The sequence below is a fragment of the Phoca vitulina genome, unplaced genomic scaffold (assembly GCF_004348235.1).
Source record: "Phoca vitulina isolate PV1807 unplaced genomic scaffold, GSC_HSeal_1.0 scaffold7, whole genome shotgun sequence".
NCBI lineage: Eukaryota > Metazoa > Chordata > Mammalia > Carnivora > Phocidae > Phoca > Phoca vitulina.
In genome coordinates this window covers 33,673,008-33,955,438 of record NW_022589710.1, presented here as the reverse complement: position 1 = coordinate 33,955,438, position 282,431 = coordinate 33,673,008, and the positions used below count along the sequence as shown (strand labels likewise).

At 42.9% G+C, this 282,431-nt stretch overlaps 1 protein-coding gene and 1 non-coding gene across 3 annotated transcripts; both read right to left on the bottom strand.

Annotated features, from left to right (window-relative positions):
- Positions 1-39,917: 39,917 nt before the first annotated feature.
- Positions 39,918-259,025, bottom strand: PRKCH (protein kinase C eta). 2 transcript variants are annotated; one of them, XM_032405248.1, is made up of 14 exons: positions 258,254-259,025; positions 193,862-193,925; positions 145,475-145,625; positions 142,139-142,173; positions 138,818-138,906; positions 136,497-136,626; positions 134,142-134,269; positions 131,087-131,230; positions 130,727-130,900; positions 108,656-108,810; positions 69,200-69,338; positions 68,185-68,373; positions 42,573-42,716; positions 39,918-41,074 (listed from the first exon to the last, which is right to left on the bottom strand). In XM_032405248.1, exons 1-14 carry the CDS (start codon positions 258,614-258,616, stop codon positions 40,847-40,849), a joined length of 2,133 nt encoding a protein of 710 aa, XP_032261139.1. In that variant the 5' UTR covers positions 258,617-259,025; the 3' UTR covers positions 39,918-40,846. The 2 variants fall into 2 exon arrangements, with proteins under 2 accessions (XP_032261139.1, XP_032261140.1); XM_032405249.1 differs by having other exon boundaries at positions 40,977-41,207.
- Positions 177,318-177,424, bottom strand: LOC116633467. Its single transcript, XR_004299730.1, has one exon. It is a non-coding gene; the product is annotated as a U6 spliceosomal RNA (small nuclear RNA).
- Positions 259,026-282,431: the final 23,406 nt, after the last annotated feature.

The window sequence follows — 282,431 nt, the reverse complement described above, 5'->3', positions numbered from 1 at the left end:
TATCCTGAACAAAATTATTTTTATAGAATAGCCTGAAAAATACTTTAAAAATGAGTATGTTTTAGAGTATTCAAAGAAGTAAAATAAAGGACTAGCTTCTGTTTTTTTTTTAAGAGCATTATATGAAACACAAATAGGCACAAACAAAATAAATTATGTAAATATGAAAAATAAGCTATTTGAAATCTTTGAATTAAAAATGATAGTAATTTGAATGTAAAATTCAATCAATAGGATAAACTCTAGATTGAACACAAATACATAAGGATTGCAAAATAGTACTGAGGAATTTACCCCTACACAGCCAAAGATACAGAGAGAGAAAAGATACGAAAAAAGACAAGGATCATAGTTTGAATAGCTACCACACATGGCAAATAGGAGTTCTGAAGAAGGAAACGAGGGAAGCAATCTTCAAAGAGGTAAATAGCAGAGACTTTTCGATGACTGAAAGAAGAGAGGAGTCCTCAAACTGTGTCCTAAGATGACTAAAGGAAGCTCAGGCTTGCCAGACACACTGAAGTAAAACTGCAGAATGCTAACATTAAAGAGAAGAGCTCAGAAATTTCCGGAGGGGAAATACTATATTATCTACAAAGAAGTGACAACTGCATAACAGATTTCTTATCAACAAAAACAGAGTAAACCACTCCACTAAAAGAACTATTAAAGGATATTATTCACTAAGAAGAAAAGTGAGTCCAAGGCATAAAATACAAGAAATAATGATACAACAGAAATTGATAACATTTATCAGTAAGTTCAATTAATCATTGACCATGAAGACATACATATTAACATACTTTTGGATATTAAAAAAGGGTAAAATTCAAGCTCTACACAGCAATGGTAAGATGGGGGAAAGGAATACCATGTTTAATCTCTATTAGGCTTATGCAATAGTAAAGAGAAGGATAGAAATTCTGAATAACTTTGGCTTTTGTTAAAAAAGTTTATGGCTAAATATGTATGCCTAAAAAATTAAAGGGAACCGCTGTAATCAACAAATACATTTATATCTATTCAAACATTCTAAGTATATGCAAACTTTATTTATACAGAAGGCAGAAAAAGAGAAATTTACAAAGCGAAAAAAAGAAATTATGGTAAGGAGAAAACCCAAAATAAGAAGGCAGAAACTCAAATACACCACAACAAATATAAAGGGATTACATTTATCTACTGAAAATGGTTATCAGAGTGGATTTTTTAAAAAATCCAGCTATATGCCTCTTATAGGAGACATAATTAAAACAAAACCAAAAGAGAAACTTTGAATATAAAAGAATAAAAAAGCTGTACCATGCAGTAATAATGAAAAGAAACCTGGTACAGCAATATTTATATTAGACTAAATAGAATTTTGGGTAAAAAGCACTACATAATATTAGAGGAAATAATCCACCAACATGTAGCATTCATGACCCTGTATGCATCTAACAGCACAGCTCTGAAAACTACAAAACCACGGCTGAGAGAAATATAAGGAGACATCAACAAATCTATAATCATAGTGTAGATTACTGAGATCAAGGAAAATGAAAACTTATCAGGAATGTAAAAGATTTCAACAACAAGTTTACCAGATATGTAGGAAAAAGTCCTTATATTCAACATTCGACCTAAATACATATTTACATAATCTTACCTCTTTTGAAATCACAAAGGATACCTCAACGAATATAAAAAGATATTATAGAGACCATATTCTCTGATTATAGTGCAATGAAATTTGAAATCAACAATGAAAAGTAGTACAGAACAGTCACTACAACACATGTTTGGAAACCAGTAATCTACTAAATAACATATGGGTTAAAAAGGAATTTGCAATGGATATGATAAAATATTTGGAAGTAAATGAAAATGCAACTACCTCATATCACAACCTGTGGGAGCTGGTCCAAAAAAAAAAAAAAAATACTGTTAGGGATATTTTTGGGATAACTGGCAAAATTTGAATAAGGTCTATATATTAGATAATAGTATTAAATTTTCTGATTTCAATAATTATACTGTGTCGTGAGCATCTTTGTTCTTAAGAAATAGTCACTAAAATATTTAGGGATAAAGACATAGAAACTTACTCTCAGATCGATCAGATGATGACAACGATGATGGTGATGATGATATCTAGAGGGAAATAACAAAAATGGTATGCAGGAGTGAAGGGTAAACAGGAGGTTTTTTTTTTACACTATTTTTATCATTTCTTGTAAGTTGGAAGTTGGAATATCAAAATAAAAAGTTTAAAAAAGAAAAAACCTATATAATACAGTGAGAGTTAAAGGGGACTTTATTTAAAAATCCAAATAGTTGTCTTTCAAGTGGGATAGTGATTTGCCAGACTTCGTTTCCTTCCGAAGATTCTCGGTTTCGCTGATTGGATAAAACAAAAACCTGTTGTGTGAGAAAACTGTGGGTTCTGCAAATGAGCAAAGGAGACCACAATGCCTGTTGTGTATGAAACAGCATCTTGGGGCTGCCTGCACCATTCGTTAGGAATTGCCTTGGGGATAAACACAGACTAGTGACTAAAGAATGATGTCACACAATTGTTTTAAACAAATGAACCAAAAGGGCAATTTGTGCCACATTCCAACTAGATCATAAAACTTTATTTAAGAAGTTTTGACCCTAGGATTTCTCTAAGCCTTTCCGAACACTTTGTTTTGACTCCTCTCTCCATGGGCCATAATTCAAAACAGTGCAGCCCAATCTCGTTCTCAACGTTTCCTGCGAAATCTGGCTCTTCACTTCAGAAGAGTGCTGAAGTGTCAACACATTACCAAGAGATTGTTTCCAGGCACTCAGCACTGTAGAGAAAGATCCAACGGTGGAGGACAAAAGCAGGAATATGGTGAAGCACCGTGGGATCACCGAGGAGTAAACATGAGTGCGGAGGAAGGAGGAGAGAGAAGTGAGAAGAGAGAAAAGACGGAAGAGCAACATGTGGTTTCAAGAAGAGCTTTAAGAATAGGTTTTGGGGAAACTCTACCAGCCCCTACATGTTCACAAGATCTCTCCGTTGCCAGGGACACCTTTTTGGTGAATAAGGAGAAAGTTCTAGGCTGAGGGCCTTGGGAAGGTTGGAGTAGAGAGGCATTGCTAGAGATGGAAGAGGCGAAGACACAGTCCAGATGTGTGATATCACTGGTTTCTCGGTCAGTAGATCATGGTGGGCCGGATGGGGCAGGCCATGTGGATTGTTTGGGGACCTTACTCGTTTTGCAGCAGATTCACTTTGCAAGCCTCCTTTGGGACACCACTCTCCCTGACCCATCAGACCCACAGTCTTGGTCCTGCGTTACTTCGCAAAGTCAGAGCGGCTCGAGCCAACGGCCCTCAGAGCACATTGGCAGCCAGAAGGAGACTAGCAAATTATGGCCCTTCTATAAGACAGCACAGTTTAGGTTTTTAATGAATTCTTCACCTCTTTATTTTATGTCAAAGTCTGTCTATTTTAATTAAAATGACTTCAGAAGATAGATGGGACCGATGCTGGAAGCGCACACTTAACTACGAATATAGAGGGTCAGGAACTATCTGCAATTTGTATGCTGTGCCTAAGTATCACCTAAGTATCACCACCTCTTGGGAGATGACTGTGCTTATGGGGGTTCCAGCCCTGGTCCCTATTTCACCTGACCAAACCCCTGTCACAGCTGTTTCCCATCGGAAACCCTTCCAGCCTGGATGGGTCAAGCTGAGAATTCCTAATTCTCTTTCTAACCTTTCCTCCCTGACAGTTATTAGCTTTGGAGGATAAAAGAAGAAAAATCTGACTATCTGAAAATAAATATTTCACAGGAGCACTCAGTGAAGGTTCTGGTGCAATTTGGGGGTGGGGCACAGAAAATAGTGCTAGGAGACAGCAGTGTTCAAACTTTCCCTATGACCCCACATTTTATAAAGATGCCTCAAATGCCAAATCATCACTGCCACCATCATCATCATCATCGAGTCCATCTCGACTCCTTGCCCCTGCAAAGGGTTTCACTGAACACCATTTGAAAACCTCCAACTTAAGAAAATGAGGCCCAGAGAAATTGCAAGCCATACCCCAGGCATGCCAGCTCACAGGTGACAGTACTGGGACCACAGCCCTCTTGCCCATGGTAGCATTTGCTCATTGCCTGGAAGTCACCACATCACAAAAAATGGATGGCAGAGACTCCAGTAATTTTCAGTGTAAAAGAGACACAGTCAGACTCAGCACACACACAAATGTGTTTTCAAGCCCTCCAAATACGGGCAGCCAGGCTAAAACTCTTTGCAGCATTTATATTAATACATAGCAGACTAGGTCTCCAGGAATTTGTAGGATTCTCCTCCAGCCCAACAGGAGGTCCAGGCTATTGAGACGGTGTAAGAAAGCAAACAAGACAGAGATGCAGGGTGTGTGTATTCCTAGGAACTCTTGGACCGATCCCACAATAGTGTCAGCCTTCTCCACTCTGGCCAGGACTTAAATCAGGCGTGCCATCACATGGTTTGGCAAGGATTTTGTTCCTTTGTTTCTTCCCAGGGAGAATAGGGAGAAAGGATAGGAAACACTACTTCACATAATAGCATGGTTATATTTGTGTACTATTTTAAAACTCTGCCCAGCTCACCCACATACTCACTGCAAATTAGGTTTTACAATAATTTTGTGAGAGCGTAAGAGCGATATTTTCCTTATTCTGCAAACAAGGAAAGGAAGGGGAGAGAGGTCATGTGGTTTGCCCAAGGCCACTCCATCAGTTGGTGACAGATGGGATGATCAGTCAGTGACTGAAAGAGGAACACTCCATTTTCTTTTCCAGCAGACTCTAGACTGGATTCGGGCTCTGTCCTTTAGTGAACAGGTTGTAGACCCAAACCGAGGGACTGTTCCAATTTGAAGAAACAGAACCGAGAAGACATTTCCATGGTGCGTGGATCAGAAGGAAAACCCACCACTGTAGAAAAATGGTAACAGACATCACAGAATTCCCTCTGACCTGTGTGTTTATAGATCATCTATATCCAAATATAGACTTACATTTGGTAAATAAATAAGTTGTGGTACCACAGATTTGCATATCCTTTGGTGGTCGAAACTACCCTTCCCTCTGAAGGGTTTTAAATCAGTTTAATTCACCCCTGAAATAAGGTTGAAAAAACTTTTTAAATGAAGAGTGGACTCTGAAAGGAAAGATCTGTGGTCATGCCAAAGCAACCCCAGGAGTGAGAGGGCTAATTTGGCAGCTGTCAGGACAGATCAGTTCATGGAGGGAGAAGTGGGTTGAAGGGAGGACGCTCTGTCTACAAGGACAAAGCGGGGCATGTGAGCCTAATTGTTCAAGCTTCTTCTCTTCCAGGGGGAGCCACCCGTAAACCCCCATATGCCTTGCCACCTCGTCCGATGGAAGCAGAATGCAACCTCTGGGGCAGAGCCATTTCTAATCTCAATGGCATTACTCGGGCCTGAGACATCCATGCTCAGAAGTCCTGAAATAACACAGGTTTTTCAGCGGCTTGTCTGAGCACTCCTGGAATTCCTTTAAAATGCAGAAGGATGAGTAACCCTGGGTTCATTTCTGCACAGAGGGCTTGGGAAAGACCCAGATATAAGACACCAACAGTGCAAAATTTGTAAAGCAAATCTAGTGAAAAGCTATTCCTTCTCAGATCCAAACCTGTTGAGAATTAAGATGTCTTTCCAGCAACCCAGGTGTTGTTCATATGCCTGATTCAGTCGTACCTGTGGCTTCAGGAAATGGCAAGGTAGGACAGCCCACAAGAAAGCTAGCATCAACCACAAAGGATGATCATGGCTCAGGCGGAACCAAACTTGGTTACAAAGGCTTTTCCAATAAGGAATCACTTCCCACTCTAAGAGTTTCTGATCATCCCAGAAGGTGATCCTGGGAACTTCAGAACCTTACAGTAAATATGAATACCAAAGTACAAATTCAAGTGTTTGGGGGAAGACAAATTCCTTCTGTCTCTTTCTCAGTGACCAACGTTCAAAGCCCCCGACAACATTCCTGGGGAGCACATCCTCCCTTGTGTGCAGGGAACTGGAAAGCTGTCCTTGGTGTGGCAGCTGACTAATCCATTGACCTTGGGCTAATCATTTAATTTGGGATTGGTAATTCACAGTCAAAGCCGTGATTGCTGTGATCTAACAGAAGTAAGCCTGCCTGGGCATGGGGACCTAAGGGTTATAATTTTAAGGATTTATTCCTTGGGAGTGGAGGCAAAATGCTGATGGAAATAAAGCAGCCCAGATTTGAATGCCTTAGCTGTGAGTTTTACCAGGGCTCCCACACCTTCCAACAAGGGCTCCCACACCTTTCCACAAGCCTTGAGGGCTTTCTCGTGGGCCTGGGGAGGCATAACCCACATTCGCTCAGACGTATAGAAGCAGACTTGTGCGGTTCATCAGACTACGCGTGGGACACTTGGAAGACATCGGAGAAATGACCTTCTGCTCACCATTGTCTCACCAGAGCAATCTTCTGGAAACTTAAATGTAATGTTCCCATCCCCTGACTAAAATGGCTTTCTACTGTTCTGAAATAAAAGCCAAACTCCTCAATACTGTTAACACATCCCCGTGTGATCCAGCCCCTCCCTACCTCTCCAGATCCCTGCTTCCCTCCTTCCCTTCAATCCAGCCTCAAGGACCCTATTGCATTTCCTCCAGTGACCAAGCTCTTTCTATCTTGAGCACTCCGTTACCTCTCTTGACTTTTTAAATATCTGTTTCTCTTTCAGTGCTCAGCTCAAATATCACTTCCTCTGAGAAGCCCTCCTCGAATCTCCCCCCATTAGATCAGATAAAACCTAGTGTTCTTGTAGAGCCTCCTATTCTTGTCCTTTAGGGCTTTTATCACAGTTGGTAATTACATGCTTACCTGTTTACTTATTGGATTATTTCCAGACTCTCCCACTAGATTATAAGCAGTATCTATTTGCCATTGTACCTCTGATGCCTACCAAGTGCCTGGCACATAGCAGACACGAGATCCAGCAAACTCACCAGGATGAAGGTGATGTAAGTGGAAGATAGCAAACTGACTCTAGAAATCCAGAACACTGCCATGATCCACACCTGTGGGCCTTATTGGGCAATGGCCACTGATGTTCCAGCTAGCCCAACACCTGCTTTTGGAGGAGCACTAATACCTGTGAGTAAAACAAATCCATTCTTTTGTTTTGGTTGTTGGGAACACTGGGGGAATTTGAGGAGAGATGAAATCCCAAACTTCCTTGTTTACTTTCCTTAAGCAGAGACCCAGCTTGAACACCTTCCACCACCTGCCCCGTCTCTGGGGAGTGCACAGGGCGAAGAGAAGGAGTCTGTGTGGGGACACTCTGGCCTGACTGTGGGATCTAATACAGCAGATACTTTAAAATATGCTGATGGGGAGTTAAGTCTCTTCAGTGCACTGGAGGCAAAAAAGCCCTTGTTTTTAAAACAAAGCATTCATACAGAGCCAAGAATGTCCCTGAGTCAATAGTCCTAGTCCTTTCTCAGTCTGCTTGTGAGGCCCTGGGTCTCAGATGGATGAGCCAAGGACCTGCCACCTAGAGATTACTATCTGCTAAACCCAACTGACACTGGTCAAGCACAGAGTGTGTACAATAGGAGCTTGGGAGATAACAGGAGATGCAGAACATAGAAGGCTACTGATGGATTTGTGTAGACAGACAGGAACAGGACAATTCGAGAATAAATCCAAGGTTACACAAAAACAAGAGTGTGACTTTCCTTTGCATTAAGGATGAGATCCCTAGGAGCTGAGGTCACTCAGGAAGTCTTCCTGGAGGTGGTGAGTTTGAGCTTTAAGGGAAAAAAAAATGGATTGGCAAAGTGAGCCAAACTGTGGGGAACAGGACCCACAGTTACCAGGCTGCCTGGGGCCACTGGGAGTCTGTGTTAGCATTGTCATCACGTGGGATGCCTCTACTCAACCATTTGGGGAAAAATAAATCCCTTTGTTGCATCTAGTGTAGATTGCCCAGCAGTGAGGAGTTGGGGGTGAAGTTTTGTTCTGCTTTCCCACTATATGTTAGGATGCTATGTAGTCCCAGTGCCTCTCTGATTTTCTCACTAATCCAGGGTCCCAAGTAATCATCACTTTGTTCCGCCAGCTGAATCAGGGTCAAAACAAAAAAAAGTACAAAAAAATTTTATAACTTGGACTGTGCGCTTTTGCTTACTGTTGGTTATCTTTCCTGTTTGTCTGAATCATTCTCCAAGGAAACGTTGAAGTGCCAGCGAATTTTAAGCAGCTGTGTCCACTTCACTTCTGTTCAGCTAGGCAAAGAGGCGAGAATAAAAGCACATGGCATACCGCAACAGCAATTACTTTCCACGCGGAGTCAGAGACTGGAAGGAAGCTGAAGCATCTTCAGCTGTAATGGCATCTCTTTTAAGGCAAGCCATTTCCCCAGGGAGAGTTTGCAGCTTGGCGCAAAGGCAGGACAATAAAAGATCAAGGGATGTCTTTCTAAGGCTGCAAACAGAGCAGCTGACACATTGAAGTTGGTCTGCTTCTGACCTCTTTAAAAGCCAGGACAGCAGCGAAGTGCCCACGTCACATTTGCTGTAAGCTGGCCAAGCAGCTCTCCTTTTTAAAACTGCGAGCCCCCAGTATTTGTAGAGAAGAGGCAGGGAGGGGCATCCTGCGAGATCAGACCCCTGTCTCAGCTGGTGTCACTCATGCCTGTCTTCCCCAGAGCAGTTTTCTGCGCTTCCATCTTTCCCCTGTCTGTCCCACTCTGGAAGTCTGTCCAACTCTTTGCTCTTACCTCCCATGGTTTCTGCACCTTCATTTTCGAAGGCCAATGAAAACAGTGCTAGGCAGTGCGAATGAACTGCTCCAGGGTGATCCTTCTCCCATTCTCCCTAAGGTATTTGGTAGTTAGACCTCAGAACTGATTCCAGCAGCACTGAGGTCAGAGCTGCTGCTAAAGCTAAAGCCAAATTCGATTTTGTGTAGGAGGCGGTCCCTTGTCATTTTCATCTCCAGACAGAAGACCTCAGTTTTCCCAGAAAATAAAATAATAAAAAAGAAGTAGCCCAAGGTGGGTGACACTGCAGACAGGTGGATGAGGTCTCTAGTGGAGGGAAGGAGATGGGTCCTCCTTGCGAGTGTGGCCATCATGTCCTGCAGACAGAGCTTGGAGAAGTTTCATCCATCTGTTGTGGTTTTCCCAGGTAGGAGAAAGAGATGACTGGGACTCCCCTAATGACCACTGTCAGCAGACTTTGGGTTAGGTCTCTCAAACTTGAACATGTTTGCAGATCCTCCTGACTTTAAAATGCAGCTCTCCTTTCGGTCTGGCCTGGGACAGAGCTTGCATTCCTACCAAGCACCTTGGTGATGTTGATGCCACCGATCCCATGCACATTTTGAGTAGTAAAGGATTAGGTTTTTATTTACTGCCTTCCTACCCCCAGCTGAGCTTTGTCATTTTATCAAAACAATATGGTAGGAGTGAGATCCAATTATTAGCCTCCTAAATCATCCATTGTTAGAGCTATTTCTTGCAGTTAAATTAAAAAAAAAAAAAAAAGCCCCTCCCAGTAGTTCCCCGTTGCACAAGAAACCAATTTGTAACAAGACACTTTAGGCAAGCAAGCCATTATGCAAAACATTTTGGGCTCTTTCTGCCGCCTGACAGGTGGCTGCTGGTTGATGTTGGAATAGGAAGTTTTATAGGATAGCGTTGATGGTGCTGATTCGGAAGGGAGTGACGAGTACTTTGCTGTGGCAGCTTCAGCTCCCACTCAATGCCCCCCCCCTTTCAACCCTGGGGCTTATGGGAAGGATGAAGAGGAAGCTGGGAGAGAAGCAGTGGGCCATGCTTTGCAGACTGGGGAATATTATTTTTCACTTTCTCTGCTACTGGGCATCCCACGCCTTTTATAAATATTTATAGGACAATTTCTTTCTTGAAAGTACCCAAGTGTGGGGGATGGTGAGGAGGATGGTTGAACAGAGAAAGTAGGGAAGAAGTGGTGCTCACGTGTATGAAGATTAGAAGGTGGAGGAAAGCCCCCAGGGGCTTGTTTTAGGCCAGTTTCCTCACCTGCAAGAAGAGGAGTTGGACTAGATTGGAGATGTCAAGCCTGGGGTCTGTGGTTTAAATTAGCAACTAACTCCCTGTAGCTGTAAGCAATGTGTGGTCGGTGTGTAAATTTTTCTAAGGTGAGAGCCCAGAGATTTCAATGGATTCTCATAGAGTCCATGATTTACAAAAGGTTAATCAGCACCTTTCAACCAGGATCGTCTTCTAGCCCCTCCCAGAGTGAATATTTAGAGTGCAAGTCTTCTAGAAGTAGCAGACATCAAGCTCAGGTCATGGGATTCGGAGGGACAGGGCAGCCACTTAGAATCATTTTCTAGCAGAGGCGAAAGGGGGTCAGCTCTCCGCAACCTCATTTTACAGAGGGAAAGCTGAGCTACAGTCAATTCAAGCGACTCCCCTAAACCACGGGTTTAGAAGATAAGCCCGGACTAGACAGGCCTGGCACACAGAACACTGGTCTGCACCGAGCGAAAAGCCCCCTTCAATCAGGCTGTCGCCTGGGAAGGGCAAGACATCTGTGGCCACAGCGCCAGGAGCCCAGCTGGTTATTTCTAGCTTGCTGAATGTCAAAAATCCAGGCCGCTTCTCACAGCAGCCTCCACTTGTCAGACCAAATCAAGGCATCCACGCGTCAAGCAGGCGAATCAGCTGCCTCCAGCTCCGGCCGCGCTGAGCCTGCCCCGCCCGCGCGGTGCACCTGACCTTGTCGGAGCGCAGCCGGCCGGCGCGCCCAGCCCCCGCGCCCCTGGCGCCTGCTCCCACCTGCAGCCCCCGCGTCACGCCTGGGCGGCCACCGCGGTTTCTCAGCTTGGGGCCAGCTTGGCCGCCTGCCTTGGCCCAGTGTGGCCACGGAAGACGGTCTCCCACGGCCTTTGACCCCAGCGAGGGATTGGGCAGGAACCCTCTGGCTGCTCTCTGGTCTGTTTTGGAATCTCCCACCTTCACTTGCTTTTCTTCTCAACACACCGCCCACCCCTGAGCCCAGTTCCTCTCTAGGGCCAAATCATTGCGCTTGTTGGTGTCTGCAGAATCCAGTTTCACAGCAAATGCAAGCAGTCCCGAGTGTCTGCTCTTGGTTTCTCGTCCCCACTTCCCTTCATTGAACAAATGTTGGAGCATCTGCTGGCTAGGCGTTGGACACAGCAGGCTGGCCTCGATCCTCAGGGAGCTGACAGTCTTCTAGGGGAAGAGAAGGTGATGTTTTAAAGCTGTGATTTGATGGTTGCATTGGGGTTTGCTAGAGGAAAGGGGGGCCAGGGGCAACAATCATTGCCGGCAGGGAGAACCCCGCAAGGTGTAAGGCCTGAAAGAAGGCAGGGTGGCACTGCGTGTAGAGAGATGGGAGCGAGCAGCATGCGATGAGTTGGGAAAGAGCCAGAAAGGGACTTGTGAGCCAGAGAAGGGAGTGTAGACTATCCTGACAATGCAGGGCTTTGGAGGGAGTTTTATGGTTTGGGTTGGGTTGGGTTGTTTGTTTGTTTTGCCTTGGAGGGTTTTTAACAAATGATCAATCAGATTTCCTAGGTGGGACTGGAGGCAGAGCTCCTGTAAGTCCCAGTACAGGGGCATAGCAGAATTTTCAAGGGCAGGGGCCATATTGTCCCATGTGGAGCGCAAATTACCCGGTTTTCTGCACCCCCCCCTCCTGGCTTTTTTCCATCCCCTACCCACACTGTGACTGGTTTGGCCTTCTGCGTCCCATTGGCCCTTCCTAACCTTAGGTGACACACCAGGGTGACAGTACTCCCAATCCATCACCCTGTTTTCAGTCATTTATTTACTGGCCTCATTTATAGGTGGTTGCTATATGCCAGGTGTTGTTCTAAACACTGGGGGATACAGAAGGGAAGACTCACATGTTTCCTGATCTCAAAGAGCTTAGAATTTGTCCAGTGGTTCCTCAGCTTGCCCATGCATCAGAGTCATCTGTAAAGTTTTTTTTAAAAAAATACAGCTGACTGGGGGCACCTGGGTGGTTCAGTCGGTTGAGTGTCCGACTCTTGATTATGGCTCCAGTCATGATCTCAGGGCCGTGAGATCGAGGCCCCGCGTTGGGCTCTGCGCTCAGCAGGGAGTCTGCTTGAGGTTCTCTCTCTCCCTCTCCCCCTGGCCCTCCCTGCACCCCACTCCCCCCCACACACTCTCTCTCTAAAATAAATAAATCTTAAAAAAATTATATAGTTGATTGAACATCACCAGACTGACTAAATTGGAATCTTTGGGGGTAGTTTCCATGGAGCCGTATTATTTAAGCTCTCCTCCAAGTAACACTGCTGAGCAGTTAGAACCGCTGATCTTGGGAGGAATTTCTCTAAGGGCCGTTCCTCTACATGGTCGATGGGGAGAACAAACCCAGAGTCTGGCTTCTGGTCATAAGAAAGTCAGAAATCACCACACCAGAAAGGAAGACAGGGGCAAGCTCAGTCCAATGAGCTGTAAGCCTGGAACCTGCTCACATGCCTTCAAAGGAGGAGGAGGGGTAGCACTGGGGAGTAAATGGAAGGGCAGAGTAGAATGTATTGGGATGTTGGGGAAGGCTGTGCCTGCCTGGAATGGACAGTGCCTCTTCCTCAACCCGAATTACGTACATTGTCCAGTTAGAAAGCAGGACACCAGCTTGTTGACACAAAAACTCCTTTTCAGGACCACCTTGATTGTCATGGTCAAGACCTAGGGATGTTCACACTGGCCGGTTTCAAATGGTGACTGTGAGGAATGATAAAAATGAATCAGCAAGCCCATTACACACAAGCCCGCAAACCTCCACCAGCTGTCTGAGCACTAGGGCAAACTGAAGTGAAGGGGTCTGTTCACCCACTGTTCCCAGAAATAGCCCCCATACACGTAGAGCCACTCTCAGGGGGGATTCCAGGCAGGGACTGTCCTGTCCAATCATGCCTGGAATCTCACCGCCCCAAGGATGGGTCTTCGAGGAGTTGGAGAGCATTAAATTTCCAGTTCCACTTTTTCTCTTGGTGAAGACTGTTCTGAGAAATCTAATTGTTAAGTATTTGTTGAAAGCTAAGTATGGGCCAAGTCCCGTGAAGCCTCAGTGAATATATATACAATCCACCTGGGAAGATAGGACACAATTATGTGTAAAAGTAAATAAATATAAGCCAGATATTTCCAGACCAGCCTGGAAGAACTGGCTTGTGGTTGACTGGGGTTTTCTACCCTGACCACTTAGCGACCCAGCATGTATTTGAGTACGATGTATTCTGGGTCATATGTAGACATGTAAGGCATGGTCTTTGCCCTCAAGAAGCTTGCAATACAATCGGGAAGACAGAATATATCAGTATGAAATATATAAAAAATAGCGTAGGCTGGGACAAGCGAGTGATTCAGTGTCTGCTTTGGCATTAATAGGGCTTGTACTGAAATATCCAACTCTTTTTTTTTTCCCCATGTGCTGGACGTCTTTCAGGAAGATGGTTCTGATCACCTTGGGATTCATCTTCTTGGAATAAGCGGTCAGGACACAACAGCCTCTTCTCTCACCATGATCAGACCCTGTGGTCTGGCCCACATGCTAGCTTTCCCTTCTCCCTCCACTCGTGTACATCCCCTCTGTTTCGGCCGTACACCCATCTCTCCTACCAGGAGCTGAGTCACTCTGGGTGGGAGGGTGAGAAAAAGAAGAGAAAACTTAATACCTGATCATGTCCAGAGAGGGGGGAAGGAGAGCACCACTTAACAGTAGCAGAGTCTCATAAATGCCAAGCATGTGAACTGGTCATGGGGGTTTGCACTTCTTCCAATTACTTCCCAGAAATGCTTGTGATTTAAAATGACAGGCCTCAAAAGCATCAAACCTAGACAAGTGGGTGGAAAGCGGTTTCCACCTGGACAAAGTCACTGCACCCCTGGGCAGAGGCAGGTGCCCTGAGCCTTGCCTGAAAGCTGGAGGTGGCTCAAAAGAGGCAGGGAGGAGGGGGTCACTTGGTGTCTCCCTGAGCGGAAGTGAGCCGTCTGGCTGCTGCTTAAAAACCTATGTGTGCTTGTGTGATGTTCAAGGCCGGACCTGTAGGCAGTTACAGAGGCTTCGCCCGGAGGGCCCGGGGAAGGCGCCTTGCGCTCAGCAGCCTTGGGGCACAGCCCACGGATGGCATCTGGAGGGAGGTGCAGTCACTGCACTGGGGCCCCCTCGCTGGTCGTGCGCTTCGCACGCCTGCATTCCTCGCTGGGAGGCACCCGCATTCCTGTCTCTGTCTGAGGCTCGGGCAGTGGCCCTCTTCAGGTGCCCATCTCCGCTGAGGCCTCCTTCGAGGGGGAGTGCAGGTAGGGGAGGAAACCATGAAGACACTCTCCCCACCGTCTCAGTCCCCGGGACTTTTCCACTCTGAGCCCTTCCCCCCTCCCTCTCCTCCCACCTCAGGGGCCCTAAAACTGCCTTTTCTTCAGGGGCTTCCTCAAGAGCAAGACAACCCTCACATCTACAACTGATCCATCTGCCCCTGACTCGTATGCAGTTCCATGGGGGAAAATGGAACAGGGGATGGGCAGCTTCTCTGATTTTAGACTCTTACTTGTACCATCGCAGCAAGTGATTAAAGGCTTGTTGCTTTAATTGGCTACTCCGACTCCGGACAGCAAAGCCCGCTCTCTGTCTCTCTCCCCCTCTCCCTAGCTGAGCTCCCTACCCAATGGGAGCACACACTCCAACATGGCCCCATTTCTGTTGGAGCCTATGGCTTCTCCTACATGTGTTCCTATTTCAGTTCTCCACTCGATTTCTCTTTCTCCCAGTACACAACAGTACCCAAGGACAAAAAGAAACCCAGGGTCGCCATGGGGGCTGGGCAGGGAGTCAGTAGGAAAGGGAGGAATAATGAAGCAGACCCTGGCCAGATCCAGACTCAGAGACCAACTTCTTCCCATCTAAACTACAGAGGAAGAATCAAAGAGTCGGCAAGGTGAGTGACTTGGCTGGGGCCACCCAACTAGAACCCAGGTCCTGATTATTTCGGGGCTGCCTCCTTGATCTTCCAACTTCCTGCTAAGGATTCTGGGCAGGGCTGGGCCCCTGGATGCCGAGGACTGCGCCATGCCCTCTGTAATCTGCCCTCCGGGGAGCCTCGGCCTCACTGCGGAAAAGGAGACTAGAGCAGGGTTCTCAACTTCAAGCATGCCCAGAATCAATCACCTGGAGGGCTAGTTAAAACACAGATTGCCAGCCCCACTCCCAGAGTGTCTGATTCAGTAGGTCTGGGGTAGGGTCTGAGAATTTGCATTTCTAACAAGTGTCCAGGCGTGGCTGATAACCACTGGGCTAGACTATAAACAACCAAGAAGCAACAGAGCAGGAAAGTAAGGGAAGGAAGGAGGAAAGGAGTAGGGGCGACATGGTTTATTAGAGCAAGAAATGAACCCCAAGGGCTGGTCCCTGTGAGGTTTTCCTCTTCCTCACCCACCCTGACCTCAGACTTGTCTAGAAGTTTTCACAGTATCCTTTAAAGCCCTCCCCCACCTTCCCTGCTCTGGCCCACAGGTGAGGCCAAAACCTCCACGTAACGTCCTTAGAGCTGGTGCTTCAAAAAGCCCAAAGCGGGCTCCCCTTCCACCACCTCTCCTCTCCACTTCCCCGTTCAGAGGCTGCGGGCTGCACAGCTGCCTGCCTCACGTGAAGCCCTGAGGATCAAGAGTCACGGAGGGTGGTTGTGGCCAATTTACCCATCTCTCCTTGGCCTCCTCCACGCACGCACAGGAGCCCTGGAAGAGCGCGGTGCTCAGAGAAAGGTAAGGGGGGGGCACATTACAATAGGATGGGTGGAGGAGTTAAAAACCACAGCTCATATTGACTCAGCTCATCTTTCAAGTTCTCCTGAATCATCAGTGAATGCGGACTTGCTTTCATAGTCATCAGGTCTGAATGTGGGTCATAAATGTGTTTGAATGTAACAACACAGAAGTGAGCCAGGAATGCAGGAAAAAAGAGCTTTCAAGTGGGTGTGACAACCCAGGAGCGACCCTCCTCTCCAAATCTGGTAACTGTTTGCTTAGCTCCAGTTGGCCGGGGGGAAAACCAAGGCACCGGTTCTGTCCAGGGGCCCAAAGCTGCTCTAGCGACAGCAGGAGGGGGGGCCAGAGATTGGTCAACGCCAAGGCCGAGAGAAGGAACCCTGCCCCTGTAGCAGAGGCATGGGGGGTGGGGGTGGGGGAGGGGGGGTGAGGGCAGCTGGAGCTGTGGTCCCTCCGGCTGCCTAGCGAGCCCTAGAGGACCACCCGACAGGCCGCGGCTGTGAGCTTCTCAGCCCCGGGCGGTCGCTGCAGGTGAGAGGCCACCCTCACACTGAGGAAAATGCAAGCCATGCCACTCAGAACGCAGAGACTTCTACCTCCTTTCATTGTTGCTGTGAGCTCCAGAAGAAAAAAAATTCAAAACCATGAATGGATTTTCTGTTTCAAAAGACTGAAAATCTTTCCAGAAGACCTAGAAGAATCTGGGGCTTTGAGGTCTCTCATCTCCTCCCTTTTCCTCTAGCCCCACGGGTGGGGAGCTACCAGGCAGCCCCCCTTCAGTCCCTCTCAGAAGAGCCTGTGTGTGGCTGGTGGGTGGGTGAGGCCCTGGACATGCTTCCTTAAAGCCACCGGGAAAGAGGAGGTTGCTAATTCACCCACAGCTGCTTCCTGGAATTGCAGGGCCAGGCTGGCAAATGAATGGTATTTTTCCAAGGTGATCCAGAGCTGTTACAACATTCCTGCTCTATCCCCAGCAGACCTTCCTGTAAGTCAAACCAGAAAGTTACCCGAACCATGCATTCCTGAGCAGTCAAGCACATGAGACTGCAGACACAGTGTTTCCAACGTGCCTCCATAGCCCTCTCGAGAGCTGAGGTCCCGTCACCCACATGGCCTCTGGACTTCCCTAGGGGGGCCATGCATCTGTCTGGCGGGCACTGGAGTCATGCGGAGGCCTATGTGTGGCTCCAAGTCGTCCAGGAAGTGCAGGACTGGCCTGATTCCCCTAAGAGGACCATCAGCTGAGAAGGGAGTGGAGCCTTGAGCCTGCTTTGTCCTGCATTTCACAAAGACCCTTTCTCTCCTCCTGCCCGGCTCTGCAGCTGGTATGAATAGAAAGCTATCGGGTCCCGCACTGAATCGGTCTTGGCTTTTTCTCAGAAATAAGGCACCGGTTTGCGAGTGCCCCTGATTAACCCTTGGTCTCCTTCTCTGTCTCTCACATGAAGGAGGCATGAAGGAGAGAATCAAGTTTCTCTGCTGCTTTGGAGGGTAGAGGCTTTCACTTGGGGATGTGCAGAGGGGGGCGAGGAGAAAATTCTAGACTTCTCATGTTCTGCCTCTGAGACAGATTGTGCGATGGGAAACAAATAAACCTACTTGGTTCCACTCTCCTTATCCCTTCCCCAGTAAGTGGAAAGCTACTGAGCACGGAGGTGTCTCACGGAGCTGAGCACTAGGGGCTTGCTAAGAGCCTTCCCTGGGATGAACTGGAGTAGGACTTCACCCTCCCTCCCCCTTGACTGATGGCTTCTGGAGCCTTTGGATGGGAAATGCTGACTGAGCTGAAGGTTCCTGCTTTTAAACCTAATTCCTCAGTTACGGTGAATAGAATATAACTATAATTTGTACTGAGAGTTAAGAGTTTACAAGGTATCTTTTTTTTTATCCTCGTCACAGTCCTCTGAAGTTGGTATTATTATTATTATTGCTGTTGAATCAGTAAAGAGCAAGGTTTGGGAGGGTTTAACAACTGGCCCAGGGTAAATGCAGAGTCAGGTTTCAAATCCATGGTCTCCTGACTCCAAGTCCGTATTCTTCAGAAACAAGGCACGACTGGCTAGGAAATCGTGTTTTCTAGGGTCCAGCGAGCCAGCTACTGCAGAGCTGGAGGACTGATTGGTGTTAGGGTTCTTTGGCAGGTGTTTCCTGTTAAGCGCAGGCTGACTTAGATTTGTGACAGGGCCGGACCACTGGGGCAGCCTCTGTTTTGTGGGTCCCTGATACACGAATTGGCTTTATCAGGGCCCTAACATTCTGAGAAAATAACAGATGAAATGGAGAAGTCTGCTGTGCCTGTGACTTTGTGGAAATGTTGGTCTGCAACAGGCACGTGGTGGTTGTGATATTGTAATTTATCATAAATACGTATTTGGTTTTTGACCCATTCCTAGCTCCTAAAACCCCTGGAATTTCCGGCATTGAGAGCAATCAAGGTGTCTTTTGTTATGTCAATGAGGTGTGTTTTGTTTTGTTTTTTTGAATACCTAAGGACAGGACTGCTTGCCAGTGGAGCCTACCGCCTGATTAGAGGGTTGGAACGTCCAGTCTCAGCCCCTCCCCCCTCCCCCCCCTCTGGTGAGAGAAGAGGGGCTGGAGATTGAGTTGTGTCACCAATGTCTAATGATGTAATCCATCATGCCCCGATAATGAGGCCTCCATTAAAAACCCAATGAGCTTCCGAGGTGAACACACGGAGGTCTGGCGAAAGTCGTGTGCTCTGAGAAGCGTGGAAGCCCCGTAGCTCTCCCTGTACCTCGCCCCGGGGACGCATCCCTTCCATCTCTCTGTTCTTGAATTCTGTCCTTTTATAGTAAACCAATAATCTAGTAAGCAAATGTTTCTGTGAGGTGTTTTAGCAACTTAGTTAAAACCAGGGAGCAGGTCGTGGGGACCTCCAATCTATAGCTGGTTGGTCAGAAGTACGGCTGATAATCTGGACTTGGAATTGGTATGGGCGGGGCAGTCTTGGTGGACTTAACCCTCAGGATCTGATGCTCTCTCCATGTAGATGGGGTCAGAATTGTGTTGAATTGTAAGGCACTCCGATGGAGCTGCTTGGAATTACCCCTCATGGAAACTGGTGACCAGAATCCTCGTGGTCGTGGTCCTGACAGGAGGAAGAGCAGAATGAACAGGGCAGCATGTCTTATGCTCTCCGTATACGTTGAGGAAGTTTCTTTTCTTTCCTTTTTTTTGTCCTAATTAATATTTCTTTTTGAGAAGTATTTGAAAGGTTATTGTCTATTGATAATTTTACTATTTTTATTGATGTAATTGACATGACCCGTATTTCAGGCGTACAACATCATGATTTGATGTGTGTATATACTGGTGTTGTAAGACTCCCAGTAAGTTAACATCCATCCCCTCACATAGCCACACATTTTTCTTGTGATGAGAACTTTTAAGATTTATGCTCTTGGCAACTTTCAAATAGACAACATGGTATTGTTAACTGTAGTCACCATGCTGTATGTTACATCCCCAGGATTTGTTTATCTTCTCACTGGAAGTTTATACCTTTGACCATCTTCACTCATTTCACCACCCTTCCTGCCTCTGGCAACCACCAACCTGTTCTCTGCATCTATGAGTTTGGTTTTTGTTGTGGTTTTAGATTCTACATATAAGTGAGATCATACAGTATTTGGCCTTCTCTCTGTCTGACTTATTTCACTTAATATCCTCAAGGTCCATCCATGTTGTTGCAAATGGCAAGATTTCACTATTTTTTTTTCTTTTTGTTCCTAAAAGAGAGAGCATTTGAGCAGGAGGAGGAGCAGAGGGAGGGGAGAGAGAGTCTCAGGCAGACTCCCTGCTGAGCACAGAGCCCAATGCAGAACTTGATCCCATGACCCATAAGATCATGACTTGAACGGAAACCAAGAGTCAGCCTTTAACTGACTGAGCCATCCAGGCTCCCTAAGATTTCACTATTTTTTAATGGTTGAGTAATCCGTTGTGTGTGTGTGTGTGTGTCCCATCTTTTTTACCCATCCACCTGTCAATGAACCTTTAGATTGTTTCATGTCTTGACTGTTGTAAATAATGCTGCAGTGAATTAACATGGGGTGTATATTCTTTTCAAGATAGTGACTTTGTTTCCTTCAGATAAATGCTCAGAAGTAGAACTGCTGGATCATATGGTAGTTCTATTTTTAATTTGAGGAACGTCTATATTCTTTTCCATAGTGGCTGCATCCATTTACATTCCTACCAACAGTGCCCAGGGTTCCTCTTCTCCACATCCTTGCCAACACTTGTTTCTTTTCTTTTTGATAATAGCCATACTTACAGGTGTGAGGGAATATCCTGTGGCTTAGATTTGCACTTCACTGATGGTTAGTGATACTGAGCACCTCTTCATGTACCTGTTGGCCATTTTGTGTGTCTTCTTTGGAAAAAATGTGTATTCAGATCCTCTGCCCATTTTTAAAAATCAGTTTTAAAAAAATCAGGTTGCTTGTTCTTTTGGTATCAAGTTGTAGAAGTGCTTTATATGTTTTGGATATTACCCCCATCAGGTATACAACATGCAAATATTTTCTTCTGTTTTGTACATTCCCTTTTCATGCTGCTGGGTTCCTTCACTGTAGAGAACCTTTCAGTTTGATACAGCCCCAGTTGTTTATCTTCTGTTGCCTTTGCTTTTGGGCATCAAATCGAAAACAATCACTGCAAATACTGATGGCAAGGACCTTACCCCTATGTCTTTTTTTTTTTTTTTTTTTAAGGAGTTTTATGGTTTCAGGTCTTACATTCATGTTTCTAATTCATTTTGAATTGGGGTGTGTGTATGTGTGTGTGTTTTACAGGACAGTGACCCAGTTTCATTCTTTTGCCTATGGCTGTCCAATTTTCCCAACACCGTTTATTAAAGAGCTTGTCCTTTCCCCACTGTATTTTCTTGGCTCCTTTGTCATAAATTGAACATATATGGTCACTCCCATTTGTGGGCTCTCCATTCTATTCTGTTGATCCATGTGTCTATTTTTACGCCACTACCTACTATTTTTGATTACTGTAGCTTTGTAATGTAGTTTGAAATCAGGGAGAGTGATGCCTCCAGCTTAGTTCTTTACCAAGATTGGTTTGGCTATTTGAGGTCTTACATGGTTCCATACAAATTTTAGGATTATTCTATTTCTGAGAAAATGCCATTGTAGTTTTGATAGGCCTTGCTTTGAATGTGTGGATTGCTTTGGGTAGTATGGACATTTTAACCATACTCTTCAAATCCGTGAATATGGACTATCTTTCCATTAACTTGTGTCTTCTTCAATTTCTTTCATCGATGTCCATAGTTTCCAGTGCACAGGTCTGTGACCTTCTTGGTTTAAATTTATTCCTAGGTACCTCTTGCTTTTTGGTGTATTTGAAAAATGGGGTAGTTTTCTTTATTTTTCAGATACTTTGTTGATGGTGTATAGAAACACAACTAATTTTTGTATGTTGATTTTTTTTTCTTTGTATCCTACAACTTCACCAAACCTGATTATTCTAACAGTTTTTTGGTGGATTGTTTAGGGTTTTTCTATATATAATATGTCCTCTGCAGTAGAAATAATTTTACTCTTTCCTTTCTGATTTGTTTCTTTGTCTTGCCTAATTGCTCTAATTAGGACCTCTAGTACTATGTTGAATAGGAGTGGCAAGAGTAGATATCCTTATTTTTTTTTTCCTGATCTTAGAGGAAAAGCTTTCAGTTTTTCACTGTTTGGTATGATGTTAGCTGTAGACTTGGCATATATTTGGTCTTATGTTGAGGTACATTCTCTCTATACCCAATTTATTGAGCATTTTTATAATGAAAGGATGTTGAATTTTGTTACTTTTTCTGCTTCTACTGAGATGATCATATGATATACATTTTTTTAATGAGGTGTATCACATCAATGTTGTAGATGTTGAACCATCTTTGCATTTCTGGAATAAATCACACTTGATCGTGCTGTATGATCCTTTTGATATATTGTTGACTTCAGTTTGTTGAAGATTTTTGCACTGGTGTTCATCAGGGATGTTGACCTGCAATTTTCTTTTCTTGTGGTGACCTTCTCTGGTTTTGGTATCAGGGTAATGCTGGCCTCATAAAATGAGTTGGAAGTGTTCCTTCTTGTTCTATTTTTGGAAGAGTTTGAGAAGGATTGGCATTAATTCTTCTTTAAATGTTTGATGGAATTCACCAGTGAAGCCGTCTGGTCCTGGGCTATTGTTTGAATCAATAATTTAAAACTTCTCAACACCCTTACTAATAATCTCTCTGTTAAGATTTTCTATTTCTTCATGATTCAGTCTTGGTAGTTTGTATGTTTCTAGGAATTTATTTCTTCCAGGTTGTGCAATTTATTGGTGTATACAGGCATACTTCAGAGATACTGTGGTCCAGACCACTGCAATAAAGGGCGTATTGCAATGGAGTCAAATTAATTTTTTGGTTTCTCAGTACATATAAAAGTTTATACTGTAGTCTATTAAGTGTGCAATTACAGGTCTAAAAATGCACATACCTTAATTAAAATATCCTTTATTGGTTAAAAAATGCTAACCATCATCTGAGCTTTCAGCAAGTTGTAATCTTTTTGCTGATGGCTTTGATGTTAATGGTTGTTGACTGATCAGGGTGGTGGTTGCTGAAGGTTGGGGTGGCTGTGGCAATATCTTAAGATATTGCCAGATAAGTCCACAATGAAGTTTGCTGCACTGACTGTCTCCCTTTCACAAATGTTTTTCTGTAGCATGCGATACTGACTGAAAGCATTTTACCCACAGTAGAACTTTTTTCAAATTTGGAGTCAGTCCTTTCAAACCCCATCAATGCTTTATCAATAAAATGTATGTAATATTCTAAATCCTTTGTCATCATTTCAACAAACTTCACAGCGTCTCCACCATGAGTGGATTCCACCTCCAGAAACCACTATCTTTGTTTATCCATAAAAAGCCATTCCTCATCCTTTCAAGTTTGATTTTATAGAAATTCAGTCACATCTGTAGGCTCCAATTCTCTCTCTCTCTCTCACTTTTTTTTTAAGGGGGTGAGGGGTAAAGGAAGAGGGAGAAGGGGGGTGGAGAGAGAGAGAAAATCTTAAGCAGGCTCCATGCCCAGTATGGAGCCAGCCCAACGCGGAGCTCGATCTCACAACCCTGAGATCATGACCTGAGCCGAAATCAAGAGTCGGACACTTAACCAACGGAACCACCTGGGTGCCCCAAGGTTGCACTTCTAATTCCAGTTCTCTTGCTATTTCCTCTCACATCTGCAGTTACTGCCGCCACTGAAGTTTTGAACCCCTGAAAGTCATCCATGAAAGTTGGAATGAACATCTTCCAAACTCCTGTTAATGTTATTTTGACCATGTTGTTACAGATACTCTTCATGGCGTCTAGAATGGTGAATTCTTTCCAAAGGGCTTCCAGTTTACTTTCCCAGATCCATTAGAGGAATCCCTATCTATGGCAGCTATAGCCTTATGAAATATATTTCTTAAGTAATAGTTCAAAGTCAAAGTTAACTTCTTGAACCATGGGCTGCAGAATGTATTTTGTATTAGGCATGAAAACCAACATTAATCTCACTGTATACCTCCAGAGCTCTTGGGTTACCAGATGCATTGTCAGTAAATGGTAAAATATTTTGAAAGGAATCTTAGCAGCAGGTCTCAAAAGCAGGTTCAAAATATTCAGTAAACCATGTTGTAAACAGATGTGTTGTAATATAGACTTTGCTCTTCTATTCATAGGGCACAAGCACAGTAGATTAACATAATTGTTAATCCCTAGGATTTTCAGAAGAGGCAATGAGTACTGGCTTCAACTTAAAGTTACCAGCTGCATTGGCCCCTAACAAGAGAGTAGCCAGTCCTTTGCAACTTTGAAGTCAGGTGCTGACTTCTCTTAATTTTATTTATTGAAGCATATTCAACACACAATGTTATATTAGTTTCAGGTGTAAACATGATTTGTGGAGATACCATCTGTCACCCTACAACATTATTGCCATACCATTGACTATATTCCCTATGCTGTACCTTTTCCCCTCATGGCTTATTCTATAACCGGAAGCCTGTATCTTCCACTTCCCCACTGTTTGGCAGGGTTCTGGAACTAGTTTCTTTATATTCCAGTTGCCCTTTTATTTTTTTAGTTTAAAAACCTTTTAAATGGGATGCCTGGGTGGCTCAGTCGGTTAAGTGTCAGCCTTCGGCTCAGGTCATGATCCCAGCGTCCTGGGATCGAGCCCCGCGTCGGGCTCCCTGCTCAGCGGGAAGCCTGCTTCTCCCTCTGTCCCTCCCCCTGCTTGTTCTCGCTCTCTCTCTCTCTCTGTCTGACAAATAAAATCTGTAGAGAAAAAACCCAAACATTTTAAATTAAACATTTTTGAGTAAAGTTGACAGTGTTACAGTAGGTTTCAGGGGTACAACATAGTGACGTGACGGGTATATACGGTGTGCTGTGCTCACAGGTGTAGCTGCCATCTGGCCCCGTACAGCACTATTCTAACACCACTGACTATATTCCCTCTGCTGGGCCTTGTATCTCCATGACCGTTAGTCCATAACTAGAAGTCTGTGTCTCCTACTCCCCTTCACCTATTTTGCCCATCCCAACACCCCCTTCCTGTCTGGCAACCATCCATTCTCTGTACTTACAGTTCTGATTCTGTTTTGTTTTTTCATTTTTTTTCTTGTATCCACATATAAGTGAAATACATTTGTCTTTCTCAGTCTGATTTATTTTCCTTAGAATAATACCTTCTAGGACTCCATGTTGTCACAAGTGGCAAGATTTCCTTTTTTATGGCTTATTTTCCATTGTGTGTGTGTGTGTGTATGTGTGAATATATATACATAACCTCTTCCTTATCCATTCATCTGTCAATGGACACAGGTTGCTTCCATATCTTGGCTAGTGGAAGTAATGCTGCTATAAGCGTAGGGGTACATAGAGCTTTTCAGATTTGTGCTATCATTTTCTTTGGGTAAATATCCAGTAGTGGTATTACTGGATCATAGGGTAATTCTATTTTTAATTTTTTGAGGAACCTCCATACGGTTTCCCACAGGGGCTGCACCAGGTTGCATTCCCATCAACAGAGGGCTCCTTTTTCTCCACAGCCTCCTCAACACTTGTTTCTTATCTTGATTTTAGCCATTCTGGCAGGTGTGAGGTGATATCTCCTTGTGGTTTTGATGTGCATTTCCCTAGTGAGGACAGTGGTGTTGAACAGATCTCTTTTCATGTGTCTGTTGGCCATTTGTAGGTCATCTTTGGCAAAATGTCTATTCAGACCCTCTGCCCATTATTTTAAATCAGATTATTTTTTTGGTATTGAGTTGTACATGTTCTTTATATACTTTACATATTAACCCCTTGTTGGATATATCATTTGCAACTATCTTCTCCCATTCAGTAGGTTGCCTTTTTGTTGATTCTAGTTGTCCTTTTAAAATGCAGCTTTTTCCTGTGTTCCAGGGCAAATGCATCTGCTCATGGTCCCTCAGTATTATCCTTCCGCACTACAGTTCACAGCATCAGGGGTGGGGATTCCCTTTATTACTATGTCTCTGTCTCCATTGTTCTCTATGTGGTCTTTCTATCTTTTGTTGTGAAGAAGCTGTTCAGTCTGCCCTCAATTCTATATCAGGAAGAATTGTTCTATAAGCAGGTGTAGATTTGGTTGTGTTTATGGAGGTGAGTCAGGGTCTTCCTGTGTCACTATTTTGGACCAGAGGTCTTCTGACTTCTCCTCTTTAACTATGAAGGTTCTAGATAAACCATTTTATCTAGAAGGCTGTTTCCTCTACATTCAAAATCTGTGGTTTATTTATTTTTAAATAAATAAGGCTGTTTCCTCTACATTCAAAATCTGTGGTTTATTTATTTTAAAAAGAAGGCTGTTTCCTCTACATTCAAAATCTGTGGTTTATTTATTTTTTTAATTTGAGACTGAGTGAGAGAGAGCATAAGTGGGGAGGAGGGTCAGAGAGAGAGAGAGAGAAGCAGACTCTCTGCTGAGCAAGGAGCCCGATGTGGGGCTTGATCCCAGGACCCTGAGATCATGATGTAAGCTGAAGGCAGACGCTTAACCAACTGAACCACCCAGGTGCCCCAAAATCTGTGGTTTAGTGTAGCCACCTTCATTATCTAACTGAGAGCATCTTGGCAACTTGTTGCAGATTTTACATCAGCCCTTGCTGCTTCACCTTGCACCTTGATATTATGGAGATGGCATCTTTCCTTAAACTTCATGAAGCTCTTCTAGCTTCAGACTTCTGCAGCTTCTTCATCTGTCTCAGGCTTCACAGAACTGAAGAGAGTGAGGGCTTTGCTATGGATTAGGCTTGAATTTAAGGAAATGTTGTGGCTGGTCTGATCTTCTATCCAGACCACTCAAACTTTTTTCATATCAGCGATAAGGCTGTCTTGCTTTCTTATCATTCATGTATTCACTGGACTAGCACTGTTTTTAAAAAGATTTATTCATTTGACAAAGAGCACAAACTGGCTGAGCAGGAGAGGGAGAAGCAGGCTCCCCACTGAGCAGGGAGCCCGACTTGGGGCTCAATCCCAGGACCCCGGGATCACGACCTGAGCCGAAGGCAGACACCTAACCGACTGAGCTACCAAGGCGCCCCTGGACTAGCACTTTTGATTTCCTTCAGGAACTTTACCTTTGCATTCATAGCTTTGCTGTTAGGGTGAAAGCTAGGCTTCTTATGCCAATCTTGGCTTTCAATATGCCTTATTCATTAAGCTTAATAATTTTTAGCTTTTGATTTAAAGTGAAAGATGTGAGATTCTTCCTTCCACCTGAATACTTAGAGGCCACTATACGTTATTAATTGGAATGATTTCAATATTGTTGTGCCCAAGGAGAGGGACAGAGTTGGGGAAACAGCTGGTTGTGGGAGCCGTGAGAACACACCCAGTAAGTTTGCTATCTTATTATGGGCATGGTTCGTGGTGTCCCGAAACCATTTGTAACATCAAAGATCACAGATCCCCAGAACAAAAGTAGTATTTCAAACTTCGTCATTAATATTAAAAGAATTACCAAAATGTGAGAGAGATATAAAGTGAACAGATGTTGTTGGGGAAAAATGGTGCCAATAGAGGGGCCCAAGGCAGGGTTGCCACAAATCCTCAATTTGTAAAAATAAAACATCTGTGAATCTCAATAAAATGAAGTGCAACAAAATGAGCCATGCCTGGAATTGTTCATAATAGTCTGTTAGGATCCTTTGTATTTCCCTGGTATCAGTTGTAATGTCTCCTCTTTCATTTTCTGATTTTATTTGAGCGCCCTCTTTTTTGGGGGGGATCTAGCTAAAGTGTTATCCATTTATTGTCTCAAAAAAAAAAAACAAAAACCCTTTGGTTTCATTGGTATTTTCTCTCTTTTAGTCTCTATTTAATTTATTTCCACCCTCCTCTTTATTTCCTTCTTTCTAACTTTGGGCCTCATTTGTTCTTGTCCTAGTTTCCTCATGTGTACAGTTAGGTTGTGGGAGATCTTTCTTGTTCCTTTAATGTAGGGGTTTATGACTTAGAAATTCCCTCTACATCAAAAACTAATGACGTACTATACAGTGGCTAACTAAACATAATAAAAAAAAGAAACAAAGTATATAAAATCAATTGGAAAATAAAAAAGAAATTCCCTCTTAGAACTGCTTTTGTTGCATCCCATAAGTTTTGGTAGGTTGTATTTCCATTAATCATTTGTCTCAAGGCATTTTTTAAATTTCTCTTTTGATTTCTTCTTTGGCCCAGGGGTGGTTCAAGAGCATGTTGCTTAATCTCCATCTATTTGTGAATTTTCCATTTTTATTCTTATAGTTGATTTCTAGTTTCAGAAAAGGTGCTTGATGTTTGTTAAGATCTGTTTTGTAGTCTAACATCTGATCTGTTCTGGAGACCATTCCGTAAGAGTGTATTCTCTTGCTTTTGGGTGGAATGTTCTGGATATGTCTGTTAAGTCCATTCATCTACTGTGTCATTTAAGGCCAATGTTTCCTTTATTGATTTTTGTCAGGATCATCTATATATTGATATAAATGGGGTATAGAAGTCCCCTAATATTATTATGTTGCTATCTTTTTCTCCCTTTAGATTAATATTTGCTTTACAGATTTCGGTGCTCCTATGTTGGGTGTATAAATGTTTATAAATATCCTATCCTGTTGCTGGATTGACCTCTTTGTTACATGATTTTCTTTGCCTCTTATTACAGTCTCTGTCCTAAAGTCTATTTTGTCTATATAAGTGCAGCCACCCCAGCTTCCTTTTCATTTCCCCTTGTGGAATATCTTTCCATCCCTTCACTCTCAGTCTGTGTGGGTCCTTAAAGTTGAAGTGAGTCTTGTAGGCAACATATAGTTGGGTCTTGTTTTTTCTACTTCATTCAGCCCCTTCATGTCTTTTGAGTGGAGAATTTAGTCCATTAACATTCAAAGTAATTATCGATGGATATGGACTTAGTGCCATTTTGTTAATTGTTTTCTGGGTGTTTTATAATTCACTTGTCCCTTCTCTTGCTGTCTTCATTTGTGATTTGATGATATACTATAGTGGTATTCTTTTGTGTATCTACTGTAGGCTTTTGCTTGTGGTTACCATTAGGCTTACATAAAACCTATTTATAACAGTGTATTTTAAATTGATAACAAAGTTTGAACATATTCTAAATCTCAACATTTTTACTCCCTCACCCCATGTTTTTGATGTCACAATTAACATCTTATTTTGTGTATTAAGTTATTGTAGTTGCTTTTACTACTTTTGTCTTTTAAATTTCACGCTAGATTTATAATTAACCTACTACCACTACAACAGACTATTTTCTGCATTTATATATTTACCTTGACCAGTGATTTTTATAATTTTATATGCTTTCCTGTTGCTACTCAGTGCCCTTTCCTTTCAGCTTCAGTCCCTTTAACATTCCTTGTAAGACAGGTCTAGTGGTAATGAAATCTTCCAGCTTTTCTTATCTGGAAAACTTTGTCTCCAATTCTGAAGGACAACTTTGTTGAATATTCTTGGTTGGCAGTTTTTTCTTTCAACGCATTGCGGGCAAAAAGGGAATGGCATAATATATTCAAAGTTCCTGCTGAAAAATATTTGCTAATAGTTTTATTAAGGTTCCCTTGTAAGCCTTGTATGTAACAGGCTTTTTTCCCCCCTCTTGCTCCTTTTGAGATTCTCTCCTTGTCTTTAATTTCTGACAACTTAATGTGCCTTAGTGTAGGTCTTTTGGGGTTCATCTTATTTGGAACTCTGACTTTCCTGGATATAGAGGTCTGTTTCCTTTCCCAGGTTAGGGAACATTTTAGCCGTTACTTTCTCAAATAAGCTTTCTGTCCCTTCTCTCTTTTCCTTCTGGGATATCTACAATGTAAATATTGGCCTGCTTGATGTTGTCCCATCATAAGTCCCTTAGAAGTTATCTTCACTCATTTTTCTTTTTGTTCTGTCAATTGGGTGAATTCTATTGTTCTGTCTTTGGACTTGTTTATCTTTTTTCTCCTTCATATAGGGTGCTGTTGAACCCCTTTATTGAATTTTCCAGTTCAGTTATTATATTCAATTCTGTGATTTGTTTGGTACTTTCTTATATTTTCTATCTCTTTGTTGAAATCCTCACTTTGTTTATACATTGTTCTCCTGACCTTGGTAGCCATCTTTATGATTGCCATTTTGAACTCTTTATCAGATAAATCACTTACTGCCATTTCATTAAGGTCTTTTTCTGGGGTTTTATCTTATTCTCTCACTTGGAACATATTACTCTGTATTTTTAATTTTCCTTGACTCTCGGTGTTGGTTTCTATGCATTACGTAAAAGAACCACCTCTCCAAGTCTTGATGGAGTGACCTCATGTCGGAGGTTGACCCTTATTATTTAACCCTGCCCTAGCTCTTTGTTGGCTGCTCGGACAATCACAAAGGTGTGAGAGACATCTTTTTTCTTAGTGGCACCCAGTAGTTGAGGGTGTGCCAAGACCTGTCAGTGTCCCAAGGGGAGACTCTCTGTCAACACCTACCTGTAGGCTGATTGGAAGCTGGACCCTCAGACAGCAGCTTTTAAAATATGCCAATATATTTCTTTCAAGGGAAGCCTGGAGATGAGTGTTTCTGTCTGTTCTCTCTGCACTGAGCCATGAAAGGATAGTTCGTTAAGAACTGTTTCATTGCTTCCCACTGTCCCATTGAACCTGTGACCATAAGCCCTACTGGCCACCAGACTCTCAAGGGTGTGTCCTCAGGCAGCAACCACAAAAGCTGGGATACCAGATGTATTTCTAGTAGAAGCTCCCTTTTGAGAGCTACCAGTGACCTGGGGTAGAGCGGAGGTAGAGTGTGAAAATGGTACCCACTGGCCTCCCCAGTCTCTGGAGAAGATTGTAGTCAGAAGCCTGCCCTCAGGCTTCAGCTTTGAAGATCTGCAATAGGCCTTTCTTATGGAAAGACTGGACATTTCAGTCTGCTGTCTCTGCGCTGTGCCTTGGGATGGTTAAGAACGGTTTCTGTTATAGTCCTGTGAAATCCACAAATGTAAGCCCCACTGGCCACCAGGATCAGGCAATCAAGTGGTGCCTCTCCTGAGTGGCAGCTATAAAACCTGGGGTGCCAGATGGGCATACAAGTTCCTTTTGGGGAGAGTCTAGTGACCGGAATGAGGCAGGGTACAAAGATGGCACCTGCTGGCCTCCCCAGTCTTTGGAGAGTATTGTGGTTGCCCCCTAGGTATGTGTTAAATTGGAAGCCTGTGCCTCAGGCCATAGGTTTTAAGATAAACAAGTAGGCCGCTTATGGAAAGACTGGGCATTTAATTCTGCTTTTCTGTACTGGGCCCTGTGGGGGATAGCCATGGTGAGTCCATGTTTTCACTGTTTCTTAGCTTGCTATAGCCTTGTGGGTCTCATGGACACAAACTCCATTGGCTTTCAGAACTAGAGGTTTTGAAGGCCCATCTTTCAGGGGGAAGTTTTAAAAGTTGGGGCACCAGATATGAGTTCTAAACCCTTCACTCCTCAGGGAGAAGATTGGAGTTTTGTGTTCCTTCCTGGCTGTGTGTCACAGCACTGTGGGTGAAGTTTCTGACAAGACAGTCTCTACCTCTTCTACCCATTTTGATGAGGGTTTTTTCTTCATTCACCCCATGTGTAGGAGTTACTCAGCTAGTTTCTGGATTTCTTTCAGAGGAAATTGTTCTGTATGTAGCTATAGATTTGGTATGTCCATAGGAGGAGAGGATTTTGGACCCTCCTATGTCACCATCTTGAACCAGAACTATAAAAGCTTAACCTTTGGGGCGCCTGGGTGGCTCAGTTGGTTGCATCTGCCTTCAGCTCAGGTCATGATCTCAGGGTCCTGGGATCGAGCCCCGTATCGGGCTCCCTGCTCAGCAAGGAGTCTGCTTCTCCCTCTCCCTCCCCACCCCCCAGCGACTCATGCTTGCACGCTCTCTCTCTAAAATAAATAAAATCTTAAAAAACAAAACAAAACAAAAAAAACTTAACCTTCTACCTACCTACCCTTATTTTCTTAAATCTTAATTCAAGGCTTCACTTCTGTTCTCAAACAGTTGAGTATCTCACTTCTAAGAACAATCATTTATTAATGCCTCTGGTTTTCCCTGCTGAGCTCTTTGCCCCAGAAAGGTCCAGTAGCTGGGAATGGAGTCTGGGGCCAACATTCCTGGTTACTTGATAAAACCATTCTTTCTTTTATCCCTCCCATACTCCTAGAACCTGATTTGATTATCCATCCTTATCCTTCAGAGGAAATTGAATCCCTCTCCAGCCCCAGTTGGCTAAGTCATAATTTGTCTAAGACTTAGACTCTAAGCCACTGGTTCTGTATTTTAACTGCATATTGAAAGAAACCATCTGAGGAAATTTAAAAAAATGCCACTGATCCCACCTGGGCTCTAGGTACCCTTGGGGACAGTGGCTTGGCTTCCATTTCCCTTGGCAAGTGATTGATTTTAGGTATGATCATGTGATGCTCAACTGGTCAATGGGATATGGGGATATGAAGCTGAGAAACTTCCAGGAAGGCTTTCTACTTTTTTAAAAAAGGTCTTTTTAAAAATTTTTGAAAAGTCATGATTTGGGGGGTGTTCTTTTGTCTCTGGAAGGTGTTGTCTTCATGTGCCCCAAGGTGAAGGAGCTTTGTTTAATTTAGAAAGTGACCTGTGGATATTATCTCATTTGATCCTCCTATCCTCTGAGGTAGTTACTAGCTTGCTGTTGGTGATGATTCCCATTTTACAGTCAGGGAGACTAAGGTTCACAGAAGTTTCAATGCTTTCTCCCCAGTGACAACAGCCCATAGTAGCAGAGCCAGAATAAACCCAGCTCAGCCTGGTTCTGGAGACCATGATTTTCAGCCTATTAGCAGGGGTGTGCTGATAAGCTGCCAAATATATAAAAAAACAAAAACTTCAGATTGGTAAATGCTACAAATGTTCATGGTATAAATATTCTCACTATGCCCAATTTTAAGCTATGTTGTGAATTCACTGAATACTAACTTAGGAAGAGTTTCGTGCAGTTGATTCTTGTGAGCCTGTATGAGCCAGCTTCAGCAAACCACCAGAAAGTGGGGCAAGTGCTTAAACCCAGTCTTTGGTGCTAAGAACCACATTTCTCACCAACCTCCTAAACGGAGCTTTCTCTTAACACATGCCTCCCCAGAGCAGATCTTTTTTTTTTTTTTTTTTAAGATTTTATTTATCAGAGAGAGCTTGCACGAGAGAGAGAGCACAAGCAGGGGGAGTGGCAGGCAGAGGGAGTCCCCACTGAGCAAGGAGCCCAATATGGGGCTTGATCCCAGGGGATCGTGACCTGAGCCTAAGGCAGATGCTTAACCAACTGAGCCTCCCAGGTGCCCCCCAGAGCAGATCTTCATGCTGGAGTTCTGCCTTGTTAGGACGGATGCTTATTAGCTCTTGTCCCTAGAAGGCAGATAAGCACCCTGAGGAACAAACCAGTAGGGGTGAACTTCAGAGGTGTTCTACTGCCTCCAGGATGCCAGAGATGCAGACAGGAGTCCCGGGGGCCATTTACCATTCTTCGGTACAGTGAGCCAGGAGAGCCTTCAGCCTTTGCTTCATCTCTTTGCCCTCTGAGCTGCTGTGCCTTTTGTACACACTTGCTGAGCATTCCAAGCAATGCTGTGCCCAGATTCATGACGGGGGGCGGGGGGGTGTACAGTGAAACTGCAGGGCCCGGGGCATTTGGCCCGTGGAAACATTATGGTAGGACAACTCCGGGCCTGTTCCAGTGGGCCAGGGGAAACAGCACAGTTAGAGTGTGCTTGCTAAGCCCATTCCAAACTGTGGCATGATAGTCCCTAAAAGCTGGCAGGGACCTCTCTGATTGTTCAGTCTGACCCCCTGCCCGTCATCCCACCAAGGGTTGTAGACTATGTGAAGATGTCCAGGGATGGTAAACTCCCTCCCTCCTGAGGAAGTTGACTGTACATTCGAGTACCTTTGTGTAAAAAGTTCATTTTTTAAGGTTAGAACAAATTCTGTAACCCCTGTTGAAGTCTGACATTCTAGTTCTAACCCTGGGGCTATAAATTTCCAGGCTAGTCTCTCTGCATATGGCAAGTCAGTCAGGATAGACCAGGTTATGCTACACTGATGAACTGCCATAATCTGAGTGGCATTAAACAGAAATAAAAATAACTATTTCTTGTCATGCAACCTGCCCAACAAAGTTTGGCTGAGGGCTTGGCTCATGTTAATCACTTGGGATGCAGGCTGTCAGAGTCCAGTTGTCCTCTCTCAACCTAGCCATTCACTGGAGGAAAGAGTCTGGTCTGCTGGAAGAAAAGGACAGTCTCTCCACAGCACTGAACTGTTCTAGTCTGCAAATATTGTACATCATTCTGCTCTTGTTGGTTAGAACTATTCTTGTGGCCTTACCTGTCCATAATGAAGCTCCCGCTACCTGCCCAGGAGGCAGAGAGCTGGAACCACTCCGAGCAGCCTTCATGATTACCACAGTAGTTTTTCATCTATTTGAAGGTAGTTAGGACATTCTCCTGCCTTCTTCCTCAGGCTCCCCCCGGTTTACCTCCTCACTACTGTGGTCTATGCTTTTTGCTCTCTTCATCACTCAGTTGACTTTCCTCGGAACGTGATAGAGCTTTGTATCTCTTCCTGCTGGGTGTCTAGAGCAGAGTCCAGTTTTCCAGGCCCGGCCTGATCTTGGCAGAGCTCAGTGGGGCTTATCCTTTCCCCCGTCTGGGACCCCACGTTTAGGACTCGGGAACCTAAGATTGCATCTTTATCTTTGCAGCCGCCAAGTACCCTGCAGTTGTGTAGTCACTAGTCACTGGACTGTAAGCTCCAAGAGGGTGGGGACTGACTGTTTGACTTGTTGTAGTGTCCCCATCACTTGGAAAAAGGTCTGGTAAATCCTAATTTGTTGAGTACATACACTTATTTTCCTCTGTCTCCTTCTTTACTCATAGTGTGAAGTCCTAACTCCATCTTGTCCTGACATAATTAGCTTTTCAGACTCAAGCACAGGCTATATTTATTTCTTACATTTATTCCAGCATAGAGCTATGAAAGAATATTGTAGGAGTCAAAAAATGTGTTTGACACCCAGCTGTGATTATATCCTTCAATAGCACATTTAAGCACCTACAAGGTGCCAGGTGCCATGGATACAATTATGAGGAAGACCTGAGGCCATCATTCCACTGAGTGGGTTAATTCAGGCAAACAATATAACCTCTTCAGACTGTACATTACATGAATACAAGGCTCTTTGGGTGTTTTTTCACTCTAGTTTTCCCAGCAACAAGATCATGCCCGGCAGAGTCAGTGCTCAGTAAATATTAGTTTAAGGAGTACATGGACTTCGAAGCTTTAGTTTGCTCTTTTGTATCAGAATCTGCTGGGAGGGCATGTGTAGTTTGAAAACATAGTAGCTCTTTGTCCCATTGTCTAGTTTTTGTTTTTCATCATGTTGCTTGTTTGATATAATAAGATTAAAGAAAGGTGTGAAATTTGTCTGTTAATCCCAAAGGAGTAGAGGTTATCTAAGGTTGTAGAACACTATTCCAGATTAGTATACATCTATTAGTTACCATACTTAGATTACCATTGTTCATTGAATTCCAGCTAGGCCACAAGTTAGTGAGATTTTGTCACATATGTTACTGAAGCTCAGATATGTGAAACCTATCATATACCTCTGGATTAACTAGTCTAGAAACCACCCAAAAAGAAAATGAGATTTAGACTTTCCAGATTTATCTCTACGAGCTTCTGTACAGTCCTGATGATCAGTACCCTTTCTGGTGCTCCTGAATACTACTAGAGTAATTCTGTTCTGCAATTTTGCCTCTACTTGCTTCGATGCTTTATATAATCTATTTATTTACCTTGGGCTACAATTCATTTTACCAATAACTTTTGTGATCTTTTATGTCTTAAATTCCTTTTCCTCAAGGAGAAACACAAGAAGTAGAGCTAATCTTTTTCTTTCATTGTGTTCTATTATCAGTTTTTAGAAGGGGGCTTATCTTCTCTTCATCTTGTGCTGATCTTTAGAAAGCCATTTTTCCTTCCCATGTATGAACATGAGAAACAATCAGGTATGAGAGCTTGACATATGATTTTAGGGGCTGGTGATCTGTATGAGCCTCAGGGGTATTCGGGATTGAGACGGTCTGCAGAGAGGGTATGTGGGTGTGAAAATTGCATGGAGATGGACAAGGAGGCAATCTGAGTGATAGTCTTGTGTGAGGCATGAGCAATACAGCGTTGACCACCCATATCCCTCTGTCACCTTTGAGTCATGAGAGCACAAGGCTGGAGGAACTTGAGGGATCATCTAGGTTTTGATGTTAGGTCAAACAACTACTAGATTATCTCTGGTTTCTAATTTGAAATCCCTCCAAAGAAAATTCCTGTCTCAACCTCTGCAACCCACTTGCATATTTGACCACACTTGGTGCCTACACAAGCTTCACTTTGTTTAGCTGGAATTCTTCTAGCTATAGTCCAAGCCCTCAGACGAATGAAACCTCTGTGGGTTAGAACTGCCTTGGTGGCATGAGAAAGGCAGTCCTGGGAGGTGTGGAAGGGTGGTACATGGGAACAGGGGTGTGAAGCCCAGTTTCTAATAAGAATACATAGGACTTCAGGGTCTCTTATTTTATTAGGAATGATCGTCACAGAGATCTTCATCTAGGAAGTCAAATCCCTCGGTTCTACTAGTGGCTTCAAACCCTAGGACCTAGGAAACATCTTGAGCATGCCAGGACCTAGGAAACATCTTGAGCACATATCCTCTCTTCTCTGAACTGGTCCACGGGCATGCTGAGTGTCCAGAGGGTGACCAGCAGGTACTGGGGTTGGGGTATGGTCTCTGTTATCTGGTCAGAAGTGAGTTAAATGGGTCTTCAGGTTAAATATGAAAGAACAAAAGCATTCCTGAAAGGCTTGAGGGAAGAGCTACTTTAGGGAAAACCATGGATATTTCTTAGCCTCTTTTTTTATACTGAGCAGCACAGTTTCAAGCATAGTACTGGTCACGCATGTCAATCAGGGCAGGATGACCTCAAAACAGCCTGCATGAAGTTTTTAAGAGTCTCCTGAGAAATCTCTGCAGCCAACCAGTTAGAAAGGTAAAAGCCCTCCAGCTTAGAGCTGGCACAGCGCCCCTGTCAGGTGAGCTGGGCTGCATGAGGGACCCAGGGCTCCCCTTCTGCCCACGTTCTGGTGGATCCCCCTCTGCATCCTTCCCTCGGTGCTCTGCAGTAGCAGACAGTCATTGCCAGTACTGATGGACCGTTTTCTCTGTCCCAGCCCTGGGTTAAGTGCTTGACCTAGAATACCCCAGCGAATTTCTGCAGTAATAACCCAAGGCTGGCAAGTGCTATTCTCCCATCTCACAAATGAGAACATTGTAATCTAGGGAAAAGAACCCCTTTCCCGAAGAACAGAGAGTAAATGGCAAATCTGGTGCAGAGGTCTGCCCTGTACTCAAGTCGGTACCCTTAAGCCCCTGGGAGGAGGCAGGATTATGCTCCCAGCAGTCTGGGGCAGGGCAAAGATGCAGGAACGCGTGGGAGAAATCCAATGGCAGCTGCGCTTTCTGGGCTCTCAAGGAGCCTATAAGATAAATACACAAATCAGGATTCTATGGCTTCTTGGTAGTTGGAAAACTGCCTCTGACTGGTTGAGCTCTGAAAAATCCAATGCCAGAGGGAGAGTGCACAGAAGTGACCAGCTCACGGGGTGAGTGAGGAAGGTGGCAGGAGGGGATGAACACCTGCCAGGGGCATGGAGGTGAAGGTGGGGGCAGCCGGGACAGGAAGAAGCTGATGGTGGCATTCTTCGTTTTGATTCTAATTCAGCCAGGAAGGAAGGGAGATGACAAAGGCCCATTTATAGCTGCACTCGGGTCCACTGTGTTCAGCCTGCAATTCCGTTCAGAGGAACATTGGACCCCGGGGTTGATTTCCACTGCAAATGTCTCAGGCTGTATCTGAGGCTTATCGTCCGAGGATGTAAAATAAGTCCTAGGACCCACCGTGACTCTGTGTCTAGGGCATTTTCATTTTCAGTGTAGCCAGATTAAGCAATCAGGATGACCAAATTTGAGAATAAAGAGGACGTTTTATGATGTTGGCCCATGACATGGTCAAAGCCAAATCGGCTGTGGCTGGGACATTTTCGAGGCAGCATACACCGAATTAAGATCAGTAAGTGATAAACGGGTGTTTTCTTTGCTACCACACTCTATCAGTTCTGTAGCTGTTGCAGCTGCCAAGGTCGCCCCACGCTACACGCCTTCTTCCTAGCGACGCCACGGGTGGGTGGTGAGTTCCTGAAATAGGCACCTCTGGGGGTGTGGGGGGGCACCCGAAGAAAGGCCTGGAAACCCCACCACGGGTCAGAGGTTCCCCAGGGGTTCAGATGGGGTGCATATGGCTCAGTATGACCCAAACCATTTCCTCTTCCTCAGGGAGGCTCAGACCCAGATTGCATCACTCTGGCCTGCCCCTGTTTCTTTGGAGGTTGTTAGTGGTTCCAGGCCCTTGACACACAAATCATATAATCTCAGTGCTGATAAATGGTTCTGCAGACAGGATGACTAATCCTGTCCTGCTCAGCTGGCAGTTTATCTAGTGTTTCCTGCTAATCCCAGTCTACACCCTTCTTGTTTTCAAAACCCTACAAAACTGGGAAAAATAAAATTGGCCTTAATAGAAGGCACTCACCAACTTGACTAAAAGTAGGGATTCTGGAATTAAACCACCTGACTATAATGCTTTACTTGTAGGACTTGGGACAAGTTATTTAATCTGTACCTCAGTTTCCCCATCTGTACAATAGAGAGTGCTCACCTCTTGGGGTTTTGAATGAGTAAATACACTTAAAGTGTTTGGAAGAGGGCCTCAATACACCTGAATTAAATGTCAGGCATTATTAAGTGAAAACCTCTTCTGTGGTCCAAGCTGATCCACATCTCAACATATCAGTTCTTCTTTCAGAGACTCCAGCCTGCATGGACTTCAACGGGGGGATAGCTTGGGAAAGTAGGGAGAGATGGGTATGGGGATGAGGACTAGCTCGGAAGGACAGTAGGGTGATAAGGCCTGAGTGTTTTTCAAGATCCCTCATCCGAGAGGCAAGATGGTACTGCGCGGAAGGGTAAGTGTGACCTTGTCTTGACCTCCATGCTGTCAGCTGAGCTGCAGGGTGAACCCAGCAGCCCCAGCAGACTCAGCACCTGCTGATCGAATGGCTCGTGTCCAGTCTGTTGCAGGAAGTACGGGCGGGCGACCTCGTGGATCCTCAGAAAGGACCCAAGATTTAGGAGAATGGAGTAAAGTTGTGAAGTGGAGCCCTAACCCTGGACTTGGAGACTCCTGGGGCTTTTGGTAAATATCCCGTACCTCCAATCTCGTCTCCCATAGAAGAGGGTGGAAGGAGCAGCACTGGAAATTCTCTCCTAGCATGATTGTTGGTATTCTGGGATTGAAAGAATGGACTTAAACCAAACTGGGTGGCCCAGGTAGCAGGTCTGAATAGACTGTGGAGAGGGAAGCTGTTGAGTGACTACCCAGATTCATTAAAGAGGACATCTGGGGCCTTTGTGGGGCTATAATGGTATTTGTAAATAAACACAGGAGGCATGCTTTATGGTTCATCCTTCTTTACCCGTGTGGAGTAAACCACATCGAGTAGCTCCTCAGCCCCACACAGCACTAGAAGACTGTGCTGCAACCTCGCTATGAAGGTTCCTACTCCCCCCCTCCACCTCCCAAACTAGAAAAATCCCTCCCTTTCCAGAAGTCTACTGGATTAGAACTTCAATGATTTAGGCTCTAGACTAAATCCACTCCTTCCCAAGTCTGAAACCTTTGAACAACCAATTAAGCTTCTCTGAGCCTTTCTCTTCTCATTTGTAGAAATGAGCCTGGGTAGTCACACTGGAAACAGTGGTAGAAGGACCTGAAGCTGTAGTGGAATTGTGTAGGCTAGGTGCTAAACAAAAGTAAAGGGAGGCTCCTAGCAGCTCTGTTAATTCAAAAGTCATTTTTCAGCTGGTAATACAGAAAAGAAACTAGGACAGGTTTTCAATATTGGCTAGATAGCCTTTGGCTGCTCTGCAATTCCGCACCCTGGTTCTAGACGGAGGGCATGTTCTGGCCAATCTGCCGTGCGCAGAAGTGATGCGTATCCCTCCCTGTAGATGCAGTCAAGCACCTCCTCCATCTTTCTTCCTTGCTATTGCAACCTTGGAAGCTCTATTTTCCAGATGGCATATTTATAAGATCAAAGAGGGCCGTTGAACTTGCACTGTATTATATGTGGACAAGAAAGAAACATTGGGCCGAGGCACTGAGATTTTTGAGGATTACTCTGTTGCAGCACTGCTTTAGCAGTTAGTACCCTGAGTCAGAATAGAAGTTCTGGTCAGTAAGAGGCCAGGTCCACTTAGGGACACACAGGTTATACCAGCTTTTCAGGAATTTGCTTTAGGCGTTCTATTCATTCGGCTCAAAACCTTTAATTAGGTATCTTGTTGCCTAGTGGGGATGGGACAGATCGTTCTAGACAAAAAGTTTGCTTTTGCTACAAAATGCATTTATTTCCAGACAAAATTCTCCAACTGCATATATGAGTACATATTATAAGGTCCTTCAGTAAATGTCCTGTTTATGAGTCCTTTCTAATTATTAAAATGCATACCAAACATTTTTGTCTCTTAAAATATAACTTAAATAACCTGCTACTGTCTAAGCCATAAGTCTGGTCATTGACAGGAGTGGCGTGCGATTCTTCACGGAGTTCGGCGTGGTATCTGCACATCATCCCACGATGAGATTTCACAGGTCCTTAGGCAGCAAGCCCCTCGCTCGCCTGCTGTTTGTGGGGATAGTTGCTGTCGTGGCAGCGAGCCCTCTTCTGTGGACAAAGTTATGTGCGGACAAAGAAGCGTGATATATGCAAGGTGGAGAGGCATTTCACAGAATGCAAACACCATTCAGGTAAATGGAGCATGAAAGTTCCGTGCACACAAATCTGTTTGTTTACACTAGCAGGGCGCGTGGCACCGTCTCATGGGGCACTCAATAAATATCCGTTCAAGTGAGGATGAGAGAATTAAGCTGGAACAGTTGTCTTGGTGCTCAACATCTGTTTTCAAGATGGGGCTTGACGTGGTGAAGCCCCTTTTGTTTCTTCAGAGTAAATCATTCTGTTTGGAAAGCCATTCATTTCCCTACCGAATTCTTCATTAGCATTTACAGACTTCTCGAAGACTGCTAGTATTCCGGGCTCGCCGGCTTAAGAAGAGCACAGAGGGGCCCAGACCAAGTCTTGATTTGTCTTTTGAAGTGAAAAGCCGGTGGACTCAGAATTTCTAGGATCGAGTCGATTCTTCACACCTTCTCTTCTGTTGGTTCCTTCTAATATCCCAAGCCCAAAAGAGCCATAGAAACTCCTAGGTTGAGCAGTATACTTCTTCATGAAGTCTCATTCCGGTATCCACTCTTTCCAGTACCCTGGCTTCCTGAGGACTTGAAAGAGCTGACTTCCTGAAGTTCTGTCCTTCAGAGTTTCCCACCTGTGCTCTGAAGGTAAGGTTCTTGTTCTAAGGCTGATCCTGGGGAATGCCCCACAAAGGGAATTCCTGGGAAATCTGGAGCTGCTTGTGATTCTCAGGTCCTGTCTTTCATTCCCCATCAGGCTAAGGTTGCAATTCTGGAGACACAAAGGAAAAGTTTCTAAATTCATCCTGGTTAATCATAGGAAGATGTCCTTCATCAATTGGGGTTAAAACTGGCTCTTCCTTAATGAAGTCAGGGTCAAAATTACTGACATCTTCTCGGGATTTCTGTCAAAAGGAAACAAGGGTCAGATTTTAGGCACATGAGGCTTTCTCCTCGTCCGGTGAGGTCAGAAGGGCGCTGCAGCCCTGGGAGCAGCATTATTTACAGTTAGGACCATGAGGACGAAGCAGCGGGTTGTAGTAATTCTGCTGCACTGTGTATCGTTACGGGCATGTGGGAACCCCCCCACCCCACTTCACTAACCCCATGGAAATCTTGCTGAGCAGGCCCGCCTTAGGCCGGGAGGTGAAGCAATTAATTTGGTCACCTGATCCAGCCCTCTCACTCACCCTTTACTTGGCATTTCACCAAAGTGCCACTTCTCGACAGGCTCTACTGAGGGACATATATGCCTGGTTGTCTACAGAGTGTAAGTTCACACTTGGCCTCATCTATTGTTTATACACAGGACTCTAGGCGTGAAGAGCTTTTCTTGAAAGACGTGGAAGCGCTGAGTTTATTCCTAAACAAGTGTCCCTCGCTTTACTCACCAGCTGGCCTCCTGCTGCCTCGTTGGCAAAGCCTTCCCTCCTCCCCGAGGGGTTGGCAGCAGGGGGCCTGGTAAAGGAAGTGGCTTGACTGCCTAGTGGCAGTCATTATGTGGTGGTGCCTAGTGCCCAACCTTGGGGGCTGTCACAGATTAAGCCAGCTGTGTGTATGGAAATGTTGATCTTTTACATCTTTATAAACTAATGCTTGGAAAGCTCATTTCTGCCATTGTTAGACCTCTCATTTCTCTTACCTAAGTTGAAGATGCGTTTCTGCTTTCTCCACCATGGATCTCTTGACTCACAGATGAGAAAGAGCTTGGCTCTCAGATCAAGAGCTAGACCACCCTCAAGAATGCCCGCTCAGCTGCCTTGCTTGGGAAGGTACCCCTGGCGCTCCCAGGATTTCTCTAGTCAGAAGAGATTTGGCCTGAGCTCTGGGCTGCAGTGGTTGGTACAGACCCAGGCTCTCCAAGCCAAGGAGCCAGGTTCAGTGAGGTGGGTAGCCTTTCATGCCCTTTCTACTTCCTTGGGGGCTTGGGAAAGGCACCCGGGGGAGCATGAGGAAACTAGAGGAATGATGAATTTCTCAGCCCAACTCTTTTGGGGAAACCTAGAAAATTTCAGGTCTTTTAGGCTCCAGAAAGTTTAGGTTAAGGGAGGATGGATTCCAGAGCAAGCAAGAGGTGAAAGATTGGAGAGAAGTAAACTGGAAAGGGGGAGAGGTTTCCTCAAGGGCCAGCCTCCTCCTGGCTGAGGCTACCCTGCAGGGCTGAGGCTGAACTTCCAGTTTGGTTATTCCATAGGGGACAACAGATTTTGGTAGAACACGGAGGTATTTTAAAAAAGAGGAAAGTCTACTCTATGGTCTTAGACACTTACGATTCTGGGTCTGAAAGGTGGTTCTACTTGGCGATGGTTCAGCTGGGCCCAGTCAATTTCCTTAAAGAAAGGATGTCTCAAGATGGCATGCTCCCCACCCTGAGTCAGGCTGCCCAGGCGCATGGTGGGGTTCTTGGTCATGAACTAAGAGGGGAAGAAAGAGAGTCGATCATTCAATAATAGACAACAAGTAGGTCACAAGATGGTAGGCATCCGCTCTGGCAGAGAAGCCTGTGTGAGGCTTTCTGGCTGATCTTGCTTAACTAGCTGAATTTTCCATTATGGGCAGCACAGCCAACATGAATCATCCCTTAAAGGCGCAATTGCTTGTGTGTATTTATGGCCTTCGCCACTTCCATTTCAGACGTGGCCACTAAAATAAAGCTGAAGGGTCCAGTTTTTTTCACTGTAAATACCATGTATTTTTCTTTCCCTTTTAAAGAAAAACTCTTTATAGAACAGTGTGCCTTTCTCGAACACTGCAGTTGTCGACAGCCCACAGCTTATGAATAGGACTACTTTTAAGAACAGCTGTGCCATTTTCTGAGGACCTGACCAGCCAGCCAGGATTCCCGCTCTCTGACAAGACCACAGAGAGAAGAGTGAGGGTCATTATTTTGAAGATCTGTGGGAAGACGCTGTGAGAGTAAAAAACCCAAAGTTGGCCACTTTTCTTCATGCAACAAAGATGCTCCTCTTCTCCTACCCTTCCATTTTGAAATGTTTAATGATTGAGAATCTTGCTACATAGACCATTTAAGCAATGTGTATATATAAATCCTCTGTATTTCTACCAATTGGGAAACTTCCCTCGGGCTGAGCTCCTATCAAGATATTTGGAACTAAATCTACTCTGACAAAAAGGCCCTTAAGGTGTTCTAATCGCGTCCAAACCAAGGACTCGTACAGGATAATTTACTTTTCAGGGCCAGAATGTAATTTTTCAGTTTTAAAGACACTTAAGCTAATTCAAAATAAAAATTGCCTTGGATTAAAAAGTTTTGTTGTAAAGTTTAAATCATGTTATCTTTAAGACTGTCCCCCCCCAGGGCGCCTGGGTGGCTCAGTTGGTTAAGCGACTGCCTTCGGCTCAGGTCATGATCCTGGAGTCCCGGGATCGAGTCCCGCATCGGGCTCCCTGCTCGGCAGGGAGTCTGCTTCTCCCTCTGACTCTCCCCCCTCTCATGTGCTCTCTCTCTCTCAAATAAATAAATAAAATCTTTAAAAAAAAAAAAAAAGACTGTCCCCCCCCCAAACACCCCTTTCCAAGTTGTTTGATCTGTGAGCACAAGAGAAGAGTAATGCTGTGTTCCTAGAACTTGCTCTGCAGTGGAATTTCCAGAGTAAATAAAAAGCCCCTGCTGTTGGAGGGGTGCAGACCTGCCAGGGGAGTGTTTGGAGGCGGCATCCCGGCCGTGCCAGGTGTCCAAAGCTGCATAAGCCTCCAGTGGTGCTTCAGATGAAAACGACCCTGTGGCAGAAGAAGGCTGCAAAACTGCCTAAGCAAAGCTGACAGGAGCGACCTCAGAAAATGCTAAAAAGCCCTCCAAGGGAGCTAATAAAAAATGCAGACACCGATGGCGTTTTTCCTCCCTTCTATGGACAAGGAATGTGAGGCCCTAGGTGGGGCTGGAGTGAAGGTGGGCCCCGAAAGTCTGGGAAGCTTTCAGAGCTGCACAGGTCCAATCAGCACAGCGCAGACTGAGGAAGTACATGTCTCACAGCTCAGTTCTGTGAGAGCGAGGCGTTCATGCTGCTTGGGTTCTCCTGGATCAGCCTGTGCACTCAGAAAGGAAAGGGAAAATACGTACACACGGAAAATGAGTAGGTTCTCTCCTTAGGAACATCAAGGGGATGCAATCCTGAATGGAATAGGCATCTGTTCTAAGAGCTAATTAACAAACAATGCTGCAAAAAAACCTCAGAATACAAGGATGGTAGAACAGACCCCAAAGGCTTGTGGGAAATTTGCAGGCCTGCCAATGAGGAGAGCAGAGGACATCTTGTGAGTGTGTGGGTACAACTTGTTCTTCTGGGCAAGAGGAACAGTGCCTGGCTCTCACCGCCAGAGTGGCAGAAGCCCAGCGTCCAAGAGACTTTGTCCATTCTTCCTCGCCTCTGGCACTGAAGCCAGACTTCCAAGGCGCACTGGGGAAAGGCACTGTGCATGAGGGAAGGAGACCAAATCACGGCTGTTCTTCCTCTAAACACTGCATCCCTGGAAAAGGAGACTGTCAGAATAACCCTTTCACTAGCTTGATACCTTCTCTCAGGTTCTGGTAAGTCCTGAAAAACCAGACAATTTTGACTTTTAATATCTTGCTCTGAGCCCTTTAGACACAGCCATTCTCCAAGTTGAAAAGGGGATCAATTTACAAAGGTTTACGTGGTGTCTACAGTATGCAAGGCAGTGTACTAGCCGTTGTGGGGGTGGAGGTGACCAAGAAAGTGTGTCTCCATGAAGGAGCTGATGAAGTGAAGGGGGAAGAGGCCAGCAAGCTTTGTGGGCAATCACAGCTGGGTGAAATGAAAAGAGCAGAACGCGTGGCAGCTTTGAAGAGGGGCTGGTCATGAGGAGGCAAGTAATGGCTCCATGAAGGAGGCGGCACTTGACAAGAGAGGAGGTGGATGAAGGGCGTGAACACAGGCCTGAAGGAAGAAGGCAGTCATGCCCAGGAGGCAGCACAGGTGCACACAAGCACCGGGTACACTGGCAGAGGAACACGGAGTGTGGTATGACGGGCACGTGGGCATGGCTGGGGAGCCACCGAAGTCTGACAGAGAGGTGAGTGATGGCTCCAGCCATAGTGTACTGAATCCATCCTGAACAAGGAGGCATGAGATTGGTGGTGGGTGATCAGTTAAGAGATGGAGAAAATAGCTGAGGAGACCGGACAAGTTCAGAAACTAGAAGGGTTTCTGGTTAGTGGGAAGGCGAAGTTGGGAGCAAGTCCTAGAGGGCTTGTGGAAGAAGAATGAACACAATCCCCAGTGGCTGGCCTTGCAGTGAGTGCGGGGTCACGAGGTCTGCTCTGGCTGCCTGCTGGAGGGGTGGTATTGGATAACAGAAATCAGTAACAAAAGGAGGACAACAGATTATTGGTAGTATTAATCACAGAAGCAGTAACATGAGTAATAGCAGTATTTTTGGGGAATGAAACAAAAATATCCAGCATTTCTCAAGACCTGACAGTGTGCAGATCTGGCAGGCTGAGCTCAGCTTTGTATATGAAGTATGCAGACATCCCCATGGAGATGACTAGTCCTATTAATCTAGGGTGCAGGCGAGGATTAGAGATCTGACCGTCTGAGATATCAACATTTGGTGAGAGGGCAAGAGATGAAGCCGTTAGGGCAGGCAAGACTGTGGAAAAGGAATAAGAGTATAGAAGTAAGACCAGCCCCAGGCCTCAGACATCTTATTTGGCTCACACAGCATGTTTTAAAATAATTTTAATTACTTAAATACTTAAAAACTAGGAAATGTCATTTAAAAGTCAAGTTTTCCACTTTCTCTTGGAAAATAGGATATTCTAGAACACTAAACCTGCACTTCTTGATATAAAGGGCCTAGAGTCATCAGTGGCTGCCTTTTTAGATGGAGCATGATCCCTGGCCAGCCACATACCCCACCACTCTGCATTGCCTCACACCTAGTGGCTTCACTCACTCACTTTGCATGGCTCTGAGCCCTGGCACAGGGACAGAAAAAAGCCAGGGGAGGGCTTCTGGTTCAAGATGGCAACATAGGAAGGCCCCAAACTCACCTCATCCATGGACATATCAAATCACCTATTTTATAAAGCAATTGCCCCTGGAGAGGAACTGAGGGCTGACTGAATGGCTTCTGCACAACAAAAGCTAGATGGGGACATGATAACATGATCATAAAGGGAACACTCAATGCTGCAAACTGCAGTGGGGAGGAATAGTATTGAGGGACTTTGAGTAGATTCAATTATCCTGGAGCACAGAAAAAAGCATTTAAGAGTACAACTAGAATATAAAGCATTCAGCCCTAGAACCTTGACAAATGGCAGGAGACACCCTGGAAATCTCTCCAGGTTGGAGGGGCTGGCGAGTGCTATGATTACAGTCCCCCTCTACTGTGGTAGTAGCATGGAGAGGAGCAAGGTCCAGTGCCCTAGTGAGCCTGACACCTCAGTGAGCCCCGGGCCCCTAGTCCACACCAGTCCCATCTATCACACTAAAGTGGCCCCAGCATGGCATATCCCAGGGCACTTCTGGTCAGCACTCACTACAGTTCCAGCCTTCCTGCCAAGGTGACACAGGCACACAGCACTGGAAATACTCCAGGTCACACCACTTTGGCTCCAGATGACTTGCTAGGATGCCCCCAGTGCAGAGTGCTCTGGGACCTTCTAATTCAGCTCCAGCCAGGCCAACCAGGGCCTCCCTGCGTAGAGCACCCTGGGCAGCAACAGCCTTGGCTACAGGTGCCCCTTGTGCCGAACACTCTGGGACACCCTGGCTTGCACCAGCTTCAGCTATCCTGCTAGAGTGCCCTTTGCTTAAGGAGACCTGGGAGGGCCCCAGCCCATGCCAGCTTCAGCTGTCCTGCCAGGGCACCCTCTGCATAAAGAGCCGCAGGACTATCCCAGCCCACACCCACTTCAACTCCTGCCATCCCATCAGGGCAGCCTCATCATGGAGTCCTGCAGGACTCCCAGCCCACACTAGCCTCAGCTCCAGTGAGCCAACCAAAGTCACCAGGCACACATGGTCTACACAGGGGACAACCCTACACAAGACCATTCCTTCAAGTTTAGGAAAAGTAGCTGTTCTGTGTAATTCATAAAAATTAACACAAAGTCAAGCAAAATGAAACAGAGGAATATGTTCCAAATGAAAAAACAAGACGAAAACCTCAAAAAAAGAACTAAATGAAATGGAGATAAGCAATATGCTGATAAAGAGTTTAAAGTAATATAAAGATTTTCACTGGACTGAAGAATGAACTAAGAACTTCAACAAAGAAATAGAAAATATAAAAAATATCAGCTGAAATATATAATAAGTGAAATGAAAAGTACACTAGAGGGAATCAACAGTCCATTAGCAGATGCAGAAGAATGGATCAGTGATCTAGAACAAGATAAAGGAAAGCCCCCAAGCTGAACAGCAAAAAGAAAAAAGAATTTTTAAAAATGACAAATTAAGGGATCTCTTAGACAGCATCAAGCAAACAAACATTCACATTATAGGGGTCCCAGAAGAAGAGAAGAGAAAGAGAGAAAGGGGCAGAAACTTATTTGAAGAAATAACAGCTGAAAACTTCCCTAACCTGGGTAAAAACACAGACATCCAGGTTCAGGAAGGACAGAGAGCTGCAAATGAGATGAACCCAAGGAAGTTCACATCATGACACATAATAATTAAAATGTCAAAGCTTTAAAGATAAAGAGAATTTTAAAAGCAGCAAGAGAGAAGCAGCTAGTTACTTACAAGGGAAACCCCATGAGGCTATCAGCTGGTTTTTTAGCAGAAACATTGCATATATCATGCTACTCCCTTCTGGCCTGCAAAATGCTGAGTGGTAAAAACCTAAAACCAAGAACACTCTAAACAGCAAGATTACCATTCAGAATTGAAGGAGAGATAAGGAAGTTCCCAAACAAAAGTTAAAGGAGTTCAACATTAAACTGGCCTTACAAGAAATGTTAAAGGGACTTTTTTAAGTGCAAAAGAAAAGGCCATAATTAGAAGAAAATTATAAATAAAAAAATGTAAAACATGACAACATATACATAAAACATGGAGTGGGGAGTGAAAACAAAATTTTTTTAGAATATGTTCAAACTGGGGCACCTGGGTGGCTCAGATGGTTAAGCGTCTGCCTTTGGCTCAGGTCATGATCCCAGGGTCCTGGGATTGAGCACCACATTGGACTCCCTGCTTAGTGGGGAGTCTCCCTCTACCTCTCCCCACTTGTGCTCTGTCTCTTGCTTTCTCTCTTTCAAATAAATAATCTTAAAAAAAAAAAAAGTATGTTCGAACTTAAGTGACCCTCAACTGAATACGGACTGCTATGTATTTAGGATGTTTTATGAGCCTCATGGTAACCACAAACTCAAAACCTATAATAGATACACAAAAAATAAAAAGAAAGCCAGGCATAACACTAAAGAAATCCATCAATCACAAGGCAAGAGAGTAAGAGAAGAAGGAATGAACAGAGTAAAACTACAAAGACAACCGAAAATAATTAACAAAATGGCAAAAAGTACATACCTATCAATAATCACTTTAAATGTAAATGGTCTAAATGCTTTACTCAAAAGAAATGTCTTGTTTTGTTATCCATTCTGCCAACCTATCTATGTGCTGCCTTCAAGAGACTTACTTCAGAACTAAAGACACATACAGACTGAAAGTGAAAGGATGGAAAAAGAGTTCCATGCGAAAGAAAGTGAAAAACAAAGAGCAATACTTTTATCAGCCAAAATGGACTTTAAAACAAACACTGCAACACAAGACAAAGAAGGGCAATACATAATGACAGAGGGATCAATTCAAAAAGAGGATCTAACAATTGTAAACACCTATGCACCCAACACTGGAGCACCTAATTACATCAAGCAAATATTAACAGATATAAAGGGACAAATGAACAGTAACACAATAATAGTAGGGGACTTTAACACCCCACTTACTTCAATGGATAGATCATCCAGGCAGAAAATCAATAACAAAACAATGTCTTCGAATGACACATTAGACCAGATGGACTTAACATATATATAAAACATTCCATCACAAAACAACAGAATATACTCTTTTCAGACAACAGAATACATTCTTTTTAAGTGCACATAGAACATTCTCTAGGATAGATCACATTAGGCCACAAAACAAGTCTCAATAAATTTAAGAAGATTAAAATCACATCCTGCATCTTTTCTAACCACAATAGTATGAAACTAGAAATCAATTATAAGAAAAAAAAAAATGGAAAAAACACAAACATGTCAAGGCTAAACAACATGCTACTAAGCAACCTAGGAGTTAAAGAAGAAATAAAAAAATACATGAAGATAAATAAAAACACAGTGGTCCAAAATCTTTGGGCCAAGCAAAAGCAGTTCCAAGAGGGAAATTTATAGAAATACAGGCCTACTTTAAGAAACAAGAAAAATCTCAAACTATCTAACCTTATACCTACAGGAACTAGAAAAGGAAGAACAAAGCCCAAAGTTAGTAGAAGGAAAGAAATAATAAGATCAGAGCAGAAATAAATAAAACACAGACTACAAAAACAATAAAAAAGATCAAGGAAACTAAGAGCTGGCTTTTTCAAAAGATAAACAAGATTGACCAACCTTTAGCTAGACTCCTCAAGAAAAAAAGAGGACCCCCCCAAAAAATCAGAAATGAGACAGAAGTAACAACTGACACCACATAAATACAAAGAATTATAAAAGGCTACTACAAAAATTCTATGCCAACAAATTGGACAACTTAAAAGAAATGGATAAATTCCTAGAAACATATAATCTTCCCAAACTGAATCAGGAATAGAAAATCTGAACAGACTAATTACTAATGAAACTGAATTGGTAATCAAAAAACTCCCAACAAACAAAAGTCCAGGACCAGGTGGTTTCACACATGAATTCTACCAAATATTTAAAGAAAATTTAACATCTATTCTTCTCAAACTATTCCATATAATAGGAGGAAAGCTTCCAAATACATTCTACAAGGCCAGCATTACCCAGACACCATAAGCAGACAAGACAGTACAGAAAAAGAGTACAGGCCAATATCCCTGATGAACATAGATGCAAAAGTCCTCAACAAAATATTAGCAAACCGCATTCAACAATCCACTATAAAGATCATTCACCATGATTGAGTGGGATTTATTCTGGAGATGTATAGGTGGGTCAATATTTACAAATCAATCAATGTGATACATCACATTAACAAAATGAAAAAAAATCATACCATCTCAATAGATGGAGAGAAAGCATCTGATTCAACATCCATTCATGATAAAAACTCTCAACAAAGTGGGGTTAGAGGGAACATATCTTAACAAAATAAAGGCCACATATGAGAAACCCACAGCTAACATAAGTCAGGGGGGAAAAACAGAGCTTTCCTCTAAGATTACGAACAAGACAAGGATGTCCACTCTCACCATTTTCATTCAGCATAGTACTGAAAACCCCAGCAGCAGCAATTGTCAAGAAAAAGAAATAAAAGGCATCCAAATTGGCAAGGAAGAAGTTCAACTGTTACTATTTGCAGATGGCATGTTACTATATATAGAAAATCCCAAAGATTCCACCAAAAAAAAAAAAAAACCTATGAAAAATAATAAATTCAGTAAAGTCGTAGGATACAAAATTAACACACAGAAATCTGTTGGCATTTCTATACACTGATAACAAAGTAGCAGAAAGAGAAATTAAGAAAACAATTCCATTTAGTATTGCATCAAAAAGAATAAAATCACTAGGAATAAACTTTACCAAGGAGGTTAAAGACCTATACTCTGAAAAGTATAAAATATTAATGAGAAAAACTAAAGACCTCACAAACAAATGGAAAGATATTCCATGCTTATGGATTGGAAGGACTAATATTGTTAAAATGTCCATACTACCAAAAGCAGTCTACAGATTCAATGAAATCCCTCCCAATATACTAACAGCATTTTTTTCACAGAACTAAAACAATCCTACAATTTGTATCGAACCACAAAAAGACCCTGGATAGTCAAAGTAATCTTAAGAAGAACAAAGCTGAAAGAATCACAATCCCAAATTTCAAGATATGCTGCAAATCTATCAAACATTATGGTACTAGCACAAAAACAGACACATACTTCAATAGCACAGAACAGAGAGCTCAGAAATAAACTCATGCTACAGTCTCTTTAATGGCGCTGGGAATGCTAGATAGCTACATGCAGAAGAATGAGACTGGACCACTTTCTTACACCATATACAAAAATAAACTAAAAAATGGGTTAAAGACATAAATGTCAGACCTGAAACCATAAAATTCCTAGAAGAGAACATAGGCAGTCATCTCTTTGATAGTGGTCTTCGCAACATTTTTCTAGGTATGTCTCCTCAGGCAAGGGAAACAAAAGCAAAAATAAATTGAGACTACATAAAAATAAAAAGCTTTTGCACAGTGAAGAAAACCATCAGCAAAATGAAAAGGCAACCTACTGAATGAGAGAGGATATTTGCAAATGATATATCTAATAAGAGGTTAATATCTCAACTATAGAAAGAACTTATACAACCCAACACCAGAAAACAAATAATCCAGTTAAAAATGAGCTGAGAACTTGAATAGACATTTCTCCAAGGACTTACAGATGGCCAACAGACACATGAAAAGATGATCAACATCAGTAATCATCAGGGAAATGCAAATCAAAAGCACAATGAGAATCACCTTTCACCTAGTCAGAACGGCTAGAATCAAAAACACAAGAAATAACAAGTATTGGTGAAGATGTGGAGAAAAAGGAACGCTCACGCATTGTTGGTGGGAATGTAAATCAGTGTAGCCACTGTGGAGAACAGTAAGGAGGTTCCTCAAAACATTACAAATAGAAACACCATATGACCCAGTAATTCTACTTCTAGGTATTTACCCAAAGAAAACAAAAAACACTAGTTCATAAAGACAGATGCCACCTCTATGTTTATAGTAGCAATATTTACAATAGCAAAGATATGGAAGCAACCAAGTGGCCACTGAGATGAATAGATAAGGAAGGAGTGGTTTATATGTACAATGAAATATTCCTCAGCCATAAAAAATGAATGAGACCTTGCCATTTGTGACAACATGGATGGACCTAGAAGGTATTATGCTAAGTGAAAAAGTCAGAGAAAGACAAATGCCATATGATTTCAATTATATGTGGAATCTAAAAATTAAAACAAAAAGCAGAAACAGACCCATAAAAACAGAGAACAAATTGATGCTTGCTGGGGGGGAGGGGGGAGTTCTGCGGGGGATGGGCAAAATGGGTGAGGGGTAGTGGGAAATATGGAACGAATAAGTCACAGTGATAAAAGGTATAGCACAGCAACTCTAATCAATGGTATTGTAACAGCATCGTATGGAGACAGACGGCAGCTCACTTGTGGTGAACACAGCATAACACACAGACTTGTCAAATCCCTTACGCTGTACGTCTGACACTAATGTAACATTGTCAACTATACTTAAAAAGAAAAAAAAAAGTCCGGGAGGATGAATACCATGACACAGAAGCCAGGACAGGGCCCACCGCAAGGAGGAGCTTATAGCCTCTTCACGACTACCCCTCCAAAGATGCAAAGATGGGGAGTTAAGGGAATATTTATCACTAGCCCAGTCCTAAAATCTTTAACGGTGCACATTGGTGGAGGTGTGCAGGGCTAGGAGGAGAAGGGGCTTGCTGCCCTACGCCAGGCATGATACTCTCCCTAAACACCGTATTCCTGCTGCTGTGAATAGTGATGGCATGATCCCTTTGCAGAAAACGTCCTCTGTTTGCTTATGACCCTAATGGGACCCAAATGCCAAACAAGTTACCAACAATGTTGTTTGGAGCCATCGTCTGTCCATGTCTAAGGTCATACTTAAACTTGCCTCGCCTCAACTGACCTTTTCCCCGACTGTGGTCCAAATGAGAAAGTCAGCCAAGGAGGAAAATAAAGTGACTTCATGAAAGATTCTGGACACATTTACTAAAGGAGGCAGAATGTTTTCTAGGGTCAATAAAAGCACTTTATAAGCTGCAAAGAGTAAGTGAGAAGGCCAAAGTGGAAAATCTGCTTCCACCCCAAATGTAAGTGTCAAGGTAACTGGAGAGCAGGGACAGGAGAGGGGTCAAGAATGCATGGATTCAATTTGTAGTCTCCTTTCTTTGGGGTCCTCATTAAAGTGGAATTTCACTAGAGGATCCCGAAGTGATCAGAGATACATCTGTCCTGAGAATGAGAAACTTAACAGTTCTTTCAGGGCTGTAGAGAAGGTAGGACTACAGAGGAAAACAGACGTGTCCTCCTGAAAGTGGCTCTCCAGTGAAATGTAGGTCGGGTTTGTACAAGAATGTCCTGGGAAGCCTCCTGCACACTAAGGAAGGATAGAAGAGCCCCTCTGATAGGGAGGCACAGAGGTTAACTGGTTAGGCTCTGCAGTTTGACTCTGTATGTTCGTATGCCAATGAGCTGTGTGACCTTGCACAAATTTCTTACCTTCTCTGGGCCTCAGATTCCTCAACTATAAAATGGAGATCTTCCTGTACTTCATAAGGCTGTTACAACAAGTAAATGCCTGGCACAAAACAGGCCCTCAATAAATGTATTAGTAAGCATCTTGTTAAACCACTTGTAGGTCCATCCTGTTCTACCTAAAGCCAGAGGCATGGACTAAACACCTCCAAGAGTAAAATCTGAAGTCAGCCTTGACCCTGAGGCTCATCCGGCTCTCCCTGCTACTCAACTTTGCGGCCAAGAAAGACACAACAAGGCCTGTTTCTGCTTTCACAGTTTCCAACAGTGGGGTTGTTACGATGGTCTCTGGAAAACAGTTTTTCTGACAGCAAAGATTTCTAGAGACAATCTTGAAACAAGAAATACAAATAGCAGTTAGGTTTTGCTGTGCAGTTGCATCTGCTTAAACAACAGAAGGGAGATACTGAATGCAGGACGAAGGATGCAATGGGGCAACTTCTTTGTGAACCCCGTGCCAGGGGCAGCACTCTTATGTCTGGTAGGCTCTGCTGCACCCGAGGTGGCTTTGGTTTTCAGTGGCTGAATGTTCCAGAGGACACAGTTTAAACTAACCCTGTATAATAATGTGTCTTGAGAAAACAGGATCCAAATGTACTTTGAAACTCATTAAAATGTAGGCAATGGCTATTTTTCCCTCTTTCAAAATCTGTCTGATTTCAGAGGAAGACGACTGGTTATATAAATAGACCAATTAGTCTAATAAAATTTTCTTTCAGGAGGGAGAAAACACTGTATTTTCTCCTAATAGTTGGACTTGGCTGTTGGACAAACAAAATGACCTTCTCCTTTCATTCAATTTCAGACCAAAGAGCAGAAAGCGTTAATGTTGGCAAATCAGAAGGGAAGGAAACCATTCCACGGGACATTCCCATCAATATTCCAGGCAGATGCTCTCAAATGGGAAGAAGGCATTTTAAGGCTCTCCAGAGAATGCTGGGGAGGGAGGGCAGAGGAAGAACACACGACCCAGAACACGGGTTTCACAGCTATGATGGTCAACCTCACCGCGGGCGTCCAGCTGATGGGGGTGACAAAATGCATGCCTGTGTGTGCCTGTTGCAGTCACGGGTCTGCTGCCAGGGTCACAGGCAGTCTAGCCTGGTTAGGAAGACCAGTCATCAACCACCTGCTCGCGCAGCCCTTCGCGCTGGCTGCACTGACGAGGCACAGCCTGGGAATGACCTACACGGGCAGCACCAGCCAGCCCAGAGCAGGGGTGAGAGGGACAAGGGGAGGCATGTGAGTTAGCTGATGGGGCTGCCGGGGAGGAGAGAGACCCCAGGGCTTTGACTTGGCATTGCTAAGTCACTTTTCCATAGGAGAAGGCAGAGACAGATATTTAAACCCGAGATGAGGCTGACAACAACCCACACTGGGGCTGGGATGGGGCTCAGAGGCAGGGGGGAAGGATACATAATGTATTTTTTGAATAGCTCTGGGGAAACAAACTAATCTTCGCAAGTACAGGTTATTATACACACTGGTGTTGCCATGGAATACTGGAAGAGCCAAGAGAAGGAGAGTTGTTCTAGCTTGTTCAGATTGGGTCTGAGTGGAATTTACTAGGCTGGGCTGGAACTAGTAATCTGCATGCCTATGGCAATAGGACCACCTGGCCATCCTCAAAGCACATAGGGATCCAGATCCAGACTGATTTGGGCAAGGAGCAGCTGTAGGAGTGGAAAAAAGAATGGTACAAATTTTAGGATTATTTGTTCTAGTTTTGTGAACAATAGTATTGGTGTTTTGATAGAGATTACATTCTATCTGTAGATTGCTTTGGGCAGTACGGACATTTTAACATTAATTCTTCTAACCCATGAGCATGTTGTATCTTTCCATTTATTTGTGTCGTCAAATAACCCTTAAATTTGTATGGACACAAAAGACCCTCCATAGCCAAAGCAATCTTGAGTGAGAAGAACAAAGATGGAGGTATCACAATCCCAGATTTAAAATTATACTACAAAGCTACAGTAATCAAAAACAGGATGGTACCTGCACAAAAATAGACGAAAAGATCAATGGAACAGAACCCCAAAATAAACCCACACTTATATGGTCAATCTATGACAAAGGAGGCATGAATATGCAAACTCTCTTCAATAAATGGTGCTGGGAAAACTAGACAGCTACATGCAAAAAGAATGAAACTAGACCACTTTCTTATACCATATATAAAAATGAACTTGAAATGGATTAAAGACCTATATGTGAGACCTGAAACCATAAAACTCCTAAAAGATAACATAAGCAGTATCTCTTGGACATCAGCCTTAGCAACATATTTATGGGTATGTCTCCTCAGGCAAGGGAAACAAAAGCAAAAATAAACTCTGAGGAATGCACCAGAATAAAAAGCTTTTGCACAGTGAAGAAAACCATCAACAAAACAAAAAGGCAACCTACTGAATGGGAGATGATATTTGCAAATGATATAGCCAATAAGGTTAATATCCAAAATATGGAAAAAACTTAGACAACACCAAAAACCCAACAATCAGATTAAAAAGTGGGCAGAGGACCTGAATAGACATTTTCCCAAGAAAGGTATATAGATGGCCAACAGACTATGAAAAGATGTGCAACATCACTCATCATCAGTGAAATGCAAATCAAAACCACAATGAGCTATCACCTCACACCTGTCAGAATGGCTAATGTCAAAAAGACATGAAATAAGTGTTGGCAACGTTGTGGAGAAAAAGGAACCCTCGTGCACTATTAGTGGGAATATAAATTGGTGTAGTCACTATGAAAAACAGTATGGCGGTTCCTCAAAACATTAAAAATAGAAATACCATATGATCCAGTAATCCCACCACTGGGTATTTACTCGAAGAAAACAAAAACACTAATTTGAAAAGATATATGCATCTCTACGTTTATTGTAGCATTTTTTGACAATAGCCAAGATATGGAAACAACCCAAGTGTCCATCAATAGACGAATGGATAAAGATGTGGTATATATATACAATGGAGTATCACTCAACCATAAAAAGTAATGAGATGTTGCCATTAGTAACAATATGGATGGATCTAGTAGGTATTATGCTGAGTATAATAATTCAGACAGATACCATTGATTACACTTATATGTGAAATCTGAAAAAACAAAACAAAACCAGAAACAGACTCCTAAATACAGAGAATAAACTGATGGTTGCCAGTTGTGGGGGGGGGGGGGGGGGCAAAACAGGTGAAGGGAATTAAGAGGTATAAACTTCCAGTTATAAATAAGTCACTGCATGAAAAGTACAACATAAGGAATATAGTCAATAATATTGTAATAATTTTGTATGGTGACAGATGGTAACTACGCTTATCATAGCAACCATTTCATAATGCATATAATTGTTGGATCACTATGTTATAGACCTGAAACTTACATGATATGGTATGTTAATTATACATCAATAAAAAAATGGTATAGTTTTTGTAAATGCTATAGCTTAATAAGTGGTAGCCATTACTACTACCATATACACATATCTATGTGTTCTTGTATTATAGCAGGTATTGACCTAAGTGTTTCAAATTCATTCTGTATAATATTTACAGCGACCCTGATTATCATTCCCATTTTACAGACTGGAAAACTAAAGAACAGTCCAATCTGTAACCTCTCCAAGGCCACCCAGTTTGGGAGTGGTGGAGCTGGGATTCAAACCCCAGCCTATCTAGCACTAGAAGCCTTTGCTTTCAGTCACTGTGCTAACTTTCTTTTTGAGGTGACCAATCTTCTCCTTTGGATTCTGGATTAAAAAACAGTGTGGACTGAGAGGTCAGGAGGAATCATGGGATGACATTCAGGACTTCACTTGAATGAGAATGCATGGCACTTTGTGTGCTTACTTACGTTACACTTCCTTTGCTGGCCCATGGGACCAGTGGGTACTAAGAGAGGGCAGAGAAAACAGTCTTGAAAAGGACATAAAGAATCCTTTAGTCTGACCACCTTGCTTTACTTTAAACAAATGGGGGGTCTTTATATTGGAGAAAAAAAGATAAAAGGGCACTGTTGATATTTTCAAATACCAGGAGAGGTGTCGGCAATAAGAGGCACTTCTAAATAAAAAATATGTTTAGGGAGTGGGAGTTAAGGGGACATACATAAGCTTGTAAGGACACTTAAAATAAGTTTAATACTCGATGCCATGAAGTGAGAGAAAGGGCTTTCCCAGGAGCAGCATGACTGTCTTATTGGAAACATTAGCATAAGAACTGGGATTTGTCAAGGACACCAGATGACCTCTCTGGCATCAAGTGGGAAGGGAGACCAGACTGTGGTCTCTATTGTCTCTTTTTGGATTTATCATTAAAATTCGGGGAGAGAAGAACTGCCATTTTGAAGATGACTGTACCTTCTCCCTCAGCTAGAGAAGCCACATTTTCCTTGGGTCTCAAGTGGACTTGTCTTTATAAAAAGTAAAATGAAACAAAACTTGCTCAAGCTTATGTCCTTGGGCTAGTCATGAAGAAGGGGGCTCATGAGTATATCTGAAAATACCAATGGATCAACATCTATACTGATAAGTTACTTATAACTAACCTATATCAGAATATTCCGTAAGTATCTCCAGAGACACAGTACACAGTGTACTTTATTATCTCCTCATGAAAGCCAGTACAGTAAATGCCCCGTACTGTTGCTGTTCGTGCAAGGGGGCAGAAACAGTGCTAAAATCCGTAGCGGGTTTGTTGGCTCTATTTTTCATGCTGTCAGTGACTGGAATCCAACAGCCTTTCTGTGTGGGCATCTACTTAATTCCTTTTCAGTGCTTTTAACACTCTAATTTTCCTGTGTTTTATAATCATTATAGCTTCCCCTGAATCCCAAGTCATAGGACAATGTTGGTTTAAAAAAAGGTAAAGGTCAGAGGTGAGTCCCAGAGATCGAAGTCCAAGGTCAGGCATTTGTGCCAACACCCATGTTGTTGGCCAATATGATTTTATGCTGGCAAGTGAGTCTCAAGCATCCCTGACTGATGGGGCAGGTTTTACTGCTCTCCCGAGTGTTAAAGGACAAGAAAGCTCTACTCACTGTGGCCACTCCAGAGGCCCAAACTACTTCTTCATTTCAGGTGCCATCCCCCCAAATGTAGCTATTTAAAGGAAGCAAGTACTAAACAAGGGTCCTCCAGAGGAGACTACACAATGCCTTTTATTTCCTCCTGATGAAACCCAGGCCAACACCCTTTTTTATCTAGGGTGTCCAAACCAAACCTAACCATCAACTGCTAAAAATTATTGATCTTTGATAGTTGGAAAGGACACATGAAAGAAAACAAAGTGTACTAGTTCTGTTCACAAGAATTTTTCCAGCTTAAAACAAAAAGCTCTTCTGACCCACAGATTTCAGTTAGCAAATTGCCACGTAGAAAAGGTATCCATGCTCGATTTACAAAACCTCTGATATCTTTATCCTCCTGGCGGAGATATGGAGATTAAAGGGGCAAGTGGTATTAGTACTCCATTAAAAAAAAAAGGAAGAAAAAGGAAAAAAATCCTTCACACTGCCAGCCACAAATAAAACATTAGGACCTCTATTCCTAAGTAAACTTATAAGCTAAAATGAGGGGGAGGGAAGCTGAGAACAGTAACTTTCATAAAATATGACTTAAAAATGCCAAATAAGTCTACAGGAGGATCAGTGTGCTAGGGTTTTTCTGTCTTCTGCCAACACTAGCATTGATCTGTCTGTAAGGAAATGGTTCATTTCTGAAAGGTGTTAATTGCACTAGCAGTTTCAATAAGAGGACTGTGGAGCAGCTCCATTTCTTCATATGGGAACTCCAGTCCTAGTAAAGGGCTGCCTGGCTGCATGTAAACCATTTCTCTTGCTAAAGGATCTTTCAGTAAATTTCTTTTGGATTTTCCCCATCACAGTGTTTGGAAAATCAGTTCTAATGATCCAGAGTTGGATCCTCTACCTTAATCTGGTCCCAGTTTTCCCTCCACTTCCTCAGCCTCCTCCTGCCTGACCACTTCCTTTGAGCATCTCGACTTCTGACAGGAGGGGAGTGGGAAATGGAGGGGGTCAAATTCAATGCTGCTCTCATCAACTGTATGGCGACAGACGTGGGACAGACTCCTGGCTAAAAGAGGATCCCAGCATTAATTGTGATTCTCCCTTTGTGCACATAGGCACACAGGATTCCTGCAGACAAGGCACAGATGATGAAATCTGAGAGGTGTGAGGACAGATAAAACCCACACAAGTACACACACACTTTAGTTTCTATAAAGCTTTGGAACAAAAGCACTCTGTAATCTCCCTCTAATGCCAAGTTTACAATGCCTCCTGAACAAAGGTGACTCAGGAGAATGCACCAAACTCCTTTCAGCACTTATTTAACCTGGCCACCTGTGTGAGCTCAGAGAAAGGGCACTGACTTCACCTGAGTCAGCACCGAGCCTCGTGATCCCTTGCAGGAGATGATTTAGCACAAAGGAAGATTCATCTCACAGAAAGGCCGTCACCTTCTTAAGCTCTGTGGATTCGTGAGGACTTTCCCAAATTTCAATCTCTCTGGAGCTACATGAAGGCAAAACTCAGCGCAACCACAAAACTCTAAGCAAACTCTCTATTTTCTTCTGTGTTATGATTATTAGCATTTTGGGATAATTTAGTGCCAGTTAAGGAAACTCAGCCAACAAAAAGCATGTATTATTCTCAAACCAAGGGAAAGAAAAACATTTAAAAAATTGTCTTTAAAGTCATAAATCCAGAATGCCTTTACCCAAGTGTGTCTTCACATATCTTTTCTGTGTTAACTTCTGTGGGTGTTGCCAGTTTTTATAATCTAGGAGAGTGAATGGGTGGGATTGTTTTGCTTTTAGAGCATGGACATGTGAGTATTTCACATACACATTTAAAGGGAAGATGAGAAATGAGAGACAAAAGGGCAAGAAAGAAAAATCGTCTTCCCATTGCAGTTTTTTTGAGTGTATGTGATGGTTATTTTTAGTTGTAAGGATTAGTGGTTAATGATTTGGGAATTTTTTCCCAAGAAGTCCTGGGCTAAACATTGGGTGTATTCCAGCTCCCCTCTTCTGGATGGTTCTGTGCCTCAGGGGACTGTCCTCACAAGTAAGTCCTCTGCCTCTCTTCACGTCTATATGAAATGTTTGGACATTCACACACAAAGCACTTGAAAGTTCACAATCTGGGGGGGGGGGGGCAGTTGGTAAAGGTGATCATGGGAAGGGCTAGGGTAGGAAAGTAACAATGGGCTGGGAGTTCTGTTGGGTAAGACGCCGGTGCCCATCCTGTTTAATCACTCACTTTCTGTGGAACAGGGGACAAGAACACCCCCTCATCCCCACTTCAGGGGACTCACTGACATTATTACACCATACAAAGCCACAAGGTCCTTACCATCTATGACTCTATGGTATGCTACATAAATGGGTATCCAAACAGTTTCTACAGATAATAATACCTTCCATTTTAAAAGGTAGGAAGGAATTCAGAAAGCATTTTGTTTTGAAGGGAAAAAAAAAAGGCAACCAAAATATCCAGCAGACACCAATTCCAGGAACAGGGCTGACCTTATGTTCCTAAGAAAAGAGTATCAGGAAATCTCAGGAAGCCAAGTAGGGATGGCCCACCATGCTGAGAGTGGTTCAGGGAGCGGATGTGAGAGGCTGGCTTGGAGATCTTGGACCTTCCTGTCTTGGTGGGAAAGGGCGGCCCCAGCCCGCAGGAAGGGATCCCACAGGGCAGCAGGGGAGCAGCTCAGGGCAGAGCTCACCATTGACGGCTCTCTTCTTCACTGCTCTTTGTTTAAAAATCCTTCTTTGGGGTACACTTAGTTACTCAACTTTGGGTTGAGAAATACTTCTTGGGAAGGTACGAACACTGTTTATGGATGTTGAAGAATGAATATGCTAAAACCGCTGATAAATTTTATCTCTTAGCATAAAAATGACCAGGGTTATGTCGGCTCCCAGTCCAGGACCTTGGGACTCTTACCAGCAATCAAAAAGGCATAGTTGGATCCAGACCCATTGTTACTGAAACATTTCATAATAAATTCAAAACTAAAGTGGAAAAAAAAAAAAAAAGATGTAGCTGGATCAGCCAGAGAGCTGGTATGTGGCTCACATTATTTCTTCTTTTTCTATGATTGTATTGTTAAACCATTTTGTTTCATTAAATGAAGGCTGAGTTCACTTTTTCTACACAGTCTGTAATGTGTGTGTATACATATATACATTATACACACACAGGCACATATGTATACACACACACTTTGTATAAAATGGATTCATATGTTAATTTTAAAATTTGCTATTGGGGCACCTGGGTGGCTCAGTTGATTGAGTGTCCAACTCTTGATTTCAGCTCAGATCATCATCTCGGGGTCATGAGATCAAGCCCCACACTGGGCTCCACACTGGGCATGGAGCCTGCTTGAGATTTGCTCTCTCCCTCTCTCCCCTACCTCTCTCCGACCCCCGCTGCCTCTCCCTCTCTCTCTCAAAAAAAAAAAAAAAAAAATCCCAGATATTTCATCTGCAAATGCTTCCGTCTAACCTACAATATCTCTTTATAAATATTCAGAATGATCACTTAAACATGAAAAAACATTTTGTCCCTCATACTTGCTTGAAGTCCTCCAATGACTCATCTTGGCACTCCTTCACATGGCCTCCAGTGTCCTTCATGCTCAGCCTCAACTCCTCTAACCCCCACGGCCCTATACCTTTGCTCATTACAGTCCTGCCACACTGCCAGAGAGTTACTCAAACTCACTCTTTCTCAAGATCTTTGTGTACTTCTTAAACCTAACTTGCCTTCAGCCTTTGGGTTCAGCTTAAATGTCATTTCCTCAGGATGGCCTCACTTGATGACCTAGATTAGGTTTGGTCTATCTCTTATATCTTCTCAAAGCACCTTAGACCTTTTTTAAAAATCGAATTCTAAGTTAACGATAACGTTATTTTATTTAACGTCAATTGTAAGGTAACATAGTTATTTGTATGATTTCTTTTTTCTTATCTGTTTTCTTCCCCATCCCAGCTGGACTTAAATTCCTTGAAGGCAAAGATAATATCTGGCATGGTCCTCTCTGCAACCCCAGCCCCTTGCTAGTACCTGAGCCTAGCAGACCCATGGCTGCTATGCATATATGCATGGACTCATTCCTGGTAAGTGAGTAGGCAGATCCGTATCTTTTTGGTTATTTACATCCCACATACATGTCTTTAGCTTCTGGAAAAATGCAATATAGTTCTCTCTGGAATAAAAATGGAACCCAGCTTCATGTACAATTTAGCACTTAATAATCTTGATGATGTTGGTGGATCTTGTTCAAGGAGAGGATGATGATAATGACACGTTCAGTATGTTATGAAATTACTACTCATAACTCAACAATACTAATAAATTACTCCTGTATTGCAACTTTACAAATGCTTTCATGTGTACTCCCTCATTTGAAGTGGGTACTATTGGTGTCCTCATCCCTGCTTTGCAGAGGTAGGCTGAAGAGCAGTGGCAGGAGTGGAAGGAGGTCCCCTGACTCAGACTAGTGTGTGCTTCTTCCACGCTACCATGTGAGGTTGGTTCACCTCTCTGGGTCTCAGCTTCATCTATCAACCAGGGATTCAGACCAAGTGCTTTTGAAAGATTTTCTATCTTGGCAATTCTCTGTGTTTTTAATCGTCACCAAGCTCTATGAAATGAAGGGTGATGACAAGTGATTATAATACAAAACTTAGCATGCAGGACCTCCTGACAATTTTTAGGACCATGCAGGACACCATCCAATGGAGTCAACATTCAACGTTAGGAACTCTTGAAGTCACCAAGCTCCCAGAATCTTAGGGGGTCACAAAATCCTGGAAAAGGGCTTGAAGTCTATATTTTTAAAGAAAGAAATGCACTTTATCTTGAACTGGAATTGCACAACAAAATGAAGTCTTGTTCAGAGTCCTTAAAAATGTCTCCACTTACATAACTTCTAACACAGATTCCCCAAGCCCTCAGTTATCTGGCCTAGGACTATTTGTTCCTACTTAGCTAGTAGTACTCAAAAGTTACTGCAGGCATCAGTTTCTGGGTAGTTCACACTGTAAAACCATTGGCCTATTTCGCCACAAGTAAAACTAGTAGCCACATTTTAGATTTAGATGTTTATACAACCTGAAGTCGTTCCTTCCTAATCTCCCCACTGAATCCTCTTCCACGGTCACTCTGTGAACCTTGCTGGGCCCTAAGCCCCATCCTCCAACCTCCTTTTATTCTTCAGCCTCTATCCTAGTCAGGTCTGTGCCCATTAACCATTTTTAAGTGTATAGCGCAGTAGCATTAAGTACATTCACACTGTTGTGCAACCATCACCACCATCCATCTCCAGAACCTTTTACATCCTTCAAAACTGAAACCCCACACCCCTTAAACACTAATTCCTTACACCCCTACCCCTAGTCCCTGGCAAGCACCATTTTGCTTTTTGTCTCTATAAGTTTGACTTTCTAGGTCATTCTAGGTACTTCATTAAAAGTGGAATCATACATTTGTCCTTTGGGGTTTGGCTTTTTTCATTAGGCATGCCTTCAAAGTTCATCCATGTTGTAACATACATCAAAATTTGCTTCCTTTTTAAGGCTGAATAATCGTCCATTGTATGCATATACCACATTTTGTTTATCCATTCATCTGTCGAAGAACACCTGGATTGTTTCCACCTTTCAGATATTGTGAATAATGCTGCTGTGAAGATTGGTGTACAAATATCTGTTCAAGTCCCTGCTTTCAATTCTTCTGGTGATACATCCAGAAATGGAATTGCTAGACCATGTGGTAATTTTATGTTTAATGTTTTGAGAAACTGCCTGCCATCTTGTTTTCCATAGTGGCTGCACCATTTTACATTCCCATGAAAACTGCACAAGACTTCTAATTTGTTTGTTTAAACTAATGTGCTGAATGGCCTTTGGTGAGTCACAATTTCTCTGAGCCTCAGTTTCCTTATCTATAAAATGAGGGGATTGGAATGGACAGTCTTTAAGGTTTCTTCTAGCAATAGAAAATTAATTAAATCTAATTAATTTTCTAATTAATTAGACTTAGTCTAGTCTAATTAAATTAGTCTAATTAAATCAAGTTGCAATTAAAACCAAAAAGCAGTCCGAAAGGTTTATAAGCGTGACTTGATACCTTAAACCTTCTTCCTAATACAATAATCATTTTTCAAAGGAAAGCACAAAGAGTCTAAAATCATTTCATAGACGCAGATGTCACTGATGATGGTAGTGGCCACCTCCTGAGCATCTCCTCTGCTGAACACTGTTCCAAGTATCCCACACACACTATCTCATGCCCCAGTTGTACAGGTAAGGAAACTGAGGCATGGCAAAATTACACTATGGGCCCAAGAGAACACAGCCAGTGAGTGAAAGAGCCGAGATTTGCCTGTGGACAGCTCTGCTGTGGGGACGGGTTCTTCACCACCAGACCCAGATGAAGCATTTCTTCCTCAGTGTTTCTCCTCAAGTCCTGACTGTTCTTAACTGTTTTCTTTCTTTTCCTTGATCATACTTCCATTTAAATGTCTCAGCCCTTAGCAAAGAATAGCTGAATTTCCTCCACTATGGCATTTAAGGTTTTTTATTTTTAGGCATAGAGGCTGAAATGTACAAAGCTGTCCCAGAAATCCTCTGGGTGAATGCTTTTTAGTAATTTCATCTGATACCTTTGCAAGTGTTTTTCAGAAAATCACTTTTAAGGGACGCTCCTTGAAGGAAGAAGAAATAGAATCCTTATGGTGTTCTGGATAATAATCTTATGACGTGGATTTTATTACCTTGATTTTGTAAGCAAAGACACTGAGATTCAGAGAGGTGTGGTAGCTAACCCAGGTCACCAAGTCAAAACAGAATAGAGCTGGGAGGTAAGCCTGTCACCAAGTGAAGCCCACACTCCTTCCTACGGGGAGACACCCCACCAAGAACATAGAATGCCACTTAGGAAAATCACTGCAAGGTCAATGACATATCACAATCTCAGGTGCTGTCTCTATTCAGTTGAGCAACTGGTGTCTGAAAGAAAAATAAAGGAAAGCGAAGAGGTTCACAGCTTCCCAGGAGCAAATCTGCAAGGAGAGGGAAAAACTCAGTCTCCAATGAAGATTAGATTCTCTTTGGGCACCAGAGGCTCTGTTTTCTCTTAGAGCAAAGATTGCGGAGGGAGGATATTACTGGATAACAAATATTCTAGTTACCAAAAAAAACAAAAAAAACAAAATACATATATATATATATATATATCAAAGATATAGTTTAGAGTAATTAGACTTACCTGGTTAAGAAGAAACCATCTTAATAGTTCCATATGGTTCTTAATCTTGCTTAGTATCCATTCTAGGTTTTATAGGGATTGGGTGAGGGGGAGTAAGATCTAGGTCCCAGATTTAGTTGGGAAAAACTCTCTCAAGAGGATTCTGAAATACTAGAATAAAGTTAAGGACTTCTAAAATTTTGAAGAAAAAAATTAAGAGAAGCACATGTGAGTGATGTCCTACTCAAACGATAAGGGGACCTCAAGATTTCCACTGGATTCAGACAAAAGTTAGGAGATATTTATCAGAGAAATGATGATCTGGATTGTTAACCCTACAGAGAACATTACAGTTTCTTGAGGCACAGACTGATAATTTTATTTCCTACCCTTCACCGTACTAAGCATAATGACATTTATATACCAAGCCAACGATGCACATTTCTTTATAGTTCAAACTAGTATTTTCATTTGAATTATAAACTCTGAGGTCTTTCTTTTAAGTATTAAAAATGCTAAATAGGCTACAGCAATTGAATTAAATATGTGCACCATGAAAAACAATGAATAGAACGACGGTGGCGGTTGTCAGCCACAGGGGGTTAGCATGCCTGAAGAGCCAGATTATGGACCACAGTACTGGAAAAGTAATAATGCAACATAAGCCCGATTCTGTAGCATGATTAGGTTGTGTTAAAGTAGCTTAGGTCATCAGAGTTGGCTGGGGCCAACCTAGGTGAGTACAGTTCCCTTCCAGAAGTTAAGACACTTCAGGGCACGAATCCACAGAGACAAGCCCTCCTCCATCTTTTATTCATGAAGTCATAAAAGCCACAGTCTTTGTTTCCTCAGTCTAAAACTTCTACCAATGATACAAATCAGTTGTTCTTGTGAAAACATGCTAGGTAGGAGACATTTGGTAGAATCCAAAGTGACTTCACTTTTGTTTCTATAAGAGATTAGTGTTTCCTCAATATCAGGAGAATACTGGCACCTAACCTTGAGAATCAAGTTACCAATTACAATTCACTTTGGCAATATTTGCCTGAGAAGTATTTCTATGATTATTTCACTTTTAGTGATAAGGAGAATTCTCAGGGACAGTCATGCCTTCAGCCCCAGTACACGGTGACCGGCATATAAAATGTTCTTGAAATGGCACGGACTATATCACTGAAGATTTCTAAAGAGAGATAAGTCTCCCAACAAGATAGCCAATATTTCCCAAATTAGTTTTCTGTCTCAAATCACTGGAAAGGGTATAACTTAAGGAAAGTAATTCTTATCCCCTAGAAACTATCTGACAGAGAATGGATTGTCCTGATTTTTCCTACTTGAAGAATTGACCTTTTATCCATCTTTATTCCCCTATGCATCTAGTAGGCGATAATACATGCTTTGTGAATTCAACTAACGTGGTTATAGGAATGACACAGATCACGTGTGCTTTTTTATTTTCAACATAAAGGCATCAAATTCATGTTTCCTCCTCACTTCAAAATAAGGCTTCCAGCATGGTACCTTAAATGTACACGAGAAAGACTTTTCATGATACATTAACCTCACTGCACATGAATCCTGGGCCTGGCACCTCACTTATTATTCATTAGGATAATGTGGACCCAAAAGGGATCTGCAGAAGTTTAGAAAACCTCTCCTGGCCTCGCCCAGCACTAAGGGAAAGACCCCTTCATCCCAGAAACACAGTCAATACCCAAACAAAGAAGGAATGGCATTCACCTGACCCAACCTGCTGGCGTGTCCTGACTGTTTAAAGGGGGTGCATTACTTCACCTACGCTAGAGCCAAAGTGCTAGAAATACTTGATATTTGGCAAACAACATTATCAACGGCTCACAGTTGGCCCAGAAAGAACTATTGCATAACCAGAGGAAAACATTCTGGTTCTTTGATTCTGCAGATTAAAACATATACTGCAGTTAGCACTGGGAGCTTACCAGTGCGAGGTGTTGGAAGAACACAAAGAAGTACACAGCCAGCTGGTTTGCAGTAGGCCGGAAGCTGGCTGGGTAAACCAAACTTACAGATTTCAGGATCCCTGTGGCATCTTCATGGAGCCATGTAGGGTAGACCACTTCATCATTCAGGATGGCCTCAAAGAGGTCATCTTCGTTCTCCGCCTCGAAGGGTGCGTGACCACAGAGCATCTCGTAGAGCAACACGCCCATCGCCCACCAATCTACTGCAGGTCCATAGAGCATTTCCTGGAGGATCTGTGCAGAGGGGGCCAAGGTGAGAACATCTGATCAATGAATGTGTCCTGAATGACTAGGGAAAATGATGGATTAGGTTATTTCATCTCTAGAGAGTGGTCTGTTTTCTCTGTGGTTCAACTCAGAGGACCTTTCATCCAGGTGATCAAACATTTATGGCCTATTTCGCCCAAGGTAATGGCATGTGCAGATCCAAAACAGAAAGGGTTTGGGCATGGTGTCCCTGTAGAGGGAGGAGGAGATTGGGCTCACTCACTTGCATGGGAAAGACTGAGGAACTTTTCTCTACTTCTGCTAAATGGGGCTGGGATCAAAGCACTGAGTAGAGGGACGCCTGGGTGGCTGGGACGCCTGGGTGGCTCAGTTGGTTAAGCGACTGCCTTCGGCTCAGGTCATGATCCTGGAGTCCCGGGATCGAGTCCCGCATCGGGCTCCCTGCTCGGCAGGGAGTCTGCTTCTCCTTCTGACCCTCCTCCCTCTCATGCTCTCTGTCTCTCATTCTCTCTCTCTCAAATAAATAAATAAAATCTTTAAAAAAAAAAAAAAAAAAAAAAGCACTGAGTAGAGACAAAGAGGAAAATAAATAGCTGGGAGTAGAGCACACTTTGTCCTCATTCAGGGCAAATGCCTAAAGCAATGGCAATGTTTACACAAAAATTTTTTAACTCAAATTGTTATTTATAGGAACCAAGGACATTTTCAGGCATCATTCACCCAATGAGGCATCAGGGAGTGTGGAGGTGTCAGCTTTCAACGCGCCCATAAAGCTCAGTGCACCAAAACAGCCTGTGACATTAATGCCCGGGATTGCCCAAGCGGCACTCACCTCTGGAGCAATATAGTCTGGTGTGCCACAGAAGGTTGCCGTGGTGACTCCATTACAGATCCCCTCCTTGCACATCCCAAAGTCTGCCAGCTTACAGTGGCCCTCATGGTCCAACAGTACGTTGTCCAATTTGAGATCTCTGGAAGAAAGAGCAAGCAACATGCGTAGGACAGCCAGGCCCCAAACCCTGATGGGCTGGCTCGTGGGGTGGCTGAGGAGACCACACCAAGCAAGTTTCCTGCATACACCTCCAAGGTAACAAACTTCTTTGGGTTATCTTGGAAAAAGCTTTAGGTCAACTCAAAATTTGCCTCATGGTTCCTAGATGATGGTCCCTTGTGAATAGGCTAACCACATACAACCCCCGAGGCCCGATGGTACCCCCTCCCGGGGGCATCTCCACAGTCGCTGTAGGACTGACCTTCTGGAGCCTCACCCCCACCGTGGGCTGTGGCGGGGCCCTCATGGCTCTGTGTGCCTAGCCCTGCTCTGGGAATCCAGTTCTGTTGGCCTGGCGTGACGGAAAGACTTGGTGTCTGTCCAGCCCGGGATCACGTGTCAGCTCAGAGGAGGCAGGTGATGCCAGCGCGGGCGGGACCCGTTTCCAAGCTGTGCTCTGGGAGCTCATGAATTGCTACAGCCTGACCACACAGGTCGCACAGAGAGCGGTCACCGGAGACACCCAGGAATGAAAACAAAGTCCTGTCTTCTAGGAATCCCTGATAAGTGAGGTGAAAACAGAGGAGTTTTCCTGGCACACATCAGTGGGAACGCAGAGCAGGCCTCCTCTCGGCTTGCGTGCCCCTGGCAGCAGTCTCCCTGGGAGTAAGCAAAGGTGTGCTGGGTCTCTGAGCGCCCACTTCAGAAAAGCAAGCCTTTTGCACTCGAAACCAAACCCGGCCTTGTTCCCCTTCTCCATACAAAATCCCACTTTGCAACAAGCAACCGTTTTCAGGGGGCTGGGATCTGTGGAAACGGTTTCCTTCCACCACAGCCCCCACACAATCTAAGCAAGACCTATTTAGCCCACGTGAAGGAGGACTCACGAGATGCAGGGTGGCGGGTGGGATGACTATGATCATGGCCTCGGGAGGGAGGCCACTGCCAGGAGCACAGTCTTTCTCAGCCATTCTTCCAGGAATGGTCACAGACCCTCTGCCCTATTAGCGCCTGGTTGTCTGGCTTCTCTGGGACAGATGGCACACATCAGACGTGTTCAGGGTTAGAGATTACAGTCTGCCGCCCCAGGAGAGAGCATGACCGTGGGGGATCTGAGTAAGCCTGGGGGCGGCCTCTGTCGGCACCATGTTCTAGCCCAGCCAGCCAGGCCCGTGTGGACCTGCGCCCAGAGCCTGCTCTCTCACATTGCCAAACAAGGGTATTGGGTCTCTGAATTCTCCTAAAGCTGTTAGCTTGCTACGGACTCGTAAAGGATTTTCTTTGGTAACAGAAAACAAGTGCTAACAGAAACCTACAACGGTCTCAAGAACTGACCTGTGATTGCTCAAGAGAGTTTGTGACTAACAGCCCAAGTAAGAGGTTTAATTGGATATTACTCAGTTGCTGTCATGGGTAGCAGGAATTGTTCTGGGAGAGACAACTGCTTGCGATCAGTTTTGTAAGCCACCCAGCACCATGCCCTCTGCACAGAGAAGTCCGGGGACACAGCCTCACTGCCTGGAAGACAGACTGAGCAGTATAGGGGGCTCGACTCATCCCCGTCATAGGATGCCCAAGGCCACACTTCAATCCTGATGTTTCAGACTCATTTTCGGCATTCCTCAGGACTGTATAAGGCCCGAGGGAAATGCCATTGTTGGTTTCATACCAGGTGCTAATTAACAGACAAAACTCCCAAATTGGGATCCCAAGGGGGTTCAATTAAGAGCATAATATAATCCCAGGCTATCAGTTCTACCCTTGGTCCAAATGTCTCGCACCTTCTCTCTAAGTTCTGACCCGATATCCCTGGATAGTCAACGTTGCCCCCAGAGTACCCAGTTCATGCCTCAATGATGGTACACCCTGCACTGTATTCCGGAAGGCTCTGTCTGTGTACCTGTCTTCCCCTTAGCTGGAGCTAAGCCTTCCTCCTCCCTCACTCCAGCTTGGGCCTGGCAGAAGGTGCTGCCCCAAGAGATAAACAGAAGCATTTCAGACAGACATCAGTGAGCTGCCCTAGCCAACCCAGAGCCTGTCTTATTTTTAGGGAAAGAAAGGAAGCTTCATAAACCTCACTGGGATCCTTGTTCCAAAGTAATTACACTTAAAAAAGGGATGTGCTTTTCCCCTTAGAGATGGATTCCAGAGGGAAAAGAAGAATCCTGAAATATAAGCTCAAATTCTTTGCTTTGGTGATGCTGGTGAAGGGAAACTACTTTCGGAAAGGCAGTTATGGACCCAATCATGATACTTTTCCTCGGCTTGCAGCCAGACGAAAGAGTGAAACATTGACGGGGTTGGTCAAATAGATCCAAAGGTTAAAGATTCATTCATGGCCACCATCAGCTTCCATTCTAAGGGTAATCATTATTTTTACTTAAAAAAAAAAAATGCAAAAGCAAAAAAGTCATCCTATGACTTCTGACTTTGAAATAGGCAGAGGTCAGTTTTTGGCTTTGCAGTAGTTCCCCAGCCTTCAATGCCAACATGTAACTCAACAGCCAAACTTAACAAGGCTACACAATGAAGATTACAAGTTCATACAGGGCAGAGGCTCAGATTCCAAAATGCCAAATACACAATTACGGGCTCATCATTCATTAGCACATTGAGCCCCCGTATTTCATAGCTATAACTTTTGTCATACAAGCACAGAAGGGTAGAAAGAGTTATTTTATACATTGTTGTTGCCGGGTAATCAGGGTTACTTAAAATGCCCACAGTGGTTTCACTGAGAAGCATCCCAAGTGGTTGAGGACAAAGGAAATTCAGAAATTCTATTTATTTTGTTTCCACAGTGAGCTATTCCGAGAGTCATAAAACAGAATAACATGAGTCTTTCTGCTTAGATCGCTGGAATCAGTGACTCCTCCAAAAGAAATAAAGGAAGGTGAGTTGAGAAGAATGACTCTAAGAGGCTATTCAGTAACTATTTTTAATGTATTTGAAAAATTTTTTTATCATGGAAAATTTCAAATCTATACAAACGTACAGAGAATATAACAACTCCCATGGTGCTCACAGACCATAAGCGACTATCAATGCATGCCCAGTTTTGTTTGTGTATACCTTCACTCCCTACCGGAGCCATCCTTTTTCAGATTTTGAAGCAAATCCAAGACATAAAATCATCTCATCTGTAAATATTTTAATATCTGAATCTAAGAGACAACAATTCTTCAATAAAATATAACTTTTGATATTGGTTATTATAAAGCATACAGTCAATATACTATTACAAGTATACGGCTTTCTGTCTGCTCGTTTGGGTATGTGCGTGCACAGCTAACGTACGCTGCATGTTCACCAGATGCTAAGTGCTTTAACCATATTACTTTATCCTCATAACAACCCTCTGAACTAGGATCTGCTGCAACATTATTTAGTTACCCAGGGGTAAATCCAGGACTCAAACTCAGTTCTGCTCACCTCCCCCCAAAGCATGGGCTCATAACCCACTGCCGCAGGCAAACACTCTTTTATACACTGGTATTGCACTGCTGGCTAATCCTCCTAGGAGATTATTTCCTGACACTTCCCCAACTGAAACAAGAACCATCTGAGAATCAGTAAGTATCTCAAGACTGAAGAATGACAAAGGGACATTTTTGTGCACATCACTATGAAGTGCATAATCAAAATTTTACCCAAAAAATTTTTTTTGGCTTTGGTTTTTAGTTTGTGCAAGGAGAGGGAATTCAGTGGATGTTACCCAACCTTTGTATGGGAATAGGGGCGTGCACAGCAAATGTGTCTCTACTGGTCAAATATTCTGAAGATAATTCACTGCTGTCTTCTAAGGAGAAGAGGCTGATGGGTGGGTAAGGGTGAAGAGGTGGCTGAAAAGAATGAATTTAATATTGTGATCACAATTTCACAACAAAACCATTTAGGGCTAGCTTGTATTTTGAATGTCTGGGTTTATAATAAACTTGCAATTTTTTTCAAGGCAAGACTGATTGTGTTAAATTGGTAAAAGAATGTTGAGGGGCGCCTGGGTGGCTCAGTCAGTTAAGCATCTGACTCTTAATTTCGGCTCAAGTCACGATCTCAGGGTTGTGAGATCTCACCCCACGGGCTTCGACCAGCTCCGACTGGCTCTGCTCTGGGCATGGAGCCTGCTTAAGATTCTCTCTCTCCCTCGTGTTCCCACACGTACTCTCTTAAAAAAAAAAAAAAATGGTGAAAAGTCACTGAAACAGCAAAAGTCTAATATCTGATTTTATCAGCAACTAGATAGACATGCCATTCATGTATTACTTAACACAAGATATTCAGCCATTCGCCCACCGCACAAATCTCAGAGGACCATCTCTGAGCCAAACAATACTCAAGGGGCCCAGAGTCCTGAAGGCGACAGGAGATAGCAGGAGCCTGATATGGTAGGGACCAGCCAAAATTGCAGTCTTGGGCCCAAGAAGAAAGAGAAACCATCAAAAGGTCATACACAGGAGATGGATAGCATTAACTTGTGATTTTACAATGAGCCTCCAGCTACAATGTGGACAACAGGTTAGAGGGGGAGGAGGGAACTTGAGGAAAGTAGCTGGGAAGCTACTGAAGTGTTCAGAAAACAAATGGTGGGGCAGTAAGGCAAAGGGAATTGGATGGTCCGAGAATGACTAGGCGGGAAAAGTAACGGGATGCAGTAATGGAAGGATATAGACAGTAAAAGGGAAGAAGGCGTGAGCATGTTCTGGCTCACAGAATTTATTTTGGACATATTGAGCTATTTTTTAGACATCCAAGTGGAGACATTTAAAGGCAGCTGAATATACATGGCTAGAAGTCAGAGGAAAGGCTGGGTCGGAGCTGTAGGACTGAGAGTCATTAGCTGGGCATGGATGAGTTCACCTGGGGAGAGGGAACAGAATGAGAAGGGTATCCTGAGGATAAGATCTCTGGTCTTTTTCACACCGGGACCACAAATACTGGTGATAAATTAGAGCCCGAGTGGGTAGCACCATTGAGTGCCCAGGGAAGCAAGGATCCAACTCCTCTGCCTCCAATTGGGCCATCCCTAGTCTTGTCAAGGCTTAATAGGGTTAGAAAACATTAACCTTTTACATTCAAAATCATCTAATGGACTCTTTCTAGGTTTAACCCTCAAACCCTGCTACGTGATGTGATGCCTTTGTAAGTGTAAACTGCAGTATTCTGTTTTATAAAAATGTTCGTTGCCACATCTTACGTAACAGCAAAAATTTGGAAATGAGCCAAATTATTTATTAATAGGGGAATGGCCAAACAGATTATGGTATATACATGACAGAATTTTATGGAAGCTGCTAAAACTTTATAAAGGACTAAAAATGTAGGGACATTTTTATGACAGAAAATTTATTTTTTGAAAATTATTTCTTTTGTGATTATAGGAGTAATATTTTTACTACATAAAATACTGAAAAAATCATGGGGAAAATGATGACAGTCTCACAGTCTTCAAATCTTTTTTTCTTAATGCTACACTAATATATATTATGAAATAACTTGCTTTTCTTACCTAACAAATATTTTGGACATATTTCTATATCCTATAGATCTTCCTCCTTCTCTGTAATGGTTATCTAAGATTCCATTAGAAAGGTGTATCATAATTTAACTAGTCCCCTCTCCATGAACATTTAGATGGCTTTTAATTTTTTACAACCTCAAACCAGAGAGTAATGAACATTATTTGCACACTTATAGGAAGGTTTACTTCGGATAGATTTTTTAGAAGTAGAAATGCTGTGTCAAAGGATATAAATGTTTATAATTTAAACAGATGTTGAGCAATTGCTGAAAAAGTTTGCACCAATTTATACTCCCACCAATAGTGCACAAGAGCATCCACTTGGCTTCCTAATTCAAGTTAGACATCATCATCCTTAAGTCCTTGCCAATTTGCTAGGGAAAATGATCTCATTGTTTTAACTTCATTTCTTGATTATTAGTGAGATTAAGCTTTTAAAAAGTATATATTTAATGACCATTTGTATTTCTTCTGTCTGTTGCCTATTCACATGTTTTAGCTATTTTAAAATTTGAGTTATCTTTCTGATTATTTTTTAGAAGCTCATTACATATTATGGATAGTAGTGGTTTATTACATAGATTGCAAATATTATTGCCCAATTTGTTTTTAAGTTTTATTTATGGTAACTTTCATATTTTTATACAGTCAAATCTTTCAATTTTTCCTTTATGGCTGCTGGATTTCATGACTTATTTACAGGCTGATACAATTATAAGTGGAAAAGCAGGATACAAAATTATATTTTCAATATTCTCTTAATTATGGTTGTTAGGAAGGTAGAGGGAAGGAAGCAAAACCGGAGGGAATGAGAGACGGAAAGCTAAGAGGGAAGGTTAAAAGTCTATTTCTGGGTGATATGTTTATAAATAGCTTTTGTTTGCTTTGTGTTTTCTAAATTTCTTATGGGAATTACATATTATTTGATAACCTGGAAGAAGTCATTAAAATATATGTTTACATGTTTTGGCTTTAATCCTTTTCTTTGGTTTCTGTACCATTTATGGCCATAATTCCCAAGGGAGATGTGTAGGGACTATAATCCACTGGTAGAGATGGAAAGGATTTCACCAATACCAGGCTGCAAGGGCATGTTGAAAAAAAAAACAACTTACTTGCACAGAACCTGAACATTTGTGGGCTCAGAATTCCGAACCTGTTGCCACAAGCTCATTGTTCACTCCTGAAGTTACCTGAAGTGTCTACCAAATACATAATTGCTGTGGATGGCACTGATTTTTCAACTGCCCCATGATGTGTCCCTGTATTCTTAACCAACTTAAGCATGAAAATGAGGCCCCTGCTAAAAAAAAAAGGGGGGGGGCGCGCCTGGGTGGCTCAGTCGTTAAGCGTCTGCCTTCGGCTCAGGTCATGATCCCAGGGTTCTGGGATCGAGCCCCGCATCGGGCTCCCTGCTCCGCGGGAAGCCTGCTTCTCCCTCTCCCACTCCCCCTGCTTATGTTCCCTCTCTCGCTGTGTCTCTCTCTGTCAAATAAATAAATAAAATCTTTTAAAAACTTTTTTTTGAAAAAGCAACCCATTCGTAATTATTAAATGAAGTCCCCATGCCATTTCTCTTCACGAAGTGACATTTTATCTGGTTTTGTGGGGCTGATCTATTGGAACAAATGAGGAATATGTGAAACATGAACACTCATTCTGAGGCTGAATGTAAAATAACTCATTTTCTAATGAATAAAGTCCATAAGACAATTTCCAACCCTGAAAGTATTACCAACTCTTCTCTGAGGCTCCCCCTATCCTTTTCTAGTTCTCCCAACAGCTACTTAAGTTGGGAAATGATCATAAAAATGACGCTGTACAAGTCTGGCTATTACACTCCCTTTAAAACAGGGCCAGGGACTCACAAACAAATCCCCCCAGGCCAGGTGTTGGTTTCCATCCAGGTCTGGTGTTGGATGCACTCAATATACAGGCAGCGTGTTTCCACCTTCACCACTGTGCATATACAGGACCAATTTAACTTGAGCAAAGGGACCGACAGATTTCCCCTTGCCTTGTCTTATGGTTGGAAAAAAAAATGTACAAAGAAAACACTCATTGCCTCTCTGGACAAATGTAGGAGGCAATGAGTTTGGTGAACGTCCACAGTGTGCAGCTCATATGTCTCACTAGGGACCATCAAGTAAGTGAGCCATCAAGTTGACAGTTGAGCCTTCTCCCTCAAGTTTTTCATTCGAAGCCCCCCCCCCCCCCGCCACTCCCAGGAGGGTTGAAATTCCCTAGCTGAAGTGGCACAAATTTATTTAGTAGCTCCCTACAGTACTTTTATTTTATGGTTGCCAAGAAAACCTCGCTCACGGACTCTCCTTGCCAAAATGCCTCCTCCATGATACCTGTCTGCATTCAGCGTGCAGATGCCCTCTGTGAGGAAAAGCAGGCAGGTGGGATGGAGGGCTTCAGACAAAGACACCAAGGAGATGACAGACCCTTGGTGGTTAGGGGTCTCCTGCCCAGTGGGCCTCAGTCTGACAACACAGAAAGGGTGCTGGAGCAAAGGATACACTTGCACTTGATAGTCTAGGGGGATAAGGTGGTCAACACGTTGAATTCTGCTTAACTCCTCAGGCTTCCCCAGTGCAGGGAGCTGGGTGCAGCGGACCCATGCAAAACCACTTTGCTTTCCGGCCACAGAAATCCAACAAAGAAATGGATCAGAGTGTCACAGGATTCTGAGAGGCTGCAAGCTAGGGATGGGATAGGTATGGAGGAGCTCCCTGCTGGCTGCTTGCAGGGCATGTTCAGGAAGACGAAGGAATGATTTCCAGTGAGGAGGAATCAGAACACGGGTCCTTCTTAACCCACATGATCTTAATGATAATTGGGGCAGCTGTGGAGTGGAGACGGGCAGGGAGGATGGAACCTGCTAGGTTTATGGTACACACGGCAGCAATACCAACAGAGAGGCCACAGAATGAAACTCTGTTCAACCTTAGAGGTCACACAGCACTAGGTAAATAACTGTCAGCCATTGTTGTCACCATTACGACTGTCAGTCAGTGGGTAAGTGTTGTGGCTGTCATCCTCAGAAAGATTAGCCAGACAACCGAGGTATCGATGCAAATACACAGACTGACAAGTGAAGGGACAGTAAGACTTCTTAGCCTGTCTAGCTGTGGCCGGTGCCCTCTAAGGAAACCCAGGGCCCTTCTGACTTGGGGGCACTAGACTGTCAACAGTGAGGCTGGTGCCCTGAAGGCATTCTGTTGAGAAGAAACAGTAGCATCTGAGAGGCGACATGGACACTGCGGGGGGAGGTGGGGTGATGAGGAATGCTTTACAACAGGAAGGAGTGCAGTTTATAGCACCCACCTCAGGAAATGATAGTCAGGCTGTTTTTGGCAACTGGCCAACCACGAAACTCTGCCAACGTTAGTAACGCCTTGCGTAATATCAAAGGGGAGGGGAGACAGACTTCCGACTTGAACCAGAACTTACGGCCACATCAGCAGGTCTCATTTGATTACCTGCTCTCTCCATCAGAGATTAAACCTGAGCTATTTAAACGGAAGTCTGAAAAACCCAAGAGAATACCTATGGTTTCAGAACCACTCCCCGGTCCTTGGAATTAAATAAGACCCTCATATTTTATTTTTTAATTTATGTTGTTATTATTATTTATTACTTTTTTTTTTTTTTTTAAGAACCTCACATTTTAGTTCTGGGTTATAGTTGGTATTGCTGTGTTCTCTAATTGTGTTTTGCATAAAGCCTTGTTTTCTCCAATGTGATCACAACCTCCAAGGGTAGGCCTGGAATATTTCTGAGGTCATTTCCAGAGTACCGATCACAGGCTGGACATATGACAGCAACACACATCTGAGTCCCTTTCCAGGGATTTACTGATCTCCTCCTAATGCTGGGCATATCACAGCAAAATGTGCAGAAGACACTGAATTTATCCCTAAGAAACTCCCTTTGGAAGAACTCACTGCTACTTCCTGAGCACCTACCCCTTCTATCCCTAGCACTTAGTCTTACAACCAGGTTTCCCAAAACATCCATTCTGTTGAGTAATCCATTTGAGTAAATGTGGAGACATCATCCAAAGATTATTTCCAATTTCATGTAGTAGTATTCTTAATAAAAGTAATCTCTTAGATGCATAAGTAAAAGTCATTATAACTTCCTAACATCTTAAAAGTAAACAATTCACGAATTAGGGAAAATTCTTTTTTAGCCTGTGTGTCTTAATTAGCTTAGAAAGTTATCAACAAACCTCTAAGCAAAAGTTGCTGATGAAGAGACCTTTTGAGAGACTAACATTGTTGTTGCCTAAATGCTGGACTAGTCTTGACCTGATAAATAATGGTTACTTCAGTTTGGTCAATTTTTCAGCACCTTAGTTGCTCTGTTAAAACATTAAGGTCGTAAGGTGCTAGACTTTAGTCACTAACCCTGGATTTCACTCCATGAGTGACCTGTGTGGCAACATTTTATGTCCATATGTATATTACAGAGGCATTTAAAGATCTTTTGCAAGTATAAGGTTTCATATACCAATAACAGTGGGGTATATTTTCCATTTCCTAAAGAACTGGAGTCCATGCTGATGATCTTATCTGGTAATAAATCCGAGTGACCAATTCTGGGGACACAGTAAATTCAGACTAGTAGCCAAGCATGGAGTCCTCACACACATGGCTAGATCGAGACCAAGGGCAAATTCACACCTGTGCTCTTACGGAGCAACATAGCTCCCATCTGCCTCCCTCATTCTGCTTCCTTCCCTAACCCCCACATGACCTTGGAGAGGTTATTCAACCCACCTCTGTCTGATTCCAAAAGGCAGTATAGTGTAGGGTTAAGGGTATAGATTCTGGAGCCAGGCTGCCTGGGTTGGAGTCTCGGCCCTGCTATTTACTAGTTGCATGATCTTGGGCAAGGTACTTAACCATTCTATACTTGTTTCCTCATCATGAAATGCAGATAATGGTTCCTGCATCATGAGAACTGAGTTACTGAATGTGAATTATTTAGAACAGTGCCTGGATGCATTAAGTACTAGAGAGACCTTAACTATTATTTCCTCATCAGCAAAAAAAGATAACATGTACATGGCCCATTCCTTAAGATTTTTATAAGAATCAAAACAGAGAGAGAGTATACACAAACTTTGAAAATACTAAATAACATTGGCAGCTTTTGAGTTTGGGGCAGGTAGGTCTATTATATTATAAAGTGACACATCTGGCTTATAAACTGCTCTGTGGGTAATAGAGCAAGGAGCCAAAGTAGGATGTTCATATAGTGCCGGGGCCCAGCACTGGCAGTGAGCAAAATGACTCAAATACTAGTTAAGCTCCATCAGCCACCATACCTTTGTCTACTTTACCCATCTTTGCTAGGACCAAATACTGAAGCATTAACATAGAGGAATTAAGCATTCATCTATTGATGGACACCTGGGTTGCTTCCATATCTTGGAAATTATAAATAATGCTGCAATAGACATAGGGGTGCATATATCTTTTTGAATTACTGTTTTAATTTTCTTTGGGTAAATACCCAATAGTGAAATTACTGGATGCTTTGGCAATTTTTTGAGGAATTTAAGAAAACAAACAAAGGGAGAAAGACAAACAAACAAACAAAAAAAAACAGATTCTTAATTACAGAGAACAAACTAGTGGTTGCCCGATAGGAGGCGGGTGGGAGGGATGGGTGAAGTTGATAAAGGGGATTAGGAGTACACTTATCTTGATAAGCACTGAGAAATGCATAGAATTGTTGAATTATTATATTGCACACTGAAATATAATACTGTATGTTGATTATACTCAAATTAAAAATAAAAAAGATATAGGAATGAAGATCTCTGTTCACTATCAGCAGCCCTGCTCAGTGTAATGAGAAAAGGTTGGTTCAAGTTGAGGTTCATCCAGTTTCATCCCAGTCTGTCAAATGTACAAATGACCCATTCTTCTAAGCGGAATAAACTGACAGAGGAACTGTAATTCTCCAGAAATAAAACACAGAATTCCCAATATGTGACATGGTATCTGTTCCTCTTAACGCAGTCAAATAAAACCCAACCGGTGCGGCCAGTCCTTGCTTTCTACCCATTCCCTGCCTAATTGTTTAGGACATAAACCCAACAGTGGATACTGGCCTTATACATTCAGTGATGTGAGAAAACCCAGATCCTGCAAGGCCACTTTTGGGAGAAGTTATTTCCAATTTTTCACTGTTAACAAACAATGCTGTGATAGACGAAGGTCTCTTTTCGACATGTCCAAACCTACTAATATTTTTTGTCATGTGTTTGTACAAATCAAGAGTCAACTCCAGGTATCATGCTCACAGTTAAGAATCTCTGTTAAGGCCACTGCGCTGGTGTTTGCCTTCCTTTGCCACAGGAAGCCAACAAAGGGTATGGGGATTCAAAGGAGTGGGCAAGCAGAGAGTGCAAATTCCAAAATCCTGCTTCAGGTTACTATTATTTTATGGTTCTTATTTTCCCAACTAAAATGTGGTCTCCATGAGGACAAGTGCCTCATCGTTTTCATTTTTCTATCTTTGCATTTTGAGTTCCCTTCAGTGCTTAACACGGTGCTTTGCACATAGTAGGTCCCTAATGAATGGCTGTTCCTCCGATCAGCAAGCCCCCTCTCTGCCCTCTGGTATTGGTTTGGTCCTGAGACCCCAGTGAAGCTGGATTAAAGAGGATGTGGGAGGCTACTAGGAAACTGGGTGGATTCTGGTTTGTGCTGGGTCCCGGGCACCCATCCAGGACTCCCAAAGCCAACATGAAGCTGGAGTCCTGTCTTGGGGATGACCTAGGATGACTAGGTCAGCACCCCAGGAAACTGTGTGGCTCTGAACACACTCTCAAATCCACCCTACTCCAGACATTAATCCTTCCAGACCAGTCATGAGATACCAAGAGATACCAGAAAGGAAAATTGGCCCTGTTTGGTGACTCCCTGTTCATGTCTGGCCTAAAGGTGAGAGCAACCTTTGTTCCTATAAAAGAAGGATATTAAAAATTCTGTCAACTGCCTAAACAGGATTTACATGAATTTAACTGGCTACTACAGGACACAGTGAACCTTGGAGGAGCTTCGGTCATGAAGGCAGGGACCGGGAGCAGAGAGCACAGGAGATCAGGTAGGCTGGCTGAGTGCAGCTGGGCAGTGCGGTGGAGGGGTGTGAGGCGTCCGGTGTGTCAGTGTACCTGGAACCTTCTGAAGGACACACATCCTTCCCTCTCTTTAGAGGGAGCATAGGGACTCAGGGTGGACACACTGGAATGCTGGTATTACCTGGGACTCTGTCTGGTCAGTTGGTCAAGGGGCAAGAAAACTTGTCCTGAGCCAAAAAGCAGAACTTCTAGACTCAGCTCTTCACCTCAGTTTCTTCATCTGTAAATGATGGGATGGTACTGGATGACATCTCTTCCCCACTTCTCCATCCAATCACTGAGCACTGACAAGTACTCTTCCTGATTGTATTTAGAACCAGACACCCTCTCCCCCACCACACATTCATGTCCCACCCGGATCACGGTCTCTCCTAACTCAGAGGTGGTGGTCTCACCACCTCTACTCTCCCCCCTTTTTTGTGCTGGGCCAGCTGTTTTTCTGAAATTCAGTTCTTCAAGAGGCCCTGCCTAACTTTGGCACACACAACACTCCACGGTGGGGCCTCTGCCTGCCGCCGCAGCTCTATTTTCTCCCCCAGGGCTCTCCCTCTGCTCAGATCCCCCTGCTCTCTCGTGGACCTCTCTGCCCTTCAGGTGTGCCCCGCTGTGCCCTTGGAACCACTACCGGCCTGCAATGCAGTAGAAAATGAATGAATGAATGAATGAAGATGAATAAATGAAGTAAGTAGCAATGAAGTAAGAAGAAAAATTAAGAGTAAGCGCTTAGAAACTTTTATAACTATTGGACAGTACTTTTATGTTTGTTGAATCTACTTTATGTCTTTTTAAAATGTTATTTTTCTAGTGATTTACTTTTATTACATTTTATAAAAATACCAGTCCTAAATGGATCGAAAAAGGAAAAAAAAACCCACCAGTTTACCACCACAGACAGCGTGAGGTGCCCTGGCCTGCACGCTTCTTCCTTCCTCTCCCGGGCAGATGACTTCATCCTCGCTGAAGCCTCGCGGTCTCGGGAGGGTTCTGTGTCCCTTCCCAGGATGAGCGTGGTGTCTCCCCTCTATGCTCCCAGTGGTACGTGGTGCCAATGTCTGATTATAGCACTGACTGCATTGACTGTAATTGTTGGCTTCCCTGCAAGTCCTCCCCATGCTTATTTCTGCTAACCTCAGAACAAGGTGCCTGGCCCAGGGCTGAGTGGGCAATTAAGTGTTGACTAAACTGAACAAGCCCCAAGTTTCTTACCCTAAACTCTGGTTGCATTCCCTTTACCCAAACACTCCTTGTGTGTAAAATCCTTCCGGCCTGTGTAGCTCCCTCCCGTGCCTAGCTGGTGTCCTGTACAGAAAGGAAGCTGAGGAAATGTGGAAGAAATGACAAGAGCCGCTTGCTGCATCTGCTTTGAATTTCTGATGCCACCCGTCCAGAGGCACTGTTCCCTCTTTAGCAAAGCCCAGGCTGGTCCTCGAGTTAATAGAAGGAAGCTGGGCTTGTAGCTACAACAACCGGTGACTAATGTGTGTGCCTGGTGATTAAGCATCCTTACAACAGCACGGTATTAGAACCAGACAAGACAAATCACCCCTGCACACCTTGCATAAAATTAAAAGGTCAGTCCAGGAAGAGAAGGAATAATGAGATTCCTGAAGTCCTTCATCAAGTTGAAAAGCTCATTTGATTTTTTTTTTCTTCAGTTCAATGGAAAACTCCAAAACCAGAAGGGATGGACTATTACATAGAAACTACTAAAAAGCTCAATTTAAGCCTAAACCAAAGAACATGATTTCCATCATATGGAACTAATTTCTTTTTGAAAGTTGATAAACCAAAAATTTCACTGGAAACCAGCCAGTTGCCTGCATTTTTCAGAGAAGGCAGTCTGGGAACACATTTCCTGAACCTCCCAGCTTCTTGGGTTCTACTCCTGGATTTTCCCCCTGATGCCACAGAAAATGTCTTTCCTCTCCTCTCTGTTGCACAGTCTTTTAAAAAGGGGTAAAATGATAATCTGCCCATTTATAGGATGTAGTGTATGAAATCTTCCCAAGAGCTTCCTGAGGGCCTTTGATGCACGGAGCCAGTCCCTAGGCTCACTTATGGTTAGTAAAAAAACAAAAAAACAAAAACAAGCAAGCCACAGAGACAGGACAAGTGACCTTTTTCCCATTGGAAAAGGGACTCTAATCCTCATTCCAATTAAGAAGCAGAGAATCAGCTGATAAAGAAAATTATTAAAATTTAAGATCTAAAAAAGGGAATTATCTTGAAAACAGAACATTTCCACTGGCTGATCTAGGTGATCGGTCCCAGTGTCAGTCTGAGTTTTTATGACCATTCCAACGTTTTCTCTGCCTATAGAGCCTGAATCCCATTGACAGAGATGTGACCTTGGAGTCTTTGATCTGGGTTACCAGACACATTCCTGGCCAGAAAGGTGGTGCTATCTCTCCTCCTATAACTTTCCACTGATATAAATGAGGTCAGAAGTGCCAGGAGTTAGCAATGACAGGTCTGTGTAGGCAGAGAATCATAGGCCGAGGCACGCTCTCCTCTTCTGTAAGAAGTATTTATACCATCCTGTTGGCACACATGGGGAAGGCTGTAAGCTTCACAGCCGGTGCCACAAGGAAGTTGAGACAGCCTCCAAGCCATTGTTCTGGGGTTGCTTTTTCTTTCTTGGGTGGCTCGGGAGGCAAAAAGCTTCCTCTCCCCTGCCAGGCCCTCAGAGGGTGGGACTCAGGGCCATCTGAGAGGTTCTGCCTGTTCTGGGCTGGGAGTTGCCTCAGAGCTCCTGACTCCTGGCTGGCTGGAGCCAGAGGAAACAGGGGCGAGTGACTGGAGGTAGTGCCCTTTCCTAGGGACAGTGAACATGGCCTGCTCTCCTAGGAGCCCACAGAGCAGGCTCTGGAGTGGGCATTCTGGAGGCTGCTATCTGTCCTCAATGATGCTCACCCTCTCGTGCTGGCTCTCAGGAACAGAGCCCCAGGTCTGATCATTCTCTGTCCTAACAAATGGAGACGGTTAACTATCCCACCTGCTGGGTCAAGGAAAACCCCGGGGCTATATGAAAAGGGAAAACTGACAGTATTAGTAGAGGCTCTACCTGAGTTATTAACCAAAGTCAGATGAGACTTTACTGCGTGGTGGCTGTGTTTTCAGGTAAATTCCAAGGTAACTAAACACAATCCTACTTAAGTCTCTTAACTCCTCCTAAGTGTCTCCTCTGTGGGCTCCTCCTCCTCCGCTCTCCCTTAAAGGGTAGGCTGTTCCCGAAGGTTCTGTGCTTGGCCCTTGCTTAGCTTTCTGTCCAGAACTACTGCTAGACCAAATGGTGCCTTCGCCCAAATTAGAAAAAGGCTCCCCTTTCTCAAGACATGTTACCACCAGCTCCTAGAAAATTCCTACTTATGACACAAATCTTCAAGGACTCTGACGGGGTGGCTCTCTGAAAGTTGTTTAGTGCACAATGTGCCCAGCTGTGCAGTTGCTCTGTGCAATTGAATCCCATGGCTTCAAATATTACCCTAGACAGATGGCTCCCCAATTTAGATCTCTACCGTGATACCCCTCTCCAGAGATCCAGACCTGCATGATAAATTAGAAAGTAACTGATTTGGGGGCATAGCTCCTAGGGATGTCAAACCTTCAAACAACAAAGGATGAAACCTGGATTTTACCCAAATGCTGTCTTCACTCAGTGAAAAGTTTTAGAGTTCTCAGCTGGGAATCTGGAAATCATCCTTAATGTCTACTCCTTGGACCCCATACCTAATTCCTCAGCGTCCTCCCCGCTCCTTCTCTGCTGTATCACTCTGTTCCTCCTCTCCCTCCTGCTTCAAGTCATGCCTCTTTCTCTCTTCCTTCCTTCCTTTCTCTTTCTCTTTCTTTCTCTTTCTCTTTCTCTCTTTCTCTTCCTTTCTTTCTTTCTTTCTCTCTCTCTCTCTTTCTTTCTTGCTTTCTTTCTTTCTTTCAAGTTTATTTATTTTTAGTAATCTCTACGCCCAACATGGGCCCCAAACTCATGTTCCTGAGATCAAGAGTCTCACATTCTTCCATCTGAGCCAGCCAGGGGCCCCACCATGCCTCCTTCTTGCCTGACTTATTCCAAAGCCTCCTACCTGAGCTCCTGGCTTCCAGGGTTGCCCCTCTGTACCCTGTTTAACACACTACATTTATTTCCTGTGAATCTCTTTCTCAAAAACCTCTGGCGGCTTCTACTGACAAGCAAATAAAGCCCACACTTCCTAGCTTGGCCTTCAAAGCCTTCCGTATTCTCACCCCAACCTACTGCCACCTCCCCCTGCTCTGCTCTTCCAGTCACTCCGAGTCCTCATGATTCCTTAGCACAGGACACTCTTCTGTCTCCAGGCCTTCATTCCTATTGCTCCATCTGCCTGGCCTGTATTTCCATAGTTGGCTGTTGAACCTATGGCTCAAATACCACTTTTCTCTAAAGCCTTCACTGACCCTCTCCATTAGAGTTAATAACTTCCTTTTCTGTGCTCTCATTGCATTACATTTTACTTTGAGCATTTATGGTACTATGTCTTAAACTGTCAATTTATATATGCATTCGGAGCCCCCAGTAGACTAAATGCTTGAGGGCAAGGATCCTGTTTTACTTATCTTTTGGTCTTCAGAGCCAAACCCACTACAAAGCAGATGTGCAGGACATATCCAATGAGTGACTCAATGGCGAAGTCCTCATGGCCCAGGGACCACTTAATGATGGTCTACTCTGAGTCTATATGTTTGTTTCAAAGCACTGGCCAAACAAGGACAAATGAGTATACTATAGCATGTCAGGTGGAGGTGAAGGGCACTTTCCAAACTGAAAAGTCCATTTAAAATAAACACACATTTATGCTATAACTCACAATCCGCATCAAACACAATTCCTAGAAAACACAAGCTCTGGCAGGGGACTGAAGCTCAGCACCCGGGAGTAGGGTTGGCGGGATGTAGGGTCTGTTCTGGAGTCCCCTTCTGCCTCTGCCTGGCTCTCCGGACCCTGGACTGGCCCAGCCCCACCACCCAGGCTAAGAATGCCTTACAAGAATCTGAACATTCCTCAGAATAGTGCTCACCTTGAGACGGTGAGAACCTGGATGGGAACAAAGTGACAACAGGATGCTTACAAATCTAGTTAGTAGCACTGTCTTGAGAAAATAACAAAAAATGTGAGTGTAAGTTCTGACGGAGAGCAATAATGTCCTCAGGCTCCACTCTTCAAGATACATTTAGAGAGGAGAAATCCAGCAGAGAAAGACCATTGATAATACAGGGCCCCATTTGCAAGATAAACTCAACCACCTTACCAGCATTTTTGATCTTTACCCTATATAATACTGAGAGATATCCAAACCCACTCTTATCTGAGACCAGATTCCCCAGTTTCTGGCAAAGAAATTACCAAGAGCACAAATTTACCAAGAGGGAGACTGAGGAAGGGTAGGCAGACTTCGCTTTTCTGACACAGTGGAAAATGTGGGTGTCTCACATACCACTCTTCTTTATATACTCTTCTGAAGAAGCCTGACTAGCACATAAAAAAGGGAGAACTTGAAAATCCAGCTGATCATACATTTTTTCCAACCATCTGGGCTTCTGTTTCCCTTTCATTGTCACTAGGATGGCCTTAATAATATCTTTAAACAAGCTAATCTCTATCACTGTGCCTACAGTGGAAAACATTCCTCTTTTGCTATGTAGAGAAGAACAAAACTACAACCTCTGCATTGCCTTGGTTTTAAGATCTATACCTGCTCCCTTCCCTCTAACGCCTCTGAGACAGGTAAGTTCCTTAAAACTAATGACCAAAAAAAAAAAACCCCAAACCAAAACAAACAAACAAACAAACAAACAAAACTTCCAACTGCCAGTACTCTTGTTTTCATCAAATCAAAAATTATCAGTATTTTGTGATCTGTAGTTTGTTGGAATCCAGGAAACATAGTGGTTAGTACACATTCCTCTTGTCAGTTACTGTGTTAAAGGTTGGGGACCAAAGGGAACAAGGCCGTTTATGCACATAGATGCACCTTCAAAGAACACAGAGTCGAGGTACCTCCATTTGAAGGCACCAGGCCTCGTAAGAGGCTTCGTGGACGGCCACCGCCTACAGGAACTCTCTTACTCTACTAGGACCAAACCATTACTTTCAACGTCTGCTCAGGAAGTCACCGTGCGGTCTAGAGGAAGAGAAGGTGGTGTGGTGACTGATGGCCTATCCCATCCTTCATGGAAGTCTCGGGGAAGGATAGTGTCTGGTTCTCTAGGAGACCCACTCTTGGCACTGAAGAGAAACTTTTTGGGAGAGTGGCAGGAGGCGGATGTTGGAAAAGAACAAAGGAAGATGAGCTTTTCAGAGAGAGCCCACCCAAGAACCCATGGGGTTTGCACTTGGCTTAGGAGGGTTAGCGTCACGCACTCAAAGGAGCCCGCATTTCTGGGCTGGCATAGACAGTGACACCACTTACCCTCCACATACCCCCGCTGGGGCTGGGACCCTGCCACAGCCCCACTGATGTGAGGCCTGAGGCCACAATGTGGTGAAGTTCCTCCTCCTGACTCAGACGGGACCACAGCAGTGTGTAGAAATTCCATGATGAAAGATGATATTCCTGACATTTCTCTCAGCTCTCAAATTTTCCAGCCGATTTTCTTGAGCAGTCTTTCTGTCTTCCAAACTTTGGAGGGATGGCTCAATGTTTCCAAAGTGAGGTGGAAAAGCTCACTTGTGGTTGTAAAATTCTAATACTGCCCTCATTTTCTCTGAGGGACCCACCAGGGGAGCTACTGAAATGGAAGACTGAACCAGGCCTCGTGGGTATTGATTTGGAGCAAAAGAACACCTGGGAAGTTAAGTAGCGACCAGGGCCAAATGGAGTGTGGACAGTTCCTGATGGTCCGGCCTTGGGCCCCTTGTTTTTGTTTTTTAAACTGAACTTTAGTTGTGTAGACATATGAATTCTATTTGGCTAAAACTCTGTGATTGGAATGTCCTCATCAGACCCTATTCTGAAGCTATTTGAGTTTGAACCCCAGATAAACTACATTAGACATTCAAGAATGAAACACATGGGGAGAGGTATCTGTCTCTTTCATTTCCCTTTTCTTTAGCTCTGTGGAGTAAAACTAAAAATGAAAAACTCACTTATCTCCTTCCACGTAATTTTCACAACTGGTGCTTACTTTTATGTCTTTCTGTGTTTGCACTGGACACCTGCTTCCGGTAGGCTGAGTCCTGGCCCTATCCTGCTCACTGTGATATCCTAAGGCACAAAGTAGGTCTCAATGAATATATGTTGCATGAATAAATGAACGACTGACTGGATGCATGGATAAACAGACAAATGGAGGCCCATAAAGTTATGACCAAAAATTTACATCACATGGAAATATATTAAAGTATCATGCAAAGGAAGTAAACCATGGGACTCCAGGAAAGGCAGTTTTCCCCAATGTGTCTTTGACACCAAGACAGTGACTTACACTAAAAAAGGTGTTTTAAAATGGTTAGTTGCTACATTTCCAATTCATGGACTAGGAGCAGACAGTCTCTGAACAGAAAATACCAGGAGAATTCTCCTCCTACAGAAGGGGCCCCCCTCTCAGTTTGTAAAAATATCCTTTTTCCTTTGGTGCTACCATTTCACAGAAAAAAAAAAAAAAAAGCTGTAGCATGTTGACACCTCTTTGTGGGGTGACTGTGCAGTATACTGTCCAAAGTGGGACTCTGAGGGTGAAAGGGGGCACAGGACCAAACTGGGACATCTCTGATCAGACTAAGACACGGAGGCGGAGGATGTCTTTCGCCAGGTCAGTGAATCTGAGCCTTCTCAAAGTTCAAGCAATTTCTTGAAATTTGTCTTTTGTTGAAAGTGCTTGTTCTTCATTGAATTCTTCTCATGTTGAACTCCTTGATGAGTTTTTATCTTAAGAATTAATTCTTAAAAAGTACAGTATCTTGAGTTTCTCTGGTAAATTGTCAGTTCTAGAGTTAAACTCTTCAAACACAAGGTGACACAGGCCGCCCTTTCTAGATTATCGGTCAAGGGAGATACCACGGAACTCTCTCACACATGGCAAGCCCTTGCCTCTACCTCTTTTTTGATGAACGCAGAATGTAAAAATATACAATTGCTGCAGTGAATTGAACAAAGTATAGCCAGCCCCTCAGGCGGACTTCAGAGGGAAAATGCTTCTTAACATATTTACTTCCTGTGGTGGCGCCACAGCACAAAGATCACACTCAGCCTTCCTGGCCATAAAAGCTTCAGTTTTTCCCATTCTTGCTGCCAAAGCTGAAATGCCAAGAAATGCTGGGAACTGTGATTATACACACTTCATATTTTACATTCTGAAACCCCAAGGAATAAGCTGTGGAGAACAGAGTCCTATTTCTTAAGTGGCAGCCGAACAGATACTGCCCTCAAGCTCCCTTGAGCAGGGCCGAGTATTTGCATAGGGAGAAACAAGCAAAGACCTCACAGATGCTTCCAGTCTGTGTGTACCTTCCTGGCATCTGTGGCAGACCTTGGCTAACTTTTCTCATTTCTTTCTTTTTTGTTATTTTTTAACTTTCTGAATTACTCAACCAGATTCTTCTGGGGAAAAAAAAAATCACTACCCCACATAGAAGTCAGTCATAAGGAAACTCAGTTACCGCCTTTGGCAGGTTTGAACCTGTCTGTTCACAGATGAGGAAACAAAACTCCACTGTTCTTTAGGCCTGAATCGTATCCCCTTCCTTCGTATGGCAGTCAAGTGGCCAGCCAGGAGCATGCAGATTTCACCGTGTCAAAATTTGTCTCCGCAGCTGTAAGTGAATTTCACGGCCACGGTGCATTTTTCTCAATTCCAGCCTCCAGTGTAGGAGTTAAAACAAACAAAAACAAAACCAAAATAGGTTTCCCTCCCGCCCTCCAAGAATTAATGCAAGAGCCACAGGTACCCCAGGGAAGGGCTCGTGATGACAAGACCTGTTCTTCTGAAGGGCGAATTTCCTGACTCACTGTCACCTGTTCTCCTCTATTGCTCATAATCCCATTTCTTTGTCAAAGGAGTGTTAAAATCCTCACGAGGTGAACTTGGGAGGGGCAAGGCTTCTCGTTGCTTGGATTCAAAGGAAGATTTAATACTCGCTTCTTGCTTAATTTGCACGATTTGGATGCTTCCACATGTTCCCCGTGTTCTCAGAGACCAGGAGCTCACATAGGATTTCTCCCCCTCCCCCGGGCAGCGCTCACTCCGGGGCCTTGCAGAGAAAGCAGCCGAGAAGCTCCTGGTAGACGAGCAAGCCCCTTGTGCAGGAAGGCAGGCACCAGCCGGCAAGAGTGGAAGTGTGTGCCGCTGCTCCTTAATCCAGTTATAAATAACAGCTGATGCAACTGCTCTACGTGTAGGGCTGGAAATAAATTTCTCTCTGTGGCTATGTAACTGCAATAAACTTTTATAAGCCTATTACATGATCAGAACAAACCAGCACAGTTTCTCCAACAAGAGCAGAATTCTTTGCAGGTTTGAACCCTCACCCACACACCCTTCTCTGAAAAGAAAAGGAGGCTCAACTGCTACCTTTTTATAGTTTAGACCTGGTCTTTCTAAAGACTTAGGAAAAACCTCTGTTCTTCCAGTATCCGATAGCACCATTTGTCTTTCAATGGGAAACATATTCAAACACAGAGATTGTATATGCATAAGCCATTTGTGGAAGGACATAGAAGAAATACCCATTTCTGGCTGCCTTGAGAAAAAGAAACTGGGAGGCTGGATTTAGTGTCCACTGTAATCTTTTTAGAATAGCTACACATCTCTCTCTTTTTTTAATCGTATGTATGCATTATCTCATCTAATTGAATGACACTGACATTCCTCTCCATTTTCCCAGATTAAAGAATACCATGTTTATACCCATCATCAAAGCACTTCTCTCTCCCAGTGCATTCCCCCAGACATGTGTTGGCTCAGTTGCTAGAAATAAAACAGAAATGAAGAAATAAGAAATATTGCTATGTCCTGCACCAGAAATTGAGGGATACCAAATGAAAACGAAAAAGCAAAGCAAAGCTCTGGATGCAAGTCCTAACAGAGCCATGACAAATGATAGAAAAAGTGTGAGTCTCTTGGCTTTTCACCTGCACCCTCCTGGACAATGCCCCTTCCCTCTGACAATCCCCTCTCGTGCCTTATTGAGAGAGTTCTCCTCTTATTTGGCCTTTTTTTTTTTTTTTTTTTTGCTTATTTCTTTTAAAAAAAATTGTTCTCAAAAATCACAAAAGTAACACAATCGCACCACAAGCAGTGATACAATATGAAGACACATAATGAAAAATTAGTAACTGTCCACCCCATCCCGAACAGCTTTGTTTCCATTCTTCCACAACTTTCTCCACATCTATGTTGAGATGGCTTTTGATACTTTTTTAACACAGAAAAAATGGGACTGAAATGAGCATACATACTACTCTTCAACTTCTTTCTTTTTCATTTATTTATCTTTCAGGGACAACACCCCCCCACACACACACACACACACCAGGCCAATAAATGTAGATCTAACTCATTCTTTCTTTTCATAGTTGCATAGAATTCCACAGGACGGGTATGCCATAATTGGTTCAATCATTTCCTTATTGAATCTGTCCACCTCTTCAATGGATTCACTGTTCAAGTTTCTTCCCTGAATCATTTTTCTTCCTTAGTACTGATAACGTGCCTGGAGCATTAACTGATACCAGACACTAGCATAAACAAGTCCCATGAACTCAAGGCTCATAATAATCCCCAGGACAGGTAGTACCGTTACACCCATGCTGTAAATTAGAAAATGAAGACTTAGAGAAATTATAGCATTTATCTGGAATCACAGAACTGGTACAGGGTGGAAGTAAGTTTCAAATCTGAGTTTGATTCCAAAGCCTCGCACTTCCCTATAAGCCAATACTGCCTCATTCTCACACTGTTGCCATGCAACCAACCTAGAGTCTGTGGTCACAGTCTTAAAGGTTAGCCTGGCGTTTAAACTCTGAGATGGATCATTTGACTAGGAGTTCCACAGGTCCCTCGAACTTGAGGTGTTCACATCTTTGTCTCCCTGGTCCCCAACACCTATGCTCATCCTGTGCCTTGTCTTTGGCAGTTCACCCTGGGGCAAGGCACTGACTGACCTGAGTGAAAAGTACCCACCTTTTCAAAGTGGACAACAGGCAGGGACCCCTCATTCTGGGGTTCATGACTACCTTCTCTGTTTTCATGTGAACAAAGAGGCTGACGCTATTACTACAAAGGTAGGCAGGCATTACATTCCTCTAAGATCTACATGGAAGGAAACCTTGAACGCCCTATTCTGACATCACACCAACAACTAACTTCCCAGCATGCTTGCTACCCCGATATTCAGCATGAATAAAATTCATTTAAAGCCCAAATCTGACCTGGAAGAGGTAACATGAGCACCTATTACCTCAATTCATATTAGTTTCACCAATTACTACTTCAGATACTTCTGGTTTTACAAGAGAAGAAGAATGTAACAAGTCAACTGGATATTGGCTCAAGAATCTAGAATAAAAATTTACACGGATGGCTTATGATTGCTCAGAAATCAGTGACTGCAACAAGAGAGCCAGAATAAACAACATCACACCATCAGTGTTTCCTTCTTTGAGGTAAACTACACTGGAAGATCCAGATTGTCTTCAAATATCTGAAAGGCTTTCTTGTAGAAGATCTGTGTTTTTTCACTTTACTCCATCAAGGTGGTCCAGAACCAATGAACAGATGATACAGTGAGATACTGTTTGAGCCAGTATAAAGGTGAAATTTCCAATAGTCATAGGTGCCTAGAAGTGGAGGTAACAAGCTACTCTCTGTTTGGAGGTGCTAAAGTATAGAAAAAAAGGACCACTCAGCAGTTTGCTAGGCATTCATGCTTTGAAAGAAAAGGGTATATAACTTTGAACTCCCTTCCAACCCTGAGACTCTAGAATTTTATCAATGGGACATGGGGCAGGTAAGTTTTGATGCAAGTATCAAAAATGGTATAGCATGGTGATTTTGTATGTGAAAGAGAAGGTCTGAATGTAGTATTCTGGAGGCTAGAGGAGCAGTGCCAGGGGAGGGAGGAGGAATGAAAGGCCACACAAACTGCCACCTTCCCATTGTGTGCCCCACGCACACACCTCTGGACCCAGATCACTCAGTGATGTCATTCTCCAGGGTGTGGGGCAGCTTGCCTGTCAGTTTTCACTCACTCCTCTTTGCAACTAAACCCAGAAATTCATCAGTGTCTGAGCGTTTTTGTCAAATGCTAACAGGGCACCTGCACCAAGTTATATTTCTGCTTGGGAAGTTTGCTAATACATAAAAGTTGACATTTGCAAGACAATGGAAAAATGTCCACCTTCGGGCATATGTTGCAGACTCCATCAAATAGAAAACTCTAACACCATGCCCTGCTCAGCTACTTATCTCGCCAGGCTTAAGTACTGGGATCTAGGAGAAGGATTTGGTCTTAACACATCTGAAAACATAGCTCCAAGACTAACATACATGGCTCAGCGAACTGAAAGAATGACAGGGCTGTCATCTAATCCTCAGCTGTTTGCTCCCATCAGTCCACTGTGTTTTCAACTCCAACAGGTGCTACTCTCTTCTGGGCTGAAAGCATTTCCACATAGATTTTGCACTATCAAGCCAAGTAGTTGCAGAGCACCTTGCTTCATGGAATAGAAGACATTAAAATACCAAATGCATGTGTGAATGAATGGACTGTATGGACTGAGTGTTCACGTGCCCCTCCAATTCATTTTGATGCCCTAACCTCCCAATGTGATGCTATTTGGAGATGAGGCCTTTGGGAAGTAGTTAGAGTGAGATGAGGCCATGAGGATGGGGTGCTCACGATGGGATTAGCACCCTTGCAAGAAGAGATACTAGAGAGCTCGCCTCTTCTCTTTCTCCTGAGATGGAACAGCACGAAGTCGTGACAATGTGTGTGCCTTTTCACTCAGCAGTACCTCCAGGAATCTGGTTCTAGGAAAGAATCAAAGACTGATCCAATCGATATATGTAACAATATAAACAAATCATTATTAATAATAGTAAATCAACTGAAATGTACTGTGAATTAAGTAGGCCCACATGACAGACCACTCTGCATCATATAATATTAGTGAAAGATGAATGGATAAAGAAGAGGTGGTAGATACATACAATGGAATATTACTCAGCCGTCAAAAAGAATGAAATCTTGCCACGTGCCATGACGTGCATGATTGGAGCTAGAGGGTATTATGCTAAGCAAAATAAGTCCGCCAGAGAAAGACCAACACCATACGATCTCACTCATATGTGGAATTTAGGAAACAAAACAGAGGATCATAGGGGAAGGGAAGGAAAAAGAAAATAAAATGAAAACAGACAGGGAGGCAAACCATAAGAGACTCTTAACTATAGAGAACAAACTGAGGATTGCTGGAGGGGATGGGGGTGGGAGAGATGGGGTAACTGAGTGATGGGCATTAAGGAGGGCACGTGATGGGATGAGCACTGGGTGTTACATGCAATTGATGAATCACTAAGTTCTGTCCCCTGAAACTCATAATATAGTATATGTTAACTAAATTGTATTTAAATTAAAAAATTTAAAAAAAAGAACGTAGACAACTTTCATGGTAGGGGAAAATCGTTATAACATATTAAGTAATAAAAAAATCAGGTTAATAATGTTTATATAGTATGACTTCAACTTTGTTTCTTTTTAAAAAAATAAACACATTAAAAAATTTTAATAAAATATATGAAAAGAAAAATGGTTATCTTTCAGTGGTAGGAGTATAGCTTATTTCATTTTTATTTTTTGTATTTTAAATTTTCAGCAGTTACTATGTGTTACTTTTATAATTAGAAAGGCGAGAATAAATTTTATTTAAAAAATTTAAAACATGGGGGAGAATCATTGCTCTCATTAATGAATACATACCCCATGAAGACAATACGTATGTTTTTATGAGAAGAATAGTTTTGTACAGCCTAGTTTGGAGTTACAGCCCCTTAAACTTTAGGGTGTATTATTCAATAACTTACACATAACTATAGAAAAGTGACATCACCAGGCTTTCTACCTCACTTGTTATGTGTAAACACGTGGTGGGTTTAAGGAACTTACAAAGCAATGTCCAGTTTATAAAATGACTGTGAAAAAGTTATTACCTTTGTTTTTAGCTGAAAGGCATAAAATTTGAAATCGATAAACACTGAAGTCCTCTGAATAGAGCAGACAGATCTATTGTAACTCTGAAAGGGATTAGCGTCACCTTAAGCAAAAAAGCATACAACTTGTAAGTCATCAAGTATAGAGATGTGGTAGAAGAATCATGGCAGAGACCACCACGGTTTCTCAAACTTAAGTACTGCATGGCTCCTTTTTAAAGAACATCTGAAGAAGCACTGACCAAGTCTTTTCCTATGAAATAACTTTCATTTGAGAATTATAATTGCAAGGAAGAACTGTGTCTTTATAGCAGGTGAAAGAATTATTTATATTATCAATCAAAATGAAAATCCAAATTTAAAAATTCTTAAAGAGGGGCGCCTGGGTGGCTCAGATGGTTAAGCGTCTGCCTTCGGCTCAGGTCATGATCCCAGGGTCCTGGGATCGAGCCCCACATCGGGCTCCTGGCTCAGCGGGGAGCCTGCTTCTCCCTCTCCCTCTGCCTCTCTCCCTGCTCATGCTCTCTCTCTCTCTCTGTATCTCTGTGTCTCAAATGAATAAATAAAATTAAAAAAAAAAAAAAAAGAAAACATTAAAAAAAAAATTCTTAAAGAATTGGAATGATCAGTTGAAAAATACTAGTATGGGTTCTCAAACACTCTTTTCAGTAGGGCAAATTGTCAGGCTTTCATTTGTGAAAAAACACTACCTTGAATTCTGAGCAAATCATGGGTTTGGATTAGTGTAATGCTGGAGACAGACAATGGGTTAGACAAGGTCCCTGCCCTCATGAAGATGCCCATATGAAGAGATGCCCAGGCCAGGAAAAGCAAGAAGGGAAGGGTATTACAGGATGCCACAGGAGCCGACGGGATAGGCACCTAAGCTAGCTCGTGGTTCGGGGGGTGAGGAGTCTAGGAAGTTTCCTAGCGGAGGTGACTGAGCTGAGACCTCACAGGTTCGCAGGAGTTAGCCTTGCAGAAAGAGCAGAGAGCATTCCATGCACCTGCAAGGCCTGCTGGTTGAGGGAACTCGGCACCTTCGTGGATTCAGAACTGAGGTGGTATTGTAGAGTTCCATCACATACTGTGTGACCTTGAACAAGTGATTTTACTTCCCGGAGCCTCAAGTTTCCTTACATGTAACATAGGGATAATACCAATTGCTTTGGAGAGATGTCCTAAGAGGCTTAAAATTCATTAAGTAGAAGCTCCTTACGGAGACATTTATCCTTAGAGAGAAATGCTAAGCACATGGGGCTGTTACTGTTTACGGCAGAGCCAGTGTGAGAGCACGCGGGTCCTCTCCCTCCTGCCCCAGCCCACTACTCTCTTTGCCACTCCTTGACTCTGCAGAGCACTCCCCCCGCCCCCCCGCCAAGGGCTTTGTGGTTCTTGCCATTCCTTTGGCCTGGAATGTTCTTCCCCCAGGTATTAACATAGAGTTTGCTTCCTCATAGGTCTCTGCTCATCTCCTCAATTGTCCTATTCTCCCTGATCTTTATCTTCCCCTTACACAACTTTTGCTCCATAGAATTTATCGCCCTGACATTCAATATATTCACTTTTTGTTTATCCGACTACCTGTGCTAGAATTTAAGCTCCTTGAGAATGTGAGGTTTTGTCTGATTTGTTTCCAGAGCTTAGCACAGTGCCTCGCACACGGTAGGTGCTTAACACATATGTGTTAAAGGATTGAATAAATACCCCAAGCTTGAGGGAAGGGCTTTCTTTAGTCTTCTTTTACTCTCTGGGGACCTGACATAAAGCTTTGCATGGAATAGGCATTTCATAAACACTTGTTGAACTGTATAACTGAACCACTTCTTACAAATGTTCATCTGATACCTAAAGACCAAGTGACTGTATTTTCATTGCTTAGCAAATAAATCCAAGATTGTGTTTAATTATAATGAAGCAGTAGGCCGATCGATCAATTTGGTGGGGAGAACAACAACACTGGTGGTCTGATTTCACAGTGACTGGAATCAATTAACACACTTATCCATTAGTTCCAAATAACCACAGCCCTTGTTGATGCAAAAGGTCAAATGTGGATGAGGTATGCCAGGATCAGTATTCTGATTTAATAAGTACAGGAAGTGAAGTACAGAAACAAAATGTTTCAGGGCTGAAATTTCTTTCTGCCATTAATCTGGGTCCTTTGAGAAACTGTATTGCTGGGACTAAGCTGCCAGGATATGGGCTCCAGTAATGGTCCAAAAAAGTTCTTGAATCTTCCCTCAAATGAAAAACCAAAAATTTGCTTCAGTACCGGAAAAGGTAAATCCTGAATGAGTTCAAATGTTCCCCCCATATATTAGAGAGTTGAAATTTAAACAAGATGCAAAAGTCTAGTCTCCAGGTTTTACAATCTGCCCCATATGCTCCAGGGCTTCTTAAGGAAACCATCTTTAGGATTCAGGATAAGTATGTGTTTTAAGGATACTAACGACACACAATTTCAAAATATTGCTAAAATGCAAAAAAAAAAAAAAAATGATTTGGTTCGAAAGGAAAACACAAATTTGTTTATTATAAAAAGACTGGTCTTCAGAGGGTTGATATTTACAAGCTACAACTCCAATTTCTGTAAAGAATTCTTGAGAAAGCATCTTGGGGTAATTTCAGCTCAAGCCCATGCTACAAAGAAAACCTAAATCATCTGATAGCACGTATACAAGAAATAACCTCTTATATTGACATGGCATGTTTCAAAGAGCTTTCACATTTTCACTTTCATCTGATTTGAGCTTCATGGATACCCTGCAGGGAAGCCATGTCAACGTACAGATGGCCAAAGAGGCTCAGAGCATTCTGCAACCTGCCCACACCTCCAGGACCAGCAGGAATCAGGGCTGGGTCTAGCACCCAGATCTTCTGAAAACCAAGCCCAGCATTCTTTCAGTTGAAAGAATATATGTGATCTTTTTCTATTCTCTTATAGCATTGTAATTTAAATGGAATTGCACTTTGGGGACACTTACTTTAAATGATGCAATATATCAAAAAATTTGTAAGCCCCAGAGCCAAATTTAGGCAGATTTCTAATGGGGTCTGGTTTCCTAAGGTTCTGTCCTTGGCTCACCGTTCCATTTAAGACACTCTTGTTGGGTGATGTCATCTAGCCTCCATGATCTGAACTAATAGCTATGTCCTGATGACTTCTAAATATGTGTTCCAGCCCATCTGTTCTACTGAGCTTCAGACTCATATCCACCTGCCCATTTCACATCTCCACAGGAATGTCTCAGGTACCTGACATATTATGTTTCCACACCTCGTCATCGTCCTTTTCTGCCTAGATGTCTTCCTGCACTCATGATCTCTCCCAGGTAATGGTAACATCATGCATTCAACCTTCTAACTAAACACCTAGAAATGACCCCAAGTTTCTCCTTCACCTCCTGGACCCACCCAGCCACTAAGGCCTGACTGGTGTACTTGCTCGTATCTCTTCGTCTTACGCTCTTTTCCTCAGCCCTACCACGACCGTCTTGGTTCAGGTCCTCATTATCTTCTTACCTGGAACAGTGCAACAGTCACAAATTGAACCTCCCCCTGCTACCTACATGTCCATGTCTGCATGCTCCCTCCCCCAGATAAATATGAAATGTAAGTCTACTCATGTCAGGCAAGCTGCTGAAAACTCTTCAAAGACTCTTCTTCACCTGCTACATAAAACCCAATTCCCTGGCATGGAATTTGTGTCTGGCACTGTGAGTTTCCTATCAAATAACTATCCTGCCCTTTTTTCCTTAATAAGAAAACCCTGATTTGTAGCTGGAGCCTGGCCACATCATGATTTCTTAGCCTTCACTGCAGCTAGGTGCAGTCATGGGACCAAGTTCTGGCCAAATCCTTGGTAAGTAATGTGTGAAATTTCAGGCTCTTTAAAGGGAGCTAACTTAGCTGGGAGAAGTGCTCTTTGTGCTTCTTACTGCCTGGAACGAATACAGAGATGACTCTGGAAGCTTTAGCAAACACATTAGGCCACGAGGTGGCCTTGAAGACGGCTGAACAGAAAAGATAGAAATCTCGGTCCCAGATGACTCCACGGAGCTTTCATAGCACAGCTGGACTGCCTACTTCCAGACTTTTTATGGGAGAGAAAAATACATTCTAACCGGTTTAAGACGCCATCATATTCCATTTCCTATTACAGGCAACAGCACCCAATCCTAAGTGATACAGAATTCAAATATCTCAAGAATGTTAAGCCTTTTTCATAACTTCGTTTCTGCCAACCCCTCGAGCCTTATCTTCCACCAGAGCTCAAAATTTAAGTTCCAAAATTCTTGTAGTTTTCCACTCCACCCACGTATTCACCATGAGCTTTCATGCTTCTCTACTTCTGCTCAAGCCTGCCCCCTACCTAAACACCCTCATTTCTCAGGTTTTAACTTTCCATCACCTCCTACAGAAAGTTTGCCTAAACCTCCACGTGAGGGTAAGTGGCCCTTCTCGGTGCTCCCATAATATGCTGGGCATACTCCAATTCTAGAACCTATCTGCCATTAATTATTTATGGGCCATCTCTCCCAGTCCACAGAAAGAGCCTCAAAGGGCAGATACCACATCTATTCACTTTGTATTTATATCTCCTAATAAAAGTGGCAGCTCAGTAAATATGCTCTGAGTTCACCTGCATTTTCCTCATGGAAACAGAGTGAACAGTATCAAATGCCTCCAAATGTCCTGACTAGCTCTTCATGTCAGCAGTAAGTTAAAGATTGAAACAAAATCTTCTAATGGTATTTTTTTTTCCTGACATGGGAAACAAATTACAGGTGAGCCACCCTAAGAAAACATCCACTCTGATAAGCAATTTACTGTTTGGATGTTTCAGACTTGGAATTTCCTCATCTATAAAAGAGAACTTGGCACTCTCGGAGGCCTCATCTGGCTCTAGAATTTTTATAATTCCATTGTTGAATATAAACACATAGAACAGGACACAAGGAACTCACTGTGAATGGATGGTTCCTCCAGCAATTGGCAGCATGAACAGCCTTACCTAACTTTTAAATAAATTACTTACAAGGAGTATCTAACACAATCTTGAAGTCATCAGATGACAATGAACACTCTAGGATAATGAAATGCCTATTGTGGGAGGATATGCCTCCTAGACTGCAAACTTATTGGCCTCCCCTAGAACCCCAGAACTTGCTATGCTTCCTCCTGATACTGGGAACTGGCATTTGCTATTCCTTCTGTCTTAAATGCTCTTTCCATCCCTCTTCCCTGGCCACCTCAGCTCAAGAGTCACTTCCTTAGAAAACTCTTCTGTCTTTCCCTGACCAGACTGAAGTACTGTATTAGAAGTTCTCACTCACTGCAATGCACTCCTCTTCTTCATGGCACTGGTCACCATTGTGATTTTCTGTTAGTATGGTCATTTGATTGACGTCTTTCTCCCTCACTAGACCATACCCTCCACAAGGGAGTATTTTGGTTTTACTTATCATTGTACTCATATCCTTGGCAGAGGGTTGATGCTCAATAAACGCTTGCTAAATATCTCCAAAGGCTGTGTGAGGGTGGAGAAAAGTGGCCAAGTTTCACTGGGGGAAATGAACAGCTATTCTAATAAGCTGGAAATCCTCTGAGCTCTCCTTCACATCTTTGAAAAAGCATCCTGAAGTCACTTCGTGGTGGCAGTGACAGAGCAGGCACTGAATGAGGTCACCATCTGACAGAACAATCTGTGACCAACAAGCCAAGAGAAGAAGCAGGAATGTGACTAAAAAGTTTGGAGTTTTAGTAACAATCCTAGGTAAGGGCTCACAGTCGAAACCAGATATGAAAGTTACCAGTGTATTGAGAATCCCATGGCTAGCACATCCTGAAGAAACAAGGGCTATAATGAAAATAACAAATGACAATTTGTAGTTGTCTTTGCAGCAAGCAGATCAAGAAAGAGTAGACTTACTTCTTAGAGCAGAAGGAATGATGTTATCGAATGGCAAAGGGAAAAGAGAGCTCCTAAACTCGGCTTTTATCTTTATCTGAAAAGATTTTTCTCACTAGAGTGAGTACAACAAATATAAATATTGAAGTGAATTCCAATATAGGCGAGGTAACAGTAAGAGTCCAAAATTCCAGATTCAAATGAAAGACATTTAGGGACCCTGAAATTCTGCTGGCAAGAAATACTAAGGTCCCAGGTGATGGGACTCTAACAGATGTTGTAACAGATGTTACAATTTCCAAGAGGGGGAGAAGTAGATATCAGAAAACAGTGACTCAAGCACGTGATAGTCATCACTGACCCATGCACAAATTGGCTGGAAAACAGATTAACTGTGAATTCATAGACCCAGAAGCAATGCTCACAGAGGTGGCTCTCCAAGCAAAACTACGTTAAGCTAATTTCAAATCACACAGGTGTCTGAAGTCAGCAAGAAATCTGATGGTCCTATATGATATCCTTGAGAAACAAGAGTCAGATGATATTAAAGATTGGTATATTCACACAGCTCCAGTAGCTGTTTTCAGAGACTAGCTTAACAGACCTTATCTTGGAGGGAGATTGTCAATCTTCCCATATTCTGAATTAAAAAAAAAAAAAAGTCAAATGAGGTAGAGACTATTCTCTCAATTTGAGGAGAACTCAAAGGTGATTTTCTTTAAAAGTTCATGTGCTACATTAAGTATACATGTAAAAGACAATATATTTGAGGTCTGGAGCCTCTGTGGGTTAGTTCTACATTTGGACAATGGGACAACAAATTACCACAGCAAGCACTTGGGGCTTTAGGAGTAAACACTGATTACCATGCACACAGCATGCCAAGAAGTGCATAGAGCACAAAGTGATCAGACTCATGGGTTCCAAGTGTGTATTAAAATGCACCATGTTCAAGTATAAATGGTAAGGAGGAATCAAAACTTAAACTGTGCTCTTCTGTAAAGGCTTTCTCACTACAGATATTTTAAATATATTCTATGCTTTGTCAAAAACAGCAAATCCACTATGTGCTGGCTGGCTCTAGGGGTTTGGGGTTGAAATGTCAACGATGGCGGAATTCCCCTTTAATACAGATTATGAAACATGATAGAAAATGGGGTCTGTAATGCTGGAGGGCAGGTAAATGGGATGCATGCCCCTTTGTCTTCCAACTTTTCTGTAGGACTTGACTCTGAAAAAAGTCAATGGCCATGTAAATTATTCATGAGCTCTATCTGGGCTCCCAATCAGCCAACAAGCCCAGGACAAAGGAATGAATAGTCTTTTTTTCCCCTTAGCAAAGTGGCTCATTGACTGCTTACTTCCCAGCCCTTTCTTCTTGGTCTCTGGGCCATGGCAGCCCCAGACCTTCCAACCAAAGGCAAAGGCACAAACCCTGCTCTTGCTCTATCTCCAGGGAACTGGGCTTCTGTTCCTCCATGAAATGCAAGTGAACACCTCTGAGAATCAGGGTCAAGCGGAAAAGCACAGAAATGTAACTGGCCTTTCTCCTCTTATGCAAGGCTCTGTTGGCTAAGGGAGAGAAGAAAGTCGAGGAGCCTAAGGTACTTCTAAAGTCCTATTGGACAATGACTTGCCCATGGTACCATCTTTGTAACTTGCTGAAAAATAAAAACCTCCCCTGACAAAAAACAAACAAGGAAATAACCACACCTCTACAGACATACCTCAGAGATATCACAGGTTCAGTTCCAGACTGAACTGTCTGAAATGAGTAAACAATTTTTTTGCTTTCCCAGTGCACATAAAAGTTATGTTTACACTGTACTGTAGTCTATTAATTGTGCAGTAGCATTATGTCTAAAAAAACAATGTACATATCTTAAGTTTAAACTGCCTTATTGCTAAAAAATGCTAACCAGCATCTGAGCTTTCAGCAAGTTGTAATCTTTTTGCTGGTGGAAGGTCTTGCCTCTATGTTGATGACTATTGACTGATCAGGGTGGTGGTTGCTGAAGGCTGGATTGGCTGTAAAAATTTCTTAAAATAAGACAACAATGGAGTTTGCCACAATGATTGACTCATTCTTTCATGAACCATTTCCCTGGAGCATGTGATGCTATTTGACAGCATTTTTATCCACAATAGAGCTTCTTTCAAAATTGGAGTCAGTCCTCTCAAACCCTACCCCTGCTTTATCAACTAAGCTTATATCCTATTCTAAATCCTTCATGTTCATTTCAACAATCTTCACAGCATCTTCACCAGGAGTAGATTCCATCTCAAAAAACCACCTTCTTTGCTCTTGCATAAGAATCAATTCCTCATCCATTCAAGTTTGATTATGAGATCACAGCAATTAGTCCCATCTTCAGGCTTCACTTCTAATTCCAGTTCTATCTATTGCTATTTCCACCACATCTGCAATGACCTCCTCCACTGAAGTCTTGAAGCCTCAAGGTCATCATCCATGAGGGTTGGAATCAACTTCTTCCAATTCCTGTTCATGCTGATATTTTGACCTCTTCTCATGAACGTTCTTAATTGCATCTACAATGGTGAATTCTTTCCAGAAGGTTTTCAACTGACTTTGTCCAGAGCCATTAGAGGATTCACTATCCATGGCAGCTGTAGCCTTTATGGAATGTATTTCTTAAATAATAAGAATTGAAAGTCAAAATGACTCCTTGACCCATGGGCTGCTGAATGGATGTTGTGTTCACAGTCAATGAAAACAACATTCATCTCATTGTACATCTCCATCAGAGCTCCTGGGTGACCAGGTGCATTGCTAGAGCAGTAATAGTTTGAAGGGAATCTTTTTCTCTGAGCAGCTAGTCTCAAAAGTAGGTTTAAAATATTCAGTAAATCATGTTGTAAACAGATGTGCTGCCATAGAGGCTTTCTCATTCCATTTATAGAGCACAGTCAGCGTAGATTTGACACAATTCTTAAGGGTCTGAGAATTTTTGGAATGGCCCATGAGCACCAGCTTCAACTAGCACTTTTGGTTTCAAGAACTTTTCCTTTGCATTTACAAGTTGGCTGACTGGTGCAAAAAGCCTAGCTTTCACCCTATCTTGTCCTTCAACATGCCTTCCTCACTAAGCTTAATCATTTCTAGCTTTTGATTTAAAGTAAGAGACTTGAACATGTAGAGGCCACAGTAGTTATTAACTAGACTAGCCTCAATATCATTGTGTCTCAGGGAATAGGGAGGCCCAAGGAAGGAGAGAGATGTTGGAATGGCTGGTCAATGGAGAAGTCAGAACACACATATTCGTGGATGAAATTTGTTGTCTCATGTGGGTGCAATTCATGGCACCCCAAAACAATTACAATAGTAACATCAAAGGTCACTGATCACAGATCACCATAACAAATATAATGACAGTGAAAAAGTTTGAAATATCCCTAGAATCACCAAAATGTGACACAGAGACACAAATTGAGCAAATGCCATTGGAAAAATGGCACTGGTAGACTTACTCAACACAGGGTTGCCGCAACCCTTCAATACACAATGTGCATATATATGTATATATGTACATAAAACACAGTCTCTGTGAAGTATAATAAAGCAAAGCACTATAAAATGAGTATCCCTGTATCTGGATAGGTCAGAAGCATCATCCATGAGATCATTTTGGCTCTGATAAGGACCGTCCCAGGACATGTCTGATAAATGAGGCTGTCTGATGCTCCCAAGCTTCTCTCTGTGCTCTCTGGATCACATTCACACGCTGGGCGACCCAATTGTGCCCTTTACTGTGTGTGAGTTCCAAGGACTTGGTTTTCAAAGGCTTATCCTTAAGACTCTGTTCTCAGGCCAGTAACCTGAATGGAATTAAATTATCCTGTGAAATAAATCCACAGGATAAAAATAGCTTTTGAATCTATCCTAATTAAATGTGTCCCCTTCAAAGTCAACCATATCAGTTAGCGCCTACATCTGGCATCCAAGTTGAAGAGTAAATTAAAATAAATTCTCAAAATTGAACCGCAGATGCCAAGAATTTAAATAAAATTTCTCAAGATGTGGGCTGATACTGCTTCACAGAAATGACATCAGGTTACAGTGTCCATCCTCCTTATTTCCAGACCAATGAAACAAGCAGAATGAGAAGCGATCAGATCCTACACAGGAGAGCAAGTCGGCTGCCTTGCAGCAATGTAATGTGGTATTCAAGTAAAGCCTCTAAGGATTCAAGAAAACGAGTTTTGACCTTATTACTTTTCTCCACTGCTATGGTCTGAAGGTTTTATGTCCCTGCCCCCCTGCCCCAGGCGGACCCAAATTCATATGGTGAAATCCTAACCTCCAAAGGTGATGGTATTAGTAATGTGGGGCCTTTAAGAGGTGTTTAGGTGATGAGGGTGGAACCCTCATGAATGAGGGTAGTGCCTTTATAAAAGAGGCTCCAGACAGTTCCCTAATCACTCTGTCATTTGAGGACACAGAGAAAAGATAGCCTTGACCAGATATCAAATCTGCTGGTGCCCTGATATTAGCCTTCCAGCCTCCAGAACTGTGAGAAATAAATTTCTGTTGTTTATAAGCCACCCAGTCTGTGGTATTTTGTTATAGCAGCCCAAAAGGATGAAGGCACACTCTGCCTCCTTTTCATGAATTAAAGTTGCCCTATCACCAGAAGGGCACTAAGAAGCCCACTCTTTGGTGGTACTCTAAGTCTGCAAGTCTCTCCTGAGGAGACAGGGTAGCCCAGTGGTTAAAGACGTAATTTGAACTGTGGCTTCACTACGAGGTGACAGTGTGGTTATTAAGCCTTTCTAAGACTCAGTTGTTCATCTAAATAACACGAATAAGATTACTGTTATATAATAAGAGTGCTAGGAGGATCAGGGAGAAATGCAGGTAAAGAGCCGGCTGTCACAATGCTCCATGTAGCCCTTGCTGCCCTCGTTCATATTCTTCTTTGGATTTACAATAGCAGCCCCTGCCAAGTAGCAAAGTCATCATTCTTGAAAATTAAATGTGAGGAAGGCTCTCTCTGGGGCAAACAGAGCAGGGATGGATGGATGGATGGATGGATGGATGGATGGATGGATGGATGGATAAGCCACGGAGAGGAGAACAAAAGCAGAGCCCATGGCCCAGAGTCTGATGCTACCACCAGGAAGACCTCTGAACTCCCTCCACCATCAGACAGTGGGTCAGCAACCGCCACCAATCCTGCACTGGGCAGGATGCTGCGGCAGGAACAATTCCATGCTGGAGCTGCCACAACAGAGGGTCTGGTCAAGCAGGCTCAAAGCACAGGCCACTGAAAGCCACCGTGGCAGCTCTGTGGCCGAACGATGAGCGGAGATTGCTGGTTACGTCCAAGCAGAGGACTCCCGCTGCTGGTATCCAGCCTGGCTCGGAGCTCTGCACCCCCTCTTCTGCCTCACAGCTGGGACTGAGACAAAGGGCTGCATCTTGTTGAGGTTTTAGGGCCCTGAGCTGAGAATTTATGTTTCCATATCGTGCCTGTTTACCTGCTTTGCTTTCTCTCTTTTTTCTGGCATCATTGACCAGCTCTGATGAGTTCTTTCCTAGCCTCGCTCCTCTCTTGCTATTTTGACTCCTAGATATTTAAGAATATTCTGTTTTTAAAGCTCTCTTACACTTTCATCGAGATGTCAATACGGTTCGGAGCCCACAAAAGGAACAGCATTAGAAAGGCTAATAAATAGCTAGTTTCAATCAGGAAATTGACATTCACACTCCTAAGATAAAAATGATTTTTTTCTCAAAAGAAAGCAACAATTGCTTCTCAAGAGAAAGAAAGTGTTTATGTGGTGACTAAGTTACAATGTTATTTAAAAGCAAAACACTGACTTCAGGGACAAAAATGAAAAGTTAAGAATAAACATTGTCTAACACTCACTGTTACATTCCCCACCTTACCTAATCTTCCGTCTGAATAAAGTTTCACCCATCCATATCCCTTGCATTCTGAGATCTAACAATGGCAACCAGATTTTAAGCCCAAAATGCATATTATACTCAAAAGACTGTGTGCCATGAAATGAAATCAAATAATATTCAGGAGGGGCTACAAACGATAAATATTATCAAGCAGGGCACTGCTCATCAACAGTTCGCCACTTAGCTCCTTGACTGGTGAGCTGTAACTCCAACTGACCGAGATTCTTATCACGGTAATTTAGGGCAACAGATAGCCACGCTCTTCGGTGTAGGTATGGATTCTTAAAATGGAATGGATCACTTCCAATGTGAAAACAGAAAAAAGAGCAACAATGGGTTCAGCACCCTGTAGGGTCTGGCTGTCTGAATTCATGAATAGTCTCCATGGAGCCGCTCAAGCCAGTTTTATGCAGATCACACAGGGGCAATTCCGGTTTGCAGGTAATGGGGAACACTACGTCATTCATTTATTCTAATGGACACTCACACCTTTGTGAATTTAATTCTAAAAAGATTTCAGTTGATTACCAGGAAGAATGAAAGGTGAAGCCAGGAGGGCAAACGGGATGAATCAGGAGACCAAAACTCACCTATAGATGATTCCTTTCTCATGTAGGAACATGAGTGCTGAAATGATTTCTGCTGCATAGAAACGAGCTCGTGCTTCTTCAAAACGACGAGACTTCTGAATGTGAAACATCAAGTCACCCCCATTCACAAACTCCATCACAAAAAACAGACGATCCTGGATAGAAACACAAGAGAGGATCCAGCGTGGTGTGGCCATTAGCCTAGAGTTGGGTCAATAGGTTACTTTGGGCTGTGGCACGGGCAGAAAAGGTCATCAAGTGGAGTTCTGAGTGAAACATTCTGGCGGGGTCAGGGCAAGACATGAGGGCTGTGGGATTAGATCCCTGAGATAGGGGGTGGGGTGGGGGAGTAACACCTGGATCTCCTTTAAGTAATTCCACACAGCCTTGATCTCTGTGTTAAATAAAAAGTAGGAAAGCCTCAGAAACCTCTGGTTCTCACTGCAGCTCTGCACCTTAAACACCGTGTAACCTCAAGTTTCATTTTTTTTTGGACGTTCGCCATGAGTAAAGTGAGAACGATGATGCAATCCCTAGCTGAATCATTGGGTTTGGGAAAGCGGAGGAGAGCAACATAAATGGAAAGGTACATGCCTTTCCTCTGGAGCATGCAGGGTTAAGCATGTTCACAGAACGCAAGGGACATCTAACAGGTCCTCACACGTGGGCAGGGAACACTCACAGAGAAAGGAAAACATTTTAGACAAGTCTGCCCAACAGCAGTCTAATGACAGCCTTCTCAGAGTGGCCTCAACATTAGAAATTCCATTCAGCCCAACAGAAAATTCCTGAGTCAGGAGTGGAAACGTGCAGACTAGCGCGATGCTGTCTCCACTTGGAAGGAGCGCTCAACCCTGCAGGTGAAATGGGCTCTTAAGGGCGCCTGGGTGGTTCAGTCTGTAAGTGTCTGCCTTCAGCTCAGGTCATGATCCTGGTGTCCTGGATGGAATCCAACATCGGCTCCCTGCTCAGCAGGGAATCTGCTTCTCCCTCTACCCCTCCCCCTGTTCACGAGCTCTCATCTCTCTCTGTCTCTCTCTCACACACACACTCTCGCTCTCTCTCAAACAAATAAATAAAATTTTAAAAAAGAGAGAGAAATGGGCTCTTAAGATTCCTCATGCAGTGCGCTAAGTACTGAGCAAGTGGTGTGAACAAAGTGCTTTTATTAAGACTTTAATAAAAGAAATGCGAAGGCTCCATGAGAAAGCGACGTCTCCCAGATGGACAGTATAAAGTGCTATGTTTCAGGAACCCCTAAGATCAATGGATTTCCTGACTCCCTCCACTAACATTTATGAAGTCCACGGCTAGCCTAGTGCCAAATGAGGTGCTGGGGATCAAACAGAGAGTAGAAAGGGCATAAAACAGATATGACCTCTACCCACATAGTCTGGTGTGGGAGACACACGTTACTTTAAAAAAAACAAAAACAAAAACAAACAAAAAAACACAACAAGGAGTTATATACACAGGTAAATATACAAATTCCGGTAAATCCTGTGAAGGAAAAGTGGAGGAAGCAGGGACATCTGGTCATCTGCCTGGGGGTCCGTGGAGGTCTCTCCGAGCAAGGGACATGCAAGCTAAGGCCTACGGGATCACCCCAAAGGGCCAGCCATCATCCTTTTAGGGGTAGGAGGGTGGGAGGTCATTTGGTAAGGAAATTGGTATTTGCCAATTCACAAAGGACATGTACTCAGAACTCATCTCTCCTTGTGGTTTTAAGCCCTCCTGTTTTGCTCGGTGTTACCACACGTCCACAGCCAAGCAGTGGACAGAGGCCGTGTGTGCTCTCGCTCATGCTCCGAGTCACCTCTGGTTTCATCAGGTCTTCCCAGTCAGAAAACGGAACTCATGACCTCTCTATTCCTGATTTTCAGTAAGACCTTAATTTGAAGGGAAAAAAATCCCCTGGCTCTATGAAACTTCTCTCTGTTCATGAGAAGCATGAATGTAAGAGTAAAAATAGAACGGCAAAATTCACACACATGAAAACAAAAACCAAACACTAACAAAACAACTCTTCATGTTGGCCGATCTAAGCCAACTGAAAGCTCAACACAGTAAGCCATCGGACTGAGCCAATGGCCTTCATCTGGGTGTGACGGGCGAGCAGAGCGGCCAACGTGGGAGGGACGAGCTCTGATGAGCAACAGTGTTCTTTCTCTTCTCTATGGGAAGGACTCTCATGGAAAGAGCAGGTCAGTGGTGGAGTGGGATGGAGGGTAAGCATGCAACCGAGACTCGTCTAAGAGCTGCATCCGCTCGGGCAGGTGTGATGCCGATGCTGTGTTCATTTGGAGGGGGTGGACAAGGGGGACCTGACGAAGACTCAGGTGGTAAAGCCACCCAAACCATCCCTCAACAAGCTGATCAGCCTTACACAATTTTGTTAACTGGCCCGTTCGCCTTCCTCATGGCTGGAACTGGCAGTCACATGAATTACAAGAGCTCGAAATACCTGATGACGGCAACTGGGTCAGTAGGTAAGTGGCTATTCCTTAGGCTGCTGGACGTCAGTGTACCTGGCAAGAGTCTCTAGGGCAGTAGGCATCAAAGAGATGAAGGCACTGTAAGGGCAGTTTCATCCATTTCTAGTTCCCCCCAAATCATTCTCATGTCTCAAGCCTGAAAAGCCAGGGCATGGGCTGAATTCCAAATCTGGGGGAGGAGATACTGCCTTCTTGTCTCACCCTTTCATCTGTTTCTCGGCCCAGCGCTGGAGGGAGCTTCTCAGAAACTGCAGGAGGGCCAGAGGGGCACAGCCACCTGTGATGTGCGGCCAAGTCATAAGCCTTAGAACTGAGAAACCAGGGGTTTCTTTCCATTCAGACTTGCACTTCGAACCTCCTGTCTGGCACCACCTAGAACAACGCTCACCCCCCAGGCTACATACAACTCTTGAAGCAAGCAGGAAGGGGAAACAAGCCAGCCAGATAACATAACGACTTAACACAAAGTAATGGTCCATGCTATCAAAGACCTAAATTAATATCACAAGGGAGATAAAAACGTGTTCATCAACTTGCCAGATGTTTTTGCTGAGAGGAGACCCTCTCTTTACAGCCCCTCTCTTCACCCTATCCGTGGCCTCTCGGAGGCCTGAAGTAACCAGGCCCCATCAGGCTTGTGGGGATAACATCCCAAATGAGGTACAATCGCCTCTGGTTTGGGTCCCAGGGCTCCACAGGTGGAAGCGACGGGGCTCGGCTTGAAAAAGACTCCCGTGAGTGTTGGACAGGCCACATGCGCTAAAACAACATCCGTGACAAAAACAAATCAGTCGGCTAAATGCTTCTGCTATGGAATGAATTCCAGCAACCTGAAGGAAATCTTCCGTATTTCGCGAGTGCCCCTTACAAAGCAGAGACGTGTATTTGAAGTTCTGACAGGAGGTAGAAGACAATCTCCTACCTACAACTCCACTCTGTCTGTGTGTTGAAGAACGAGTCTCCCCGATTACCTGAGGAACGCTAAGTTATGCTTCACAAACTCAACTGTGAAGCAAGGCATTCAGGAAGCATCTGTTGGGACCCCCGAGTTGAGGGAGGCATTGCATAATGGGGCAGGGAAGAGGTTCCAGATCCCAGCCGAGGCAGAGATTACAAAGACGACGGTTTCTGTGTTTAAGCCTGTGTAGATAGCCATTCCAGCTTTTCTGAAGTCCAGTTTCCTAGAAACTGAGTCTGGATACCTGCAGAGCTTTCCCTGAGGCCTCTGGCTCTGCTAAGGTAAATTTTGCCCCGACCTGCATGGTAAGAAACCCAAGGTCCCAGAGACCAGACCGGTTTAACCTCAGTTCTAAAGCCAAGAGGCCCAGCCCTTTGTCTGTCCCTTGCTCCTCCTTTGCCCCCCATTCAACCAACCACAATTGCAAGTCATTAACACGAGTGAGGGACACCTGGGGGAATAAAAGCAACTCAGAAATCCCTTTGTCCCAGGCCTCAGTGTGGATTACAGGAGGCCAAGGAGCTGCTGCCTGGTTAATAATAGAATTCCTGTCACCCCCTGCCTCACCGCATTAACCCACTGTAGCCTGGGCCAAGTCAGTCCTGGCTATCAGCTCAGACCTGCTACTTCTCCAGGTCAAGGGGGATAAAAATATCCCCTGTACTGATAGGGGCTCTAGGTACAAGCAGTGTGCATGCCCTAAAGCCCCTCAGAAAGATTGTTCTTCAAGAATTAAAACTGATGAGCAATTGCATCAAGAAAAGTTTGAGACAAAAGGCTTGGGTTGATGAAAGTGACACACCAAGGTGGGACCTGCAACAAGGTGACGTCACCTAGGGAGAGTGACTGCAGAGGAACCAGGGAGGATGTCCTTCAGGGTCACTGTGGTGGGCACCTTTGGGGGTGTCTGTTCAGCTCACTAATCACTTTCTCAGAGAACTGCCCTGGCGTAGTCACATGGGGAAATGCTGGACATCCTACAAACAGCTAGTGGGGACCATGCTGGCCACTCTCTTCCCGGTCTCTTTCCCAGAAAATTGGAACTGAGATGGAGAGGTTTTGATTTAGGCTGTGCAGGGTGCAGGAAGTGAGGAAACATGAATTAGGAAGCTGAGGCTATCTTTGTGGTGAGACCATGGGAAATGCCTTGTAAAACAGAGTCCTGAAAGCATAGCTAGAGAGACGGATGGACGGACAGAAGGACGAGAGAGAAAAAAATGAAGCAGAAACATATGGTGAGGCAGAGACAAGAGATGAGGGAGCATGCGGGCACCAAGAAAGAAGCTCCCTGGGTTCCTCCTGCCTCTCCAGTTTCAGATCCCTAAAGAGAGCTGGACGATTTTGGCCCCCAGCTTCCACGAAACATCCCGCCCTGTATCTCTGGATCTTTATTTTCACTTCTCCCTTTTTTGCATGACCTTGGTTAAGTTGCTTTCTGTTACTTGCTCCCACGAGAATTTTAACTGAAACACACACCAATTCTTAAGGGGTGGGAGGTTTACTTACTTATAAATCTGGGATAACCACACCTATGACTGCAGTGATCCAGTGAGGATTAAACCAAAAGCAAAGTGCCTCACAAGAGCCAGGCCCAGAAGAGTCTCCACAAACAAACAATTGTTATTATTCCATCATGCAAAGGGGCTAAAATTTATTCTAGGAGACCTTGTGCCCAGCACCCAAGTCCCTGGTGTCACCAGCTCGCTCTCTCACTCTCTCTCACTCTCTCGAAACGTCCATCTGCAAATCAGGGATAATAAGATGACTGAACTCCCAGGTGTGTGAGGATTACATGATTTAAGCTAAGAGTTTCTAACAGTGCCAGGCACACAGCGAGGATTCAGTAAGCATAAGCCAATATCATCCTCACCATCGCTGCCACCTCCACTCTGGCTTCGGCCCCACAGGCTGGCTGCTCCTGGGGTTCTGGCCCCCCCAGGGGAGCTGCAGTGTCCTGGGCAGAGAGCCCTCTGCCGCGGATGCAGAGATGGGGTCTCGCTCAGGGGCTCTCAGGCTGACAAGGAGGCAGGAATGAAACGGCAGCCGAAACTGCAGTTGTGGGTATGAGACAGGAATCTGGAGGGTTCGAGTCAGGAGGATGTCAAGCCAGTTGCAGGGGTGCAGGGCATTTCCTGATATGGCATGGTCATGGCCTTGAGCTATTAAGGAGGACTTTTCTTTCTGGGAAGTGAATACTAAGCAAGGGTTTACAAAACTGGATTTGATAACCAAAACGTCAACCAAGGGTTTCAGTTCCAGCAAGTGTTCTAATTTTCTAATATCAGATGATAATATTCTCTACTTTAAGAGCTTTATAATCAGAACTGTTATTATTGAAAAGCAAATGGACTGCTAACATATTATAGTGAGACTTCTTGTAGTAGCTCTTCTCCCCTTCCCTAAAGTTGATTCACTCTAATCAACAGATGAAGAAGATTTTTCTCTTTAAATCAAGAATCCCTAGTCCCTACACATAATCCACACAGATATAAATCTCAGTTGAAGATGTATTACAGTGAGGATGCAGATTACCTTTTGGAAATAATTCAAAGAATAGAAGCAACATTTAAGGTTAATGACTAATTTAGTGATTGCTTTAAGGTGACGTTTAAGCTAAGAGCCACATCTAGACTTACCTAACCAAGTCTTAAGAATTGCTTTGGAATTATCTCTGAATGAATAACACATCAATCCTCTGTCAAAAGCTATAGAGTGCCACTGACTGGCTGTGGGCAAGCACAAGGAAATCTCCGGTAACAGACAGCATTGTGTTGAATTTCTCGTAAGTGCTCCTTGCTTTATGGTTTTTCTCCAACCAAGTCATCCACAGGGTGAATAGGGAGTTCAAATCAACAGGAAACAGTTGCTGACGTCAAAGAGGTCACAGTGGAAAAGCACCCTCATGAGGAAATCTGATTGCACCATGCCTGAACTGGAAACAATTTAAATTTAACCACATTAAGAATGATTACACAAAGGCCTCAAGGAAGAAACAAGGAGAGGGAATCTAATGGCTTCATTTTTTCTTTCTTTGACTCACTATTTTGTGTAGCCCAGAAGACAGCAACTGCTAATCCAATCACTCAGCCATCCCTCTCTCGAGTCCACGGGCAGGATACATCTTATCTGAGCTCAGAGACTAGTCTTTGGGAAGGTGAAATATGTCTCCAATAGAACAAGCCCTTGTTCTCTTTCGAAGCTGGAGGGACACACAGCTCTTTCCAAAGACCAAGTGTTTTCCCAGTAAACGGAACACACTGGCCATCTCTTGTAATGAAATGTGACAAGGCTCACTGATGTATGTACCAGACTAGGTGATGTGAGGTGATCTAACTTGTAGTTCAACACACGGTGAGGCATCTGAGACAGAAGATCCTTAAAGCATAAGTAAGCAGTCAATATATGATTGGCGATAGAGCAATGTTGGGGCTTAAGTCCTCCCCCTTCCTGGCAGAGCAACGTCTGGTCCACACGCATCTCGCCCAGTCTCACTGGGCTGAGCTGCCTTTGTGCACTAGTCTTGTTTTCTATGAAGGACCTGAAATCTTTGGAGGCAGAGCCCAGATCTAAATGATGTATCTCTAATACCACCAAGCTTAGTGCCTGGACCTGGGGAACTAACATGACAGGAGGCCATTTTTGTTTTCTAATACACTTTAAACTAGAACATTAGAAAAGCTGGAACAACTGCCAAGATTAGTTCTATCCATCCATTTTATGTGAGCCAACCGCAAAGAAGTGAAGTACCTTACCGGTAGTTAAAATAGTTTGTGGGATAGTTCAGGAAGAGAAGCAGATCTGCTTAACATATCACTTCATTTCCCTTGATTTATAAAGCTATGGTTTTTCTCTGCTTTTACAAGTAATTGCGTGTGCATAGTTCAAATGTAGTTATAAAGAAATACATGGAAAACTGAGGGAAAAATAAATAAAATGAAAATAAATCGCCTATAATCCTGACACCCAGAGATAGAAATCCAAATACAAGGAGAAACAAAACTATCTGTGGCTTCTAGCATCCAAGGAACTGGAGATTTCAGGGCAAATAAGAAATTTACAAGGAAGTTTTTAACTAGAATTTCTTTACCCCTTATGTCCTACTTAAACTTGCCACTCTTTAAAGAGAAAAAGAGAACATGAAAAACCCATCTTTCTTTCTTCACTTACATTACATAAGATCTCCTGATGTACTCTGTCACTAAACTGTGATTTTTTAACAGCTGCATACTATTCCCAGTGCCATTTCTATGAAGTCCGACAATTAGCCAGACTTCCGATTAAGTTAATGGAAATAAGAGGATGTGGTATGAATAGTCTACTTTCTATACCATGATAAAGATCATTTTTATTAGCCTGGAAACCTGGAACAGATTGTTGCCAACTGGGCATGGTGTTTTAATTCTGAATTAAACACACAAATCTAAATTCTGAACTTAGATTCACGAGGAAGATACCTTAGGTTATTATTCACTTTTTTAAAAAAGGTTTGATCACTTAAAAATATGCACAATAGGATTCCTTTAAATCATTATTTCACATGGTACAATTCTGTGTGTCAAGGTTTTGATTTAAGCACCAAATAGAAGAAGGTCTATTTGGGGCGCCTGGGTGGCTCAGTCGTTAAGCATCTGCCTTCAGTTCAGGTCATGATCCCAGGGTCCTGGGATCGAGCCCTGCATCAGGCTCTGTCTCGGCGAGAAGCCTGCTTCTCCCTCTCCCTCTGCCACTCCCCCTGCTTGTGTTCCTGCTCTCGCTCTCTCTCTCTGTCAAATAAATAAGTAAAATCTTAAAAAAAAAAAGGTCTATTAAAGATATTTATGGATTTAGTTTATACAGGGCTATAGGATAAAAAGTAAAAATGCCATCTACTTATTTAGATTATTTTTCATGACAGAAGTTCCTAAACTTTGCAACCTCTTAAGGCAAGATTTCATCTCTTCCTATGATCTCTGGATGAATTAGACAGGTCCGCCTCACAAGAGGAGATTCTGGATTACAGTTATCTAAATAAACATTTTGCCCAGTTAGAGAAGTAGCAAATCTGGCCAAGAATATTCTCTGTCTGCCTAGAGAGGACCCCTGGGAATCTGCTGGCCAAGCATCTGTTCCTTCCTCTGCTCTATGGTGTTGAGGTCCCTGCAGAATTTCCATTTGGGATTCATTCCATGAGCTATTTTGAGTTTGGATCTTCTAGCGCAGCCATGATACGTTCTTCTCTGGCCCTTTAGCTGGGGAACGAGATGTGTTCAAGCAAATGACGCTCCCTTGCCACCAGTCCCTTTCCAACCTTTCTGCACCGTGGGCCAGATACTGATCTTCACCGTCCGTGGAGGAAGAAAGATGCAAACCTTACTACACAGGTAGGGTGACCAAAGTAAAAGAGGCATGGTCTAATAAGATGAGGGCAAAGTAATTACAAATAGATTAAAAGGCTTAGCCAGGGGAGGGGCTATCATGTTAACCTTGTAGTGGACTTCCCAAGGGCCCTACAAACCCCAAGGATCAGAGCAGGGACTAAGACAACAGCACCAACAATCTCATTCCAGATCCAGTTACAGCTTCAAGTCCTTTGGTGAACTGACTTCATCTGGCACTTGGTTCCTCCACCCATGAAACCACTTCCTTCTGATTCTTCTTTCTGCGACCTTCTTCACTCTTGCTTAGAATTCCTTTCTCCGCTGTCCTCTCCTCTCCACCTAAGAACACCTATTGAAATATGTTAAATTACACTTTCTACTATACCCAGAGGACACTGAGGACACCAAATCCAATCTCCCATCTGTACCATGATTCTGAGCAACAAACATTTTACCACTAGGTTTCCTGCTAGGTAAGTTCATCATATTCGGATTCCCCCAGGCTCCTAACTGGCCAGAACTCTGGCCACTCCTCCCACTCTCTTACCCAACAAGTCTCATCGATTCCACCTCCTTAGTGTTTCCTTGACTCCACTCCCGTGACCACTGCCTTGGAGCAGGCAGGTCTGACAGGCCACTGTTTCAGCATCCTAACCAGGTCTGCGACCCCCTGGCCTCCTCCTTCTGCAGATGGCCACCATAGAGCACCTCCCAAAATGCACATCTTACACTGCTCTCTGACTTTAAAACCCTTTCCAGCTCCCTTCACCTCCATGATTGAGGCTTAGCTACTAAGCAAAGGATGTCAGACCCATTAGGACTTTGCTTCTTCACTCCCCACATTTCTTCTCCTATAATCCTGCTGCATCAAGTTATTTGGGGTGTCCTGGGTACATCATACATTTTAATCCTCTGTGCCTTTGCACTGCTATTACCTCTGTCTGGGAGGCCCGTTCCCTGTCTTCCCCTCACCCCCTCCATGACTGCAGGGCTCATATTCATCCTCAAAACACAGCTCAGACAGCCCCTCCTGTCTCAGAGCCCTTTCAACCTCTGCAAGGGCCAAGTGATGACCTTCTTCTATCACACGGTTATAGGCATGTGTATTGAAGGTGATCCCTGATTGAAAGCAATCAGAGGGCAAGTCCACACTTTGTTTTTCCCTATGTCTTCAGTCCCTGGCACACAATGTATGCTAAGGACACATTTACTGAATTGAATTAAAAATGCAAGCTAGATAGATTACCATTCAATAGAGAAACAGCCAATGCGTCTAGTGGCTAGGGTCTACTTTCAATATTTAGAGAGTACTCAGTCCTGAAGATATCATCTAAGGTGTCTGTGACTTTAAGTTGAAAGAGCACTCCCATGTATGGAAAACAAATAAAAGAAAATACCAAGTGTGCTTCCCCCAAAGCACACTTGGACTGCTACTAGTACATTTTTCGAGGCTGGTTGAGAAATGTTTCTTAAAGCTTTGATTATCTCTGTTTGTAAAATCCAAGTCATATGCATCACACATGGGATGGGAATCTGACTCACAGATAGGCTGGCACCTCTTTCAGTTCTGGGTGGAGACGATTTTCATAAAAAGTGACTGATTCCACACCTTGATGGTAGAACTGAAGCATAATCATTAAATGCCAAAATAAGAGAAGCTGCGCTTTCAATCTCTGGCTTTTAAACATAACCCTTTATAGATATATGCTCACTGAGCTCATCTTTGGCTCCCTAGCCACCCCAGCTCTGACACGTCTGTCTTATCGCAGCAGGCTCCGCTGCTCAGAGCTGCAGGCAGGGTGCTAACCCGGGCTTCCGCCCAACAGACGCCGTGTGCTTCCACGGCCTCCTCCCAGCCCGGGGCCCGAGCCTGAGTGAATGCCACAGTGCAACCACTGATAACTGGCCCAAGCCCCAAAACAGGAACCTTGCTGGTCTACAAACTCCAAAAAAATAAAATAGAAATGCTTTTAATTTTATAAGGAAGGTGTGACACACTTTGCTTCAGCCCCTGTAAAAAGTCAAGTGATCCTCTAGTCCGCTTAACTTCTTAGACCTAGGACAGACCACCTGACATTCAGACAAGGCAGTGGTTTTCAAGCAAGCAGAGCTTCCTCCCCCCAGGGGGCATTTGGTAATGTCTGGAAACATTTTTGGTTGTTACAAGTCGGGAGGTGCTACGCACATGTAGAGGTCAGGGATGCCCCTGATCTGACGGTGCATAGGACAGACCCCCATTAGAAAGGATTACCCTGCCCCAAGTGTTAGCAGTGGGCAAATGACATTACGTTATGCAAATAAGTGAATTTTTTTTTACTGGAAAGGTTGAAAATGCACCAGGCATTCAGTTGTTCAAACTATTTGACCTGTTGATGAAGGTCAAAGTAGTGGGGATAAAGTTCTGAGCCAGGTGGAAGGGAGCTTCCTGCTTTCACATCTGTTCTGAAGCCCAAGTACAAGGGAACAGATCAAGTTAAGGAGCAGTCCCTCAGTTCCATAGGCTTCCAGAAGAGAAACTTTGACCCGTTCTCTCGGTCAGCTCTGCCGTATCTGTTCTTGACCTTGTTGGTTATATCTACACACTCTGAACTGCCTTTTACCCACTGGTCAACAGACCCTGGTTTAGAAGGTCTGGGCTTGTTGTGGACACCGGCCAGTCCCCACTTCACAAGCTGATCACAGCTCAGGGCTCCCTGGGAGTGAGGAGGTGACAGGAAGCACAAGGAAGCAGATGAAGGAGCTTCCCATGGTCCACGGCCCAGGAAGGGAACATGTATTCGGAAGAGGTGAGGAATTTTGCTGGACTGACTTTCCTCCTTTGTTTTGGTTGGGAATTATATATTACATCATTTTAATGTTTAAAATCTCATACACCATGAGAATGGAATTAAGAGACTCTGGGAAAGGCTCCAAGGCTCCCTTCCTAACAGCTAAGCCATAAATCATTACAGGCCATCCTAAAGGAGTGGGCAGGAGCGAGCTGGAGACGCAGCAGGCTCTTGCGCAGTACAAATCAACTACAAGTTGGATGCCTCGCACAGAAAGGAAACAGGAACTCGCTGGGTGGCCCGAAGGGAAGACAAGGGCATGCCGAAGCCCTCCAGCAGAGAGGGGAGGGTCTGCTGGCGAGACCCGGCCAAGGTATCAGCTGACAACAGAAGGCAGGAAGAGGAACCCTGCCCCAGAGCAGTCAGTCTTGACGGGCACAGGCACGGGGTTAAGTGGGGGAGCTGGTGTCTCAGCAGTCCCGCGCCGGGGCTGTCCATGAAGAGACCAGTTTACCCAGCGGGATGAGGATGACGGGACCACAGCAGTGGGGAGCAAGGAAGCAGGCTGGGCGGCAGCCCTCCTGCTGTGCCTCGTGCTTTGGGCCCCCACGCCCAGTAGCGTTACAGGACCCACAGGACCATGGTAGAGCAGAGGCTGTGCTGACAGCTTAAGCCACCACCACCCCCCCACCCTGCCAGTAATCCTCACCAGGTCCTCAATTCACTGCACCCAAGTAAAAATAGGGGTGTGCTTCAAATGCAAATGTAGCTCCCAGACAAGTGCCCTATCCGGCTGTTGTAAGTAATAGGGGCGCAGATATCCTTTTGAATTCGTGTTTTCGGGTTTTTTGGGGGGTAAATGCCCAATAGTGGACTTACTGGATCATGTGGCATTTCTGCTTGTAATGTTTTGAGGAACCACCATACTGTTTTCCACAGTGGCTGCACCGATTGACATTCCCCCTTCTGTGACCAACCCACCGAGGGGGTTGCCGGCTGATTGGGCCGCTTCAGGCCTGCGGACTCCGAAGGAAAGCAGCCGCTCCCGACGGTGTCCCTGCCCAGTTTTGTTCCCTGCTGCCCACCCCCCTCCCCCACCGCCCCGGGGCTTCTAGCAGAGCCTCAAACCTCGAAGGCACTCGGCGCACATGTGCGGAATGAGTAAATACCTCCTCACCTCACCTGCTGGGGGCGACTCTGTAGACTGCCAGGTGGGCTGAGATCACACTGCCAGGCGAGGCTGACCGGTCGCGAGAGGCCCTGGGGAGGTAGCTCCTGGGCTTAGAAAAGATGGACCCAGCTGGGCGCTTACCAGTGATGAAGTAACGACAGAGAACTCAAGGGTTTCAAAACTAGAGTATATTACCGTCTATGGTTTCCACCCAGAGCAGTCAGGTTTTTACACTGCACAATTCTGCGGTCAGGGTGGGGTGGACCCCCCTCCAGTCACTCACAGGTGTAGCCTGAGGCCCTGAATGTCCCAGCCAGTCCTGGCAGGAGTCAACCCACCTGCCCAGGGAAACACCTGCAGGCCGCCGCTTGGTGCTGCTTAAAGCTCAGATGCTAGTTGGTTAGCCTTGTAGCTACAAGGTTGGTTACATGTCTGAGGAGGCATGGGCACACGGGTAAGATTTCCCCCAGAGCTCAGTGTTCATTTTCAACTACCTCTCCTTTTGTAGCATAATAACCGTATTGAGTCCACACTATCTACCGTATCCTGCTATTCCATGGGTATTAATCCTCTCTTCCCAACCAGACTGAGGATTAAGAGGACTGTTTCTCTTGCTAGCACTCAGAGCGATCATGAACGGATAGACTTTTCACTAAACTATTTGGCGAAAGGCCCGTCACCTTCTCCTCCTTGGAGCTAACCCGGGCACTTCAAGCCTCGTGCTCCAACACAGGGCTTTGTTGAGGCCGGGACATCTATAGTCTGGCAGGCTCCCGGGCACAGTCAGGGAAAACCATAACAAAGCACTCACCACCACAAAGCTTCGACAGTCATCGGGAAGGATGGGGCCAATTCTGACCAGGGCATATCTTGGATACATCCAGGGAAATGACACACAATCCATACACCATCTTACCAAACGTGGAGGCGGCAGGTCTCCATGATCCTCAGATCATCATTGTTGACAACAAGGCCAGTTACAACCGAACAACCTCAAATTGAAAAGCATGCCAACTCTTTCAAACCCCTCCGTCACACCAAGTCTCCTGGCAGTCCTTCCCAATTAGGGAGAGCCAAAAGAACAGCACGAACTCCAGCTTCTCCTATTTCCCATTCATTTACATGGCCCTGTTTAGTAGCCACAGAAAGCCCAAGAGGACAGAAGCAAAAGTCCCAAGTGACCGCCCCCCACCCCCTGAAATCCAGAGCCTGGAGATGGTCTATGTGCATTTTGTCCCCAGATGGAACACTATTAATAAGTTGGGAACATGCCCAACTGGGAAACACCATGTTCTGGCTCATTTTCTATTTTGATCTGAGCCAAAGGCAAACTATAACAAATGACCCATAAACAGATCAAATAGTATTTGTGGTAGGCATTGCTCAGGGAAAGGAGGAAACCTAGTTCTAAACAGATAAGAGGAAATATCCTTAGGTGCTTCATAAAAGGCTACAAAACTAGATATTGTAAAACAAAACAAAACAAAACAAAACTGCCTTTATTCCTGCCTAATGACGCTATTCTCAGCACACCTTCCAGGGAGAAGACATTTCTATGTGAGGTATTTTAAAGGTAATGGCATGGATTATTAAGCTGGATGACCTGGTTAAGAATCCATGACTCTTGCTTGCTGTGTGATCTGGGGCAAGTTATTTAGCCTCTCTGGACCTCTCAGTTTCCAGATCTTTAAAATGCGGATATTAATATCTATACCACCCTAGATTGCTTTGGGTATTAAATGAGATAGTTCATGGCATAGATGTTCATGAAATGCCAACACGCACAGTTGTGTAGGCACCTGTAACAAATATAAGTACCTAGAACACACACTAAAGTCTCAACGAATAGTAGCTGCCTTTCCTCTTCACCCATCCCTTCTACCAAGCGGACACCACTCAGGCTCTAAGAATCCACCAGCTCTTTAAAGGCATTAACGGAGGCCTCTTCAGACCCTTGTCCTTTCTAGCTTTTTTGGCTGCACTTTGCCCTCTCCTCACCTAACCATGGTCCCGGGGTCTCTTCCCCTAGTCCGGAATGTCACTGTAACTCAGAGCGCCACGGGGAACGCCACCCCAGGGGCCCAGTGTGCCTTCTCCTCTAGGCCAGTCTCTGGCCGCAGCTCAGCAGACAAACAGGCTGGCCACGGCTGCCAAGTACCCACTCGACACCCAGGAAGGGGAAAGATAGCTGGAGGGCCTGGAACGGGTCAGGGCTGGTGGGGCTGCGTGGGGCTGTGGGGGACTGTGCCAGGCTGGCAGGGGGCCTGCGCAGGGGCTGGCGGGGGGCAGCAGCTGGGGGGGGGAGGCTGGCAGCGCTGCGTGGGGGCCTGGCAGGGCTGCTTGGAGGGGCCTGGAGAGGCTGCTGGGGTAGGGGGCTGGCTGCGCTGCGGGGTGCTGCGCGGGTGCGGGGGGGAGGCTGGCAGGGCTGCGTGGGGGCCTGGCGGGGCGCAGCGGGGGGGGGGGCGGGCGGCTCTGCATGGGGGCCTGGCGGGGCTGCTTGGGAGGGAGGCTGGCGGGGCTGCGGGGTGCTGTGCGGGGGTGGGGGGGTTGGCGGGGTTGCGCAGGGCTGCAGCCTCCCACCCACCACGTGTGTGAAGCTAACTGCAGGGTCACTCTCTGGACTCATAGGTCCATGACAGAAAAACACAGATTCAGGCGGAAGAGCTTATATGGAAAAAAATCAAATGCCAAGACCTTCCTAAAAACAAGGGGGCTATGAGTTAAGCCAGAAGTAGAACTCAGAGTTCTGACTCTGGATGTGGCCGTGTAGTCGCCTGCCTGATAAAATTCTGAAAGATTCATTCCAGAGCCACATGACTTGCTATCTCATCTGTCTCATACATGCACGCACGCACACACTCTCACAAACACACTCCTTTGCTAATATTTCCTGTAACAGCAGAGCGAGTAATATCCCCGTGCATTCATGTTGCCAGGTGATTTTCAGAACCTATTTTAAGTACAACTTAAATATACTGAGAGCATCGTGTGGCAGCTGTGTAAGCGGACAGTGTTTAGTATGCAAGATTACTGGACACTGTAACCTTGGGAAGTAGGATTTCTGCTTTGTTGACCAACATTTGAGGAGTGGCTTCTTCTGGAAGGCTGTGTCCCTGCCAGAACTCGAGGCGCACTGCTTGGTGGACAAGCCTTGCAGGCTGACACCCTGGGGACAGCCCCTCCCCCCCCCCAAAGCTGGACAGGTAGAGGATGGGTGGCAGTAGAAATCCATAGCGCTGGGCTTCTGTCCCTGTCAAGGAAGGGAGCATGCATTCTGTGGCCCACCTGAATGCAGCGGATTGCAAACACAAAGGGGAGCATTCCCAAAAAGAGAGGCTCCCGCATGGCTTGTCTCTCTGACCTGGGCCTGGGTCCTGCAGATGACAGGCAGCTCTTGGGCACCAGGCACAGAGTGTCTTATGTCTTCCAAATGGAAATTTGTGCTTCAATAAACTGGGTCTCTGAACAAAGACTAAGGCATCTGACCAGTAACTTTGCCACTCCCCCTCTTGCTACTGCCCCGTCTTTGTTCTTCCCTCCTTCCACACTCAGCTGAGGCTCCAGGAGGAGAGCCAGTGGCCAGTGTCTGGAAGCTGGGAGCTGGGGGTGGGGGTGAGGGAGGCCTGGATTCCAGGCTGCAAATGCCAGGAGGCTCAGCTGCTGACACAGGAGTCATTGATGAAGATGAGAGGGCTGGGAAGTGAATTTCACCTGGAAGAGTAGGGAAGGCGGTGTTCCCTAGGCCTGCACCCCAACAGGGACCCTCCCCTCCTCCACCCTGGCTTAGTAATGCCTCACTCCTCCCCACCCCCATTGTTAAAGAAATAGAGTCCCCCGTGACCCAAATCAGCAAATAGAACAAAGATGAAAAAACATCCAGCCTGTCACTACCTTCGAGCCATCCCTGGCAGTTTATTTGGCATAATTTCCTTCCAGGCTTTTTTTTGGAGGAGCCAGGTTTGCCAATTCACCATCTTGGACAGAACGTGATGTGGATACCTGCCATTGAGCCTCATAAATTCTGTATTATTTCCTGGGTTCTAAATTCCTAGTTCCACCATTTACTATATCAGATTTTAAGCAAGTGACTCAACCCCTCGGTACTTTATCACTTGGCAAAAAGAAGATAATAATGGCACCTGTCCTACAGGTTTGTTGTAAGAAGTGCAAGCAGCAAATAATAGATGTTAGATGCTTAAGACAGTCTCCGACACCGTATCGTTTCACTGCAGAGTATTCGTTACTGCTTTACTGGCTGAAAATCTCCATCTAATAATATATTACTTAAGTCAACTCCTATTGCCGAATGCTGAAGTTGTTCCCAACATTTTCCTATTATAAATAGTGCACTGAAAATTAAACATCTTTATGTATAACATTTATTTTATTCTTTAGGCTGGTTTCAGAAATAAAATCAAAAGATCCCAGAGTACGAACATTTTTACGAGTCTTGATCCAGATTATCAAATTATTCACAAACTATTAGGATTTATAATGGTATCGCAAATGTATGAGGGTGGCAATTTAATTACATATTGGCAAGTAACATGCATTATCATGAAAGAATTGGAGGCAATAATTTATGAGCTCATAATCCTAGGAAGCAAGCTTGATAAATTATCTACTAATTTGAAATGTATTTTTTTTTTTTTTTTGCCAAGCACAAGAGTGGCTCCAAAATTCCTACTTTTGGGTATTGACCATACCCTCCATATGGGGTCTGTGCTGGCCCTGGGAAGCCCCAGGACATTTTTCTTTGATGTAAAGAAGGAGGCAGTCATCATAACCGTGAATCTTACTCACTTTTGAATAGTGCTGCACGTGTACAAAGCATTTCTGCATTCTCTCCTTTGGCCCTCACTACGATCCTGCTTTCATTTTAACCATGAGAACTTTAAAGCTCAAAAGAATTTTAAGGTAGGCTCGAGCCACTCCAAGAAAAACAAAGCTGGAAGAACTTGGGTCTTCCACGTTCAAGGGCAAATGCTGCTTCTATAGCAGCAGGTGGGAGGGGAGCCGAGGCAGACAGGAGGTGCTGAGGCAGAGGATGAATCAGGGACATGTGCAATGATGGGTCAGGGCACAGAGCCGGCTCCAGGGTCAACCTGACCCAGCGATGAGCCTTGTCACCCCTACTTACAGTCCAAGCGACCCTCCGCAAGTTACCCACTCCCTGTCTCTGGGCCCCAGAGACACTTCATTCCACAGGGCAGGACATGAGAGGAATAACAGTTCTCTAAGGGTTTTTATAATGAGATGATACTTGGCAGATAGCTGGGTGTGACCCTAATACCTCACCTCGGGTCACTTCTAAATGCCGACCTTAACAGTTCAGCATAACACACGGATTAGCGTCTGGTTTTAGAGGCCAAGGCCTGCCAAACTGAGTAGCTACAAAGTAATGTATCTGCTGTGATTCCCTGTAGTAGTTAACATTTTCTGTTCCGTCTAGTTAGTTTTTCAACTGCAAATGGGCATAGTCACTGGGGATTTCTGACAGATGGACAGATGCACAACAAATAAATGCCATGCATGTTATGAAGTCTGATACCTTGCAAGCTGCAGAGAAGGTATAAACTACAGCAAAATGAAAATTGCGTCTCTCTAGCTCAGCAGGAGAGAAATTCACTTGGTTCTTTAGGGTGGTTCCCTCTACTTTATCATCTAGACTTAGGACAGGGGAAAATTCCTTTTATCCTTTGCTTTGGAGACATCTACTGCCAAACACAAATTCTAACTCCCGAAGTCGGTTCCTAGCTCTGATGGAGAAATAAAATCACCTTGCAGTAAGGACTGCCACCTTGTGGCCACTCGTGAAACTACCGCTAGGGAAAAGACCCCCTCCAGTGCTTAACACGTGCTGAACACTGTGGAAATTTCGTGTGGCCACCAATAATTTGTTATATTGTATAATATATTTTTCTAGAAAATTCTGCACTGTTTATGCTATTTTCATTGGGCTCTCAATCTGTTCCAAGTTTATTTCCTGTTCTACTCTACCATAACACAATCTGTGTTGAGACCTCAGACTGTTCTATAGAATCACGGGTCTTTCCTTTGGAAGGTAAAAGTCCTCTGGAGTTCAGTGTGAGACATTTCCTTATTTGTTCATTAGATACCTTGAAACAACAGCCACTGCACAACCGGACTAAGTTCACTAATTGCCTGTCAACTGTCTGATTCAAAGGTTATCAGCCAGTAAAAATCATCTAACTTAACGTCATAGAAAACCATCCACTCTTTGGTTCAAGGCCCTGGACAGATGATCTGAGTATAACCCTGTCTGGCTGTCTGATTCATGGTATGGGCCCGAGGCTCAATCCTGAAATGCAGGCAGACAACTGGTATCAACCGATGGTACCATCCTTCTTGACAAGGGTGTTTTCAAGCCTGAGCTGTCACCCTATTCCCCTCTGAGATATTAGCTGGATGAGAGAGGTGAGGATGGAGGAGGGCTTTTTGTAGGCAAAGCACAGAGCACAGGAAATAGAATTTTGAGGATTCTCCAGGAAGTGGGGAGGATGAGCACAACTAGAGCTCCAAAGGAACCCTGGACCACAGAGATGGGCAGCCCAGAATCAGGTAAGGCAGCGGGGGCCGTGTGGGTTCCAGGGCCATTGGAATGAACCACAGACCATGAGGTGAGGAGGGTGTGGCCCTCTGGAGTCCAGACTAGGAGGGGAAGGAGGAAGGAGTGCAGGGGCAACCGGGACCTATGAAGCTGTCAGCTGACGGCCCAGCTCCTCCCAATATGCTTGAACGGCATGGGTGTGCGTGCTTCTAGTACATCCTCACTCTCCCAGCTCCCAGCCTCCCCGGCCCACCCCTTCTCCAGGCTGCACGTGGTCCTTAAGAGCACAGATGTGAACACAGGTGACCCTTAAACATCTGTGAATGCTCAGCCTCACTCAGTCAGAGGAATGCCAATGAGAACTCTGAAGAAACCATTTTTTAAATCTCTCCGATCATCAACATGAGAGATTGCATGGCATGATGGGACAGTGGGGGAAAGAGGTCTCATCCATGGCTTGGAAACGTGAATTTAGAAATACGGCAAGCAAGAGAGAAGAGCCTGGGCTCTGCAGTCAGACTGCCTGGGGTCCAAACCTCTGTCTCTTGGGAGTTAAGTTTCTTTAGGTCTCAGTCTCCTTATCTGGAAAATGGGAGTGGTGCTTACTTCACAGGGCTCCTCGAAGGATTTAATGAGACAGTGCTCATAGACACTTAGAACAGTGCCTGGTATATAGGTGATAAAATGTAAGCCATCTTCCACTGCTATGGGGAAGAAGGCCGACTGGACTCAATCACAATGCACACACCACTGGCCAAGCGATAACCACTTCTAGTTGTGTGTCATACAGAAATAATAGAACAATATGTAAAGGTAAACGTACAAGGGGACTCAATGCAACATTGACTGGAATAAAAGACTAGGTACAACCTAAAAACATAACAATAGGAAACAAGTTAAATAAATTGTGCCATGGTCTTAAAATAGAATACTATGCATCTATTTTTTAAAATGAGGCAGCTAGATATGTACAAATATGACACAATCTCCAAGATATATTGTTACATTAAAAGAATAAGGTGTAGAATAGTGGGCAGAGTATGCTACCACCTGTGTTTGAAAACAAAAACAAAAACACCATAGATACTATGTGTTGTGGGTGTATACTTTCATGTGCAAAAAACTCTTTGAAAGGCAACACAGGAAATTAGTAATAGTTGTTTCTTTCAGAGAAAGGATATGGCTATTTGGAGGATGCTCCTATTACCCACTGCAGAAAGTTAGCTTTTTTTATAGTTAAAAAATACAATCTGATATGTCATTCCTCTGCTTAAATTTCTTCCATTTGTTCTTAGGACTAAAATCTAAGGTCCTTAACAGAGCCTGTAAGACCCTTTCAGGCAGGGCCCAGGTCACCTCTGCCCCAACCATTCTCTCTATGCCCCTCCCCAACCCCCATATTTCAAGCGTGCTGAGCGGTATTCACACCTCTCGCTCTCACTAACCACTACACCTGTGCAGGTGCTGTTCCCCTGCACAGCATGTTCACCTTCATTCTCTTTGCCTCAGCATTCTAACTCACCCTTCTGGTCCGAGCTTAGCTGTCACTTTCCCTAGAAATGCGCTGCAGGATCCATCCTACAGCTGGGATGTCCCTATTCTGCCCCCACCACACTTTCCACCGCCCTGACGGAAGCAGAGACAAGGAGCGTGTCCCAGGTTCTCTTTCTCAAAATGCCTTTTGACTTCAAGAAGGTTCTGAAATATCTGTGGCAGACCCTCTGGGTGCCCTCTCAGGAGTCATCTTTCCTCTTTGTTGAGGACAGAAGCCAAGTTCCAAGTCCAATGCTAAAGAGACAGCAGAGTGCCGTGCCCCAGGGGATGAGTCAAGGTTGGTGGAAGCCAATCAGGGTAAACCTGCTTATCTTGGCTAGATATTTGCTTTTCCAGCATCCTGTGCAGCTAAGGGTGAGCAGGTGACTCAACTCTAGAAAGATTCCTTGTCTCTTTGATAAAAGGAGAGCGGCCCACAAAGCCCTTGTGCCTCTGTCCTTGGGCTTCCTGCTTCGGATGCCATCACACGAGGTGTGATGTTGAGGACTGTGGCAAATAACTTGAGACCCCATGGGGAAAAGATGCCCCATGTCACTGAGCAACTAACCCAACCCTAACATTGTCACTGCCAGACTTCAAGAAAAAAGGGGTTGTACTAATGAGCTAAACTCATCCTTTCCGTTTATCACGTGGCTCTTGGTCGGGTATTCTGTTAAGTGCAGCCAAAAGTATTCCTAATTGCACACCATGATAGAGTAGACAGACTTGAATCCCAGGATCAGTTCACAGAAATCAAACAAAGGGTCCCTGATTGAGGCAAGGAGCAATGCCTTGAGACTTGACAAATTAAGTTTCTCTCTCTGGACCTACCCTGATCTGAACTTTCATGTCCAGGTCATAACTAGCTCAGCACTTAGGGGTAGAGCCAAGGTCAAAGTCACCAAGATAAGCAGCCCATGACATTTACTCTGTTCTTAGACTTCTGTAACCTTCACACTGTTAGAGAAGACTTATGTACAAAGACCTTTTCAACCCTCAAGATGATCCTTCTCTAGGAGAGCATGACAGTAGCAGTTAGTTCACTGATTTCAACTTTCTCCCAGAGGTCATCAGAAGTTACTGGTACCTCCATTCGGCCCTACAGTGAGAGTTCATCCCTCAAAAGTCTGATGCACTTCTTTATGAAATCTTCAACATCCTATTGTCGCATCTCTTTAAGAAAGGAGGCCATTGAGGGTGAATTTGAGTCCTACTTACAGGTGTTTGAAAGCAGCAGAACAACTGTGTGAGGAAGGGGTGATTGCGAGCCAAGGACAGGATCCTTTTTTCCGTCATTGTGCATTCCACATCGTCATCCTGCAAGATCACGTCCTTCTTCAGCACCTTCACGGCGTAAAGGTCTCCTGTTTCTTTTATTCTCGCAAGCATCACCTGTGGCAAAGCAGGAGAAGGAAGCACAGGCGTGAGAACTCTTGAGATTCTTAGGGTGTGGGAACACATGAGGCAGAATGGGCCCGGCACTTGGAAAGTATGAGCATGAATACATACATGCACACTCAAACAACATACATGTAGCATGCTTACTTTAACCCAGACACCTCAGAAGCCAGGACTCACCTTCCCGAAGCTCCCCTTCCCTAACACTCGGATGAACTCAAAGTTGTTGATACCAAGTCGGCTGGAAGAATCAACCCCGATCCCATTTCCTTCTTTGGTGTTTTCCCTTCCCTGTCGTCTTAGAGTTGACCTGGAAACGAGCTTCTGCAAAGAAGAGTAGGAAAACAGGGAGTCAGAAGTCACAGCGTGGGCATGAAGCATTTATGGATGGAGAAGACCTTATTAGCTGCCTCAACTCTCAACACAACAGATGGGGAAAGATCAATTCAGCTGGACATGTGATCAAGTTCTGCCATTCAAAACTACACAGTACCAGCTCCTGATCTGTGCTTACTGTATTTGGAAAAGAATCATTTTAAAATATATCCAAGCCACCGAGAGTTTCAGTTTTAACTCAAATGGAAATGTATAAAACACTAACGCCTTAGTCTGGTCCCTCCAGTGGCTTGCGGTGGCTTTCCACAGGATGGTCAGTTTCCAAGAGCGCCACCTGGTGTCCACTTCGTTCAAAGAGCGGTTTTCACATTTGCTCAAAGGATCCATACCAGGATGTGAACGAACGAAGCAATATTTATTACACAATATTTAAAATTATATAAGAGAAATAAAAATTAATATAAAAATTAGAATAATGAACAAATGTATGGAGGATAAAATTTTAAATACTTCCAATCTTATGAGGTCCCCCTCAAAACATAAAAAATAAAAGCCATTACACATACACACATATCTATCTTTACAGTTGATTAATTTTTAAAAATATAATAAAATTGTGGTTTCATAACACACATTTTTATTTAACACTTTGTCATGTGTATTTTCCATATCCTTCAAGAACATGAGTGTTAAGGGCTGTCCAATATTCTGTTTCATGGGTATACCACAGTTTATTCATTAATTCCCCTGCTTATTGGAAACAGGTTATCTCCCATCTTCTGCCAGTTTAAATAACAGCATCATGAACATCCTTGCATGCTAATCTTCAAAGCAGGGTGATTAAGAATCTAGGCTCTCAAGCAAGCTGCCTGGGTTCAAATCACAGCTCGGTAACCTAATCCTGTAACTCTGGGTAAGTTACCTACCCATCGTCTCTGTGCCTCAGTTTCTTCTAACAAAGAGGATGGGATAGCACCTGACACACAAGTGATTATGAGGAATGAATGAAAGCACATAAAGCACTTAGATTGGTGCCTGGCACATTCAATACACATGAACTGAGCTGCTGTCGTCATCATGATCATGAGCATCATCTATTTTCTTACTCTAACTTTCTGGAAATGCAATCTTTTGGGCCAAAATGTAAATCTTGAAGACTCTGGATACACAGTCAGCTGAACCTCTAGGGAAGCTGACCACCAGCACAATGAGAGCTCCAGCCTCACACACTGAACTGGAAGGAGGCACGGCCTCCTCCGTGGGTAACTGCAGCTCACTGGTCCAAGCCCAGCCACAGCGAGGGAGCTCCCTGACGGCAAGATGACTTGCAGATGTCCACCTTGGGACATTTATAAGACGAGCTACCCCTAGGCAACAGATCAAAAGTCCAACATTCTGAAGTTCTTGACCTATTTAGCTGAAAAACCCCAGCTTATCTGGAACAACTTCTAAGTAATGTTTTCAAACAAACAACAACTGTGCAATTGCTTGAACCTACAAGGCTTTGACTTACTCAACCCAATAAAACAGTGATTACAGATATAAAATGGATCACCTTAAAAAATCCAGTTGTTTTTAGTAGTTTCTCCCTCCAGATATCCGATCATAAATATTTCAAAGATAGAAAAACTTTACTAGCTTGAATCTCACTTCCTCCACTTAAATACTTCCCCTGGTTGGGCTAGAAAACTTTAAGCCAGTATTTCTCAATCTTTTTTTTTTTTTTTTTTTTTTTGTAACCCATTCTTCTCTTTTGCTAGACTCAAGATTCTGTTTCATGTTGTGCTGTCAAATGACAGGTAATTTTGGCTTTTCCATTTTTAAATATCATAACATTAAAGATCGTTGGCTCAAGTGACAAATGACAAGTGGCATTGCCCATTCTAGAGCTTGTGCCACATGGTCTATCTTATTCCCATGACATTTTAGGAGCCCTGGTACAGGCTGAAATCCTTAATCCGTGCCCTTTGGGAGCAGCCGTCCCACGCACTAGAAATCCCCCTCCTGGTATCAGCATCCTGCCTTTCTGTCCATGCTTAGACATTAGACTTTGCTGATGCTTCCCTGAAATAAGGGAATACAATTTCAGTCCAAATCCCTAATCAGCCAGTAATAAGGAAATGGGGTGGTGAGTACGGACATTTTCTGGATGACCAAGAACTTGACAGTGATTGCGCTTCCCTAAGTACCCAGAGATATTTAACAGTTAAGTCTAGTATTTTCCTAAGCCGGATATGAAGCTACACCTTTCAGAAGCCACAACAGGAGCCCTGGCTCTTTCCCAGCCTGGAAGGCAGCAATAGGACGTGGGCCTGGGAAGTGGTCGAGGCTCTAACGGTCAACAGTGAGTGGAGGTCACTCGGGGAGGCTGCGAGACAAAACACGCCCAAAGCAAAGGACAACTCCACCCACTCCCAGGAGCCGAGAGGAAGGAACTCCTGTTTGTCGCTGAACTTGAGAGATAAATTCACAATCCATAAACAAAAACTGCAGAACAGTGAGACTCCAGAGCTGGGGAGAATCTCAGAGATCCTCACGTTCAACCCCGTTAGAGAGGAGGGAGCTGAGGCCCGTAGCTGCTCGTCACCTCAGCTGCTGGGTAACCCAGGGCCCTGGAATCCAGAGCTTCACCACACCACACTGACAGGAAGCTGATTAAAAAAAAAAAAAAAAATCCCTCTTCTACTTCCTGCTACATCTGCATGCTTGTTATTTCTTGTCATATAATTGTATAAAGAATCTTTTTTGTGGAACAAAATGGTCTTAAAAAAAATACAATAAATCCGTTTATTGTGTTTGCTGAGAGGAGGAGTTTGCTTATGCTGCAGGCACTCATTCGGACTCACCCCCATCTGAACAACTTCTAAATTACAATACGTCAAAGAAAGCCAAGTCTCACCGAGGTTGGAGAAATATTTCCGGGCTGGAGGCCCATCCCAGCCAGGGTCTTGGCGAGCTCCACCGCGTTGACCCCACAGTTCGGGGCTACATTTGCCTGACATCGGATGTGCACGTTCATCTTACAGACTGGAGGGGGGAAGAGAAGGGAGTCCATGTTCAGGAAGGAGCCAAGTCAACATATGCTGCAAAAAAGAGCTTTAATCACCTGAAAGACTATGACAGGGGAATGATCCAGGCTTGGATGCACTCAAAGCAAACCCTGACGTTTGTCTCATCACTGCTTTTTGCAGTAGCAGCACGGAGCCTGGCATACTGACGAATAATACATTTCAAATCCACTTTCTTCCCTGTTGACTTGATGAAAGGCATTCACCTAAATCATGTGTAATAGTCATTGCAGACTTAACAGCGTGATTCAATATAGAAATCAAAATGTTCATCACGGCGACATTTCAGTCAATTAACTAACAAGGAAGCGAGTCAACTGACTGTATGCTTTTCCTTGTATCACTCAAGAAAAGGTAGCCATCTAAATGCCACATAGAAATCGCTGTTCAAACAGGATGGAGATGGTGTTTCTGAGAGAAAAACCTCTAAGTGAAGCTTGCTTTCTGAGTATTGTTGTGGTTGGGGAGCCCTCCCAGCCCAGGGCACAGCATCCTGTGGGGCTGTGGGTCTCAGTGCTTGTAGCCTGTGGTTTGAACTACTTCATGGGGGAGAAAAGCGAGGTTTTTTTTCTTTAAAGGTCAAAGTAAATGGCAGTTGGAAGAGGAGAGAGAAGCAAGCTACATTCCTGGTGCATAGGAAATGGACTTGGGATGATGAAGGGACCCAGGGTTTAATCAGCAGGAAGTTCTGACGCAGTTTCTTAACATGGGCCCTGCTGATGGGAGGCAGAAATGAAATAGAAGGCAACAAATTCCTGTATCTGGAGCGTCAACCCACCTCTGGAAGCATGCCCGGATCCAGGTTTGGGGGGTGGGAGGGGTCTGAACGTATGTGATTTAGGGTGCCCTCTTTAAGAAAAAGAATATCCAATCCAGAGGAGAGCTCTGGAAGGTGCCCTTGCAAGGGAGGGACCCTGAGGCTGAAGCTTCAGTAGCTCCTCACGGGAAACCCCCTCCCTCAGGAAGATGGGTACAGAGACACACAAGCCCGCAGTGCCCTTGCTGAAGTACCAGTGACAAAACAAAGCAAAAAGTACAGATGGATCACTGTCTGTGTGCGACCCCCCAGGCCACGAGGGACAAGAACAACGTGGGGGAGCCCCATGCACGGCTCTGCATGTTGGCAACAACTATACAAAGGCAGAAAGTGGCCTCTGCGGTGCAACCCACGCCCAGGGGAGACCATCCAGCGGAAGGTCAAGCGGTGCCTGAACCAAAGCCACACACGAGCTGGTTGCTGTTTGGGTTGAAAAAGAATTACTCCATGTATCTAGGAAAAAGGAATTAGGAAATGATGTTCTCGAGAGATGAAAGAGTTTGCCCTTCCTAAAGACAAGTGGCTAGTCCCTTTCTGTCGGCAGAAGCAGGCTTGTTAAGGGCAGGTAGTTGATGGACATTGTCCAGCTGCATGGACATCAACTCCACCTCCCCCAGTGACTCAGGATTTATCTAAAGCTTCAGGCTGAAATTCGTGTGTATTTCTGCAGGGAACTGTGCCCCAAGACAGCCGGATTGTTACAGCAACACCCCATGGGAGAAGACTCAGCAACTCTCTAGCTCCTAACAGGACGGGAATCACCCCTTACTCTCAGACCCTCTGCTAAGGCAAAAGCTCCAAACTCAGGCTGCCCTGGGCACAGTGAGTGACGTGCAAGTCCATGGCCAAAGGTGAAACATCCTTCACCCCACCTACCTCTCCAATCTCTAGCGATCTCTTTGAGAAGACCCAGGGCAGCTCTCGTTGAGCTTTGACTCCTTCCTGCTTATTTCTGGCGAGGTCACTAGACCTACTCTCCTGCCAGTTCTTACTCATAACCAAAGCCTCTCTCTTGGCCACCTCACCTCCTACCACCTTCCATTTCTGACCAAGATCCCATTTTTCCCTCTTTCAAATACCTATGAAAATACACAGCAACTAGCAGGCCCTCAGCACTAAGCAGCTGACAGCTAGCCAGATAGATCACTGAATTTAACAACTGACTGGATCTACAGTTAGGAAATCTTTGAACCAGATGTGGCTCTTCTTACATGCCTGACGAGGGACACATGCACCTAGAACTACGAAGATCTAATTTACAAAGTGCCTATAACCATCGGTCCTGGGTCAGAAGCTGAGCCTACAGAACTCCGAAAGCTTGCAGTGCGGTGTTCTCATGAAGTGGGTACCCAGCACCCCAGCATCTCACTTTTACACTGAAGTCCTTGTCGCATGATGCCCCAGAGCAGCGAGCCACAGTGATCGCAGAAGGTTGGCACTTTGTAGTTGTGGATGCTGAACTTGTGCGGGATGTTGATTCCGAACCTCTGTTCAGCAATCTATAAAAAAAGGAAGCAGAAGGACAAGACCTAGGATGCCGTGCCAGCATCTTTTGTAGAAACTGTAACAGGGGCCCCCCAAACACAATGTGTTACCATGACATCTGAGCTGGGGAGATTATTTCACTGTACTCAGGCTTTCCTTACCAGGCTGAGCACATTTTCTAATCAACAAGACTAAAAAGAAAGGGTGTAGTGGGCATTAGATCGTTCACCATTTTGGGAGATAAATAGGAATGAAAACCTTTTTTATCATCGTTTATATTCAGGCTGTATTTCTCTCCCTGCCAACTCCCTCATGCCCATGTCTATTTCCTAAACCCTTTTAACTGCAGGATTAAACAGGTCTCTTATAGACCATATACACTTGCTGTTAGCATAGGTTTTTCCAGATATCGTGCTGGTGGGGGCCTGGGGGAGAAGGTGGCACCCAGCGAGCACGGAACCACAGAAGGAATTCACTCCAAAGTGACATCCTAGCAGCTTACTCAGCCCTCCCGGGCTGTGCCTGCCATTTGCATTTTACAGTCTGAGGGCACGGGTCCTGCTTTCATCTCACAAACTGTTTCCAACAAATAATTAGAGTAGGCATATGCACTACAGTCTCTGTCACCATTTGAGGTGACAACAGATCCACACGGGACAAGGAGTGGGCTAATTATGACTCCTCTTGGAACTCTGCTGGTCTCTTTCTCATAAAAGCTGTGGCTCGTGCCTCTGCAAGTACTCTTTAGCAATCCTGTATGTGTACAATAAGCAATTGCTGAGCTCAAAGTCAGACTCCCCGATGCATCTGTAAACCTGTGGCTCATTGTCAGCAATATTCCAGCTGCTTTCTATCTCCACAATGTAGAATGTGCCCACCCCAGCTGAATGCAGTGCCCGTGACGAGGATGAGAGTCAAGCATTTATACACAGAAGTGCATCCTCCTGGAAATTTTGGAAGACACTGGAGAAGGCTAATAGTCACCTTATTGAGGAAGCACAATTTACAGTTAACAAATACTTGACACATCAATTCTATCTTGTGGAAGCCTCACAAAAAAGCACGTGAGGGAAATATGAATCCCATTTTAAGATTGAGGCTGAAAAATGTCCACAATAGCCAAACTGTGGAAAGAGCCAAGATGTCCATCAACAGATGAATGGATAAAGAAGATGTGGTATATATATACAATGGAATATTATGCAGCCATCAAAAGGAATGAGATCTTGCCATTTGCAATGACGTGGATGGAACTGGAGGGTATTATGCTGACTGAAATAAGTCAAACAGAAAAAGACATGTATCATATGACCTCACTGATATGAGGAATTCTTAATCTCAGGAAACAAACTGAGGGTTGCTGGAGTGGGGGGTGGGGTGGGAGGGATGGGGTGACTGGGTGATAGACACTGGGGAGGGTATGTGCTCTGGTAAGCGCTGTGAATTGTGCAACACTGTTGAATCTCAGATCTGTACCTCTGAAACAAATAATGCAATATATGTTAAGAAAAAAAAAAAAAAGAAGATAGCAGGAGGGGAAGAATGAAGGGGGCGGAAATCAGAGGGGGAGACGAACCATGAGAGACGATGGACTCTGAAAAACAAACTGAGGGTTCTAGAGGGGAGGGGGTTGGGAGGAGGGGTTAGCCTGGTGATGGGTATTGAGGAGGGCACGTTCTGCATGGAGCACTGGGTGTTATGCACAAACAATGAATCATGGAACACTACATCTAAAACTAATGATGTAATGTATGGTGATTAACATAACAATAAAAAATTTTAAAAAAATAAAAATAGAAATAAAAAAAAAGATTGAGGCTGAAAAAAAAAAAAGACTGAGGCTGACAGAGAAGCTAGCTAGCAGAGGCTGGATTCTGCATTCAAATCCTAGTCATTCAATGCCAAATTCAGGGACCTTTTCAGTCCTTCAAAACTCTCTCCAAATTAGAAAAACTGATCCTGAGAGCTTGTAACCAGCTGATCATTCATGGGATCAACTCAAGGACAGCTCATGCTACACAAATATAGAAATAAAAACAGCATACTATAAAAAGGAGAAAAAATTCAATTCTGATACCACCATTCACTTCAAGGAGTGCAGAAGGGAGGTGGAAAGGGGATGGAGCAAGAAAAGAGAGAGAGAGAGAGAGAAGTGCACACATGAGCTTGTGCCGGCACTTAATTAGCAAACTTCTACCTTCTTACCTTTGAATCCATTTTGTTAATATTGTTCTGGCAAGTGCAGGCTGTAACAATCAGATGATGGCAGCGTTTATGGACGACACAGGTGCACACTAGGGAATCAAATGCATGATTATACATTCCTCGGAGGCTCACGGTCTGCCAGTTCTAGTGGAGTCAACAAGGGCTGCTCCATGCCAAGGTGACTTGATTTGGGTGTCTGGCCCACACGATGGCATCCAATGCACCCATCCTTCCCATGGTCATTACCATCACCCTAGACTCATGCCTTTGCTCACACCCAAACTATTCGCACTCAAGTCTTGAGCCCACTTCATCCTTCCTGGCTTTCCCCCTGCCTGCACCCACCTGCATAAGAATCCTCCTCTCTTGGTGTAATTCTGGGCACCTTGCCCCACAATCTAAACCTTCAATGGCATCTCACTGCCGATGAGTCAAGTTCAAATTTCCCAGCCAGGTTTCAGGCCCTCCAGAAGCTACCCCCAGCTTACCTGTTACCTTTCTTCGAGGGGAGCTCTTTGTCCCAATAAAAACTAGACTGGTTGCTCTTCCTGGAGCAAGCCTTCACCCTCGCCTGCACACTGACCATGTCTTGCTCAATCCCTAGGAGATCCTCGTTGCCTATCGCCTAACTACATCTTAAGTTTATAATAAGACACAACTTGAGAAATGTCTCTTCCATGAAAATATACTACCCCTGGCTCCCCTTCTAGATTAAACCATCTCTCTCTCCTCAGATCTCTTACAACTCTTAGCCTGCCCCTGCCCCTGCATTTCAAACCTTCCACAGTAACCTCTAATGCCCTCAGAATTCCCAGGCAGCATGATGCCTTGAACAAGATAGGCACTCATTAAATATTTGCAGAATGATTCAATCAATTGTTTGAATACTTAGAACTTCCAAATAACATTTTTCTCCCATTTTCATCTGGATAACTGACATAGTGCAGACAGAGTCCAGTTTACCATTAAAAGGTGAACAAGTATAAGGAAGCAGTATGAAAGTATATGTTATTTTTAAGATCTTTCAAGACACGTGGAGGTTTTTAGGATTAACTACATAAACGCGAATGACGTGTTAGCAAATAGTAATATATTTTAAAACAAATCTAGCTTTCATCAGACTGATTTTGAAGGAGAACCAAATTGAAAGGTCCCAGAGAATGTCTTTTTATATGAGGGAAACTCAAAACCATCCCTCACACAGAAAAACCTTATATTCTGAAGCATCTGAGGTTTGCTTATTTTTTTCATTTGCTTGGCTAGAGCTTTATCAATTTTATTGATCTTTTTAAAGAACCAGCTTTTTATTTGGTAGATTTTCTCTGTTGTTTTCCTAATTTCAATTTTACTGATTTGTGCTTTAATTTTATTTCTTTTCTTCTGCTCCCTTTAAGCTTCTCTCCTTTTTCAAGTTTCCTTAAAGATGAAAACTGAGATTACTGATTTTAGATCCTTCTTTTCTAATATATGCATTTAATGCTATAAATTTTCCTGTGAGTACTGCCTTTGCTGAATCCCACAAATTTTGATAAGATGTATTTTCATTTTCATTTGGTCTGAAATATTTATTATTTTCTCTTGAATCTTCTTTTACCCATGTGTTATTTCAAATGTGTTGTTTAATCTCTAAATATTTAGGGGGCTTTCCAGCTATCTTTCTGTTATTCATATGTAGTTTAATTCCACTGTGGTCTGAAAAGATACTTTTTATGATTTCTATTATTTTTTATGACTTCTATTCTTTTAAATTTGTTAAGGCTTATTTCACATGCCAGAATGTGGTCTATCTTGATAAATATTCCTTGTGAGCTTGAGAAGGATGTACATCCTGCTATGGTTAAGTGGAGTAGCCTATAAATGTCAATTTGATCAAATTGTGGATATCCTTACAGATTTTCTGCCTGCTGGACCTATCAGTTACTGAGATATTGAAGTCTCCAACTGTAACAGTGGATTTGTCTGTATATCCTTGCAGTTCTATTAGTTTTTGCCTCATGTATTTTGATGCCCTGTTGTTAAGTGCCTACATGTTAAGGATCATTAGGTCTTCTTGAAAAACTGACCCCTTTATCATTACATAATGCCTCTCCTTAGACCTGATAATTATCTTTGTTCTGAAGTCTGCCTTGTCTATTTGGTTTTGATTAGTGTTGGCATGGTATATACCCTTCTCAAACCGGGTATTTGGTTTTATGTCCCTTACCAAGATGTGAACATACCCTGACCAATGTTCTTTCTTGTTCTTTCAACAAAACGTGGCCCACTGAAAATCAGCCCATCAAACATCCTGGCACTATGCATAAGATGAACCAGGGTTGACCACAAGGCATGTCCCTGTGCTGGACAGGTGCTAAAAAGTGACATCAATTCTCACCTGTGAACTATGTTCTCATTTGGGGCTGACATTAATAGCATAAAGTCAATTATTGTTGTCATATTGATTATATATTCTTTTTCTAAATTTGAGAACTCAGTAGAATTGCTCATACATGTTAAAATGAAAATTATATCCAAGAGTATGTCCTATTCCATTCTAAGGGAAATAATGTTCTACCTCACCTTCTCCAGAAGAGAAGGCAGGATTTGATTTGCTTACTGACATGGAGGCTACCACTCCAGGACATGTTAGTGCTATTTTACAATCATCTATAGAGTGCACATCAAGAAGACAGGTACCCTATGTATAAACTGTGTGATGATGCTCAAACCAACAACAAGGGTGGCCCAAATAAAAGACAAACCAATCCAGTCTAGTTAAGTCTGAGTAAGAGCCTTCTTTCACTCCTCCCATTTGGAACACTAGTAAATTGGTTTTATCTTAGAACTGTGAAAATCAAAATAAATTTAATGCATAATAACTACAAGATCATTAACAGATTAACTTTGAACATTTCTCACATTTTTTTTAAATTAGAAAATCAAAAAGCAACTGAGATAATAGCTTCTATTCCCTATGCAGGTTAAGAAACAACACTGTGCCATTTCTCACCCCTATTAACAACGGGGTTGTAAAAGACAAAAATTTAGCTTCAAGATTTATAGGTACTGCTCACACAATGGCGTAACCTTTCACTATTTTCATGTTATTGCAGAAACAAAACTTTAAACAATTAAACTTTATTAGGTATCTCGGCTTTAGAAATAAAAGTGTCTCCTCTGCGCTGTCTAAAATGTAGCCAAAATTTAAACCACAACTAAAAAGTTGCAATTCTATAGGGGTCTCATTTGACTTGCAGAGTTATTTATCACAATATTAATGAAATGTATCCTGTGTCTTCTTAGGGAACAATATTAAACATAGTTTTTAAAATGTTTTCTTACCTTGACATTGATAACCTTGTTTCCCAAATACTCCCCTGTTCAAGACAATAGAGAAAAAGTTATCATCAGTCTATTTCAGCAACAATGCTCCTATAATCATAGTACTTAAGGAAAACAAATGTATGCCATCCTCTGCACCTTTATGAAAAACAGAATTTCAGAGAAGAAGCAAAGATGAGGTGATTTCTGAGCCCTTGTTTGTTACCACAAGACATAGAGGAAGTCACCTGATGATCAGAATCCTCTAGTGATATACACAGGTGGGTACTGGTGATTCTCATTCTACCCACCTCCCTCTGTGGCAAACCCCAGGTCCTCATCTCGTCATGTGACTGAGCCTCAGCCTGAAGGGTCACTCCACCACCTTCATTGGCCTTCTCACTCACATACACATAAAGATGCTCAGGTAGTGAAGTAAACAGATGAGTCCACCGCAGCTGCCTGGCCTGAGGCACCCTCCCTCTTCCCTGTGCCCCCATCACCCCTGGAGTCCAGGGGGTAGGGCAGAAATACAGCCACAAGATGCCTGTCAAGCCCACAGCTATCATCTTGGTCTCTCCCTAGTATATTCTCTGAGCGATGATGACATTATCCTCATTCTCATTTAACACAGGCCACATTTTATTAAGCCCGGAGGATGTGCCAGGCACTGAGCCAAGCTGCTGTCGTACAGCATCTCATCTAATCCTCACAAAAGTCACATGAGGCAGCACGCGTAATAGGAAGGCTCAGAGCACAGACTGGGCATGATTTGGGGCACATCTCTAATTCCTTTGAGCCATAGTTTCTTCATCTATAGAGGGAAATAATGACCACAGTACCTACTTCATAGGGTTGTCCTGAAGATAGAGAGAGGTGATAATGTAAAACGCTTAGGATAGTGCCTAGAACTTTAAGTTCTACATAAAACTTTATGATATAAGCAAAATAAAATTATCTTTATTTTACAAATAAGGAGACACTGATGGACTATATAATTTATTTAGGTTCACACATCTAGTTGGTGATGAGATTGAATGCCAGAGTCCATACTGTTAACCATATATATGTAACACATACATTAATATTGTGTCTGTGTGTGTGTGTGTGCCTGTGTGTGTGTGTGTGTGTGTGTGTGTGTGCGAGAGAGAGAGAGAGAGAGAGAGAGAGAACGAGCGCGGGAAAGTGAAGGCTGGTTGAGTGGGAGTTAATGTTTCCTTGGTGGAAAAAATTTAGTGAAATTATCAAACAACTTTCCATTGAGAACGTTGGTTGAGGTCACAGGTTGTCACCACAAATGCCCACAGGGGCAGGCAGGTCACATAGAGGAGGGAAGCAGAATGGTGTGACTTGAAATAAAGAGTAGCAGACCTTTCAGGTCAGGAAAACCACAAGGAGAGAGGTGGATGGCAACTGACTAGACAGTACCGATGACCACAAGGGTGGAAAATGGGCTCAAAGATGCCAGAGCTTTTCAATTGTTCAATAGAAAATTCAGCAGGAACTTGTTTCTGAAGACTAGAGTTGTGATGGCATATTTATAAGCATCTTGACAGCCAGTTTAGGGTCTTTGGTTTAGACAAGACTCTATTCTTAATTTAAAATGCCAGAAACACTAACCCTGGATTCTGACTGCTAAAAGGTAGCAGGTACTTTTAAACCAAAGTAATCACACACACACACACACAAAAATACAAACTCATTGATCAATACTCAAAAAAAGTTACTCTGAGCCAAGTGCTTTTGACTTAAACAAAATGACTAAAGTTTGCAATAAAAACAAGGATTTCCTTTTATGCTTTAGATACTAAACTGTCTTTTCTCCCTCAGAGATGGGTATGCATGGGTATGTATGGGTACATGTTTGGGGTGGGTGAGGGGGCATTTCCTTCTTCTCTTTCCAAATAAATGTGTTTAATGTTGGCTGTAAATGAAGCTAACTATTAACTTAAATTTATTTTACATTATAGATTTGCCACTGAGGTTTCAGCTTCAGTCACATGTATAGTAAAATATTGCCCTGATTCACCTAGAAGTTCTCAACTATTAATTATCTCAATTCCTAAATGCCAAGGATTATAGTATGCAATTGCTGAAAGTTTTACCTTTGGCCACATACCATAAGGCTGAAGATTACTGTGTGCTTACTTTACTTACAACAACTAATTTTTTTTTTTGATAGAAAAATCCTTTAATCAAAACAAGTTTACAATGTTGACACTTATGGCTTAACTAGAATATGTCTGTCCAAATTTAAATTGTATTAAGGACCAGATATAATGTAGTATCAATAGTTCCCTCAAAACAGTAGGTTCCAGTTCCATTGTAAGACCTCTCAAAAAGCATAACTCCAATTATTGAAATAATTCAAACTATTCATTTATAGATGAAAACCATTATCTATCTGAGAGGTCAAAACATACAATGCATGTCACATGCAAACACTGGTGTTAAGCCTGTTCTCCGTATTCATATTTTCAAAACATGAGAAGTCTTTTAGCTACTGAAACCACCAACTGACCTAATAATCAAAATATCTTAAAAATGCTATCTGTTAAGTTACCCTTAAATTTTGTTAACCTTGGTTTACCCTGATTTAGTCCATATATATGAATATACAGACTACCAAAGTATTCCTTTACTTTATCTAACTGCCTCGGAGCAACATATATTTTCTACTTACAATTCTGTCACATGGAGGATCTCTAAGAATCCCCTTCTGATAGAGCCATGTTTTCAAATAGGTTAGTTTTTCTTATATAGCATTTACTTCTACTATTTACTGCATAAGAATCATGGAATTTTTTTTTCCCAATTAAAAAAATACTTAGTGACTTCCTTAATGAGTGTGACTTTTTAAAAATTCAGAAACATGAGACAGTTCTCAAAAATAAACTTTTATCATTTAGTTTTTAGTTTCAGCTATTAGTGCCTGTAAAGGATCTCAGATGACAACAACTAATTTCTATAACTCATCATTTGAGTCATACTTTTTTAAAGCAATACTGTTGTTTTTTCTCTCTTACTCAGTGGCCGATTATTCAATTTATTGATTATCTATTTATTGATTGGTTAGCCTCCCTAATTAGTGCTTTATAGCCAGTTCACGATTCATTAGCACCTTTCCCCAAATAACTGGAAAAAGAAATAACATGTAAACCTTGGATCCGTAAATTGTTCAGATGTTTTTCATTGGGAATTCAAATTACTGGGTCAACATATTAGAATAAAAGGCAAAAATCAGATCCTAAAACAACTCTTCAGAATTATGCTTCCTTCTGAAACCACATACAACCAGAGGAGGCCTTGATTATAGAAAGAAGCTCCAAGGAAGGGAAAGGCCAAGGAACCTCTTACCAGATAAACTCCCTGCAGTGAGAGCAGTAGGTGGGCTGCCTCAGGTATGTGGCCATAAACTTGTGTCCATTGATCTGGTGGACTCGCCTTCGCATAGCCCTTTGGCGCTTCCTGGTAAAATGTTTGAAGATTCGGTCTCTCTGGAGAGTGGCTGTACAACAAAAGAAAGGAAAGAAGAATAACGTGCAATGAAGCTACCTGTATCTAATGTATGAGAAAGTGTCATAGCTCAAATACTCTCCAAATTGTTCCTTCTTTCTTTAAGATGCAAAACACCCCAGAACCTCATCATGCTTCCTAGTGACCTTAGGACTTAGTTTGAGAGGGTTGGACCTAAGTGAACTCTGAGATTCCCCACTGCCTGATTATAGCTGGCTATCTTGGACCAGTCTCCCCAGCACAGACCATGGGTCCCCCGGGGTTCTAATGTTGCAGTAGGGGGGACATCAGCCTGGCCTTCTAGCTCCTGTCCCCCTGGGTGGGACCTCAGGGCCATCGACTGGCTAGAACTACTAGCGGGTAAAACAGATCTCTCATTATTTGCCTTTTGTTCTGACATCCTCACAAACAGAAGGAGGGAATGGCCGCAGCACAGTGACACCACCACCCAAAAGCATCAGTCCCAACACTGTCTCTGGAATGGGTAGAAATTCACCCGGACATAATGCAAGGTTCCTTTTCCACCTTCACATTTTTAAAAATCGTGGCTCCTAGTCTGAAGAATCAAAACTGGGCACTATCAAAAGTCAGTCAATTATGTCTTCCAGATAATTTATACTAGAACTTTCCCAAGGTATACAGAGACTTATGATTAATAAAATAAAGATTACTTCTTCGATAATGCTTTGCAATTAATCACTTCAATGCAAAGAAAATTTAAGAACTAATGCAAGAATAATCTGCTAATAAATTTTAAAACCTGGAATATGCCCATTATTGTGCTCCTGGGAAAACTGCCACCTGTTCACAGTCGGTTTTTCTTTTAAGATAATGCTGAATAGTATCAGGTCACCTGGGTGGCTCAGTCGGGTAGGCGTCTGAGTGGATTTTGGCTCAGGTCACAATCTCAGGGTTATGAGAAACAACAAAATGCATTCAATACAGATTTTCATAATTTTAATGCTTTGTCAAACTCCTTCCCCCACTTTTTAAATATTAACAAAATTTAGTCCTCATTTTGAAGAATTCATTTTATGTGGACTTTTCTCAGTAGCAATGACACTCAGATAACCAGGAAATTCTATACTATTCAGCATTATCTTGTTTGGGGGGGAGGGGCAGAGGGAGAGGGAGAGAAAATCCTAAGCAGTCTCCACACCCAGCACGGAGCCAGATGCAGGGCTTAATCCCATAACCCTGAGCACAACAATGGGCATATTATTAGAAAACCTATTATATTTTATTCTATTAACAGGTAAAAGAAAGTAACTATGATCATTTCGATATATGTTTAAAAGTCACTTGATAAAGTTTAACTTGTAATCCAATAAAAAACTTTTTGAAAAGAGTAAAAGATTATCTCCTCAACAAGACTAAAACATTATGCTCACAGGTCAAAAGATAAATGGTAAATTAAAAAAATAATAATAAATCCCATGAAAGTTAAGAACAAGTAAGACCAATTACCACCTCTATTGCTTACTATTATTCTGAAAGTACTTGCCAAAGCTGTTAGAGATGAAAACAAAATAAAGGATAAAGCTATGCGAGGGGCAGGGGGAAGGAGGCAAAGATACCATGATTTGGATATGTTCAATACATGACTAGAAAACTCAGGAGAAGTTAGCCTAATTTACTAAAAACAGAGTTCAGTAAGATGGACAATGGTAAATCATTAAAAGTCAACAGGTCTTTAATACATCAAAAGAACTGCTTAGAATATATAATAAAAGTATATCCCCATTCATAAAGCTATAAAACCCAAACTAGGAATAATTTATCAGAAGTGCAAGACTTATATGAAGGAAACTATAAACCCCAACTGAAGAATATGAAAAGATATATAAAAATGAACTTCTTAAATAGAAAGACTTATTAATACTACTAAGTCGTCAATTCTTTCTAAACTAAATTCAACAAAATCCCAATAAACATCCCCAAAGGAGGTCTTTAAACTAAACCTGACAACTTTTTCAGAGTTAATTTGGCACCATAAATATTTAAAAACTGTCCAAAAATTCTAATGAGGGAAGGAAGACTTGTTCTACATGATAAAACATAAAATTATAGTGACTAAAACAGCATGCTACCACCTCAAGAAGAATCCAAACCTAGAAATCAATTTTGCTTAGAGAGAACAAGACTCAAATCAGTGGTAAATGATAGATTATTAATAAATAGTGTTTAGACAACTAGTTAGCCTTTTAGAAAATATCTTTACCTCACTCCTTACACCAAAATAATCTCAAGTAAATGTTAAAGAGGAAGTTATGAAAAAATAAGGAAAAAATATATACTCCTAGGATGGGATAAGGGTAACAATACTCTAATACCATAAAAGACTCAGATTTGCAATTTAAGAAATTTAAAGTTCTATTTGGCAAAAGACACAAAACAGAAACTTAAACAAAACAAACTGGGAGAAAAAGGACTTGCAACACATGACAAAGGGTTACTATTTATAATATGTAGAAATTAATAATAAAAAGGGATGAACAATCTAGTAAAAATGGGACAGAGGAGGCAAATAGGCAATTTATAAAACTATAAATGCAGACAGACAATAAACACACCAGATGTCCAATCCTATCCTAGATGGACACGTAAGAAGCAGGAGGTAAATGACATTTCACTTCAATTGGCAAATATTTATAAGGACTGCTAATATGTCTATGCTTACAAGGGAATGGGGAAATAGGCAGCTCCACTCTCTGCTGTTAGGAGTGTAACTGGACTGCAGTCCTGGTTCTGCCACCTTCTGGCTGCGTTTACCCTGCTAAACCTCAGTGTTCCCATCCATAAATCGGGGTAGTGCTTTCCTCAAAGGGTTTTTCCAAGGACTGAAGGAGGTAATGCAATGAAAGTGTTCAGCGCAGAGTTAGGCCCATGGTAGCATTCAACACATGTAGCTATTTCAAGAATATTTTTTGGGGGGGCGCCTGGGTGGCTCAGTCGTTAAGCGTCTGCCTTCGGCTCAGGTCATGATCCCAGGGTCCTGGGATCGAGCCCCACATCGGGCTCCCTGCTCCGCGGGAAGCATGCTTCTCCCTCTCCCTCTCCCCCTGCTTGTGTTCCCTCTCTCGCTGTGTCTCTCTCTCTCAAATAAATAAATAAAATCTTAAAAAAAAAAGAATTTTTTTTTTTGGAGACCAATTTGACAATATGTGTCAAAGTTGTAAATCTACATTTCCTTTCATTCAGCAATTCAACTTCTACGATTGTTTTTTTCTATAAAAACGCTAGGAAGAATATATGCTATATAGATATCAATTACTACTTTCTATTTAACAGTAAAAATTAGTAAAATAGTAAAAAATTTCAAAGAATGAAATGCAGAAATAGAGAAAATGAATCTGGTTAAGACACTGATGCTCAGAGACCCTGGCACTGTTAAAACTGTACCTGCTTCAGTTTTTATTTTGGGGTGTTTGTGTGTGTAAAACCTTCGGCAAGCAGCCTAATTATTTTCATTCTCAGGGTTCCCATCTGTCTCAAGAAGATAACTACATCCCTGTCTGCAGCCCTATGGGGACAGTGTCATCATCAATATTCCTGAGTTTCTTAAAATTCTGGATAAGGATCACACACGAACAGAAGTCACTCTATTATGCAGCTCTCTTCTGCAATATTTCCAGAAGTCATTCAGGAATGACAAAAAGACCAGATTTTAATTTTCCTTTGCTTGGGCAGATGATAAAATCTGACCTAATGATCACACTATATCTAGCATATGTTATCACCAGCCTGAGACCTAGCTCAGAGTACTGGCCAAGGCAAAACATGCATTGAATTACTAAACACTTATCACATCTAGATGCAAATTAAATTCTCCCCAGGGGTCTAATGATCAAGAATTTACTTTTTTTGTCCCTTAATACTATGAAGAGTGGTTAAAAGGTCAGCTCACTTGCATTTTTAATATTTCTTGAATTGAATTCCCTCCCCCGCCCCCCAACCGCTATTGCCTTAGTATAACAGGACCTCTGAATTTTTCAGGTGATCCCTTCTAACCTGAAGGACTTAGGAAGAAACAGCTTACAGACGTCCACCACATGTTGGTCATCCCTTAATGCCTTCGCTCCTGCCTTCTACCCCTCCTGGAATGCCCTGTCCTCTTTTTTTACCCCCGCAACTAGTTAACTTAGATTTATCCCATCTGCCTCAGAGCCTAAGTGGTGTCCCCCAAATCCTGAATTAAATCCCCTTCTTCCCAAAGCAATCTGGGACTGCCCCTCAATTTTTTCCTTTATCCCACAGCACTGGGAAAGAGTTCACCTCCGTATCCCAGATGTCTCAGAAACACCTCCCATGTGGTCATTTTAATGAAGCTTCACTCCTCCCTCTTCTGTATTCTTTTGCCTGGGTGCCTCTTTGTTTAAAAAGCACAAAAACACACTCATACACACCTGGGAATTTGAAAGATGTTTGGTTAAGAAAACAGGGGTTGGGGGGGGTGCCCATGGCTTCAAAGGACTTTCACTGTCACCTCTTGATGGATGCATTGGACAGGAAGAAGGAGCTCTCAGATGGCACCCTGCCCAGGTACAGACTCGACCCCCACTTTCCCATTACAGGGGCCTTCCTCACTGTTTGCACTGCCCCCTGTTGCCTTAGCACTAAGTTAAAAGAACTAAAAAAAAAAAAAAAAGAAAAAAGACTATTTAATCCTTTTGTGCCTTAAACCAACCCAGGCTTGGAGAAATTTTCCAGATCACATAGGGTTTTTTTGAACACGTTAGGCAACCCTAACGTGCTTTGCAGCCAAAACTTGCATCACAACTTCTGTTTTGCTCCTGAGGTACTCATGCCTCTAAGTAAATAGGAAGCTGGCCCAGTGCCCAGGAGGGAAATTCACATTCCAGGCTCAGAGGTGGGCAGGCCTGGAGCCCCGATCCATCTCACCGGCGAGTCAGTTTTGATAAGCCATCCCATCCATGGGATGGAGAATAATGAGGTCAAATACAACAAAGATTAACTATTTTGAAATAAAATTCTATGTCATAAATCTGATTGTCATCCCACACACTCTTTAGAACTTTAGAAGGCACAAGTAACTAGGAGTGACCCAACCACCCCAGGGTTAGTTTTCAGGGCAAAAAGTCTTGCTGGACAGAGACGTGTTGCTAACCTGAGGCTTTGTGGGGGAGGGGCATCTCTCTGAAATCTCCGTAAAGCTGCCTTAACTTTATCTCAAAAACAGTAAATGCTTCATCCTCTTCAGCCATTTTGCTCTATCTACCTGAAGCTAAAGTTTTCTATTCCAGCTGCAGAAATCTGTTATTTGGAAGTACTTCTGAAAACCAAGATCACATCTCCTAATTTTCAAACGACTGTAAGCAAATTAAATCAGAGCCTGAAAGTCTATGGCATGGCACCTTTCAATTTTCAGAATTAAATAAATATTTCCGGAATATAAAATGCATAAAAGGAATAACTTTGGCTCAGTGTAAAAATACTATTCAACTTTGTTAAGTTGAATTTGCTTAACAAGCAAGGGCACCGTGGTTTGCAAAGATCTGTGGCTTGTCTTTTAGGCGCCAAGCAGAGGAAGTTGCGTAGCCTTCCCACACAACAGGCTGGAGCGTGTGGTGGTGAGCGTGCAGAATCTGGAGCCTGGGCAGGAATCCTGCTTCCTCCCCTCCAAGCTAGGTGACCTTGGGCAAACTGTTGAATTTCCTAAGCCTCAGTTTCCTCATTTGTAGAACAGGAAGCACAAGAGAACCTTCCTCAAAGGGCACTTTGATGACTCGCTGAGTTAATAAGTGTAACATAATTAGAAAAGTACCTGGCAGGTAGCAACTAAGTGTTACATAATTGTTAAAACCCTTACTTCACACTACCATAGAGACCAACGAACAGAAAGGATTTAATTCAATCACCTAATTGCCTAGAAATCAATACTTAAGAAACCATTACCTTAAACATCGTGCCCAAGGTTGATCTAGCTAGCTAGAGCCAGAACTACCACTAGAAATCCTCTGCTCTTGGTTTTATCCCCGGGGCTTTATGGGTAACATCACACTGTACTGTGTCCTTTATTAACATCAGGTCTCCTGGAATCCCTGGAAAGTAATACATTTTCTGGTGAGGAAACAGAAGCTAACAGGAAGGTTAAGTGAGGTCAAGCAGCTACTGATAGAAGTGGGGTCGCCAGACTCTGTTTACTATTGTTCAACTACTGAGCAATGCTATCCAACGTCCTTTTTTCCTTCTTCCTGAGATATTTGTTTTATCGTTTGTGCATGTGGGAAGGGGTAACTGGGAGAAAAATAAACAGGAAGACCTTAGAGTTAACCGAGTTACTAGTCAAGAAAAAACCAGAAAGTATAATTTATCTATCCAAAATATATTCCTGAAAGGTAACAGGATAAGGTCATGAGAGAATCTTGCTTAATATCATCAAACACACTGAATAAGCAACCATCTGATCACAAAACTGCGTGCATAAAGAATGATGCATAAGAATTTAACATTAGATGATTCTTGTCTGAGACAATAATGATATAAACAGAGAGAAATTAGGACATGGGCTAGGCAAATACATACCTTAAATGAGTCTTTACAGTGAGTACACACCCCCAGTGGGTGAGAGCATTTAGTGGGTGCTGAGTGAAGAGAGAATCACAGGAGTTGTGTATCTAGTCCTCTGATTTATTAAGAATGACTTTATAATGGACTGAGCTTAGCAGTTGTTTGGAAAAGAGGAGCAAGAATTTGATACACAGGATGGGGAGAAGGTTCCAGGACTTTAGGCCAGCACCAGTGACAAAGGCTACAAAAACGGGTGTTCATATTTTAAAACGGCATGCAAAATCCCCCAAATAGTAGCTTCTTAGCATCTCTCCAAGGTATCCCCAAATTACCTAAAATTGACATTTGTAGGCTGAGCCCTCTTCCCTGCCTCTTCAACCCACCCTTTCTCTTAGATAATAGTATCGTTATCCTTAGAGTCATCCAGAAAAAAACTAAAGCTGTCTTCAGATCCTTCTCCACCCACAACCAATCAACTGTCAAGCTCTACTAAACCTATTATGAACTGACTAGATCTGTCCCTCCCATGCTCAGTGGGGATAGTTCATGCCACCCTCTTCCTCTCATCTAGACTATGTACTAGTTTCCCAACTAGACTCTCTGCATAAGGCTGCTCCCCTCTGCAATCCATCCAGTTATGCATAGGAAATACACGTGAGATCATGTCACACCCTGTAGGGAGACGGCTCCCCTGCTATAGTCTATGTAAATTTCCTGAACGGAAATTGGAGTAGTTGCCCTCGTTGGACCATAGTAAGGTAAAGGGGGTGGGTTTCCCCAAAGGGTAGTGTTCCCACTGTCCAACATCTGAGAGAAGGTCAAATCTTCAGGCAGCAAAATAACTTTCAGGGGGGCCTTAGTTAGATGGGATGCAGTCCTTCCCCTTGGTCTTTACTGTCTGGGGTCTGGACTTGAGGGCCCAGGAAATGGGGGGGTCCACAAAGTCCTGCAGAGGCAGCCTGAGGTAGGCTAGGAGTAAGCCCAGCCGTGAAGGCACAGAGAAGATGTGTTCAACATCCTTTGTGAGGGAAAGCATCTAGCGTATCTAGTACATCCCTTGTGAGGGAAAGCATCTAGTGCATATTAATATAAACCATTAAGCCTGGTTTACATGGTCCAGGCAGACCTGAGCTCTGCTTTAGAGAGTACATTAAAGTGGGTAAGTCACACTCTGCGGCTACCATGGTAGATAGACGGTTCTAGTGAAAAATGAGAATCCCCAGAGAAAGGTAAATCCTGGGACTTAAGAACTGGGGAGACAAAGTCTAGTCACATTTCCCAGGTGGCAGGTCTCCCGGTTGCCAACCTTGGAGGACTAGGATTGCTTTCATCAAGAAGCCAGCGGATCCCACACTCCTCTAAGTCTGTTCAGTAGACACCAAGGCCAACATCCCCAACCCAACATCCAGGAACCCATCCCATCTCCTCCTCCCTCTCATCCTGCCACATGACTGGGCTCCTTCCGCGATCTCAAGGAATTGATAGAACATCCTCAAGGGCCAGAAAAACTGGGACAGTTATCCTCCAGCTGCTGGGACAGTTATCCTCCAGCTGCCATTTGTCGTTGGTTGATGGCTGCCTCAGGGGTAGGGAGCATTAATTCTCTAGAATTTCCAGCCTTTCTTTGTGCCCCGAGAGGAAATATGGAGAGAACATCCACAGCGTGTGCCATAGAATGAATTTATACTTACTCTGGTCCTGCTTTCTTATTTATAGTTTGCTACCATAAATACCCCCTAACAAGTGCTTCGAACTCTTTGTGGAATTAAGCATAAATAGAAAATTCCTATAATAATAATTTTCAACTATTACTGTGCCTACTCCTTTCTGTACACATAATTTAATGACAGAAATTCCCTCTTGCTCCCTATTATCAAATGCAAGAATCCTATAATTCCTTTCTGCAAAAATAGTACGAATTTCTACGCTGTTGCTGTGATGCTACAAATATTTCATTCCCCGCATCCACACTGATTTCATCCATAAATAGACTTCCAGCTGCCAATTCTTCATTCTTCAGTTTTTTTAAATGAAAGTTAAACACTGCTGAGTGGTTCATCACCACCAGGTTTCAGGATGATGAGGAAATGTGTTTCTGTTTCATCAAATTTGGGTTGGATCATACAGAGGTAGGTCCCCGTTATGCCTCTCACTGTCCTCCTGACTATCTGGAAAATACCAGATCTGGCATTACCTTCAACTCTAAGCTTAAGTTAGAGTAAGAATCTTGGTTGTATGTGCTTTAAAATGTAAGCATTTTCCAATTATCTGGCAATTTTTCTTTTATCCTTCATTACTAAATTTAACTGGGAAGCAAATGTCTCACCCATGGTATTTCCTGTTCCTTAGAACCTTTTGAGCTTAACATAAGAAGACAATGAAGTCATAATGTGCAAAGAGCAATATGTGAAATGTCTCTTTTTTGCTCTTCTGCTGTGGTTGTTTGTAAAGATAATATATGATCACTTTAGAAAATGCAAATGATACAAAAAACTATAAAGAAGGTTTTTTTCAAAAATCATCTTAAATCTCACTATACCAAAAAAAAAAAAAAAATCACTGTAAATATTTTGGTGAACATGCCAAATATATACACCACGTAGACATACAATAAGTGCCAACTACTTTTCACCCAAAACATCTTCCCATATCTTATTTTTTAAAAGACTTCAGTTGTTTAGAGTGGATTTAGGTTTACAGTAAAATTGAGGAGGAGGGGCAGAGGTTTCCCATATGCTCCTGGAGGTCACATAAGCATAGCCTTCCCCATTATCAACATCACTCACCAGAAAGGTACCTTTTTTAACAAGTATAAATGAGACATCACATAATCACCCAAAGTCCATAGTTTACTTGAGGCTTCACTCTTGATGTTGTACATTCTATGAGTGTAAAAAGATACATAATGACATATATCCGTCATTATAATATCATACAGAGTATTTTCACTGTCCTGAGAATCTTCTGTGCTCTGTCTATTCATCTCCCCATCCCCTTCGGCCACCACCTCTGGCAACATTGATCTTTTTATTGTCTTTTAATTTATTTATGGTTTTCCTTTTCCCGAATGTCACATAGTCGGAATCATACAGTATATAGCCATCTCAGACTGGCTTCTTTCACTTAATGGCATTCATTTAAAGTTCTGCCCTATCTTTTCATGGTGTGATAGCTCATTTCTTGTTAGCACTGAATAATATTCCACTGTCTGGATGTACCACAGTTTATTTATCCCTTCACCTACTGAAGGACACCTTGGTTGCTTCCAAGTTTTGGCAATTATGAATAAAGCTGCTACAAACATCCAGGGCACCTGGGTGGCTCAGTCGGTTAAACGTCTGCCTTCGGCTCAGGTCATGATCTCAGAGTCCTGGGATCAAGTCCCCCATCAGGTTCCCCGCTCAGCAGGGAGTCTGCTTCTCCCTCTGCCCCTCCCCCTGTTCATGTTTCCTCTCTTTCTCTCTCTTTCTCACTCTTGCTCTCTCTAATAAATAAAATCTTTAAAAGAAAAAAAAGCTGCTACAAACATCCATGTGCAGGTTGTGGCATGAACATAAGCTGTCCATAATTTTAAAAAGATACTATTTGTTTTTATAGCAATTAATAATAAAGTTACCATTTAGTCATCGTATCTTATAAAAATGAATATATATCACGACTAACTTAAAAGTAACCTAATAGCATTAGCATATCATCCCTGTGAAAGCAAGTTTTCCCTGGTTGAAACCTCTGTGATTTTCTCATTCACTTGAAGTTTAGGGACTGCTTTCTCCGCCCCTGCCCCCACCCCTGCCTCCAAGCTCAGGTTGGTCTTCCTTCCTCACAAAAAAAAAAAGAAAAAAAAAAAATTCTTATACAAACAACCTGTCCATCCAAAATCTTTTCCAGATAAACATGTGTTTCCTGCTGAGAACTAAAAAGAACCCTGCCCCATAGCTTGGCTTATTCCATTTCCCTTTCAATTTTTTTCCCCTCTTTTCCACATGTAGATTTCTGAGGTCTCTTCTAAGCTCTCAACTTCTGATTTTATGATTTTAGAAAAACCTTACAGGATATTAGCCATGAGAAATATGATGCCTAATCATTTCCTTCTCCGACTACATGGCTGGAATGAAAGCAATGCTGTGTCCCTCACACTGCTGACTCAACGCGAGTTTTAAAACCACGGCACCACTACTCATTATAAGCAGGCTAATTCCAAATCTTGCGCTGAAGGTAAAATACCTTTATCACACAGCCAAATTTCCTACAACACTAACACTAAGGCTCTGAACCTCAACCAGCATTTTATGATAGTCAAAAAAAAAAAAAAAAAAGGCAAGGAGACAGCTGCTTTAATCAAATGTCACTTACATCATATGGTCACTTCCTGTCAGAAGCTAGCAATTTAGAAGTGTATATCTTGGCTACTAGGTTGGCTTTTCTGTTTGTTTGCTTTTTGACAATTACATTATGCCTTAAATTGGACAGGAACAAAATAAAATTAAAAAGAGATGAAGAAATTAAACTTGTTTTTTTTTTTAAACAGTGTAAACAAAGACTTGGTATTGACAGAGATTGAAACCTCTGATGAAAGTACACTTTTGGATTAGCAATGAATCCCATCCTTTATGACCGAGTATTGTTATCCCTGTGCTACCAGAAAGAGAACATTCCACTAGTCAAGGACAAATGAATTCTCTTTTCTTAAAATCCATTCAAAGGGTTCTTTCTTGACTACCATGAATAACCCAGCCTATATTGTGAGTAAGAGTTCATACTTTCCCAGGAAAGGCAGACATGTAGGTAAGAATACTTCAAACGGCAGGCTAAGGTGTGACAAATGCCTCCAACTGCTGGAGTATTTAGTACCAGCTCAATGCACCACACCAAAAAAAGTCTGCATATTATAGTTGGAATTCAGAGGCTTATCATAATCTAGTAAACGTACAGTTTAAACACACAACAGCTCAACAAACTACTAGGGCTCCCACAAAAAACTGAAGAACGGGGCTCTCAACCCTCTGCTGTCATTAATTCACAAATCACTTTTGGGACAAGGAGGCATTCTGCTCCACTTTGGACATTGACTAGCAGGCCATCTTTTGCAATGACGTTAGTCCTCAGTGTCCATATAGGCTCTAAGGACACTCAAACTCTTTCTTCCTTCTCCAGCATATGCTTCTTCAACCAACAGGTCTCAAACCTTTATTAAGTGCTGGACATTGCAATGGGAATTGTGGTACAATGGTGAACAAGGTATGGTAACATCTTCAACTGTAAGTCTAATGGTGGAGAAAGATTGTAAACAGCTGTTAACTATGCCTAGTAGAAACTTCCACGGGAGTGTGGATGGGCAGGAGTCTTACCTAGATGTGGGGGAATCAGAGATGGCCTCTCTTAAGAAGTACAGTAAAGCTGTAACTTTCAGAACAAGTGAAGAAGAGGTGAATCAGGAAAAATGGGTAAGAATGTTGCAAGAAGAGGAAGCCATATGTACCAGTGTCCAGAGTTAAAAGAATATAAGGTTCAAGGAACTCCTAATATTCACCTCCTAACCTGGTCACTCTAACACCTAGTAGCTGCCTCAGTATCATCAAATACTTACCAAATGTCTACTACTTACCAGAGCCAAGAACACCACAGAGTAGGGGTAAGAGTACTCCAAGAAGGTTCTTGAATCACTATGCTAGGGTCCAGGAAGAAGCTACTTGGACTCCCATTTGTTTGTTTCTCATACTCTTCAGTTCAATTCTGTGACACTTTTATAGTGTTTATAATATACACAGTACTACATATATGTAACATTTATAAGAAAACATACATATATTTGGGGTGCATGCTCAACTATTGTTCACTGACCTCTGCAGGATCAAAAAAAGTTTGGAGGCCACTGATATAGATGGATTTATATTCTAGTTGGAGAAACAAGCTACACGGAAATGAAAGGTACCAAGGCTAAGTGCCATCAGAGCAAAGGGCAGGAAAAGATACCCGAGGGCTGGGATGGTCAGGGAAGGCTCCATGGCAGAGACGGCATTTAATTCAGGCTGTGATAGGGAGTAGATCTCAGACCAAGTTGACAGGTTAGGAGAGGACATTCTATCTGAAAAGAATGACATAAGCCCAGGTATACGGGTGCTGGGAAGCAATGAGAAAACCACCTTCTCTAACACAATCGGTTCCTACTGAGTAGAGGACAGATGATGGGGACCGGAGCGGACACAAACGTAGGCAGGACAGTGGGCATCCCCAGTATCAGGCTAAGAAATCGTACTTTATCTTGCCCTGGTACGGTCACGTATTCCTTCTGTGCCCAGTGGCAGGCCTTCTGTGGAAATGGAAAAAGCTCAGCTAAATGCCCAGTGAAGTTGTTTCTAATTCTTAAGAGTCTATGATACCACTGAAAATAGTTTTCAAGAACGAGGGCAAAAGAAAGATATTTCAGAAAGCTGGGATAGCTCACCACCAAATACCTTGACTAAATAACTTTCAAAGTATTTTTTTTTTTTTAAGATTTTTTTTTTGAGAGAGCATGAGCAGCGGGAAGAGGCAGAGGGACAGACAGAAGCAGACTCCCCACTGAGCAGGGAGCTCCAAATGGGGACCCTGAGATCACAACCTGAGCCGAAGGCAGACACTTAACTGACTGAACCACCCAGGCGCCCCTTAAAGCATTTAAAATGATCCTCTAAGGAAGGTCTGAGCAACAGAAGAAGATGGTGAGTAAAAAAAATTTATAAACATTTAGGTAAATATAAACAAACAACTATGGAATAAGTAATAACATCTAGTTAATGGAGCTTCAAAAGAAAACTAAAAGGACATCTAAAATATCAACCAATTATACATAAGCCAGGAGGAAGGTGAGTAGAGAGAAAGCATTCTAAGATCCTTATTTGCTCATTAGGATCTTAGACCATTTTTCAAAGTGGTTGTGCCATTTTGCATTCCCTCCAATAATATGAAAAGTTCTTGTGTTCCACAGTCTCATGAACATTTAGTGTGGTTGGTCTTTTCCAATTTTAGCCATTCTAGCAGTATCTTACTATGTTTTCATACACTCATTGGCCATTAATATTTCTTCTTTTGAAAGAAATAACTGTTCAAATCCTTTGCCCATTTTTTAAAAGTTGTCTTCCATTTGTACTATAACTTTCTGATATAGCTGTTCATTTTTGGAAAGAAGTTAACAACTGTTTTTTTCTATTAAGAAAAGAAACATACTCCTCTACTCTTAATTCCATTGGATTCACCTGAGAACTCTCACCAAGATTGTGTCCAAACTGAAGAAGACAAAGAAGATTTCAGAAAGGTTATGGTTCATTTTTACCTTTTATACATATGTATTAGTGGACAAGGGGGGAGCAGCTGCCAGGAAATACCCAGATTTATGTTTTAAAATTCCATGCATATAGTATTATTCTGGCCAACAGCACAGAAAATCATATTTTTGCCAAGTTTTTGTATACCATCTTTAGCTGAGTAAAACAATCCAGTTAAATTTCAGTATTTTAAAATTCTAATAAAATAATCCAAATTACAACGATTCTACTTCATCTCCATTTACAATTCCTAGCACATACCACAGATACATTTTTTTTCTGGCCTCTCTAGAATGGGTCTGGTTAACATCACTGTCAATTTCTTTATTGACAAATACATTTGGTTTTAGCAACTGCCACTGCAATCAGTCAACTATGGCAAAGTCCCAGGACACATATTCCAGGATTCCCCGCGGCTCTGAGAGTGTCAGCAATGGGTGTGACTGTTCACCTTCTTCCCTTGGTGGTAGCATCCTTAGCTGTTGTATGGACTGATTAAAAAAAAAAAAAATCCTGAAATCCACCTTTGATCACAAGATTAAAAACAATGGATGAGAGTGTGCCCTCTACCTGTAAAGCATTTATCAACCTTCAGCATTTGCCCTTGAGAAACATAGTGTCGACTCAGTTCTACAGGTTTCTATTTGAGCTGTTGCCCAAAGCTTACAACTTAGTTCCTTAATGTGACACAGTAACTGATGAGAGAGGCCTAAAGAGGCTCTATGCTCTTTCTGGCCTCCAAGTTTACTTTTTCTCAGTTTCCTGTTTGTATCGGATGAGAAGATAGGAGCTGGTTTCACTCGATCTGTAAGGAATGAAGCTTTTCATGTTTCCCTCTGTTCTCCACATGGACTGGAAACTCAGTGTAAAACTGTAGGACTTCTCTATAACAATTAAGAGACAATTCCCTCGTGCTTTAATTTTGCTTCCTTTAAGAACTATTTTTAACCTTTGACCTTGAACATGCAACAGGAGATAAATGTAAATGGCATTCAGAATTCTTTAACCCATCTGTGCAGAAAAGGGAAAACTACTGTTACTGAAATTTTCATCCGCCTCCTCTCCCAATAAGGGGGATTTTAAAGAGATATTTGGGGAATAGGCTTGCTAGAAAAACAGTATTTTTTAAAACTTTTTAGGCAATGATTGAATCTCAGATTCAATCAAACCAGTGGGGAACGTTTTCTGTAATCAGTAGACACAGAAATTTTCACTTTCCCAAAATAAGAGCTCCCGCTAACACAAGTGAAGCATTTTGGGTGTTGACGAGCTGGGTTAATGCTCGATTCATAGAAATAAAGTGGATCAATTCTCAAACGACCTATTTTGGTAAGGGCCGACAACAAATAGTTGTGGCGTCAAATCAGAGAATAAACAGGCTCAGTAACTCTCAGCATCTGGGGTAGGCTGGTAACAAGGTGGAGATTTGGAGAGGAGAGCTTTGTCTCTGCTTCTGTGAGTGCCCGCATTTCCGCATTACAAACTGTCCCTAATCCACTTTGGTAAACTGCATTCCTAAAGCAATAACTCATAAGAGATGAAAGAGTTGAATTTCCTCAAACAAAACTTTCCACATTTTCTGGCAGTTGTATGAGAAAATTCCTCTGTGAACACAAGAATGGGTACTTTAGCTTCATACTATAAGTGTAGGTAAAAGACTGAACAGAAAAGCTATTTTTACAAGCTCCAGCTTTCTACTTAAAACTATATAAATAACAGTAATAGAAGACTTTCTTCTTCCAGTATTTGTGGCTAACTCTAAACAAAAACAAGTCTTTACAGGAGGCCTCTTGGACTTCCTCGGGGGCAAAATTACCATCTAAGACGATAAAGGAATTACCCTGGATCAAAGGGTTATTAGGAAGAGACACCTTTGATGAAAACATTCTTAGCAAGGCTGTTTGCCCAGGCTTGTGAAAGAGCTATGAACCTGGCTTCAGCGATGGCAGGGTCAGCACGAACTGAACACTTTATTCTAGATCATGTGTCTGGTGGCTTGAGCCCTGTGTTTTTTTATTAATAAACAAGGAAATCACAGTTCTGATCTTTTTTTTCATGTTTTCATTGAAGGCACTGGCAAACACATTGCACAACAGGGACTGTGACAGCTTGGCGGTGTGTGTGGGGCACGTGCACACGGGACAGGCAGAGACATGAAAACATTCCTCCCTGTGAAGACGCCAAACGAAACTGTCCCAGGATGCGTCTTGGTCTGCTTTCCCCTGACCTGGAACTCAAGTGTGTAATCAGTGCTTTTCACACAGAGGAGAGCATGGTCATTACCCTAGACTCAGAAACCCATGACTCCGGTGAAGAAGGTGGATGGAGTTGGGGATAAGGACAAGAGACTTAAAGAGCTGAAGCTGCCTGAGACCAAGAAGTGCCGCATAGCCACATACCCCAATCTTATTATAACCCTGCCTTTCGCTGAAGGCCCTCTCGAGCCCAGACCGACATCCCCTTCCACAGTTCCCACCATCGCCCCCTTCGACACAATCCTACCTGCTCAGGGCCCTTCCTCCTGCCAGACTCTGCCCCGGTCACTCCCCTCACCAGGAATGGCTTCTCATCTTCCTCACCCGAAGCTGCCTACAGATTCCTCCTGCACACAGTTCTCTCTCTCTCTTTTTCTTCTCCATTACTGCTGCACGGTTCTGATGCTTCTCCGTGTGCAGCACTCCACAGAGACTTCACAAGCTTGCATAGTTCTTCCATTGCCTGGGTATTGTTGCCTTCTATCTCGAGTAGAATAAATTTCTTAGAGCAAGACTTTTTTTATTAACATATAATGTATTATTCGTTTCAGGGGTCTTAGCGCAAGATTTTATAGTTTTATATCCTCCCGGGATCTGTCATAATGAGCATCTAACACCCATGAGTGATATCCGTGCAGGTTATACGACCATGCCACTGAAAATTATAAAATACAAGTTAAAGATCCCTTGTTCCCATTTCTGGGTGTCTAGAATGCTATGGTTCAATGGGACTGTCTGCTTCTCAAAGGCCATCTCATCGTGGCAGCTGGGTTGTAGTGATCTTTTTTTTTTTTTTTGGTAGTGATCTTTAAAAGAGCCTGGCCATGGAATCATTTGTGAACATTCATTTAGGCGCCAACGCAATTTATATACATACATTTGGGCAACTTCATTCACTTATTAAACATTTATAGCAGACTCTATTCCAAATGAAATCAGAGTATTTGGGATGGGGCCCAAGAATCTGCACTTCATTATTTTTTTTAAAGATTTTATTTATTTATTTGACGGAAAGAGAGATAGCGAGAGCAGGAACACAAGCAGGGGGAGTGGGAGAGGGAGAAGCAGGCTTCCTGCTAAGCAGGGAGACCGATGTGGGGCTCGATCCCAGGACCCTGAGATCATAACCTGAACTGAAGGCAGACGCTTAATGACTGAGCCACCCAGGTGCCCCAAGAGTCTGCACTTTAAACTCTAAGAACCAGTGGTTCAGCGGGAAGGGCACATAAATAGTTAAAATACAAAAGCAATAGTTGCCTTATCTCTAGTCTGCATGTCTAAGGTGCTATAAGACCAGAGGAGGGAGCCCGGATGGTGCCTAGGAATTGGGAGCACACCCAGAGGAGGTGATGCCTAGACTGAATCTACAGCCTGAGCAGCAGTGTGCCAGGGTACCTGAGAAGCAGAAGAAACACCCAAGCACGGTCTGCCACCTCCTAGTTAAAAACCATTCAATGGCTGCCTTCAGGCTTCAGGGCGCACTGGCGCATCTGCAGCTCGTCCAGCCCCCACCAAAACCTTCGCACTCATCCATCCCCGCCTGGCCCTCGTGTCCATGTCTGCCCTAATCTCTGCCTTCCTCGCCTCTCCTTACTCTCTCAGCCTACTCCCCAACCAAAAGAACTTCAGGACTTGCTTTATTGACCCCTATTCAAGTCAGGGTTTAACTGTCCTCTAATAGTATCTCCAGCACCAACACCAAAGGTTTTACCACAGAGACTCACATTTACCTGTTTAAACTGTGAACTAGGGGTGTGTGCATGAGGGGCCGGGGGAGGTGTATCCCCAGTGCCCAGTATATATGAAGTAATAAATTAGTGAGTGGGTCAAATCATGCTCACATGAAAAAGTTAACTGGAGTATAAAAGAGCTTGCCAGATTCAGGTACCTACAAGTAGTTTACTACTGCTAAGCCATAGTGAGTATGAATGATTAGTAGGAGATGAGATTTCAAAGGAAGGTTCATGCCAAACGTGTATGGGAAGAAGGATCATGACCTTCACAGATCATAGGAAGGCACTGAAAGGTTTCATATGGGGAGCAATGTTATGAGATTCCCGAAGTTCTCTCAAGATAAGGCCAAGAGAAACCCAGGCCATGGGGCTGCTTTGTCATGATTAAATGGAGAATACATGTAGGAATGATGTATACACTATAAAGTTATGTGTAAAGGTGAGACTCTCTTCTGCACATCCTAGCTATGAAACCTATCGATCTTACAGTGTTTCGTTTTCGGATCCCTAAAACTGGTTGCATATTTTGATGATAACAGGTGACAAAAGGGCAGAGATAGGAAATGCAGCCACTTATTAGGGCACGGTGGGGGAACACAGCATCCTGGGAAGCCATTCCCTTTTCAGAATCCACCCGTTATGTCCCTGGGTCACTCATAAAACTACCTACTAGATACAGTCTACTAGAGCCTGGTCTCTCAGTGCGAATATTTTGTTGAGCCTATCTGCAGCTCAATGCTTCGTGTACTTATCTGATGGCAATAATCCACACCAGAGATTGAAGTCAATCAAATTAACATTTTACGCAAAAACAGAAACCTTTTTTCCAAATATTCTTACAGCAAGCTTCCCCATCACAGGCCAGAGGGTGCTGCCAGAGAAGTCTCTGGTCACTTACCCCAGTTCAAACCCAAGTTCAAAGCCAAGTTGTCCCCCTGAGCTCCCATCCTCCAGCCCATGGAGGCAGTGACAGGGAGAGGAGGGGGATAGAGGGGTGTTGCAATGGGCTCTTATCAGTGTCTTCCAGGAATTCTGAACACACCTCTGTGGGACTCCTGAGGCATTTCTGGTATTGGGTTTCTCAGAAGGGTTGGAGATCCGCAGATGGACATATAGATAAAATGAGTTCTGTTCACGCCTTTGTTCCCAAGGCTAACTGAAGCAATCATGTGATCTTTGGGGAAAATGAAACATTTTTCTAAGTGCCAAGAGACCATCGTAAGTAGCCAAACAGATCGTTAGGCCAAGGGGTGGGTCCTCAAGTAAGGCACAAGCTCTCCACCAATTTAACGCTAGACTCCAGCTCTGACATGGGGTTAGACTGAGTTTACTGGACAGACAGATGAAAGCTGAGCCCTCTAGGCAGCCTGTTCCCTCCCTCCCTCCCTGAGCCACGCATCTTCCCACAGGTGAGAGTGACTCACTAAGCGGTATTGTTCTTTATACTAACTGACACCCACATACCTGGGGTACAGAGTCTGCCTGTGGGACAGGCTTCATCAGCCCGGGTTCATGAGGAAAAGGGAAGAGTGGCACGTGCCAAGCTCCTAGAAACCCTCCCACCCCCACCCCCCCAACCGATACTGAGAATGGAAGGGGAGAGGAGACCACATGGGGCTTCCCGAAGGAGAGGCAAGGTAACTCACACACGTATATACAGAAGCACACATTACTCCCTAAGTATGAAGGGCAGACATGTAAAAATTCATCCAATGACTGTGAAACAACTATGGTCCAAACTGCAATTCAGCTGGAGTCTGGCTGGGAGAGCCTGCAGGCGCTAGCCCAGGTTTCCAGCCCTCCATGAGCACGGACAGTCGTGGTGGGTCTCATGCAAGCTAGGGTTCACACAGCAGAGGTGAGCTCCATCACTGGGCTGAGAGCCACAGGCCTTCAGCTGGTGTCTCTGGCAAAACAGGACAAACTGCAGTAGCCAAATCCCAGGAGTTAGAGGGACAGCACCCAAACATCTCTCTTCCCTTATTCTAACATCCAAGTAGACCAACAAAGTAGACCTACATACATGTACAAAACTCTTCAGTGTATATTTGGGTTTAAAATACCTGTGGATTTGTCTAATTTTAGGGTGTTTTGTTTGTTTGTTTGTTTTTTGCTTTATTTATAACCAGTTCCCTGTGTTGCAGGCTTTAAAAATGACGACCTAGCCCTCTGGGATGGCACACTGTGTAGGTCAGAACTGCACACCACCTCCTCACACGGTAAAGGCCAGGGACCCTGCACAAGATTCTAATGGAGTTTAATCTCACTTCCAAAACATCAGTTCCTACTTTTTTAAAAAATCGGTTTCATATATTGTACTGCATTGGTGCTTAACCAGGTGTGATTTTGCCCCTAGGGACATGTGGCAATGTGTGGAGACATTTTTGGTTGTCACAACTGGGCTGGGGTGGTTTGCCAGGCACCCAGAGTGTAGAGACCAGGGATGCTGCTAAACATCCTACAATGCACAGCCCGGCCCCCATGACAAAAGTTATCCAACCCAAAAGGTCAATCCGGCTGGTTAGGAAACCCTGCAGTATTTGGATTCTGTAGATTTCATTTGGGGGAAAAAAAGGTATTTTGTTGCTCAAAAATAAGTTTGAAAACTTCTGCTCTAGGACACCTGCCTGGACCCAAACTATTCAACAACACGATAAAGTCTCTCTTGTATTGAGCTTCAAAGTCCTAAGATAGTACAGATTTTCACATCAGACATTTGCTTTTAAATTCCCATAATAGGTCTAGCTGCTATAAAGAGCTAAGGCCCTATCTCTTTTTCGACTTAACCATGAGTGGGAATCAAGGAGCTCTAGCCACCTAGTAGGACCTAACGCGAGCCTCCTACTGCGCCAGTGTAGAATCTAAATAACTTCAACCAGAATGGGGAAGATCAGATGGAGACCGAGGGTCTGTCCTGATGGGAAGCCACGGGTGTTGGCTCCATGGTGATCAGCTCTCCATCAGTCAGGCAGAGAGCCAGAAGTTAAATATATTGCTCCTTTTAGGAAGGAAAGTGAACAATGGCCTCTTCATTTGAAACCACAATGGGAATTTAGGAAGGGGCAGAGCATAATTCCCAGGATGGAAAATGGATTGGGCTCCAGAGTTAGTCATTGCTCCCGTGGGACAGACTTCAAGAGATGCTCAGCCGTTGCTGGTGAACTCACTAATTACTAATTGCTATGCAAAACCCAGGGACTAAGTGGCAGCTTTTGATACCAAGCAAAGGAAGAATCCTGATTCTCGGGTCAAGGGAAAAAATACAGCTGTCTATCCTATCATGAAGGCTTCCTAATACTCTGAGGGTCTCTGGGGTGTCTCTCAGCAAATGAAAGTGACAGCCCACGCTTAGGCTAATCCTTCCAGATATAAAGACAGAACCCACATGAGACGTCACGCATGGCTAAGCCTTGCTTCATCGTCCATGCCACTCTCTCCCCTAAGGCCATCAGGAGGTGGCCTTCTTCCAGGAGGCCCCCCAGGCCCCTTGCGCACTCATCACTACATGCCGTGCCGAACTGTTTTTGCATGACCACCTTCCTCTCTAGGCTGTGAGCTTTTTCAAAGTAGCCTGTGTCCTACTGCCTGGCATACCAGGGACTTAGTATTTAATGAACGCATGAATGAACTTGACCTGTCAAACACGCAACGGGCTTCAGAGTATGCGCTCCCCAAACTCTGCTGGGCAGGCCAGACCCTCCTGTACGTATGCTGTACGTGCAGCTTGCAGTGTGTGAACGTAAGCGCAGAACTCGCTTCAGTAAACACAGCGGAGGAACAGGATAGGCCTGTGCAGATGTTAGATCTTTCTCCAGGAACCATTCCATATGTAAAACAATTGGAGGGTGGGGAAATTCAATAAACAGCTGCCCTTTGAGGTGGCAAAAGACACACTCTCCCTTTTCAAGTGTAATCAGCGGGTCGGATGACCTTGCCTCAACCCTCTCAGCAGAGAAACAACCCTGGTGTGGCTTCCTCATCAGTCCTTAGAAGCATCCACTAAAAAAAAGCCCTCACACACAATAAACTACAAACACAAACACACTTTCAACCTAGATGCTTTCAATTAGCTATCAAGTCTTAGAAGATAAAGATTCAGGGGCGCCTGGGTGGCTCAGTTGGTTGAGCATCCCACTCTTCATTTCGGCTCAGGTCATGATCTCAGGGTCATGAAATCGAACCCCATCTCGGGCTCCACACTCAGTGGGGAGTCTGCTTGAGATTCCCTCTCCCTTCCCCCACCACTTGCACTCTCTCTAAAATACATAAATAAATCTTTAAAAAAAAGAAAAGAAAATGATTCAATCACAGTATAGACACCCCCCCCCTTTTTTTTTTAAGAAAACTGGCTCCTGGGACCATTCCCAAGTTGTGGGTCCAGAACTGCTGGGCCAAACACTTGATAAGGGAAGATGACTCCATAGGTACCATCTAAGAGTATAAAATATGTCTAACATATACACAATTAGTGTTTAGATACTTCTGTGAATTTTTTAATCCAATTAAAGATTTCACTGAATTCATCAAATTTTGCCATTAAGTATATTAGCAGTCCCAAGAGACATGGTGTCAAAATGGCTACACTCACATAAGACTCTGGGAGATGTAGTCAAGGCCTTGATAATCAACCTAGGGTTAGAAACCACTAAGCCTGGGGCACCTGGGTGGCTCAGTCGGTTAAGCGTCTGCCTTCGGCTCAGGTCATGATCCCAGGGTCCTGGGATCGAGCCCCGCATCGGGCTCCCTGCTCAGCAGGGAGCCTGCTTCTCCCTCTGCCTCTCTCTCTCTCTCTGTCTCTTATGAATAAAGGAATAAAATCTTTAAAAAAAAAAAAAAGAAAGAAAGAAAAGAAACCACTAAGCCAGCCCATTTAAAGAGTTTCCTCCACTGTGCTATACCACAGCCCTAGAAATAAGGCTCTTTTGGTTCAACTGAGATCAGGAAAGATTGTCAAGAGGAGGACACTAATGGGGATTCTACTGGGTAAAACTGTCTGGGGTGCAGACAACAGAGGGCAAGCTCTTTCAAAGAAGTCTACTCTGAGGACCAGTCTCACCTTGAGAGACTGAAGTTGCAATCACTGATTAATGAAGGGGCTTGAATCCACATCCTATACTGGCCCCAGCCCCTCCTTTTCAGGTATGAGGAATACTGAAAGAGAGAAGACAGGAGAAAGATAGAATTTCACAGCCCTTTGTGCAGCCATAAATGTCATATAGAATGAGGTCCCTTTGATTTTCTAAGTGTAACAGGATGTGGGGTGGGAACTTTCCTCTCATCCCAGAACAGTAGCTGAGGACAAAAGAAGCCATAATCTAAGTTCTGAAAGCCCCCTCCCATCAGGGCTTCCTGGAGACAGTACCTCTATCCCCCCAACACACCAGTTCTGTACTGTTCCCCCAAAGTCAGAACAAGGCTGGAAAGGGGGTGTCAGCATTAGAGGGGGTGCAAGACTATTCCCTCCACAACCTGAAGCTGAGGAGAGAGGCTCCAAGAAAATCACTCTTGGGGGACAGGCAGGAAGCAGGAAAGGAGAGGAAGGGGAGATGGGAAGGAGGGAAGGAGATACTAGATCTCAGGACAGGACTTCACCCTCCTGAAAGGGGGTCAAAAGGTACAAACTTCCAGTTATAAGATAAATAAGTTATGGGAATGTAATACAGCATAGTGACTATAACTAATACTGTTTTGCATATGCATATTTGGAGGTGGCTGAGAGAGTAGATCTTAAAAGCTTTCATCACAAGAAAAAATAATTATTTTTTGTAACTATGGCGACAGATGTTAACTAGACTTACTGCGATTATTTTACAATATCATATCATTACGTTGTACATCTGAAACTAACATCATGTTATATGTCAATTATTCCTTAAAGAAAGAAAAGACTTCACCCTCTTCTTCACTCGAAGCAGCTGGGCCACAGCTGAGGGAGGTGAGCCGAGGTCTCAACTGAGTGAGACTGAAGTTTTCAAAATGATCAGGATTCAGTCTAAAACACTAATATGAGATTGCCCATCAACTGACGGAATAAACAAAATGTGGTATTTACATACAGTGGAATATTATTCTGCCTTAAAAAGGAAGGAAGTTCTGACACCTGCTACACCATGGATGAACCTTGAGGCCATCATGCTGAGTGAAACAAGACAGTCACAAAAGGACAATACTGTATGATTCCACTCATATAAGATATCCAGAGTAGTCAGATTTACAGACAGAAAGAATGGTGGCTGCCAGGAGCTGTGGGAGAGGGGATGGGAATTTATTATTCAATGCACAGAGTTTCAGTTTTGTAAGATTTCTATTCCGTTTCAAAAAGAGTTCTGGAGATGGTTGTTGGTGGTGGTCACACAACAATGCAAATATAATAAATACCACTGAACTGTACACTTAAAATGGTTAAGATGGTAAATTTTTATGTTATGTGTATTTTACCACAGTTAAAGAGAACTTAAAAATACTGAAGGTGGTGACGGATGTGTTAATTAGCTAGGTGGTGGGAATCCTTCCACAGTGTATATGTGTACCAAATCACAGTTTTCATGCACACTTTAAATATCTTACAATTTGGTCAATTGTACCTCAAGAGCTGGAAAAAAAAAAAAAAACTGAAGGTAAGGGGAAAGTTAGAGAATTGGCCCAATATAGTGTAAAGGAATCCACTACCCAAAGGGAAAGAAGATTTCACATAGTATAATCTAAAGTAAGTGCTGTTAAAAGAATTCCTGTAAATATCCCCAGCAAGAATCCTCATTAAATGGATTCCATGTCCTCATCTTTTATTGGCTAATCCTGTCCCCTAGCTCTCCTTCTAGCTGGAAATAAAAGTCTGGATGAAACCTCTTCCAAAAATATAATTTCTGACATAATGTCAAAGTCAGAGGGGTGGAGGTTCTGCAGATGCTTGTTAAAATGGGAAATGGTTGGAACCACTTCTACCTTCTCTTGGCCTCACTTTATACCCTCACATACCAGCGTGTTGAGTGGGTGGAGTACAGAGCTACGCAACAGAATGCTAACTTCAAATTGCTCTTGCTTTTGTTGGAGAGACAAAACATGTAGGTGAAGGAAATATTCGGGGTTCAAGCTTGGGTGTCCAGGAGAAGAGAGGTAACAATGACAGAAATGGAGTACGCAGAAGGGATTGATATGAGAGGAAAATGATGACCGGGGTTGGAGCCGTAGAAAGATACCACAGAACCAGGGTTCATGGGAAGAAATGAGCGAAGGTAATAATTGACAGTCTCTCTGAAGATTAAAGACCTTATGAGGATGGGTGCCCACTTTTAAGACCTAGAATGAGCAATAGAGGCCCATTAAGGACATAGAAGAAGGACAAAGAGATGGGAGCAGGATCAGAATAGTATAGCACCTCACAGCGGGGGGAATGCTTTTCTTCATCATATTCAACAAAACATGGGAAGAGAAGACACATGTGTTTGCTAATTCAAAGAATGAATGAACGCCAAGGTGGAAGGGCCCAGCATATGACTGGATACAGGAAGCTGATACTCATGAGAGAGATCTAGGCTGCAGACGTAGATGTAGGGGTAGAGAGCAACAGGCAGAGTGAAATCCCCAGATGAAAACAGATCCTCAGGGATGTAAGTGAGAACAGCAGTGGACTGAACACTGACCCTGGAGAATACAAACTGGAAGGGGAGGGAGAGAAGCTGAAAGATACAAAGAAGGAAGAGTCAGGGAGGTGCAAAGATGATCAGTAGACTTTAGAAGTCAAAAAGTGTAGGGCCGTGAGGTGGAGGGAGTGATAAGCCTTATCGTATGCACCTGAGATGTCCAGTAAGATGAGGACTGAAAGCTGCTGACTGGACTTGGCACTACAGATGTCCTTGGTGACTTCATCAAGAGCTCCTTGAGTAGAACGATGGTGAGGGAAGCCAGAGAGCTGCAGTAGGGATTGGAGGGGAAAACAGAAGGCAAAGAAGGGGAGAGAGTGTACAGACTACGCTCTCAAGACATTTGGATGAAAAAGAGGAAATGAACTGGAATTACCCATGGAGGTGCTAGAGGACTTTTAGGGTGATGAGGCTTGGCATGTTTATGGGTTGGGAGAAGCAACCAAGAGTAAGGGAAATGAAGTTGGAGGTAGAGAAGCAAAGTCCTTGAAGAAGCACAGGTCTTTGGCAAAAGGACAACTACCCTCTGGGACAGAGGCTAAGGAATGAGAATGGGTGGGAGTGTAGATAAGGTCAGGAGCAGGATGTAGTTCTCACTCACATCTCTGGGGATCTGTTTTTAGTTGGTAGTTCATGCAGGACCACAAGTTCAAGTCCAACGTCAGATATAAAGCTTACTTAAAAAATTTTTTTAAATATGGGGATCTGTTTTCATCTGGGGATTTCACTCTGCCCGTGGCTCTCTACCCCTACATCTATGTCTGTAGCCCAGATCCTCACCCCCACCCCCATGCCAGGGAGGTCACACCTGATATGATTTTCTTGATTACACAGGAAGCAAGGCCACCTGCTTAGAATGAAGGCACAGGGCAAATGGGGGTCTTAAAAATAATGATGAAGTTTAGTCATCATTGAAGGAAATGAGAGAAGGAGCTGTAGGTGTTGAGGACCACCACTCAGAATTCAGAGTGGTGATTTAGGGTCTCAGAAGGAGATTAAGCAGAACCAAATACAGCAGCAAGGTCACAATGGAACGTTGCTGAGAAAGGACTGGTACATTGTATACTTAGGAGGTATCTGAACAAGAGAGAATCAGAGACTGAGAAGAAAGGGAGTGGTGAGGAGTAAATAACAGAGTATTTGTTAAGATACTTGGCTATAAAAGAAGGAAAGAAAGGGATGGTAGCCAAGGATCAAGTGAAGAATTTTTTTCCATCAACATCACCAAAGGAGAAGCAACCAAGGGAGACTAAGGGACTGCACAAGGTGTAAGTCAGACAAGTGAGGAAGCAAGAATATGTTAAGAGGGCAAAGAGAATGGATCTGCCCAGGAAAAAGGTTATAGTCTCTGTGTGAAGAGAGGTTTCCCTGGCAACCAGCAGAAAGGCAGACAGGAGATAGCCATACCAAGGAACAGTGGATACATACAGATGGGAGTCACTGCAGGATTTTTCTCAGCAGACCACTGAACCAGAATTTGGATAAGAAAAAAAGATTGGCTTATAGGTATGAAGGTTTTGGAGTTCCTGAAAAACCCACAAGAAGCAAAGTAGGATTTTTGCTGGGTACCTGGTTATACATGGAGAAGACATACACCAGTGGATCCAGCAGCATTCTTTGTCCCAGGAGCAGCACTGTAGGATGACTGCTCAGGTCTGGCACGGACATAGCAGGCATGAAGGAAGGTCAAAGGGTCAACTAACTCCTAGGCATCACTGAGTTAGCACTGCAGTAATGACCCTGGAGTCTGGGCTCAAGAGAATACTGAGTGGACTGGAAAGAGCTTAGGAATCAGATACATCAGTAGGGCCAGGTTTGGGTCAGGTGGATTTGGTGAAAGTAACATAAGGATTAGCAACATAACGAAGTAACATAAGGAGTGATTGAAAAACACGCCATGTTTGAGATCCAATTGGTTTCCTTTTTTTATTCTTTCATCTCTGTATTTAACTTTTGAGCATATGGAATAGTTATCATGACTGTTTTAATGTCTTATCTGCTAATTCTAAGATCTGTGTTAGTTCTGGATTGCTTTCAACAGATTGATTTATCTTCCATTACAAGTTGTATTTTCTTGCTTCTTCACATGCCTGGTAATTTTTTTTTTTTTTAAAGATTTATTTATTTAACAGAGAGAGACACAGCGAGAGAGGGAACACAAGCAGGGAGAGGGGGAGAGGGAGAAGCAGGCTTCCCGCCGAGCAGGGAGCCTGATGCGGGGCTCGATTCCAGGACCCTGGGATCATGACCTGAGCCGAAGGCAGATGCTTCACGACTGAGCCACCCAGGTGCCGCACGCCTGGTAATTTTTGACTAGATGCCAAACATCTAGTGGATTCTACCTGTTGAGTGCTGGATAGTCTTATATTCATATAAATATTCTTGAGCTTTATTTAGGGATACAGTTAAGTTACTTGGAAATAGTTTGATCCTTTCAGATTTTGCTTTTTAGATTTGCTCGGTGGGCCAGAACAGTGCTCAGTCTAGGGCTGGTTATTCCCCACTAGGCAGCCAAGGCCCTTCTGCATACTCAACCCAATGTTCCATGAATCTTGAGGTTTTCCAGTCCAGCTAGTAGGAACAGGCATTATTCCTGGCCCTAGGTGAGTACCAGAAACAGTTCTCTCTGATCCTTTTAGATAGCTCTTTCCCTGGCCTCAGGTAGCTTTCTTATACTGATCAGCACTCAGCTGAATACTCAAGGGGGACACATTGTGTATCTCTGGAGTTCTTTCTATGGGGAACTGTCTCCTTGGTATTCTATCCTGCGTCCTCCAGCTGCCTTACTCTTTCTGGACTCAGATCCATCTCCTCAACTCAGGAAGTCCACTGTGCTCCACCTGAGAGAGCGGAAGAGAGAGCAACCAAGAATATGAGGGAGCCACAGAAGGAGCAACTTCACCCCAACAGTCCCCACCATTATACTCCATGGGCCAGAAATGGTGCTAGAAGCAGGAAGCAAGCACCCAGATCTTGACTCTGTTTGCCTTCACAGGCAGGAACCCCTCCCCAAGACCCCTACAGGAAAGAGCCTTTAAAATACCTTGGTGATGGGGCACCTGGGTGGCTCAGTCGTTAAGCGTCTGCCTTCAGCTCAGGTCATGATCCCAGGGGTCCTGGGATCGAGCCCTGCATCAGGCTCCCTGCTCTGCGGGGAAGCCTGCTTCTCCCTCTCCCTCTCCCCCTGCTGTGTTCCTTCTCTAGCGGTCTCTCTGTGTCAAATAAATTAAAAAAAATCTTAAAAAAATAAAATAAAATAAAATACCTTGGTGATAGGTTTCCCAGAAACAATTAAGCCTGCCTTCAGCCCTTTGGATCCATATTATTCTACCTGCCAGCACCACGGAGCAAAGAGGCTAACCCCAATCCACACAAAAATTGTTTTTCAGTGCACGCCCTTCCTTCACCTGCAACAAAATTGCAATTTCGCCTCCAAAATATGCAGGAGACATTTTAATAATTAAGTAGTAGATTTAAAATGGATTTTCACTTGAACAGAACACCATCTTTAACTTAAGATGGAATTGGGTAGCGGTTGAGCCCTAAACAAAACAAGCCAGCAAGCAAACAAACCCTGCTTATGGACTCACACAAAGGACACCATCTGGTAATACAAAGACAACCAAGCCTGTAAGATTAGAACCACAAAAGTCAACACACACTTTAACTTATAAATGAGAAAGTAATTTAATAAACTAAGGCAAATATTTGGGAGAGACCAATGCTATAAAAATATCCACATGGAGGGAACCAACTGCAATTTGTGAATAAATAACAAAGTAAACAACCAGGGCTGCTCCAAGTAGATGGGCAGCACTTAGGCCAGGCTGGTGACCAGACCTAACGAAATCCTGGGGCTGGGACAAAGGTGGGAGATAGGGGCCAATGCTGCCTGACAATTTACAAGGTCTGCCCTGGCATTTAATATTTGATCCTCTAGGGATAAGAAATTAACAGCAAATAGTTCATACAATCTGCTCTTAAAACACACCTTTCTGGGACCTAGAGATGTCTTGTAAATATTAACTGATTCATCTTAACAGAGCTATTGGAAGAACACACTCATTGCAATTGTGTATCTGTGCTGTAAGAACTAGCCAACCACAGGGGCTGGTTTCAATATGATCCCAAAGAGTAATTCCCTGGACCCACTGCTCCATAGGTCATGCTAGACAGGGGAATAGAAGGGTAATCCGTATCTATTGTCCTATCAACATTCCTATGAAGCACCCATGGCAGTGGGGCTGCCCATGAATAGGGCTGGTCTACACACACACACACACACACACACACACACACACTACACAATCCACGATACAGTCAGTCCTCACAAGGAGATGGCAGCAACATCAATCTAGGCATTATCTAGATCCCTGAGGATGTTCCCTTAGGGGAAAGTATAGCATTGGCTCTAATGGGCAGATTTAGGAACAGGGGCAACATATGTTCCCAAGGGCCCAGCATGCAGGAAACGGACACGGTAGTGCTCCCCTCATAGGTAGTGATCCTTCCATACATTCTCTCCCACTCACAGCTTCACTGACGGTAATTCCTACCAAAATCACTTCGACACACATACCAGGATGTACTCTGTACCCTCCCAGAATATGATGTACATGTGAAGTTCAATTGCTGTCTCGGATTTGAAACAATGGCTGAGAAAAGGGGTTTATGTCATATTTTTCCTGGTGCCTCTTAAATGATTCACCACAAAGTACATGGGGAAATTGGGTATGGGTTTCCTTCCAAATGGGCGGGCACATAATCTGCATCAGGTCCTAAAACAGCCCTTTGTGGGTGTATGCATGTTTGTATGATCTCATGTCACCTTCACAATAATCCTGGGGGTAGATGCCACTAGCCCCATGTTTTACAAAAAAGGTAACCATTGTTCAAAGTCACCCAGCTAGGAAGTACAGGAAGCAGAGCTGGGTCCCTCTGATCTAAAGCTGATGCCCTTCCACCACCCACCCCACATCTCTAGCACAGTAAGAATCCCCAATAGCAATTTCCAGGGGATTCTGTCTGTAAGGTTCTCTTAAGGACAGGATTAACGCTAACACCAGGAAGTAAGTTTTGGGGCATTCATGAAGCAGGAGGCCTCACTAAAACTGACATATTATCTAAAAAGCTTGACCTATTTCCTGGATTAAAAAACAAAAACAAAACAGAGATTGCTCTCCCTACCCTTCCCCCAAAACTCTCCAGACCAATAAGACTGCATGACCCCAAACCGGAAGTGGAAGTGCCACCGGGATAGGCTGGGATGCTGATGGCGCAAGAGAGGAACCCTTATGGCATGCAGTAAAGCACAAGTGTTTTTCAGTTGGCTCCAGCAAAGAAGTGATCCTTCCCCTTAAAAGACAATGAAAAGCGCCACCGTAGCTACTGCACGGTGCTGAATACATACACTGAGCAAACGCTCAGATCCAAACTGAGAGACGGCGGTATGGAGGTAAAGTCAGAGCGGATTCAGACGACAAGAGGTTCTGGGGAAGGTGGTACCCTGGAGAGCCCTGCCCTGTCTGAAGAAGTCACGGTGGGAAACTCCAAAAACATTGTAAGATGCCACGTACAAAACAAAACTGGTCTCTGAGCCCATTTGCATCCATGACGTTCATGATCCCTGGTAGGAGGAAGAGGACCAGACAGATGTAGCCAGCATGGAATCAGTACTCTGCATATTAGAGAGAAGGACCATAAAGACTGGATTTAGGGTGACCATTCACAGAGGCAAGGACCAAGAACTGAGGAATTGGGGGCCTCCAATGGGGACACGCAATACCTGAGGCAGAGGCCTGAAACAAGACATGACCTGTCACAGGTCCACTTGAGCAGGGCTGTTAAAACTGTTGTCTCTACTTCCCAGCTCCCACAGGGTCCTCTCTGAGGGGCGAGCGAAACACCAGAATCCTACTGAACCATCACGTATTAATATATTTAACAAAATTGATGAGGGTTCTTTCCCAGAGTTAAGCTTCAGTCTTTGTCTGTGAATCCTTCCTAAAGTCCTCTGTTAGAAAGAGCCCCTCCAGGTATGGTGACCTGGGCAGATTTTTTTTTTTCTTTTTTTTTAGTTACGAAAATATCACCACAAGTTCGAGAACAGTTCCATGACCCCTAAAAGCAATCACTTCCATCAGCTCTAGACAATGACTAATCTAGTTTCTGTCTCCATTGCTTTGCCCATTATGGACAGTTCATATTAATGGAATCATACAAAAAATATGGAAGGCTTCATAAATTTGCGTGTCATCCTTGCGCAGGGGCCATGCTAATCTTCTCTGTGTCGTTCCAATTTTAGTATATGTGCTGCCAAAGCCAGCGCACCTGGGTGGATTTTAAGTAAGCATTAGATAAGATGGTGGTACCCAGATAGAGTCCCTTCTACAGAATGGCATCTAAACAACTTGTGTAAAACTTAAAATACCCAAACTCATCATCTCAGTTTTCATTACCTAAATCCCCGTAACAGTGATATTGACATAGGTAATCTTAATGCCACAGCATAAAAATAGTCACCAAGGAACAGACTGAGCACTTCTAAATTAGTCACTTCTCTGACATTCCTCCCTATTCCTGCCCTCCATGTGAGTGGTTGCTGTTCTTGCTTTCTGAGTATTAGAGATATCCCATGCAACAACTTATGCAATAAAAATCAGGTACCAGATAAAAGTGAGATCTTGCAGCTTATGCAGGCCATGAAATTGACTGACAAGCTACTCCAATCGCAGCAAACCCTTGACACAGTAAATCCAGGTGTAGGTCCATCACCAATGAAGAAAAGATCAACACTAATGAAGACACGCCTGGCCTTTGGAAAAACTGAGGACGCCTGCAAATATTTCTGCAAATAACCCTCTTCATGACAGTGTTGAGAAAGTCATCACGAAGTGGAAAATGTTATCATGACTTCAGATCAGTCAGGAAAGTACACAACTGAGTTATTTGATCTGTTCTTCATTCTAAGAATTAGCATAAAGGTGTCACTGTAACCTGAACACTGATAAATATAAGAAAGGAACCGACTTGCATAATTTCTGTCATAATTTTATAGGCAGAATACCAAACCTTTTAAAACATGTGTTTTTAAAATGTTGGCTTCCAAAAAAAAAAATAATAATAAATAAATAAATAAATAAAATGTTGGCTTCCATCGTAACTGGAATCACTCAAATTGCCTTTTCTTGATCCCAGTTACTCTGAGGAAGTGAAATGCCTATAACTTGTCTTCAGTCCAACAGCTGATAGCTAGCACAGCCAGCATTCCCAGCCTGCTTTTACCACTTTCAAGCCTGGCTTGAGTCTCAGCATTAACACTGAGTGTTTGCAGACATTAGCAAGGCCCTTAGCCTCTGAGTCTCATTTTCTCCTCCTAAAAGCACAGGAACTGTAACCTGACCTAGCTATGTTATGGTATTTTTAAAGCTCTTAAAAAAAAAAAAAAAATTTGGTGTTTTGTCAACTCTTAAAAGACTACACCAAAGTAATATGCTCCCCTCTGTGGTTTTTGTTTTCTACCTTTTTTTTCAACTGGCAAACCTTCCAATCACCAAAACTTTCCATTAATCACATTAGATATGATTTGGGATACAACAAGGGTGCCGAAACTTAGTCAACCATTAGAACCAGCCAAAGTGTTTATTAGGAATCTGTTTCTCTGGCCTCTTCCCCAGAGATTCTAATTCAGTCTGGGGCCTGAGAATCCATATTTTTCAAAATTCTTAAGTGATTTCATTGCTCTAGAATAGGTCCTCTCTTACCATCACATAGTTTTTAAAGGCCCTATTTTCAGTAATTGGTAAATCCCAATCCAAGGACTCAGATAATGGAAGTACACTCATTTACACAAAATAGGAAGTATCATCAAAATTCAGTAAGAACTAAGCTTCTAAAAGCTATATACTAAGTCCCTACAGCATGCCCAGACCAAGCTCCAATCCATTTACCTCCCCAGATGTTTACCAGATGTATACCAGTTACATTTACTACAAATGATAGTTCCCACCAAATTCAAGAACAGAAGACTCCAGCTAAGCCTAAGTTTTCCATGTTTTAAGTGGGTGAGGTACATAAGAGTAATTTCTTAACAACCCACATATAGAATTGAATTATAGCTAATTATATTGAGAGGTGCGTGAACTTGTTATATATCTCCCAACAGTCGATTTGAACTTTTAATCCATACTTAAGCTGTGTAATGGATCCTAATTTAGCTAGAACAATCACAATGGAGTTCACAGAACTTGGGAAAGTCTTCATGATGAACTCAAAATAGTTTAGGCTTTAGTAACTTACATTAAATCGTTTTTTTTTAAAGATTTTATTTGAAAGAGAGAGAGCACATGCGCAAGAGCAAGCGGGGGAGGGGGCTGGCAGGAAGGGGCGAGGCAGAGGGAGAAGCAGACTCCCAGCTGAGCAGGGAGCCCGATGTGGGGCTCGATCCCAGGACCCCGGGATCGTGACCTGAGCCGAACGCAGATGCTTAACCGACGGAGCCACCCAGGCGCCCACATGAAATCACTGTAAATGGATGTAATATGGTGCTCTTGAAGACCCTAGCCAAAGGGGAAAAGACTATGCTCAATCAGCCAGCATCAAATATAGGTGAACTTCACCTAAGCAACATGGCATGTTCCTGAATACGAAAATGACATTAACAGGATGCTTAGCTTGTGCCTGCAACGATGTAGGGCACCTCCCCAGGACCTCATAGTCCAGCCACGTTCCTCCGCTGCAACTCTCACTCACCGACCATCCCCCCACACACACTTAGGGTCTTTGTACTTCCTGTTCCCTCTTCCCGCCCCCGCCAGACAGCCCCAGGGTCCACTCCCTCCCTCCCTTCAGATCTCTGGCTCAAAGGTCATCTGATAGGAACAGAACAACACACACAGCCCTCCTCTCTGTCCTGACTCTGCCTTATTTTTTCACTAGCCACTTGGCATATTACATTAATTTATCTAATACTCTGTTTCCTCCCACACACCAAATTTTGAATTCTGTGAGAACCAGTGTCATTAATACGTGCATGCATACATACTTAACATAAGGTCACACATAAATAATGTCTGTGTGTATATATGGATAGTTCTCTTGATCCACTGGACCCAAGTGGTAATAATTTAGAAGTACTGCTCAAGCCAGTATATTTTGTAACCAAATGTAAATTCATAGAGGTAGAAACTGATTTTCTCCAAAATAATTTGAGAAATAAATCACTATTTACAAAAATCTAAGGCAGTCTCTGACATATGCAAAGAACATGCCTTCAAACTTAGGCCGCCGTGCCCTCACCCACACACTCATACTCTCAACCTCCTGCAGGGAGTCATTCAGCACTGACTCAAGACCCTACAGAGAAATTTCAAACACCAGAATGAAATCTTGATGCGAGAGACAAGTTTCAGGGGAGAAGGGAAGAAATAGGTCTTCCTCCTCTCTACCTGCCCACTGACACAGGGCGTTACTGGGGAAGACCTAAGAAAAGGGATGCCAATATAACTGGCTGTTCATTTGAAACAGAAAGAGCAGAGATCAGGGGTCACCAGAAATGAGATCGAAGCATAATGAAAACAGGCTCTGGAGCAATTATTTTTTCTATGAAAAAAGTAATTCAGTTCTATTTTACCTAAATCTCAGTTCCACTAAGAGAATACCACATTAATGTAATTTCAACCAAAAAAAAAAAAAAGAAGAAGTTTGAGAAAATTAAGAAACTATTCAGACTCTGTGTGTTCAAGAACCCTGATGTCAAAGGAGCATGCTAGTTAATAAGCAAGTGCCCCATAAAGCAAATCTGCTGATACTTCTGTTCATAGATCTCTGAGCTATTTTTGAGGTTCAGCTTTTAGTGCTTACACCTCTGACCACTTGCTCAGAAGTACTGTGACTGCCTTGTTCTGTTCAAATCAAGCAAAGGTGGAGCATAAAGCTACCCTGAACAGCCATCTCCAAAGTTAGAAACCACCATAGGCTTCTGGTTGTTTGGGTGTTACTTCCTGACCTTCCTATTTTTATGAGAAAGGGTCTGTGACAAAAACTGGCTGAAAAAGTACATTGCACAGTAAAAATAATTAGAAAAATAGGATTACGGTTTCAAAAAATTGCTGAATTATTCTGTTGCCTATAGGACCTGATTGTTACCTAACATCAGTCCCCAACACAACATACACACATATTTGTCAGTTCCTTCTTTCTGTGGTCACTAAATTAAAAGTGCTGGACTTGTGAAAAGAACATAAAGGGAAAAATTAAACTATGAATTCTAAAAATAATTTGGTCTCAGGACCCTTTTATAGTCTTAAAAATTAAAGACTCAGAGTTTCGGTTTATTTTCTTTATCGATACTTGCCTATTTGAAATTAAAGCTGAGACATTTAAAAATAGTCACTTAAAACAATAAATCCATCACATGACAATATAAGTAACATCTTCATGAGTGATAACTGTAATTTCCAAAACAAAAAAAATAAAGAGTGGTATTGTTTTACAATTTTGCAAACCTAACATCTGACTTTAATGGCCAGCTGGATTCTTATATCTGCTTCTATGTTCAATCTGTTGCAACGTGGTTTTAGTTGAAGTATATGAATAAAATCCAGCCTTACACAGAAAGTAGCTGAAAATGAGGGAATGTTCTAAGAGCATTTTCAGATAATTGTGAGTATTCTTTGATATCAGATCAAACTGGACAAGTGGTTGTTTCTTAAAAGTTAGTTGCAATGTGAAATCTAAAACCATAATCAATAAGCTTTTCATACTGTTACAGTAAATCCATTAGTCTATCTTACACTTCCCAATGGATCCTTGACCCACACATGGTTTTGTAACATGTCGTATAGGTCATTTTGAAAATATGGGTTCACTGAGTTATGCGAATCTTCTTCCAAATGTTGACCTACTTTACTACACAATATTTAAAGATCACAGTTGTTAATTAATATCAACAACAAACTCATGAGAAAAGTCTTTTTTAAGTATTGCAAGCTGACAAGCTCATAATGGTGGATAAAATTTTCCAAAATTCTGATTATGGCTTAGAGGATCCGACTTTATCATTCGTATCAAATACTCACAGTTGTTCCCTTGAAGTAATAGGCTCACTTCATTCATTTTTAAGAAAATACCTGAGAAATTCCCAAAACTTCATTACTATAGCCTGTCATTCTTACAAGTAAAAATGGTGTTCCACACACACAAAAAAAGTGTCTAGCTCAGCTAACAACTCAAGCATACAAGTGGTTTTCTTTTTGAGCCACAATAGTATTGCAGCATATAGCAGAAGTGCCTTATGGATAATTCCCATTTCATCACACAGATTATAAAGATACAGAGTCAAAGGTTGAGCTTAATAACACTGATAATGTTTACTGCTTCAACAAAGATATTCTTTTTTTAAAAAAATATTTCATTTATTTATTTGACAGAGAGAGACAAAGCGAGAGCAGGAACACAAGCAGGGGGAGTGGGGGAGGGAGAAGCACGCTTCCCGCTGAGCAGGGAGCCTGATGCGGGGCTTGATCCCAGGACCCTGGGATCATAACCTGAGCCGAAGGCAGACGCTTAACGACTGAGCCACCCAGGCGCCCCCAACAAAGATATTCTTATATGAAACTATTTTCTTCCCCTGCAATCATCTGGCAATGAAGACCACACTGGCTACAGTGTTGACTGCATGGTTTGGTGCCTTGATTCATTCCAAGGCGCCAGCAGTTTTACCCATCATCTCTTCTGCGCCATTGAGCAAATGTCAATACACTAAAAAAAGGCAAATAACATCTTAGTATTATAAAGAGAATAGTTTTGAACCGCAGACCTCCTGAAAATGTCTTTGGAACCCTCAGAGGTCCGCAGGACCCCACTTTGAGAACCAACTGAAACATTCTGAACAAAACCATCAATAGTCAATGAAAGTAACAGAAGTAGTTAGGATGAAGCCAACGATGAGTGGGTTATAACTAAGCAAATACAGCTACCACACCCTAAGCTGAACTTACTTATTTTTTAATTCCTTCCGAGTTCTAGTTTAAGATCTGCATTAAGAGAACCTACAGATAATCATGGTAAAGCGTGAGCAAATCTCAAGTTCAGTCTTTCCAGAGCTCTCTGATCCATGCCCGACATCTGAGAAGATCTTTACGTTTAAAAACGAGGTATCCAAGGGAAGCTTTGCAAACACAGATCATCCCAAAAGATGACACAACCCTGAGGAGGGTGAGATTATACCACCTAGAGGACCGTTTTCTTTCAAGGTGGAATAAAGAGAAAACACGAGGCGCCTCCCAGACAGCTGGGTAGCCCAGAAGGATACGGGACCTCAGCACCCCAGGCTGTGCTGTGTGTGGGTCTGGCACTTTCCAAGAGACCACAGCACAATCAGTGTCTCTGTGCTGGATTCACCATTTGCACACTGAGCATCATACCAGCCTCAGAAATTTGGTGTGGGGAGCAAACGACTTAAGATACGGGACTGCATGGACATAGGTTACCAATTATTAGGGTAAGAGGCCATCCTGATTCCAGAAAGAAAATAAAATAAGGGCTAATGCTGCTATTTGTCAAATTACTCCCTAGCCCAGTATCTGGTCCCTCAGAAGGTGTTCAATAAATGAGCTGGCTGTCATTCAGAAGAGAAACAGGCAAACTATGACACCAGACAATTAATCTCGATCCTTAAAAAGATCAGTTCTTCCATTTCTAGTTTCCTTTCTTCTCTCCCTCCCTCAAGGCCTCTATCTTGCTCTCCTGCCCTGTCTTCACCCTGGCATTCATTTCCCAGCAGTAGCCACAGAACTGCTTAGACCAAAACTGAAGTGGTCACTCATTTCTCAGGCTGAATATACTGAAGGAATAAAAACTGTTATAAAAGCTAAACTGAAAACAAATTAAATTGACATGCTGTCATCTGGCTTGAAACATGAGAAAGGAATCCTGAAAATTAATTTCCATCAGAGATAAACTTTTTCCCTTTAAAAATGACATGCACTGTGAGTATGAGATCCGGCGAGAAACTGTGGGTTGCAGCTTTCAAACAGTAACACGTTTCATCTGCCTTGGTGCGTGTGGTCACAATGATTTAGCAGAGAACTTCATTATTTATAAACCAATGGTTTGACACAGGAAATTTGAGCTAAAAACTAAGGCAATGGTACAAAAAAAAAAAAATTAGAGTAGTACTCTACACAGTAATGCACTGCTTTGGCAAAGAGAATAAGCAGATACCAAAATTAAAGTGCACCTTCCACGTTCTCCCCAGGAATCAGTTCCAAGTAATGTAGTAAGAGTCTGAAAGAAGGGGGCAATTCAAAGTTTTAGCAAAGTTTTCTTTTTTTTTCCTTTAAGATTTTATTTATTTATTTGAGAGAGAGAGAGATCATGAGCTGGGGGGGGGGAAGCACAGGGGGGGGGGGGGAAGGGGGAAAGGGAGAGGGACAAGTAGACTCTGCACTGAGTGTGGAGCCCCTCAAAGGGCTCGATCTCACAACCTGAGATCAGGACCTGAGATCAAACCAAGAGTCAGATGCTCAACTAACTGAGCCACCCAGGCACCCCTTTAGCAAAGTTTTCTAGACAAGCATAAAATCCACCAATGACAGGTGTTTTGTCAGGTTGTATTTTCGTTTGTTATTTTAAGAAGTTACCCCCGTCCCCCACCAAAAACAAAACTGGTACAGAATACCTTCAAGCATGCTTGGCAAACGCTGGGGAAAAAGCATGTCCACTTAGAACTTCGGTCTTACTATCTTCATAAAGATCCTTCTACCATTAATTCTTTTGATTTACTTTATTCTTTTAGGAAACTATCTTAAAATTAAACTTTGCAAGTACAAAACGTTATGTAATTGTTAGTAGGAGATGATTTACTTGTCATTCATTTTAAGTGAGGACTTTACAATGGAATGAAGAGCATTATCTTACTCATCTCTTCCTACCTGCTGTTTTTGACTCCTGGCTTAATATTTATTTAGAACTTTAAAAAAAAAAAGTACCGAAGTACCTTAGTCATTTAAAATTTTTAACTTGCCTCCTCATAATACATAAAAATTGGGAACTAATAATAAAACATATACAGACCAAAAAGAAAGAACCCACACCAGCTTTAATTTATAAATGAGGATAGGGAATATGTATTCCAAGTTAAAGTATCATTTGGATGTTCTACAGGTAACCCAGATTCTGTTTTTTGTCCAGGAAATAGATAACTTTTAAATGTGTAGTTTTATCTTAATTTTTTACTTCTTACTGCACACAATTTCAAACACATGCAGAAGTAGAAGAGTATAATAAACCCACATGTAACTAACACCCAGCTTCATCAATCAATTCGTGGCTAATCTGATTTTATCTGTACCCCATTCCCTCCTCCCACCTCTTGATTATTCTAAAGTAAATCTCAACTATCAAATAATTTCACCAGAAAATATTTCAAGTATCTCTAATAGATGCCCTTTTTGTTTTAAACAACTACGATATCACAATCATACCTAAATAACATTATAACATTAATAATTAATATCATGTGTCCAGTCACTGTGCCTATTTCCTTGTTTGTCTCCTGAGAGTTGTTTGTTTTACAATTCGTGTTGGAATTGGGATAAAATGTGGTCCATATACTGAAACTGGTTAATAGGCCTCTCTTTTGTTATTTTGGTTTTCTGTCCCTCTCTTTTCTTTCTTCTAATTTTTTGTTGAAAAAAACCAAGTCTCTCCCACAATGTCATTTTGTTTGTTTGTTTGTTTGTTTTTAGAGAGGGTGAGAGAAATGGCAGGGGGAGAAATGGCAGGGGGAGGGGCAGAGGGAGAGAGAGAATCTTAAGTAGGCTCCACCCTGTGGGGCTCGATCTCATGACCCTGAGATCATGACCTGAACTGAAATCAAGAGTGGGACGCTCAACCGACTGACTACTTAAGCACCTCTCCCGTGGTGTCATTTAAAATGTTCCCCTGTGCCCAGTATTTCCTCTAACCTGGTGGTTAGATCTGGAAGCCTGACCAGATTCAGGCTCGGTTTTTTAAGCAAGGCTACTTCACAGATGGTGTGGCATGCTTCCAATAGGAGGCACAGAATGTCTGCTTTTCTTTCTGGGGACCAACCACTGAAGTTTGAGGTACCCTAAGTTCAGGCAAACTTTACTTATGCAAACTCAATCTTAAAATCTGACACTGTATTTCTTAACAGCATGACAATGCAGCAACATCTTTTTTGATTTGTTCTCACATGAGACATCACTACGTTAACTTAATTTCTTTCTGTTCTCTCCCAAGTGGAGCAGTTACCAATTCATATTCATGCATTTTCATTAGTTTCCTTTCTTTTATTATATTATTATTATTATTATTATTATTATTATTATTATTTTGGTCACTCCACTCTTCCAGGTAAAAACTAGTCCAGTATAGTGACAATCAAACACGGCCAGATCCTGCCATTCTGTCAGCATCTAGTAGCTGCCTTAAAATCTATGGCTATTTCGTCACCATAATAAATTTCAGCTTGATTAGGTAGCAGATCTAGTTGTTAGCTCCAGAAAGGCTTAGCCAGAACGAAATAAAGGGTGACAGGAGGTAGCTTTTTCAAGATAACAAATCACTTCATCTGTGTCTACTTCAGCAGCAGTGCTTAGGGGAATTCTGCATCTGATCAAGAGTAACAATGCCTTTCTTAAGATGAACAGTGGTGATGGGTTTCTGATCTAGCTGATAACGTTATGCCTTCGGCTCGGAGAGAGACTTCTACTAAGACTTTTTCTTGTTCCATCTTAATTCAGTGAAGAGAGCCCTCGCTGTAGGTTTTTCAGCAGATTCTTCTGTTCTTCTTACCCCAGCATTAAGAATAAACCTGCACCCAGCACATTGTACCAAACTTCGAAGCTACTGCAGTTAACGCTAATTCAAACGTTACTTTTCAAAGCCTTTTATGTTCTGTTCTTTATGCAAATTTCATTATCAAACATTTTGATGCCAATTTGAAAGACATTATTATACCATCTGGTGAAACAGTCTCTGGCATACAGTAAGCACTCAAACATTACTGAGTAATGAATATATAAACAAAACGGGTGCTCATTAAGTAAACCTTCAACATAGTTTGAGTGAGTTCGACGGATTACAATCTGTGAGCCAGAGTCCTTACGTGCTGTGTTCCACAGAGTTCTGCTATTGTTCAACCTTGATTTGGGGCTTTAAATCTTCTCACTGGGCCCCTTTATCCATGGATCTATCTCTCACTGACACCTTGAGCTACACCTTGGGACCAGATCTCTTGCCAGACTTCAGAATCTTATTTCCAGGTCCTCCTAGACATCTCCACTTAGGTTTCCTACAAGCATTTCAAACTCCACCTATTCAAAGCTGAATTCATCCCCTTCCATCTCTATATTTCTTCCCTGATGAATGACTCCACAACATCATCTGAGACTCATCCTTATTCATCCCTAACATCCAGTGAGTTGCCAACTCCTGTTGGTTATGCTTCGTATACATGTCTTAGAACTGTCCCTCTCTCTCTCTCTCTATCCATCCCCACGGATTACAACTGAACCCAGGCTCTACTAATCTCTCTCTTAGATAACTTTAACAGTCTCTTAATAGCTTTCCACACCCTTGTCTCCTCTTACGTTCAAACACCCCCTTGCCCCTAGCCCCTTGAACCCATTGCCACCAAATCAGATCTTATTTCTCTCTGTTTAGAACCCTTCATTGGCAACCCCATCCTCTCCTAACCTAGAAGTAATGTGGCCATGTCATTTATCTAACCCAGGACCCTTTCAGAGTGAAAGGTGGCACTGTTCACAGTTACACTGGTACACCAGTCAAAACTGAGACTGTTCCAGACAAACGTTCACAGAAGACCCTCCCACAGCGCTGGCCACGTCTCCCCCATGCTCCCCAACCTCCAAAACCAACCCACTACTTTCAGTTTCTGGAGGCTGTTGCTGCTCTCTCACCTCTGTGCCTCTGTACAAACTGTCTTCCCTTCCTAAAATATCCTCCCCTCCTGGCGCATTTCCATTTATCATTTAAACTTGCTTTAAACATCATCTCCCCTGAGAAGCTTTCTCTAAAAACCTTCCGGCTGATCTGATTACATACTCCCTCGTGCTGACATTGTGCCTTGGACTCGTTCCCGTGGTAGGACCTGGGCCCCTGCCGTGCACACATGGGGTGCATCTGCCCCCCATCCTGTGAGCTCCCTCGGGAGAGTGTCTAAGTCTTGTCCATCGTTATCTCCCCAGCATCTATGGCAAATCACAGGTCTGTACCCGGTAAGTATGTCCCATGTCGTTTCTTAGCCATGTCTTAGATTTAATAAAAACTGTTTGCCTTAGCAGCTATTTCAGCATAACTAATGAAAGATAAGAAAATGAGAGAGGAAGAAATGAGAAGTAGTCAGTAGCTCCTAACACCAGCCCTGTATATCACAGATCATTGCCATATTTAAGCATTTCCTTTTTTAAGGAGAGCTTTGGAATTATAGAATCTGAGCTAGCGGCAGAATTCCTACAGGAGGCCATGAAAGGAAAAAAGGCATGGAGATAAGCCAGCAGCATATCCGTCATTGTTCACTAAATTCTTGAAGCTTCTAGTATAAAATACATCCAACGCCAAAATAAAACAAATCTGCTGAGTATTCATGGGGTCCCAGGCAGGGGTGGGGAGAATGACAGGAATCCTGCTACCATAACAACAGGAACATGGAGATGGGAATCCCACTAGCATACTTTCATACAGCACCCTACAGTTGGCAAAGTACTACACATTTTAACATCTGACCTTCAAAAACCACAGCCTTTGATGCACCCTGAGGCCCAACCAACATTTCTCGAGCTTTGGCCATCCCTCTGGGATCCCAGGCCAATGCTCCTTTCACAGCCCGAGAACACTGGGCAGGCGTGACTTCAGAGTGCTTCCTTAAGTAAAGCCCTTCAGCATCCAAGCTGAGAACTAAAGCTCCAAATGTTCTATCAGCCAACCTGTCATTTTATGGCCGGGCATAATCTAGAGTGGCTGCCAGGAGGGAAGCCAAGCTAGGGACATTCTCACAATGCCAGGACCCAGCTGCGGCCACAGCTGTAGCAGGTGCGTGGTGGGGCTCCATTCCCTCATGTGACACACACACACGCACACACAGAGGCAGCTATCACGGCCTCTGTGTTTGACAAGGGAGCTGTGCTCTAAAGCAGAAGCAATGTGCAAGCTCAAGCTGAGCCCCCAGCCTCGGAGCCAAACTTACAAGACAATGCTCCCACAGAGAGAGAATAGATCTGAGGTTCTAAAATATATCCCACACATAGATGCCATAGCTCCTGAAATGTCAACATTGAAAATCTACTTCTCATGGATAAAGTATCAGTTTTAGCAGCTTTTAAAATATGCAGACACACCTCAGAGGGGTAGAGCACTAAGATATTGATCACTATCACTCCAGTGTGAATTAGTCCACGAGTTCACTGTCTTTCTTATTAGCAACTGTTCCTAGAGAGAGGAGATCACTGGGTATCTTACTGGAGTAAGAGACAGTTAAAGGCAGAGAGCAAGAAGGACTAATTTAAAGGGGAGGTGGGATTACCAAAGAGGAACTCGGCCAGCCTCACAATTTTACCCAGGGTCCCCTCTAAAAGGAATACTATTGCAATGACCTGGTAAGAACTCACCGCTAGTGATATTTGGCATTCCTTTCTTATCACTAACACTAATAAATTAATGTAATGAGAACATCCATATGGATTCCAGTCCCAGTGTTCCAGTGTTACAATTAAAGACAGAACCTTGATACAATTTAGCCCTTGAAAAGTGGCATAACTCTTAAAAAAAAAAAGGAAGTCACATAATGACACCTGGTCTACTGTGCACAGCCACACTCCATCGGTCCCGTGTAACTTACTGCAGAAAGATAGTTCAACACACTGAGAATCTCACCCACTCCTTGCTCTGCCTCTTCTCTCATGGCTGGGTTTGTCTCTACCATGGTTTTGCCCATGTTTCATGTGCTGTGAGAATGTTCTAGCAACAGTGTTCTGTAATACCACATTATATTTTATTTGAGCTATCAACAGACTCCTTTTTCTCACAAATCCTCTACGTACAAGATACCAAGCAAAACAAAAAGGTCTTTGAGCTGACCAAACCGTAATCTGGAGAGCTTTTTCATGTCCAAGTATCCCACATATCTGCTAATTTCAATATTGGAGCAAAAAGATACGATGCAACAATTGAGACAACAGATGGAAAAATTAAACATTAACATTAATACAACTCTCCCACATGAATAACGGTCAGCGGAGAGGAGAGAAAACCAATTTTCAAAGGTGTCACCAATTTGCAAAATGCCAACACCAAAAGGACAAACCATTAAGCCACGTGTTTAAAAGTCTTCACAGGATTTTAATAATGGTAGAGTGGCTTTTAATAGACTAACCCTCCCACCACAAACAATTAAAACCTCTAGAAATATATTTTAAAACAATTAGTTGAAAACACTGGAGAGCACCCAAAAAAGGGACAGAAATTGGAGGGAATCTGACACTTGAAAGAAGGGAATTGTGCTGGTCAAGATCCATATTTATAGGCCATCTCCCAAGGTTATATTCCCCAGGCTGCACAGGGTTGAGTGAAAAGAATTCAAGCAGAAAACTACAGTTTTACTGGCTTGAAGAGTGAAATGACAAGATTCAGGACTAACAGATGACTGGAAATTGAGCAGAGAAATTCTGGAAAAGATATGGCCACAGAGAGAAGAATCCCCCAATCTATAAACTCCTCCAATCTGTGCATACACAAGAGACACTCAGAGAAGTCCACCAAAAGCAGTAACGAGAAGGCTGAGAGAAAGGAGTTGAGATGTCTGCTGTTTCCCACTGTAGGAGAGAGAGTTTGAAGGCCAAGTCCCACAATGTTAAGAGGACTTCAAACACCTTAGGCTTTCCACTGAAGCCCCAACTTGGTTATGTCTTACGAATGAACACGATGTCTCAGGACTATGGAATCTGTCCAAGAATTAAGGGGAAAAAGTAAAAAACAAAACAAAACAAAAAAACCCCACTCTCAAAAGCCTTCACAATTTTAAGGTGATAGCCAGTAATTTAGCTGCTTGCTGGGGAAAAAAAAAGAACAAAGGAGAAAAACCATATGCTCATGTCCATGATAAAGAAAGAGCCCTTGCCAAAATTTAACAGTCACTCTTGATTAAAAAGAAAGAAAGAAAGAAAAGAAAAACTAAACCTATCAGAAAACTAGGACTTGAAAGAATTTCCTTGATTGTGATGAAAAGTATATACAAAGTGCACACAGCTAACATCACACTTACTAGGGAAAGACTAAATTCTTTCCTCCTAGAACTAGTTATGAGACAAGGAGGTCTGTCCTCAAGGCCTCCGGGCACAATAAGACATGAAAAGGAAATAAAAGCCATAAATATTAGAAAAGAAAAAGAAAACTGCCTTATTCATAGACAACATAATTATTTACAGAGAAAATACTAAGATATCTACAAAAAAAAAAGAAAAGAAAGAAAAACCTACTAGAATAAATGAACTTTCTTAAGGTCATAGGATGCAAAATCAAGAAAAAATTCTTTTCTATATACTGTTACCAATTTCCAAAATAAATATTTTAAAATGCCATTTATAACAGCAACAAGAGTTTAAAATACTTAGGAATACATTTTTTAAAATATGTGCAAGATCTCTATATTGAAGATTATATAGAATTGCTAGTATTGATATGGATAACAGACATTAGAGATCATCTGTAAATGGAGAAATATACCAAGTTTATGGATTTGAAGATGTTCACGATTGTTAAGATGTCAGCTCTCCTCAAATTGATGGATAGATTCAATACAACTTCAATTCAAAATTTAGGTTTTTGTGTGGAAATTGATAAGCTGACTCTAAAATAGACATCAAAATTTAAAATATGGAGAATAGTCAAACAAATAAAAAGAATGCATTTGGAGGACTCTCACTATTTAGCCTTAAGACTTATTACAAAGCAACAGCAATGAAGATGGTGTGGTATTGGCATAAAGATAGACAAATGGATCCACAGAACAAAATAGACAGTTCATAAATAGATCCACAGTAGGGTCAATTGATCAGTGACAAAGGTTCCAAGAAAAAAGAAAGTCTTCAAGAAATGGTAGGGAGTAGAACAACTGGATTATAGCATAGGGAAAAGAAATCTCAACCCCTCCACACACAAATATTAATTTAAGAAGGAACACAGACCTAAATATAACATAACACAGACCTAAACATAAAAGCCTGTAATCTTCTAAAGGAAAATAGGACAATATTACTGTGACCCTATGACAGGTTTCTTATAGAGGATACAAAATGTATAAACTATGAAAGAAGAGATTGATAAACTGGATTTCAGAGATATTTAAAACTTCTGCTCAAAGACACCATTAAGAAAGTGAAGAGGCAAGACACACACTGGGAGAACATATTCATAATACAAATGTCTCACAAAGGATGCTTATCTAGAAAACATAACCATAAATCAGTAACAAAAAGAAAAACCAAATTTCAGAAAACAAAAAGACCTGAACTGGCACTTGGGAAGAAAATGACCAATAAGCACATGAAAAAGTATTCAACACCAGGGAAATGCAAATTAAAACCACAAGATATCACTTTATACCCATTAGACTGTCTAAAATTAAAGAGAAAGATCATACCAAGTGTTGGGGAGGATATGGAATAATCGGAACGCTCATACATTGCTGGTGGGAGTATAAAAATACAACCACTTTAGAAAAACATTTGAGAGTTTCTTATAAAGTTGAACATATATTTCCTCTATTACCCAGCAACTCCAGGACTACGAATCTACCCAAGAGAAAGGAAAGTGTACTTCGATAAAAGTGTATGTATGAGCATGCATATAGCAGCATTATTCATAATGACTCCAAATGTCCATCAAGAAGAGAATGGGTGTGTAATGGAATAGGATGCTGATGCACACAATGACATGAGTGGATCTCACCAAAATTATGCTGTGCGCAAGAAATCAGACACAAGAGAGAACATACTACATAGTTCCATTTATATGAGCTTCCAGGATAGACAAAACTAATCTATGGTGAAAAAAATAAAACAAAACATCCCATTTATTGCCTCTGGCAGCAGGAGACTGACTGGGAAAGGACACAAGGGAACTTTCAGAGTGGTGGAAATGTTCTTTATCTTGGATCAGGGTGCTGGTGATGTGGCCGCATGCATTTGCCAAAACTCAAATTCCTCACTTCTGATCTGTTCATTTCACTGTACATACATTTTACTTCAAATTTTTTTTAAAAAATTAGGGAGTGGGAGGTGGGGGTGGCACCAGGGGAAGAGGAATAGAATCCCTTAAAAAGCAGGATGAGATAAAGATTATAAGAAAGAGAATCTGATCCTTAAATTTTTTAACACATTCAGGGCAAACTGAAAAGTTGGCCCCAAAACCAAAAATCTATAATACAACTTGATAGACATGAACAAAAAGAGGCAAGAACCAATTCAGCTAAGATGATGATGAAGAAAATAAAACTCAGTATGTCAAACAAATAATGAGATTGCCAGATTTAGCAAATATATTTAATCTGGCAATCCAAACCAATAGATCATTAGAAACTAAATACCGGCCAACCCAACATAAAACAATTTTTAAAGCATCTTTTACAAAATGCTCTTTTTATAATTTCCATGTTAGAAATTCCTACTGAGTAGGAACTAGATTATACTTATACCAGAAACCACCCAAAACTCATCCTTACCTTCAGTGAAGCTCCCTGTTAGGGTTATTACCACAAATACCTTCCCTTCTGGCTCCAGATCCACCTAGAAAGAGAAAAGAATTATGGGTTATATTATAATTTTAAAGTACTTTTTGTGGGCCTCAAATAATGCTTTACAAAGAGGCCTAGCTATGCAAATCACAGCCATCAATCAGACCTAAGTCTTCCATTCAATAGCAGAGGGGCAAGAAACAAGTGAAAACACAAGAAACCGTAAAGGTGGAAAAGCAGGTCTAAGGAAAACAGTTCTTTCAATGTTTCCCCTTGTCTTGAATTTTATTCTCTTCCATTTTGGCTCTTTGTGATATTATTGAGAAGCACCTGTAAACTTGGTCATTGTTCCTGAGATATCCCTATCCTACATCAGAGCAACATTTTATTAAACCACATGGTAGGTAGGGGGCTCCTGGGTGGCTCAGCTGGTTAAGCATCCGACTCTTGATTTCGGCTCAGGTCACGATCTCAGGGTCGAGGGATTCAGTCCCTTGGGCTCCGCGCTCAGCAGGAAATCTACTTGAGATTCTCTCTCTCTCTCCCTTTCCCTCTGCCTCTCTCCCCTTTCTTTCTCTCTCTCTCTCTCAAATAAGTAAATCTTAAAAAAAATAACCACATGGCAGGTGTATGAAATAGAGAAACAATGGCAACATACAAGGTAATGAACAAATGTGGGTGGTCAACTGCAACCTTTCCTTTTAGGAAGCAAAAAGTATGAGAAGAATTCCGTCTCCATCTCTACCATTTTCACTTGAGTGTAATTCATCTTCAGCAAGCACAGGGAAGGCAATTCAGGAGCTCTGCATTCACGACCCTTGCCTGTTCCCAGAGTATGAACATCCCTTAAAGCTCTTATCTATGCACTGAGCTACTGAGACATCCAGTCTGCAAACTCAGCAGCTTGCCGTCTCCGGGTTCCGTCCTGTCCTGGTATAGCACGCCTCTGGATTCAGGAAGCACCCTCTAGATCTGCTCTGATCTCACTAGCCCATGTAGACAGACTCTGCCCTCTTCATGTTGGGTGCTAACCTTGAACTATCCAAGAACACCTCTAAGCCTTGGATTGTGAGGTTCTTTTGGACCCCAATACATGAGTTTACAATTGTCAAAATCTTGTCGGATTCAGCCCATGGCTCCATTTCTGCCTTTGACCTTTCCTCAAAGAGTGAAAGGTCCAGTGAAGCTGACTACAGATACAGCTGATCATTTTTGGTAGAATATTACAGTTAAAGAAGATGCAAATCACAACCGTGCCCAAACTAGACGAGGACATGGCCTCCGGCCTGACTGCCACAGCTGGTTCTAGACTCTGGGCAAGGTCCTTAACCACCCCAAGCTTCACACTTCTCATCCAAAAGTCTGTGACACCGCTATTCAGCATTGCTGCCATGGCTTCCACCAAATGAGCTCAGAGAGCCTTGACAGTACTATTTACCGTTTTTACTGTACCCATAGGTGACAAAGACTAGGGAAAAAAATGCATTGACCTTCCCCTACCTTACCACCACATATTTTTAATGCCACACCCTGATTACATACTTTTTCAAAATAAAAGATGCCTGCTTCGTTCTGACTCAGAAAGCTTTACCTATACAACAGCCTATTCTTATAAGCCCCCATCCCTCTGCACAAAATCTGCTATCAAGGTGTTAGCACACTGTAGATCACCCCAGTGTTCAAATCAGCTATTTACATCACAACCGCTAAGTTAACAATATCCCCTAAACTGTCTTAATACCACTTGTGAACCTTTATGGAACAGTTCTGAAAATAGAGCTCTCTGGAGAGATGACTAAACAGGATGTCAGTCTCTAATTGTCTCCACTCTCTGTCTTGACTTGTTTCAAGTCAAAAATATGTTATTTTTAAAAGCCACTCCTTCATCTTCAATATAAAGGCCTGGCGGAGAGCACACACAGGCACACACATTCATCCTCACAACGTAAGCCGTTGCTGGCCAGCCTCCGGACAGACAGATTACCGGGCTGCCTCCGAGCTCCTCCTGCACACGCCAGCGCCGAACCTCCCTCCAACACTGCCCTGCGGGCCCACAAGAAGGCCACTCCCCCCCACGGCCCGGAGCCGCTCTGGCACCGGCAGGATCCGGAACTCGCACGAGCAGGACAGGTTTGCTTCCTCAGTTTTGACCAGTGCCACCATCACCATGGAAAAGCCAGACTCAAACACCAGCTTCAAGCCTACGCCACCTAAACCCCTGACCTTAGAACAGGAGGTTACGAATGGCAGGTTTGACATTAGTTTGACGTGAAAACAACAGAGTTGCGTTGCACACAACTGGGATTCTGGAAGAGTAAAGACGCACGTGTCACGTAGTAAGGAAAAGTACTCTGTCATGAAACTTCTGCTTGCGGTTTCATATGCATTTTGAGGGTATACTGAGTTTTAGTATAAAAATGTATTCCTAACTGTGCTACAGAGAAACAGTTTGGAAACGGCCTTCCAGATCACCTCCTCCATTTACTCAGCGCTGATGGGCTGTTGGCATCTATTCATAGTGACTGCTTGGACCTCCCCCACCCCCCGGCCCAACCCCGTGTCAGCCAACTTGCTACCTCCACAGCTGGCCTCGTTCATTCCTGCAGTGCATAGAAAGATCTCTCTCTAAAAGCAGAAGTGTAGAAACCAATAATTTCCATGCACTGATCCTAGTCTTTCCCCTACAGCTCCGGTGGCTATTTTCTTTCCAGCCAAAACATCCATTCCAGCCTCCAGGAACTGCACTTCAGCTCTTATTTGAGAACTACCCCTCCCCTGCAGGTAGTCCCAATGATTCAGCTGGGATTCTGTTCCCAGATCCACTGGCCACATGACCCAGGCCTTGCCAATCAGTGCACTGAGTTCCTCCAGCCACGATGACTAGCCAGGAGCAGACACATGCCCTCTATCCGATCATCTGAGTAATCATTATTCCCTTCCCACAGTCACTGGCTCAGGTTTGGGCACAAAATCCAGGTAGGTCCAATTAAGAATCCTGGATCTACAAGAAAGAGACAAGATCTCACTTCTGCTGAACTTTATCTAGAAGGACATAAACTTGGGAGTGTCCAGTACTCTTCCTGCCATCACATTGGGCTGGAGAAGGAAGCCAGATAAGAACAGAAAGCGGAGAGACAGAAAGAGACCAGATCTTGATATCACTTACACACTGAGATCAAGCCTTGCTTGATTCTTCTGGACTTTTCAGTTATTTGAGCTTGTAAATTCCTTTTGCTTTGGCCAGTGAGTAGGGTGTCCTATCATCGGCACCTAAAGACTTATCCAAATTGGCAGCCAAAGAGGATAAGTCAAATATTTAAAAACAGTTATCGCCTCCCCCCTATACCTTCTAACATCCATGCTGCCACCTACAGCCTGACCTTCTGCCTCCCTCTGGTACTGAAGCGGCTCCTGCAACCCTTGGCAAGTCCCACTGTCAAATCTAAAGATATGTCTGTTTTCATCTCCACTGATCTCTGCAGTTCTGATCCTCACAGCTTCTTTCACCACAAATTTCCTTACTTCCAGGACACCCTCTTCCCTGGTCTTCCTCTCACTCTTCTCTTTCTCTCTCAGGCTCCTTTCCAGCATCTCTCTCTCTCTCAATCTCTCTCTCTCTCTCCCTCCCCCCCCCCCCCCCCCAGGTTGCCTTTAAATCTTGCTAAGTCCTCTTTTTCTTCTATTGAAAGATTCAGCCTTATGATTTCAGCACCAACTTGAGATTCTTTGGGGACAGAAGTAAGAGAAAGAAACAAACATATCAGAACCTCCAAAAGAGTACAGGCTAAAGACAGGGGGCAGGGTCGTATTCATTTCCTAAGTCTCTAGCACAGACTTCACTCCCAAACCTATATATGCACCTTTTCTGAAGTCTCCATCCCCTTGTCCCACTGAGACAAGTTCCTTTAATTCAATACATCAACATGCCGAGATTCCAAATTCTTATCCTATATTCCCTTAATTGACACCCCACAGTCCTGACTCCACCACTGACCCAGCAGCCCAGGCTCCTCACCACATACATATAATTCTACCAGATCCCATCAAACCCACTTTCTGTGCCTCTCCTAAACCTGCCTCTTCCTCCCTACTCCTACCACCATGCCTCACCTGGCCAAGTGCAATGGCCTTCTAGCTATTTCCTGTCTCCAGACTCACCCTCCCCCAACTGCTGCCAATGACAGTTTTCAAAAATGAATATCTGACCATGTGACTTCCTAATTTAAAATCCTTCCATGTTTCCCCACCTTCCATGATAAGGTCCAAACTCCTTAGCCTGGCACATAGCCCTCCATGCTGTGTCCCCACCATGCCAAACACATATACCACCTGTACCCCCAGCCTCTTCGAATTACTTATCGACTCCCCTGGGAGGCATGTCTTTTCATTTAATCTGAGAGATCAACAAAACGGGTTACAGTCAGACAGCATACTGGGGAATGTAGTCAAAACTGTGAAAAATACACATTACCTGTCTGACACTTATTGCCCAGGGCCTGGGGGCATGCAGTCTTTCTGCCTGGAAAACCCTTTCCTCTCTTTAATTGTCAAACTCCTATTTGTCAATCAAGACTCAACTCAAGTGATGGACATTAAGGAGGGCATGTGATGTAATGAGCACTGGGTATTATATAAGACTGATGAATCACTGACCTCTACCTCTGAAACCAATAATACATTATATGTTAATTGAATTTAAATTAAAAAAAAAAAAAGACTCAACTGAAAACTCATCATTACAGGAAGATCTTCCTAGACCTCTTGAAGCAGTTGGGCAACTCCGCACCATTCTAGAGACCATCGCTGGACTCCATATCATGTTGCAATCATTATGTCCTATCCCTTAGAATCTTACCTTGAACATAAGAGGACTGAAACATTCATGGAACTAATGAGTAAATAAGTTAACAAATATGGATATCCCAAGCTCTTTCATCAGCTTCATATAGGGCATGGTTTTCTCCTTCCAACATTCTGATCAGTTTCCTCCAGATGTGCCCTATTTTCTCTCTTTAATCACAGCCTCCTTTAAGGGCATAGGCCCTTGAAGAGAGACCATCAGCCTGCAGGTATAACCCGACCCTCACGGGAGAGCAAGATTATGACCAACCTTGATCTTGACAATGACACTGTCCATTACTGATGCAGCGACAGACTGCATGAGCACTATGAGAAGGCCCAGTGACCCAGGTTGAATTTGTTATCAACTAAAACCTTTGCATCTCTTCTATGGCCCATAAGGCTCTGCTTCCCACATCCTGTGTAGTGATTAGGCCCCAAATCCTAGGAGCTTCCTGTTTTTTCCCTAGAATTTCAGCTTGTTTTAGGCCCCAAGGTTTGCTGAATCCCAAATCCAGTTGGTTCAAATCACTTTCCTTCTCAGCTTTATGGACTCCAGGGCCTACGGTAGCTATGTCATCATCTAAAGCACTGACAGAATGTCCAACAGAACAGGGTTAAGGCCAGAGTGCTAGGGGGACTTCACATGGAAATGGACATATTGAGCATGCTTTCTGTAACAGACATTCAGGGAGGAATGACTGTACTAACCCTTCTCTCCAAAGACCGCTTCTGTGGATCAGGAGGGCAACTCCTGGGCCCTGGTCAAAACTCAGTAAGCAATGAACTTTTTAAAAATGACATTCTAAAAGCACAAATAGATGAGAAAAACTCAGTCAACAAATGGTGCTGTAACCACTGGATGTCCACATGCAAAACAGAGAACTTCAACTCCGACCTTGTAACTTACACAAAAATTAACTCAAAATGGATCACAGACCTAAATGAAAACTTAAAATTTAATACTTCAAGAAAAATACATAAGGGAAAATTGGGGGGACTCTGAGTTAGACAAATTTTTCTAGATACGAAACCAAAAACACAATCCATGAAAGAAAAACAATGATAAATTGGACTTCATCAAAATTAAAGTTTCTGCTCTTTGAAAGACACAGTCAAGAGTATGAAAGATGAGTCACAGATTAGGAGAAAATAGTTGTAAATCATATATCTGATAAAATATCTGTATCCAGGATAAAGAACTTGCAAAACTCAATAATAAGAAAACAAACAATCCAACTTTTCCAAAAACGGATTTCATCACTTCACATTTCACCAAAGAAGATATACAGATGGCAAATAGATACAAAAAACAAGCTCAACATCATTACTCTTTGAAGAAATGCAAATGAGAACCACAATGCAACAACAACATATACCTACTGGGATAGCTAACATTAAGAAGTCTAACCATACTGTTTGTACAAATACAGAACAACTGGAATTCTTACACACTGTTGATGGGACTGTAAAATGGTACCATTACTTTGGAAACAGTTGGACATTTTCTTAAAAAGTTACACGTATACCTCCCATTTGATCTAGCCATTCCCCTCCAATAATTACCCAAGAATAAAGACAGCATATGTCCATACAAAGATATGTACACAAATGCTCACAGGAGTTTTTAAAAATGTGGTAAAGCCACACACTGGAATAGTATTCAACAATAAAAAGAATGAACTGTTGATGCCTGCAAACAACATGGAAGAATACTGAATGAAAGAAATCAAACAAAAAAGAGTACGTTCTGTCTAGAAAAGGCAAACTAATCTATACTGATAGAAAACTCATCAGTTGTTGCCCGGGGATGAGAATAAGGAAAATAGGACAAGTGGGTAGGGAGGGATTACCAAAATGAGAGTACCCAGACAATTAAATGGAGAAAGAATATTCTTTTTAACTAAAGATGCTAGGACAACTGGATATCCACATGCCAAGGAATGAAGGTGGCCCCTACCTTTTACCATATATAAACATGGACTCAAAGTGGATCACAGACCCAATGCAAGAGCTAAAACTGTAAAAATCTTCCAAGAAAGCAAAGGATTAAATTTTCCTGACCTTGGGTTAGGTGATGGTTTCTTAGATATGACACCCAAGTACAAGATATGACATCAAGTACAGGATATATATAAGCGACCAAAAAAACAAAAAAAGAAATTGATAAATTTCAAAATTAAAAACAAACAAACAAAAAGAGTCTACACCTCACTGCCCCAGATACCCTTTCCAAAGTGCCACTCTCATCAACTTTCCCCAGCAAAGCCTCCTCTGGCTTCCCAGTGCCTTCAGAATAAAATTCAAGCTGCTCCACCTAGCTGTGTGGGCCACCTAGCTGTCTGGGTTCTCTTTTCACTGCCTCCCCACTAATTTATCCAAACCTCTTTTTCAAGCTTCCATTCTTTAAACCTGCTCTTCCGGTCAGGCCTGTCTACTCACCAGGGCATAGCCACACCTTTGCTCATGCTGTTGTCTCTGCTTGGAAAATCTCTCTTCACCTATCCATTCATTCAAACCTTTACTGAATTATTCCTAGGGCTGGGATCATTGCCAGGTGCTCAGGATTTCCCAAAGTAGTTCCCTGGGGCTGCAGGTGGGATGCGTAACCAAGTGCACCTGACGAAAATGACACAGCCACAGGAGCTGAAGGAAGAAAGTTTTGCCAGGAAGATCTTGACTTGCACATTGATTCCTCCAGTCTCAAAATTCCTATCTTGATTGTTATCTTAACACTTATCTATGCCCTTGAACAATTAGATAAATTTCACATACTTATATCCAGTCACTTGCAGTAAGTCTGTACACTCCATTCCAGCAGGATCTGACACTTTTATGTTCCCCAAAGGGCCTAGCAGAGTTCCTTGAACCAAGTAAACACTCCAAATATCTATTGATTTGGTCTAATGAATTGAATTGGAAGTTTCATTTGACCACCTCAATTTCATCACCTATAAAATAGGAATAATATTTTATCTTATAATAAAAATGTGACAGCACTTCATAAAATAGAAAAGCGCTCCAAGATGGCACCAAGGCATACCAGTAGCATAAGGACTGCATGGGCCCACTGCTTAGGAATCATGCTCTGTTCACATGATATACCCACCAAATCTCCAGGAACCCCCTTTTTCCCCCCTGTACCCCGAGCTAAGGTTTGCTTTCCTCTTGGCATCACTTGAGCAAGTCACTTACATCCTGACTCTGTCTCCTTGGCCATGAAATAAAAGGGTTGTCTAAAAACCCTTCTAGCTCTGATGTTGCATGATTCTAAACAGGCTTGGATAAAAGCCTGCACACAGGACTCAACGGAAACACTCATTTAATTAACTGGTAATAATTTACAACCATTTCCCTTCACAAAAGGCATTAGAATTGATCATAGACAGGAACCTTCTGTCTACTTAATATTCATCTTGTCCTGGGATAAGCAGAGGGATCTAGCATATTAAAAGAAAAAACAATCCTTTATTTGGGCAAAGGGAGAAGTTCACCTAGACTCTCTGGGCCTTGAGCCAGACATCTGTGATATTCAGATTTTTGGCTTGGTGGCTTGTTTCTGTAATTTTTCTAAGTCTTGCTCTAGCGATAAGTAACAACCTAAAAACACGATAAAGCATTTCACAATTCTCTTCCAGCTGAAACTATCGGGCTTAAGAATGAGAGTTCTAATTCCTAGTGGAAAAAAATACAGGATTGTCCCAATAACCAACAAGGAGGTGTGTGGCTGTGTTCTTTAGTAATAGAAATAACAGCTATTATGTCTTGAGTTCATCAATGTGTAGGAGCTAAGGGTCTAACCTACACTGTTTCTCACCTTCACCACCCGCCAGGTAAGTATCACCAGCACCACTACAGAGATGAGGGAAGATGGAGGCTCAGAGAGGTTGTGGAATTGACCAAGGTCACGACAGTGAAGCCAAGCCAAGACCCAGGTCAGGGAAGATCCCATATTGACTCCATAGCGCCTGCCTCAAGGCTGCTGTGTGCGACTGCGCCTGCCTATAGGTCACTGCAGCCTTGCCCACAGTCTTTTGCTCTCCCTGATGCCAGCTTGCCTGGGCTTCTGGTATGTTGGGTCATCACATCACCAGACTCCTTCGGGAACTCAGGCAAGACTCATGCCGTCAGCACCTGAGGGTGCTCCCTGCCAAATGCCAGGCTTCGGTGTACCAGGCTCACCTCTTTACTGCCAAGGCCAGTGGGCATGGCCCCAGACCAGCCTGATGATGTCACTAGATGGCTCCCTACGGGGGTACGAGGCAGGAGCTGCTAAGCGTGGCAAGTCTGTGCTGGGGCTGGTGAAAAGCAGCGGGCAGCTCAGGACCCATTAGTCAGCTGCCTGGAGGACCCAAGTCAGTGTCATGTGCTGTAGACACACAATGTGTCCCCTCACTGCGGGAAGGAGTTTAGAGCAAAAGAGGGTGAACGAGGCAAATCCTACAGCCCTGCTGATTTTCTATTTTCGTCTAACAATCAGGTAAGTTTTAGGAGTTAAAGGCGCACTAAGAAGTACCACAGATTAAAAATTATCAGAAACAGGTGGCAAACACTGAACAGAAAAGTGGGGCTTATCAAATCTGACTGAAGTTGAAAGTGAAGGAAGATATTATCTTTATTTTAGTGATTAAATCCTCATCTCGCCAAGTCTGGACCCTCCACTGTGGTGAAAGAGGGGGATGGGAAAAAGAGCCCCGGGCTGTGACCACAGCTCTGGTCACAGGACATCTAGTGGTCTAGCCTTTAAGTCTCTTTCATATCTAATATTCTACATTCCAAGTCAGAAGTGGTTTCTGAACTCCACTGAGCAAGTAAAGAGGTTTGAAGACTACTAAAGAATTTGTCTCTAAAATTCATACTTAAGGCTCATGATAACTTTTCACCAGCCCAGCTACACATACCCACAAAACTGTTGTAAATTTAAATTTAGAATTATTTCAACTCAGAGCCAATTACCCCTATGTTCTAGCATAAACGATGTCTCTTCTGGCAAAGGTAAATGTCTAGTGCATTAAAATTAATTTTTCAGGGGCACCTGGGTGGCTCAGTCAGTTGGGCAGCTGCCTTCGGCTCAGGTCATGATCCCAGGGTCCTGGGATCGAGTCCCACATCGGGCTCCCTGCTCGGCGGGGAGCCTGCTTCTCCGTCTCCCTCTGCCTGCCTCTCTGCCTGCTTGTGCTCTCTCTCTCTCTGTCAAATAAATTAATAAAATCTTTAAAAAAAAAATTAATTTTTCAAAGTTTTTCTGCCTATAACAAAAAATCAGGAATAGTCAAGACTGGGTATCTCTGAGGACTTTTTTTTTTTTCCTCTGCCAAGGAGTGGGCTAAGGAGAGAAATGGTGTACTGTTGTGGGTGTGTCTCTCTCAATCTTTGACTCCAGTATCTGAGGGACTGAAAATGTAAATTAAATGAAAGTTGCCTTAGGCTCTTCAAAATGCTCCACTACATGTCCTCCCCATTTAGCTCTTAGGAGTTTAATTTGGTGGTGGAAGGTTTACCTGATGCCTCCTTTGTGAAGGAGGACAGAGGCTCTGAAGGGACCTGCCTAGGCCCCCAGGCAGTCTAGAGCTGCTGGCGCTGCTCCTAATGGACTAAAAGGAAGAGGCCAAGTCCTCGTGAAGAAGCCAAACACCCACCCTGGAAAAGAGCAGAGGCCTCTCAAAATAGCACCCTCCAAAACTAAGAAGCCACCTTCCTTCTCCTCCAGGAGGGTGTCCCCAAGGACCTCCTACCAGAGCAGACTCTGAATCTAGAGAGAACCACAGCAATTGCGTTCCCTCTCCATATTGGGTATCCCCCACATCAAAGAACACTTTAAAGGGTCACTTTCTTCATGATCTCAACCCTTCTCTTTTCTGCTCCATAGACCCTTCCAGAATGAGAACATACTCTCTCCTTGCCAGGATGAGGCACTAGATGAAAGGGACAGGTAGCTTTTGACCATGGCCGGAGGAGATGTATGTCATCCTACTCAGCAGCCTCACAGCCTCCTTCCTTTTCCACAGCCTCTGTGGGTTGTCTGGTAAGAGCTGTTAGCCCCAGAAGAAGCCTCCTTCTCTGAGGGGAAGCTGCCACAAGAGAGGAGAAATAGCAGGAGATGGAGAGTCTAGTAAGTTTTGCCATGGATGTTATGTCACTTTTCTAGAGTGAAGAGGAAGATATCAAATATTTGTAATGAAATAATTATTCCCTCCTGCTCTGCCCCTATCCTAACATTTTATTTTTTTTTATTTTTTTTAAAAAGATTTTATTTATTTATTTGACAGAGAGAGACACAGCGAGAGAGGGAACACAAGCAGGGGGATGGGAGAGGGAGACGCAGGCTTCCCGCTGAGCAGAGAGCCCGATGTGGGGCTCGATCCCAGCACCCTGGGATCATGACCTGAGCCGAAGGCAGACACTTAATGACTGAGCCACCCAGGCGCCCCCCTATCCTAACATTTTAAACTGAAGATGTCAGGTTATTTAAAAGGGGGGGGATATAAATAAATCCAGAATTATTCTACATTGTTGACTCTCACTATCCATTATAATAGAGGAAGAAGGCAAAAGTTCTAGCAAAACCAAAGCAAGGAATAAGTCAAAACTACATATTTAGCATACTTAAGTATTCAAGATGTTTTATAAACTTCTCTACTTAATTGCTCATTGCTCAGGCTCCAGGTCAACTTTAAAAAACTCTGAAGGGACACTAGAAAATACATCAAGCCCAAGTGTCTCTCCCAATGGTTATCTTATGACACCTTTATTCTTTTTGGTCTTCTGGAGAGAAGAAGAGATGAAAGCTCTGCATAAGAAGGGACATTTATACCCTTCCTAGAAATTCAGATAGTTTTCCAGGTAGATTAGAGAAGGAAGTGTATACAAATGCATAGAGGACATTTTGGGGTTACATATGGTTGAATGTAGACTGTGTGAATGAAATGGGCCAAAAATGAGGCTGGAGAGGAAAGCGTATTCAATTAGTCATGGCCTCATGGCACATTGGAAAGCTAGCCCTTACCCTAGGACAATGGAAAACCACTGAGGGGTTTCAATCAACAGTGTTGCAGAATCACACCTACATGACAGGTCCCTACAGAAAGGGTGTTGAGGTTGTAAGCAGAGAGAAGCTGGAGCTGGAGATACACATTCAAAGGCTAGTCAAGTGGTCTTAGTGAAGAATGGAGAGGACTTGAGCTAAGCCAGCAACAGAGGGGATGGAGAGGAGGAGGCGGTGGGGCGGGGGGGGGGGGGGGGGGGGGGGGAAACAGGAGAGGGAAAAGCAGCTAAACCTTGTAACAGAGGTGTGATGGAGGATTAAAGATAAGCAGTCACAGAGTCTCCAAGGCCAATGATGATCTCCGGTGCCATTAACTGAGACAGGAACTCTAAAGGGATGGGCAGATCTGGAGGAGAGACAGAGTTCAATGTGTGACCATTACCCACGTCCACAGACCATCTACTGGGCTGCCTCAGATGGAGAAGGAGGAAGGCTACAAAGATATAAAATACAGCCCAGGACAGTCTCAGCGGAAAAGATAAGGATAACATCAAAAGCACCATGCAGATCAAGAGGGGACATTCAAGTTTCAATAAGTGGAAAGGGAGGCCACTGTGAGTCAGGAGAGCATCATGAGCAGAGATAGAACAAATAGCAGAACACAAACTAGACCAGTGTACATGGAAGAGTGTTCATTCAGAGGACTAAGAGAAGGCTGGAGGCAAAACCGTAGAAGAAGCTGCACTGGGAGAACTTTAACCTTATTATGCAGGCCAAGGGCAGTCATTAGAGGTTTCTGATTATGCAGACTGATGGACAGTAACATGTAAAAGGGGTATTTTGTCTACTAGACCAATGAATGGGGAAGCACTATGCTCTAGAAATAAACGTTTCATAAGGGTAGAATCAGCAGAAATTAAATATCACATGAAGATAGTAAACGGAAGTAGTAGAAAGGCAAAGAAATATTGAATGTGGGACCTGGGTAACCTAGGGGTCAGCAAACTATGACCCATAGGCCAATTTCAGCCCACTGTCTATTTTTGTAAGTAAAATCTTACTGAAACACAGCACACCTATCTTTGTTTATATGTTATCTGTGGGTGCTTTTGTGCTACAGAGTTAAGTAGTTATGACCAAGACCTTAAGGCCCACAAAGCCAAAAATATTTACTGTCTGGCCCTTTACAGAAAAAGTCTGCCAACCTCTGTTGCCATTAATCAAGCCAAGGAACTCAGGGGGAAGGAACATGTTTTAGAAGGAAGGAAATGAGTTCAAATTTGGACACAAGGTACTCAAATAGAAACATCTGACGAGAAGTTAGAAACACAGATAAACTATAAAGATAGGTCTGGGGTTCTTATTTGGGAATCTTTCTCAAAAGGTGATCACTAAGAGCCATGAAACTTTTCAAGAAAGAGCAGAGGAATGGGAGCAACAGGAGAGGAGATTCACTTAGGAGATGGAAGAAAGAAGACCCAGAGATGCAATCCGAGAGGTGGGTGGCCTTGTCCAAGTGTGGTGTCATGGACATGGGAGAAAGCAACTTCAAAAAAGACGAGAAGCCACATGCTTCAGAGGTGGAGGAAGATAAGGACTTAATGGGGTCCTCAGGCATGGGAACCAGGAGGTAACAGACAGACTTCTTCCATGATACCCATCCCATCTTTAGCAGCTCTGTTGGAAAGGTCCTCCTCGTTCTAAGTTATAGTTCATCCCTACCCCTGTACCTTCCCCTGCCAAGTTTAGTAGCACCTCTACAATTTCCCCTGCCAAGATAGGAAGAGAGAGAACAGCACAGAGGCAGGAAGGACCATGTAGTTTAGTTAAACTATACTACATAGTTTAATTGAGTTTGAAGGGAAAGCTAGAAATGCAAGTTTGGATGCCAAGTGGAGTTCAAATTTAAGTTTAAAAAAGGAGACTAGTAATAGTAAAAGATAGGCTGGAAGCCAACCTGGCAGGGAGTAGACTGGACTGGGGATAGCGGGCACAGTTAAAGAGTCTATTCCGATGGTACAGGTGGGCAGTGGAGGAGACAGGAGGAAAACGCTGCAAAAGGAGTTCAGCATGACGTGTGGACTAAGATTTGAGATGATGAAAAGCCAAAAAGGGCTCCAGTAACTGAAAGCTTCTAAGACAGCCTGGTTCAAGAAGTAAGAGCGTCTAGAAGTTAAGTTGGTTGAGGACAACTTTAATTTTTAAACATATTGATTTTGTAAGGAGACATTCAGGTTGAAGTGTTTGGCAAAAAGATAGATGCGTCTGAAACTTAAAGGGCCAGGCAAAAGCACCCATACAAAAGCACGACTGAGCCACAAGACAGCTGATCCCAAGGACTGAAGGTACAGTTGAAAGAGCAAAGGGTCAAGGACCAAAGCCATGTTCAGAGGCTGGGAGAAAGCAGAACTAGTAAAAGAGAAAGAAGAGAGTGCAGAAAGGCACCATATTCATGTGCAGTTTCACACGCTTTTTTTTTCCCCCATTTATCCTCACAATTGCCTTCTGAGTGAGGAGAAGATTAGCACCATTATCCCCACCATATTGTACAGTCACCCAGAGGGAAAAGAATAAATTGGCAGGTTAAACTAGGTTTGGGTTTTAGGGTCTCCACTACCATTCCCACCACCCTGTGAATAGAATCCTAAAGCATTTGTCTTTTTGATAGACAGGATTCATATTTGCCACCCAAGAAGGTTTCATGAAGTTCACCTGCTCCACTCTCCCCCTTCTTCCTAAAGCAACGTTTGTCTGCTTTTAGGAACTAGTTTCCATCCACAGCTGCAAGCCCACCAGGGCATCAGCCAGGTGACAGCCTAACAGCAGAGCAGTTTCTAAACATCAGGTGAAATTAAAACCAGAACTGCTTTCAGATGCAACAGGCTGGTAGGACTTTCAACAGGACGTTACACAAAATGGTGAGTTGGGGCTATAGATGGGCTTGGGAAGTAAGAAGAGAAACCTGAGATAGAACAGCCACCACCCACTTCCCACCCCTCATCTAAATTGGAGGTACTCAAACACCTTGAACTAGGACTCTTTGGGGGGTTTTCACCAAAATGGAAAACCCAACCTACACGGTTTCCTTCTCTTAAAGCAGCAAATGACAAGGCCCCACAGCCTTTTCCTATAAGATACTGTTGTCTAATATTTATTCCTATTTCTTCTACCTAGCAGCACTTCCAAATTCTTAAGAATGCCTTCATTAGCACAGGGGATTTTCTAGAGCAGTAGGAATAGGGTAGATGCAGGACACTCAGCATTTGTCAAAACCCTTAAAACTTCAGAGCACAGTGAACTTGAATGCATGCCGTTAAAAAAGAGAGTCAAGAGATCCCGGGATGGAATGCAGACCAAAACATGAGAATCAGCTGTATTAAAATGTATGCAATCACCTCATTGAAGGGAGTGAGGGAAAAGGTGCTGACCTAAGGAACTCCGGACGTTAGGGAAGACTCGAGGCAAAAGGAAGCACTGAACTCTAGCTAAAGTTGCATGGGGGGAGTGATCCCAGTTAACCGTTCTGACTACACCTGTGAGTAATGGATGGATGGAAGGTGGTGGGAGTCCGGAGACAAGGGAGAGAGGCTGGAATGGCCCACGTGGTGCTGCCCTGGAGTTGGAGACATCCCTATGAACTCAGGTTTGCTTAATACAGCTACAGAGGGATAGATCTAGAAATACTTACAGATATGTGCGTATACAGAAGTTAAGAGGCATACATCTCTTTCCCGTCAGCTGGGAGGACCTGGACGCAATGAACAACATGCACATCGAAGCATCCAGAACTTGGTTTCAAATTCCATTCTCTGATAAAAAGGAACCAGGGCTCCTTGAAAAAATAGCTGATTCCAAGAATGTATCAAGGACTATATACAATGAGCCTGGAGCATCTTATAGTGCCAGAAAGAGTAAGAAAGTGTTTAAAGAAAAAAAATCCCACAATGATGGGTGGGAGGTCCATAGTGTAGTGGTTATCACGTTCACCTGACACAACGATGGGGTTATGCCACAAAAGGACACTGAAAGAGCTCCCAAAGGCCAAAACTGGAAGAGTTTGAGCCACAAAGTAATGTAGTATTGTATATAACCTAAAGTATAAAGTAAATATTCACAAGTCCACACAGGCCTAAATAAATGGTTGACTAAATAAATGCGGGGAGGGGCCAAATCTCCAAAGCAAAAGAAGATCAAATAATGTGTGTATATACCACCCCGCTCTAGGAGGTGGGGCATAACTCGCCACACCTTAAGTGTGGTCTTCCTCCCCAAAACTCCATAACCCCTGTCTAACCACAAGAGAAACCTCAGGCAAAGCCAAATAGAAGGATATTCTACAAAATACCTGACTGGTACTCCTCAAGCTTTTAAACTCACCAAAAACAAGGAACATCTGAGAAACTATGACAGTCTCCTTGAGACTAAGGAGTCATGACAATGAAATGTAGTATCCTGGATGGAATCCTGACACAGAAAAGGGACATTAGGTAAAAACAAAGAAAATCTGATTAATCTATGAGGTTTAGGAATAGTATATCATTATTGGTTCATTAGCTGTGACGAGTGTACCATACTGATGTAAGACAGTAATAACAGAGGAAACTGGGTGTGGGGATGTATGAGAATTCTCTGTATTATCTTCACAATCTTTCTGTAAATCTGAAATTATCTTAAAATGCCTATTTAAGAAAAATGCCTTTTAAATAAAAATTGCCTTCAGTGAGCCCTAAATCCAGGTAACTCTTAGAGAAATTAAAGTCTGAATTAGCGACAATATTGATGGGTGATAAATCTGATTCTGTCACCAAACGGATGAAAAGAAAGCCAGAGGCAGCAGTGCCAAAGAATACCTAACCTTTTGAGAGTGTGTACGCAATATTACCATACGATGCTAAAATAATCCCGTTCCTAACTTCCCGCACCAGGCACAGGGTTAGCACCTCCAGCCTGAGCCAGTTCTCCCACTGTGACGTTCTGTGTTACTGCACACTCCTGGAGGAGGTCCACAGTGACCACCCCAGGGCTTTCTAAAAATTTTTTTTAAAGATTTTATTTATTTATCTATTTGGGAGAGAATGAGAGAGAGAGAAGGGCAGGGGGGAGGGGCAGAGGGAGAAGCAGACTCCCTATTGAGCACAGAGCTGGATGCAGGATTCGATCCAGGATCCTGCGATCATAACCTGAGTTGAAGGCAGATGCTTAACCGACTGAGCCACCCAGGCGCCCCCCACAGGGCTTTATTTTAGAAGTATTCTTTCTCCACCTGTTTTCAGACAAGCTGTTGGTAGGGTGTTTTCCCTTAAGTTAAAAGTAAAGTAGAGGAAAAGCACAAAGTGAGGGAGAGGGGAAAAGAGAAGGAAGAGGGGAGACAGAGAGAAGTCAGCTACAAACTGCTTCCAGCTACCATCTAACATAATGAGTATTTTTTCTGAAGCCAAGGCTGTGTAATGCGAATGACATCATGCCCATTACACTATCTGATTTCACAAAGAGTTGTAGAAAATCTGAATAGGAATGCCTCAGCTAAAAAATAGATGGACTCAGAGCAGGTTTTCAAGACAGCCCCGCTTTTCATTTTTCTGCCCAATGCCAGGGGAGTAAAAGCTATAGGACCTTCTCCGGCTCCTGCCCAGCGCCCCCTCCCCCGAAGCCAGAGTTTCCTGCCGTACATCTCACACATGCAGGCCCTCAGCCCAAGCCTAGTAAACAGCAGCCCATGATCCAAGCCCTCCAGTGACGGGCTCTGATGCCCACTCAAGTCTGGCCATCACTATAATTACTTCTTCCTTCACTGTTCTCATTACTCCATCCTTCTCCGTCCACCCAACAACCTACGCAACTGTATAATTTGCTTTTGTAGAGTCCTCAATCAAAAATATAATTTTGGGGGGCGCCTGGGTGGCTCAGTCAGTTAAGTGTCTGCCTTCAGCTCAGGTCATGATCCCAGGGTCCTGGGATCAAGCCCCAGGTTGGGCTCCCTGCTCCGCGGGAAGCCTGCTTCTCCCTCTCCCTCTGCTGCTCCCCCTGCTTGTGCTCACTCTCTCTGGCAAATAAATAAATAAAATCTTTAAAAATATATACATATAATTTTTTGCATACCCATTGTATATTATCTATGCCCCCGTCGTTTTATAAAAAAACAAACTATGTTTTTTACTGAGAACTTTCTCATCTTATCAAATTTTTTCTTTTCAATACACTCTGGTTAGTTGCTATCAATAATCCCAGCCTTCTGGAGAACCTATTTCCATAGCTAATGCATTAAACGCTTAAAACATAATATTTTGGAGTGCATTTGAAAGCCAAATGCCCAAGAAAAGAACAATGACTGCAGTTATATTTATCAATATGTATTATATTCCACAACAGAGTCCATTTACAAGAAGTTGTATAACGAAACTGTAAAATATTAATAGCTAAAAAATCAGAACGGGGAAAATCAAAGAGGAGATCAAGGCTGGGGCCAAGTTTAAATGTAAACAATTTAACTTTTATTAAAGTTGAGCTACAAATTTGAATCTGAACTCCTGAAGCAAAGCAAAAAGGGAATCCGCATCACAAACATGATTCACATTAACCATAATGAAATTTCACCAATTTCCCAGGAAGAGCAGCATTTCCAAGGACCTTAGGTCTGAAAAAAAAAAAAAAATTCCTGATGCAGAGTTTCTCAAAACGTGGTCCCCAAACTAGCAACGTCCACATCACCAGGGAATTTCTTAGAAATGCCAAGTCTAGCCTCACTCAAACCTAGTGAATCAGAAACTCTGGGGTGGGGTGCAGGGATGCGTCGTCACAAGCCAGCCTTCCAGGTGCTTCTGATGCAGGCTTAAATTTCAGAACCACTGTTTCAGTGTGTATTCATATAGGGTGCATAGGAAGTGGTTACAAACCTCGGAATTACCCCAATAGTAGGTCAGTGGTGTATTTCACAGAGGAAATTCTAGTAGTGTTCTTCAGAGTAAAGCAGATATAAAAAATTCAAAACCCTGTGGCCAAGTACACAGACTGGGTGTCGAAAGGAAACATGGGCTGAAGCAGGTTTCCCAAGGCCTAGTGCAGAGTAGATGGACATACACATGTGTTTGGGATAAATGATGAATAAATGCATGCATACATTGTTGAATACCCTGCAAACAGTTCCCCATAAGTACCAATTATTATCAACTGTGCTTTGGATGCTTACATCAAATATATCACCTTCAAAGGCTGCAAAAATTTTTAATGACTTTATTTTAGGAGGAAGAAATGACCATTTATAATCAAATATCTTTTTACCTTTAATTTTTTTAAAAATCATAAAAACATTCCAACCTCCATAGCACACTCCTGCTATGAATCCATGTTAGCTCCACGGCCAGGAGGTAATTAGGGCTAGTGCTCGTTTTACCGGGGAAAATACCTACAAGAGAGCTCCATGAGTTGCCAGAAGGCACATCAGCAGTAAGTCCTCTGACCTCTGGCCTAGTTATCCTTCCTTTGTTATTCCATAAACATAAGTGTGTCTGCTGGGCGGTGACTCCGTTAGGTCGGCTCTGCCTTTATAGTCTTTCCTTACAAATCGTCTGGAGGATCCTCCTCCTCCCTCCATGAGGCAGAAGGAACATTAGCATGAGGCCTTCTGCCCTGTCAGGACACACCCCAGGATCAAAGGAAGGCAAGATCATCTTGGAAGTATAGTTTCTCTCTCTCTCTCTCTTTTTTTCTACATAATGAGGGGGCAATTCGGGAATTTGGGGAATTCCGGTAATAGCCGGGGAAGAGTGAAGGGTGGGCTGTGTCAGGAACCCGCTGGAATCCCCATGCAAGGACTAGGCCGGGTTAAAGCACTACTGCTCTGCCTGGTTGGGTCGCAGATTGGTCTGGCCCCTTTCCTAGAAAATCCTCACTTAGCATCCCACATCATGAGGCTCTCAGACACCTGGAGGTTCCTCCAAGGACCCCAGGTTAAGAGCTCATCGTCTATCTGGGTAACACATTATTTGCAGTTGGTACAAGAAAGTCACAAGCAGGACATAATTCCACTCTGGGCAGAATTCCTTCTAGAATGATTCCAAGTCATAGAACCTCTTACAAGGGTTAGCACTCATTCATCCAGTTAGTCATCCAGGAAACATTTATTGAGCACCTACTGTGTACCAGGCACCAAGCTGGGTGCTGAAAATAGGGAAATCCCAGGACGAGAGCAGCACCAAGGGACAGCTTGGGCCTGCTGCACCTCCTGCACGTGACCTCACCCACCGAGACCTGTGCGGCAGTTCATCAGGGCTGACCTCTAACACACACACACACACACACACATGCACGCACGCACGCACACACTTGCAATATCTGATTCGCATCATCTGATGTTGGTTTTCCTGGGTGCGTGTCCTCTGGAGATGTTGAGTCAGGCATGGACGTTTAGAGTGGGGTAGGGCAGGTGACACTGAGAATTACCAGCTGACTCTACCCTGTCTCTGTGGTTGTAAAGCATGCTTTCCTCATCTTCCTGTCTCTTTCCTCTTTTCCTGTTCTTTGTCACAGCTGCTGCCTTCTCTTAGCTCTACTACATCCCCAACCTGCCAAAGTAGGAAAGGGTCCTGCTTATGATCCTCAGGTCACAAGTTCCAGATGCAGAGAAGGGGTGGAGCTGGGGAATATGTGAGAAAGTGGACATATTCGGGAAAATAAGAGTTCCCTATTCATCTGAATACTTGTGTCAGACATGTCTCACTTAGTGCCTCTTACTACTATTATCTTAGGAGAAGGGATGACCTCAGCAGAAGGACCACATCCCTCGACAGAGAAGCATGCTTAGTGGTTCAAAGCGGGTTCAATTTTCATCGCCATTACACTAAGAGCCCCAGGATCCCTGAATGCCTCAAAGCCTTTGACAATTGAGGCAAGTACATAAATATGCATAAGCATGGAATACAGACATGCTGAAGGGGTGCTGGTCGTGTAAGAAGGGTCCCCCTTAGTTACAGTCTGGGTACAAGCTCCCTTGCCTAATGAATACCATTCATATTCCTGAAGTAATTAACAATACAGTTGAAATGCCTGACACCCATGGCCTTCTACTCGAGATACCCATGAACTCTGAGGCCATAGTCTCCAAAATGCCAGAGGTCAGGCTGGGTTCCCCCAAAGTGGCCACCAGCCAACCTGCAGTTCCCACCGAACTTCCTTGAGGATTGCCAGGTGAACAGGTGAATTACAAAACATTTTTCTCCTAACTGGCATCTGGCTCCTCTCCTGTTTTGCTTCCTTATTAATCATTACCTTTTCTCAAGGAAATGAAGAAAGAAACATGGAAACCATTTTCCCAAAGCAGCCATTTGTCTAGTAATTTGTTTAAAATGTCTTCAGACTTTGAGGAGCCAGTCCTTACTAGAAAACAAAACAAAACAAAACGAGGCCAAACTTTCGGCAATACGTGGATTCTTTTCATCGTACTTGGTAAACGTGAACAACAGAAATGACACCCTAAAACACACCTAAAACTCCACGGACCTTCCCCAGGTGTGCAGTTGATCGCTCTGACACAGTGTGGCAAGACCAGCGCGTCTGAGCTCTGCAATCAGGGAGGCAGCATGTGCTCATTCCCTCCTCAGCTTGGGAAACTGAGACAAAAGGTAGGGTAGAAGTTGCAGAACAGGGCTTCAGTAATTCCCAAATTTCGGTCCTTCTACGTAACCCCTTTCTTCTTTCCCTTCATTTCTGAAGTCACTACACCCTTCCCTTACCGCCACAGCCGGAAATGACCTTTCTTCTGAACTCCTGTAGGAATTGCTGCCTGAACAATGCATCTGTCCATTAGTCATGTAATGCCTGGCTATTTAAATCCTGCATAATTATCTAACTTTTCCTGTGTTTATGTCTTGTTTCTTCAACTAAATTTGAAGTCCTTTGGGGGCCAGAATTAAGTCTTATGTATCTTTGTGTCCTCACACCACCCAGCACATAGGAGTCCAGAAAAATACATGGTAATGTGATTTGTTCTGATTTTCTCAAATCTCAGAAGACACAGATGCCTGCGGTTTAAAAAAAAAAAAAATTAAACACAGAAATACGCAGAGTTGAAAATAAAACTTTAGTGGGATTGCACAAAAGTGCATATAATTCGGCATCAATCCATTGCCTTCCTTAGCACTAGAAAATACTCAAATTTAATTTAGAGCTTTCAGTTCTTTTGGTTAATAATTCTCTTACCCAGGGAAATATATTACATGTTCCCTCCCACCCTTCCTACAGAAAGGAACAAAAAATGGACTTTGTATAACCTGCATTTAAGAAGACTGCTCAAAATATTTAGGACACACTCCTCTACATCGTGTTCTTAAACAACCAAATACAGTTTTTTATTCTACACATTAGGTTTCATAATTCAGTGCAAATCCTACAAGTTTGTCCAAGTGGAATCAAAGTCCTTTTTCTACACAGTTTCCCCTCCAGGCCATCCTCCAATCATCTGGCCTTCACTGCTGGGCCACTTCTGTCCCCCAGTCCCAGGCCCACACTCTGGAACTGCCCTGCCCTGACATGCACACCACCCTCCAGCCTCCTGCCCTTCTCCACACGGGGTTTTGACCATACAGAGCCCTCCCTAGGCCATGAACTGTTTCCTTCCAGCCGCTGAGGCCCCTCCTGGCCACATTTCCTTCCCCACTCTTATCAACCCCTCCTCACAGCATCCTCACACCTTGCTTTTCAGCCACATCTGAGTAGAACCCCCCTCCCCACCCCCGGACCAGTCTCATGATCTGCTATCTCTGCTCTGCTGGGCCATGCTGGGCAGCCAAGTACACTGGGGCCCCGGGATATTCAGTTTCTAATCTTGGCTGGGCCTCAGCACCTCTTCACATTTCTTTCACTTTTTCTTGATCAGCTCCTCTCCCATGTCCTTTAGTGACTAGAATATTGCAGATAATCTCCATTCTTTTCAAGCTCCCAACCCCATTCTACTTTGCCTGCTAATTCATCAAAAATGTATGGCGACCTGGGGTTAGCTATGTCCGTTACAAACCCCTTAAGTCTCCTCTCCCAGCTTCTAGGACAACCACAGATTTTACCTTCAGACCCATCCTTCTGGGACTTCTCTAGGAATGCCTTATTTCATCCATCCCCCCGTTTCTGTCTAGGACTCCATCCTTTGTCCGCTGCCTTCTGTACTCTCCTTCGGTGTCAAACTACTCACAGTGTTTTACTTACCACCTCTATGCGGATGACTCCCAGATTTATATCTCCAGCCACCCACCCTCCTGGAGCTTCAGACTCACATTCGGCTGGCTGATGGACACTTCAAAAATCAATATATCACCTTAGCCCAATGTCAATTATTCCTCCTACATTCCCTAGATCCATAATGACATCAGAACTTTGGGAGTCATTCTGATCTCTTCCATCTCATCCATTTCCCATAGCTGCCAATTGATCAAAATCACATAGACTTCACATCTTGGGCACTTCTCAAACCTATCTTCTCTCCAGCTCTGATTTTCACTACTTCTTGCAGGGCTGATTCTCTCACCTGGCCTACCATGATAGCTTCCTGCCATCCAACTACAAATCTATGATCTGCCATGCTGCCATGACAACCCATCCAAAAGGCAAATCTGACCATTTACAGTCCTGGTTAAAATTCTTCAGTAGTTCCCCAGCAGCTAGAACATATAGTCTAAGCCCTCACATCATATATACCTGACTCCTCATGGGCTAGTCCCAACTACACCATTCCCTTGACTCCCACCCCATGCTTTACACTTGATTAATATCAAAAAGCTTTGAATTTACAAGCATACACAAGCAATTTAATGCATTAACATTCATGCTATTCCCTTAGCCCAGGATCCTTTCCTTCCCTCTTGCGCATTCATCATCCAAGTCCTATTCCTCATTCAAGACTCAGCGCAGGTGACGTCTCCAGGAAGCTTTGTCTTAAGTAAGTAAGAGGCTGTTTTCTAGGATTTCTCAACTCCCTGGCATGCTACTCATCACTAACCTCACCTGTGCTCACGTCCACATCCCCTTCAACATGACATGCATCTGCAAGGCTGGGACTATTCTTTACCCATCCTTGTACCCTAGAGGATTAGCCCATCCTAAAGTATCATGATGCCAAGAGGGTCTGACACATGCTGTGGCTTCAGCAGAACACCCATCTTGCAGCCCAAGCACTGAGGAAAAGGGAACTTGATTTCCTTCTGTGATGAGCACTACATAGTGCTCTAGGAAGGAACACTTGATTATTACACCTCCTCTGTGTCAGAGTCACATGAAACCTGACTTTTACAAATCTGTAATAATGTATGTGATCAGTCAACACTGAGTAGTCTGTCCTCAAAAACTCTCTGGAAGATCAATTGAATTCATTATTTCGCTTAGGCTGGACTGAAATCAGTAACAAAGATACTACTCCAAAGAGCAAAAAGTTTAAGTCATCAAGGGTTTTGTTGTTTTTCTAAGTGAATATCCTTTGAATATCCTAGTTCCCTCACTTCCCTTGACCCCTTTGGTTTCTTTTAAATAAATACAGCAATTTGTCTTAAGAAGCAATTTGCTATTAAAACATACCCTTCTGATAGCCTTCAATTTTATTCTCAGATTAATGCCCTAATAGTAACACACAATCTGAGACTGTCTTACTGATTTCATCAAGAGCCCTTTCTACTTACGCTTTTGCTTTTAAGATTTTATTTATTTATTTGAGAGAGCGAGAGAGAAAACAAGTGGGGGGGAGGAGCAGAGGGAGAAAAAGACTCTCCGCTGAGCAGGGAGCCTGACTTGGGGCTCTACCCCAGGACCCTGGGATCATGACCTGAGCTGAAGGCAGATGCTCAGCCAACTGAGCCACCCAGGCGCCCCTCCTTACGCTTTTATAACACTAAGTGGATATGCATGGTAAAACCTAAATATGTGACCCAATGTAATCATAACAATGATCAAGGAATATGGCATGTTTAATAATTTTTAAAGGTCTTTCTGAAAATGAGTCAACTTGACTTAGTTTCTTATTCCACACATGGAAATGTCCTTCTCTTGCCTGTGAGGTAAGCATTGTTATTCTCATTTTGCAGGTTGTAAAATTAAGGTTCAGAAATTTTAAAAAACTTGTCCAAGCAGTGACCATGGGTTTGCTTCTCCAGCCTCTCTGCCCCAAAGCCCAAGGTCAGAACACTCAGCCATACCAGCTGCACTGTCTCTTCTCAAAAGAGGACATACAGGGTATAAAATGAGTCTCATTATCAATAAAGATGACAGAGTTGAAAGTTTTAGAAAAACCATGAATAAAGCCCACAAATATTGATTCTGTGAAATTCTAATGTTTCACTGGTAAGTAAAAGGTCTCATTGTAAAATAAACGCACATGTTGGTCAGGAACCCACTTTGTCACTGTATAACAACCACTGTGATTATCATCTGGGATAAACACCCTTAGCTCTTCATCTCTTATAAATGTTGCCACACTCTACACCAAAGGACAGGTCCTCTATTCTTTTCCTCAATAATGAAGCACCCCCAGAGGAAAAAGGCACAGAAAGGTAAAAGGGAATTCAATCCCCTTCACCCTCAAGCTCACATCTTTCCTCTCAAAACTAAACAAAACAAAACACCAGTTAAACCTAAGAACTTCCCCAGGCACTGTTCTAAACAGGCTAGGAAAGGAGCTGTGGATATGAAACGAAATAGCATTCCATAATCCAGAAAAGATCCCCCTGCTGCAACCTCTGCACCGAGTTTCAGTGGCCATGCAGGTGGGAGTCATCTAAGGTCTCCTGGGGTCTTTAATCACGGGATGACTCACAGCACACTCTCTGGGCATGGCGATCCTGTGAGTGAACAGCACAGGCCTGGTGTTCTTGTTCTTTTTGAATGATGGTTCCTAACCCTCCAATCCTCTACAGTACTGATATCTAAGGCATTCTATGTACAGTGTTCCTGCTCCACAAATAAATATTCTAGTGAGTTCCATAGTATACAAGATGGCTAGAGCTTCCTACCATGATTCCTGCGGCACCAAACCTATGTTTACTCTTTAAGTTCCTCAGGCCACTGGAAGCCAAGTGGATAAGGCAACTGGGGAGGAAAATAAGACAGGAGAAGATCTCATCCTTTGTCTTGCTTTTATTTTTAAAAGTGTTTTTACAGGGGGCGCCTGGGTGGCTCAGTTGGTTAAGCCTCTGCCTTCCGCTCAGGTCATGATCTCAGGGTCCTGGGATCGAGGCCCATGGTCCACTCCCTGCTCGGGGGGGGGCCTGCCCCCCCCCCCCCCCCCCCCACTTATGCTCGCTTGCTCTCAAATAAATAAAATCTTTTTTTAAAAAAGTGTTTTTATATTATCCAACAGTACAAATCCCTTGTTTCTCTGTCACCCAAACACACACACACACACACACACACACACACACGGGTTTCTTTAAGAAATGTAAACATTTAATTCCAGGATACATTTTAGCCTCTGAATTTTTCTGATAATGTGAAGCAAAGAAAAGTAATTCAATTTACTCAACCCATGTTCTTTTCCACTTTGTGTTTTATAAGAAAACACTTCCAGATAGACACTATAACATTACTTGGTATCTGAATGTTGTTGTCCCTAAAGATAGGCACGTGCTCTGATCATAAGGTGATGTAACGCTACATCCACTATATAAAATGATACAGCAATTCTATGGTGTTCCCAGTAAGAATTCTTATTTCACAGCTCTGTAAAATTCCCTATGTTGGGAAGGTGGCTTTGGTATTATCCATCAAGACTCCTACATTCAAAAATAGTGCTATTCAATAAAGTTTTCTGCAACGGGGGGAATGTTCTATAGCTGAGCTGTCCGATATGGTAGACACTGGCGGCTATTGAGACTTGAAATATGGCTAATGTGACTGAGGATCTGAATTTTAGGCTACCGTGTCAGGCAGCAGAGTTCTAAAATGCTCAAAGCTTTTTAGTATTCGGCCATCACCTTTTTAAAATAGAAAATTAGGAAACACGCAGTCTCTAAAATAGGTCAGTCTACATCTCTCTAAGGAAGTTCTGTCTCAAACTATACACATTCTCTATCTCCATATCTATGGAAAGTAGGTCCACTGTGGTGTAACACTACTCAGAAAACTTAACACCTAGAGTATCTCCCATCAGGGAAGTGCTCATGCAAATAGAAAGTGTTAACGTTACCATAGGTTTTAAAATATTAAAGTGCTCTCTGAGGGAAAAAAAATAGAATAAAGCCAATAATGTGATATATTTTCTTTTATTCTTCACAGGAATAACTTTTTAGGTTCCGACACCCGAGAGTTGACAACCGCACTCCAGGATCTAGGACTGAGGACTCAGAGGAAGGAATATTAGGGTGTCTACCTCATGTGTAGCCATCCAGTTATGGTTTGAACTGCTGATACCCAGCTCTGCCCCAGAATATTGTTGTCCACACAAACAGGAAACCAAGGTCATCTGGAGGTTCACTTGTTCTTGAATTCAGCCATTCATTTAACAAACATTTCACAAGACTACTACATATCAAGCATCAAGCCAGGCACAAAAAATATGAAGTTGAGTGACACATAGTTTCTGCCCTCCAGGACTTATGTTGGAAGGAAAGGCACATAAATAGATCGTGATCCAAATGGTAAGTGCCTGATAAGCACAGAGAATGATAGGACTCTATGGAAGGTTACCTAACCAATTTTGGAGGGCCAGGGAAGACTTCTTGGAGGAGGTAACACCTGAGCTGAGTCCTCAGAAGGAGAGTTAGTAAGGCAAAAGCAGGGAAGAAAACATTCCAAGCAGCATGGATAATAAGAGCAAGAAACAGGGGCACCTGGGTGGCTCAGTGGTTAAGCGCCTGCCTTCGGCTCAGGTCATGATCCCAGGGTCCTGGGATCAAGCCCCGCACTGGGCTCCCTGCTCAGCAGGGAGTCTGCTTCTCCCTCTGCCTCTCCCCCATCTCCCCCTGTTCCCCCCTGCTAGTGTGCTTCTCTCTCTCTCTCAAATAAATAAAATCTTTTAAAAAAATAAAATGAAATGAAAGCAAGAAACAGCCTAAATGACATGGCATGCTCAGGGAACATAGCAAGAAGGTACTGCTTGAGAATAATGTGGGAGTCAGCGTGATGAAAAAAACAGGCTCAAATGCCAGCAAGGGCCAGAGGAAGGCCAGCTATACCATGTTAAGGAGCTTGGTCTTTGATTTGCACATAATGGGAGACACCAGAGGGCTTCAGCCAGGGAAGAGGTCCTGTTAGAGAGAGGCCACCTGGTAGCATACTGAATTTGCAGGAACAAAAGGCAGGAGACTAAGGCTTTATATCAGAGAGCAATAATGAGGACCTGCATGCAGGCAGAAGTAGGGAGAATTGAGACGACAAGAGGAAACTCAGAAATTTCCAGAAATAGCAAATAAACAATAATTAGACATCAGCCACACCAGATGACTGGCTGGACCTAGGAGCTAAAGAAACCAGCGTGACTCAATGATGAGGGTAATAGAAGAGACCACTACACCAGTAGCAGCTAATATATTTTTTTAATTTAATTTTTTATTTAAATTAATTTAATTAACATAGAATATATTATTATCTTCAGAAGTAGCAGCTAATATTTATCACACTCTCATTCTGAGCCAGGAACTGTACAGAAGCATTAGGACCTGCCTCAAAGGAGCCTCCTGAGATAGGTATTATTTTTATCCCTATCTTTAAAAGGACACTGAGGCCTGGAAATTCAATAACCTGTTCAAGATCAAACATCAAGGAAGTGTCAGTCACAATTCAAATCCAGGTGTGTCTGATTCCAGAGCCCAAATCTTCACCACCATGCAATCATCTCTAAGGACAGGAGAAAGGGGAGGCTTAGGAGGAAAAGTGTTGAGTGCAGGCCCTGTAAATTTAAGGAGGCTTTCAGATATACACATGACAACCAGCAGATGGTTGCACCCTGCACTGTAGTGCAAGGTCATGGGCACATGGATGGTGATGAAAATCCAGTGAGCAGATGAAGTCCTGAAGCTAGAGTATCTGAGCAGTACTCCCAGAACTGAATGCCAACAGCAAGGTGTGCGTCAAGGAAGAGAAGCCCACAAAGGGGATACAAAACAGTGACACAGCAGGAAAACTAGAAGCATGGACCATGCCAGAAGCCAAAGACAGGAGAAGAGAGTTGATAAGGTACGCTGCACACGACAAGGAGGTCCAGAATGGTAAGGACTACAGCATGTCCACTGGATTTGACAACTAGATCATCATTAGTAAGAATGAGAAATGCAAAAATGGGAGACACAGAACATTTCACAGCCAATGGGAGAGAAACAGTAAAGATGTGAAAGCTGAAAATTAGAGAATGAGGAAGGCACAATGAGTAACAGAGTAAGGCCCAGAAAGGGGGGTGGTGGAGAGAACCCCAGAGCAAGCAGGTGAGGATAACTGTGACTACCACACTGTTTGCAGGCATCACACAGGAAACTGGTGATCATTTCAGAAAGTCTCAAGTTCTTAATCAAGTGAGATGCAAGGTCATCTGAGTGAGGGGGTGGAGAGGCCTTGCGGAGAACAGTAACTGCTTGGAGTAATCATTCATTAGAAGTGTAAAGAAATGGGTGGCACCAACCTGCCATGCTGTGAGTCTCCTGGGCACCACTTGGTGGCCCAGGCGCAGGCTTAGAGAGGGGAGTCCTGGTTTTGGGGCAGGACTGCTGCGGATCAAAGACAGCAGAAGCTCCCTTACGCCACTAAACTGGGGGGACCGACCAGTGTTCAGATAACCCACCATTTTCTGGAAAGCCGCCTCACCACTAGTTCTCCATTGGTTTTTATTCTACTCTCAGGTGGGTTCTGGCCTCAGTAAGAAAGAACTAAGAACGTAACCCCTTTCCCCCAAAGAGCTCCCAAGACAAAACCTAAAAATTATCGAAATAATACTACTGCTACAGTTATAAACTGAGACCAAAACAATGGACACTCAAAACATGTCAATGGAAAAGCCAGAAATAGCCTGTAATAAGTCTTTTGGCTCTCACATTTCCCAGAAATTTGACATAAGAGAATCCCAATTCTTAAAATGATGCTAGAATTATCATCAGTAGAGTCCAGGACTCACTGTGAGGGGAACAGTAAGGATCACAAGCAATCTGGATTCTGCAGCAACATAAGGATAAGACAAGTACGAGTTCTCCTTGACAAAATGGCAGAGGACATCCGCTTAGGAGAGCAACAATGAAGTACAAGATTCCAACCCTTCCCCTCCCCCAAACAACTGCTGCATTAGAGCTGACAGCCTGCAAAACAATGGAAATGTCAGGTCACCCTCCTGTTCCATGCACACCCCCTACTTCCTCTTTCACCCTGGATGAGTTGTCATCTTTCCATGAAAGAATGCCAAGCGTTCAGTCAGTCTGACTGGCAGTTCCTGCTCTTCAGGTTCTCTGGATGCTTCAAAAGGGCGGTGATGTGTGACCAGAAAGACTACCCTCCTTGGCCGGCTGTTTTCCAGGCTTCCACCCCTGGTGAGTCACCTGCCAGTTTCTGCCATATATGAGGAGATCTATGATTACAGAAGACTACATTCGAGTCTCATGGGCCTGAGGTTGCCTCTCTCACAAGTGACACTTCTAAATTCAGACTGGATTATACAGGTGCTTTGGTGGAGAGCTTCCAGATTCCAGGTGAACTAGAATGTGGAAGTGGCAACAAAGAAAATCATGAAATAGCAATAGTAACAGTTGGTCCTGACTAGTAACATTCCCCCCAAAAATGAATTCAAAAGCCACCCATGAAGCAAAGAAGTCAAAGCAAGAGTAGTCAAGAGATTTCAATCTTGAACATGAGACTCCAAAATCTCTCTTAAAATTATTTAGTGTATGTTTTTAGTAAACAATTAAGAATATAACTTTTAGTCCATTACTTAAATACTTAATTGATGATCATCCTTTAAAAAAAATCCTCCATTTGACCCATGGGATACATTAAAGCATAGACAAGAAAATGGACCTTCTAAAGTCTTCTACCAAAGTTTTATTACCAACCCTCTTCTGCATGAATCTGTATTAGACACTACTGAAGATCAAATTATCCCTTCCCTCAAGGAACTAACAGTTTTTCAAAGAGCATAAAGACCAAAATAAGTATAGGTATCAGATAAGATCAGTTAAAGATCCTGAAACAGATTTTTTAAAATAGGAGGAAAATAAGAAAACAAAGATATCAAAATAAGTACAAGAGGTGAAGAATGTTAATGGTGTACAATGCAATGACAGATAAAGGATTTGTATAGAAAAGCTTTAGCAAAAAAGAACTCAAGATGAGCTTGCCCCTACTGCAGAATATGGGCAAACTTAGGTTGTAAGACACTGAGTAAGATGTTGGCAGTGAGTCCTTCTCCAGGGACTTCATTGCAAGGGAAACATTTTTTTTTTTTTTTTTATTTTTATTTTTAAGGAGGGGAAGAACAGAGGAAAAAGGAGAGAGAGAATCTTTTTTAAGATTTTATTAATTTATTTGAGAGTGAGAGACAGCAAGAGCATGAGTGGGGGAGGGGTAGAGGGAGAAGCAGACTCCCCATTGAGCAGGGAGCCCAATTAGGGGCTTGACCCAGAACCCTGGAATCATGACCTGAGCCAAAGGCAGACACTTAACTGACTGAGCCACCCAGACACCCTGGAGAGAGAATCTTAAGCAGGCTCCCGACCCAGTGGGGAGCCTGACATGGGGCTTAATCTCACAACGCTGAGTTCACGACTTGAGCCAAAATCAAGAGTTACACACTTAACCAACTGAGCCACCCATCTGCCCCAAAAAGGCTTATTTCCTATAAAGCATTTTACACATCATTGAAATTATCAATCCAATCTATTGTTCAACTCCAATGTTCTAAAAACAGGTTCTAATGTTTTTCAAAACAGGGAACACATTCAAGTATTTATTCACTTAATCCATTTACTCAGGTATTCACTTATTAGAGATATTTGGGTACCTAGTTCATGCCAGGCATATAGTATTAGGTATAGAGGCCCCCAGGAGGAACAAATCAAACATGAGACCTGTCTCAGAGTTTATAGTCTAATGAGGAAGGCAGAAATCAAACAAGTAATCCCAAATTGACTGTGTACTCACAAATGTGATTAAATCATACATACACACATACATACATATGTAAATAAAATTTTAAAATGTGATTAAATGAGAAGGAACAGCACAAAAAACCTAATCTTTTATGAGGAACTCATAAAAGGCCTCCTGGTGAAGTAGTATTTAAATGAGAATTAACCAAGCAATGGGGAGGGAGTCCCAGGAAATGGACACATCTCCTGCATAGGTCCTAAAAATTCATCTTTGTATTGCCAGAGCTTCACAAATAGTAGGTGCTCAATAAATGCTTATGGAATAAATTTTAAGATCTTATTGTATTCAGGGGCCCCTGGGTAGCTCAGTCGGTTGAGCGCCCAACTCTTGATTTTAGCTGGGGTCCTGGTCTGGGGTGGTTGGATCGAGCCCTGGGTTGGGCTCTGGGCTCATCACGGAGTCCGCTTGTCCCTCTCTCTCCCCCTTTGCCTCCCCCCCCCCCCCCCCCCCCCCTCTCTCTCTCTATATCTTAAATGAATGAATGAATGAATGAATGAATAAAATCTTAAAAAAAAAAAAAAAAATCCTATTGCATTCAGGAAATCTTTCCCAAGAAAATAACCCCTAAATACAGAAAAAAAAAAAAAAATTAGAGCTACAGGTATAAAGAGGTGTTGTTTTGGACAAAAAAATTAGAAATAGTAAAAAGACAGCAAATTATGTAAAGCAGTAACTGAAACATTATGCAGCTATTACAGAGCAACATATAAAACTATGCAGGGTGCCTGGGTGGCTCAGTCATTAAGCGTCTGCCTTCAGCTCAGGTCATGATCCCAGGGTCCTGGGATTGAGTCCCACATCAGGCTTCTTCTTCTACCCGTCCCCCTGCTCGTGATCACTCTCTCTCAAATAAATAAAATCTTTTTTAAAAAAAGACTAACTATGCAATTAAGTGGGAAAAGGTAATAAATGAGTATATTTTCATTAGAAATACGAAAACATTTGAAAATTAAGAATATAGGTCCTTGTATATCAACTGATAAAACAATCAACTATCAACCTTCTGATTTACATTTCATACATAAAATTGCAAGTTCCTTCTATTTTGAAGGAATTCTTCCAGTCAATTTTCAGACAAAGTCCATTCCCACCAACTCCATTCATTCTGGCCCCCAAAGAATTGCAATGTTACTTTTGTAACAGCTTATATTTCTATAAGGCCTTATATTTCCAGAAAGTCTTTTCCCATACATTATATTTTTGCTATGATCATTTGCTTCTTCCGTATGATTTTTATTATTATTTTTATTTGAGAGAGAGCATGCATGCAGGAGCAGGGAGGGGAGGGAGAGGGAAAAGCAAGTCCTCGTTGAGCAGGGAGCTGGACCTGGGGCTCGATCCCAGGACCCTGAGATCATGACCCGTGCCGAAGGCAGACACTTAACTGACTGAGCCACCTAGGTGCCCCTGATTTTTATTCTTTTATAGGTTAGTATAATGTGCTATACAAGTCAATAAGAAAGAAGTGGCTCCTGGTTTCCCACATGGGACTCCAAGGGATTTACTGTTCACCACTGACTTTTTAATTATCACATATTCTTTTATATATTTTTTAATAATACTGTTATCTAGGGAAAAAGTCAAGTATATGTAAAATATCACATTTCAAAAGTTTGAAAAATTAAGAAAAATTATTCAAATCTTAAGGTCCTAACAAAAACATTGCTATAGATTTGTGAAGTGTGTCTCACCTATGTTTTATGCATATCTTTAATAATTTTTTCTGATTATAAATTATACATGCTTACCAAAAAAAAGTATAATTTGGATAATGAAAGTCCCCCATAATTCTACCCTACTTCTCCACCCAAGGAAACTATTGCTAAGGGTTTGCTATAAAATCTTCCAGACTTTTTTCCCCTTGGCTATGCAGGTCCACAATCCCTTATCTATAATCCTATTATTCAAAAAGCTCCAAACCCCCCAAAAAAATTTTATAACATTTGTTGTCAAAATCTGACTTGAACACACATAAGGTAATTTGTAATCTTTATTTTTCCCCACTTGGTGTGAATATTCATGTTTCACTGCAGAAGCATTAATGTTTTTGATTACAGTGTGCCATCCCAACCCCCCAGTGGAGCTATTATTTAATAGATGACACCTGGCCCTATGAAAAATTGAAAAATCCTGAATTCAGAAACACATTTGACTCCCAACAGTTCAAACAAAAGATGCGTACTTGTACTAATACTGATATCATTATCACTATTATTTGAGAAATGGATCATACCATGCATACTTCTCTGCAATTAGATTTTTTTTTATGCAATAACACATCAGGGATATCTTTCCACATCAATTCACTGTGCTCTTTAACAGCCTCAGAGACACAAGAGAGGAGGTATTAGGACAGGAAGAACAAGGGGAACCCTGATTTTAGGGAAAGGATAAGTAATTCAAAAGGAGACCCACAAGAACGGTTAGGGAGAAAGTCTGCAAGCAAAGAGTAGATATCACACGATTCAGGGCCAGAAAAGCCCTTAGAGACAACGGCCGGATTCTTCTGTCAAAAGGATAATCTGGGGTAGACAGATGTGATGATTTCCTTGCGTAACTGCTGCCATTTAGCAGGCCACCTGGCACTGGAGCCCAGGGTCCTAATTCTCCACTCCTGTTCCCCACGCTCAGTGTTGCAGCTCTGAGACTCTGCCCTCCCGAAGGCGAGGGCACCGCAAGTAGCTATGAGAAACGTGGAAGCAACTTTCCCTGTGCAGACGCAAGACTGCTCCCAGGGTTAGCGCAAGCTGCTAATGCAGTCTGTTCTCCTACCACTGTGGGTAGTAGCTGTCCACACTTAGCAGCATGCGTTTTTAGAGTTTTATTGCAAAACAGAAAGAGATATGAGAAGCCATATCCAATTACTAAGAATTCAAGCTGGATGTTCACATTTAAGTTGCTTTTTCTCAATACAAGCCATAGTGTGCCAAGAGCATGTCATTTTCTTTACTAATCTTGATTGGTCTTTTGGGGCCCAATAGAGCTAACCCCATATCAGAGAATGCTGACACCATTCTACCAACTGGAAAAACCACCAACACCAGACGAATCTCCCCGCAGAATCTCCCCATCCCTCACTGTGCCCCCAAAACTGCGTAGTTCATTCAAATGTATCCCTCCCAACAAACAAGTATGCTTTCATTTACACAGAGCAAATCTTAAATGGGCATGTGCATCCAAATCCTAAAATTCAGAATACAGAAAAGCCGAGGAGAAAAGAGTAAAGCTACAGAGTCTCAGCCTGCCTTTCCCTCGCCTCCTCGCCACAGGCCCCAAGCCACCATGTCCAATCCCCAGTCCCCAGATCCCTCATGCTTACAGCACCAGGGACAGATGCAACTCTGCTGGCCCTCAGCTAGAAGAGCCATGAGAACGAAGTTTATAAACACATTCTTCCAGAATCCTGCAGCCCTTCAAAGGAACCCCACCCCACAAAGACTGTAGAAATAAAGTACAGTGAAGTGGCCTTCTCTCAACACACCCGGTGCTACAGCCCAATCAATTATGTGGGGGAAAATTCAAGCTTTTCAATAGAGGATCATTTCACAAAATCTCTGCCATGTCCTACACGAGTGCTGCTTAAACTGTGTAAATTGAGAGATTAAAAACACATGTAGTGTGCCCCTGAACCCTGGGGTCCTAACATGCAAAGCAAAGCGGTGCTTCATCAAAGCCTACCCACTTCTAGGGGCCTCTGCGTGGCTCAGTTGGTTAAGCATCCAACCAACTCTTGATTTCAGCTCTGGGTCAAGGGATCGGCCCCCTATGTCGGGCCCTGCTCGTGCTCGGCAGAGAGTCCGCTTGGGATTCTCTCTCTCTCCCTCTGGCCCTCCCCTGCTCGAGCGCATGTGCGCACTCTCTCTCTCTCTCTCTCTCAAAAAAGAAATAAATCTAAAAAAAAAAAGCCTACCCATTTCCAGAACCTACCCATTTCCGCAGAGGCTGAGGCTGCCTGAAACAGACTGGCTCTTACAGGGAGAGTTAAAAAAAATAACCTCGAAGTCAGCAAGGTTATTTCGAAGTTACCTGAGGGTCTAAGCTAAGAGAAGGGCTTTCACAGGGTCAGCACAGTTGTCATCTCTCCCCACAAAGTAGCCCTAACAATATTCCCTCCCTCCCCTGCCTCCCCAGGATGCTGGGGAAAGCTAGTTGTAAAGGGCTTTGAGCCTCCAGAGTAGAGACAGACAATGGGGAGAGAGGACATTCTTCAGTGTCTTTGAGAGGCATGGGACTCTGACCAGAGGTGAGAGGGACCCTACTATACTTTCTAGTCTCTGTTTCAGACAGGACTCTGAGAGGCAATGAGATGTTCTTGGTCCTTCGAGGAGTATGGAACCAGAAGGCATACACCCTGACCAAATAAAAGAAATTATTTTCTGTAAAAGCTCATAAATCTAAATATCTGTCAGTTCTCCTCTCTCCCTTTTTCTGCTGTTTCTGTACAAAACAGGCCTGGCAAATGCATGTGTTGGTGTTTTCTGGGGCCCAGTGGCTGACAGGTGGCCTTTGGATGGCCTACTGTCTCATCCTCAGCCCTGACGGAGAGGGATGGGGTGGCGGGGAGGGAGGATGGAAGAGAGAGAATGCAAACAGGAGTGAACTCAAGAGACAACATAAAAAGTGCCATACAAACCTCGGTCATCCTCCCAGTCCTACATTCCTACAGCACTTCATGTAGACCTTTTGGGGACACGTATAACATACTATTTTGTCATAGTTCTCTGTGTAGTCACCTTATTCATTCATCTTTGTATCCCAAGCACAATCCTGGCACATCACTGACACTTGCTAAATATAGTATTTGTGACACAGTCATGAACGCAGGAATGAACACGCACTTAGACGTTATCCAGAATTTCTGAAGCAACGAATACTGTTCCCCACTCCCTACCAGCACAGTCAAAAGTTTCGGGTGGCACCCGCTGCAGGCAACAGCTCTGACCTCCAGCACTGCAGGACTGGGTGTGAACCCAGACCTTCCTTCCCCTTTTACTGGCTGTGTGTTCCTGGAAAACTTACTTGACCTCTCAGAGCCTCCACGTCCTCATCTGTAAAATGGGGATCATAATATCTACCTCAACAGGACTGACAGGAGATTAAGTAAGATAACAAGTGTTAAAGACGGGCACATTGTAGGTGCTCCAGAAATGTGGGGAGGCCAGCATGAGCCAGCAGGAGGAGTACTGAATTCTAGAGTCAGATCTGTGGTCAAGTCCCAGCTATGCCCCTTCAGTCACGGGCTGTGGAAACTCCTCTGTTTCCTCAGCTGGAATGGAAATGATGCTCTGCCTGCCTCCGAGAATCACTGGGAGGGTCAAAGTACGAAACAAGTATGAAAAGAAACAGAGAAAACACCCTGAAAGCTGTAAAGGGCAAAGCACACAAGCTGTCACTTACAAGTCTCAAGGGCCGACATTTAAGAGTATAAAGTGATCCCCATCATCATTCTATCAAATTCTCAGAATGATTCCACTCAACAACACTCCCCAAAGCTGCCCCTGTGTCAGTCTATCCGTCGGACAAGCAATGCCAACTGGTCGCCTACTGTGCGCCCGGCAAGTGCAGGCAGCTGAGGATGCTGATGGACCTGGAACCTCGCCTGCAGGAAGCCTACAGTCTCGGGGGGATGACTCATCAATTATAAATAATGATGTGCAAAGTGCTACGAGGCAGAAGTGCCAGTTGTGATGAAAGCATAAAATGGGGGCAGAGGTGGTAACCCTGAGCCTGGAGGACTCACAGGAAAGGTGACGTTGACCCAGGGCCACTGAAAGTGGTGTTCGGTGACTGTGACAGAGAGAAAGAAAAGGAAAAGGTCAGCTGCAGAAATTATATACCAGAGCTGGAGTGCAAACCAGCTCAGCACAGCTTTACTAAAATTAAGAACACAGGTAATAAAAATTCTTCCCTTTTATTGGACCCCATAAAGAACTAGAGAAGCTTCTGTCTTCACACAAAAAAGTGGCTTCCTTCCCCCCACAAGCCCAAACATCAGAAGTAGAGGCAAAGATTTTGTCTCCCTCCAGCATGCCCACATGCCTCATCCTACCTGCCACCTTTCTAGATACCACACATGCTTTAAACGGCCCCCCGTTGTCATCCACCCTGCCCTTCCCTTCTAGTCCTTCAAAATCTTCTGTTTGGCCACATGCTTCCAGAGCATTCTAAAGGAGGGTGAGCCCCGAACATATACCGCCCAGTCAGCCCTCGCTATGGCACCCTTCTCTGGCTGTGACACCCTCCCCGAGAACATCAACTGTGCAGTCGGCCATGTACGGGGCCATAAAGACATCTCGGTGCTGATAAAAATGGAAGCCTGGCTAACAGATAAACTGGGCAAAGATCGTATCAGAAAGAGGAATGGAAAGGAGCCAGGGAATTCCCCTGTGGGCTTCTACAGCTCTACTAGCACCTAGATGAATCAGCTTTGGGAGCCCAGTGACAGAAGCTCCCCTCCCCAGGCCTATTACCCCCCTCTCCTCACCCCACTGCCCCAGTCACGCTCATTAAAGTGTATTCAATGCCATTCCCCACAAGATCTGCATCCTCTTCCTTTCTATTTTGGTAAAAGGTGGTTGCATTGCCCTCTACCCCAGGAACTTCACCAGCTGAAGTTAACACTGATGGTGTAAAACAGATTTAATATCTAACACTTCAGATCTGCCAATATAAATTACTAATGAGATTCATTGCTAGTTATATTAGGCTTCTGGGGTGTAAAACAGAAGCATTATTACCCAAGTTCTGATGAAAAAAAGGACCCAGGACCTCTCTGAGGGGTCTACATTAGGAGCATCACCTCCAATGGCTTCTAGTTAACACTGACCACTTTTACGGGTAATTAAATCCAAGCTAAGAGCACAAAGCTCCAGAAACTTGGGGTTTCAGAATAAACTCCAGGTGCTCCAAATGCATTAAGCCCAGAAACACCACTGTTCCTCCCCAGGAGGCGAGAGGAACTTCTGGCCAACACCCGCCCAGCGTGGGCACCGCAGCCGGGGAGAGAGCAGATGAAGGGCGCAGGAGGAAGACAGCATGGATGGACCTGCACCGACACTTTCCACGCAGCCTTGAAGATAATCAGAAAAATCTGAGCAGCACAAAATTATTGCTGTAAACTGCAACACCCCATCCCCATGGCTCCGGGGAAAATCGTTAAGTAAAAAGCGCAGTTTTAAAAAGTCAGTCAGTACTCTCTCTCTAGCTTGGCACCAATCAAACCACCTTAGATTGGCAGCAATATGACGGGCTTTCCTGAATTTTCACCAAAAGTCCTTCAGTTTTGGGAACATCTATCACTTGTTTCCCTCCCCACCAGTCTCCACCTCTCCCCATCCAGCTTCAAAGGAACACGGGGGAAGAAAAAAAAAAAAAGCCAGAATCACTGGCCAACAGATTATAAAGGGGCAGCAGACAAGCCCAAGTAAATATACGGTAAAACTCCTACGCCATCTCTAAACTATGCTTAAACATGACTTCTGAGAACATTGATGTCATTAGCTAATGATGCAAGATAAACAAGGAGAACTAAAATGCTTAGGGAAAGCAACTCATTTAAAAGTTCATTCCTGGGATGCCTGGGTGGCTCAGTCGGTTAAGCGTCTGCCTTCAGCTCAGGTCATGAGCCCAGGGTCCTGGGATCGAGTCTCGCATCGGGCTCCCTGCTCAGCAGGAAACCTGCCTCTCCCTCTGCTTGTGCTCACTTGCTTTCTCTCTCTCTGACAAATGAATAAAATCTTTAAAAAAAATAATAAAATAAAAGTACATTCCTATAATGGCTGTTTGGTTGAAGTCCGGGATGGAGGGTAGACTTTAAATCAAGCTCACATTCACAGAATGGTTCAAAAAACACACACAGAAAGATGTGCAGTGTTGGCCTGTGCTCGCTTATTAGCTCATGAAAGTTTTATTCCTTTTTTCTTTTTGAAAGTTTTATTCCTTTACAGAGTTCTGCACCACGTCCTTATCAGACACACAGAATAAAATGTGATCCCTGAAAGCATTCATGTATCTGTTTCCCCTGCAAGATAAGCTCCTTGAGGGCACAGAACCTATCTTTCTATTTCTGCACATTCCATGTCTAACATAACCTCAGACACGTAATAATTGCTCCCACAAAGTGGCGAACCTATTGGCCAAGTAACAGTTAATTTAAAACTACCTCAAAAGGGGGAAAGGCCAGGGTGCAGGCTACAGCCTTCAACCCTGGGAAATGGCACCGGCTACCTCACGTAGCTGCTTGTAGAATCTACCCAAAACTTCGTGCAGTGCACGTGTGCTGATACACTCAACTGTGACTTTACCTAGTAATTCACTGCTCGGTTAAGAGAGCATGAGGTTAGAGGTGAAAGAAGTGTACAGTACAGCAAGCACAGTGTTTGAAGGGAGGTCAATCCCAGAGGTCAAACCTGTGCTCTGTGATCATTTGATACTTCACTCCTTCAATCGCTAAGCTGGCACGTTAATTTGGGCCAACACTGTGCTATCTGAGGACCCATCATCTGCTGCAGAATCACACGCAGCACAAGATGTCCTTCCTATCCGGGGCCCTATCAACAGTGAAACCCTTAATCATTTCTCTACCACTCTATCAGAATTAAGAAACATACACCCTTACAAGGCAAATATGCGGGAGTTCATCTTGCAGTTTTTTGCTTTGCCTCCTCTCAATCACCTGAAGCAGGTGTGACTGGGGGGGTGAGGAGGGGGAGCCGGTGGCGGCACACAGGTGTCCGAACTCTAGCTCCACCACCAACCAGGAGCAAGTATCGTTACCCTCTCTGGACCTCAGCTGCCCCCTAAAGAGAGGAGAAGACGACAAACTATCTCAAAAGTATTCGGACGATTGACTGAGGTCATCCAGTGAGCACTCAACCTGACATCTAGTCAACCCTTACTGAGTATCTACTATTATTCGGCATTATCCCACCCCCGCTACCCGGTTCATCACTTCTCTGCCCCTCTGGACACTGTGAGACTCATAGTAGAGGATTATCTGTCCTCTTCAGTGCCTCCTGGATTTCCACCGCCATCAAATGACTGTTGGAGGCTCTGTCCATCTGCTCTCCATCAACAAATACTGCAAGTTATAGTCTAAGGATGGGAAAAGGATACCAACAACATACTACTTCTGTATGGTGGCCAGTGTTACTGAGACAGCTCGTGGAGGCTCCTCTCTTTTTACTTGAGGTCTTCTACCCACACAGTCTGGGGAAATTAAGTATTAGGGAGAAACTCTTAAAAAAGACCTAAAAACACCCTGCTCATGCTTGCCGCAAAGGGACCGCAGTGACGGAAGACTTTAGAGAGAGACGGTGCTCCGTAAACGTGCTCATTGGGAAAGGGTTTGAGAGTAGAGATCATCTATGTGTGAGTATCTTAGGACTGGCTACCCTAAAAATAGTGGAAAGAGGAAAATGATTTGTGAGGAAATATACGAGAAAAAGGAACTGAGAAAGAATGAGTACACAGCCTAGTATTGTGACAGGGACAGAAATAAGCCCTTAGCAGGCCTGAGATCATTCTCCCAAAGCAGAAACAAAAAACTACCATGTAAAGTAGCATATCAGTAAGCAATTCAAGCCCAGCCTCAATTGCTCAACTGGAGTTCAGGACGGTCATGGGGATTTAAAATACAAAGTCCTTTGTCCTGAATGATCTCTAAGGCTCCTTGGTTCCTCTAGCTTTAAGAAGCTAGCGATGGGGATCTGATGAAAACAGAAGGTTACACAGATGAGCCATGGGAGGAACTTCCAGAAGTCTCTCACCACACACATACACACACACACACACACACACACACACACACCCCTCACCCAAGTGCGATGAGCAGGGTCAGTGCCTTCACCAGAGCAGACCTGCAGTGGCCACCCCACCTGTCAGTCACAGGTAAAGCTGTTGATTACAGACCTGAGCGCTGCCCCGAGCTGCACCCACAGCTGTCTGTCTGCTCCACAGCTGGCTCTGCAGCCCTGGAAAGAGCAGGTTTGGTCACAGAGCAACCAACCAGCACTCTCCACCAGCTCCTTTTCTCGCAAGTAAGCTACAACCATTAGAGGACTCCATTCAACATATCACCGAAGGGGGAAAACAAGATTACGCTGGTCACTGAAACCTCTGCTTGCAGTGTGCTGTAACTGGCACACAACAGCTTACTTTCATGGAAACGCCTGCACACAGTGGACCCTTCGGCCTGTTTCGGTTTGCATCACAAGATGTGGCTGGGGAATGCCAGGCACCATCTCACTCGACGGCTGACCCACTTCCCACGAGTTCGGGGGAGCCAGGTCTCTCATACTTGTCTCCCCTTCTTCTTACACATCCAGCGTCATAAAGCAGCCACCCTGGCGGTGGATGTGAATGACATCAGAATTCTCAGAGCTGGGGAAACTTTCAGAGACCTCTCACTTCATCGGCGTCTGGAACCAAGGCTAGACCTCTTCAGTCCCCAAGCCCACAAGCAAGCTGTGTCCCTCAAATGGCAAGCTTCGTGGTGTTCCAAAGGTATCCTGACATCACTTCAGGACGATGAGAGGAGATTGCTAGAAGTAGGAAGTCACCGTCCAAAAGAGCCCGTTACAAAATACCTGTGCAGCATAAAGGTGATGGGATTCTGCGGTTAGAAAACTTACCCTTAGGAGCTGTCAGACGGAATATTGCTCCGCCATAAAAAAGAATGGGATCTTGCCATTTGCAACAACATGGATGGACCTAGAGGGTGTAATGCTAAGTGAAATAAGTCAGAGAAAGACAAATATTGTAGGATTTCACTTACACGTGGAATCTAAAATATAAAACACACACACACTCCTAAATACAGAGAACTGATGGTTGCCAGAGCAGGATGGGGAGGAGTGAGATCAATGAAGGGGATTAAGAGATACAAACTTCTAGTTATAAAACAAGTGAGTCACAAAGATGAAAAGGACAGCATAAGGAATATAGTTAATAAGATTATAATGTTGTATGGTGACTACACTTATCGTGGGGAGTACTGACTACTGTATAGAATTGTCAAATCAATATGCTATACACCTGAAACTAGTATAACATTGTATGTCAATTTCCTTCATTAATTAAAAAAAAGAATTTTAAAAAATATGTCAGGATCCTAAACCCAGGAGAAAGCCAAGGGGTCAGGCTGTTCTTCCACACAAAAGATGGGAACACGGAAAACACCTGTTCTAAATCCAGCTCTGTTTCCTGGTGCCAACTAAATAATTCCATACATTTCAGCCAAACAAAGCTATAGGTCAAACTCTCTTTAAACATCTTCACACTCATATATATTTTCTAATCAATTTTTATATTTTCACTGTGTCACACGCTTTAGTTAAGCAATGAATATTACTCAAAATATTATTTGATTACAAAAAGAGACCAAGTACTACTTTTAGATGATATTACTTTTAGACACACATTAGATCTAGGTTCTGTGTTTGAGGTAAAAATCTAAAGAAATCCGTTTTTCTGCCCTGCATTGTCTAGTCCTTGTTTTATCATAGCTCCAGAATGAATGAAAATCTCACCAATAAAATTTAAGACCCTCTTTTCCTTATAGGGTAGTCTTTTTGTAGTTTTATAAGTCTTTACACGTAAGACTTCTCTATCCAGTCTAGGGTCTTATTTTTCAATGAGCTGGTCACTATTTCTCTAAAGGGCCATTCTTTTGGAAGATCTCTCACTTGGTTTATAATCCTTTGAGATTCATTAATTTCTTTTTTTAAAAAGTTTTTTTTTACTTATTTGACAGAGCACACGCAGGGGGAGTGGGAGAGGGAGAAGTGGGCTTCCTGCTGAGCAGGGAGCCCGACATGGGGCTTGATCCCAGGACCCTGGGATCATGACCTGAGCTGAAGGCAGATGCTTAACTGACTGAGCCAGCCAGGCACCATGAGATTCATTAATTTCTTTTTTTTTTTAAGATTTTATTTATTTATTTGACAGAGAGAGACACAGTGAGAGAGGGAACACAAGCAGGGGAAGTGGGAGAGGGAGAAGCAGGCTCTCCGCAGAGCAAGGAGCCCGATGCGGGGCTCGATCCCAGGACCCTGGGATCATGACCTGAGCCGAAGGCAGACGCTTAATGACTGAGCCACCCAGGTGCCCCAGATTCATTAATTTCTTTTTTTTTTTTTTTTTAAAGATTTTTTATTTATTTATTTGAGACAGAGAGAATGAGAGAGAGAGAGCACATGAGAGGGGGGAGGGTCAGAGGGAGAAGCAGGCTCCTTGCTGAGCAGGGAGCCCGATGCGGGACTCGATCCAGGGACTCCAGGATCATGACCTGAGCCGAAGGCAGTCGCTTAACCAACTGAGCCACCCAGGCGCCCATCTTTTTTTTTTTTTTTAAAGATTTTATTTATTTATTTATTTGAGAGAGAGAGAGAGAGAAACAGCATGAGAGGGGATAGGGTCAGAGGGAGAAGCAGGCTCCCTGCCGAGCTGGGAGCCCGATGTGGGACTCGATCCTAGGACTCCGGGATCATGACCTGAGCCGAAGGCAGTCGCTTAACCAACTGAGCCACCCAGGCGCCCCAGATTCATTAATTTCTTAATTGGAGTAATGTTAAGCCTTTCTCCAGGCAGTACACTAACCCCCAAGCCATTCCTTTGACTTATCAATCCAAATAACTAGACCACTATGGCAACTGCCCCACTGGGAACACCAACCGGGCAGTAACCACAAAGGGCAGTTAGCACTGAACTGTTCCAGGCCACCCCGTAGGCCCTCAGAAAAAAAGTAAAGGCAAGAAGTCTGCACAAGAGGAACAACGGATTCATTTGGAAGTGTCCGTTGATCCATGGAGAAGCCCCCGCCTTCGGCCAGAGGTAAAGCCATTGCCTTCCCCGTCTGTCTGGACAGTGATGCTAGACAGTTCCTGGACCTTCACAGCAGCTTCTCCATGGCACGGTCTAAGGTTAGCTGGTCGAGAAACTCTCCGTGACCTTTCTGGATGCGAGTCTTCAACAGATCATTTACTTATCAGCTCTTATGTGGTAATCAGTGAACCTGGTTTTAAGACTCCACGCTGGACCAGAAGACACTGGAAAATCTGCGGTGAGAGATGGAAAGATCTGTTGCGTTTTCAACGAGGGCTAAGCCACCTCCGCCCTGTGGTGGAGCCCTGCAGCCACAACAGTGACAAGCGGCGAAGGGCAGAGCTCCTGTGGAAACACTTACGGTGCGATTCTTCTGGTGGAAATGGGCCTCTGTGAAAACAGGCTTCACACCGGCAGCGTGCCGTGACAAGGCCCCATGGGATGGTGGGTCTGGGGCGGCTGATTCAGAGCCTAAGCCCAGAACAGACACTCAGCTCACACACAGGAAGACAAAACTCTCTCACGCGAATGAAAGCTAAAACCTGCGGCTATGACACCGTCTGGCATTTTCAGATCTTCAAGCAGCAGCTCACTGACTAACTCCTAATCAAGGGCATCTCTCCAGAGCTCTTCTGCAGTCAGGAAAGGACAAACCACAATAATCTACATTTATATGAGTTAGGTTGATCATATTATATGCTAATAAACGAGTTAGCTCCGCCTTCACCAACCTTCTGCTTGAATTTAATTACTGGATTAGCCTTTAAAAGGGCACTCCTCCCTTCACCTGCAAGTTAGCTTTTGGCACTGGGGCTCAGAGCAGAGTTGGACATACAGACAACACTCTGCGCCTCCCATGAGATCTACTACAGAGGCAGGCCACCAAGCTTAGCACCTCACAGGGTCACCCACACACAAGCCTCAACTGACACACTGACTTTTACCACGTTCAGGGGAAAGAGGAGAACCTCTTCTCACCCCTCACCTCAAGGCATCCAATTCAACCATTTATTCAGCACCTACCAGGGGCCATGCACTGAGAATAAATGAGAAAAGACCAAGACAATGCCCCGGACCTCATGAAATTTGTTCCTGCCAGTGGTATGGACCAGGTACGGTTTGCTTTTAAAAAGCACTTAAGTATTGTTAGCCCTGCTTAAAATGACCCACACAGATAAAAATTCCATGGGAAAAATACAAATCTCCAAGGGGGAAATGGGGAAAGGTGTTTGTACCACCTCAAACCTAGTTAATACTGACTTACCCTGAAGACTGAAGTCGAATATCCCCTCCTCCAGGAAGTCCTTCCTGAATCCCCAGGTTTGCAATCCAATAACATTCATTTCTATTACTGCACCTATCTCTATTCCTGAACTCAACTACTCTCTGATAAAACAGCAGGCTTGTGCTGTCTTCCCCACAAGGTGAGCAACTTGAACTTTGCACATCCAGCACCTGGCCATAGCAGGTGCTCAGGGAATGCTGTCAGCTGACACATGGAAGTGTGTAGGTACGTGCATATGCGGGCTCAGGCCTGTTCGTGGGTGTGCTTGCAGTTCCAAAGAGAGGGACATATTTTTTCTATATAACCTCCTTCATCCCTCCTATCTTTTCTAGTGTTATATAACAAGTCCTCTGTGCAAATTACAAAGGAATACCTGCCCTCCTCCCCCAACATGAAATGAGTTAGACAAGAGCAGAAGCAAGAAAACCTAACTTGCTCGTTTGTACCCAGTTCATGAAGTGGAGACAAGGAAAGGTGGGAGATGGAATGGGGGAGGTAGGTGAGACCAGACTCCTGGGAATCCTCCCAAGAAGCCTGAACTTTATGGGCGATGGGAAGCCTTTAAAAGATTTCTAGCAGGAGAGAGGTTAGGCTTGAGCTTTGACAGCTCACCCAAGTAGCTCTGTGGAAGATGGATTTGAGGGAATAAGATTTGACTCATGGGGACCAGTTCCAAAGCTACTGCACTCATCCATCCATGGGACAAGGGCCTAAACAGGTGTGGTACTGGTGGAAAAGAAGAAATTGAGTCAAGAAGTATTTAGCAAGCTAATTCAGCAGGACTTGGCAATGGACTGAAATGGGGAAACAGGTGAAAGAGAGAAAATTCAACAATGATGCCTAGGTGACTGAACAATGGTGAGACTAGTTCTAAGAAAATGGGCAGAGAAACAGGTGAAGGGGAAAGATGGAGTATTTAGTCGTGGACAGTGCTGACCCAAAGACGCCTATCAGACGTCCAAGTAGATCTTCCCAGCAAGCCTTAGATGTGAGACTTTGGACCTGCTCTGGCACCTCCCTAAGCCACAATTTCCTCCAGAAGGAATGGTACCTGTTTATGCCTCATGTGCTATCGTGAGGATTGAAGGAGACAGAGGACAAAGCCCTTTGCCCTCAGCTGCCCCAGTCCTAGAGGCAGAATCAGGCTCAGGGACAAAGATGGGAGACAAAGGTCTTGGCCATATGCACAATATGGTTAAGACGGTGAAAGCAGAGAGTTCCTCCAGAACTATAAGAAATCAATTTCTGTTTTTATTTTTTTTTTTTAATATTTTATTTATTTATTTGACAGAGAGAGACAGTGAGAGAGGGAACACAGGCAGGGGGAGTGGGAGAGGGAGAAGCAGGCTTCCCGCTGAGCAGGGAGCCCAATGATGCTCGATCCCAGGACCCTGCGATCATGACCTGAGCGGAAGGCAGACGCTTAACGACTGAGCCACCCAGGCGCTGCTGCAATTTGAATGTTTTAAAGACAAAATCTTTTAGCAAAAGTGAATGACAATGTTTGACTCCCGAATCAGACTCAAGACATGAAAACCATGAGGAATTTCTTCATTCTACAAATGTTTCCTGAATCCCTATTGCATGCGGGGCACTTGGCCAGGCACAGGTGCGGGGGAAGCTGAGGGTCCCTGAGAGAGGCGCTCACACAGACTGTGGTACCGGGGGCTGCAAGCAGCAGGTCCGGCGGAAGTGAGGGCAGACACCCAACACATTCTCATTCACCCCCAGACACTTGTAACAGCAGTGCCCCAGCAAATCAATACAACCACAACCCAAGTACAGGATGTGCATGACAAGACAGCCGAGGGGGCCCAGCAGGGAGACTCAAAAGCAATATATTCTCTGCACAGCCGATGAGCTAAGGCTTCTGAATACCCAAAACCAAGACTGTGTTAACATCAGTGCAAACACTCTTGGGCCTCAGTATGGAGCAAATGCAACCTCTGTTCTGAAAAATTAAATACGTACATTTCAGAAACCTCAGACTTAAAATCAACCATGAAAGATCTAGGACCCAAAACAAGTAGCCAGTCAACAGCTAGAACTGGGCAAAATCACCTTCAAAATGAGTCAGTGTGGGGGAGGGGGGACTTCATATTTTTCTGCAAACCAAATCAAAATTGTTGGTGCCCCTTGATTTCATCCATAAATCCCAAAATTCAAATGATGCACTTTTAAATTGTAGTTTTCCTCTTTGAAAGCATGAAAGAACAATTTACATCCAATGACTAGCATTATATGTTCAAACTTAAATCAAGGAAACATCTTTTAATGCCAACTCAAAGAGACTACTTACCATCATTTCCCTTAACTACAGTAATAAAAGCGCTCACTTCAGCTTTTGAAAGGGCTCCTTCACTCCTTTGCAACTGAGTATTACAACTTCCTTCTGATTTGTTATTCACACTAACTCAGAATCTTTTATCTGTCCAATATCAAATGAGCAAACCAACAGACTCAATTTCAAGGCTTTTCACAAACTAACTTTGGCTAACATTGTAGCTACAGTATTCCCAGCTTCATTTCCCCATCTTTCTTGTAAGATCTTTCAGAGTGGACATATATACAAAATTTACCCGAAATGACTAGGATTCCAGGGTAAAGAAACCATCCCCTCCTCCACCAGTAACCATCCTATTGATTTACAGTTCAGAATCTTAAATAAAAAGCAAAAACAGTAAGAAGGCTGGACTCAGGGGCGCCTGGGTGCCTCAGCTGGTGAAGCATCTGCCTTCGGCTCAGGTCATGATCTCAGGGTCCTGGGATCCCGGGCTCCCTGCTCAGCGGGGAGTCTGCTTCTCCCTCTCCCTCTACCGCTCCTCCAGCTTGTGCTCATACTTTCTCTCTCTGTGTCAAATAAATAAATACATAAAAATCTTAAAAAAAAAAAAAAAAAGGCTGGACTCAAAAATCCCTTCTAAAATCTCAAACCTCGAAATTCTAAACTCTGAATTCTCTAAAATTAAAAACTCTAAAATTCTACGTAATTCAGTGTCTTATTGTTTTCAGAGTTAATTTCAGAAAAAGCTGGGCCTGTGACTTCATAGTTAAGCACCGGCAGGAGTGGTGGTGGTGATTATGGGGACACGGATGATAATTTTCTGTGGTGCTGTGTGTCATGCCCTATGCTCCATGGTTTACCTAAGTCCTCACCATGTTCTCACATAAGCCTGGGAGGCAGCTACTGTGTTATGCCGAGAAAGCTGGGGCTCGGAGAGCTTCAATGGCCCCTGCTAATGAGAGGCAGAACTAATAGCTGAACCCCAACCTGGCTGACACCCAACCATCACACTATGATGCACTGGTAATTATGGTAGTTGTCCAATAAATATTCCTCAAAGCCTGTACTTTGTACTATTACTCTGTAATTGTAGATCCTGCATCCTAATTTATGTGCTTAGGCAAAGGCTAATGTGTCTTTTTACATAAACACAGACCAAATGGATATTGAAGGGAAGGTCAGAAATACTCTAGAGGTCAAGGAGATGCCAAAATAGACATTATTCAAAATTATCCAGAGTTAATTCACAAAATTATAGTCAATAAAGTAAACAGGCTTTCAGTAGTTAAGAACCAACTGTATCTAGTTATTCATAATTTCTGAGGTTTTATTTCCTTTGATTGCTGTCACCATGTTTATTAATTCTCAGCCATAAGTTTATAGTTTTGTAAAAATAAAATAAAAACACTTAGAGGCCTTATCAATTATATCACCACAGTATAATTATCCTATCCTTCTAAGAATTGAAACTTTCCATTAATATGTAGGAGTCTACAGAAAATATATCATTCAATAATTCAAAAATGTGGAATTAACTTCAGAATCTTTGTCTTCTTTTTCCTTTAGAAAATACGGTGCTGCAGAGAGTAAGCAGATGCACCTCCTCTATCCCCAGGAAATGTAAGTCGTCACCCCCATTGTCTCAAATGCAATCATCTGAATGTCTTTTCTTGGCCAATATGATTATTTTCAGAAGGCCCTTGTTAAAATATGAATATCCTCGGGAGATTAAAAGTAACCAAAGCTACCATTTCTTGAGGGGCTTTGTGCTGGGCACTTTTAATGTATTACATCTGATCTTCACACCAATCCTAGAAGGTAGCTAACAGTAGCACCATTGTCCAGAGGAGAAAATGGTCAGAGATGGAGGACTTGCTCACTGTAGCAGAGCTGGAGTAATGCACTCAACTTGGTAACACCGAGTCTACCCTCTTTCCATTACCTCCTTCTTGTCCCTCCACATATCAAGCTTGTTCCTACCTTTGGACCTTTGGCTTAGCCGGTCCCTCTGCCTGGGATGCTTTCTCTAATGTTCATATGGCTGGGTGCTTATCACTCGGATCTCAGCCAAAATGTTCCCTCTCTGTGAGTCCTTCTCTGTCCATTCTGGGTAAAGCAGTCATCTCATCACACTCCACCACATCACCCTGTTTTTTGTTCCCCAGGGAGCACCTAACCACCATTTGTTATTTTCATAATCACCCGTTTTCCTGTGTAATATCTACCTCTCCACACTAGGATGGAAGCTCTGTGAGAGCCAAGATTCCGGGTGTTGTGTTCTCTGTCCTATCTGGAACACCTGGAATGGAGCTGGGCACACAGCAGGAGCCAGTAAAGATCTATGAATGATTAAGTGGCTTTTCTGCTGCCTCCACCCCACACAGTGGTGGCGTCGGGGAGGATTCTTGGATTCAAGTCCGCAGAGTTAGGGAGCTGCCCTCTGGACCACCTCCATTCAGCTCAATTTCTACCATCATCAGGGTCGTTTCCCACGGTGTCAGTGAGGTGAGCTGAAATTCAAGAGAAGATTGGAAAATCTCGTTGGGTCAGAAGGACCCAGACCATAGGAGACCAGGGGTCACGAGACAAGAGGAGCAGACAAGCATCACTGATTCCAGTGTCTTGTCTTGGACTAACACAATGGTTCACCATAATGCCCAACACAGCTCCAAAAGAGGGTAAATGTTTTAAGCATACAGATAAATCCTCTCTCTTTTTATAGGCAAAAGGTTGATATTAACAAAAGATACAAGCCAAAGTCAAACTGTCCTAGTTTTTTAGGTGTTTTTTTTTTTTTTTTTTTAACTTTTCATCTACTGCAAACCTCAAAGAAACCCCTTCAAAAATAGAGGCTTTTGAAAATACCTAAATAACACATAAATCTTAAAATGGGTCACCATCTAGCATATTTCACCAGGAGCCAGATGTGAGAATACGTTTTTTAAAGCACGTATTTTTCTCTAAAATTTATAGCTCTTCTTTTCAACTAGTTAATTGTCTGCTATAATTAGTTGAAGTGAAAATGCCCTCAAATACAGGGGAAAATATTAGAACCATACCCTGGGAATTAGAAATTAATGAAAGCCTTATTTTTTACACCTTTCAATTGGGGTTTCTTAACCTGAAGCTCTGTGTCCACCATCGGGCTTTGGGGACCACTAACCTGGTGACACTGATCCCAGCACACTGTCAATATGCACATATATGCATTTTTCTAGAAACAGGGTCCATAGCTTTCATCATCACTAAAAGGATCCAGGGCACTAAAAGGATCCAGAGCTTTTGAAAGCTCAAACACACTTTCAGATGCACTGCTTCTGCTGAGAATCTGTTCTCAACTCTTCCATACTATGATAGAACAACAGTGAAATATAATAAAGCACTTAAGAGGTCCGCAGCTCACAAGTTAATAAATGTATTCTGTTTGGGGAATTATGCTAATATGTTTACGACCCTTATGTACTCTTCCAAAAATAATTTCAGAGCTTAGAACAAATCTGAGCATCAGCAGAATAGTCTCCAGAAGATATTTCAGAAGGGAGCAAAACTTTCATTGTCCAATGGAACCGGGGAAGGAGCCCCTATGGGGAAGGGGCCCTATGACATCACAGACAAGAATACCAAAGCCTCCTGTGAGGACAGAGGTACAACATCACATCTAAGTGCTATGAGAAAGATCCAGAAACAGTGCTATGCAAGTACAAGAGGTAAATATGACTTACAAATGAAAATGCAGTTTTGGGGTTTTAGTTTATGTCCTTAAAGAACAGGGGCTAGGTCTAGAACATGCCCACACTGGCCGCCTCTGATTTATTTTATTAATATAATTATGAGGGGCTCATGTTGGCTATGGTTCTATCCTCTGGCAAATTTCTTTTTTTTTTTTTTTTTTTTTTTACCACAAGCACAAACTAAAACTTGTATGCATTCCTCTCCCTGTAAAGTGCAAGGGTAAAGCTTATGTAAAACTGAAGGAACTCTCCAGAAGGCAGCACTTAATAAAAGCACTGCTGATGAGTCCCCTATTAAGTGGTCTTTCTACTAAAAAGTCCTTCGTGCTTTGAAAATCACTGCTGTGTATACCAAAGTACACCAAAATAATAATCTTGATAAATCTCTCTGGATAGTATCATGATTCTCAACAAAAAGTTCCCATCTCATAAAGTCCTTTGACACAGCACTTCAACACTACAATAGCCAATACCCTTGGGCTCATTCCTCCAACTAATTAAAATGTCTGTTCTACAAGTGATTTATAGTATTTGTCATCACTTAAGGTGAATATATAGACTGGTGGCTACAGACATGTTGTGACTACAAAGCATTAATTACCACGCTGGTGAGAATGGCTTCTAGCAACAGCTCGAACAGTGGGATTCTCAGTCTCTCTCCGCCAAGAAGTAACAGGGACATAACTTACAACTGTCCCATAGGATAAGGAGCCCATTACTGTAAATCAAGAAATATAACTGTTGTGGCTTGACATGAGGACCCACTGTAATTCCTTAAGGCTGATTCTAAACCAAGGAAATAACACCAACATCACTATCAATGCTAAAATCCATTTAGACATGAGCCAAATCCTCCTCAAGCCCGAGCAATTTAGATTTGGACCAATTCTTAGGAGTTACTAACTTTGGTAAGACGTAATTCATCTTGACTGCTTAAAACCAAACCAATCACTCCAAAAGAAAAGAAATGATGGAACTGCCTAACACGCGGAGGCAGAGGCTGTACTGATGGGAAGGGTCCTTAGATATTCTAGTGTAACCCCCTCATGATCTAAACCAGGGGCACTGAGACCCTGACACACACAGGTTTGCCTAAGGTCACAGCTGATGGATGACAAAGCTACACCTTGAACCCAGCTCTCCTGACTCCCACTATAGCACAGCACTTACATATTGCTGGAAATTCTATAATGAACTACAAGGTTGTTTTTTTTTTTTTTTAATTGGGAAGTTAATGTAATACTGATTTACAGTCAAAGTTAACTCCTCATAGGAGCACCTGGCTGGCTCAGTCAGAAGAGCGTACGACTCTTGATCTTGGGGTTGTGAGTTCATGCCCCACGTTGGGTGTAGAGATTATTACTTAAATATATTTAAAAAGTTGACTCCTCCTATATTTACTAATAAGGCAGCTTCCTCTAAAATTTTAGGACACAAATATATATGTGAATGTAAATAAATATCTAAATAAATATACATCTAATTTAATGTATTTATGAAATTACTAGATATCTAAATAAATCTAAGTAAGTATACCTCCATCTGTATGTTAAGAGTGTTGTGAGCCAAGGCAACAGTAATGCTGTGGCCGTGGCTTTCGTTCCCACATTCTGAAGACAAGGCTTGAGCTACAATAGGTGTCAAAAACTCAAAAACCTCCAGAACTAAGCAGGTAATGAGTAAAGAGGGCCAGGTTGTTACTGGGAGTGGTGGGGTCTGGCTAACTGGAGTACCACAGAACGAAATATCTTCAGATTCAACATGAAAAACATCTCTGCCAAGTGAATTCATCTGCAAGCGTCAATGGGCCTAAGACCCGTCAGGCTTTTTGTTGTCCTGAACTAGATAATCCTCCTGCTTCAACATCTATGATTCTTTTTTGATCTGTACAAAGCTTAAGGTATTTACTGGTTCAAATAGGGTGTTACTGTGCTCTGCCTTTGGGAGGCAACTGTTCTTTCAGGTCAGGTCATCTGTTCATAGGCATCACAACTTAGTCACTTTCCAAAGATGGAAACATGTCTAATGGGTCAGGAACATGTACCTTTCAAAAGGGCACCTGTGATGTCTCCCTGGGAAAGCATTATCAGGTCAAAAGTTCCTTTTCTTCTTTTGAGGAATGATACATCACAGTCATTTAATTGAAGCAGGCCTGTGGCTATCTATGCTGGGGCTTTAAAAATCAGCTGTTTTCCCTCCAGAAAAATGTTTCTGATCTCCTCAAACCAGGTACTCATAGCATCTTAGTACTTACTTCTTTTCTGTAATTTCCTGGTTGCTGGTTTTCTCCTCCAACCTCTCTCCCCCTTGAAACTCCAGGGTCTATGAAGGAAGAGGCCATGTCTGTCTTGTCCACTTGCCTCCCTAGGGTAGAGCACAGTGCCCAGTACATAGGATGTGCTCAATGGTGGATGAATGCTCACCTAGGGCTTGGCATTTCATACAGACACATGTAATAGTCTGTTAGAGTAGCTACCCCAGGAGCAGAAGAGATAAATCCTAGTTAATCACCCATACTACTACACCCTGAACTCCCTCTAACCAATATCACATACTTTCACAAGAGCCCAATCCCATATGTCTACTCTTTCAGGACAGAGGGAAGGGTGGGCAGTGGAGATCTCAAGGATGCTGAGGGAACACTGAGGAGGAGGCCCCAGACTTGGGATGTCAGGAAAAGTTTTCTGGGTAAGTGATGTCTACAGTGAGACCTGAGGCACAGGTAGGAACTAACTGGTGGACCTCGAGGATGAAAGATGTGACTGGAGCAGAGTGTGGGTTGGGGAGAGCTGGGCAAGAAGACTCAAGAGGAAACCAGAGGCCAATCATGGAGAACATTCTACACCATCTTAAAGATGTGTGCTTTATCCAAGAGTAAGGGGGAACCACTGAAGGTATTAAGGAATGACTATCAGCTTGGCAATTGAGAGAAAACTCATTTTGGATACAGCAATGTTAACAGTGGAAAAGAGTGGTCAAGGCACTGAGTTTCCACTCAGGCCTCAACTTTATGATATTCTAATAAGACAGAGATAAGCAGTTAACACAAAAGGAGAACCTGATCTAGTCAGGTTCTAGTCCTTCTATTCCAAAAAATAGAAAAGAGACTGCAGACGGTTGAGCGTCTGGCTCTTGATTTCAGCTCACGTTGTGATCTCAGGGTAGTGAGATGGAGCCCAGTGTAGTCAGTAGGGAGTCTACTTGAGAGTCTCTCCCTCTCTCTCTCTCTCTCTCTCTCCTTCTGCCCCTCCTCCCACCCTTGCACCTTCTCTCTCTTTCTCTCTAAAATAAATAAATCTAAAAAAAAAAAAAAGAGAGAGAGAGAGAGAGATTGCAGAAAATCCAAGGCACCTATCTTATTCTAAGTAAATGCTACCCATCTCATAAAAATGTATTGCACTTTACTATCGTAACTAATCATCATTCTGAACAACTGCTAGATACCAAAAGAGTTACATAAGATGAAATGATTCACATTCTGCCCACCAACCTCATTAACTCTCCAAGGTTGAATGCTTACTTCTTGCCTCAGCCCCAAATTTAACATGTTGGGCTCACAGATTACAACCTATTAACAGGCTTAAAAATCACAGTCTTTTAAACTGAAGCAAAAGCAAGGAATTTTTCGTCCACAGAGTTTTCAACCCATTACCATACTCAAAGGGCATAAAAATCCAGTCCAATCTTTCAAGTACCTATTGATACATCATTAATTGATTTTAAGAAGGGACACTGTAATAATTATAATTGGTCACTCCCCAGTGACTTTTATTTCTTTTGGAAAGCTGAATAAAGTGTTTAAAGATGTTCCCAAAGTATTTACACTTTGCTTGCTCCAAAATCACATTTAAGAAATTCATTCTTTTGACAAATATTTAGTGCCTACTATATAAGTGATACTGGGTTTAGAACAATGAATAAGGGAGGAGGAATCTCTGCTCTCATGGTGTTTATACTTGAAAGGAGGAAAGCATAATAAGTAAATTAACAAAATGATCTCGGAGGATGATGAGGGCCATGAAGGATGACAAGATAATAACATGGTCAGGAAAATGTTCTCTGTAGGGGGGAGCTTTTGAGCCACAACCTGCCTGTTGAGAAGCAGCCAGCCCCACTGCAGCAAAATCCTTACAATGAAACTGAAGACACAAAAATCCAATACAACTCCTGTACACTGGACTAAACCTCCCTAGAGATGCTAAAGTATGTCTTTCCCCTCAACACCATGAGCTCATCAGTGTTGGACACTGCTAGCCGTTTGGCTCAGAAAGAAATAATTGTTAGAAAAAAATAATTGCACTGCAAAGTACAAAAGACAATGAACCGCTAGATAATGAATCTGGAAGAACTTAAATGCTCTCAATTCATGCACCTGGATCCAGGAATCAGGAAAAAATGCAACTGACAAGTGTCCAGTGGAAACCTGGCCACGTCACCTGACAGGACTACCAAAAAGTTACCTCACTGAGAAGTTCAGAGAAAGCAGCCTTCCAGTGCTGTAGGGAACATAGTGTCTTCAGGAGGGGTGAACGAGGAAAACAGCCTGAGATCCCGCCAAGCAGGTCCTTCCTTCCTGAGGGGACGCCAAGGTCCTTCCATGACGCAGCCTCCAGCTCCTCCTCCCCCCCCTTCCCCTATGTTCTGCATTAAGTATTAGATGCTGGTCCCCATTTGGACAGTCAGCAAATAAAGAGAAAGTACATGAAAGAAGGAAAGTTTTAATATAGACAAATTTGCATTTTTCAGAAATCTAAGAAGTTGTGCAAAATCAACCAGTTCTAGAAGAAACAGAAAAACTGGCAGTGACAATTTAGAAAATGAGACTGTGTCCCCAAAATCAGAAACTATAAAGAATTTTTTATGCTCTTACTGTGATAAATATTTTCTACACTGAAGAGGCAATGTAGTGTTCAACAGCCAGCCTTGGCTCAAACCTAATTCAGTCACTTACTTAACATCTTTGGTAAAATCCTCATTGTTTTTTCCTCTACGGTTTTATTGACGTATAACCATCACACAATAACACGCACATACTTAAAAGTGAACTATCTGATGAGCTTGGATGTAAGTATATAACTGTGAAACCATCACTACAATCAAAATAATAAATACATTCATCTCCCTCAAAACTTTCCTTGTGCTGTCTTTGTAATCCATCCACCTCCATCCCCCCATTCCCAGGCAACCACTGATCTGCTTCCTATCACTACAAACTGGTTTTCATTTTCTAGAATTCTGCATAAATGGAATCATATGGTGTGAGTCCTTTTTGTCTGGCATCTTTCACTCAATATAAATTATGCTGAGATTCATCCATATTGTTGCATGCATGAATGCTTCATCACTTTTTATTACTGAGTAGTATTCCGTTGTATGGGTACACAATTCATTAATCACTCATCTGTCCAACAGACACATAAAAAGATGCTCAACATCACTAATCATCAGGGAAATGCAAATCAAAACCACAATGAGGTTTCACCTCACACCAGTCAGAATGTCTACTGTCAAAAAGATAAGAAATAACAAGTGTTGTTGAGGAAGTGGAGGAAAGGGAACCCTCATACACTGGTGGTGCAAATGTAAATTGGTGCAGCCACTGTGGAAAACAGTATGAAGGTTCCTTAAAGAATTAAAATAGAAATACCAGGGCGCCTGGGTGGCTCAGTTGGTTAAGCGACTGCCTTCGGCTCGGGTCATGATCCTGGAGTCCCGGGATCGAGTCCCACATCGGGCTCCCTGCTCAGCAGGGAGTCTGCTTCTCCCTCTGACCCTCTTCCCTCTTGTGCTGTCTCTCATTCTCTCTCTCAAATAAATAAATAAAATCTTAAAAAAAATAAAATAAAATAAAATAAAATAGAAATACCATACAATCCAGTAATTCCATCACTGAGTATCCCCAAAAAATGAAAATGCAAAAAGATACAGCCACCCCTATGTTCACTGCAGCATTATTTACAATAGCCAAGATATGTAAGCCACCTAAGCATCCACTGATAAATAAAGAAGATGTGGTGTGTGTACACACACACACACACACACACACACTGGAATATCTTGCCATTCGCAACAACATGGATGGACCTAGAGGATATTATGCTAAGGCAAATAAGTCAGACAGAGAACGACAAATACCACATGATTTCACTTACATATGCAATCTAAAAACAAAACAACAAACAAAACCAGACTCATAAATAGAGAGAACTGGTGGTTGCCGGAAGGGAGGTGGCTGTGGGGATGGGCAAAACAGATGAAGAGAATTTAGGGGTACAAACTTCCAGTGATAAAATAAGTCATGGGGATGAAAAATACAGCACAGGGAATATAATAGTATTGTAATAACATCGTATGGTGACAGATGGTAACTATAGTTATCATGGTGAGCATTACATAATGTATAGAATTGTCAAATCACTATGCTGTACACCTGGAACTGATATAACATTGTGGGTCAACTATACTTCAGTACAAAAATTTTTTTAATTCAACTGTTGACTGACATTTGAGTAGTTTCCAGTTTTATTACAAATAAAGCAGCTATGAACATTCATGTATGAGTCGTTGTACAAATGGTTTCATTTCTCTTGGTAAATACTTAAGAGTAGCTAGGTCACATGGTAGGTATATGTTTAACACTTTAAGAAACCACCAACTGTTTTCCAATGTGACTACACCATTTTATATTCCTCACAGTGGTGTATAGGAGTTCCAGTTGCTCCATTTCCTCACTAACACTTGGTATGGTTTATCTTTTTAATTTAGCCTTTCCATGAATTTTGGTTTTAATTTGCATTTCCTTGATGACTAATGATTTTGAGCATCTTTTAATGTGCTATTTTCCATGAAGGTGCCTATACAAATCTTGTCCCATTTTAAAATTGGGCATTTTTCTCATTGAGTTTTAAGAGTTGTTTTATATGTTCATGTTACAAGTCCGTTGTCTGATTTAATGTTGAAAATATTTCCTCCCCATCTATGGCTTGTTTTTCACTTTAAGTCTTTTGAAAAGCAGTAATTCTTAATTTTTATCAAGTTTGATTTTTTTTCATAGTTGGTGCTTTTTGTGTCCTTTCTAAAAAATATTTGCTGAACCCAATGTCACTACCATTTTCTTCTGTATTCTTATAGAAGTTTTACAGTTAAACTCATATGTTGAGGTCTATGATCCATTTTGGGTTAATTTTTGTGTATGTTATGAGGTAAGGGTCAATGCTCATATTTCTGCATTTTGCTATTCAATTGTTCAAGTACTACTTCTGAAAAGATTATTTCCCCATCAAGTTGCCTTGGCATCTCTGTCAGGAAAAAAAAAAAAAAATCAACCAATTATACATGTATGGATCTATTTCTAGATTCTCTTCCATTCCACTGATCTATAGGACCCTCTTTACTGCATATCACATTATCTTGATTATGGTAGCATTACAGTAAGTCTTAAAATCAGAGAGCTAAGTCCCCCAACTTGTTCTTTTTCAAAATTATTCTTAGATGAGTCTAGGTCTCTTGCATGTCCATATGAGTTTTAGAATCAGTTTATCAATTTCTACAAAGCTTGCTGAGATTTTGACTAGGATTGCAATAAATCTATGGAACAATTTGGGAAGAACTGGGGTCTTAACAATATTGAATCTTCCCATTCATGAACACAGTACCCCCTCCATTAACTTAGATCTTTATTTCAGCAATATTTTGTCATTTTCAGTGAACAAGTTTTGCATATCTTTTACCAAATTTACCCAATTTCAGATATTTTTGATGCTCTTATAAATGGTATTTTTTCTATTTCAGTCCACTAATAGTATATAGAAATACAATTGACTTTTGTATATTGGTTTAGATCCTGTGACCTAGCTAAACTCACTTGTTAGATCTAGTAGCCCTTTTGTAGATGTCTTAGAATTTTCTACAATCATACAGAAGTAAAATATGGCCAATCTGTGATGCTTATGTGGAACTGTTTAATAACACCTCTTAAAAGAGGTTTTTAAGAATTATTTGAAAGATTCATTCACCATAGCGTGACATCAATGAGTGGAGCTTATTTACTCAGTAAGGCTGCCTGCAAATAAAGACAGTTTTACTTCTTCCTTTGTAATCTTATTTTTAAATTGCCTAATGCACTGAATGGGACCTCCAACACACTGTTGAACAGAAGTGACAAGAACAGACATCCTTGCCACTTCTGATCTTAGGGGACTATCACTCATTCTTTCACCATTAAGATGTTCCCTATAGGCTTTTCACAGATGTCCATCATCAGGCTGAATAATTTCCATTCTATTACTAATTTGTTGAGAGTTTTTATCATAACTGGATATTTAATTTTGTCAGATACTTTTTCTGTATTTATTAATATGATCATACCAATCTCCTCTTTCATTCTGTTAATATGAAGAATTGCACTGATTGATTTCTAAATGTTTAATCTATCTTGCAGTCCTGGTTATAAACCCCATTTGGTGATAATGTACTACCCATTTGCTATATTGTTGGATTTGATTTGCTAAAAATTTAAGCAAATTTATAAATTTAATTTTTATATCTATGTTCACAAGGGGCATTGATCTGTAGTTTTATTTTCTTGTAGGTTTTCATCAGGTTTTGGTATAAGGGTCATGGAATGAGTTGGGATGTTTCCTTCTCTATTTTCTGAAATAGGTTGTATAGAGTTGGCACTATTTCTTTCTTAAATATATGACAGAATTCACCAGTAAATCCATCTTGAGTCCTTGAATCTGCATTGTGGAAGGTTTTTAATGACAAATTTAAATACCTTAATAAACATAAAGCTATTCAAGTTATTTGAGTAAGTATAGGTAGTTTGTATCTTTCAAGAAATTTATTTGATCTAAGTTGTGGAATATGACATAAAATTATTCATAATATTCTCTTACTTTTTTTAATGTCTGTAGGATCTATAATGATGTTCTCTCTTTCCTATATTGGTAATTTCGTCTTTTCTTTTTTCTTTTCTTTTTTCTTGATCATCCTGGCTTGAGGTTCATTAATGTCATCGGTTTTGTCTTTCCCCTCAAAGAACCAGCTTTTTGTTTCATTGATTTTTCTCTATTGTTTCTCTTTTCTACTTCACTGACTTCTTTCTTTACCATTTCTTTCTTTGCTTACTTTTAGTTCCACTTGCTCTTCCTTTTAGTTTCAAATGGAAACTTAGGTCTTTGAGATCTTTTTTAATTGAACAGTTTAACACTGTGAATTACTGTTTAAGAACTTCTTTAACTGTATCCCACCCACCTCCTTGGGTTTTTATGTAGATTTAATGAAATATGTATAGTCAGGAATGAAATATTTAACTGCCTAGTCCATGTCAGGCATTATGGTTGGTATTAGGAATACACTGCATTAAAATAAATCTAATCCCTTCTCTCATCAAGATTAGAAGGTAATATTGAAAAAATTCGTACAAAATCAATGTTATCTCCTTGATACTTAGAAAGTACATTAAGCCAGAATGCATAACTATGTTTTATTCTATTTTTTTTCTTTTCTTTTTTTTTTTTAAAGATTTTATTTATCTATTTGAGACAGAGAGAATGAGAGAGAGAGAGCACATGAGAGGGGTGAGGGTCATAGGGAGAAGCAGGCTCCCTGCCGAGCAGGGAGCCCGATGCGGGACTCGATCCAGGGACTCCAGGATCATGACCTGAGCCGAAGGCAGTCGCTTAACCAACTGAGCCACCCAGGCGCCCAACTATGTTTTATTCTAATGATAAATGTATTTTCTGTTGTTGTCTCTCTACTCATGAACTAGCAAAAATTAAGTCACTAGATTTTTTTTTTTAAGTTCAGCGACTTGTAATTCCAATTGCACCACGTGAATCTATTGTGGAGTAAGATCAAATATTCTATTTGTAAATGTCTGAATAAACTACACATTTCAATACACTAAAGATAAATATTTCTGTAATTCTAAACTTGAAAACCACCTTTAGATCTACAAAGAATCCTTTAAAAAACAAGCGTTCCATACATTTCTAATACTTTCCTAACAAAATTTTTCTTAAAGTTAACAAAACACTCTACTCATACTATCTATCCTATCCTGTTTCAAATTACCCAAAACTTTAAAAAAAAAAAAAAATACCCAGAATTTTTACGAAATACTCTGCCCTGCCCACAGTTGAATATAAATGCATGGTAAATGACTGGTTTCAAGGTCTTTTAAATGCTGACCTAGCCTACCAAATGTTCCTGTTTTCAAAAACACCACCAGTGTGTTACTTAAACATCTCAGTATAATTAATTCAGATAATTATAGATTGAGATATTTAAAATACATTTAAATCTTTGTTCATTCAGTGGAACCATAAGCAGCTCTGCACACCTCCATCATGTCAGGTAACCTGGATCATCTTCTTCCAGTCCTAATCTCTCGGTGTTTATTTAGGCCACAGGTTCTCAACCTTGATTGCACATTGGAATCACCTGGGAGCCTGAAAGTACTGATACCAGCCAGGGTCCCACAGCCAGAGATGCTTAGAGTTTTTAAAAGTGGGGATTTTCAAAAGCCCCCCCATGTGATTCAATGGTGCAGACCAGGGGTAAGAAGGACCAGTCTAGGTTCTCTCCAGGAAGTGATGCTTCTAATAGCCATTGGCCATTCTGTACCACCATACTTCAGAATCTGGTTCCTCTAGAGCTTTCCCAACCTAACTCCTAATCAAACACTAATTCAGTAATTCCATTTGGATTCCCAGGCTCACCTCTATTTCTATATGGAAATTTACAGAATAAAATGTAAGTCTCTCTTTTAGCCATTCCTCTCCAATCCACTTCTAAATTTCATAAAGTTCAGCTGAAGAGAAATTAACTCAATATAATGTGATGATCTCGTTAAATAGTCATTATGTTTTCTTCTACTTAAAAGATAGTTCAGGGCGCCTGGGTGGCTCAGATGGTTAAGCGTCTGCCTTCGGCTCAGGTCATGATCCCGGGGTCCTGGGATCGAGCCCCACATCGGGCTCCTGGCTCGGTGGGGAGCCTGCTTCTCCCTCTGCCTCTCTCCCTGCTCATGCTCTCTCTCTCTCTCTCTCTCTCTCTCTCTCTCTCTCTCTATCTCTCTCAAATGAATAAATAATCCTAAAAAAAAAAAAGTTCTACAAGCCATCTGTAATTTTACAGACTATATGGTAAAATTACCAGTTCCTCAAAGTATAAAATATTGAAATGAGTCTTCATTGGTATCCATCTGATTCCACCACTTGTTAATTTCAAACAGGTTTTCAATACTGATTCACATTCTGGACTTAAAACTGACATCCTCTGAACTTAAACCATTACAGTCCCGAGATTCTTTAAATAGCTTACTCCGCTTTGCCAAACCAGACCACTTCATTATAATTATCATTTCATCATGTAAAAGCGGGAAGAACACCTTTATCACAAAGACAGTACCAGAAATAAGAAGCAAAAGCATTTTAGCACTGAGTAGAGTGCTAATAGAAATTTTAATTTATTTGCAGCAGAAATGTTGTCTCATGGGAACTATGTGAAAAGTAGAGGCAAGCAGGAAGTTGTGGGTAACTACTTGTCAATACACAGAAACACCAGCAGGTGAGATGGGGAGAACTGGGGGTGGTCCACAAACTACTAAGGAGTTCTCAAAGCTCCCAGACCAATAGCGGCAGAAACTGCGCATGCAAGCCTCACACCTCTCAGGTTGTGACAGAACTACCGAAGTTACTTACAAACACATATAAACCTCATCTCCTTGGAAAACTGCTAAACAATAAAACTGCCAGCGTGCAGACCCAGGAGCTCAGATCCCTGCCAGTGTAGGCTATGTATCCATGGGATGTAATGGATCTGCATGCTGAAACACGTGTGCACGTCTGAGCAGCTGAACCAACACGTATCCATAAACATTATGAATAATACTTGCGAGAATGTATGGCTTTCTCCTAAGAAGCGCTTTAAGTACTTTACCCAGATCAAGTCACTTTCATATCACATCTTACTCGCCTTTCCTTTGTACTACCCGCGTGCGGAGAGTTTGGGCGCCTTATCCAAAGTCTGAGCCCAGGGGGCGGGGGGGGGGGGGGGGTCACTGCCTTCGCCCTGACTTCCCGTTAGCCCAAGCTGCCATCCCAAAAGGGGACCGTGTCCGGGCTGGCTTCCTGGAGACACACATGAGCCCTCACACACCCACCGCGGTCGCGTCACCAGCGCCGCGGCCACCTGGGCGAGGACCAAAAACTGAAGGGAATTCCCTCCGCCGCAGAGCTCGACAACGGGATGGGAAAGCGGGACCCAGGCGAGATTTGAAAAGTGGAGGGGGAAAAGAGTCAAGCGGACACAACCGGGAGGGATCACAGCTACTCACCCAGCCCTCGAAAGTGTCCGAGGCGCCGGCCGTGCGCAGCAGCTCCTGGAATTGCAGGGTGCAGTTGGCCACGAAGTGGTCATAACCCAGGGGCGTCTCGTGGAAGACGGCCAGTTCGAGGTGGCCACCGTCGGTGACGTTGGTGCAGAACTCCTCATTGTACGTGGGTTTGTTGGTCTTCTGTTTGGTGCTGGTCTGGCCCACGCGCACCTGGTCCACGCTCACCGTCAGGTAGGGGTCCAGCAGCTGGTAGCCCTTCTTGAAGAGCGAGTGGCGCAGGGACCAGCGGGTGGGCTGCAGCCCCACAGCCTCGCCAATGCGGACCCTCAAGTAACCATTGAACTTCATGGTGCCGGACGTCATGCCGGCGCCGCTGCCCGGGCCCCGGGGGGCCGCGCTGGCTCGCAGCGGGAGAGCCTGGAGCCCCAGCTCAAGCCAGCCCTCGCGGCAGCCGCAGGAGTGGAAGCAGCTTCTGGGAAAAGCAGCGCCCAAGCCCCCCTCGACTGGTCATTCTGCCTCCTCCGCGGGACCTTCCCCTCCCCTCCTTCCCTCGCCCCCTCCCTCGCGAGGTGGAAAGGAGGGGAGCCCGGAGCCGAGCCCTCCGCGAGCCGGGGTAGCCCGACCGTCCCTCTCCAGCACGCGGCGCTTCCCGGGGGCTCTCAAAGGACTCGCCCCTTCTCCAGAGCCGGGAAGCTCCTCTCCCTGGAGAGCCGGAGCGACCCGTCCGGTTAGCTCCAGCCCCAAGCGTCTCTTGCCCCCGCCTCCTCCTGCTTCTGCTCCTGCCCCCGCCTCCGCGGGCTCACGCTCTCCCCCACTCGGCGAGCTTCAAACCAGGAAGCAGCTGCCGCCGCATCCCCAACAGGAGCCTCGCGCCGCCAGGCTCCAAGTTCACAGAAGCCCTGCGCCGGGTCCCGCGCCTTCCGAACCCCGGGGGCGTGGCGCACAGCCGGCGGGGCTGTGGGTCGGTGGCCGGGCGCGCGAAGCCGGGGAGCCCCACGCTGGCCCGCTGGCCCCCCTCTGCGCGCGCTCCCTGTCGCGCGGGGTCGACTGTGCTCGGTGGGCTAGAGGCTCCCCCAGGTGCAGGCCAAAAAGGGAGGGGCTCGTGGCCCGGCGTGAGCCAACACCTGAGGCCTGGGAGACAGGTCCAGAGAGTGCTGGGGGGCGGAGGGAGGAAGGCGCGGCAGGAGCTGGGAACCCGCGCTCCAGGAGTCGCCGGCACCCTTCTTACCACCGGAGGAGTTGGGCTGGCGAGCCTGCCTGGCGGTCTGGGAGAGGCCCTGGCCTGAGCGGGCGCATGGCGGGGAGGTTCCTTTTCCTAATCTTTACAGGGATGGCCCATCCCGGGTTCAGCTCAGGCCCATCCTGTTTGTGCGCCTTTTCTGCAGAGAGTAATTACACGGTTGTTTTGTTGTTGTTGTTTTTAATAGGGTGGTAGTAATGATGGAAATCCTGTCCTCCTCCTTCCTCGGAGAGGTGTGTCTTGTTGCACAAAGAGCAGGAAAGATCGGTTCTGAAGACAGACATGGCTGAGATGTACTAAGTCTCTCTGCGGGGTGGTTCCTGGTCTACCAAGCCCTGCCTAGCAAGGGCAGATGTTCACACACAAACACTGTCCCTGACATATGTATGCAGAAGAAATCGCCTCTTCGAGGAACTTTCTAGCTTTTTGCTGTGTTTGCAGTCAGAGTGGGCAGCCTTTTGTTCCTTCCCACCCGTGGGTCCAGGAGTTTTGGGGCCCTTGTGTGAACCGTTCCATTTATTGTGCTTTACCACAAAGCTTGCTCCTTGAGGGCCAGCCACAACCAGTTTGTCTCCCATAAAGCCTAGGCCATTTTTAAGATACTTAATTACATTCCATTTGGCTGTTCTGGTTTCCCGGAGACCAGGTCGGGTCTTCCTAGCCCCCTCCACCCAAGGCCCTGTTTGGGGCTCTTGAACTGAGTAGCTTCTCAACAATTTCACTCCTGTGAATGGAGGCACACTAGAGAATGAAAACAAATAAGAACAATGGGCCGGTGGGGAAGGGCCTGTCTTAAAAACATCAAAACTTCTTTTTAAGAGAACAAGGCAGGGATGCAGCACATCATCCTAATGACACTTTAGCTTTAGGCAGGGCTTATAAAGCAAGCTCCCAAACATCCAGGGAGCTCCCATCTGGCCTGGTATTCCAGGGGAAGAGGTCAAGGGGACCAATTGGGTCAACTCTGTCACCCTTTCCTCCAAAGAGCAGGACTCTAACTTTAAGAACCACTGAAAGATTGGCTGCTGTTGGACTTTGGCACTAAAAAAAGACAGTCCCCAAATGGTGGGCAGCTACACATCCTGGGGTTGGGATGTGAGGGACACTAGGAGCAGGACAGTGGTGGTGCCTGCCCTCCTGGGGCATAAGTCCCACAGCAAGGAAAATCAAGGTATAGATCACACACCTGGGCTGTGTGGTGAAGGAAAAGCTCAGGTGCAGTGGGACAATGGAACCTGGAGGGGGTGGTCAGGGAAGAGTCTCCTGAAGAAGTACACAGCAAAAGGATCCATTTATTCAGGGTTCCCAAGAAAAGGGACAGTTTGACCTGTTTCGGGAACAGGAAAGACTCCATGTGACTGGAGCCCAAAAAAAAGGGGAGGGGAAAGTGGCTGAAATTCACCTGAAAAGGTAGGTCAGGGTCCAAGACTGACTAGACTGGTAGGTCATGGGAAAGTCTTTGGACATGGCCTGTGGGCAGTTGGAAGCCCCCGAAAGTTAAGCAGGGACAGGGACAGGATGAGATTTGTCTTTTAAAATCTCTTTCTGGGGGGTGCACCTGGCTGGCTCAGTGGGAAGAGTGTGTGACTCTTGATCTCAGGGTCATGAGTTTGAGCCCCACTTTGGGTGTAGAGATTACTTAAATAAATAAACCAACAAACTTCAAAAAAAAAAAAACTCTTCTCTTCGGGGCCATGTGAAGAGTGGATTGGAAGGAGCAAGCATGGGTGTGGGGAGACCAGTCAGCAGGCAGATGCCAAAGTCCAAAGAGAGAAGATGGTGACCAGGACTCAGGTGGTGGTGATGGAGATGGAGATGGATGTGAGAAATGTTTAGGAGGTAGAACACTCAGGCCTTGGTGTTGGACTGAATGGAAGGAATGAGGAAGAGGAAAGTATCAAGGATGACTTACAGGCATCCAGCTTAAGCAACTGTGTGGACTGGGGAGCCATTGGTGATTAGGAACCACTAGAGAAGGAGCAGATTTGTGGAGGGAGATGAACAGTTCAATTTGAAATATATGAGTTTTGATATATCTTGATACAGCTGAGTTGAAATCTGAGGTGGGCACTCAGCTATGTGCTTGTGAAGCTCAGAGGTGCAGTCTGAGCTAAAGACATAAAGTGAGGGCCCACTGGTATATAGATAGCAACTAAAGCCAGAATAGTGGATGACATTGTGATTGTGGGGAAAAGAGGGGAATAGAGTGTAGCATGAGGAAAGAAGGGGCCTTAGGATAGAGCCCCAGAAAGCCCAACATGGATAGGTGGAAGAGAGGTGGGCAAGGGGGTTCCGAAGCAGCAGCAGGGGCATAAGAGAAAACCCAGGAGGACACAGTACCCAGGTATTATGAAAACCAACCAAAGCGTTTTCAAACAAAAAGTAATTGTTCAGCTAGGCCAAATGACACTAAGAGGTTGAGTACACAAGGACTAAAGGCAGCCATGAAGAGATGGCAATGGGCATCCTTAGTAATCTTGGAGCCATTTCTGTAGAGGGATGGGGGCTGAAGCCTGTGTGGAGTAGCTTGAGGTGAAAAATAAGGAAGTGGAGAGAGTAAGTATAGACACTCGTTCAAGAGGTTGGGCTGGAATGAGGACGAGAGAGCTGAGGAGGAAGATCGGACCACTGGGTGGAGGGCTATTTATTAAGCGGGAGCAACACAAGACAGGAGAGAAATCGTACAGTTCTGAGACTGCAGGTGGGAATGCCATCTGAGACCCAGGCGGAGAAATGGCACTTAGTTTAGGACAAACATCTATGTTTGTGGCTTTCAGCCTGCTGTCCAAAGTTGCCGCTCTACAGTCAGGAGACACGGTGACCAGCAGTCCCAACTGGCCAGATTTCCAGCTTCACGGCCCCAGTGGAAAGAGGATTTTCTTGACCCACCTCCTTAAATCAACCTGGGGAAGCCCCTGAATGTCCCCAGCCTATGTCACGTGCCCTTTGGTGGCTCCTGGGGGAGACACCAGACAAATAGTACACAGTCCACAGTACAGAGCCCCTGTGGGAAGGGACTGTCTGCTATTACAAACCTCACCTGTGTCACAGCTTCTATCTGGAGCTGGTCCTGACTTTCAAGGAAGGCAGGGGATAAGAAGTTCCCTCTCTATATACATCTCACCTCCCTGACCAGCAGCATGTAATGTAATGTAGTGATTTGCATATTTGTACTGACTGCTTTAAACTCGGTGTTATAGGTCCTTTTATACACTAGAGGTTTGTTTGTTTGTTTGTTTGTTTCTTTATTGCTATTACTATTTATTTTGTCAGTCACACTATAACTTTGGACTTCTTGTATACAATTGCTAGCACATTATCTAAATGCTTGTTTGATTGATTGCTTGATTGACTGAATTGCTGCCATTTGTCTAATTTCTTGAGGATCATCTCCCACAACCTCCATTCCACTTTAAAACAGAATTAGAGAATTTAGAGAATAAAACAGCTAGGTCAAAAACTACCCCATGTCATTATGAAATTGCACAACCTCTGGAGGGCAGTTTGACGGTATGCATCAAAAGCTTCAAACAGGGGCGCCTGGGTGGCTCAGTCAGTTAAGCATCTGCCTTCAGCTCAGGTCATGATCTCAGGGTCCTGGGATGGAGCCCAGCATCCGGCTCCCTGCTCGGAGGGGAGTCTGCTTCTCCCTCTCCCACTCCCCTTGCTTGTGCTCTCTCTCTCTCCCTCTCTCTGTCAAATAAATAAATTAAATCTTTAAAAAAAAAAAAAGCTTCAAACAAACCAGTTCTTTGCCTAAGGAGTCCAGCAATAGTAGAATGACTAAGTAAATTATAGAATAGCAACCTCATGGGATAGTTATTAAAATGACACATGATAAACAACATAGAAAAAATAGTAAATATTTTTAAATGTAGAGTAAGAAATATAAATATGCTATGAAGTACCTGAAATATGTAAACCAAAAGATAAAGAAAACAACACAAGTAAATGAAAACGGCTCTTAGTGTTGGACTCACAAACGAATAATAAACGTACTTACCTAAAAGGGCTCTGAAGATAAATTCACATGAAGTATTTGATACGTTGCCAAGCACATGTTACATTTCAACTGTTACCTTGGCTGCCATATTATCATTTATTGAGCATCCACCAGCACTGTAACAAGCCACTTGACAAACATTATTTCATTTGATCCTCATGACAACCATATGAGGTGTTATTAACTCTATTTTACAGATAAGGAAACCGAGAACCAGAAAGGTTAAATGAATTGGAGCATAGTTCGTACATGGTAGAGCTGAGATTTGACCCACTTATTTAAATGCATGCCTAGGGCACCTGGGTGGCTCAGTCGGTTAAGTGTGGTCTTGATTTCGGTTCAGGTCATGATCTCAGGGTCGTGAGATCGAGCTCTGCCTTGGGCTGCACGCTGGGCATGGAGCCTGCTTGAGATTCTCTCTCTCCCTCTCTCTCTGCCCCTCCCCCCAACCCCCATCCCTGCTTGCACACATGGCACTCTAAATAAATAAATAAATAAATAAATAATAAATGCCTAAACCCCATCCTGGAGTGGTTGTAATGCACAGCTGGATTGAAAACTACTGCTGTACACTGAGAACAAGGAGGAAGATCGAGATTCTCAGTAGGCAGGAGAGGGTGGTATGCAGGGCAAAAGTTCGAGGAGTATCCATTTTCTAAATATGCAAAGGTACATATAAATAAGTGGGGCCACCATGTCCTACTTGTAGGTGTTCCAAAAAGCATAGAAAAAGGTAAGACATTTCACAAAGAGGGTAACATTTCTCAGAACGGAAGGAGGACACTCGTCTCCTATTGGAAAAGACACAGTGTATTAGGCAAAATGAGTTTAAAGAAGACCCTCCCTAGACACATCATTGTGAGGCTTCTGAACGCCCGGATAAAGGGAAGATCTTTAATGACTTATAGGAAGAAACAGAAACAAAATCAGGGGCTGAGAGGGATGTGGGATGAGTAAGCCAAAGGCTCCTGAATGCTGTACCAGTTAGTGTTCAATGGGTCAACAGCTTACAGTGAAAGAGGGAATGAGGGGAAAGAAGTGTGAAGGGCAGAAGTCCTAAAAGGGCAGGCAGAGTGGATGAGCAGAGCTTCTCGCCCTTCCTCAGGCTTCCTCAAAAGAAGAGCCTTCGATTACTATTTGCCTCAAAAGCCTACTTAAGTAAGACAGATTCCAGAGACTGAGGTCAGAACAGAGGAGCAAGCCCAAAAGTAATACCCTCATAAAAAGCGGTCAAGTTGGTAACACTTTGTACTGACAATTCCTGGACATAGCCTCGTGATCAAGAGCAACAACTCCATGAAACATTTCTGCCATTGTTTCCTACCAGGAAAATCGAATGAAGTTAAAAATTTATGTGTGTAAAGAGAACAAACACAAATCTCTCCTATGGCTGTTTTCTTTTTTTGACTTAACTCACCTACTTAAATCTACCCATATTAGAATATTTTCATTTGAGATCCTTTACATCACCTAAGTGCATTTCTTAGTAGGCATGTGGAACCCTGGACAACCTTACAGTCATTCTATTAAGAAGCAGGTTCAGAAATGTCCTCAGCCTGAATTATAGTTGTATGGATTAAAAAAAAAAAAAAAGACAAACCTCATATAATAAAAGAAGAGATAGTTTAGAGGAGCTAAGACTAATGACGTTTAGCCACCTCAAACATTTCATTGTATCCACCTCTGTAATAACAACATAAAGTAACACGTCACCAAATGAGGCAAAAATATCTTTTCAAACTCAAATCGTTTAAAAATCCTTAATTCTGAATGCAGAACTCCTCATTTTTAATATTTTTCTTGCTGTGTTAATATTTTTAAAAGGCACTAGTGATAGAAGCAAGTGTATATGGTTTACAATAGTAATGACTTCCTCTAAAGCCTATTATTAATTTAGCTATTGGACAGTCTGTTTCATTAACCTTTCTCAGTGAGCTCCAATCCATTAACAAGCTAAGTGGTTATTAACTACAAGTAGTGACCAAGTTATTAGATTTTGTGGCTTATGTAAGAAACCCGTGGGAGGAAAATGATCATTTTGCTCTTATAGCATCTTTCTCTCACCCTTTACTGGGTTTTCTCCCTGTTGTTGGTGGCATCCTCTGGTTCACTCCGTGACCAGAGTTACTGAGAGTTTTATATAAGTTATTATTTGTGACGCACTTGGAAGAGTACCTGGCACAAAGTCAGCAACTTTACAACTGTTTATTGGTATAGGTGGCTTTTCCTTCTTTTCATTTATGTACTTTGGGATTTTTCCATAATCAAAGTTTTGGCAACTTCTCAAAAGATTTTTAAGCTAATATTAAACACTACACACCAAATCACAGATAAGGTTGACTTTAACCCTTTGAAACTGTAAATCATTTCCTGTCATCTTTCTGGTGAAACTTAAACGTTTTCTGATTCTTGGAAATGAAAAAGCTGTTTGGCCCCCTGTTCCTAAGAGTGTAGAGTTCACAGTAAAGAGGCATTAAAAAAAAAAAAAAGACCTTTTGTCCTTGAAATCCTGATAATGAAGTATAAAATTTTCACATCAGTCCCAGTCATCTTTCTCATACAAGGCCAAAATTTTAACTTTCTACAAAACTAATCAAGACATCTTCCTACATTCTACATTAAAATCCTTCAAAGTACTTTTCCCTTTTTAGAACTCTGAATTGAGACATTTGTTTTACACACAGAAAGTTAGCAAAATGTTTATTCTAGATACTAAAAGAGCAAAGCAGGTAAATACTTTGTAGTAAATCAAGGTACTATTTATTTTCAATCCTAATTTAATAAAGTCCCACTGTGCCGTGAACATAATTTTAACTCTGGAAGCCAACAAGTGACAGCAGGGCATTTCAGGCAATCTGACCATGAGCTTTGGGGAGGAGTGGGGAGTTGGACAACCCCGAAATGGCCTTTTTGACAAAGTTTAACAAGCCCAGCTGGTTCTCCTGTACTCAGGTTTAAGAACCCCACACGTAAGAGATAGTAACATTCCGAGACTTAGGTTTGCAACCTCCAAAATTGTTAGATGACCTCAGTCAAGCCACACAAATGTACAGAATTAAATGAGAAACCAACTTTAACGCACATTGTGTCATCACTTCTGTCTCACAGGGCTGCTCACTTTCCATTCGCCCCCACCTCATTCCGGCTGCCTCACAGTCTGCCCCTCCGCATGAGGGATTGGTGCTTAAGACCAGACGCAGCCCCACAGCCGTGCAGGGGCTCAAACCTGCCACCCACAGAGACCTTTCAAATCAGAGACAGATATTTGACTCTTTCTCTTCAAATAGACTCATTCAAATTGAGATTCTAAAGATGGCAGAAAACTTGTAAAAATAGCACTAGTAATAAGAAAACAAAAGAGAGAGTGGTGAGTATAGCAAATAGAAAGGGAGAAAATAAGCTTATGGGCTCAATGGCATGGAAATACAAAAACCCATATAGTACTCAGATGAAACTTAGGCTTGATACAGGAGAAAGGAAGCCAACAAAGGAATTTTACACATTTCCCTGAGTTACTCATTTTTTCTAAGAGTCTGAACAACTGAAATCAGGAAACACCTGTGCTTGTTAACATTAGTTAGGAAATGACTTTAAAAACTTGGACTCAGTTTAAGATAACTGATGGTAGGAAGTGATACCATTCCAGAGTCTATATTTCCATGTAAATGGTAAGCTATTTCTCTTAATTTGGGTCCATTTTTGTAATAGCAATCAGAGATTCCATGCATTATATTTATGGGGTAATTGTTACAGTTTTTAAGTTTTCAAATTACCTGGCACTTAGCCGCATGTTTGTTTTTTGTTCCCATTTATAATTATCCGATGATTGTTATAACTACCCAGAAATATGGCTGTCATTACCTTAAGATGAAAATATATGGAAAGAATGTTTTAAGATTAAAGATAAAAATATGGCACTGTAATGAGAAGATGGGTCAGAAAGTAAAAGTAAGAACATAGAAAGAATGGATCCTTTGATCTGGAAGGCATGCTAGACAATTCTAGACCAAAATATTATTTTACAGATGAGGAGCTAGAACCAGAAAGAGGGCATTTTCCAGATAGTTTATTACATATTCCCTGCATCTTCAGAATATGGGGCCAGAGCTCCCCAGAACAGATTCTAGTCTCAAGTAAGTTACTGACTCAACATGCCTTATCTCTAATTGATTTATATAAACAGCAGTATCATTTATATTGCTTTGATATGTTTTGTTAAACAATAAAGTAAAACATAAATTATGGTACAATGATTTACATCAGTGTTCTTAGGAATACAACGTCAGGCAAATTTGTTTCTGGCATTTTCCTTTGATATGCCATTTATAGCCAGTGAAAAAGTATTTTTGTTTTTAAGAAAATTATAAAAATTTTCTACCAGTAAACAACAAAGTTTATATGGATCATTTTAGTGTCCTAGAATTTCATTATATCCCACTTTTTAAAATAGAAGGATATTAGGCTACACTTTGTTCTACCCAAGTTTTGTTTTAAACTCTTGAAAAAAATATCTTTTCAATGTTTGATAAACACTGTAATGAGTAATGCTAATTATTTTTTTGAAGATCTATTTATTTGAGAGAGAGGAGAGAGCATGAGCTGGGGGAGGGGCAGAGGGAGAGAGAGAATCCTCAAGCCGACTTCCCGCTGAACACAGAGCCAGACCTGGGGTTCAATCCCAGGACCCTAAGATCATGACCTGAGCCGAAATCAAGAGTTGGATGCTTAACTGACTGAGCCACCCAGGCACCCCTAAAGATTTCTTTATTTTAGAGAGAGAGAGAGCAAGAGGGGTGGAGGGAGTGGTAGAGGGAGAGGGAAAGAGAAATTCAAACAGACTCCACACTGAGCATGGAGCCCAATGTGGGGCTCAATCCCATAACCCTGATATCAGACCTGAGTCAAAACCAAGAGTCAGATGCTTAACCAACTGCATCACTCCGGTGCATCACTCCGGTACCCCCAAGTAATGCTAATTATTAATCATTGTGATTTAGAAATGTTAATTATAATAATTTAAATGAACTTCAACAGAATAATGTTTATTGAGGTTAGAGTAAAAATACATATAATCATCAAGAACAGTGCTCTGACAAAAAAAGAAACAAGAATCTTTAAATAAGAAAAGTGATTTTTTTGTTTTAATAGTTTATTAAGGGGTATGTAATACACAAAAACATATATAGGAGGACATCTACTTCGGGCTGTACACAGTGACAGATACTGGACTTGCCCTCCCAGTGAAAACAGCTATAAATATCTAAGGTAACCAATTCCAAGCATTTGACAATAAACATTGAAGCATTGTGATCCTTAAGAGGAGAGAAACACAAAGAGAGCTCTATGTCTTCTTCAGCTTTCTACTTAGTGAACTAAAGGGAAGTGGAATCCAAGGGAATATGGAAGTCTTCTTGGGCTAAAGAGGTACACATAGAATTTACAATGGCTGAAGTCCCTGGAATTTTTAAGGCAGGATATCACAGAGAAATGAGCTGTGTAGAGGAGGAAGATGATGGATTTCATGAGTGTTCCCCTGCAGCCAGTGTGTAGGAGGAGACTTCACAAGGCCTAGCAGAGAATGGCTGCTGCAAGTAAGAAACCTGGGCCAAGACATCACAGGCTCTGCAGTGCAGGAAACATAAGACTATTGGCCCAGCCTAAGTGGAGAGACCTTCCTAAGCACCTCATATATTCAAACTGAAACTCCAAAGAGGCCACACCCTAGGAATAAGTACCATGCCTCAGAGAAAGGGCCATGCCCCAAGACTAAGGACAAAAGGACCCATAATCAAGAAAAGAAGCAGTCAATAGAAGCAGAATCCAAAATAACCCAAATGTTGGAATTAAAAGATGAAGCCCTTAAAATGGCTCATATCAATATATTTAAGGATGCACAGGAAAAGATGAATATATTGAGTAAAAAGATGGGGAGTAGCAGCAAAGATTAAACAAATGAATATAATAGAAATAGAAAGTAAACTTCTGAAATTACATATATATCTAGAGTCCTTGGAGGAGAGAAGAAAGAAAGAATAGGGTAGAATAGAATTTGAAGAAAAAATGGCTGAAAATTCCTCTAACCTGTGGAAAACATCAGCCTACAGATTGAAGAATCAACAAACTCCAGGCAGAATAAATATAAAAAAAAATCATACCTAGGCACATTCTGGTCAATAGGCTGTCAACCAAAGATAAAGAAAGAGTAGATGTTGAAAATAGAGAAAAAAGTCAATTACATGCAGGGAACAATGCTATGAGTGACTGTTTACTTCTCACTAGAGACAAGGAAGACCAGGGGTGCCTGGGTGGCTCAGTCAGTTAAGCGTCTGCCTTCAGCTCAGGTCATGATCTCAGGCTCCCTGCTCAGCATGGAATCTGCTTCTCCCTCTGCCCCTTCCCCCACTCATGCTCGCACGCTGGCTCTCTCAAATAAATAAAATCTTAAAAAAAAAAAAAAAAAAGAAACAAGGGAGACCAGAAGAAATGGAAAGTCATCATTAAAGTACTGAGAGAAGTGGTCAACCCAGAATTCTATATGCAGTAAAAATATCTTAAAAAAATGAAAACAAAAAAGACATTTTCAGATAAAAGAATGCAGGAATAATTCACTGAAAACTATAAGAAGTTCTAATAGAAGAGTTATTTAGGATGATGGGAAATGATACAAGGGGAAATCTAACCTACAGGAAGAAAAGCACCAGAAATGGCAAATAGACATGAAAGTATGAAAAATTGTCTTCTTCTTTCTTTTTATAATTTATTTAAAAGACAAGGCTATTTAAAGACAAATATATTGAGGAGCTTTTAACCATGTAGAAGTAAAATACATAACAACAGTAACAAAAGGATAGAGAGTTAATAAAATTATACTATTGTAAGATTTTTATATTTTACATGAAATTATACAATATAAATCTAAGTAGACTGATAAGAATGTGTTGTCCAATACAGCACTAACCACAAGTGACTAAATTTAAACTTAATTAAAATTAAATACAACAAAATTCAGTTCCTCAGTTGTATTAGTCACATTTCAAGGTCTTAACAGTCACATGTAACTAGTGACTCCCATATTGGAAAAGCACATGGAACATTTCCATAACTGTAAAAAGTTTAGGTGGAGAATTCAAGCAACCACTAAAACAACAGCAACAAAACTCCACAGATGGATAACTTAAAATGAATTAAAATAGAGTCCTAAAAATATTTTATTAACCAAAACAAAGACAGAAAAGGAGGAAATAAGAAAAAAAAAACATGACAAGTAAAAAACAAACTTAAATCTAACCATATCAATAATTATATTAAATATAAAGAACTAAACAATTCAGTGAAAAGGAAGAGATTGTAAAGATGAACAAAAAGCAAGATTTGACTATATATTATCTGCACAAGATGCATTTTAAAGACCCAAATAAGTTGTGAGTAAATGGAGGGAGAAAAGATAGATCAAGCAAATCTAAGAAAAGTTAGTGTTGATACCATCATGCAAGGTAAACTTCAAGTCAAGGAGAATTCAGAGTTGAAGAGTAACATTTCTTAATAATAAATTGTCATCATAAAACATCATAAAACAAAAAAAATGATTTGAACATTATTATCAACCACCTTGATCTGACATTTATAGAATATCTCACCCAGCATCTGCAGAATACATACTGCTTTCAAATGTGGATGGAAGAGTCACTTTATTAGTCAAAATTCGCCAAAGAAAAAGAACCAGTAGGATAGATCATACATACATACATACATACATACATAGACAGACAGATAGATGGATATTTAGCATAAGGTATTGGTTCATGTGATTAACAGAGGCTGAAAAGTCCCACAGTCTGCTGTCTGCATGCCGGAGACCTGGAAAGCTGGTGGTGTCTCTCAAAGCCCTGAAAGCCAGAGAGCTGATGGTGTAGACTTGAAGGCCTGAGAATCAGGAGTTTCTAGGGCAGGAGAAGGTTGATATAACAGCTCAAGTGGTCGGGCAGACAGTATAGTCAACCTTCCTCTACCTTTTTGTTCTATTCAAGCCCTCAACGGATTGGATGATACCAACCCAGATTGTGGGCGGGGAAGGGGGTTATGTGTGTGGGGGGGTGGGCGGGAAATCTGCTTTACTCAGTTCACCCATTCAAATGCTAATTTCTTTCAGAAACACCCTTACAGACAGATCCACACAACATAATTCTAAATAACTTATGAGTCAAAGAAAAATCACAGGGAATTTAGAAAATACTTTAACCTGAATTATAATAAAAACGAAAAATTGTCAAAAGTTGTGGGATACAGCTAAGGTGGTATTTAGAGAAAAATTTAAATATTTATATTTACATTGGAGAAAAAGTTTTATAAAGCTGTAGAAAAGGAGCAAATTAAATCCAAATTAAGTAGCAAAAAGGAAATACCTAAGAGCTGAAACCAACAAAATAGAAAACAGACAAATGGAGAAAATTATTCATTTTCAAAAGTTGGTTTTTTGAAAGATTAATAAAATTTCTAATCCCCTAGCAAGGCCATTCAAGTAAAAAAGCACACAAATTACCAATATTAGGAATGAAAAGGGAAACTCACCACAGCTCATATAGATATTAATAGGATAATAAGAGAATACTATGCATAATATTATGCCAATAAATTCAACAGCTTAGATGAACTGGACAAATTTTTTGAAAAAAAAAACCACAACATATAAAAACTGATACAAGAAGAAACTGACACAATAGAAAATCTGAATAGCCTTATCTCTGTTAAAGAAACAAAACAGGCAAAACCCCGTGGTGGTAGAAACCAGATTAGTGGCTGTCTGTGGAGGAGGGAAGGGGCTTGGGGGAACTCTCTGGAACAATGGAAAAGTTCTTATAAACCTTCTGTGCTGGTTACAAGGATGTATCATTGGCACACTCACAAAATGATGCCCTTACGATGTATACATCTCACTGTGTGTACACTGTATCTCAATTAAAAATAAATAAGTGGCATCCCCAAGACCATGACATAAACATATAAAACTTGAAACATTCGCAAGTTTTAAATTTTAAACATAATTGAAGCAAAAATTTCCATGAGATGTGTTAGAATAATGCTAAAATTACCCTATAACCTTATTTGGAAAATGTTTCTTTCTTTTCCTTCTGAATGAAACTTCTGAAGTCAAACCCTAGCATATTTCTTTCTATGATGATGATAATAACTTTGCTGATTTAACCTTCCAGATTCAGCTTGTGACCCTTCTTCAATGTAATCTTTCTGGAACCACAAAGAAGACATAAGCTCTCCTTCTCTGCTCCCTGGCCTTCAATGTACATCTGCCTCACAGCATTATAAGAGGAAGAAAAACTTATCATACGGGAAGGAGGTCTTTCTAAATCACTTTCCCAAAGGTTAGATAGTATCCAAACTTTATGAAAAATGTTATTTATTCTTTGAAACATCAGTCTAAAAATAGTCTTTCTAGTAATGCATAAATATATATGATCATACTTGGTTATATCAGATAACAATGCAGTTTGTAAACCTCTGTAGCTGTGTTGTGATTGCAGGACTCTTGTTTGATTGTAGGTTAGGTGGGGTGTACTAAAAAAATACGAACTCTCGGGTAAAAGACGTGTGGTATACGATTACGCACAATAAATAAGGTTTAGCAAGAGATCTTGTAAAGCTTAGCAGTTCTCTAAATTAGTATCAGTAGGTTGGAAGGAAAATAACTTAGCAGTTAGAGATATATGGTCAAGAAAAGCAAGAAAGAAGCCTCTCAGTTTGTGGAAAACTGAGCAAGGCTTTGCTTGTCTCCAGAAAAGGTATCAGGAGATGAGAGAGAAAGGATTAAAAATCTGAAGGGCCAAGGGTTGCAAGGCCTACTGCAAGGTTTGGGGCCAGGAATGCTGTGGCCCGAGGCAGAGGAGAAGGGAGGCTTTGGCAAGAACTGTCCTTTTACTCACAGATATCTACATACTAAAAAAGTCCACATGACAATGTTTTATTAAATGGCTGCTAGCATTCTCAATTAATATAATCAAGAAACGTAATTCCCTGTCAGGCTTTCTCTATGATATATTAGAGAAGAAGTCAAGATCTAGAGCCAAACTGCCTGGGTCCAAATCCCAGCTCTTCTGCTCATCCCTGAGCACATTACTAACCCTCTCTGTGCCTCAGCCTTAACATCTCTAAATGAGGAATGATAACACCTGGTATTTGTTATTTTGAGGATGAAATGAGTTAATGTATGCAAAATGGATACAGCAGTGTTTGACACACAGTATGTGCTCTAGGACTATTTTGTGTTACTGTGGAATGAATAAGCCCCTCTCTTCCCCTGAGGAAGTGAGTACACAGAACGGTTAGAGGAAGGAAATAGGAGTCAGGACACACACACATTCCTTAGACATATCTGAAAGGCTCACAACCTCAATCAGACATTCTGGGGCTTAACACCCGTATTCTTAATTGTATGATTAATTAAAATGCTTAATTGATCATAATTATGAGTAATTTTCATGAATTGCATGAATAATTTTCTCCAAGTATATGTTCGAAGTTTTTAAACCTCAGGGTTCTAAGTAAAATAAATTTAAAAAAAAACTAAAGTTGAAGGCAATAGTCATAAAAACAAAACTAGACCTACAGCCCCAAATCAGGTAGAAACCCTATTCTGTCTTGATTTGCTACATGATCTTCGGAAGCAGGAAAATCCCTTCCTTCTATAAACACTATAGGAGCTGGGAAGACAACTGACCTGGGGTATAAGGGATGAGTCGAAGTGCCCAGGTCTTCATTCACTTATGCAAAAGACATGTCTTAAGCACCTACTACATGGTAAGCACTGTGCTGTACGGTGGAGATACAGCGGCAAGTAAGATAAATTCGTTTATTACAGCCTGAGGGGTAGATGAACTAACAATTACCACACAGTGTGATAATGACCATGGGAAGCAGGAGAGCCCGTCCTATTTGGGGAAGCAGTGGGGAGGGGTCCCTTCCCAGAGGCAGGGAAGTCTAAAGCGATTCCAGTAGGAATAAAGTGATAGGGGTGGAGAGAAAAGAATTGCAAATAGAGCTGGAGGCTGAAGAAAGCATTCAATCTGACGCGCTGAAAGGCGTGTCTAAAGGACAGAGTACAGAGTTTTGAGGCCAAAGAGATAATGCCACAAAGGTAGGCAGGGTCCAAGGCCTTGTTTGCGTTAAGGAGTTTAGATCTGTCTTGAGAGAGATGAGAGGGTATGGCGGGTTTCTAGCAGGAGTCAGACATGGTGATATCCACATTATACAAGGATCGCTGTGGCTATCGTGGGAAAAATGGGTTGACGGGGACCAAGACTAGGGGAAAGTTAATTGATCATCATCCCAATGAGAGATGATCCAACCCATGACGAGGATACTAGCAGAGTGACTATCAAGGACCGGCAGACGTGGTAATAGATTGGATATGGGGGATGGTAGCAACAAAGGGTGAAGCCAGACTCAGATCTCTGCATGGGGCAACTGCACGGAGGAAGGTGGCCGGTCCCCGAGAGAGGGGACACTGGTGTGGAGTTGGGCATGGTGAGTTCCATCTCTGATGAGTTTTTAAAAGGTTTCAAAAAGTTGTTAAAAATGGTTAAAAGGACCTGAAGACATCCAAGTGGAAGAAATGGACACGTGGGCCAAAGGTACAGACTGGGAAACATCAGCATCAGAAAGGTACCTGGAGCCCTGGGCAGCCCCAGGAGGCCCCGGGCAGAGGGCGTCGCGGGGCAGGAGCGCTGGGGCTGTGCAGTGCGGGGAAGGCTGGAGGCTGCGCTGCCGGGATCGCAGAGCTTGTCTTTCGCAGGAGGCTACGTCTGGGGATAAAACCTCAGTGAGGCCATCTTCTTAGCTGGTTAATGATGAGCGTAATAAAGCCAGCTCCTGGCAGTGATCTATCAATTCTAAGAAAGCCAATTAATTTTATTCTTTTCTAGAGTTCAGTTTAGCATTTCAAATAATCTGTAAATGAATTTGCATCCTATTTGTAAGTAAATGCTTCCGGTGATAAAGACTTCCAAATGAGAGAATATGGCTACACTAATAGAGGTTAATCAACATTATTAGGAAATCAGCAGCAGCTGCTCTGAGGCGAGGTGAAGGAGTATAGTATCCCGTGTGACTCGGGAGGCCCATACCCAATCTAAGTCTGAGAGGCGTTATACTTGTGTCACATGGGAAGGAACATTTTCCTTATGCAAGGAAAGTTTCATATGGGACTGTGGGATTATGTTCTAGATATCTACTTAATAAATTATAATACTAGAACATTTTGTGTGAAAAATAAAATGTTTCTACCCTCACTGAAACAAAAACGTGGCAATCTTTAATGCATATTACTTTTTCCACATGGCCCAGCCTTAAAATTTCATAGACTTTTCATATTTGAAATGCACAGTGCCATCTAATGGCCACAAACCATAAATTGAAAGACAGGAAGAAAAAGGATCAGAATTAAAATAATACTAATAAACACAAGCAATATCAAACAAATTTCAAGTTCCAAAATTGTTTAGTCAATAGACCTTACATACAACAATTGTATCTTTTTCCTAATCAATGTCATGTGAATTACAAATGATCATATTGCATAGATAACTAGAGATGATATTTTAAATTTAAACAATTCATGACACATCTATAACCATAAATTATATTTACATTTTTTTAAATCACAAAATCATTAGAAACAATGTGTTCAAGAAATAATATGTCCAAGTACGATGATTCTATTTTTTTTAAAAAAAGGTAAAATCAGGAGTACCCCTAACGGACTTTATCTTGATTTTCATAAGGCATGACCAGTCATTCTGGAAAATGATGATTCCAAGCACTCTCCCAGAAGCCCCTCAACACTGGGGAGATTATGGGCCACTGAAGGAATCTTGGACTCTAAAGAAAGGGAAGCTGGTGGGGTGCCTGGGTGGCTCAGTTGTTAAGCATCTGCCTTTGGCTCAGGTCATGATCCCAGGGTCCTGGGATCAAGCCCCATGTTGGGCTCCCTGCTCAGTGGGAAGTCTGCTTCTCCCTCTCCCGCTCCCCCTGCTTGTGCTCCTGCTCTCACTATCTCTCTCTGTCAAATAAATAAATAAAATCCTAAAAAAAAAAAAAGAAAAGAAAGAGAAGCTGGCATCCATTGGTTCTGTTTTGGAAAGCTGTAGTGCATGGCATGACCCTGCTACAGCCCCACTCTGGGTCAAAGGAATTTTCCATTGCTCACACGCCGCCCAACTCGGGGGGCAGAAGGAGGAGAAGGGAGGGGAGGAACATGGTTGTGTACTGTCTTAGTTAATCGCCCCCGAGGAGCAGCCAGGCTTGCTACTCCAAGAACAATGCCTCAAAGACTGAGCCTTGGGTGTGGGGCTCCCAAGCCACATGAGTCACCTTCCCTTCCAGCTCAGTGGCCTCTTCAAGGCTAGATCTCTTTGATCTCAGCCTTTCTGAGGTGGTGTGAACCCTATGCTATAGGAATTGATAACTCCCATAAGAATCGCTTTAAAAATATCCTGCTCTACTGGGTGTTACACGCAACTGATGAATTATTGAATTCTACATCTGAAACTAATGATGTACTATATGTTGGCTAATTAAATTTAAATAAAAAAATATCCTGCTCTAATTGAAAAGGTTTTTTTTTTTTTTAAAGTATGCTGTTTCACCCTTCCCTCATCAAGTAGGACATTAACATGACAAAAATTCCACTAAAACATCATGATGTGTAAACGTGATACTTTAAATCTTTTTTTTAAGATTTTTTTTTTTTAATTTTTATTTATTTGACAGAGAGAGAGAGCGAGCAGGAACACAAGCAGGGGGAGTGGGAGAGGGAGAAGCAGGCTTCCCATGGAGCAGGGAGCCCGATGTGGGGCTCGATCCCAGCACCCTGGGATCATGACCTGAGCTGAAGGCAGACGCTTAACGACTGAGCCACCCAGGTGTCCCTAAAAGTGATACTTTACCGTTTAGTCTTTCCCTAAGTTCTTTGGGGAACAAAGATCACACATTGCTTTATGCAATACTGCAGATATTTCTTGAATTAACTTCCAGGCTTATCAGAATGCAAGGGGGATTAACTTCCAGGCTTATCAGAATGCAAGGGGGATTCTAGTAATGCAAAAGGCACACACACAAAAAAGCAGTTTAAACAAAAGGGTTAAAAACATAAGTTATTTATCAAGGGCTTATTCCTTTATATGGAGATCATTAGAAATGATTATTTCTGCAAATTGGCAGCAAAATCAATACTAAGTCATTTCCTTGCTTTCTTCTTCGACTCAGATAAGATCCTAAAGTGTGCTGGAAAGGGAGCAGAGGTAAGAGGTGTGATAAGCAATGACTTGTGAGTAAGGTTGAGAACCATGGGCTAGATGCTATGGAGACCAACATATCATTACTAGGCTGCACCATGCTCTGGGAACTGGATTAGGCATCTTGCGTACATTACGTCATTTAAGCCTCACAACCATCCTTTAAGATAAATGTTAATATTCCATTTTGAAGCACAGGAAAAAAAAATCTTTTGCAGTTTAGGTTAGTTACTGAGGTCCCACAGCCAATAAGAGGCAGAGAAGTTAAGTGTATTCTCAGCTAATTATGTGGCTTCTGTCCTCTGGCTGGTCCAAGGACTGGCAACAGCAGTATCATCTGGTAATTTTTCCAAGGGAGATGTTTTTAAAAATCTCTTTCAATAATTCTGTTCAGCAGAGAAGTCTGAGAACCTCTTTATTGGACCTGGAAAAAGGTCTTTAGAGATATGCCATAGGGCTCTCTTGGATCTTTCTTCTACTTCTTTTGCATTTTTTAAAAATATAATATTTTTATTGTTTTCTCTATTTATAAAAGCATCCATTCTAAATTATTTTTCAGAAGATACATACAAGCATTAAAAAGAAAATGAAGGGGCGCCTGGGTGGCTCAGTCGTTAAGCGTCTGCCTTCGGCTCAGGTCGTGATCCCAGGGTCCTGGGATCGAGCCCCACATTGGGCTCCCTGCTCAGCGGGAAGCCTGCTTCTCCTTCTCCCACTCCCCCTGCTTGTGTTCCCACTCTCACTGTGTCTCTCTCTGTCAAATAAATAAATAAAATCTTAAAAAAAAAAAAAAAGAAAATGAAAAATGACTAGGAGCCTGGCCACTCAAGGTAAACACTGACTTTCTTGGTGCATCTCTTTCCAGACCCTTTTCTATCTTTATACACATCCACACATATTTTGACAGTAGAATCAGAAATACATAATATTACATGATTTGTTTTCATTTTTCAATGTACCATACACATCTTTTCAGACAGTAAGTAGATCTATAACAACACATTGAATGCTCATCTTATGCTCCATCAAACAAATCTACCACCTAGTTAACATCAACATTTAGCCAAATCTAGTCAACATTTTGATTAGTGACTTAAATGAAGGGGTATGTTAATCAAATATTTGGATGACATAAGCTGGGAGAGCTGGCTAATATACTAGATTTAAAGAATTACTGTAAATTATCTGGAGGGAAGATGGTGGAAGAGTAGGGAACCCTCATTTCATCTGGTCCCTTAAACTCAGATAGATATCTATCAAACCATCTGAACCCCTGTGAATTCTGAGATCTAAGGAAAAATTGCTGCAATTCTAGAAATAGAAACGTGACCACTTTTTGCATGGTAGGAGGTGCAGAAAAGTGAATCTGAGGGGATATTTCGGAAGATAAACCATGGGGGGAGGGAACCTCTATAAGTCAGCTACCAGAAAGTGATATAGCCTCAGAGTGCAAAATTGGAACTTTTAGACATCTCTCCAATGGGAGATGTCCCTGCCTGAAAGGTGCTCAGGTGGCAAAGTGGGACAGAATCCTAGGTGGGACAGTGTGGTCTCAGGATCCCCAGGGTCACAGAAAGAACGGAGGTGCCTGAGTGCAGCAGAGTTCCCAGGCATTGGAGCAGGGAAGTGGACTACAATCACTGAGCCCAGGAGTGGGCTCTCAGCTGGGTGTTGCCATAAACCACAAACCGGGACATGATCAGGTGACTGCTCTCCAAGTAGGGGCCAAACAGGCAGCAGAACTGCAGTGGCCCTCCTCCCTTCTGTGGGAAGATTGGCATGGGTGCAAACCTCGGGAGTCTACACTTTTGCACACACAAATGTGATTGACTGCTTTTCCTTGAGGGTGAAATGAAGAGTGGGGGCCACGATCCTTCAGCTCTAGGGCTAGAGATTGGGGCATGCCATTTTCATTTTTTTTCATCCTCTAAAGTGGCATGGGAAGCCTTCAGGGAACAAAAGCCACATAGAGCAACCGAGCAGCTTACATTGAGCCAGGCCCCTGGCAAGGAGCGGTGCAACTCCGTCCAGGCAAAGACACCTGAGAATCAGTGCAACAGGCCCCTCCCCCAGAAGACCAACAGGAACATCAAGCGAACACTGTTTGTGGATCACACAGAACTGAAAAACTCCTGCACTGGGGGAAAATAGTATATAGAATTCGAGGTTTTTTTTTTTTTTTTCTCATGGCTAGTCTTTCAGTTTTAAATTTTCTTTTTTCTTTATTTTCCTTTCCAACTAGTTTCTTGTTTTATCAATTCTTTGTTTTTAAGTCTTTTTTCAATTTTCATTTTTGCATTTATATTTTATAGATATATTCATTTTTGGCTTCCTTTCACCATATTCAATTTTATTTTTGTATATATATAAGTTTTTCTTTCTTTATAATTTTGGGATTTAGTGTCTTCTAACAAACAGACCAAAATACACCTAGGACCAAGTGTATCACCCTGTTTTGTCCACCTATGAGATTATATTCTCTCTTTTTTCCCTTTTTCTTTTCGTTTTTGGTTTCATATCTCTTCGGATTTATCTAGTGTGTATTTCGCTGGGGTTGTGGTTGATATTTTTTATTTTGTTCTCATTCATCTATTTTTCTCTGGACAAAATGACTAGAAGGAGAAATTCACAACAAAAGAAAGAACCAGAGGTAATACTCTCTGCCATAAATTTAATCGATATGGATATAAGTAAAATGTCTGACCTAGAATTCAGAAAAACGATTATAAAGATACTAGCTGGTCTTGAAAAAATCATAAAAGACACTAGAGAATCCCTTAGTGCAGAAATAAAAGAACTAAAATCTAATCAGGCCAAAATTAAAAACGCTTTAACTGAAATGCAGCCTAAATGGACACTCTAATGGCTAGGGTAAATGAGGCAGAAGAGGGAGTCAGTGACATAGAAGACAAAATAATGGAAAAGAGAAAAACAACTAATGGAACATGAGGGGAGGCTTTGAGAAATCAGCAAATTCAATAAAGCGAAACAATATTGGAATTATTGGGGTTCCAGAGGAAGAAGAAAGAGAGAAGGACAGAAGGTGTATTTGAGCAAATCATAGCTGAGAACTTCCCTAATCTGGGGAAGGAAACAGGCATTCAAGTCAAGAAGGCACAGAGAACCCCCCTCAAAATCAATAAAAATAGATCATCACCCCAACATATTAATGAAGCCTGCAAATCTCAGATATAAAGAGAAAATCCTGAAAGCAGCTTGAGACAAGAGGTCCTTAACATACAAGGGTAGAAACATTAGGCTGGCAGCAGACCTATCCAGAGACCTGGCAGGCCAGAAAGGGCTGGCATGATATATTCAGGATACTAAATGAGAAAAACATGCAGCCAAGAATACTTTATACAACAAGGCTGTCATTCAGAATGGAAGGAGAGATAAAGAGCGTCCAGGACAAACAGAAACTAAAAGAATTTGTGATCACTAAACCAGCCCTGCAAGAAATACTAAAAGGGATCCTGTAAGCGAAGAGAGAGCCCAAAAGTAACATAGAACAGAAAGGAACAGAGACAATATACAGAAACAGTGACTTTACAGGTAATACAATGACACTAAATTCATATCTTTCAATAGTTACTCTGAATGTAAATGGGCTAAATGCTCTAGTCAAAAGACAAAGGGTATCAGATTGGATAAAAAAGGAAGACCCATCCATATGCTGTCTATAAGAGACTCATTTTAGACCCAAAGACTCCTCCAGATTGAAAATGAGGGGGTAGAGAAACATTTATCATGCTAATGGACATCAAAAGAAAGCTGGGGTAGTTATCCTTACATCAGCCAAATTAGACTTTAAACCAAAGACTGTAGTAAGGGACGTAGAGGTTCACTATATCATATTTAAAGGGTCTATCCAACAAGAAGATCTAACAATTATAAATATTTATGCTCCTAACTTGGGAACAACCAATTATATAAACCAATTAATAGCAAAATTAAAGAAACACATTGATAATAATACAATAATAGTAGGGGACTTTAACGCCCCACTCACAGCAATAGACAGATCATCTAAGCAGAAGATCAACAAGGAAATAGGGCTTTGAATGACACACTGGACCAGATGGACTTCACAGATATATACAGAGCATTCCATCCTAAAGCAACAGAATACACATTCTTCTCGAGTGCACATGGAACATTCTCCAGAATAGATTACATACTGAGTCACAAATCAGGTCTCAACTGGTACCAAAAGACTGGGATTATTCTCTGCATATTTTCAACCTCAATGCTTTGAAACTTGAACTCAATCACAAGAGGAAATTTGGAAGGAACTTAAATACTTGGAGGTTAAAGAGCATCCTACTAAAGAATGAAAGGGTCGGGGCACCTGGGTGGCTCAGTCATTAAGTGTCTGCCTTCGGCTCAGGTCATGATCCCAGGGTCCTGGGATCGAGCCCCGCATCGGGCTCCCTGCTCAGCGGGAAGCCTGCTTCTCCCTCTCCCACTCCCCCTGCTTGTTCCCTCTCTCACTGTGTCTCTCTCTGTCAAATAAATAAATAAATAAAAATCTTAAAAAAAAAAAAAAAAGAATGAAAGGGTCAACCAGATAATTAAAGAAGAATTTTAAAAATTCGTGGAAACAAATGAAAATGAAAATACGACTGTTCAAAA

Coding starts and splice junctions, on each gene's coding strand:
- PRKCH (XM_032405248.1), bottom strand. CDS start 258,616: ATGACGTCCGGCACCATGAAGTTCAATGGTTACTTGAGGGTCCGCATT. Junction 193,926..258,253: donor CGGACACTTTCGAGGGCTGG/GTGAGTAGCTGT, acceptor TTCTCTTTCTAG/GTGGATCTGGAGCCAGAAGG. Junction 142,174..145,474: donor CACTGCAGGGAGTTTATCTG/GTAAGAGGTTCC, acceptor TGTCTTGAACAG/GGGAGTATTTGGGAAACAAG.